The sequence below is a fragment of the Apostichopus japonicus genome, chromosome 13, assembly GCF_037975245.1.
Source record: "Apostichopus japonicus isolate 1M-3 chromosome 13, ASM3797524v1, whole genome shotgun sequence".
NCBI lineage: Eukaryota > Metazoa > Echinodermata > Holothuroidea > Aspidochirotida > Stichopodidae > Apostichopus > Apostichopus japonicus.
Genome location: NC_092573.1, coordinates 25,948,884 through 26,187,213, shown reverse-complemented (window position 1 = coordinate 26,187,213; position 238,330 = coordinate 25,948,884). Strand labels below are relative to the sequence as shown.

The window sequence follows — 238,330 nt, the reverse complement described above, 5'->3', positions numbered from 1 at the left end:
TCCACAACTAGCCTGAATAGCTTCTTAACACCATTCTAAGGCTCTTTATGTAAAGACTGTGGAAATATAATCATGTCTACAGTGTAGTTAATCATACAGCGTTCACACAAAGACCATCATACTACAGACCGAGAGATACAACTTCAAGTAAAATATGTGGCAGGCGTTGCAGACTACTGTAATTGGTAAAAAAAGGTCATTTTACGACCAAGACAGGTCTATAATCCCAATAAACTTTTCCATGATAGCCTGCTAGAGTTGGGGTCTATACAGCAGACTTTAAGTCGTTTCATAAATATATCACCCCCCCCCCCATCTCCCTTTAAGTTTAATGGTATCATCAGTGAGTAAGAGTAAGACCATAACTGTTGTACAGTACAGTATGTATGTATTTTAGATCCTCCTGCAAGCAGGAACTCGCGAAGCCATCATTGGCTTATCAAAGCCGCAAGCTGACCTAAGTCTAGTCTTAGATTCATATTTAACGTCCATGATTATGGATTGTCAATTGACAACAACTCTGTAACTGGACGACATACATTAATCTTGAAGTGACTCAAACTTATGATTGAAAGGCATTATCCACTGAGCTATCCATATTTGATAAGATCAATAACAATTATCAACCTACAGTTTACTCAGCTCTTATGACTGATAACAAGCAACTAGGCCTAGGTGCTAGGTCTTCTCTAACTTACAAAGGTAGCAGACTAGTCGCCTAATTTATAGTACAGTACTCATATAGACCGGCAGCCCAGTGCACTTTGATCAAACGAACGAGGTACCAATATCTGAGTATTGGAACATTTGTGGAAAAACCCAGTATATACAAAAGTGGATGTCTGCCGTGGTCGCTCTGCTGCATGTGGCCCCTGGGGCCGGTTAAAGGGGGCCCAAAAATGCATCTGATCAAACGAACGAGGTACCACTCGAAACCAATGTCAACTTAATGCATGAATGCCACATAGTACTGAATGGCCCATGCCAGACAAATTTTCTGCTGCAAAGGGCCCGCCAGACGCCCAAGAAGGGCCCCTAAAAAAATGCATCTGATCAAACGAACGAGGTACCACTTGAAACCAATTTCAACTTAATGCATGAATGCCACAAAGTACTGAATGGCGTATGCCAGACAAATTTTCTGCTGCTAAGGGCCCGCCAGACGCCCCCAAATATGGCCCAAATGCCCATTAGCGTAGCATTGACCCAGATTAAATATGCAAGGTATCACTCAAAACCGGTTCGGAATGTTCGGGTTGATCTTACAGACTATGGAAATCATCATGCCAGACAAATTTTCTGCTACAAAGGGCCCGCCAGACGCCCCAATAGGGCCCCTAAAAATGCATTTGATCAAACGAACGAGGTACCACTTGAAACCAATGTCAACTTAATGCATGAATGCCAAAAAGTACTGAATGGCCCATGCCAGACAAATTTTCTGCTGCTAAGGGCCCGCCAGACGGCCCCAAATGCCCGTTAGCGTAGCATTGACCCAGATTAAATATGCAAGGTACCACTCAAAATCGGTTTGGAATGTTCGGGTTGATCTTACAGACTATGGAAATCATCATGCCAGACAAATTTTCTGCTACAAACGGGCTAACAGACACACTAAAAGAGGGCCCCCAAATGGGCCATGATCAATCATAGTTGGTACCACACAAAACCAATATTAAATGCAAAGGTACTTTCCACAGAGTAAAGAACTGCCAATGCAAGACAAATTTTCTTCTGCATAGGTCCCACTTGATGGAAAGTATAGGTGGCCCAATGCGGCCCTATATGGGCCTAATGAATTGTATATCGATGCATACTATATGTGCCTTGTGACATGACATTTGTAGCATTCCACAGAGTAAAGAAATGCCAATACAATACAAATTTTCTTCTGCAAAGTGCCCACCACATGTAAAAAAAATTATACAGTTTAAATAGTTAAGATACCACAAGAAACCAATCTATAACAATCAAGAACATCCTGAATTATTCAAATTCCTTCCCGCTACATAGGCCAATGGAATAATGAGATTAGTATACTAGTAGGTGTATCAATTACTGAACATTTCATTGAGCAAAACAAAAATGACGCGAACTCAGTCTTTGAGGGAGATCCTGACAGTTATAATGCATTCTCAAATCCATTCTTTTTCCTTTTATCCATTCTTTTTTCTTTTATCCAGTCAGTACTTTGTATCGTGAGCAGTGTTTAACTTGGTAGTTACTTTGTTTCGCTGGAAACACTGGAGCAGATTAAAATCAGTTTATGTATTGTAAATAAGAAACCCAAAATCATTTTGTATCTTGAAACACTGTGTTTACGTTAGCATTGTAAATCTACAAAGTTTAAAATCTTGAGAAAGAACGCTTAAGTGTCATCTTAAGACATACATGTAGTCGAACAAAAGAGATTGTTTTGTTTCTTAAGCTCAGACAAAGAAACAATTATCAAACAATGGTGAAAATGCTTTATAACGTGTACTTAACGATAAAGGTTTGGGTTGAAACTGTCCAATATGGTTTTTGAAAGATACATAATTGAAGCATATAAATGTATATGTACCTTTATGCTAGGTACACTCTTTAAAGGACTTAAAATGCTAAGATTGAACAAACAAATACTGATATCACCACGTATGACTCCATTCCTTGATACAAAATATAAAATGAGTAATTGGCCTATATTACTCCATCTTGGTCTTTTAGAACTTCCATCATTACACTAATTCAATTCGAATAGCTTGTAACAAGTCCAACAAATAGATGTGGCATCCATTTTTCAGAAATATGAATGCTAGATGAGGGTTTTTGTTTTCATCTATGAAGGAATCTTTTACCTTTCAAGAAAGTCATCTTGCTAGTTTAAAATGTACTAAAATCATAATTGGCAAAGATAGTAACAAAAGATGTGATTACTCTGAACATGACACATGTTAGGTTCGAAGTATAAGAACTGAGAATTCATGTCTCTTGACAGTGATTAAACACTGGAGTGTGTGATGTAAAAAGACACTGCATTTGCCATTCAGACAGATCTCAAAAGAATAATTAGTAAGTTTATGAAAATTAAGTATTCCCATGAACTTGATTCTAAAAAGACATTGGAAGCTCAAATCTATGTTTCATTGTCGGAGTCATCACTCCAAGATGGTTCAGTACTTGAATCATCGGCATCAAACTCGGAAGCCACGTCTGGTCGGCTACTTTGAAAATCTTCGCTCAGTTCCCCCTCTTGGAATAGATGATCTGGGAGAGCCGGTCCCTCAAACCAGTCAGGGTGTAGCACCCATTCTTGCTCTTCCAACCGTAGTTCTGTGGATCCAAGCCAGGCAAGACTCTTCCTCGGAGTGTTAGAATTATAATGTGGGGAACTGTAATTTTTGCCCAGGCCAGCAAATCCCAAAATATTTAGAGGCTTAGGTGAAAGTGTTATCTTTATTTTGCTTAGAACAGCGAATAGCTAAATAAGATAAAACACTGGTCTTGTGTACAGTAACTCCAATTTATGCTGGAAACAATATAACCATGAGCTTGAAATGTCATGTTACAAGGCACAAATATCCAATTCTTTAGACCCATATATAGGGCCACATTGGGCCACCTATTCTTTCTTTCTGGTGGGACCTATGCAGAAGAAAATTTGTCTTGCATTGGCAGTTCTTTACTCTGTGGAAAGTACCTTTGCATTTAATATTGTTTTTGTGTGGTTCCAAACCGGTTTTGAGTGGTACCTTGCATATTTAATCTGGGTCAATGATACGATAATGGGCATTTTGGGCCATATTTGGGGGCGTCTGGCGGGCCCTTAGCAGTAGAAAATTTTCTGGCATGGGCCATTCAGTACTTTGTGGCATTCATGCATTAAGTTGACATTGGTTTCAAGTGGTACCTCGTTCGTTTCATCAAATGCATTTTATGGGCCCTTTTGGGGCGTCTGGCGGGCCCTTTGTAGCAGAAAATTTGTCTGGCATGAGGATTTCCATAGTCTGTAAGATCAACCCGAGCATTCCAAACCGGTTTTGAGTGGTACCTTGCATATTTAATCTGGGTCAATGCTACGCTAATGGGCATTTGGGCCATATTTGGGGGCGTCTGGCGGGCCCTTGGCAGCAGAAAATTTGTCTGGCATGGGCCATTCAGTACTTTGTGGCATCCATGCATTAAGTTGACATTGGTTTCAAGTGGTACCTCGTTCGTTTCATCAAATGCATTTTATGGGCCCTTTTGGGGCGTCTGGCGGGCCCTTTGTAGCAGAAAATTTGTCTGGCATGAGGATTTCCATAGTCTGTAAGATCAACCCGAGCATTCCAAACCGGTTTTGAGTGGTACCTTGCATATTTAATCTGGGTCAATGCTACGCTAATGGGCATTTGGGCCATATTTGGGGGCGTCTGGCGGGCCCTTGGCAGCAGAAAATTTGTCTGGCATGGGCCATTCAGTACTTTGTGGCATCCATGCATTAAGTTGACATTGGTTTCAAGTGGTACCTCGTTCGTTTGATCAAATGCATTTTTATGGGCCCTTTTGGGGCGTCTGGCGGGCCCTTTGTAGCAGAAAATTTGTCTGGCATGATGATTTCCATAGTCTGTAAGATCAACCCGAACATTCCGAACCGGTTTTGAGTGGTACCTTGCATATTTAATCTGGGTCAATGCTACGCTAATGGGCATTTGGGCCATATTTGGGGGCGTCTGGCGGGCCCTTAGCAGCAGAAAATTTGTCTGGCATACGCCATTCAGTACTTTGTGGCATTCATGCATTAAGTTGACATTGGTTTCAAGTGGTACCTCGTTCGTTTGATCAGATGCATTTTTTTAGGGGCCCTTCTTGGGCGTCTGGCGGGCCCTTTGCAGCAGAAAATTTGTCTGGCATGGGCCATTCAGTACTATGTGGCATTCATGCATTAAGTTGACATTGGTTTCGAGTGGTACCTCGTTCGTTTGATCAGATGCATTTTTGGGCCCCCTTTAACCGGCCCCAGGGGCCACATGCAGCAGAGCGACCACGGCAGACATCCACTTTTGTATATACTGGGTTTTCCACAAATGTTCCAATACTCAGATATTGGTACCTCGTTCGTTTGATCAAAGTGCCCTGGGCTGCCGGTCTATTTGTGTAGTCAAGTTACCTGGGGAAAGTTCATGGTCCGTTTCCATGGGAGATTTATACAGAACAGTAGACCATATCAGCTCGATACCAAGACGATGAAATGTTTTGTCGAGAAGATGTTTCAGGTCTTTGAACGAGTTGCCATGGATGGCAAAGTTATGTAACACGATAGTAATATCACTCATATTATCCACACCCACCAGATCTCGGAAAATCCTTGAAAACGTTTGATATATTCTCTCTTCTACGCATGCGCATCTCATATAGTCAGGGTCTTGATGCTGCAGCAGAGAGCAAGAGCAATTCTGCAGACGGTAAAGTAACGGTTTCAATCCATCAATCACGTGACCACATTTGGAAAACCGACTGTGGCCATTACCCGTGATTGCTTGAATTTCCTTAATAATCTTAAATAAACTTCGCGGAACTCGCTTGACCAAGTCTAAATATTCGAATTGAAAATTTGAGGGCATATGATCTCTGATCCAACGTGGGTCCTTGCAGTTTCGAGAATCTACTCGATATGTGTGAGTCGACACTGTCATCCAAACGAAACTTTCATATGGAATGTTTTCGACTTCATCTTCTAAAAGTTCCTTGGCCGATTTTAATAATTCGAAAGGCACTTCGTCCATGAAAATATGTTGAACTCCGCCACTGCTAGTTTGAGCAGGGAGTTGTTATGGAAACTCCCTGGTTTGAGGTTTTGTCAACTTACGAATAGTATCAAGCAGAAGCTCGGGGGTGACCTTGAAGTTTTGTCCCTGTTCGTTTTCATGTAAAACTCTGAATGGAGAGATCTTAATCTTTAGGTTACTTAAAAACATTTCCAGTTGCTGACTGGATCTATAAGACATTTTAGGTGCACAGAATAAGGAATCGTTGATATCTGTACAAGTAATAATATTAATCTTGCATTTTGCTTCGTCGGTGTTACTTTGTTGGCAAATTTGTCGAGCTTTCGAGGCAAGAATCAACTTTTCCCTGTCCCCGTGTCACCGGCGATGATCATTAACTTACTGTTGGAATTGCGGACACGTAACTGAACAGGGGTTAAAAAGCTTAAGCTTAGTTTCTTTCCAGATTTATGTATTGCCGAGGCTACAGTAGGCACAGAAACGGAGGATGCTAGGCCAACATATCTACCACAAATCTCCCTGAATTGCTGGTGCGAAAAAGCATCTGAATGATCTCTTCGTCCAACCGTATACAGAGCGTTCTTCAACCAAAAAGAAAATTGATTGATATTTGTCAATGCTGGAGCTGTTAATATTACAGCAGCATGATGTACACAGAGGTTACATTGTTTTAAGTCTTTCTCTTGTAGATTTGGTAATGCAGCAAAGCCATATATCGGTGACTTCACTGTGACGTAAGGAAGATCTCTATTCGATTGTAGAAACACAAATTTATCTTTCATCGCCTGTGGCATCGCAGTTTGAGCTTTGTGCTTAATTATTGTCAATCAGTTCGCAACTTTTAACCTGAAAAAATAAGACGCCATATTTTTGCGATATAGCCATGATGTCATGATCTCCTTTAATATCTGTGACAAGAACGTTCGACTTGACATTGTTCAAGTAATCTTGGTATTTATAATTTGTAAATATAAACATATTCTCTGACGAGAATTCGGCCCATTTTTGCAGAATTTTCACGACGTTCTCCACAGCTCGGTCAGCATTTCTCACCGTTAGTATGTTCTCGATTTGTTTAGGCTTTAATAGCGTCTTTAGTTCACGGAGTTCCTCGTCGGAATAAAGCGTCAAGTCATTCTTCGACTTCTGTGAATTTCTCTTTATTGCATCAGTGTGAAACCAGAAAGGAGGAACTCGATAAACGCCATCGTCTTTGAAATGTTCATCGATGTATTCCGACGTTGCTTCTCTGAAACTTGTTTGCTCGCCCCCTCCGACAGAAACCTCGGCTTGTTTTATCCAGAGTTTTTCACTGCAAGGTAAGTCTTTTTCTGGGAACCATAGAATTCTATATAATGCACAGTCCTGCAAAAGCGAAACAAGAGATGACATTTACAATATTCCACGCTGTTTTTTTTTTGTAAGAGGGGGGGGGGGGGGCGTAGGGGATGGGTTGAAAGGTTGGTGGCACCGTAATTTCTCCAAAGCCATATAGCGCAAGAATGGTTGTGTAATAATTATTTCATCTATTATACTTTTCCTTCGGGTAGTTCGGATGTTTCCTTACATTATGCAAGGCAAGTAAAAAAAGTAAATTTTATGTTCTATAAATCTTTGAATATTCTCACATGATGGACTCGACGGGTGGGGGGGGGGGGGGCTATGTCTAACTCACGGCAGTAAATACATAATGGGACAGTATAATACAGAAGGGTCTGATCATATTAATATGAACACATATATTCACAAAGGAGCAGAGAAGGCAAAGGGGTGACGTGATACATGCACCCCCCTTCCGCCCCTACACACTCTCTCTCAATTTATTATTCGCCATTTTATTACTACCTTCGACCGACGTATCAAGTTTCCCACATAGGCTGTACGTGGTTCAAATGGTGTGCGAAGAGCGGAGGGGACAGGGCAATGGCTACAACCATCTGCAGTTGCGGAGAATGGTTCAGTAGGGGCTTTCTGTTACATTCAAGCGGGAAATGATTACATCATTGCTACGAATACAACCCCCCCCCCAGGAAACCTGACGCAAACATCCAAGTGTGCGTATGATTTAGTTGAAGTATGCTATACAGATTTATTTTAATGCATGAGACGTATCAGCATTTAACTTATTCTGTTCTCTTTGGGAGGGGGAGGGGAGTGGGAGTGGGGAGGGGAGGAGGAGGGAGGTCCTCCAGACCTACTACAAGGGAGTCGGCTTCAACCAGCCCAGGGCCACACCCCATCTTTATAAACATTCTGCATTCGCCTCTGGATCTTCCATGAAATTTCATGCCCCTACTTTAATCATTCTGCCTGGGGAATTTAGAATATATATCCCCAGCCCTCATCTCCGCACCTTTGAAACTAGGTGTACGCCATTTACGTGGTTAACTTATTGTTCTGGTTTAATTTCAATAAGTTTTTTACTCTGCATAGCTTGCAAAATAAAACTAGATACCGGTATAGGTAAGCAATCATATAGTGAACAAGTAATCATTGTATTATAAACCATCGTGCAAACCTGATTCATATCTTCATAATTGTTGTATTCATCTTTAAAGCTCTGATCTTCGCTCTGTGAATTTAAGCAAAATATAAGATATCAGTATACACCTTACACGAATTAAGAATTATTTACCCAAGTTAATGAATTATTCATTAAAATTATAGGGAAAGTGCTATAGATAAACGATCAATCAGTTTTGTTAGCGTGTTGTAACTAATAACAAGTTTGTACTTGAACAATATTGAACAAGGAGACAGTCGATCTAATCACCATTTCTAACGGGGTATGAATAGCAGTACCATTCCCCTCCAATTTATAGGTTTATAGACAAATATGGCCTACATTAGCGTGTTCATGCTACTCCCCCTTTCCATGCCACTCCCTGTATGAGCCATGCAGAGATCCATTTCTGAGGGGGGGGGGGATTTTTTTTGGGGGGGTAGTGTTGGCTATGTCCGTCCTGGAGCAGGGTCTATGGAGGGGAGTCTAACTGGAGGGGAAGCCCTTCCAATTTTTTTTTATAGATGCAAAAATCATTTTGACCATTTTTTAAGAGTTTAAATATTGTCTGCGTATGCGACTTTGCGTGAGTGTGTGTTATACAATGTAAACCAATTGGAAGAATGTCTGAACAAACTTGGGAGGGAAGCCCCCCTGCTCCCCTCCCCCTCCCCTATCGTGGCTATGACCCTGCCGCTCCCTATGCCACATATATCTTATCCCTATTTAATAATAAGTCCCGATATTGATTGAACGCATCGAGCATGTAGCAATGTAATTTAGTTTTTCCTGTTATCAGAATTACACATCAATAGACTACTTTGAATGTTACGATAAAATATATATTCGACATGCGCTAGTTCAGTGTGCAGGCCTTATACATTATAACATATCCATAGCCCATGGTGACATATCAAAGAAGGCACGAATGCCATATATAATCTATTAACTTTTAACTCTTGAATACTAAATTTTGAAAACGTGCATATGCAAACAGGAAATAAAACCATGGAGATCAATTTAAACTATTAACGTTTATACCTGAACACGCTTTAGATAAATACTTGCTGATTCTTTCGCTTTCTGGATATCCTTTGCTATACAGAAAGAAAAGTAAAACTGCTTGTCAATACAATAATTTTAGACTTGCTGCATTGATGTATTTCTGCTCTATTTTTGTAACCTTATTGTCTGCGTGAGGATCTATTATGACGTAATAATAATGGACAGCAATTTAAAATCCCCCTTCTTATAAACGAGGGGTTGAACCTCTGCATGGAAGGCCCAGAGATAAAAATATAAAAAAATGTAAAGGAGAGAGTGGGGAGGGCGGGCGTGGAGTCGTGAAGCCGACTTCCATGGAGTGCGAGGGGTGGGAGAATCCTCTCTAGGGAAAAAATACACATTATACGTCATACAATTCATTCTGAAGCATAGTTTATGCTATAAATTAGATCTAAACGCAAGGTTTTGATAATAAATACTCTTGCTTTTTGCGTGCTTATACTCTTCCCCGGTTGAATTTGCAGAAAAAATCCCTCAATTCACCAATTCCTCCCTGCCAAAGATGGCAGGTGGGTGAGGTGGGGGCATGGTCTCACCCCCATCTCCCCCATTAAGATGGTCCATTAATCTTAAAAGTTTAGTCACTTCATTTTGTTCTTAAACCCTAGTACATTAAACAGTTGAAATAGGGTAACGGCATCGTCGTGTGGCAGACATTGTAAATCTATTCGGAAGCACAAAAGTATTTCGTACTGCTGCTATGTGAAAAGCCCACCTCAATAGCTTATCCCAATAACTGAAGATATGGTTTGTTGAAGTAATCCATTCTATCTGGTTAAACCTTCTTTTACTCCATGAAGTTGGAGAACACTAGATGGTCTGTGATGTCATCTGGGCAAATGCTCTTTAATATATAGCATACTTTGGACTATACTCTTCTATGCTTGAATTTATCTAAGATTGGAAACTTATACATTTGGAATGCCTGCTTATAGCTGTCAATCTCATGTAGTAAGAATTTCATAATTAAAAATGCAACTTTTCTGCAGATGCCATTACATTGGTTTCCTCTGTGTATATGAATTATTGAAACATTGAATTCTTGAAACATTATCCAGAAAGAAACAAAGACCTATTCATCTCAATTGCACTGATGACAACCCAGTCACTCTACTGTTGCCAGATGCATTTTTCAAAATATTACCAAATTTAAGACATCCATATATACGTGATAAAACAATGCTACGGGTTTGGTTTGACCAAAAGGTGCAGCAAAATGTCTGCACTTTTGTTAAACAGCTTTATAGCCACCAGGAGATCCTTTTAATATTTGATAAGTGTGCTGACATTTGAATAGAGTGACACTATATAGGCACATATGATAATGGCATTCATCCTTCATTAAGTGTGACAAGTAAACCAATTAGTGTTGATATATACCCCTGGAACATCATAGCATGCATTTCAAACTTTGCTTAAGGCTAAGGGAAAAGTCAGGGGAAAATTCCGTTGTTCTCAATACTAACCTCGGTGAGTTGTCGCAATGGGATTGGTTAAGCTTTTAAGTGAACGGACCAATCACTGATGAGGACTAATGGTACATATCAATAGAAACAACTGTCTCCAGTTACATTTGCCTCTAGCTCTGAACAAAAGCAGACCATTCCCACTAATCACCATCAGTTAACTATTTCTTCAAGTGGAGCTCTTCTTATTCAGGTAGGTATTTATTCTAAAAGTTCGTCTAAGTTTCTCGCTGTTTTCTATGTAAAACATCCGGCCTTTTTAATCGGCTGTTAAGGTACAATTGTGTGCAATTAACCTATGGCGTGCACAAATCCGTAGCCAGGCGGGGGGGGGGGGGGGAATCACTCACACGGTATGACATGTAAGCATTTAAGTCATCAAGTGATTCAAGTTTTCATTCATGAATTTATGTATAATCGGTAAAAACAATGAATTATTCTGAACCCTTGCACCGGCTTGAGACAAGTAATTGATGGCACCATTTGTGTCTAACTAGTTTTCACTGTGTGTCCCCTCCCCCAAATCAGTCTGGGAAATCTCAAGTTTGCCCCCCCCCCCATCTCCGTAATCCTACGCACACCTACGCACACCACATGGATATACAGTCGCCCTCGTAATTACACAGCTTAAGCCTGCATATATTATTTCACTGCATAATTATGAAAGGCATTGTGCAAGTTGCGTTCGTACACCAGGCGTGACAACCATACCTTCCCGCCGCTATAATCTTCCCTTAATTCTGCCAGGAGCTCAGTGCTATTTTAGCAGCTGTCTGTATCTACATGGTGGTTGGCTGTGCATGGTTAGATTACTTCAGTTTGGGGGAGGGGGTGGTTACTGTTTCTTTTTCCAATCTGACATGGACGTTCGTTATTCGATACTTGTAACTACAAAGAATGTAACAACTGGTTAACATGACTAGCTGATTAACCATGATTAACTTTAACTTGACAAATAAAGGTAGGCCGTAATAGTATACCATATATAATTACAACGCGAAATATCCAAATACAACTACAGAGCCTTGGGTTTTAGTAACATGCAGTACCGTACCGTAGATACATAATATATGATAAGGTTATAATTATTGTTAAGCATATGCGGCGGGTTCAACACTATGAGCAACCATCTTCATCTTAATGATACCCTTCTTAAAAACAGTTATATATTATAAATGCTACATGTCCATGACTTACAAAGATAATATCTTCTACACCTCCCTAGCTTTCTCCTCCCCGATTGCAAAGAAAAATGTTTTCTTTGTTTTATAAAGTTGATTATTACTATGTCAATCAACATTTTCTCTGACTTAAACGCACTATAACGTTGAACTAAAAACCCAATAACCACTATTAATATATAACTGCATACATCAGTAGCGTAGGAAGGTACTTTTGAGTGGGGGGGGGGGCTGAAGACTGATGGCCGGTCTGGGGAGTGGTCCTAGCATAGGCGTATGGGACCATTTCAGTTTGGGGGGGGCACAAATTTTTGTGCCCGAAAGTTCCCGTGACACTATCTAAGCGGAGCGCCACCATCGGTTGGCGCGTAGCGTACAAGAAAATTTTTGGCAAAAAATGCCTTTCAGATTGCAGGAAATGGCACTTCTGAGGCCTTGCAAGTTGCATCAAAACATTCTTTATTTTATAACCTCACGTTTTAGAAATTTACACTTCCCCAAAAATTTGGTAAATTAGAAGAAGAAAAATGGTAACATCACTTTGAAGGGGAAAAATAGGACAGTATATTTTTTAAGCTCCTTTTTAGTTACCGTATTTATTATTTTAACACAGTACTCAGCTACCTCCAGAAAAACATACATTGTTCAACGACACGTAGGCGGAATAATGTCGCTGTGTCAGGTGAGACTGCAATTTGTCTCACAATAAAAGTATAAAATATAACAAAGAATATGATAAACCTGTACTTCTAGGCTTGTAGGTCCCCCCTCCCCCACCCCGTATACCATCCATGAAAAAGGGAAAATGTTTCTAATATACACTCATATCGGAAATGTCCAGGTGTACAGTTTACTAGTTAGAAAAAAAATTGATCGTGCAAAAAGCGTGGTAGCCCAGATGAGCTGCGCTTACTGTTGTGTTACACGGAAATATTCGGGCATCATGATGCTACATAAAGTAAACATGAAATTGTCGGGCAAAAATTTGAAAAAGATCCGGGCAAGCTACTGCATATTTATATATATATAAAAAAAAATCTCCTCTTAGGCTGCCCGAATATTTCAGGACTTTTGCCCGAATTTCTTGTCCTCTGGAAATTAAGGGGGCAGTCTGCCCCCGCCTCGTACGTCTATGGGTCAAAGGGGATCGGGTGTCCCTCTCCCCTTTTGAATTTTTTCCATTTCCAGGTAGCCTCAGATGCAATTTGGTGCAATATAGCACACTTCAACACCCACTCCATTTTGTAAACTTAATTTTGTATTTTCACCTGGCCTTAGATGCAATTTGGTGCTCCAAATGATTTTTTTTTCTGATTTGGAAATGAAAAAGGGGTTTTCTGACTTGCAAAGCGGGGGGGCGGAATGATACTTCCGCCCCCAACATTTTTCACTGGGGGGGGGGGGCTGGCGCCCCAGCCCCCCCCGGTTCCTACGCCCTTGGCATACATTATTAAAACGCCGGGCGAGCTATAGCAACCTACTATATGACTGCTCTGCTCATGATAATGACGAGATACAGCGACCCACTACCTTTAAGACAAAAACTGCTAATTAAGGACAATCAAAACTCCGTGATAAAAAAAAAATATTCAAAAAATACTTCTTGCTACTGGGAAGCTCTAATTCATACAACAATATTTCTACGTTCCTTATATTATTCCAACAGATAAAGCCTATACCATGAAGATCTTTGCCGTTGTCGCTCTTTCAATTGGCCTTCTGTGTCATGGTGAGTTATTCGAAATATTGAAGAAAAAAACCCAATTATTTTATTCCGAAGTTATCACTGCACAAACTGCAGTACTCTTGAGCAGTCCTGACGAACCGGTGAGTTGGGCTGGGGTGGAGGTGGGGGGGGGCTACGTTGATGGTCAGACTTGGTCCATCGTTTAACATTCCATATATTGAGGCCTATGTATGTCTTCTATCGTTTAAAAAGAACCTCCAGCACTCTCTATAAGGTCTGAGATTCTGTTGTTATGATGAGTTCGTCCTTATAGTGTTTGTTGTTATCGTTGTACCGGTAGAGAAATGACCAGTACCAGGCGCGTATCCAGGATTTTCTAACCCGGGGGGCGCGAATTACTATCTAAGCGGAGCGCCACCATCGGTTGGCGCGCAGCGTACAAGAAAATTTCTGGTTTTGATACCCCCCAGATCACCGGAAATAGCACTTCTCGGGCTTGAAAATGACCCACCAGATGTACACTTTTGCCTGAGAACCAAGTATTTCCCAAAAGTTTTTTCCATCCATAACCTTTTTGAAGATTGTCACACATCATGTTCGACCTCATTGCATGTCCTATGGATCATTGCTTTTGTAGGTGATTCTACGTCACGGCCTACAATATCCGAAAGCCCCACTTTTCAAGGTTTTAAGCCCATTATTTGTTGAGAATTTGAAAATTCACTTTTCTCGTGAATAAAATCACTTCAAAACATACCCATAATGTTGCACAAAATTCAATCTATGGACAAGCAATATAGAAAATCCTCCATGAACCCCTAAAAGACAGGTCAAAGTTGCACGAGTAGAGGAAAGTATGATGAAGAATGTTGGTGAGGAAATTTTCGAAAATTCAGACACAGTTAATTTATTGGTGTAGAAATATTAAAACCTCTTAGAACGGCTATTATAAAACTTGGTTGAAGGAAATGAAAAATAGCAGATATTTCCGATATCAGGTATATCGAAACCGAACACTACACACATAGGCGTAGGTCCCGTAGGAGGCGGTGGCTGCAGCCCCCTCCCCCTCCCCCCCCCGCAACCAAATTTTTCCCCATCTTTTTCGGGCACCTACTGAAAGAAAAATAAATAGCAATGAATAGCTTAACAATTATTTCCTTGGTAATTAAAATAAAGTTCTAAGCTTGGCCGACATTACTACTGTAAAAGAGAGTTTTGACATAAATGGATCTGTATGACTTTTCTCCATCTACATAAGACATTTCGTTGTTTACATAGCATCCGGCGGTATACTGTGCAACTTTCACGGACCGTAAGGTACACGATGCCATGCACTGTAATGACCGATGCTTGCTTATATGATATTGGCATTGATATGTTGAAATTTTGGCTTTTTTCGGGCAAGTCATTACAGCCAAGGGCGGCGGAAGCACTTTCAATCTGGGGGGCACCGACATCGAAGGGCACTTTGCAGAAATTCGATTGGACTGATGCAGCCTTATATTTAGTACCCTTTATAGCTCTTATTGTATTATCTTCTTTGCGTATACACATCACTCCATCAACGCCCCACCCCCCTTCAAGGAAAATATGCATACTAGCACTGCAATATCCAATGTGCAAATTGGGAAACAAGGAACAAGTTTTCTTTTGAGACAAAATGAGGTGAAATCATGCTAGTTGCTAATGTAGGAATCTTCCGAATTAGAGTTTATTTCTTGTTAATATGCAGACATTTTTTTCCATTCGAAATAGCTTTGAGTATGACCCACAGAAATTCACTAAAAGTTAGGGGGGTAGCCAGGATTTGCAAATTTTATTCACGACTATCTGAGCGGAGCGCCACCATCGGTTGGCGCGGAGCGTACAAGAAATTTTTGGTTTTACAAACCCCTCAGATGGCCGGAAACGGCCCTTCCCGAGTGTTCATTCTGGTTCCCTGGCCTCTTGCTAACTTGAGACACCTCAATTTTTATGCAGAAAAAGGGCACATTTTTAACCTGAGGAAAAGTGGGGGGCACGTGCCCCCTGTGCCCCCCGGTTCCGCCGCCCTTGATTACAGCCCCCAAATCCAATTGGGCTCCTACGCCTTTAACTACACACATAGACAGTTTTTGAGGCTGTTCATCGTGGCACATGCATTTCAATGCTCACTGATATGATGTTATATCTGCTCTTTGCTTTACAAATTCGAACAGGCGTGTAGCGAGTAATTGCCAAGGGAGGGGCGAAGCCTGTAGGCAAACTATCTAAGCGAAGCGCCACCATGAGTTAGCGTGAAGCGTACAAGAAAAAATTTGGCCGAAAATGCCTCCCAGATCGCTGGAAATGACACTTCCCAGGCCTTGTAAGTTGCATCTAAGCATAGTCTATTTTGAAATTACTATAGCGATGTCATAAAGAAAATTTGCTCGGGGGGGGGGTTGGGGGCGGTCGCCCCCTTCCCGAAATGCGTCATGTACCCCGACGACTCGGTCGAGTTCAAGACCAGCCACAGTTGGTTCCATATAGCACAATTGTTTAAGGCGTCCATACACACACACGCGTTATGATAGAGCATATATAGTATTTATGTAGATACATTAGTGAGAGAGGAAAAATGGAAACGTCAAAAATGGAGTTGTCGGTGTAAGGGGTAGGGTGAGGCGCACACCCCCTCCGTAATCCTTGATCTGTCACTGGCTACCCTGTGTATGTTATAGGGATCAGCGCTTTAACTATGACTGTTCCTCTTTCTCTTCCCGAGGTATTGGCTATCTTCTACTCCCTCCTTTTTTCCTTTTTCTCTCTTTTTTCTTTTTCTTTTCCCTTCCTTCCTCTCCTCCTTTTCTTTTTTCCCCCTCCTTTCCCTTTTTTCTTCTCTTTTTTTTCTCTCCTCTTTTCCTAACCCGGGGGGCGCGCGCCCCCAACGCTCCCCCCTGGATACGCACCTGAGTACAAAGCCATGTAATTCAACATGGATGGATACCGGTAGGGGATACAAGTTGAAAGATTTTTTGGATTTTGAGTTAGGAAACAAAAATTAAGTCACGTTAGGTCACACTCAGTTAATGTTAATAGTGTAATGGTAGTTCTTCATGTAATTTCATCTGGACTGTCAGTTTCAAAGATGTAAATAGATTGTTAAACCGCTCAACAATTCTTCCGACACTTCATTCACCCCCCCCCCCCCCCCTGGAATCAGTGACAGAGAAGGGTGGAATGCGACAGCACTAAAACGTTGGAAGAGTGGAGAATCCAATATTAGATAATTTCATTCAGGAGAATCGACGTGTTTGTCCCGACCAAATGTTTCGTATTTCGGATAACCCATGAATACTCAATCGTCATGAACAAATGTAACCTATACATTCAAATCATTCATTTTGACTGACATAATTCCTCAAAATTTTGAATTATAATATCATTACTACAAATTAACATTTCGAGATGAAACGTCGAGATAAGCGTTCAGACTCTTGGAGACAAAATGTCGAAATTTGAAGATAAAACGTCAAAACTGGGTGGATAAAACGTCGCAATTTAACGGTAAAATTTCACATTTTCAAATTGAAAATTAGATGAAATGCCGACTTGGAAGGAACACGGTAAATCGTAAACATTTCATGATTAAACATGGAAATTTCGAGATAAAAATATCGGAATTTTATGATAAACCATTACAGTTTCAAAATGTCACAATTTAAAGGTAAAGCGTCAAACGTATGAGATTAATGTCAATATTTCGTGATGAAAGATGAAATTTGCAATTTTGAATGAAAACGACCACCGTAGCATCTGTAACATGAAGTTCTTCTGTGGAATGGCCCCACTGCCGCTTTTCAGCCCCTCGTGTTTTGGAAGCTTTGGCTACATATGCCACTGTCTATAATTATGGTTACATGTTACTAGTGTTGCGTGTTATATGTCAAAAACACAGAATATTTGAGCATGTCATTTTTGGTATCGATGAAATCGTAACCTTTGTAGTCATGCAAGCGAATGAGAGTGCGTGTGGGTGGGTGTACGTGGGCACTTGTTATGTATTCTGACCGAGGACTTCAACAAAAGAATTAAATGTGATTTCTTAAGAATCACCACGTCCATAAAAGAATTCTATTGTTATGGTGTAGGCTATTGTTAAGGTTAGGGTACGTGGATATGAACAATGGTGGATTTTAACACTTGGGTATGTCTGTGTGACGCCTTGCTTGTAAACACGATATCTCAAGAAGGAAAGCTTGGACCAAGCTCATATTTGGTGAGTAGGAAGTCACCAGGGGTCAAATTGTGGAAACTTTGTAAATAAGATATCTCAATAACTTAAGGGGAGCTTGGAGCAATTTTTGGTCTATAGAAGAACCATATTAAATAAATAAGACTATTGGTTTTTGTTTGTTTTTTGGATGGGGGTACCGGTCAAATGGTGAAAACCTTGTAAACACGATATCTCAAGAAGGAAAGCTTGGAACAATCTCATATTTAGTATGTAGTTGTTACACGTTAAATGCAAGAAACCTCTTGTTTTTTTGTGGTGGTCAAAGGTCATTTGGAGTGACCAGAGGCCAAATTTATGGAAACCTTGTTTGTATATCTCATACAGACCAGAATATAAGATCACATGTGCGTTGCTCATCTTAAGAATAGGATACTGTTGGCAATTGGAAATTAGCTTAAAGGGCATCGGTAGAATCGAATCAAAACTTCTCACGAAAAAACGTCCATAGGCTTCAGTTTGTCCCTTCACTGCATACTTTGGCTACATACATTGTGTGCAAAAGGTGTACTCTTTGTTCATCCAGCGTTGCTATTGGAACGAACGATATCACTGAATCATCGGTATTATAAATTCGCTTCTCGGCCTTTTGGCTAAGATCATGTGTAGTATCTGTTCCCTTCGGGAATGGTGATACACACCTGACGATGATCACACAGTCACAGTCCCGATGCAAGGGGACTGGGGCTGAGAGCGGATCAGTCGTTTGGTAGTTTGGTTTTCGTGCCCAGGTTCTTTCCTGGGTGACTTTTTCTTAAAAAGTATTATAAATTTGCTTCCGTTGTTGAAGTTTTCCGTCGTATTTCGCAATTGTTGAGATTCAGTGCCAAATAAAAACTTCATGTTTGGATGTGTAGTTACGTTGGGTAAATGGCTAGGCGTCGTTTACTAAAATTAACTGTTGCCTAGTTAGATTTTTATCAATGACCGATCTCATTGCGAGTTAACTGTGTAAATGGTTTGCTATCTGTACGTGCACTATGTACGGGAAGTTTCCATGTGCGGAGATTGTTCACAACCTTCATGGAGCATTTACAAACATACAGCGAAAGCATCATTTAAATCTAAAATTGCCATTTATTAGAGGGAAAGGTTTGTGCTAACGAAGTACGTCATGTGCTTTATTCATTACATATGTTGTGTTCATATATTAATTTATCAACCAGTTAACAAATATGAACCATCGATATCACGACGGCTTGGTTATGCTTAGGCAATCCCTGCACAGTAGAATATATGCAGGTAGACTACTAACAATAAGCATTGTGTAAAAGTAAGTTGGCCTGACGTTTCGATCCTAGCAGGATCTTCTGCAAAGGCTAAATGACAAGTAACAGTAACAGACGGGACAAAAACACACAGAATACAGACAGGTTAATGAGCATGGTGAACACAAAGAGATAGATGTAAGGGGATTAGTAGACAAGGGATGGAGAGAAGAAAGAAAGAAACCAACAGGGGAAGAGGAGAGGTAGGAGATAAACAGTGGAGATACAAAGAGAGGATTAAGGGAAGGGGTAGGGAATAAACTGGAGAAGGACAAAGACAGAAAGGTGTGGAGAAAAAAGAGTGGAAGAGAGCTATGAGAAGGGGAGAGATGGGGGGGGGGCGGGGAAATAAGGGGAGAAGGAGGGGCACAGAAGAAAAGTTAGTCATGTCCTTCCTGAATGTTGAGCCCATGAGGTTGAATGGTGCGAAAGCGTTGTATCCACAGCCTCTCTCTGCTGATTCGTACTAGGTCAGTACGGCTTCCTAAGGACTCAATCCCCTGTATGTCGTTAATGGTATGGTTGGGAAGGTTAAAGTGTTCGCAAACTGGGGCCTCAGTCTTCATGGTGTTGACTGTGGATCTGTGACCATAGAATCGCTTCTTGGGGGTGGTTTTGGTTTCGCCAACATACTGGATGCCGCAAACTCTACAAGAGATCAGATATATGACATTAGTGGTTGTGCAAGTGATGTGACCCTTAGTCTTGTGTGCGAGTTGCATGCTGTGGCTGGAGATGGAATTGGATTCAACAATGTGGTGGCTGCAGACGATGCATCTCGAAGTACGGTCACATTTGAAGGTACCATGCTGAATGGGTGTAGTGTTAGAAGTTAGAGGTGGAACACAGAGCAGCACGCACAATAAGGTCTCGTAGGTTGCGGGGTCGTCTGTAGGCGATGATTGGTTTTTCAGGGACGGCTCGTTGGAGTCTATCTGGAGTGAGGAGAATGTTGTGGTTGTCAGAGGTGATTTGCTGCAGAGGTGGAAGATTTGGGTGGAAAGTAACAACCAGGGGGAGCTTGATGTTGCAATCTCGTCCCTTTTTGTTCTTCACTTCCAAAGTAGATGATCTGGAAAGGGAGCGGACTCTCTAAATCGCTTCACGCACCCTTCTGGCACTATGGCCCCTGGCAGTAAGGTGTTTTTCCAAAGCATCTGTATGGCGAATGAAAGAGGAATTGTTATAGCAAATGCGACGAAGACGAAGTGCTTGACTGAAGGCAATTCCAGACTTGTAGTGACGGGGAGGGCAGCTTGAAGAATGGAGATACTGGTGTGTGTCTGTGGGTTTGGTGTATAAGTCTGTAGAGAGAGAACAGTGTTCCTTGCGAGCAGTCACATTGAGAAAATTAACATGTTGGTGAGAGTAATCAGAGGTGAATTTGATGGTGCTGTGGAAAGAATTTAACAATAAGCATCGTTAAAAATGTTTCGTGTCAGAATACCAATACACTTAAGATGGCCAAACATCTCAATTATTTCTTAAGGCATTTTCTACATGCAATCAGTCAATCATATGTTTTCATTGCGTAAAAGATCGCTTTGATTTAGGCAGTGCAATGGAGTAATCGTGATATTTTTCGCGCACCAGTCTGCAGCTAAAAGACAAGGTATATAACTGGGAGAATGTACCAAGTCGCCCTTATCGACTGAGTAGCGGTTCAAAGTAGCAGTGAGGTACTGTATATGCCTAGGACGCGAACACACCTAGCTACTGTATAGTATATGCCTAGTAATTGAGGAGCCCTAATGTAACAGAATATAAGCTATCTTCGTAGGTATTTTTGCAGATGTTTTTTCTTTAATTGTTTGAGACACTTCAATAAGCCTAGCTGCTTATTTATGGTTCTACGACATGTTTTAGTTTGTTCAACACTTACTTTTGGTGGAAAACAGTTTAAATTTCATAGTGTACAGAAACATAATTTTCCAATGTGCAATTTCGTAGCACCATGTATCTGCCCAAGTGCCTAACCTTTGTGCACAAAACAATTGTGTAGATCTGTACTATGGAGACTTGAAAAGCAATCATAGTGCCGAGTTTTCGCGAGTATATTTTTAGTCACGGCCCCGGGCCAAATAGCGAGTACGTTTAAAAATGTTAGTCTATATGCTTGCGAAGAAGCCTGTTGTCTTTGGTAGACATCAATCTGTATGCTGAATACAAGAAATGTGTCCATCTCGGTCATCAGCTGCTAATGTGAATATTGACTGTCATATCTCAATGCTTTTTACTGGACTACTTTGAAGTATGTTGTTTATCCTGGCTTTATATCTACTGCTTTCTGTTAAGAAACTTAATGTTTTTGCTTCTCCATTTTTGAGCCTGATAGTTGCTTGTATCAATTAAAAGTGTTATCTTTCTGTTTCTGCTTTCTATTCATAAATCTAGATACAGGCCTATATCTTGGAACATTGAAAGTAGATACAGGCCTATATCTTGAAATATTGAAAGTAGATATAGTCCTATATCTTGAAACATTGATAGTAGATATAAGCCCGCTGTATCTTGAAACGTCTCCATGAGATAAGTTCCTGACAACTATTTCCCCGAAACGTCACTGATTGTCACACCCCACCACTCCCCGTAGTGACGTACCTGACTTCGTTGATAGTGCTTCCCGTCGGAACGTGGTATAACCTCGCCAGAAGGTTCAGAGTTCCTTTCTGTTTATGTCTTTATTTCCTTCTTTCAGGAGCACATGCACTTGATTGCTATCAGAGTTCAGAGACTGATTGCAGTCGTGATGGGGACACTTGTGATCAATTTCGTGATACGATGACCACCGGGAATAGGAAAACAGTGACTTGTCCATCTGGAAGCCGGTGTTCTAAAAGCACGTTTGCTTTATCGAGTAAGACCATTTTGCATTCAAGAGTCTTTGGAACATGTTAAATAAATTATGAATTGGTAAGGTTGTCTTTTCTAGGGAACGCCATAAGGATCACAAAGGATGATAATGATAATGATATTACTAATAAAATTATGAAGCACATGTTGATAAGATTAAACATACAAAAATATGCGAAGATGATAGAAATATTACATGTTGATATTGTAAAAGTACATGATAGTAATATACAAGCAAGTGATTAAAATGTAAATCATTCATGATTATTCATGTTTCACACGTTAGACATTTCACAAAGATTTACCACATTTAATAATCCTATTTGTGCAATAGCAGGACGCCAACGAATCACTTCTGGCTATGATGATATAAAAGTACACGATGTAAGAAAAACAGTACAAGATGAACGATGATAATGTAAAAGTGCAGTATTAACAAAACCCAAATTTATAGTTCCAAACTGTAACTATTAGAGTTGGTGTCTTACTAGGATGAGGTGGGCGGTAACATAGGGTGGTACAGTAACATGGGGTGAACATCTTTTTAAGTTAGGGGCAAAAACTAATGTGGACTTGGTGGGTATGTGCCTGAGCTAAGAATGCAATGTCTGCGAGATTAATGACGTCATATGGTTAAAGGTCAAAGTTCAAAACCAGCAAAACCGGCGTTCTGGCCATTACACATATAACAATATTGCGGAAACGCCGAATGGGAGGGAGGCGGTGTATGGAACGCGAATAGGACAACCTTATTTCGTTGTCTAAACTAAGTTTGTTGCTGTCTAAACTAAAGTTGTTGCTGCTATTTTACCATGTTGCTGTTGTTCGTTGATGTCTAAACTTACGTTGATATCTAAAGTCACGTTGTTGACTAAACGCGCGTTAATGTCTAAACTTACGTTGATATCTAAACTCACGTTGATGTCTTAACTCACGTTGATGTCTACACTTTCGTTGCTATCTAAAGTTCCGTTGTTGTAACACTTTTGTGAACAAACATCATTCTTTCCACACAAAAAATCTAAATATTATAACAATCAACCGCAAATTGCTTCCGTGCAGAGCTAAAAACACATCTATTACAGAGATTTTCATGCTAAATACAGCCAATGATGTTTTCTCAAATTTCACGAGATTTGTTTGGTTAATAGTCCCTTACCCATTGTCTGCAAACGCATGTTCAGTGCCCAATGAACGCAAAGTATAATGGTTTAACTATGGAACGCGAAAAGGGGAAATCGTTAACGTCCTGATTTGTAGCAATTAGCCATGTAAATATCGTTAACAACCTGATTTGTCGAACAAAATCACGTTGTTTAACGATATTTACATGATAGTTGATACAACTCCGAGTTCGTAATATTTGAATAATTGTTTGATCACAGAAGGTTATTAGTTGAGACAATCTATGAATTTTGCGGGAAGCTACCACAACATCTCTGATACTGAAAGGACTTTTCATCTCACAATATGTTTTGTTCTCTCCGTATTGAGAGTTGATAATGTCAAATGTGTATTTATACCACAGTTATTTCTTCGATGCAAACTTGCGTAAATTTTCGAGGTCCCTTTGACCATGTGCTTCAAGTCATGATTCTGGTGCAACACTGATTCGTGTGTGTAAACTACTGTTTTCATGAATCGTCAAAAGTATAGTCATTGAAGTTTCGACATTGCGTAAAAATGTTATTTAAATACTATAATTTTCGTGGAGTTGGTTGTTTCCAAATACTGCAAAGCATCCAGGGTAAATGTTGGATCAGTTGCTCTATGGTTGGATGTAATCTGCGCTTCGTGAGTAACAAGAAGGGCACACTATTAAAGTACGTAGGCAATATACTCACAGAACTAGTTTACTAAACCCGTCAAGCAAGTTCATTCCTAACACCACACCAGTTCGGAGTTTCGATTTGCGAAAGGGATTGTGTTGTAAACGGAATATACACAAACGTCGCTCAGCATTGTTAAGAATTTTTAGACCAAAATGACCGCTAACATGTTATGCAAAAAACGAATCATCCAAGATACACTCGAGTTTTGACTAAAGCTATGTGTTGTAGGTAAGGTGATATGATATTTTCTCCACAATTTTTCACGATATGCACATGCACAGTTGAAAGTTCGAAGTTTGAACAGGCTTATACAAATTGCGTGGAATTTAGCGAGATATGCATATTACATGTGCGGGGATATTTGAAGAGTTGGGGTTGCTGGTGAAATCGCTGCAGGTCAAAGCATCTGTAGGCCTATACTATAAATGGAGTTGGCGAGGAGGTAAACGTGGCAGGGCAGGCGAAATGAAGGTCGGACGGCCGCCCCTGTAAAACAGCAAAGCTAGGGCACTGGATGGCATCCGCCATATATATTGTGTAGAGCATTCACAAAGTACATGCAGTGATAAGATCGCATCTTCACAACTACACTAGTAAAAGTATAGGTCATATAATAAACTCAATTGGTGTTCGATCGGGTTGAAAACTTTTGTCTCTTGTAACATTTTATCATGCCATAGTGTTCAGGTATCAAAATGATGGTTTGGGCCATTTCTATAGTAACAGCTAGTTCTGCATATACTAACAACTTTCTAGTGTACTGAAGTCATCGAAACCTTAATGCATTTTGCATTCTGGTGTACATTACGCGGTTGAACAATTTTGAACAGCGCCGACGGCAACAACGGAAGTTTAGACAACAACGTGAGTTTGAGCAACATGGTGGTAAAACAGCAGCAACAACTTTAGTTTAGACAACAACAAACTTAGTTTAGACAACGAAATAAGTTTGCCCTTTTCGCGTTCCATAGCGGTGGTCAGGGAGAGAAAACGTGAGTTTCAGGTTGCGAAAAACCTCAAATGTGCACTTTATCATAATTTAGAAATGTCACGTCTTGTTAATGAACAGCATCTAAAAAACTGTTCTAATTTTACTACAAAACCCTTTTTAAAACAATACTACAAAAGTCACATAGGCTCCATCTAATTGTGGGACGCTCTTTGGTGAGTTTGTTTTCCTCAAATCACAGTCACGTGTCACACCGTCCTTCGAACCCACCTCTGAGCTTAACTAAAGCTTTTTAATATCCCCAGCACCCCTCCCCCCCACACACAGAGACCGTCGTTCCAATTAACAGTGTAGAATATCTTTCATTCAATATCAGTTTTACATTTTCAGTCACTAAAATATCCATTTAATATTTAATTGTTTGCTATAGATATATTTGAGCAGCACTAAATCGAAACGAAAATGTAGAAAGCTAAAAAGCAAAATGTTTGTTTTGTTGCAGTTTTCAACAAGTCATGATGTTCCAGCATGTGTTTTTAAACTGAGTTCAATAAGAAATCATTATATCTTCACATCTTCCGTATAGATTCTGATTTTTCCGTTACCATTACCGATGCAGCTTGCATAACACTGATTCAACCAATCGATAATAAATGCTATGGTCGAGATATGCTGAACGAAATTTACCCCTTTTATGAAGCTTCACTGTCTCTGGGTGCCAGCCTCCTGGGACTTACTATCGATGATGCAGAAATATGCATTTGCGACGAAAACTTGTGTAATCATTCAGTCAAATTCTCTGTCAATTTGACACTGGTTGTCTTTGCTTTGTTTGTGAGTAGTGCGACATATCTCAACCACATGTAACGATGAGGTTATGAAATCTGCTCTGTATTTTCGAGTTATTTTGTTATGCTTGTGTGGGTGGTTGTTTATACTCAGAATTGACTATTTTTAGGTGTAGTTTATTTTTCTTCCTTCTTTTTCTTATATTATCTACGCTTTTGTCATAGTGATGCTAGAATTGGAATATTAATATTGCACGAGTGTACTAGAATCCAAAAAGCACTGAATACTACAACCACGAGTAAAATATATCAGGGTACTAGCACGAGAAGAGGCATTTATCCTAAAATATGGCTCAAGGCATATGAGAAAAATAGATAAGTAACAAAAGACACTCAGAAGAGTGGCTTATAGCGTTTCAGGGGATCCGTTTCATGAGTAACGATATAGTAGTTCAAGGCATGGAATAAGAAAGTGTACAATTCATGGAGTTAATGATCTCATCCCCATCTTTGGGTATATGACCTTTATGAGGTCATCTCGCTGACTCAAAACGTTTGATGTATATATGCCATGAATTTTACTTACATCTGTTCTTTGATATTTACAAACAGTTTCTTCAAACAGTCATTACTTCCTATAAATTATGACAGTAGAAACTACTATAACTGTCATGATCAGAATTTGATTGACTCCTCAGTAATGAGATGGGTTTACTGTTTGTTTCCTGCCGAATTGAGTCAAAGGTAGTTACTGTATATTTCTGCCTATTTTGATGTATTGTAAATCGGGTAACTTCGTGTTCCCACGTGTTTTGCTGACATTGAAGAACCGGGTGTTGCTTAAACAACGGTCCCTTAAGGTAATGCATACTTGTTGTCATGACGTTTACTTTAGGATACAATAATAATTAAAAACTGTATTTATTGTGCAAAGAGTTGCCTAATATTATATTAAGTGGACTCTGATGGAATTCTAGCACATACAGTAATGAATGAAACACTGTGTCAGTCCGATACGTTATAATATCAAAATATTCATGTGTAAGAGTTTATGGTGTTATGTATACACTCTAAAATGTTGAGAACATGCTAAACTTTTCGTAATTCTATTATTCCTTTTGCAGGTCTTTCGTTTTATCTTATAATAAATTAGAAACTCTACCACCGAGCCATTATTGTCTTCATTTCCTGTCCACCGCCTTACGTAACCCGTGACACTAAGTGTGTTTTGATATCATTGTAAACATGAGAATCTTTTTCAAATTCATGTTCTTGGAAGGTTTTGTCAACAACAGATTGTACACTGCTAGCGATTTCCCCAATTATATTATCCCTCGAGTTGGCTATTTGGTTTAGAGTAGGCCTACTTGAGAGATCTGATTGAGGTTGCAGACATTTTACATATTAACCCTGCTACCTGGTTCTGAAGTTCCTGAGGGGATTACAGAGGAATAGTAAGTTCATCACCACCGACACTCTTATAATAATCAGTATATGTTTAGCCAATTTACAAAGAGATTACAGTAACTATTGTAAATCTTAAAGTTTTGTACCACAATCAAAAATGGATCGAGCTGACAAATCTGATAAATCGGTAGCATATGCTATTAGGTTTAGAGTAAGAACTGAGGATATTTGTAATTCCAATAAATCCCAAACAACTGGATTTGTTGGAATTACACATATCCTCAGTTCTTACTGTCATCCTAATAGCACATGCTACCGATTTATAGCACGACCCAGTTTTTACTAGGGTACAAAACTTTTACAGTAGTAATTGTGTTCTCAGTGTGTATCGGGTGATATGCTCAACATCATCATCCAAATTGTTCCATCTGGTAATGAAAATGGAACATTCTTAACTATACGCTTCCTCAATCCACTAAATAGAAAAATGTCTGACAACAAGCCCCCTGACCACATTTCATCAATAGATTCTGACCATCGTGAAATTAAAGTTGTAACCTCATGTGCCTTAATAACTTAGGTGAACTACCAAGATTATCTTCGCATTTGAAACAACTCATTCTAGCAATTTAGATCTAAGTGTCCTCACACGTGGGGTCGTCTGATGTGTATTAGTGATAGTACCGCATTATAATCACACACTAACCGATATCAACCTTGCTGATCTAAATTGTCTTTGTGAGTAATGATACACTGCATTCGCCAGAAGAGCCGTTGGACACCCCTTGAATTGAACATTCACAGACAGACGACTTAGTCTTACTCTTGCAGCAAGGTCAACAGCTCAACTTTTACCTTAATCAAAGTACTTTTCACCACCAAACATGCGTTTTACTTGTTAAGAAGGGGGCTGCTAACTACATCCTGACATCATACACCCACTTTAGTAGCTGTATACGTACCTTTGGTTAAGATCTACAACTTCTGTATGTGTACATTGAAATGCTTTAAATTTCATAACAATATGCAATGCTTTTAAAGAGGAAAACTGAAACATGTTGCTGATACTTAACCTGAACAGAATATCCTCAACATGGGTTGACCATGTAAATGTGTTATCAATGGGGCATATATGTCTCAATAAATCCATGTTTGCAAACATGTTATTGTAGACATTCATTTCATATGACATCATAATTGCCTATGGTAAAGAAAAGAGTACCCATGTCCTTCCATCCTGTTAACAACCACTATATGTTTACCAACAATCTCCTGTATTTTTCATTCAGACACTTTTGGGCTCTGTATTCGGCAAAAACAGTGGCCAAGTATAGGGATTAAATTGATGTTGTGTCTTGAACGTAGCGTTAAGTGGATATCACGGCGGTGGCTTGTAATGTGAAGTTAGCAAGTTACGTAGTACTAGGCCTATAGTAGCCTGAGGAGACCACCATACTGTAGATCAACCAGGCACCTATATAGGTCTAGTTAAAACACCGTGCATCTCTACAATACTGTAGATCAACCAGGCAGCTATATAGGTCTAGTTAAAACACCGTGCATCTCAATCTCCTGTCCCTTATTAAAGAACCTTTATAGCTAAGTTGGAAGGTAACTTTATTGTCATATCAAACTACAACACAATCAGTGGTCTATGTTTTTTCTTCAACTAGGCTAGGTCTTTATCATTGCTGATTTTATTCAAAACGTGTTAGCTTTAGGAGCCTATTAGTAAAGAGTTCTGGCCTAGCCGACTGTACATTAGCTTGTTTTGTTCTTGAATGTACGTCAGTAAAATATGAATTGACACATGTACAAAGAAAGTACAGCTAATTGTAGTTCAGTTTTCAATTTACATTTGTCAAATTCTACGATTCATTGCCATTGTCACACATGGGGAACCTTATAGGTACAGTAAGAACAGCTCATACGGACCATTTGTTAACAGAGTACAGACACTTACAAATTGTTAACATAGCAATATGTGATACATACAGTTGAATACAGACAACCTTTCATGGCCAGTACTTTACTTTACTACGTCGGCCTACCGAATTTTTCGGGACATGCCATCTCGAGTATAGCCTTTACTTTTGCTGGATTATATGTGAGACCATCCTCAGGTAAGGTATGACTTAGGTAAGCAACTTCTGTGGTTTTGAATTTACACTTACTCTCCTTCAGTTTGACATTTTGCTGTTTTAGGATGTCTAAAACACTTTTGCGACGAGTTAAAGTTTGTGGTTATTTCAACAATAGATAAGTATGTCATTCATGGCAAGACGAACCCCATTCCCCACCTTCAAAGTGATTTGGGATAAGCCTTTGAAACCGATACCTCCCACAAGGAATATTAAAAGTGCATAATTTGGAACTAAGTTCGTCTGGCCTAAATTGCCAATAACCGGATGAGGCATCTAACACTATGAAAAACTTAAAAACCTCAATGGTATTAATTTAATAATGCTCCCTCTGTAGTATCTTATTCAAGTCACGAGGATCTTTGCATAATCGCAACTCTCCATTGTGTCTGATGGCTGTCACTAGACTATTAACCCATTCACTTGGTTCTGTTTGTTTGACAATTACATCTTCCGTTTTGTTTAGTACGTTCTTCAGGGCTGCTCTTTGTTCTATTGGATATTTTCTTGATGGGCGGACCTTCGGTGAAACATCACTTTTTTATTTTCACTTCGACCTCGCCTGCCAAACTTCCTAACTCTGCGAACAACTCCTTTTCTTTGCATTCATGAAAGAAAATCACGAAAATATTGCCATTTGGAGTATCTCCTTTTAAACAGTCAAACTAAAGCCGGATCGCGCGTATGGAAAGCCGTTTTAACATTTAATAAGGAATTTCAGATATCTCGAAATAATTTCAGATATCTCAAATTAAATTACAGATATCTCCAATTTATTTAAGCTGGCTACAAATAATTGCAGATATCTTAAACAATTTCAGATATCTCGAAATACCAGAGATTTTCAGATATCTGAAATTGAAATCGAGAAATCTGAAATTGAATTCGAGATATCTGAAATTGAATTCAAGATATCTGCAATTCTATTTCAGATATCTGAAATAGAATTTCAGATATCTTGAATTCAATATCAGATATCTGAAGTAGAATTGCAGATATCTCGAAATCTATTTTAGATATCTCGAATTCAATTCCAGATATCTGAAATAAAATTTCAGATCTCTCGAATTAAATTAAAGATATATCGAGTTTAATTTTAGATATCTGAAATAGAATTTTAGATATCTGAAATAGAATTTTAGATATCTTAAATAAGAAACAATTTAAGATATCTCAAATACCCGATTAAATGTTAAAATGGCTTTCCATACGCGCGCATCTTATCAAAACTGTACACAAATGTACATAGTTCCTCAACAAATTCAGCAGCACAAGTCTCATTTCCCTTTATTTCACGTAAACAAGCGCGTATATGATATGATAGGACTGAGACTCTGACAGTAGATGTTCGAATGTAGCCAGGGTCCATTCAGATCAAGCGTTCTATGAGACGAATAGTAGATCTGAACAACGTTATCATACGAACCTAATATTCTAAAATTCACCGTAAACATCGGTTAAAGTGATGTTCTGTTATGTCTTTGAATTGACAAAGGGTTAAATAATATGTTAGTAGCACTTTGGAGCAGGTCACATCACCCTTCATGGCTGGTACATTTTCCACTGTGAGAATTCCAGCTAATCTTAAATTCGATAGACAAAAATCATGGACGGTGCATGTGTTTATTAGAACTTTTATACTATATGTATGCCTTCATCGCACTGGCTACACATGTCCACAATCAGTATTGTTCGTTGTAGTTGGGTCCAAAATAGTATACGTTAAAAATAGAATACGGATTTTCCCTACGTGACGCAATAAGTTACAGTGTTACGAATGATATGCATTATGATGAGCGGTGATGGGTAAACATGACCAAACACACTGTCTAAGCATAGTAACTGAGGAAACAAAGAACATTTTGAACATATGCACACCTCTTCAAGTTTATTCCAGTATTGATTTCCAGACAAACAAGAGATGCACAGCTAGAATTTAGGTCTGCTTGACAGATAACAGCTTCACGGAAAATAAAAACACATTCACGTTAATGGACAAGCACTTTCTCTGACCAATGATGAATTTGGTTTGATAAATCGTACAGCAAAAGGCCTACATAACGTAGATGGAATCTTCCTACAGAAAGCATCATGTACTTTTTAGTATAAAACAGGTGGGAAGGGGAGGGGGTTCACTTAGTTGTATATAACACTCGTGATACAATATTAACCAGAATGCGAACGCATTGAGGTTTCGATGGCTTCATTTGCACTATAGACCACTTTGTTGATGTACAATTACATTTTGACATGATACAGATATATCAGTCTACTGTACGTGGCAATACACACCTTCACCAAAAACAATAGGGTTCTTGCACTCAAACAAAAGGCCCACATAACGTAGATGGAATCTTCCATACAGAAAGAATCATGTACCTTTCACAATTAAAGAATTAAGGAGGGGGTAAGGGTCAATTAGTTGTATATGTAACCCTCCTTACCTTCGGTCAAGGTAATTAGGACAATGGGACAGCAATATGTGTATCAAGTGGGCCTAAGTCTCAAGACAGGATAAAATTCTCTCCATGTCCGAATGGTTCAATGCTGATATTCAAAACAACTGCTGAGTTAGTTCTTCACAGGTTTACAATGAAAGACACAAAACACAAAGAAATGTACCATGAACTACTTATATTTTCAATCCTCTAATTGTGGGAAATGGGGCTGTAACAAGGCTATCAATGGCACAAAACAATAAAAAGGATCTACATTACAAATATGTCAACTTGACCACACTCCTAAATATTCATTCTTGCAGTTACATAACATACTAGTCTGGTTAATGTGGTACTGAACACTGTACATCAAGATTCAGCACAGGCGATATAGACAATATGAAACAATAATATAGGTTGCAGTGTCCACTGTACAATGCACTGAACATTTAGAACTTAAACTTTTAAACCTCAACTTATTGTCTATGGCCATGACAAGGTTACAATAAAATGAATACTTAAACTGATCTGATTTTAAAGGAACATGGACACTTCGCCCAACAACTATTTCGCCCAACTGCCATTTCGACCAACTTTACCATTTCGCCCAACCTTGTTGGTCATTTCGCCCAACCAGCATGGTAATGTCGCCCAACCTTGCTGGTTATTTCGACCAACATTGATCAAATATTATTCTTCAATATAACGGACTGGGATAATTCTATGGGTTTGGTCGATTTGATAAGTAAACGTTCTGGAATTGTTAACGTTACGGGATACGGACCGAATATTAAGGAAAGTCGTGGTTACAGTCGGTAGGATGGATCAGTGTTTTAGGGGTAAGGTTTTTATGGAGACCGATTCCCCTTTGTTTGTATAACATTAGATTAACACTATGTAGAACTAGATTAACGCCTAACTATTGTGAACAATATCCTTGATTTACGCGTGGCGGACTTGATAAACGCTTTATACGCATTATATCCAAAATAACTGCTCAAATTCCGATCGATGGAATTTTTCCATGCAGCGAGCAATTTGTCACAATTTAAGAAGATGAAGTGTTAAACTATTTCACAGTGATGGTTGATTGCTTAACAGGTAAATGTTGTTTGATAGCTTCCAGCAATCTAAAAGGCTGGTTTAACCACCAGCGTCGTTCGTAAATGTTGAAAATCTCACCTTGGGAGAGAAGGAAATCAGAATTTAGTTGTGAAAGTTTTCCTCATTTTTCAGCTGAACGAACCATTGTAACGAAAGAGAGACCATTGTTGACGTTTTTGTTTGGCTGCTTATATTCTGCTCATTGCATGTAGGACTGTAGGGTCTGTAGTATAATCAATGAAATGAGGATTATAGACGAGGAAGGTCTGTAGGAAGCCATCCTCTTATCCTACAGACCTTCCTCAACATCTATAATCTTCATTTCATTGATCATCCTCTTATCCCACAGACCTTTCTCAACATCTATAATCCTCATATCATTGATCATCCTCTTATCCTACAGACCTTCCTCAACATCTATAATCCTCATTCCATTGATCATCCTCTTATATATAGACCTTCCTGAACATCTATAATCCTCATTTCATTGATCATCCTCTTATATATAGACCTTCCTGAACATCTATAATCCTCATTTCATTGATCATCCTCTTATTCTACAGACCTTCCTCAACATCTATAATCCTCATTTCATTGATTATCCTCTTATCCTACAGACCTTCCTGAACATCTATAATCCTCATTTCATTGATCATCCTCTTATATATAGACCTTCCTCAACATCTATAATCCTCATTTTATTGATCATCCTCTTATCTCACAGACCTTCCAAAACGTCTATAATCTTCATTTCATTGATCATCCTCTTATCCCACAGACCTTTCTCAACATCTATAATCCTCATATCATTGATCATCCTCTTATCCTACAGACCTTCCTCAACATCTATAATCCTCATTCCATTGATCATCCTCTTATATATAGACCTTCCTGAACATCTATAATCCTCATTTCATTGATCATCCTCTTATATATAGACCTTCCTGAACATCTATAATCCTCATTTCATTGATCATCCTCTTATTCTACAGACCTTCCTCAACATCTATAATCCTCATTTAATTGATTATCCTCTTATCCTACAGACCTTCCTGAACATCTATAATCCTCATTTCATTGATCATCCTCTTATATATAGACCTTCCTCAACATCTATAATCCTCATTTTATTGATCATCCTCTTATCTCACAGACCTTCCAAAACGTCTATAATCCTCATTTCATTGATCATCCTCTTATCCTGCAGACCTTCCTGAACATCTATAATCCTCATTCCATTGATTATCCTCTTATCCTGCAGACCTTCCTCAACATCTATAATCCTCATTCCATTGATCATCCTCTTATATATAGACCTTCCTCAACATCTATAATCCTCATTTCATTGATCATCCTCTTATATACAGACCTTCCTCGACATCTTTAATCCTCATTTCATTGATCATCCTCTTATCCTACAGACCTTTCTCAACATCTATAATCCTCATTTCATTGATCATCCTCTTATCCTGCAGACCTTCCTGAACATCTATAATCCTCATTCCATTGATCATCCTCTTATATATAGACCTTCCTCAACATCTATAATCCTCATTTCATTGATCATCCTTTTATATATAGACCTTCCTGAACATCTATAATCCTCATTTCATTGATCATCCTCTTATCCTACAGACCTTCCTGAACATCTATAATCCTCATTTTATTGATCATCCTCTTATATATAGACCTTCCTGAACATCTATAATCCTCATTTCATTGATCATCCTCTTATATATAGACCTTCCTCAACATCTATAATCCTCATTTCATTGATCATCCTCTTATTCTACAGACCTTCCTGAACATCTATAATCCTCATTTCATTGATCATCCTCTTATCCTACAGACCTTCCTCAACATCTATAATCCTCATTTCATTCATCATCATCTTATATATAGACCTTCCTCAACATCTATAATCCTCATTTCATTGATCATCCTCTTATATATAGACCTTCCTCAACATCTATAATCCTCATTTCATTGATCATCCTCTTATCCTACAGACCTTCCTCAACATCTATAATCCTCATTTTATTGATCATCCTATTATCGTACGGACCTTCCTCAATATCTGTAATCCTCATTTTATTGATCATCCTCTTATCTCACAGACCTTCCAAAACGTCTATAATCCTCATTTCATTGATCATCCTCTTATATATAGACCTTCCTCAACATCTATAATCCTCATTTCATTGATCATCCTCTTATATATAGACCTTCCTGAACATCTATAATCCTCATTTCATTGATCATCCTCTTATCCTACAGACCTTCCTGAACATCTATAATCCTCATTTTATTGATCATCCTCATATCTCACAGACCTTCCTCAACATCTATAATCCTCATTTCATTGATCATCCTCTTATCCTACAGGCCTTCCTCCACATCTTCAATCCTCATTTCATTGATCATCCTCTTGTCCTACAGACCTTCCTCAACATCTATAATCCTCATTCCATTGATTATCCTCTTATCCTACAGACCTTCCTCAACATCTTTAATCCTCATTTCATTGATCATCCTCTTATCCTACAGACCTTACTCATCATCTATAATCCTCATTTCATTGATCATCCTCTTATCCTACAGACCTTCCTCAACATCTATAATCCTCATTTCATTGATCATCCTCTTATCCTACAGACCTTCCTCAACATCTATAATCCTATTATAATAATAATAGGATTATATATATTATAATATTATAATAACCTGAAGATGTTAATGGCATTATCCTTTACTGCGGTCTGTTTTGGAAGCATGTCGTATTTACAGAGTAGCGACCTGTTTAGGGTAGTATAGCGCCACCTATCCCCTTTTGGCGAGAAAATAAACCACATATACGCTAATGGCCGTAATGCAGATTAATTATCATTATAGTCTACTACATTATGGCAACACTTGAACAAACACTTAGCAAAGATAATTAATTACCCATCAGAAAATAGAGCAGTGCTATATCAGTGCTGCTAAATTTTAAACGTTTAGTTCATGTATCTGTATAATTCGGTCAAACTGAGAGCATATATCCTCATAGGAATAACCTGAAGATGTTAATGGCATTATCCTTTACTGCGGTCTGTTTTGGAAACATGTCGTATTTACAGAGTAGCGACCTCTGTTTAGCAGAGCCGTAGGCTCTGCTGTTTTGTAGAGCCATATAAGGCTCTGCTGTTTAGGGTAGTATAGCGCCACCGATTTCCCTTTTGGCGTTCCATAAGCATCGCCGGTAATTAACAGGTACCGTTCCACAATTAATTGCTCCCATTGACTTACACACTTAACTCGTCACTTTCAAAGGCCGATTGAGCATAGAAAGAAGTTTTCAATTGACATGTCCTACCCACCATATGATAGCTAATGGCTTGGGCTATCATGAACATTCAACTTTTGCCACCACGACAGTTTAGATTTTGAGCCAGAAGAGTTCAAATTCATAGAGCTCCCCTTCCCATCTGCCAGCTGTCGCTGTGGAATCTTCTTGCTTATATCATGGAACTCCATGCTTATATCGAATGATAGGAGGCATTATTCATTGCAGTAAAATGACTTTTCGGTGTGGGTAGGGGCATAAAGACGCCTGGAGATAATGAAATACTCACTGCAAATACATCGATTTGGTACATCCGGTATCCACACATAACAACACATGCAGGCAATGCCATATCGTAACACTCGCTTTTTTTTGTACTACTCGCTAAAACCAGACACTCAAACTGGTTTGCATTTATCACCAGCAATTATTTTAGCTTGAGACTCTGAAGATGAACCCATGCTGGTGCTCTGCCAAGTACAAGCCCTGCCACTGCAAAGAGTCAAATTCCTGCCAGTGCTTTTTGTCAAAGAACTTTTTTTTAAGAATAACAACACATTTATTGTTTGTTCTCTTTATTTCTCGTTCATATTACATTAAATTTCGAGACAACAAAACATAGCTTTTAAACACTATGAAAAGACTTGAGGTAAAGCAGTAGGACGGAATTTTTAAATGAAAGGCAAGTCCAGGATTGCCAGAAAGTTTGGACAAACAGTTAAAAAGGACATGAATACAATAATATATCACCTTACTTAAGATATAAGAAAAAAGGTTATACATACTCCCAACAAGTAAATGTACCATAGTCTTACAGCGGTAATCAGCTAAGGTTAAATTGGGGTAACACATGGTAAATTTGCCACAGTAACCCTATAGAATAAAATTATACATACTTATTTTACTTGACAAAATCTGTACATACTTCATACTGTAAAACTGTTTAACCTTTATATTGTTGCCATGAATGTTTTGACTGCAGCATATTGACCAAATCTGGTGCATATAAAATAGTATGCTATAATTTACATACGACATCATGACATACAGTATGAGTTGCTTTGTTGTATTCAACTAGCTTCAACTAATTTCAACTAGCCCAGTTATGATACAATCTACCAACGGGTGGAATTTAAGGTTATTTGTGGTGTACTGACTATAATTAAGACAAGTTGGGAAAACTGTTGTGCAATTGGGATACAACTCTTGTAAATTTAGGGTAAAACTGTGGTTTACTTAGGGTAAAACTTTCGTACAGCTATAGGGTAAAACTGTGGTTAATTAGGGTAAAACTATGGTAATACTATAGTACACATAGTGTAAATTGAGATAAAATCATTGTGAAGATGAAAGTGATAAACCATATTTGTGGAATGGTTCTATGGTAAACTGTGGTAAACCGCATCCATAGGACCACAATCTTATCTTATATCTTATATGGTTCCTTGTCCCTTCGAGGCTCTGGATGCCATGGTTCGCCACTTCGTTCTATCTTCCGCTGTTCGTGCCAGATCGTGCAGGCATTTTCCTGTCCAATTCCGGATGTCTGCCAATCACGTGTTCCTTGGTCTCCCTCTTTTCCTATTGCTCCCCGCCTTCCCTTCAAGGAGTTGTTTCTGAAGCCCATTCGATCGCAAGATGTGGCCCATATACTGCATCTTTCTGTTTTTCAGCTCTGATAGTAGATTCCTCTCTTCGCTCACCCTGTTAAGTACATCCTCATTGCTCATCCTGTCTTTGTAGGACACTTTCAGCATCTTTCTATACAGCCACATCTCGAAGGCTTCAATCTTATTTTCTGTGTCTTTAGAGAGTGTCCATGTCTCTAAGCATACAGCAGGGTTGAAAGGACGTCCGTAGCATCTCACCATTCTTTTCCTTGTTGCAAGCTTTATGTTCTTACTAGCCAGCACGTCTTTAGGCTTTAGGAAGGAGACTCTTGCAATTTCTATGCCTGACCTGATCTCTTTATCACAGCGACCATCATCGGTCATCGTTTGTCCAAGATATTAGGACCAAAATACCCCGTAAAATTGTGGTATAGTTCCACAGTTTACTATGGCAAGGCGGTGGTATTTTGCCGTGGTTAGTGTGAGGTATTTTTATCCTAGACTACACTTCAACTTTGGAGCTTGCATAATGTGTTGAAAGAAGATGAGCATTTTCAGCTCCTATTTTTCAGATCTATAGCAATATTATGACTATGAAGTATGAGGTGTGTACAATAACACGAGCGTTTTCCAGCAACTAAAGCAATGTACATCATTACATATACACGCAGAGCCAATACAAAGTCCTAACATTTGTATTACATAACGCTGTGTTTTGCCGTAAGTTAATACGTTGATTATTGACAAGAATATTACATTTCCGATCGCGAATTTGGTATCAATGAAAAGAACATAGTCTAATCTAGCCAATTTTACAAAAAAAATGTGCATATTTTTCCTGTCACGAAGTCAAGTTCACTGCAAATTTAACGGCATTTTTGGAGCCATAAGAAAGGTGCCAAATTAAATGGAGATTTATCAGAAAGAACGACAGAAATAACAATTTTTTACCGTTTTATTACGAAAAATAAATGTTGTGAATTCAACTTACCGCATCTGGTGGTTAGCGACGCCTTCTTTTGCATTATTCAAGCCTTTATAAGAGATGGATAGGTCTCAAGCATTTTCGCGTTATTTCAAATTTTGGGGCGGGGCTAGAAGAAAACTGCTCTCTAACTCTCATAAACTGCTCTCTAACTGCTCATTAATTAACTCGCTCATTGGGGACTGACTGTGCTCCTGACTCGTTTGGCTCCACTTCTAATTTAAGGCTAAGGGGAATTCCGGGAAAATTCGTTGTTCTAAAGACTAACCTCGGTGAGTTGTCGTAATGGGATTGGTTAAGCTTTTAAGTGAACGGACCAATCACTGATGAGGAATAATGATACATATCAATAGAGATAACTGTCTCCAGTAACATTTGCCTCTAGATCTGAACTAAAGTAGACCATTCCCGGCACTAATCACCATCATTTTATCTATGTCTTCAAGTGGAGCTCTTCTTATTCAGGTAAATATTAATTCTACAAGTTTATCTAAGATATTCGCTGTTTTCTACATAAAATATCCGGCCTTTTTAATCGGTTGTTAAGGTACAATTGTGTGCAACTAACCAGTGGCGTGCACAAATCCGTAGCCAGGCGGGGGAAATCACTCAGTCGAGTGAAAATCATTCAAGGTATCACATTTGAGTCATCAAGCGATTCAAGCTTTCATTCATGAATTTATGTGTTATCGGTAAAAAAAAACTGAATTATTCTGAACCCTTGCACCGGCTTGAGACGAGTAATTTATAGCACCATTTCGCGTCTAGCTAGTTTTCCCTACGTGTCCCCTCACCCATATCAGTCTGGTGAATCACTAGTAAAATGTATCGCGTGTACCCGGAGAGATAGGAAATGATTGTTTAGGCTTATGTTGGATCCCGATTTTACACGGAAACTCTTCAAACACGTACTGCATTGTGGTTAAATTACATACAGTACCGTACCGTAGATACATTATTTATGATAATATAATTATATAATTAATAATTATAATATATAATTATTGTTAAGCATCTGCAGTAATTTCAACACTACGAGCAACCATCTTCATCTTAATGATACCCTTCTTAACAACAATTATATATTATAAATGATACATGTCCATGCATGGTTTACAAAGATATCTTCCACACCTACCTAGCTTTCTCGTCCCCGATTGCAAAGATAACAATGTTTCCTTTGTTTTATAAAGTTGATTATTACTATGTCAATCAACATTTTCTTGACTTCAACGCACGATAACCTTGAACTAATAACCCAATAACCACTATTAATATGCAACTGCATACATTATAAAAACGCACGGCGAGCTATAGCAACCTACTATGACTGTATTGCTTATGATAATGACGTGTTACTCAGAGACCCACCACCTTTAAGACAAAAACTATTGATTAGCCTAATTAAGGACAATCAAAACTTCGTGATAAACGTCATCAAAAACAAAATAAAAAAAATAAAAAATAACTGTTTGCTACTGGGAAAGCTCTAATTCATACAACAATATTTCTACGTTCCTTATATTATTCCAACAGATAAAGCGTATACCATGAAGATCCTTGCCGTTGTTGCTATTTCCATTGGCCTTCTGTGTCATGGTGAGTTTAAAATTTTGAAGGAAAAAAAAGCAATTATAATATTCCGAAGTTAGCACTGCACAAACTGCAATACGCTTGAGCAGTCCTGACGAACCGGTGAGTTGGGCTGGTGGGGTGGGGGGGGGGCGGGGATGGGGCTACGTTGATGCTCAGACCTGGTCAATCGTTTAACATTCCCTATATTTAGGCCTATGTATATCTTCTATCGTTTAAGAAGAACCTCCAGCATTCTATTTGTCGTTATCATTGTACAGGTAAAGAAATGACCAGTACAAAGCCATGTAATTAAACAAGGATGGATACCGGTAGGGGATACTGCTTGGAAGATATGTTGGATTTTGAGTAAAGTCACGTTAAGTCACATTCAGTTAATGTAAACAAACAAACGTCCATATGCTTCAGTTTGTCCCTTCACTGCATACTTTGGTTACATACCATGTGTGCAACAAGGTGTACCCTTGTTCTTACATCGTTGTTATTGGAACGAACGATCATCGGTATTATATATTTGCTTCCGTTGTTTTTTTTTCTCGCAATTGTCGAGATTCAGTGCCAAATAAAAACTTCAGGTTTGGATGTATAGTTACATTGGGTAAATGGCTAGGCGTCGTTTACTAAAATTAACTGTTGCCTAGTTAGATTTTATCAATGACCGATCTCAATTCGAGTTAACAGTGTAAATGGTTCGCTATCTGTACGTGCATTATGTACGAGTGGTTTTCGTGTGCGGAGATTGTTCACAACCTTCATGGAGCATTTACAAACATACAGCGAAAGCATCATTTAAAATCTAAAATTACCATTTATTAGAGGGAAATGTTTGTGCTTACGTACGTCATGTGCTTTATTCATTAAATATGTTGTGTTCATATATTAATTTATCAACCAGTTAACAAATAAGAACCGTCGATATCACGACGGCTAATTGGTTATGCGCAGTCAAGCCCTGTAGAGTATATGCAGTAGAGTATATGCAGGTATACTACTAACAATAAGCATTGTTAAAAATGTTTCGTGTCAGAATACCAATACACTTAAGTTGGCCAAACATCTCAATACATGCAATCAGTCAATCATAGGTTTTCATTGCGAGAAAGATCGATTTGATTTAGGCAGTGCAATGGAGTAATCATGATATTATTCGCGCATCAATATGCAGCTAACGAACATGGTATATAACTGGGAGAATGTACGAAGTCGCACTAATCGACTGGGTTATGGTTCAACGTAGCAGTGAGGTACTGTATAGGCTTTAGACGCGCGCACACCTAGCTACTGTATAGTATATGCCTAGTAATCGAGGAGCCCTAATGTAACAGAATATAAGCTATCTTCGTAGGTATTTTTGCAGATGTTTTTTCTTTAATTTAATTGTAATTTGTTTGAGACACTTCAATAAACCTAGCTGCTTATTTATGATTCTACGACATGTTTTACTATGTTCAACACTTACTTTTGGTGGAAAAAGTTTTAATTTCATACTGCACAGAAAAATAATTTTCCAATGTGCAATGTCGTAGCACCACGTATCTGCCCAAATGCCTAACCTTAGCCTGAGTGCTTAGAAAGTATTGATGTTGTAGATCTGTACGATGGAGACTTCAACAACAACCATATATAGTGCCGAGTTTTCGCGAGTATATTTGTAGTCACGGCCCCGGGCCAAATAGAGAGTACGTTTAAAAATATTTGTCTAGGCTTGAGAAGAAGCCTGTTGTCTTGGTAGAGATCAATCTGTATGCTGAATACAAGAAAAGTGTCCATCTCGGTTTATCAGCTGCCAATGTGAATATTGTTTGTCATATCTCAATGCTTTTTACTGGACTACTCTAAAATATGTTGTCCATCCTGGCTTTACATCTAATTTAAGCTCTGCTTTCTTTTAGGAATGGTAATGCTTTTGCTTCTCCATTGTGAGCCTGATAGTTGCTTGTATCATTTAAAATTGTTATCTTTCTGTTTCTGCTTTCTCTTCATAAAAGTAGATAAAGGCCTATATCTTTAAACATTGAAAGTAGATATAGGCCTATATCTTGGAACATTGAAAGTAGATATAGGCCCGCTATATCTTGAAACATTGATAGTAGATATAGGCTCGCTATATCTTGAAACATTGAAAGTAGATATAGGCCTATATCTTGAAACATTGATAGTAGATATAGGCCTATATCTTGAAACATTGATAGTAGATAGAGGCCCGCTGTATCTTGAAACGTCTCCATGAGATAAGTTCCCGACAACTATTTCCCCGAAACGTCATGATTGTCACACCCACCACTCCCCATAGTGACGCCCCTGACTTCATTGATAGTGCTCCCCGTCGGAACGTGGTATAACCTCGCCTCGTGGTATAACGTGGTATAACCTCGCCTCGTGGTATAACGTGGTATAACCTCGCCAGAAGGTTCAGAGTTCCTTTCTGTTTATGTCTTTATATCCTTCTTTCAGGAGCACAAGCACTTGATTGCTATCTGAGTGTAGAGAGTGATTGCAGTTCTTATGGGGACACTTGTAATGAATTTCGTGATACGTTTCTCACCGTGAAAAGGACAACAGTGACTTGTCCACCTGGAAGCCGGTGTTCTAAAAGCACGTTTGCTTTATCGAGTAAGACCTTTTTTCATTCAAGAGTCTTTGGAACATGTTAAACAATTTATGAATTCGGAACGCCATAAGGATCGCAAATGATGATAATGATAATGATATTACTAATAATAATATGAAGCACATGCTGATAAGATTAAACATACAAAAATAAACGAAGATGATAGAAAAATTACATGGTGATATTGTAAAAGTACAGGATGGTAATATAAAAACAAGTGATTAAATTGTAAATCATTCATGATTATTCATGTTTCACACGTTAGACATTTCACGAAGAGTTACCACATTTAATAAGCCTATTTGTGCAATGGCACGATGCCAACGAATCACTTCTGCCTTATGATAATATAAAAGTACACGATGTCAGATAAATAGTACAAGATGAACGATGATAATGTAAAAGTGCAGTATTAACAAAACCCAAATTTAAAGTTCCAAACTGTAACTATTTGAGTTGGTGTCTTACTAGGGATGGGGTTTGCGGTAACATAGGGTTGCACAGTAACATGGGGGAACATCTTTTTAAGTTGGGGGCAAAACTAATGTGTGTGTGCGTGTGTGCTATAGGTGCACGTGTGGGTGTGTTAACAACAACAAAAGTTTGTTACGAACTCCTAAACGGTATAGCCGAATGACTATACATTTTTGTGGGTGCGTGCATGGATATGGGATGTAGCGCCTCCATGACTTATGAAGCCACAGGACAAATTACCAAAACAGTAGTTAGGCAGTTATGCGCGTACGAAAACGACAAAATTACCGAAACCCAGAAACCATGTGGGATACCGCACTTTTCAAGTTTGCAGTGCATTATTTAATTGTTAAATTGAACATGCCAAGGGGCACATGATCGTAGGAGGTCAAACGTCATACTTGGTGTAATTTGTACTAGAATACGTTTTGCAAAAAAAAGGAGGTAAAGGTCAAACTTGGCAACACTTTCCAAATAACATAGAATGTACAATTAATAACGAAGGCAGGGATCAAAGACAATTTATATTATTCAGTAACCTAAAAACTCTATAATATTCGAATTTTAAGTTAACCGCTTCCTGTTTGACTGAATACGCTCGCTTTGAAAAATGGCTCGTAAAGCCTCACCACAATATACACAGTAAGCCGCCATAGATTACATAATTCGCCTGAAAATCTATATTAATGTATCAGGTTTCAAGGATAAATCAACAAAAAGATTGTAATAGCCTGAGCTGGGGCGGCAACGCCGAAAGGGACGGAGCTGGTGGTCAGGGAGAGAAAACGTGAGTCCCAGTTTGTTGGAAACCTCAAATGTGAACTTTATCATAATTTAGAAATTTCACGTCTTGTTAATGAACAGCATCATTTTTTAAATGAAAAACTGTTCCAATTTTACTACAAAAGCCCTTGTTAAACCCTTTTTACAACAATAATACAAAAGTCACTCCATCTAATTGTGGGACGCTGTGTGGTGAGTTTGGTTGCCTCAAATCAACGTCACGTGTCAAATTGTCCTTCGAACCCACCTCTGAGCTTAACTTTAGCTTTTCAATACACACAACCCCCCCCCCCCCCCACACACACACACAGACCCTCCTACACTGTGATCCACTTCCTGAAACTATATAAGGTAAGGTTTAACCAGTGAAAATAGGTTACATACATGCAATCAACCAGTGGCGTAGGAAGTTACTTTTGAGTGGGGGGGGGGCTGAAGACTGATGGCCGGCCTGGGGGAGGGGTCTAAGGGGAGGGGGATCCCCCTCCCCTTTGGATTTTTTTTGCATTTCCAGGTGGCCTCAGATGCAATTTGGTGCAATATAGCACACTTCAACACCCACTCCATTTTGTAAACTTAATTTTGTATTTTCACCTGGCCTTAGATGCAATTTGGTGCTCCAAATGAGATTTTTTTTCTCATTTGGAAATGAAAAAGGGGTTTTTTGACTTGCGAAGTGGGGGGGGGGGCGGAATGATACTTCCGCCCCTCCACATTTTTCACTGGGGGGGCTGGCGCCCCCCCCCCCCAGCCCCCCCGGTTCCTACGCCCTTGCAATCAACCACTTCTCGAGTAAGAGATAAGATATTGCGAAGTATCAGTTTCCAATTAACAGTGTAGAATATCTTTCATTCAATATCAGTTTTACATTTTCAGTCACTAAAATATCCATTTAATATTTAATTGTTTGCTATAGATATATTTGAGCAGCACTAAATCGAAACGAAAATGTAGAAAGCTAAAAAGCAAAATGTTTGTTTTGTTGCAGTTTTCAACAAGTCATGATGTGCCAGCATGTGTTTTTAAACTAAGTTGAATAAGAAATCATTATATCTTCACATCTTTCGTGCAGATTCTGATGTATCCATTACCGGGAAAGATGCAGCTTGCGTAACACTGTTTCAACCAATCGAGAATAAATGCTATGGTCAAGATATGCTGAACGAAATTAACCCCTTTTATGAAGCTTCACTGTCTCTGATTGCTGACAGCCTGGGACTTACTGTCGATGATGCAAAAGTATGTCTTTGCGACGAAAACTTGTGTAATCATTCAGTCAAATTCTCTGTCAATTTGACACTGGTTGTCTTTGCTTTGTTTGTGAGTAGTGCGACATATCTCAACCACATGTAACGATGAGGTTATGAAATCTGCTCTGTATTTTCGGGCTGTTTTGTTATGCCTGTGTGGGTGGTTGTTTATACTCAGAATTTACTATTTTTAGATGTATTTTTTATTTTTTTTTTATGTTCTTATATTATCTACGCTTTCGTCATAGTGATGCTAGAGTTGGAATATTAATATTGCACAAGTGTACTAGAATCCAAAATGCCCTGAGTACTAGCACGAGTAAAATCCGTGAAGGTACTAGCACGAGAAGAGGCAATTATCCTAAAATAGTACTACATGAGTAGGCACTCACTCCGACAGCTGATTAACTCCGTTAAAACTATCCCAGTTTGAGTTCAAAACCTTAGTCGGTTGTGCATGGTATCATTAACTAATATATCAAAGCGTCTGACATGTGATAAGGACGTTTTAGGAGGGTAAGGAACCCTGCACGAACTACCCATTAAATAATGCTCATTTTGTAGCAAAACTCTCCCAGAGGCTGATTCTGATTAGTGGCAATATTAATGCTATATTCGGTCAAATTAAGTACACTGATATTTGGTAGATTTGGAAAGTTGTTCCGAGTATATTTCTCTTTCCCCCTGCAGTCAATCAGAATCAAGATACAGTTACATAACCAAACTTTAGGAACGTCTCAAATGAATACAAGATAATGGTAAATAAATAACTGTCATCACCGTGTAGAGTTGTAGTATACGAGTATGACCGGGTAATAGTATTATCAAATATACAAGAATGTGTAATGTAAAGCTTTTATCAACGCATCCTTGTTTCCAAATATGATGTCGGAAGATGCGGACTTTCTATATGACTTGGATCAGTGATGACATAAAATATCTCGCCTATTAGTCAATCAGGCCTACATCAAAACTATTCATAAATGTTTAGTTTCAGTGTCAATTTTGCTTGATATACCTGATATGTCTTAGATAAATACAAAATACGGATTCTGATAGGGCAGGCAACATTTACTACAATGTTCCTTTACGTTTTGATACCTTGTATATCTTTTGTAAATATATCTATGGCATAATAATCACTTATAGAAAAATCAGCAGTTGATATTGTTGTCATTCTCGCTTTCGTTAACTATCCATACAGACAATTGAATGATTCTCGCGTAAGCCCTGTTCGGCCAACAGAAAATAGCTAGGATATATGGTACTGTATTGCGCAACAGGCGGGATATACCCTACACTCCATTTATAGTCATATTTAATCGGCGTCCATCACGTTTTAGATTCTGTACATACAAGAAATACCAAATTAAATGAATTCGCTTTATCACTAAATTATAGCAATTTGAATAGGTCGAGAGAACATGACTTCTGCTAGATTTGTTTAACGAGGAACCCAATGTTTATGTCGAGGGGGACACTCTTATCCGTGAACTGCCACAGGTAGCTTGGGCTTTTGTAAGAAGTTAGGGTATTCCTGTGTCAACGCCTCACTCGCAAAACCATATTTGGGTAAGTATTCAATCCTATAGACGGGAGATTACACACCAAGTGGCTACCTTTCGAATAATTCGAAGTTTTCTAGAAACTAAGTTGTTTTCCTTTTACTTGACCCGTTGTCGACCGTGAGGCTGGTTCAAGGCATATGAGAAAAATAGATAAGTAACAAAATACACCCAGAAGAGTGGCTTATAGCGTTTTAGGGGACCCGTTTCACGAGTAACGATATATTAGTTCAAGGCATGGAACGAGAGAGTGTGCAATCCATGGAGTTAATGATCTCAATCCCAGTCTTTGGGTATATGACCTTTATGAGGTCGTCTCGCTGACTCAAAACGTTTGATGTATATAAGCCATGAATTTTACTTACATCTGTTCTTTGATATTAACATTACTTATTAGATGTTTAAACAAAGACTGGGACTGTCAAGAATCACATTACAAATTACATGTTAATTCTTTAATAGCCATTTATCTAACCAAAAGAACACCAACCCCATTCCCCACATTCAAAGTGATTTGGGATACGCCTTTATAACCGATACCTCCCACAAGGAATATTAAAAGTGCATAATTTGGAACTAAGTTCGTCTGGCCTAAATTGCCAATAACCGGATGAGGCATCTATCACTATGTAAAACTTAAAAGCTCAATGGTATTAATTTAATAATGCTCCATCTGCAGTGTCTTATTCAAGTCAGGAGGATCTTTGCATAATCGCAACTCCCCGTTGTGTCTGATGGCTGTCACTAGACTATTAACCCATTCACTTGGTTCTGTTTGTTTGACAATTACATCTTCCGTTTTGTTTAGTGCGTTCTTCAGGGCTGCTCTTTGTTCTATTGGATATTTTCTTGATGGGCGGACCTTCGGTGAAACATCACTTTTTTATTTTCACTTCGATCTCGCCCTCCAAACTTCCTAACCCTGCGAACAACTGCTTATCTTTGCATTCATGAAAGAAAATCACGAAAATATTGCCATTTGGAGTATTTTCTTTTAAACAGTCAAACTAAAGCCGGATCGCGCGCATCTTATCAAAACTGTACGCAAATGTACATAGACACGAGAATTAGACGACTGCATTCGTTGTTCCTCAACAAATTCAGCAACACAAGTCTCCTTGCCCTTTTATTTATGAGACGGATAGATGATCTGGACAACGTTATCATCCGAACATAATATTCTAAAATTTACCGTAAACATCGGTTAAAGTGATGTTCTGTTATGTCTTTGAATTGACAAAGGGTTAAATAATATGTTAGTAGCACCTTGGAGCAGTTCACGTGACCCTCCATGGCTGGTACATTTTCCACTGTGAGAATTCCAGCTCATCTTAAATTCGACAGACAAAAACCATGGACGGTGCATGCGTTTATTGGAGCTTTCATTCTTTATGTATGCCTTCATCGCACTGGCTACACTTGTCCACAATCAATATTGTTCATTGTAGTTGGTTCCAAACTAGTATACGTTAAAAATAGAATACGGATTTCTCCCTACAAGACGCAATTAGTTACAGTGTTACGAATGATATGCATTATGATGAGCGGTGATGGGTAAACATGACCAAACACACCGTCTAAGCATGGTAACCGAGGAAAAAAAGAACATTTTGAACATATGCACACCTTCAAGTTTATTCCAGTATTGATTTCCAAACAAAGAAGAGCTGCACAGCTAGTATTCAGGTCTGCCTGACAGAGAACAGCTTCACGGAAAATAAAAACGCATTCACGTTAAAGGACAAGCACTTCCTCTGACCAATAATGAATTTGGTTTGAAAAATCGTACAGCAAAAGGCCTACATAACGTAGATGGAATCTTCCTACAGAAAGCATCATGTACTTTTTAGTATAAAACAGGTGGGAAGGGGAGGGGGTTCACTTAGTTGTATATAACACTCGTGATACAATATTAACCAGAATGCGAACGCATTGCGGTTTCGATGGCTTCATTGCACTATAGACCACTATGTTGATGTACAATTACATTATGGCATTATACAGATAGGTCAGTCTACTGTACGTGGCAATACACACCTTCACCCAAAACAATAGGGTTCTTGCACTCAAACAAAAGGCCCACATAACGTAGATGGAATCTTCCCTATAGAAAGAATCATGTACCTTTCACTATAAAAGAATTTGGGAGGGGGAAGGGTCAATTAGTTGTATATGTAACCCTCCTTACCTTCGGTCAAGGTAATTAGGACAATGGGTCAGCAATATGTGTATCAAGTGGGCCTAGGTCCAGGGCCGGATTTACCAATGGGCAACGTGGGCAGCTGCCCACGGGCCTCCACAACAAGGGGCCTCCACATACTTCATGAAAAAATATATATAAGGGGAAATTTGAAGAAAAAAAATTAAATGTAGGCTGACAAATATCATCAATCAAAATCATATTGCGCGCGGCTTACGCCATGCATACGCTTGAAGTCATATTCAATTTTAATTGTATCTCTTTGTGAATGGTAGAAACAGCTAAGTGGTTGTTTTCCCGTTATTGCAAATCACACGTCGGCAGACAAACATGATTGGCCTAATATCCAAAGTCATCAATCTCAACGTCTATTTTCTTTAGAACTAGGTTAATAGTTTTGGTTGAAACATTTCAGTACACCCTGACAGTGCGCCTGTCATCACCTCCCGCTAGGTTTCAGACAGGTATTGCTAATTGATTCTTTTCATGTGCAATGATGAAACAACTGTCTTCTCACCCCCTCTACACACACATACACAGGCCCGTGCACGTCTGGGCAGTTGGCAATTGGCATTAACATGTTCGTCATGAATCATGTTAGTCCAGTCCAGCTAAAAGCAAGTTTAGGCCCGGGGTGTGAGTTTTTCCGGTTTTCCGGGATAATTAGCATATGCAGGCCGATCAAATTCTTGGAAATGGGACAACACCCCCTTTCTCCAGAACCCAATTTCTAGATAACTTTAGTCATTTTTGACGTCGGATTATGAAAGAAAATGCTCCACATCCCCTTTTAATGGACCCTGACCTGATATTCTAACCCTAACCTTGATTTTGAAAACATTTTGCAGTTTCCAGAGAGTGAGAGAGGTTGTAGCAACCTTTTTACTTGTACTGAAAATTTTGCAGGCAAACAGGCCTACATACCGTAATGAAAATTCTTCATAATTCACAAAATTTACTTCAGAAATCACAAAATACTGCACCATTTCGCATCCAAGAACCCTTAATTATTGGAAAAAATCCAATACCCCTCCCCTTACATACCTCCCCCAGGACGGCGATCACTGGAGGGGGGGGCCTCCACCACTGAAGGTTGCCCACGGGCCTCCACATATCTAAATCCGGCCCTGCCTAGGTCTCAAGACAGGATAAAATTCTCTCCATATCCGAATGGTTCAATGCTGATATTCAATTACAACTGCCGAGTTAGTTCTACACAGGTTTACAATGAAAGACACAAAACACAAAGAAATGTGCCATGAACTACTTATATTTTCAATCCTCTAATTGTGGGAAATGGGGATATAACAAGGCTATCAATGGCACAATACAATCAAAAGGATCTACATTACAAATATGTCAACTTGACCACACTCTTAAATATTCATTCTTGCAGTTACATAACATACTGGTTACTGTGGTACTGAACACTGTACATCAAGATGCAGCACAGGCGGTATAGACAATATGAAACAGTAATAAGGTCACGGTGTGCACTGTACTATACACTGAACATTTAGAACTTAGAAAAACTTAAAACTTATTGTCTATGGCCATGACAAGGTTACAATAAAAGGAATACTTAAACTTATCTGGTTTTAAACTGGTTGTGTCGTGAACTGCTCGCTTTCTTACTTAATCGCGGAAAGTTCATTTTCGCGAAGTAGGGTTCCGGTGTGTATCAGTGTGCTCCGTAACAAACAACACTCCAGCGATTTACAAAATGGTTTAAACAAGTTTAGAGTGACGTCTACAGTTCGGTGGGGTAGCATCCGGTTACTTAGGTAAATACAAAGTACAGGTAGGATCCAAGAACAACAATTAAGTGAAATACAAAACGTCCATTAATTGTTACCATCTCTACAAGATCCAGAACACTTCCCAAAAGGAAACTATTATGACAGTCTCATCATAATTTAAGAATATAGCGTTACATGATGGATATCTTCAAAAACTCCCAATATATACAACACTTCTTCATTAACAAAATATTACAAGTACAACAGATTAAGCAAGAGAAGTCTTGTTCTCTCTAAATGAAAAATCGAACTCTCCAGACCTAATCTAAACAAGGTACAACTTTACCAGAAGTAAGTGACAACAACTCTTGGTCACATGACTCCCCCCATCCTATTGGTTACTTCTAGCAACGATGCAGTTGACCAACTAATATGGTAACCAATCAGAAATTACATGATGGATTAGTCCACATAAATATTCATATCATAATTTGCCCCCCCCCCCTTCCCAGCTCTGGGATATTTTGTAACCCTTTCCCACCAAACACTGTCTCTCTAAATGCCATTATTCCAGGTATAACCACAAGCGTTTTGTCTAGCAGGCTCAGTTTATCTCAGAAGAGATAAGTAGCAAAAGATCCATACAAAAAGGCTTTGTGAAAGTAAAATAACCATCACTAATCTGCTATATACTCAGCAGAGGCAGGAAGTATCTGTTTACTCTTTTTAATTTAAACTTTCTACACTATTTACAGAAATTGCTTCTACTATCAATTAGCAACAACAAGCCCACTGTGTCATTCATGACACCAGGGTTATATATAACAGGCGTGATACACATTTAGAAACTATAACTACCGATTATATAGCTTATGATGAACATCGATGTATGGGAGGGGAGGGATGGTCACGGTGGGGGCATGACCCCTTCACAGTTTGCATTATAGTTGTATATGTTGCTACTACACAATCTGAGCCATAGTTTAGAGAGCTATACCATATCATAACATATTACGACGTTATCAATGACAGCTTTGCAATAAACTTAAATAGAGTACGTGGAAAACTAGTTGTATCAGTGAAATTTGTTGGTATCTACCACACATTAGAATTAGAATGCATTTTGTTTCGATCATACATTATTCAAGATGCCATGTACCATTTTGTGATAGGGGCTTCGGGTGCATTCTTAGCAATTACAGCGCCACCATCACAGTCTGATGTCACAAAATTTGTGGTAGCCAAGCGATCTGTTACACATTTCACAAGTACGTCCTCACTAACCATCTTCGAAAGGTACGATGGGAGAGACTTTCTGAATTTGAAAATTGATAAGAACCTGTCCCATTTTGCTCGCTTGGCAGTTTGTTGATCTCCACTTCCTTCTCGTTGTTCTTTGTTCTTTTCACATTGAATGTACTTACACAATTCTTCACTGTACTGAATCATACCCTCCTCAGTTGGAGTGACGATAAACAATCTCGCCATTGACCTGGCTATGACACTGTCAAAAGGTATGGCAAGAGATAAACCATTCGACTCCATAGGCTCGAACTGAGGGCCCCCTAATGGGGGGAAAATAATCATAACCTTCCCCTCACACCCATGAAAGTATCTATTATGTATTATTGTAGCTTTGGGTAGCGTTGCATCTTCAGCCGGTACTGTATATGAGTAGTTTTCAAGATTTGGTAGGTTCACGTTACAACTAACACCAATTGATCTCAATCCCTCTGTCCACATTTTGACTAACTTCTCGCGTAACTCTTTAAACATTATCACGTGAATGAGAATGTACACCTCGTGATTGCCCATTCGAGAGATTCTCTTCCAAATCTCTTTTAGGCAAACTACTAATCTTGACGTCATGCAAGTACACTCAAAGAAACCTTTGGCGATATTGTAACATGTACATGACGTCATTGGTAGCCACATCGGTGTGTATTCCGATATTTCGATTCCACAACGAAAGTGCTCTCGTTCAGTCTTGCCTTCATATTTCTGGGTTTGTACCATTAAATTAAACACACTCTTAGACATTCGCTTGGATTCTTCCAGGAGACCCAGATGAATATCTTGGGGAACTTTAAGGTCGTCTCGAATTTGTCCCAAGTCCTCACATGACAGCAAAGTCTGCATGTTTCCCTCAGCAGAGAGAGTGACCCAGAGCCTCATGTCGGGAAACTCCGTATGCAGAGGTTGCAGTTTCTCCCACTGAAACTCATGTACAAGATCAAAGGCAGGAAATTCATCTAGGAGTACGTGGCATCGATATCCAGCTTTGGATTGCACCAGGTATCGTATGACTTGAAGCAAAACATCCACAGTAAAGGCTTCACATGCTATATTAGAATGGGATGATTTCTGATTTGGCAAAGCCGCTTTGATAGCCTCGTCTATTTTCCATATTTCGATGTTGTTCCGTCCCTTCAATCCATCACGACTGCTTTCATCGACTTTGTTGACTTTTTGCTTTACTTTTTGTGGATGCTGTGATGATTTTTTGGGTATTCGCTTCACTAATCGCTTTTGTAAATGAATTTCAATCTGGTCAATAAGAAGATCTGGATCGTTGAAAACGAATCCATTCTCACCAACATTCGAACAAGAAATAAGAAACACAAAGTTTTTCAAATTGCCGTTAACATTGTCATGGTTTTCAAGGTCAGCGACTGTTGATCCATCGTTCTCGTCACCGTCCTCTAATCTCCGTGGAATGCACGAACTATTGGCATCTCTTCCATCAGCAAGGCTATCCTTTTCTTTGCTCTCCATTTGATTGTCAATATTTCCATCCTTTTTCTTCCAATTTTCTTTCGTTTTCTTTGATTCCTCCATGTGTCCTATCCCTGTGTGACCAAGAACAAGATTGACTGCTTCTTCCACCAGAACAAATGTCTTGCCTGTACCATAGCCTCCAGCTATAACTTGGCGTCTTCGGTTTTTGCTTAAAATTTCTTCTTGCCTCTGGGTAAAGTGAAGAAAGGAAATGAGGGTGCTCGCTCGTTTTGTTCCTGCACCTGGCGTACTTAAGCGTGATAACTTTGAATAATCTGGATTTGTATAGCGCCCCACTAACGTGTAAATATTGTCCGTACAGAAATATCGCTTCGTTACACAATTTAACAAAACCCAATTTTTGAACCACTGATTGAACCTCACTTGGGTCGATAAATCTTGTTGTGTTAAAGCGATGACTCTCATGGTCTCATTTTCTTCACTTAACGTCTTTTGGATGTACTCGTCCACTGTAGCGACATGGCTGTTTCTTATCTCCGGAACTCCAACAATAAAATGAAATGGTGCGTATTTCACAAATTCTAAATCTTTGTTCATCTCAAGAAATACACGTTTGTCCTTGATTAATTGCAAAACGGCCTTATTAACATTTTCTTGCCAAAATAACTTTTGGTTCGTAGCTTGACTAGTAGTGTCAGAGTCACCATACACATTTGATGCGGCAGAGTCATTTTCCCCTGCATTATATTTTGGGTCTTGACTAATTTGAGTTAGATTAGTGTTTTTATCTTTGACGGTAGCCGCCTTCACTTGGATAAACACGAACCCAAACTCCCCAATGGCAATTATGTCGTGGTCACCTACGGCATTCTCTGTGTTAAATTTAGTAAGGTAATTTTGAAATGGATAATTACAAATAATAAAAATACCCTCCCCGTGTGAAGTCCCCCAGTTATACAACCGTTGAGCTATCTTTTCAACAGCAGACGTTCCACGTCGTTCCTCAAGCAATTTTCTTATGGAGATAACTTTGTGTTTATCGTCGGCAAATTTGGAGTGTAGGCCAAGCCTTACATCGTCCATTGTCAAATAATCTCCACTTTGGCCGTCTCTTGGGAATAATACGTCAGGCACTCTGTAAGCTGTCTTGTCAATGTCTTTAAATGTTTTCTTCGCATAAGCGTGACATTCATGATTAAGTTTGACAAATTGATCTTTTATGTGATGTTGTTTTGCTAGGTCCTCCGTATGATCCAAGGAATCTTCTTCAGAAATCTTCCCTTCCATCTTGATTTCTACTCTTTGTAAATTCTGCAAACAAATATTAACAGATATATAAGTAACAAATAAATAAGTGGTTCTTAGTTTGCTTAAATTGAACACCTCATGGTACACCCTTCTTCCTCTGGTTTAATACATTTATACTGATTGACAAAGGCGTCGAGAGGAAAGTCGGGGCGCTGCTGTATGGCTTCCACTGAACCCCCCCCCCCCCCCACACACACACACACACACCTTCAGGCTCTCCAACTGGAATGCCACTATCTTTCCTCTCTCGAGCCTTGAATCACAACAGAGTTTTCAATATACTCTATGCTAAAAGATGTCGCCTCTCATAGTCATCCTTTATCTATGGAAATTTTAAGGTGCCGTCAAAATTTTAATATTTTACTCTGCAAGTTTACTGCAATTCAACACCTTTTCAATGAAATTATCCGTCTTGACTTAACATGACAGTAGGTGACAATACAGGCTTTAAGCATGAGAAGGGACTAGTAACGCGATTATGTCTCGCTTTAAATTGTTGTATTCAGTTATGATTTATTCCAAACACAGTAGCGCGCATGGGCGGCGATCCGTACTTCCGAGTGGGGGGATATGACCTTGTTGACTATCTAAGCGTAGCGCCACCATGAGTTGGCGCGAAGCGTACAAGAAAATTTTGGGATTTACAAACCCTCTAGTTGGCCGGAAACGGCACTTGCCGAGGTTTCCAAGCGGCATATACCCAACTTTAAAATAGGGATTTCATGTCCGAAATATCTCATAATCAGGATCCAAAATACTATTTTTTTAATTTCGGGTGTTATTTTTGGAAAATTGCCCCTGTCAATCTTGTTTCAGGCGCTACGTTAGAATGTTCGAGAGCTCTTTATATTATTCGATGAAGAAAATGGCCTCATGCAGGCTATTATAGGCCTATACACATGCAATACACAATTACACATAGTTACATTCCTAGGTACCGATTGCTAGGGCATCCAGGTGAAACGTACGTGTATTAACAGGGGCGTCGGAAGCTATTTAGGATTGGTACGGAAGATCAGAGTGTGGCCATCTACCATAATTATCGGGGGGTGGGGGACGTTTGGAAGGTCAAACTACGCTACGCGCTACCATTGGTTGGCGCGTAGCGTAATGGAGAAAATTTTGAAAAAAATTCCTCCCAGATTGCAGGAAATGGCACTTCCCGAGCTTTTCTTCTGTGCATTCTCCCTTGTCTGTTTTTGTACCCGATTAATCTTCTGAAACACATTTTGAAGTATGTTTTCATTTTGGTTCTTTATTTTTTGCCTTTTTTTCTTCTTAGTGCTACTTTTTTCTCCTTTTTTTTGCGCCGTGAATATTGGTCCGGCGAACCGCTCCGACGCCCCTAATTAAGTATTACCCTGGTAACATGAGATTCTCAGCTGTTCGAGGGAACATGTACGTGTGTAGGCCTACTGTACTATAGGGCCTATATGAATACTATGAGGGTGCATATATGTACTATATCAATACCGTGGGCGCAATAATACATTTTGTTGTTATAGGGCCAATGAAGCCTACAGTCAACTATTTTTGCTTTATAAAGACGGTTTATTTGAAAAGATCGCACTGCGTTTATGGTATAGGCGAGAAATGAAGCTAAAAAGAGCCGTACATTCACGATGATGCATAAATGAAGGCATGAAAATATTCTTATTCCTGGCATTTGGTGGGGGGATATGGTGTATTACATCCCCTCCACCCATTTTCATGGGGGGATATATCCCCCCATCCCCCCCCCCAGGATCGCCGCCCATGGTAGCGCGTGAAACCAAACGAAAACGTGCAAGCGGCCCATATACATACATGACTAATACTGTAGACCGACAACAGTGGAAATAATATGATTCATGTAGTGGTGCGTCTGGTGTCCGCTTCAAGTAATGCATATTCATCACCTAAATACCGATACCACCAAGACCTCAAGACAAGTTATAATGTGGCAAGTTGCATTGCTTCAAGGAGTACGGTATTGCACGATACTACATGTGATGCAGTATTTCTCGGGTTAGGGTTTACCCTAGGGGTTAACCTTAACCATAGGGTATTCCCGGTCCACAAAAAACGTCATTCATTGAGCTGTATCATGCATGATGACATTGCTCGACATATTAAACTGTGTGCAAAACGGTGTCACGTGAGGATTGGGTGCCGATACTCACAGACACCCAAACTAGACTTACAACCATCGTTCGCATGGTTGCATTTCAAAAGGCTTTGAAGTCACACAAATTCCAGAAGTGAATATCCAAACTGAGACTAAACCTAATAGTCTATTGATGTCAAAAGCGTGTGACATTTGTTCCCCCGTAAGTTACCAGCATGTCAAATCCGTTTCTCGTACATTTTTTTGTACCGAGTGACTATCTAAACAACCATCTAAACAATCGTTAAAAAACTTCTATATTAAATTGCGGCTAAATTTCAAGTCGTTTATCTAAGGTTCAGTGTATGTGAATATCATTTTGCGTAACAACAATTGTACTGATTACTTTAATCACGCTTTCTGCTGATCCTTTGCGTTCAGATTTTAAAGCTTCTGAAATTTATGATCGTTGCTTTACAAATACTTGTCTCTGTATGAAAGAAACTCTCCATCCTAATTAAAATCGCCTACATCTTATTTACCTAATTATTTTTTAAACATTTTTGGTATTCGCAATTGTCGTTCAGTTCTCCTTTTCTTTGTTCATTTTCTGAGTGACTTTTTGTGGAAAGTAGTAATTTATATAATTTTACTTATTTTCTGGTACATCCGTCTACTTTTATTAATATATAAATACCTAGGCCTATATATACTTGTATAAGTATACTTATAACTACCTAGGCCTGTATTTACTTTTATAAGTATACTTTTATAAATGTATAAATACCTAGGCCTATATATACTTGTATAAGTATACTTATAAATACCTAGGCCTGTATTTACTTTTATAAGTATACTTTTATAAATGTATAAATACCTAGGCCTATATATACTTTTACAAGTATAGCCTACTTTTATCAATATATAATAATCTAGGCCTATATTTACATTTATGAATATATATATACCTATGTTATACTTTTATTATGTATGATATATCAACGATTGCCCTAATTGGGGAGCCATTAACTTCCAGTTCACCCACTACACTTACCCACCACATTTACCCACCCGCACAAAAGGTGCGAACGGTGCATACATACTACTTAAATGTCAAATATATATTTTATACCAGTACCCATTACTTAGTTACCACCTTATTCATTATATGTACTGAAATTCTTGGCTCCTTAATTAATTTCAACCCATCGATTAATGGTATAACGATTTCTGAAGTTCCTTTAAAAAATCTAAGTTTTCGGATGATACAGTTCTTTCATCTCTCTCCACTGCAGCTGCCTCCACCTCTCTCTCTCTCTGAGGTGAATAATGTCCTCAATTTGTTTTACAATGCTTCGGGGCTTACAATCAATCATGGAAAGACATATTTTGTTGTGCTTGGCAGTCTGTTGAAGCGTCGCCCTTTTGACCCTAATCGCTTTAACTTACTTTACGTAATAAATTCTATGAAGTATTTCGGAATGTGTCTTTTCCGCCATAATGATGACTTTCATCGTCTGCATTACCTACATAAGCTTTCTTGCATTCAATATCTTCTTCCACTGCGGTCTTTGAGAGACCTCACTCCAATTGGAAAGATCCTTGTTAACAATACATTTCTAATTTCCCAATTTCAAGTTCTCCCCAATCCTCCTGCTCATTTGTTAAAGACCTTAATAAGCTCTTTTATAATTTTATGTGGAACAATAAAACAGATAATGTTAAGAGGTATGTTCTCTGTAATGTAAAAATTAATGGTCGTTTTAGTATTATTAATCTCCATGTTTTTGTCAACAGTTTAAAGACAAGCTGGCTAGAAATGTACATTGACGAACATTTTAGACCTTGGAAAGTAGGCTACGTTTTAAAGATGCCTTATACAAATATGGCGGTGATTTTCTTCTTTCTTGTAATGTTAATAAAACTGTGATATTATCACTTCCAATTGCTTTATCCGTCAAGTATGTAATTCTTTTGCTCTTTTGAATTTGTTAGTACCTGTAGGGGATTTTGCTAGTCAGTTTGTATTAATACCAGTTGCATTATACTTATTATACTTGATAATTGCATTGCTTTTTTATGTTTTGAAATATCATCTTTTCTACTTTTGTCCATTAGTAAAAGAGTTTTGGGATGCAATTTGCAATAACTGTTTAAGAGAGAAATGTAATATAGGTGAATTAATTGTAAACTTCGGCGATGTAGTTCAAATGAACAGTCATTATTAACTTTTTTGTTCTGTAAACAAAGTACTATATATTTACATGCAAGAACATGGCTGTGGTTCCCGATGCAATGACTTTCTATTTTAAGCTTAATTCATTTTTGAGGTGGAACTCTACATTTCTCATCAAGTGCAGGTATTTCTATAATTGCTTTTTACTTGCGGTATTGTGCACAGTATAATTATTATTTGTAATCTTGTCCCCTCCTACAGTTTCCTGCAGTGTCTGTCTACGGAGGTTTTGTTCAATATTATTTTCGGAGATTTTGTATATAAAAAAAGAGTAAGTTGAAAGACTTTTTTATTAAACAAATCATCATTTACGTTTTTATGTAAAACAAATGTTCCCTGTGTGCCACCGTACGTTTCTATAGTTGTCACTAGGCCTATATATTGCTATTATATCCTTACTTTAACATATGATAAGTTAGCTAAAGCAAACAACCTTTGGAGTTTTGAAGCCCTGTTGTTTGTGCAACTTGATATTCGAAATCAAAAAACTTCGTAAACGGAAATGAACCTGAACTATAAATTCTGGAGAGTCTTGGTGCGCCATTGCCGCTGTTTTATTTTCGAAATCACTGAGTAGTAAGCAAACAGATTAGAAGAGCTTTGGCCTTTTGCGAAACAAACAAAAGCTTTTTCGACCACGGTAGTATAGGTCAAGGTAGTAGGTAGGTAGGCAGTAGGTGCATGTTTATTCGCTAGATATAAGTGTACAGTCATAGTTTGGAGGTGCCAGAAAAAATAGTGTCATCATTTTTTTCTCTAATACTAGACTGCAACACTAGAATATCGTGGGATATGAACTCCTTCAACACGTATATAAAATAACATTTACACTTTCTTATTGTTTCATAAGATCTTTTTGACTTAAAAATAAACACACAAAAAAAGAGCAGCAAATTTTTGACAATAACGAAGTTTTTCTGACCAAGTTATGCAATGCAGAGATTTAAGGTAACGAAGCCGAATATAAGCAGCCACGGTTGACGATTCAGGCTGCCAGTTCAGGCTGTATGAAAAGCTCGGTTTATGGAAACTATCTGAGGAATGTCACATATTATTAATACCCTACAAATAGCTATTCAGAAGCATTTCAAAGAAATGCTACAAATTTTCTTTAAATTGATATAGCCACATCATAGCTAGCAGTATTGTGTGTGTGGCTACTCACTTGCAAAGGCTCCCTTCGTGTGGTTGGTACTTCAGAACTTGATATGACGTATTTGGTTGTTTTTCCCCTTAGAACGGGGAACACAACTGAATATTACAACGAAATGAAAATTGTCCGCATACAAGAGCTATTAAACATTGTTATTGTGTATGGCCATGTTTAGTCAATTCATTGTTCTCTGTATCTTTTGGTGAATCTGACCATGTTCGACATGCTATAGCCTTTCTGGGAAATGGCTTGTGGTTATTTGACCATGCCTATTTCCTAGAACAGTAGTACATGTAACTTATGCTAAAATATTGAAGATACCACATGCTAATAGATGCTAGTATATTAAGCTAACACATATGCTTACATATAGTACAGCTAACATATATGCTAACATATTAAAGATACCACAGCTAATAGATGCTAGTATATTTAGCTAACACATATGCTAACATATAGTACAGCTAACATATATGCTTACATATAGTACAGCTAACATATATGCTAACATATTAGAGACACTACAGCTAATAGATGCTAGTATATTTAGCTAACACATATGCTAACATATAGTACAGCTAACATATATGCTAACATATTAGAGACACCACAGCTAATAGATGCTAGTTTATTTAGCTAACACATATGCGAACATAAAGTACAGCTAAAATATATGCTAACATATTAGAGATACCACAGCTAATAGATGCTAGTTTATTTAGCTAACACATATGCGAACATATAGTACAGCTAACATATATGCTAACATATTAGAGACACCACAGCTAATACTAGATGCTAGTATATTTAGCTAACACATATGCTTACATATAGTACAGCTAACATATATGCTAACATATTAGAGATACCACAGCTAATAGATGCTAGTTTATTTAGCTAACACATATGCTAACATATAGTACAGCTTACATATATGCTAACATAATAGAGATACCACAGCTAATAGATGCTAGTTTATTTAGCTAACACATACCGTATGCTAACATATAGTACAGCTAACATATATGCTAACATATTAGAGACACCACAGCTAATACTAGATGCTAGTATATTTAGCTAACACATATGCTTACATATAGTACAGCTAACATATATGCTAACATATTAGAGATACCACAGCTAATAGATGCTAGTTTATTTAGCTAACACATATGCTTACATATAGTACAGCTAACATATATGCTAACATATTAGAGACACCACAGCTAATACTAGATGCTAGTATATTTAGCTAACACATATGCTTACATATAGTACAGCTAACATATATGCTAACATATTAGAGATACCACAGCTAATAGATGCTAGTTTATTTAGCTAACACATATGCTAACATATAGTACAGCTAACATATATGCTAACATATTAGAGACACCACAGCTAATACTAGATGCTAGTATATTTAGCTAACACATATGCTTACATATAGTACAGCTAACATATATGCTAACATATTAGAGATACCACAGCTAATAGATGCTAGTTTATTTAGCTAACACATATGCTAACATATAGTACAGCTAACATATATGCTAACATATTAGAGACACCACAGCTAATACTAGATGCTAGTATATTTAGCTAACACATATGCTTACGTATAGTACAGCTAACATATATGCTAACATATTAGAGATACCACAGCTAATAGATGCTAGTTTATTTAGCTAACACATATGCTAACATATAGTACAGCTAACATATATGCTAACATATTAGAGACACCACAGCTAATACTAGATGCTAGTATATTTAGCTAACACATATGCTTACATATAGTACAGCTAACATATATGCTAACATATTAGAGATACCACAGCTAATAGATGCTAGTTTATTTAGCTAACACATATGCTTACATATAGTACAGCTAACATATATGCTAACATATTAGAGACACCACAGCTAATACTAGATGCTAGTATATTTAGCTAACACATATGCTAACATATAGTACAGCTAACATATATGCTAACATATTAGAGATACCACAGCTAATAGATGCTAGTTTATTTAGCTAACACACACCGTATGCTAACATATAGTACAGCTAACATATATGCTAACATATTAGAGACACCACAGCTAATACTAGATGCTAGTATATTTAGCTAACACATATGCTAACATATAGTACAGCTAAAATATATGGAGAGTATAGCTATATATAACACTGGAGGCTTGCGCGACCTCCAGAGTTATGACTAGGAGTTTTAATCCCAGTATATGATTATGAGCTGAGAATATGAACCTACTATCACTTGTCATTTGCCTATTGTAAATATTTTGTACAGAGCATTTGAAATGCTACAGTGAAGTATATTCAGTAAATATATTAGTAAACAGCAACTGCAGAATTTCCTGTCTTAATCTTATTTCTACCATTTGAAGTCTCCAGTCTTTCGAACATATCTAACTTCCAAGAAAATCCGTTATACCGCGAGTTACAACCTGTATAGATAAATGCAAGCATATCAAACCAAATGTATTCTTCCATGCTTATTGAATACAGCTATTTGGGATTCTTCAATGACAAAACATCGCATATAATTCAGAAGACTTACCCAGACTTGCAGAACAAGGAAGTAATAGGGAAAATGGCTGAATACCGTCACACAGCACAAAAGCAAATGACTATAACGTATAAAACACATTGATAATAATACCTGTTGCACGTGACGTTAGGAAGTATGTACAGTAACCCTTATATGGTACTGGCACGCATTATGTTTACTTAAGGAAGTAGTGAATGGTAAACTTGCTCTCTATTTCTATTTCAATTTGTCTTAACTTCACATCTTTACTTTCTCTGAAATTCAAATATTTTAGGTTATCTTTTAAAAACATTTATACACTTCACTTGTTAGGCATTAAATTCACACAATATGTAATAAACGAAGGGTGAGCATTAAAAACAAATTGATGCCTATAACGCCGAGCTTGTGACACGGTTCTCTTTAAATTGAAGCGACGGATCATATTACCTTGGAATGTAATTCAACATTCTATGACTGGGTGTTGTTATGTTGTTAATGTGTGATCAAGTGACTTCATCATAACTAAACAGTGATTTTACTTAATGGAGGGGTCCTCATTGCATCAATGACAGGTAATGGAATGACATCGGACATTATTGCGCAATTTACATTTATGAATAAAATGAATAGATTTAGAATTGTTATAACACAGCAATAGAAAATGCTATCCAGATGGAAGTTGGACCAATATCTTCCCTTTTACTTTATCTGAAATATATTTAGTCACTTTTTAACTTTTTTTTACTTCACATTTTCACGTTTTTTAACTTCACACTGTTACTTTTGTTTTGTGTAGGAATCAATTTTATCTTTTATTACGATATCATAAATATTGGCCTAATATTGAAAGGGCTTATTCACGGTCTTCTATATATCAAACTTAGTCAAACTAAAGGGCGAATTAAAAATACATATACATTTAAGAAAAGAAAAAGTGTGAATTATAAGAACTTGAACAAAAGTAGACTGGCTTTCATAGTTCCTTGTAATGCATGCATGTATTTGTGTAACGTGTAAATTAGAACTAAAGCAAAGTCTTTTTATTTTACATATCTGTAAACGATTTTTAGGCAATAGCGGCACTAGAAATTCCAAAGTGGGGTCAAGTCGGAAAAGCAAACAGCTTGAGGAGGAGGGCAGCAAAATTGGAAGGTCAATGTATTTTACATTCAGCATTAAATGACCCATCTCCATTCTAGAAAATAAACATTGTATTAAATAAAGACAAGACATAAATTGAAGCACGTGTGACTCGATGATGTCATATTAAGACTTGACCAAGTCTTCAGCGTTATATGTGAAAGAACATTAAATATGTGATATCTCCCAAATGGAATAAGAAAAATTCTTAGCTGTTTGGGCAAGTTGTGCTTAGCAGTTATCTCTATCTTATAAAACAATGATGACAGCTGGGTGTATGTCTCCTTGCTAAGTCATCCCATTGTTAATTCGACATATCATGCATATGCATAGGCGTAGGAGGCGGGAGCTGGGCTGCAGCCCCCCCCCCCCACCAAATATTTTTTTTGTGAAATTTCGGGCAATATGCTGAGAATTTTTCGGGCACCTACTATTTCACTGTGTTTTTCAATGGTTCAACTTTTATAATTATTGTCATTATTATTGTAACGACTTCCCGAAAAATTATAACCAATATGGAAGGGTATCATCACGGCAAAGATTGTATGTTATTGGCATGCGATGATATAACCGATGCATGGCTAAATGATATGTACATTAACATGTTGAACGCGCGTGAAAAAAATTTGGTTATATTTTTCGGGCAAGTCGTTACAGCCCCCCTCCCCATCAAGTTGGGCTCCTACGCCTATGTGCATATGCACTAGGTTCACCTGACAATATATCCAATCAGAAGATTCCTTTGAAGTGTTTGATGGACCTTAAATGCCTCGACAAGTTTTCATTTGCTATGAGAAAATAAAAGGAATATAATGGTTTTCAAGTTTCAATAATTTCTTTTGTGGGGCGTGAAAGCACATAAGTACTTTTCGGTTCATAGTAAACCTGGTTACAGCTTTTCTTTACTCCAAAGAAAGTGACAATCGAGGAGTCTTTCTCTGATGTGTTCTCTAATGTTTTCTCTGATGTAGGAATCAATTTTATCTTTTATTACGATATCATAAATATTGGCCTAATATTGAAAGGGCTTATTCACGGTCTTCTATATATCAAACTTAGTCAAACTAAAGGGCGAATTAAAAATACATATACATTTAAGAAAAGAAAAAGTGTGAATTATAAGAACTTGAACAAAAGTAGACTGGCTTTCATAGTTCCTTGTACGCCTATGTGCATATGCACTAGGTTCACCTGACAATATATCCAATCAGAAGATTCCTTTGAAGTGTTTGATGGACCTTGAATGCCTCGACAAGTTTTCATTTGCTATGAGAAAATAAAAGGAATATAATGGTTTTCAAGTTTCAATAATTTCTTTTGTGGGGCGTGAAAGCACATAAGTACTTTTCGGTTCATAGTAAACCTGGTTACAGCTTTTCTTTACTCCAAAGAAAGTGACAATCGAGGAGTCTTTCTCTGATGTGTTCTCTAATGTTTTCTCTGATGTTTTCTCTGATATGGCGTCTCTTACATCTGTGGGGATTTTTCTGGAGTACTCTACCCTTGGCAAAGCACATATTGCAAGTCATTTTATGCTAAGAGATTTAAACTATAGGACTACAATAATGAAAGAGCGCCAGATATTCAGATCCCTCTGTATATGTGAGTGTGTTAGCGCCATCTATTCCTGCTACTTCTTTAAGCTGTTTGAATTTGTTTACATCCTGTTTCTTACAGTAACAGATTTATATTTTTGTACTTCTGCCCTTTTATTCTTGTTAAGTAGCTAAAGACTTGATTGTGTTTATTTTGTAACATTCCTTCGGTTCGTTATGTAGATCATCCATCTTTTTACAGCAACTTTCAGAATATATCGTCTGTTATTAAATACAAACTCACAATTGTTAAAATATTGTTAGGTTTCTGTTTCATTCAAGCTTCAATATTTTGTAACGGATGAATTAGTGACTTCATGATTCGACCCCGAATGTTCTACGTCAGAGACTATTCCTACTGTTATTAATCAGACTGAAACAAGAAATGGGAAAGTGTCAAACTCTTTGACTTTTTCCGCAATGAAACTCTAATTGCCAGGCCAAAGAGTACATTACTGTGAAAATTTAAAATAAAATAGTAACAGAAATCTATAATAAAGAACGGTATGAAGAACCGAGGTTTTTGTAGGTAGGCTAGTTCTTAGCCAACTACTCAATACAATGCATCTGAACTTAATGTCGGTATCAATATGAAGTCTTATTTAATGATAGATACACCTCATAAATGGACGTAATAAGTCAGTAGTCAGAGATACACAGTACATCTATACACATCACTGCTTCACGGCCTTATATGCAATATACTGTGATCCTTCGCGTAAATTTACTGCAAGATACACCGAACCTTTCTCGTAAGACTCTATATATTACTGAGCCTTGAAAAACGAGGACCTCGATAAAAGATAAATCTTATTAGTGTCAATACCGTTTGAATTAACAGGATGGGGCTATATCAAGTTGTCCCATACGAATCTTCTGTAGTTTATATATATTATTTTCATCGTAATATGAAACAGAGCGATTACGGTATTTAATAAGGGTTCTCACTTTTGTTCAGTACAGAAGCATTATCCTGCCTCTTATAGACAGGGGTTTTCTCCTAAACACCTTTACTCTATTATCCTTTTCTCCACTCACTATTATCCACCAATATGTTAACTGACAATGTCGGTTTAAAGCTACCATACAATTGTGGCTAAACAGTTTACTTTAAGTAAACTGACTGATTGTGGAAACTACAAAGCTTGACTCCTATGTACCATGTAATTTCGTGAAGGAGAATTTCCTTTTCTTTGAGTGGCTATTTACAGATAAGGTCACAACAGAATCGTCTACCGCTGTGTAGGAGGAATACATTTCCGAACTGATCGAATCGTTTGGTTGAACAGGAATACTACAAACAGGAAGCCTTAACTGCACAGATAGATGATGCATGCACACAATAAATAATTGAATGCTTCGTAACAATTTATCGAAATCAAGGCCAATATTGACATATAGATGGATTTCGATATTAAAGCTTGCTGGTATACTTCACTCCTGTCTGTGAATATCTAAAAAAAAATCTTTACTCGGGAGGACTTTGGACATCTGCTCAATTGTCGTATCGTGAGAAAGGTAAGAGCCGTAAAAATGTATATGCAACTTCACTTCAGTTTAACTTTGGTATCTGTGGTCACTTGCCACTGATTGCATTGTCCTGTATTGTGAAATACTTCAAACTGACTGCATGGGCTCCATCAGCATGGGAACTTTTGAATGTAACTTTGATAGTACCGTATGATACAAACTCAGACGATTGGGCGCTTTTACAATAATGTGCTTAATAAGGGTGTTAATGTGGCATATTGTGGGGTCCTATAGTGAATGGTCGTATTTGGTTGGTCAAAAATACGTTGGAACCTCAGTGACGTAAGTTACAGTTTCTTCAATCTAATCGCTTTCCGATTGGTCAAATGTCCACCCCATCCCCAATCCCAGTATCCCACCCACCCCACCCCTGTCTCCCTCATATTTGAATTTATTGCAACCTTTCAACGCTGGCTTGGAAGAATGAATTACCAATGGTAAACGAATTAAATTGAACGTCTACAAACCCATCCTGTCTAATAATATCATTTATGCTTTGTCAGCATTCGAGTCATCTATGACTATGGTTAAATACTGTACGCTTTCAAAACACTCAATTGACCTTTTACCCTTACAATTCCGTTGTTTTGTTTTGCACCACTTCAAGTTATACACCATACAAACAGGTGTCAACGGAATGAAGCAATAGGTTATTTCAGACACAACATCAATAGTTCTTCAGCTAGTCAAAGCAAGTAATCATTAAAAAAGTTGACATTCACATTAACGGTAATCCTTATCAGGTACTCGTGAAAACACAATCTAAATAGAAGCAGGCTAACAGTTAAGCAGGAAAGCAGGAAGTTACAGATATACGAAAGAACACAAACAAACTGCCCGTGGAACAGGTATAACAAAATAACTCATGCATGATGAAGAAGTGCGAAACCTATCTGCTTCTTTTATTTTGTACTGGGAGACATTAATGGAATTGTAGACTTTGTGCGGTGCTGCCCCTCATTGGGCGGTTAGAGCGTGTATTGTTCAACCAGTGAGCGGGGTGCATGGGAGGGGCTATACACGCGTCACAGAAGCCCCCCCCCCCCCCACACACACACACACCTCTCTCTCTCTCTCCACCACCACCACGTTTAAATTTTAGCAAGTTTTGTGACATTTATGGAATCATTTGTGGTAGTTATGCACTGAGCTGCTGTTTTATGCTTTGCCTTGGAGGAATCGTGGCTACTGTCTTTAGGCCTAATATGTATGGATAAGTTAATACCCAACGCTCACGCATGGTTTGACACAAGGACCACGTACTAGCAAGAATCAAGGTTACTTGCTTTTCAGACTTTTGAAGAAAAGGAAAAAGAAAAAATTGTAGTTGTACATCTAATTATGACATGACACTTGATAACTTCGTCACTTTTGGTATCAAACGTCTAACTTCTAATAAATATACGTCACAACTGACCAAGGGCGTAGGAACCGGGGGGGCTGGGGGCGCCAGCCCCCCCCCCCCAGTGAAAAATGTGGAGGGGCGGAAGTATCATTCCGCCCCCCCCCCCACTTCGCAAGTCAAAAAACCCCTTTTTCATTTCCAAATGAGAAAAAAATCTCATTTGGAGCACCAAATTGTATCTAAGGCCAGGTGAAAATACAAAATTAAGTTTACAAAATGGAGTGGGTGTTGAAGTGTGCTATATTGCACCAAATTGCATCTGAGGCCACCTGGAAATGCAAAAAAATCCAAAGGGGAGGGGGACACCCCCTCCCCTTAGACCCCTCCCCCAGGCCGGCCATCAGTCTTCAGCCCCCCACTCAAAAGTAACTTCCTACGCCACTGCAACTGACGGCTTATAGAAACTTACCCGGAATGTTAATGATGTTCTTTTTTGCATATATCAAAATAAATTTACATCTGAACTATCCCTCTAAATAGTGAAAACGTATTGACTCTGAAGTGAACATCGGAAGCAATTTCCAACTAGACTTGTCACTCTTTGAAAGCTTACTAAAAAGATTGATAACGTTTGCAAGTGTCAATCATACCTAGTTGCAAATGTCAATCATACCTAAAAACCTGTATAGATATTCTATATGACGTATTCTGATATCTACCGCTCGTTTCCCTCAGACATGAAGTACTAAATTTACTTTCATAACTTGTAAGGTGTGCCATCGATTGAAGGGCTTAGATAATTTTATTATAAGGAGTTACACATGCAAAGTAAAAAATAATCATTCTCTGCAAACAAGAAGGGGTTAATCCCCACCCCAGCCCACCCACCTCGCTTTCATTCCCACCCCATGAGCTTAAGGTACGTTAAACTTTACAGCATAATCCTCCCCCCCCCCCAAACTTTACTCTTGAATTAAGCATATTCAGTCAAACTCACTACAGGCCCACTGAAACTGTCCATGCATCTGGTAACCCATATGCAGCAGCATAATGGAATGCCGGTGTGTTTCTGCAAGATCTGGGTCGCGGCGTAATGACTTACTTAAAGACAACATGTCGTAGCCTCACTTCATACGAGTGGTCTATGGATCCATTGACCATATCAAATCCAGTTTAAGTCTCCAATAATAGTTCGCCCATTCGAGATAACAATTAGTCAGGGAGGAAAACTCTTTCTTGAAAAGAAATCTCAGCAGAGCAGTGAAAGAAAGAGAAAGAATAACATTCTTTGGGTACTAAAGACTCGAGAGGACCATGAGAGAACTAAGCTGGCTACTATACGTCGCTCTATTTGCTCCGCGGTTTGTTTGAAAACAAAAGACGATAGGGAACTGATTTGAGTGGAAGAATTGAAGCCACAGTCTCCAGTTTCCTGTCTAAGACCTCTCTAAGTGACAGTTTCTCTGATACCTCGGCTTAAATCCAACTTTAACATAGAGAAGACTTACGTAATGTTTTGACACATATAACCATATCAGTTAAGGCTTTGGAGCATTGACAACTGCATGTGAGATCATAGTGCCACATTTCTCCAGGCAAAGTTAGCGAACAAACCTATCAATAATAGCAAGTTTGATATCGTCTAATGTAATCATATGAAGGCAGATCTCAGTGTGTAGCGTGGTGATTTATATCTTAATTTACAAAGCATGTATCCGTGGCAGACTATCATAGCATGGTAGCTTTTGGCGAGTAATTACCAAATGAGATCAGATGAGAAGGGATGTAAACAGAGTTCACTCGGATGTAACTTTAAGGGTTTCCAAGATGGTGTCAATCAAATCATTCTTTACTCTTTCTTAATATGTCATTAAAATATTTCGGTCAATTTTCTGTTCTGACCATAACGATTACCTCTCTTGCTCAGATACAAGTCACTTGTAAAGGTCAAATCCATGTAATGTTCACATTTAATTCGTTAAAACCGTTCATTTGTAACTCTTTGTGACGTCATCCCGACCGGATATTCCTTCATCAAGTAGCCGTAGTTTGGAACTATTTAATCCGACATATACATAACCACACAGAGGCTTACATACAAAATTGTGTCCCACATATTTATGATACATTATGATACGGCTATATGATACCACCTGCAGATTTACAAACATTCAACAATTAGTGAACCTTTAAGAGATTTAGGTTAGTGACCGGTAGAGGCCTACGCATGTAAAATTTGGTCTGAAATGAATGGTGTTGTATGTCTTAGGGCATGAATTCTGACATTTTGCAAAACAAGTCAACTGCTTCTGTTTTAAGATAATATACCTATGCGGTCTATTAATTTCATTTTTCATGCTTAATTGACTGAACTAAACCACTGACACCCATAGGTAAATCAGGCGATGTATTGTGGTGTTCTCACTGCGTCATAACTACACGCAGATGTCTTCAATCTCCTCTAGAGGAAGCTTAAATAGATAACCGATGTGTCATTTTGCTATTAAGATATCACATCTTAATTTCACAATTAAACAACACCTGGTGTCAATAATTATACGCATATGTCAAACCTGGAACTCAAGTTATGCGATACTATGTAGGTTATAACTATAGCACTATCACAGGCTCATGTATAACTTTTATCATGAATAAGTATTGAAAACTAACAATATCTATATGGTCACTGACCAATATAGCCGACTCATGAAAATTGATAATTTATACATGTAAATAACATCGACAAACGGCCTGTATAATAACATATTGCTGTCACATAATTCCTGCACTTGGTTGGGGAATAAATTACAATATAAGAAGGTCCAACTTCACAATAAATGTTGAGCCCACGAATTAATATTTCATATATACTGCCCATGATATAAGAAAACATAATTTCTTTTCTGTTTGGTTGAAACCTATATCTATATGATCTATAATATGAGCGTTATCTATATTTGTATCGTTAGTTCTATCTCTATGGCAAAGGCACCTTTCAATGGCCTCTTCACGTTTACGACTACAAATTGTTTCGATGCCATGGTCAATTGGTCATCATCCCCTCGCCTTTGCTGAGGATGATCAGAGCCTGCCGGTACAGGTTCTCAGCTATTAACTATGGAAATTTACGACCACACAATTTCGATCGTAATAAAATATACCGTACTCCTCTGTGGTCAAGCAAACTTGATTGAACATGTCATAAATTACCTTGCTAAGGGTTAAGTACATTCCTTTTCGAGTCATATGAAAACTTGACCGATGTTTTAAGTGGCTTAAACTTTATAAAAACAAAAAATAAAGAAATAATCTTTGCCATAGCATCTCTTATCGAACGAAACATCTGAATCCCATCTTCTTGATCCCTATTATAATTTACGACTCTGTTTTTTGATGAAAATTGTGCCGCACAATGATGGTGTGGTTTGTGCTTCGAAAGACGTTACGTCTGCCTCTACCCAACCCCCCCCCCACCCCTCCTACCTCTCACTCAGACTTCTACATAATCTACGTCTGAAATTGCGATATAGGCTAATCCAGAGATTAATAAATTATGTTCGTATTCATTGTCTTTACTTTCATTAGGATCCGAAAGCCGAGTCAATGATTTTCTTACGGATTAGACTTGTTGACAGTCGTTCCGTTTGAGGGACAGAAGCATCTCATGGAGTTACTGAAGTGTTATCTTTCAATCTTCTTACTTGTGGGTACAGAAGGACAAGGGTTGCCTTTCCCGTTCGAGTTTTCAAATAAGGTATGCTAGTATACTACCACTAATACAACCGATGCATGTATATGCTATGTGTTCAGGTAAAGCAGAGGGGTGCGGCATCTGGGAAGGGATGGAAGGGGGTGGGGAGTAAGTGAGAGTTAGGGGAGGAGCGCACCCCATTATATATATTTTTATAAGTGGGCTGCATTGTAGGTATATACATGAAGCGGAGTTATGGGTTATTTTGCAAATTAATTGCCACTGTTACATCAAATATCTTATTATTGTGTCTTTACTATAAGCAATCCTGATTGGTTTCCTACCGAGTGTAACCAATTCTGAGATTTGACCTCACTGGAATGAAAGCAAGAACGATGGAGCTAGCAACTGTTATTTCTCAAAACAAACTACGTCATTTGGCCTACATTCTACATTCTTACTTCAGGAGCACTTTGACCTGGTAAATCTTTTAGTTTTACGTCGTAGATGTCAATGTACTTCTTTCACAGAATGATATGTCGATTCTCATCTTAGCGATGTGGTGTGACAAGGGCATATATGACAGTATCATATATATATATATATATATATATATATATATATATATATATATATATATATATATATATATATATATATATATATATGACATATATATATATATGTTAATATGGAAAATAATCTGCTCACTGTATAGTTATTATCATTCTTTTTCAATTTACAATTTAGTCCGCGATGCGCAAAACCATTAAAAGTTTTCATATTTTGAGGTAGGCTATACCTGTATACTCTACGGAGCTGCATGACTGGCCTCTGGAGCCCCGTGATGTGTCGGTTATACCGTTCTCGCCGACCTATAGGTAGTCCTTTTGACACAGTGGTGCTCAGCAGTGCATTGGCATTTTATAGGTACTTCTGCCGCAGGAGGCTGTATATAAGCATACCAAAGTGTCTCCATTGTTTAAAAAATAGAAATAAAAGAAATGTATCTATTAAAATGCTTCTCAGTGACGCCATTTTAACCTTAGACCTGGGTCAAATCTTTGTACGTATACACTTTGCTAAACTATTCGAACAAGCTGGGTACTTAATGCCGAATAAACAGAGACTTGTAGCTCTACCGATTCACAATGAAGAAGACACTCTTCTTACACAAGAGTTCGTCCAATAGTGTATTCATATATATTAGTAATATAACCACGGTAATATTCTTGACTGTGAAAGGAAAGATAAGTTACATGGAATCAAATTATATAATACATTAGTCTATACTAGAAATGCACCTGGAATTCTGAAAATAAGAAGAAATAAAAGCAAAACACATTCCTTTTGTGAAACATAAATTCTGGACACGAGACCTCGAATATCAGCATAGAGATGAGCCAGTTGCGTAAGAAACACATCTAAACGGAAAGATATATGTTATGGTGTGGATTGTACAGTGATTCGTGTTATGGTTTGGCTTACATAGTGTTACTACATTAATACGGTTGAACAACTTAATGGTATCTTTATGATATTGTTTGATGATTCGGATACCGGGCCTTTCGTCAACCCTTCATAAACGAAATCATATCTGACAGGTCCTTGACTCGGATATGAAGATGACATGGTACCTATCCTTCTTGGTCTGGTCGAATGAGGTCAAAAGGTACAAAGGTTAAAAGGGATCATGGACTTGATAAAGACTGTTAACAGTAAATATTTCTTTCTCTCTCACTCAACAGCCAATCAGACTTTGGTGATAATTTGGAGTACTGTTGGTATTTCATGATTGAATAGCTAGCTCGATTGATTATGTATACATTCGACAGCAAGCTGAGATAACCGCAGGGTGACATGATCCCGCTGCGAACATCTAAAATGTGCACGTAAAAGAAGCACCATGCTAGAAACATAAAAGTTGTCTATAACTCCCATGGGTTTAACATTGGTAGCTTAAAATGGAACAGGTATAACTATTGAAGGGCAATACACTTCCATGGTAGGTTATTATAATGTTAGCTCAGTGGTTAGCTCGGGAGTGTTAGCTCAGTGGTTAACACCGATGCCTTTCAATCATAAGGTCCCAAGTTCGAGTCATTCCAAGATTAATGTATGTCGTCCAGTTACAGAGTTGTCGACAATTGACAACTCATAATCGCGGACGTTAAATATGAATCTAAGAGACTGACTTCGGTCAGCTTGCGTTTTTGATAAGCCAATAATGGCTCCTTCGCGAGTTCCTGCTTGAAGGAGGATCTAAATTACATACATACATTATATCAGGCAAATAGTTTGATTACCAATTAACTGAACCACAACAACCGTAATGATGCCCGGTCAGGTGCAGGCAGTAATAAGTAATAAGGTTTAATGAATCAAGATAATTCGCAGTGCATAGTAAAGGCAAGTATCTATATGACCATATTTGCGCGCATCTAGCTGATACACACAGCATATGCCCACTGTAGTGTGATGTATCCCGGGACGGTGTTATTTATAATATGTGAATATGCATTCCATAAATACTGCGTTTGACGAATTAGACCTCTCACATGAGCTTCAGCTGAGAAACTTGCCAAACATCCGATCGCTCGGAACATTAGTTCTGCACTAGGATGTGCAACAAGCCATATATGTACAACGTAATGTTACACAATCAATTCAGGTGTGGTATCAACCCCCTACCCACCACCCACCACCACCACCCACCACCACCGCGACCCTCATCTATTTATATGTGTATATTTTTCGAGAACTTGGTTTCCCTGGCCCGGGACTGTATCCTTCTGACCCCGCCCCTTTTAAAACTGATTAAATATATGATAATATGCTTGTTTCTTAACAGTATAGTACTTCAACTGCGTGATTCAAATTGCCTGTTCTTACAGCTGCGTCCTGTTGGGCCTCGGAAAGGTTACTGGTCGCCTTGGAATTTATGGACTGCCTGTTCGAGAACTTGTGGAGGCGGCGTTACCTTTAGAAATCGTTATTGTCTCCATCAAAACACTCTGACAGACCTGAGCAACTGTGAAGGAGTATCGAAAGAATATAATCTATGTAACACAGAGGTAATGCTAATTACGATATATCAAATATTTATACAGGCCTATACACAATTGTAACACAGAGGTACTGCTATATCAAATATTTATATATACATAAATACAATGTAACACATAGGTTATGCTATATCAAATATTTATATAGACATAAATAGAATGTAACACAGAGGTAATGTTATATCAAATATTTATAAAGACATAAATTCAATGAAACACAGAGGTAATGCTATATCAAATATTTATATAGACAAACATACAATGTAACACAGAGGTGATGCTATCAAGTAGTTATGTAGATCTTTAAAATTGTAACACATGTAGAGGTAAGGCTATATCAAATATTTATATAGACCTATATACAATGTAAGACAAAGGTAACATATATCAAGTAGTTTATATAGACCCACACGAAGTCTGACAAAATTAATTATAACATTATTAATGTTGATGAACTCGGCTGCTGAAATCCATAACTGCATCTTCCAGATACAATTAGTCACGTGAAAGGATATATTGTAAGAAAATTACACATTGTAAGCCTATAGGCCTATACTTCAATGCCTTAAAGGGTTGGTACCATCACTTTAACAGGGTAACAAGCCACGCATATAGTATAGTCTCATGTGCAATAACTCGCTGCTGAGACTGACGTGCACGATAGGGCTTATAATTAAACTACTAACATTTTAATCTGGTCACAATTCCTTGCCATTTTTTACCAAATCTAGCGATTATCTGTCAAAGGAATGATTACAATTGATTAAAGTAAGACACCCTTCAAGATACGCCCACCCCAGCCCACCCCCTTCCCATTTCTAAATGTAGTGTTAACCGGCAGATGCTATCAGATAGGAGTGCATTCACTGATGTTTACCTACTCAACATGAACATTTTCCGTGTGATTTAACTTCGTGTAAGATATATCTATCGTCTTAAGGGGTGGTAGGGGTGGTAAGGGTGGGGGGGGGGCATTATATTATGGAGTTTAAAGGCAGCGTGCAGGTATACCTTAACCAAGAACATAGCGTAAAGCATCGATCAGTTATGTCATATTTCATGGTGACGTGTGCGTACCGTAAACTTATGACTGTAAACAAATACTTCTGACGAAGAAATCAACACATCTTGCCTCTTGATTTAAGTGAAATGGAGTATGATAAAGTCATCTGAACTGCCCTCACCGCCTCATAATTCAGTTTAGATTAGGAGTACGATCGCCCTGGGAGTTGCTATGGTTTGAGACACTGCGTGCAGTGTAGGCTACAGTATAATGTACTTCATAGTATCAATTTGTAGCTGTTTTTTCACAATCCATATTGGAATCTGGAATGTGTGGACGGTTTAATTTATAGATAATTAGTTGATTATACCTCTTGAATCAAGGCTACGTGCAAATAATTTATCCTGCCATGCTAACATAACAATATACTGGAGCACTCTGAGAATGCAGTGTATGACAAACGAATGATATTAGATGAATTTACGCAATCACGATGAGCATGCAGGGAATGAATTATGAACATGAAATAATATACTGAAATTCTTAACAGTCAAACCGGAATAAATTTATGCGCGGGAAACAAATCTTGAGGTGAGTCGAAGGCGTACTCGGTGGGTGGCCTAACAGATCATTGGGATTAGCGTTGGATAATATATATCACTGAGACTTATATACCATGACATTTTCATTAATTTGTCGTGTTCTCTTTAATAGTATATTCTGACTACTTAAAGTTAAATTTGATATCATTTAGTTCCAAAAATAAAGCTTTTTCGAGAATGTTGATGAGTAATGAGCTCATTAAACTGCTTGATAGCATCAAATCGGTTACTCAAGGAAACAGTTTCCTGGTCAAATGTAGGCCAGTCGTTCATATTATATGGCACAGGTTGTACAGGGAGTTGCACTATACTTCTATATATAATGTTTACGAAATGACCCTTTACCAACAGTTGAGGTTCATCATTTAAAGTGACTGGACTAGTAAGTCTAATACTCAGACAATTAACTCAGTTCCTCAGATGCAAACAAAGCTCAATGGGAAAACATAGGACGTCTATGATATTTTTACAACAGATTACATATTTGTCGAGGACAACTGGTGTTGAATGTCACCTAATGTTGCTCTTGTTGTTTATGTGCAATAAAAGAGAACCAATTTCCCCTTGACGTATTATAGAATCTACAAAAGCAATGTTTATCATGTACTGACGTATATTGTATCTGTTTACCTCTATACTGAGGTATTGTATCTGTTTACCTCTATACTGAGGTATTGTATCTGTTTACCTCTTTACTGACGTATTGTATCTGTTTACCTCTTTACTGAGGTATTGTATCTGTTTACCTCAATACTGAGGTATTGTATCTGTTTACCTCTATACTGAGGTATTGTATCTGTTTACCTCTATACTGAGGTATTGTATCTGTTTACCTCTGTGCTGAGGTATTGTATCTGTTTACCTCTGTGCTGAGGTATTGTATCTGTTTACCTCTGTGCTGAGGTATGGTATCTGTTTACCTCTGTGCTGAGGTATGGTATCTGTTTACCTCTGTGCTGAGGTATGGTATCAGTTTACCTCTGTGCTGAGGTATGGTATCAGTTTACCTCTGTGCTGAGGTATTTTATCAGTTTACCTCTGTGCTGAGGTATGGTATCAGTTTACCTCTGTGCTGAGGTATGGTATCAGTTTACCTCTGTGCTGAGGTATGGTATCAGTTTACCTCTGTGCTGAGGTATGGTATCAGTTTACCTCTGTGCTGAGGTATGGTATCAGTTTACCTCTGTGCTGAGGTATGGTATCAGTTTACCTCTGTGCTGAGGTATGGTATCAGTTTACCTCTGTGCTGAGGTATGGTATCAGTTTACCTCTGTGCTGAGGTATGGTATCAGTTTACCTCTGTGCTGAGGTATGGTATCAGTTTACCTCTGTGCTGAGGTATGGTATCAGTTTACCTCTGTGCTGAGGTATGGTATCAGTTTACCTCTGTGCTGAGGTATGGTATCAGTTTACCTCTGTGCTGAGGTATGGTATCAGTTTACCTCTGTGCTGAGGTATGGTATCAGTTTACCTCTGTGCTGAGGTATGGTATCAGTTTACCTCTGTGCTGAGGTATTTTATCTGTTAACCTCTGTGCTGAGGTATTTTATCTGTTAACCTCTATACCTACATATGATATACAAGGAATGTTTTTCATGTACTGAGGTATTGTATCTGTTTACCTCTGTACTGAGGTATTGTATCTGTTTACCTCTATACTAAGGTATTGTATCTGTTAACCTCTATACTGAGGTATTGTATCTGTTTACCTCTATACTAAGGCATTGTATCTGTTTACCTCTATACTGAGGTATTGTATCTGTTTACCTCTTTACTGAGGTATTGTATCTGTTTACCTCTATACTAAGGTATTGTATCTGTTAACCTCTATACTGAGGTATTGTATCTGTTAACCTTTTTACTGAGGTATTGTATGAGTTGACCTCTATACTGAGGTAATGTATCTTTTTTACTTCTATCCCTGCAGCCGTGTCCTGGAGGATCGGTCAACTTTCGTGCCATTCAGTGTTCGATGTACGATGGCTTAGATTACTATGGAGTCGTAAGACATTGGTCACCGTTGAAAGAGGGTAAGTTCAACATGAAAGCACATAGCTAGAATGGGAGCTGGTGAGGGTGTGGATGGGGATGGGGTAATACAATGACACAATTGCTATATCTGCTAGATTTTAGTGCCCGTTTCTTATGAGCTGCTCTTCCTAAGCTGGGAGCTCATAATTCTTAGTAATGAAATAAATGAAATGTGCTGTAGATTTCAATAGAGTTGATCCCTGCAGTGTACGATAGAGATTGCCATTAAGTATTGCATTCATTCTAGCTATATAATAGCATATCATTCAGCACTAGACATACAAGGGAACACTTTCCTTATATAATATGTTGTGGGATAGTCTACAGTAATACACAATCTTCACCGGATAATTTACACTAGTTTACAACACCCCGGGTATAATACTCGGGCAGAGGAGGGTTGAGACCTCTCAGCGGTTCTTATAGACGTGGACCGTGGGCTCACTGTGGTAACCATTGACTAACTGCGATAACCGTGGGCTCACTGTGGTAACATTGGATTAAGTGCGGTAACCGTGGACTAACTGCGATAACCGTGGACTCACTGCAATAACATTGGACTATGTGCGGTAATCGTGGACTTACTGCGGTAACTGTGAACTTACTGTAGTAACATTGGAATATGTGCGGTAATCGTGGACTTACTGCGGTAACTGTGGAATTACTGTAGTAACATTGGGCTATATAAGTGCGGTAACCGTGGACTCACTGCGATAACCGTGGACTCATTGATCAAATGCGGTATTATCCTGACCGGAGAAATTGGCTTAACAACACAATGACGAAAATGTTTGTTCAAAACGCGCTGACACGTGACCTTCGACTCCACCTGTAAGGTGAGGATTAAGCATTATACAGGCCCAATGACTAATCTCTTGTTTATACTTGTACTATGCCATATGGCAAATCGACTGTTTGTGGTAATACGTAATGATGAATATAACAAACTGAGACGGATGCATATCAAGTAGGAAGGATACCATGACTTAATGGTTGTTAAATTAGGTCAATGGTTAGTACTTGATCCAGGAAATGTTATTCTTCACCCGAATGCTTCCCAACATAATACACCTAATTCAAAGGTTTGTCGATTGCTCTCTTTGTTCCACTTCTGAAAAGCAATAACTTTGCGAGTCAAACTTGCAATGAAACTAACCGCATGTTGCATTAAAAGAGAAGCAAGATCAGTCAATATCGTTGGTCTAAGTGACAGATATAGCTGTCATGAATAACTCCCTCCCCTCCCCCACCCCACCTCCCCCACCCTCACTCCCTCCACACCTCCACAGACAGGAGACACAAACCCAACCATCTTCATTGATCTAAGTGACAGAGAGAATTGTCATAAAAACTTCCCAAAACAGCTAAGACCTTATTCCATTTAGGAGATATGTCGGCAGATTAATACTCCAGCCTTTACAACTTATGCTAAAGACTTTACCAAGTCTACATATAACATCATGAAGCAACCTCTGTTTCAATGTCTTTTCTTTATTTATTACAATGTTTTCTGAAATGTGAAATGGGTTTTACCTTGTGGAATCTAAAAAGTCGAAGCCCGTAACGTGTTCTAATAGCAGCGTTGTTGTCACTGTCAACACTGTTCTAACGTGAAAATATGAACAGAAAAACGCAGAGAAAGTGAAATGTCTCAGATCCTAGTGACACTATATGACATCACAGATTTACAACATTACAGCCACCAAACTCGACATTTAAACTTAACTAAACGGAAACCAGTTTTTAGCTGTTTTGGAGAGTTGTTCTTTTCAAAGGTCTCCGACATATAAAGTTAAGATGATAGCTGGATTTGTGTCTCCTTTAAAGCAACATTTTGTAGGATTGGTTCATGAAATACATATAATCATGTTTGTACAGACATATATAAATGAGAATTCACTTCAGCTGAAGGAATATCATATGAATAAAGTTTCCGGGCCACAACTTGTCAGGATGTGGTTTGTTATTGCTTACTTCTTCTTAATATTTAATTCTAAAATATTCCGTCACTTTTCAGTCAATTAGTTTTCCCTGACGAAAACAAACATGATTAAATGCTTAGAATCAAATGTAATAAAGAACCATTTCACTCCATCCATATACTTTGCTCAATATGTGTATGTTATAGACCTCCATAGGCCAAACACACACATAGCCTACTCTCAGGTCGCCGTTTGATGACCTGATGGCCGAGTTCTAGAACCCGTACAAGCGTCAGGAAGTTGTTCAATCTTGTTCCACTATTTAATTTTTGCCTTTAGCTATTTTTATATAATTTGATACATATCTGAGTAAGCTTCTAGATATTATAATAACCTTGAAAACGTGTCATCGATAAAGTTCACATCAAACAACTGACAATGATTCTTGCAAATCCATACTTCAGCTATTTCCATTTAAGAGGACCCATATGATTGGCTTTACTATATACTTGCAGCAAACGATCGCTTGTCAATGAAATTGAGACCATGTCTCTAAAGAAAGACATTCTAAACACGTTATGCTGCTTGTTCAAAGATTTCTTTTAGTAATACAAACGATAGAAGTAAATCATATTAACACGACCCTTAGGGCAATGTATATTTTTGATTGAATCGAATTTGTCATGCTCTATTTCCGCGCACAGGACGCGCCTATAGCAACGCGGTTAATGATCCACTATATAGGGCATATTGTACTTTTCATTTTTCTGTTTATTTAAAGTATGACTTGAAGCAGGATTTTAGTCTTGATATTAGTGCAGCCCTAAATATTAATATAACTGGTAAGCCATTGTTGTTATATATTCTAAGAACTCCTCCCAAACATGTTCTTGTAACTTCGTGTAACCTTGGACAACAATCAACACCATTTGTCCTTGCAACATTTGTAATGTACTGTAAACACGTCTTTTGAGATTATCAAACTCTTACGGTTTCTCATTGAATGTTGTGATGCATGATTTGCATCCAAGGAAATGACTTAATGGTCTATGTATATTAGACTTACTAGTCCAGTCACTTTAATTGATGGCCGTTACTTGTTAAAGGGATCATTTCTCAAAACTTATAGTAATCCAACCTGGACTAAGATGGTCTTTCTTAATGGTCTCAAATTTAATTTGGTTGCCACAGTCATAAACCTTTAACCGTCATTATTATCACCCTAAGTATGTTTGCTGTTAGGAGTCAAATAATTCTCAATCATATTCAAACTTTGACATATATTTATTACAGATCTCAAAACCATTGCCCTTCATGTAGACAGGTAACTGTCTGCTACTATCCTTCGCAACTCAGCTGGAAGTAATTTGGAATGTCAATGTGTCAAAGTAATATTCACGCGTACAGATATTCTATTCTTCAGGCTCACATATCTCTCTGGTTGCATATGTTCAGCTGCTTAAAGTATGTACGCTGTCAGCCGTTCAAGTATACAATTGAGAACGTTGTGTCCTACAAAATAGGACGTTATACTTTATGTTGTTCATTGGCAAACTCTGCAAGGTCCTTGCTTTATTTCATCTTTGCTGTTCAGTGCAGTTGACTTAAGTCAGGTAGATTACCTTTCCAGGTACGGCATCTTCATTGGGACAATTAGCCTGCGTGTGGCGACGTCAACCCACAATGCAATTCTCATCACCGATTCAGGCTCTTCTCCAATCATTGGGTCAAGACCCACTGAGAAGGTTCGGTGACCTGTTTTTCTGCCTCTAGTCTTAGCTGATGATGATGTGTTAAAATTTACCCCGTTGAAATCAATCGCCCAGATGTAACTTGTATTCTGACTGTTGAAAGTGATGGCAGTTTTAGTTTGTTGTGAATTACTGTAATCAAATTAATGCCAGGGGCGAATGCGAGAGGTCAAGTTTTGAAGACCATGTGGATTTCTTCTGTCTGCATGTGTTGCATCCAGAGATAATAACCATATACCGTCAGTGCTATATCGTATCTGCAGATGGATTTGTCTGTGTCCTTACACATTGGTTGCGTTCACACGGTATCAAGCACTCGTCATCAGATCACACTCTGATGACGAGCACGTTATCAGATCACAGGCAAACACCGTGGTCACGAGCTCGTGATTACGATCCCGAATCGGCAAGGGATCAGATCACGAACGCGTTACTCATGTCACGATTATATAGTCATATGAACGCTCACGTGATCTGATAACGTGTTTACGTTTTGTCTTTGACAATGGTTACCACATACAACGATACTGCATCTCATGTATAGAGAATATCACAATGTAGCATACGGCATTGTGTCAACTGCACTAGACCAACTGCAGTCAGTGTAATAGTTTTAGGAGGTACAATATGACATATTGTGGTGATGTTTGTCCCGACAGAGTCTCTAATTTCTGGACAACGCCATAAACTAACAAAACAAAACTTCTCCAAACGTCATTGATACAATACACACAACGAACAATTGAACACCATCAAGGGATCCATTTTATTTTGACAAATCGGAACCTGATCATACGTCGATATTTTCGAGTTAAAGCGCCAAATAGTTTCGATAAAATGTCGCAATTTCGACGTTAAATGCCGAAATTTCTACAAACTTCTCATATAACAGTCGAAATTTCGAGAAGAGAAATTCGAATGTTTGTAGCATGTACATAATTAAGTTTTGTGGTATATATACTAAAATTAAAACTAATTGGTCTATCGAGCATGGTCAAGACAATTTTATGTTACTCGACAAGAGTTGGCAAAGTGTTAAAACTTTCGCCTCTCTCAAAAATAGTTATCTCAGATAGGAGGAATGATAAGTTTAGGCCTACTCTTTACCGAACATATAGATCATTGGCATCGTACAATGATCCTATGGACCCGACCTGGACCCATGGACCCAGACACTGGGTCCCATACATGGACCCGGACATGGACCCAGATATGGACCCAGACATGGACCCAGACGTGAACCCAAACACTACCAATTCCATCCCGCTAAACATGTGGGAGATCACAAATCAGACTGCCTGCATGGAACATCTCCCTCATAAAACATCGCCGTCAGATATTTTATATGTTCTCGACAACCCCTGACAACCAAACTGGGGTGGGCAAGGGCTTGACACACCTGTCATCGCCGGGCCTGCATATGTTCGTAACATTAGTGTGTTTAGTACAAACCTTTTATGTTCTTTTCTCAATAGCTAATGATGGATGTAACTTACTCTGTGAGAAAAACGTGGATGCAACTAACACCATCAGTAGGAACCTTGGAGTCGTCGTAGATGGAACACAATGCAGGAAAAACAATGGAGGAGGAGTCTGTATCAAAGGTCAATGTAGGGTAAGGATGAACTTGTGAATTTATGAACCGCTTCTCAGTAAATTGCACCCCTCCCCCCCCCCCAAAAAAAACACCCTAGTTCCTCCACCATGAGGATATTGGACGGTCTCTGCCAACATCGGAGAGGTGTTTCTGGACCCACATCCATTTCGTGGGGCACCATAGTATGAGGTTTCATGTCCGATCCATTCTTGTACGTCACCATGGTTAATTCCCCCCCCCCCCACTCTAACTTAAATTAAATTTAGGAATCCATCTTTCGAAAGCGTTGATGAGTTCTATGGTAGACTTGTAGAGTGATAAAATATTCCGACAATGTGAATGAGTACAAGGTCCCCAGCATGAGTACAAATGCAAATTCACAAATACGAGTAAGCTGCGTGATTTTCAACTCTTGTGAGTACACAAACGAGTTCGGACTCGATTCATACAAGTCTGTCGTATGCTAAACTACGCAGATCAGCCACTCTATTGAGGAGTCCAAAATTTACGGTAACTAAAAGGAACAAAGACTTGTCAAAAATATCAGATTTTGAAGTGTTTTATAGCTTGAGTCAAATTCTGTGTTAGAAGTTGTCGATGTAAACAGATAGCCCCCTGCCCCACTTACTTCCATCCCACGAGTATTTAGGGGTGTTACCTTTTCTCTTTCCATGACCGGCAGAGCGTAGGCTGTGATAACCAACTGGATTCACTAATGCGATACGACAGCTGCGGGGAATGCGGTGGAACCAACCACTCTTGTGGTTTCTTTTCAGGGACATTCACAACCAAAGTAGCAGAAGAAGGTTTGTAAATGAAATGTTTGTTTGATGGTTGGTTTTTTCATAGTTAATTAGTGAAACTCTACAATCTACAGTATAAGTAACCATCAAACACCGCTCAACACTGACTGCCATCTTTAGTATATGACTGCCCAGGATTAATGACCTAATGCCAACATACTGATGCCTGCCTATACCCATTAATGCCAGTATACTGATGCCTACCCATTAATGCCAACATACTGATGCCTGCCTACCCATTAAATCAGTTTGACAAAAGGATCTTGAGAACAGACAATTAATTATTTTGATGAAACTTTAAGCAAAATATTACCCAATTTGGTTCGATTACTTTTTTCCAAAACATGAGTTTCCTTTTGATCTTCTTGCAGAGCTGTTCCACTACTACGATGTGTTGACATTTCAACCTGGAACGACGAATATCACAGTGGAAGAAGCAAGTGACGTGAACTATCTCGGTAATATATTCAGTTTTTAATTTTACTTTCTTCATAATAATATCTCGGACGCATATTTACCAGCGAGTAAATATCGGGATATCATGAACGTAGTGTATCAGTGTACAGACATGCCGAAGGGTCTCCGATTGTTTGACGATCGCAAACACCATATCTTCTTTATGGAGGCCCTATATACCTATTCCTTTCCCATCATCTTTAGTTACCCCTCACCTTCTGAATTAGAAGTGGACAGATCAAGAAGAGAGTGTAAAAAAAATTACTCGGAAAAAATCAGAGAAACTAGAGGAATATTATAACGAAAATAAACGAAATACATGATATTACGCTTCAGTCAGGGCTGTTTGTAGAGGAAAGAGGAACTAATACCTTGATTCCGTGGGAAGATGTTTGTAGGCGGTGTTTCAATCTCTAAATGGTAGTGGCACTACCCCCCCCCCCCACTGAGGGGAGGAGGTGGCTGTTGAAATTGACCAACGTATCGAGATGTTAATTATATATGACATCAGTTGACCCGGAGATTCCTTCCGTCCCCTTCCCAGCTGCTCAGGCGGCTAAACATCTTGGTTTTATAAACTGAGGTTAAGTCAGCATAATCATAATATGATTCGACTATGATGACAATCATTAATTAATTTAACGCACGAAAGGTGACATTCCCATGCGATTATTCTCTTATTTCAATAGCTGTAAGCGTGAACGACCGATTTTATCTAAATGGTAACTGGGCAGTAAATCATCCGGGTACTTTCACAGTAGCAGGGGCGCCTTTTACATACCAAAGGCGAAGAGATGGGTATGAAAAGATCACCAGTCCCGGGCCAGTCAATTCTGTAGTCCAGATATCGGTAAGCTGAGAGTCTTTTCCGTTCCGGATTCTATAGTTTCTCTCTGATTTCTGTCACTTTTTTTTCTTCTTGTGTTTGTTAAAAGATTGAACATGTTTGGTAGACACTTGAGCACAACATGTCCAGTCATGACAATGTCATCGTTTTTAGCCTTCCTCACTAAGATATATTGTTGTATTTTAAGTATTGGATTTTACTGGCTAGTTTTCTGGTTAGTTTAGTGGTTAGTTTATTGGTTAGTTTTCAGTTTTAGTGTTACCTTCTTGTTTGTATTTTATACTTTTTTTTAAATATTTGAATTATGTAAAAGCGCCTCTGATCATGCTTTATGGAATTTTTCTTGCGCTTTATAAATACATTTTTATTATTATTTATTATTATATGATATAGTTATACGGCATCAACTTGTATTTTTATAGTAACCTGCAGTACTGGAAGTTGATATTTTCATCGTCACATCGTTGAAGCATCGTCAAACAATTATCATTTCTGGGTTTGTATGTTCATATTTTGGTGATAGTATCTACAGACAGCTTTCACAATTTGTTGATATAATTACGTTGTCTGATCTGATAACAACAGCAAAACAACAAACAACAACAGTTCTATAGATCTCAAGAATGTGGCAAAGAAGAGAGGAGTGGTTCGGATTTCAATATAGGTGTCAAATACTTATCGAAAGATAGGTCATCGGGTTAAGTTTGGCGACAAAACATGAAACGGTCTGCATCGAATAGCACGGTATTTACAGTATCTACTGTATTCTCTATGTGTATCGGGTGTACGGTATATGTGAAGCAGCCCCTTGTATATATGTTGTGCTGTATGTGTCTTGAGGTTGCAAGGCTCTCTACTCATTTTCAAAGGTTTCAAACTCCGTTTTGTCCCTTTTCTTTAATTATGTTCGGCTGACAGCTGTGGACATGTAAAGCAATCGTCATGTCCCAGACTAAACAATGGTTTATTGCTCCCAGGTCCGCATGTGCCTTAGGAGTGCAACTAACGATAATATCCTATATAGATATATAGGTCTGCCTATTCACTTCAAATCTATAACTTCCACAGTGTGTTATTAATTGTCATTTAACTGTATCTTCAGGACACACGGGGAACGTCGCATGGTGATTTAAATTGTATAGACACTTGTTGAAAAATAGAATATTTACTGACATCTTTCAACAGAACCGAGCACAGACTTATATATCACCACATCCTTTGTTCCTACAACCAATCTGATATTTTGCTTCAAACTGTCTATTTACACATCCGAATTACGACCAAGAGCCTGCTGAAAAGTAGGTCGATTTTGATGAAGCTCTGATGGAACTCCGCTCCTCCACACTGCTCAGTTGTATATATTAATGGATTACTCGCTCGAATGTTCTAGAGTATTTTATAGATGCTCTAAGCTTAAAAAGGAGAAGGGATTGGGGTTGGACATCACTTCTTATTGTCATCTTCCTCTCATTATGGAATGGAAGGACAAACTTGGGAAGTTGCTATACTTCTTGGTCTCCAAGTTCATAATACAATGTTTTATCATGGAAAGATAATATGACGACACGAATAGGTTACTGTTTTGATGGTAACATGATTATGTCTGTAAACGCAATTAAGGTACAGGGGCCAATATTTGTGCAGCAACCGATTCGTCCCGTCAGGTCACTATCTTTCCTTCTTGACCTTTACCACTTGATACGTGTTTTTAAAACTATGCCCCCTCTCCGACAAAATGAATCACGAAGCGCGTAAGTACATTTCTTGTTTTCTGAAACATTTCAAGAAATAGAAGTGTAACAGTGGTCAACTTAGTAATTAAAAAGAAATAGCCTACCGTCCATTAACCCAAACAGCCATTAGGTTTTTCATAGTCATAAATATAGACTGCGTGAAATTGAACTAGATTCGGTGTAGTATTTGTAACTGTTGAATCATTGTGTATTGTTTACATACGTAGGTGTCGCGCTCCTGTGCAATCAAACACTTCTTTGTATGAATAGATAATATCCCATGCAAAAAAAAAGTGCCATAACGAGATAGCACATAATTAGGTCGAGGACAGACTGTCAAAATATAGCCGAACATGTTTCATATAACAATAAAAAAGCTAAGAAATGAACTCAAATTTTGGGAAAAGTAAAATGCCATTGAAGTCTTCATACATAATTTACTACCATATATGTTTCTTTCGCTGTCTCTCTCAGAGGAGTGTAAATCTTTAATTTCGTCCTCCCCAACGGTTGACAATCATCTTAGGATATGACCTTTTCTAGTAAAGCACACATTTTCATTCTCTAAGATTTCTATAAGGTAGGCCTATGTGCTGATGGACGTTGTGCTTTATCATATCAATTGACGATGGAATATTTACATTCACTCGTGCAGCTTTCGGCAAAATCTCTTTTTTTTTCAATTTTGTCAGCAAGTTAGCAAAACTCGCATGATATTATCTCCATTTCGAGAAATAATATGTTGAATTTCTGACAAGATGGTAGTCAAGTATATCTCATGTTCCATGCATCGTAGAGACAGTAGAGACATGAACCACTGTATTGACTCCCTTGTATGAGCCGGTGCGTTTGTACGTCTCTATCGACAAGGCTTAATAGACACACTAAATGGACTACACCCTTGGAAGATATGATGCATTTGTCAGTTGTATACTCCTTGTTCATTAAGACATCGACAGACAGTTGCAGAGGTCGGCTCGTAAAGATTGCTTGTTTGTATATATACGTCATGCTACATCGCCGCCATGTTGATGATGGGTTTACTGACAGATCGGGAATGTAGGGATGCAAACCATTTACTACGATATTCAATCCGCCTTGTCGCTGGTAGCCTCCCCTCGCCAGACAGGCATTATTTAACCGACAAGGTTGACCAGGAAATTGACTTCTTTAAATGACAATAAGTATTGCCCTGCACCCAAACCACCCCCCCCCCACCCACCCCTTCAAAGAACACACATACTCACACACACACATTTAACATCCTAACATTGCAAAAGAGTTACCAAAATGCAGGAGATTCTTACCCACCAAACTCCTATGTTCTTATCAGAAGCAAATAAACATCTCTGAGTTACTTTATATTCTTTGCAAAAATGAAAATAGGAATCCATGCGATGGTGATAGCGCGCTTGTGTGTGTATGTGTGTGTATGTGTGCATATAACACCTGCCTGTATACACATATTGGTTGAACTTCACACTTGGCATGAAGACGATGAGTGGTTTAGAAAAACTCTAGTGAAATTGTTAGAAGTCTGACAACCTTGTGAACCTTGTGAACCTGATAACTGCAAATGTAAAGGCAGGGATGAACGTAATGCTTGATATTTAGATCCAGATTAGTGAGTGTAATAACCTTTCTATTTCTATGAATGTCAAAGGTCATTTGAGGTCAACAGAAGTCAGAAACTTTTGCAAATATACAAACTCTTTAATTAAAGCATGAATGAAATGCAGATGTATGTGCACTTTGGGTAAACGACTTTGCATTGAAATCATTAATGTTCAAAGCTAGTGTGTAGTGTTATCGTTGTAAGTACTCAGTATAAAATGTTTTAAAGAATTATAATTTCCGCATTTCTTGCCATATTTATGCTATCGTTTAGGTCTATAATTTGGTCTACATTTTGTGCTAATATCTTCCTTTTTGGGCATGCTCATAAAGGGGGTCAACACACCTCACCCACACCCCACCCCTCCCCCTCTTATTCCTGATCCTCGCCTGAATACCAATCTTTCGATGTAAGAGTCTTTTATTCACCCTTGTAAAAAAAATTCTAAAGATATAAAGTGCCACAGTGTGTAGGGACAAATGTGTGCTGGTGTTCTAAGTTAATAAACTAAACTTTGTTATGTACATTAGGGGTAAACAGAGCCTATTCCATGTCACTGTATTACTCACTTTAAATACTTTCCATCCATTCTTCGTACCAGATTATTGTTCGAACAGAAAATCCGGTTGTCATATACGAGTATTACGTACCGCCAATGCAGCATGTACAGCCTGAAGTACCAACAGACTTAGGCAACACCATTGGATCAAACACCGCGATTGTTGACGAACCGGTTCATAACCCATTGGTGCCGGTTGTAGACGAAACCGTCACAGAGAAGGATAATAGCCAGGAGGATAAAACGGGTAGGTTTTGGGTATCGGCCTAGAAGCGTTAAATTGCATTAAAGCACGGGCATGCACCTGAATGTCATTAATTCATTTAATCTCGTTACTATCATTGAAATGATGAGAAGATATTCGACTTAAACAATAATGTAATACCATCTGCATTCATTATTGTTCCTATCCTACACATGTCCTTCATTTGGTGTCAGTAACGTTTATCTCCTATGTGTTTATTATATAGGGAGTCATTCAATTACACTAATAACTTGTATGTGCATGGCTTGATTTGTCTTCATGCAAATGAGAACCACGTGACCTAGTTTAACTTCATATACAAACAAATTGATTAATATTTTAACTTACTTCACGCGATCAATTTTGAGATCATTGAATGTCAATCATTTGAGCACATTTCGGTTATTACAGACTTAACCGTTAGTTTATAATGACACAGAACGGTAAACAGTTTGACTAACTCTATACTGATATATAAGTTTATGTATCATACGTTGACAGAATCCGCCAAGAAGTCTGACAAAAGTGAAAAATCAAAAACCAAAAACAAGAAAAAGAAACCGGGACGGCAACAAAAGGAGCCAAAGAAAAAGAAGAAGAAGCCTACAAAACAGGAAGTGAAAGGTAACATATATAGAACAATACAACAGGAATTGAAAGGTAACATATTACAACATATTCAACGGGTGGACAGTATACTGTTACACTACCCCCCCTTCCGTCCCCCTTCCGTCCCCCTTTCGTCCCCCTTCCGTCCCCCTTCCGTCCCCCTTCCGTCCCCCTTCTGTTGATTGACAAATTGTCGTGCCCATGAAATGCAGTGGTCATTATTTATAAACTGTGTAATCTCTGATATAGTATCGTGCGGACCTCATGCGACTATTCAGGGATTCAAGTTAGTTATAATTTGGTGAGACGGGTCCTCGAAGTACAATCTGCTTATCCTCGATGAAATGTTACATTAGATATATGGGAGTGACCTAGATTCCAGCGTTATGTAGTAACATGCAATAAGAACCCACAGAATGCACATTAACCATCGAATTCCGTTAACTTTACATACAATATTGAACGTAACGAGACAGTTCTTAAGTGGAATAGACATTTAACCAGTTTGTTCCCCCTGTATAACATGAACGAGTTCCGTGCAAAATATGATTTTAAAATCCACCACTGAATTCACGGGGTATCTCTCTCTACGGAATGTTGGTAATGACATTTAGGAACTCATTGATGTTTACGACTCGCACCTGCTTGTTGAACTATAGGATATATTTACGTTGTTTCTGCTGACACGCACATACACAGGGGAATGTCCAAATATCTCAACAACTTAGACCGTCAGGAAATCAGATTAATAGCCACATGGATGATCATGAAGGTGCTACCATCAATCCAACGACTGCTAATATTAACATATTATAAACACCGCATGAGGGAATATACACTGTAGACTAACCAAGCTCAACTCGGTTACGTGGTACAATGCTATAACGTCATACAAGTGATAAAAACTCTAATGAATTCATTACAAGTATTTCTAATATCTTTTTGTTTCTTCTTTGTGGCATGTTACGTGACAAAGCACTTCAGACATTAATACTAAATACGGTTGGCATGACAAAACCACCTTTGGTTGGTATAGATTGGTACAGACCAATAACCATAGATATATAGGTTTGGTAAATTTGTTTTGAGTAATCAAATTCTAATTATAGTATTGATGGGTCGTCTGTGAAGTGCGAGCTAACTGTTTTCAGAAGTCAAGGAATATGTGTACAAGATGGAATGTATGGAAGCTTGTAGCGAAACATTGATGTATAATTTATGTAGTATTCGTGAGAATGACAACCAGTGGGGGGGGGGGGGGATTTCTTTACTTAGCTGATGAACATCGTTTCAACAGTGTGCACAAAGCACTGGGTTGCAATGCCGTGTATATAATGCAAAGGCCCTATGTAGGATTGTCAGTTTCCATTTCTTCTGCGTTCTAAGATTGATAGATTACTCCGTAGTTTCAGTTGATCTCCTAATACATCACATGGTGGAATATGGCGTTCCAAATATTCAATAACTAGATATTCCCGGTTTTTCGGTCGAAACACTTGGATTATCGACCGATAAACCAGGATTACGCCCGATAAACGTTCGAAAATCCGACATAACGCTGATAAACTTAGATTATCAGTAGAAATCCAATGGATTATCGGTTCAAAACCTGGGTCGTATCCCCAACAAACCCGGATTTTCTCTTGAAACCTTGGCATATCGGCTATAATCTTGAAAGATGAGCGAAACCTGGATTTAAGACCTTTAATCCAGCTATATCGACCCGGAAAATCCTACATTTGGGCATTTGGCTGGCCATGGGCGTAACATCATTGCGACACATAGTTATACAGCCTTCATACAAGGGGACTGGGGACTCTTTCTTTGGTGACTTTTCTTAAAAGTATTACTTCTTAATGTAAACACATTTAACTGGTATATATAAAATGCGTGATTTCTCTAAAGTGACGTAACGTTTACATCGTAACAGGACTTTTGATCAGAAAGCAGGTTCCTATACCGGTTTACCATATCATGTTCACTTTATGTTAGTTTCATTTGCATACATGGGAACCATGGTTACACATTAACATTCAATCATTGTATGTAATGAAGAGAAGGTAAATTACACATCTGAAAATATGAATTACAAAATTTTCTACAGCAAAAAACAGTATTGTGAAACACCCTAAATCCAAACCTTCCATCGTCCAATGCATATTCCAAACATGAAGTGTCGGTGATTTTGAGATAAGGGAGGCCTGCGCTGGCTAGACTTTCTATTTGAACTTCAACGTCATACTCTGATTTAATTATGAAGGCCAGCTATGGTCTGCTTTGATGGACCTCTTAATTTAGTGGCGTATCAGTGACGTCGCGCAGAGATAAAAGCTGATCGGTAGCCTGCCTGTAAGGGTTTCTGGCAAAGCAACCGCGACTACGTGGGCCAGAATGTCATGATGAGAGTTGTCGGGGTGAGCAGGGAGGAGGGGGGGTAGGGTGTCAAACTTATCACATCACTCCGTGTGTCATAGTGTTGCCAAATCTTCCTAGTAACACACAACGATATGACAAGCACTAAGAGGTTTTTCATCCTTTTCACAATACGTGTCAATAAACCGTCTTAAATACACCAACTGTCTCAATAAACTGTCTCGTTGAAGTGTGATGATATAGTCAATTAACTGTCTCAATATCGATAAAGTATATTTAGAGTGGCACTAAAAGGCTTGCTAAACTTGGAGCATGAGTGACCATTATTCGACTTCTAGCATATTTGAGGGCAAATCCGGTAACCTCAGTGCACTGCTAAAATTGAAGAGACCGTTTCGATTGCTTTAATAGATGTGCTCCCATTCCCCCACCTATCTATTGAGTTACCACGTTGCACGCGACATCGTGGTACATTTCACTATTTCATTTACTTTTCATTTTCACAGAATTATGCGGCCCGTGTGCCAGGGTTAAAGGAAAAGTTAGAAACTTCTGCCATAGCGATTTTGGTACGTAACTCAACTCATCTACACCATACAGTAAAATCTTGATATTTCAAGTGTAAAATCTACCATATGGCTGCAAAAATAACTTCTATCTCTCTCTCTCTAGGCTGTAGCCTAAAGTGGGTCTCATGAGTTTCGACACTCATTTTGATCATTAACATGGTAACATTGCTAACAATTTTGGACATCAGATAGGCGGGAAAAGGTGTTGTGTGTAGGACTAGGAAAGACCAAGTTACTCAATGAGTTGATTTGCTGCAACTCTGTTTTGTTTGTTCTATATATTATGTTTGAAATCCCTCGTGTTTAACCTGTTCGTCAGTATTTATCATTGATACTCTTCTCCTTCCCAACTACAGTGGTGCACGCTATGATCCTGGATCGAATGGTAGGAACTAACATGACACGGTACGATGTTCAGATACTTCAGACCTTCACCAATAAAGTCATGTTATTCTCAAGAGAGTATATCTGGGTACCAAATGTGTGTCAATGTCCCAGGTTGAAAATTGGACGAGACTATTTGATAATGGGTGATCGTGTACAGAGCGCTAACACGAGGGAAAATCTTCTTATGGTGGACCGGGATAAGATGGTCGTCAGATGGAACCCCACGAAATTTGATCTCTGGGATTCTATCCAATCTACTTCCAACGCAAAATGTTATAAATTATTAAAAAAGGAGAGCAAAAAATCACGACGTGATTAGTTTGAAATTATCATAGGTGTTTCGTATCACCAAGCAAGCCCAGGATGGCATAAATTGCTACTGCGGCGCTGGGACCTTGCAACAAGTACCGCATTTGAGAGATAATCGCCCACATTGGGCTCCTAAATCTGCAGCGCCTTCGGCGCCTCGGACCCAGTTACGCACCGATTCTGAACCGATGAACCGGTAGGCCAATCCACCCGAACAATCCACAGTATTACAATACCTTGGTCCAAGTAGAGTTTAAATACATTGCATGAAGTGTAACTATCAAGTCTCAATGATGATGAGTCTAGAGTCATCGTTACAGCCAAAATCATATTGTAGACTATTTTGATTAATAGATGAGCTGGAGGAATCTTAACACTATTTAGAGGGATATTCTGGTAGCTGAAGTTGGTTGCTAGCAAAATGTTGGAAATTTTCTGCATCTTTAAGTCAAAACCACTTCTTCATAGCATTTAGATGGCAAAGATATATATATATATATTTTATATCTGTGATATTTTGTGAATCTACCTGGCAACAGCAAAGTGAGTGATGTCATCACAGCAATTCAACTGAAAATACTTTTTCTTCATAATATTTAAATCACTTATTCAGATAGGAAATTATTATTTGTAAAAAAAATGCGTTTTGATGAAATTCTAAATGAAAAGAACATTGACAGCAAAAAGATTATACTAGGAAAGGAAAACTCTTGAAGAACATTTTACCTTGATACATCACAGACCAATTGATACATTACCTGGAAGACTGGAAGGTTTAACCAGCCAAACTATAGTTACATTCATTCAACCATACCTCGAGTTAGGGACAGGATATTGAGGGGGGGGGGAGGGGCAACTATAACAGTGGGATATTTTTTAATTAAGAAAAGTGTTACATCGTCTACCTCTTGAATACCCCATTAAAGCCAATGCCACCACGTGATACAGAGGTAAACGGAAGTGGTTTCAAGTTGGAACGGGGCAGAAACTTCGAGAAGCAGGGGGACACGTGACTTTGATTCGAAGGTCCAACCACTAAATCACCTCAAAACATCACGACAAAAAGGATCCACTCTCTGCATTCTGTAGCACGAATTTGAATATTTGACAACACAACTGTACTTTAAAATTACAATTTAAGAAAAATAAATGTTAAAAGGGGCACTTTTTAGTAACATTTTGTCTTAACTTTTCCACCAAAGGGCACTTTGGATTACAAAAATGGAAAAGGGTATTTTTCGTAAAAAAAGGGGGCATTTATAATATATGAAAAGGGGCACATTTTATTGGGGGTTTTTTCACAGAGCTGGGGTGGGGTGAGGGGAAATCATTTTACCAAGAAGTCTCACATGCATCATTATTTGGTGTTTGTGGTCTATGAATGGAAATGCACCATAACAGTTTTAATGTATATCACAGAAGTGAGGGGAGGTGAGATCATTTTACCAAGATTTCATGCACACATGCATCATTATTTGGTGTTTGTGGCCTATGAATGGAAATGCACCATAACAGTTATAAAGTATATCACAGAAGTGAGGGGAGGGGAGATCATTTTACCAAGATTTCATGCACACATGCATCATTATTTGGTGTTTGTGGCCTATGAATGGAAATGCACCATAATAGTTATAAAGTATATCACAGAAGTGAGGGGAGGGGAGATCATTTTACCAAGATTTCATGCACACATGCATCATCATTTGGTGTTTGTGGCCTATGAATGGAAATGCACCATAGCAGTTTTAATGTATATCACAGAAGTAAGACTAGCAACGTTTATAAGTCTTCCATCGCGGTGTTAACTTGCCTTTGTTTAAAGTTTGTATAAGAATTAATATTACTTTATATGTAAAGATCTTGTGTGAACTTGAAGTCTATCATAGTCAGTGATATGTAAAGATTAATAGTGTACATAGTAGCTAATCTTTGAAATATTATTTTAATTTAAGATTGTAGTACGTTACAATGTAATCTTTTTCTATATCGTTTGTTGCATGAAATTATTGTAAACTAAAAATTTCGGAAATATCGCGGAATTGTTTTTATTTTCTGGGTTTCATCATACGAGTCCAAGAACGACCAGGTCACAAGACTATATGCTCAACCCCCTCCCACACACGCTATGAGTCATGTGAACATTGTCATTAGATGTCAATTCACATAGCATTTCGAATATTTTCTCCAAGATGAAAAACCCAGTATTTGGTTCTGGGTGACATATTCTAATAATTCTACAAAACTACATACTTAAACAAAGTGCTCATTACGTTTATGTATGTGTGATTGAAGTAGCACCGTTTCGATGTTCTTATGCATTGCTCTGAAATGTTAAATATGCTAAAATGACTAATATCTTCTGAATGTAGTCTCTGGAGATTTACCGCTTCTTAATTATTTCAGGAAGATGTGGGATGGAGGAGGGGTCTAAGGGGTGTCTAAGGGGTAGGGTTATCCCTTCGCTATCTGATTTTTTTGTTTTAGTAAGGGGGAATATGGTGCCGTTATTTCCAAGATATTTAACTACATTTGTGTAGTACAAGCCGTTACACTTTAGCTTGCTATTAAATGTAAGCCTACAAAATGGGCTAGGGGAGGCAAGGGGAAACTTGCCCACTTTCCCCTCCCATGACAAGAGCATCTGCTATAACCCACCAAAGAAATCACTATACATTATTGGTACCAGAATTCATGGAAATGATTATATGTGATGAACATTCACCTGAATAAACAACAGATAATTGTAAGAAACTCTTATTTTGTTCAAGGAAATAACAAGAACATGAAATAAAGTGACAAGAAAAAAATTGTGTTATTGCAGTTGTTTTTATTGATAACTTTTTAATATATTTTTTAAATGATTTCATAAATATTGTATCTCCCATGCAATTAGGCATACTTTTTATTGTATTAATTTGATATCACTACACAGTATCAGTAAAATCACACTTACATAGGCTTATTCATATAGACTATACCTCTACCTCAAGATATTGTGAATCATTTTAGCAAAATCAATTGGAATTGTCTGTCTTTCATTATAAGTGTATGAATCATGCACACATGGAGAGAGATAAATTCGTACAAAGTATTTTCAATCTTGAATTCAGAGTACAATCGTAATCAAACAAATACTGCAATATATAGAGTAGGAAGGAGAGACACCATAATGAAAGGAATCATAAAATCTTCTCAATAAACATTTTGCTACAACATAACATATCACACTTTTGAGTTGCATTTAATTGGAACGCAATTAACGAACAATTCCGCAGTCAAAAAACAAATTTCCTTCAAACAACCTAATCCACCACAATTAGAAACAAATATTGGGATGAGGTGTTTAACTACAATGATCAAGAGTTAATAAAACAGATATGACATCACCAAAGGACACACGACATCACCAAAGGACACAGAACATCACCATAGGCACACGACATCACCAAAGGACACACAACATCACCAAAGGAAACACGACATCACCAAAGGACACACAACATCACCAAAGGAAACACGACATCACCAAAGGACACACAACATCACCAAAGCCAAACGACATCAGCAAAGGACACATGACATCAGCAAAGGACACACGACATCAGCAAAGGACACACGACATCACCAAAGGACACACAACATCACCAAAGGACACACGACATTACCTAAGGACGCACGACATCACCTAAGGACACATGACATCACATCACCTAAGGACACACAACATCACCAAAGGACACAAATCACCAAAGGACACACGACATCACCAAAGGACACACAACATTACCAAAGGAAACACAACATCACCTAAGGACACACGACATCACCTAAGGACACACGACATCAGCATAGGACACACGACATCACCAAAGGACACACGACATCACCAAAGGACACACGACATCACCAAAGGACACACGACATCAGCAAAGGACACACGACATCACCAAAGGAAACACTACATCACCTAAGGACACACGACATCACCAAAGGAAACACGACATCACCTAAGGACACACAACATCACCTAAGGACACACGACATCAGCATAGGACACACGACATCACCAAAGGACACACGACATCACCTTAGGACACACGACATCACCAAAGGACACACGACATCACCAAAGGACACACGACATCACCAAAAGGACACACGACACCACTAAATGACTTCAAAGAACAATTCTGAATCCCTAGCAACCAATCCTAGACTACAACCTTGGTGTGTTGAAGAATATTAAGATATCCATTGAAAGTATGTTATATAATTACTGTGGACTACTACATCAGCAGCTGTATCATACAAAGCCTAACATATGCCAGCAGCACTACATCACTTGCATGTGTATCTGCAGTTTGGCTGTTAGAAAAGTCAAACCCGTTTTAAGGAAGTTTATGTTGGTTACAGATATCTGAGAGATTTATCTTCCATAGGATTGAGCAGGTGTAATCTTGAGGCCTTTGAAACCCTGAAATGACCTATTTAAGTTTGACTGAATCAACATATAATATGCCAGTTATAAGAAGAATGAAATAAAAGAGGTTTTGCCTGATTCGGTCATTGATTTATTTAATTTGATCTGCTGTATACAAAATTAGAACCCTTCTCTCCATTTGGACGGCATTACAAATTTGAGCACATCAAGAAACGCAGCAGTTCCCTGGGCTAATCCAGAAAGTACCTCGCACACTTTTGATACCCTGTTTTCAGGTTGCACAACCAAGACAATAGCCAATTCAAGTCTACTTTTCAGAATAAGGGATGGAATTTCAGAATCACATTTATCCAGAATGCTAACATTACTACTGGGCCTAAGGTACTGTGGTGTCCGGTCAGTTGTAGCGTGTTAGTATAACATAACATCTAGACAAATTTGTATAGTGTTGTCTGTAGAAAGGAAAGTTACATTGTTCCTACACAAAGGATTTTATCATTAAAGAAGTACTCATAAAGGCAAGGTTCAATGAATCTCTCCGAAGAAGGAAAAAAAAACCACCGTAAAGTAATCTTTCAAAGTATTGCATGATTCTATACGGTCAGTACTAACTAAACGTATGTTTTGTGAATTCACCAACTGTATGAAAGCAGGTCCTATCTCCTATAGGTCACATGACACAGCTGTTCCTATCACATCCATGCACACACTTTGTTGACAGAGAGCTGATCTTTTGGAAGGTCCACGGTCCTTGCTCTAAATACTGCTAAACTTAAAACAGTTTGTAACTTTGTACGTGTAAATAACAAACTGTATGGTAATGGCATCATCCTATTTCTCTCAAAGCAATCAACACATGAACACATCAATAAATTCTATCTTGTTCATAAGTGTGAAAGAAATTTATCACAGGAATAATTTCATTTATTCGGCAATATTGTCATACAGTCCAAAGATGTATAATAGTTTGTTTTTTATTTACACAGGAACTATATCATTTGTTTAATATGTAAACTTCAGAGCCTTTAAGCCTGATACACAAAACTTTGAACAATAACTTATTCCCTTTATTACAGTACAAATAATAAAAGCCATGGTTCAGCTGAAATTAAATCTTTTGTATGTTCCTACACTATACCTACTACATGCATATACAACCAGGGCGGAATTTTTTTGTCGTTGTCGTGAAACACTGCACCAATCTGGAACAACAGAATATACTTAAATGGCATTGGTAACTAAAGACTTGCACAATGAGTACTTGATAGATTCAGGTGGGAAATTGAAAATAAATGGTATAATATAAATAAATAATTGCAACCATCTGCATTAATAATGACATAGACATATCACTGACTTCCGAAAGAGAGGAAATTCGCATTTTCATCAAAATGGTGAAGAATGCCACCCAATTATCCATATGCCTGCTTCTCTGTGAAGGATATATGTGTAAAGAGTGTGTTCCCTATTCATGGAGATGCTCTTTCTAAAGTTTCTACAGGATATATCCCTACGTAAGCCTAGCTGTGATAGTAAGGTAAGAAAACCCCTGTTTACTTATAACCTACGCTACATCATGTGTTAGTATAAATGTTAGGTACCTCATGGAATGGCAGGTATCAGGAGATTTTCATTTAGCCCTGCAGCGTTTTGGATTGTTATTGGTAAATTTTCGTTATGTTTCTAGACGTTAATATCCCATGAAATTCTGTTTATTGCTTGAGTGGTAAAAATTATTAATCAATTTATGAATTAAGAAAACAACCGTTTTGACAAATTTTCTTATGTGTTTGTTTGCTGACACAAAGATATTTGCATGGTGAAAAAGTATTAAAGGTGAAAAGTGGAATTCCTTGCAAAAGGATGAAAACATGGTGTCATTAATGTATCTTGGGCCTAAGCCTTGAGACAAACTGTCTCTTAATATATAAAACTTAATAAATAGCAAGATAAATGAGCCAAGAACAACCCACAACAAACATGTGACACATAGAGTATTTACAGTATAAATCATGTAAACCTTGATAAGTCTATGCGTGTAAAGGCATGTTCCATCTTCTTCAAATAGTACAATAATATTTGTCAACTAACTCTAGTACAGTATCTGCCTGAAGTGCATGACACAGCCTTTCCACAGATCATACACTTTTCAAACATCCCTGCTACATTAAACTACAACAAAGTGAAAACAATTTTGGAGTTTTTCTTTTTAAATGGTACCTTTTGCCAAGAGTCAAACATTTTGTTGTGTTTCAATAAATCCTTGAAGCTTGTGGCAATGACATCATTATAACCTTACAAGAACCTTCAGTTTCCTCTTATTTGTGCAGAAAAATTCAATTATTGAGTCAATAAATTCTTTGTTTTAATTTAAATTTGAGTTTTCCCCCTTCACAATCGGCTGTGGACACTCCTATAAAAGCAGTACTGTAATGGCAAGGTCTTGTAAGCACATCATTTTCAAAAAAAACCTGAGAAAAAATGTGTCAACTTACTTGAGTTTGAATAAATATTGCAGGCTTTTGACAGAGTTCATGCATGCATGCTGGTGAAACAACTATCAGCCTTCACCAACACTACAATCAAAGTAACAAAAAAGAGAGGTATATGCATGCATATCATCGGTCAATGTTGCTGCATTTTTGGCAAGAATGAGCAGAAAATGACAATTTCTCAAGTCAACAGAAAGGTACTTTCAGTGGGTTGCATATCGAGATACTGGTGCCTGAATATCCTGATTAAATATCAGACACTTAGTCAGATAAAATCCTTACCAAAATCAAGTTTTAAATCTGTCTAGCCATTGAATATAAAGTTTATAGTGTCTCTCCTGAATCTTGGAATCTGAAGTTGATGTTTCCTCTAAGATGGCTAATGCTCTTTTCTTCTCCAAGAGAGGGTTAACCATTTCATTTATTGATGTTAACCTTACCCCTTCCCCTTCCCCTGTATGCGATTTATTCTCTTCTACAAGCGACCCGGCTCCCAGGGGTTCAATGGGGTCCTCCAATCCTGTCAGACTGGATTTAACAGAAGCATTTTCAGTCGACAGTTCTTCAGTTTGGTGACCGAGACCCTCCTGACTCTGAACAGCGAGGTGGTACAACGCTCTCCTACGGGAAGAAATTGTGAAATGGAAGACATCACGAATATCATGGAAATACTGATTAATATATATAAATATGTAGAATATTTTACTTTCAGGTTGAAGAAAGAAATGATAACAATCCCTCTCTCTCTCTGTTCTGGCAACTTAAAATGATGTACAGCAAAAAATACATTATTGTATTGTCAGGCAATGTGAATGATTTTATAAGTGTCATGTATATTCAATTAACAGCTTGCTCCTTTTGCCATGAATTCTTGATTCAGATTTACTGATCATCATTTCAATTACAAACTTAGTTGTTGACTGAAGTGGTTCAGTCACAGGTTTTACGTTCAGCCTGGGAAACATTAGACCATTACAATGGATGTAACCGGCTAACCTATGGGTGTGAAGCTACTAAAACCTACTTTGTGGTCTAAATATGCCTCAAAATTCACCCTTTGACATCTAAATCTTCATATTTTTTTCTTGGGGGGGGGGGAGGGGACCTACAGTGGGATTCACCTTCAACGACCCAGGGCCCATTTATAAAGTCCTTCATTTGCCTCTGGCCCTTCCATCAAATTGCAGCCTCTACCTAAATCAGTCGGAGGAAACTTGGAATTTTCATCAACCATGGATGTATCAACCAGATATTACAACTTACCGATGGTTCCATAAAGCCTCATGTCCGGGATAGCTGATTAGCAGGTCATCTAAAAATTGAAATTCTTTGAGCAAATGTTCCTCCAGTAGGCATTTCTGTCTATGTTCAGATAGTAGGAACTGCCTGTACTGTAGGCCACTGTGATCAGATACATGCTGTCTTACCCAAGACTTAGTGTTTTCTAACTCTGACTCCAAAACCTTAGGATAAAAAAGAAAAGTGAATAATTATCTCCCACTAAAAACTCTGAATCATCCATTCCAGGCTAATCTGATTCCCTTCTTAGAAATTATGATAAAATATTATTTCGCCTACCCCCACCCCCTCCCTCCCCCCACTCACCCTTAATCTTCCAGTATAAACTTCCCAATGGTAAGCTATCCACTAAATATTACAGTTTACAAACATATATTGATGATTTAGGCAAATCATTGATACACCAGGTTTCATTCGGCTGAACCCATGACATCTGGAGTAAGATAATACTTTAAAAGACATCGCCTGCATTAAGCTCCCACAGATGCCATTGTTTGATCGTTATATACATAAGGCTTCAAAATTTAAGACATTTACTGAGAAAATATCTCCCATGTCTAATACCTAACTTTAATGTGGTATCAAATTTGACATTACTGAAACTAAACATTGTTATATTACAGTATAAATAAACATGGTAAGCACTACTTTCATAATCTACTAAACATTATTCTTGTTATTATCAGAACAGTCATTATTATTTGCTTACCGAATACGTAAACAGACTGTTCTTACTGTGTAATGTGTGGATTGCAACATCAACTGGGACAAACTTTATGGGATATTTAATACCCATGCTGCAGTTATCTCCAACATATGGGTGCCTTTTCTTTAAACACATTGCATATATGTCAAAAAGGACATTATAATTGGATTACAGAGATACACATATTTGATGGTTTATCTACAATACATGGATAACTATTCAATAAATGGGGAACTCACACATGAATGAGAATTCAATAGAATTATGGGAATTGTTACCTATTTCATGGTTTATTTCCAATGCCTTTGAAATAACTCACATCTTACATGAGAACACGATTGGACTGGATCATCTCTGATACATGGGTAACATCTCTTTACCATTTTATTCATGTCTTACATGAGAGTACAATTGGATAATGGGAATTGTTACCTATTTAATGGTTCATTTCCGATTACTTTGAAATATAACTCACATCTTACATGAGAACACAATCGGGTTGGTTCATCTCTGATACATGGGTAACATCTCTTTACTGTGTTGTTCATGTCATACATGAGAACACAATTGGATTAAGCGGGTAATTATATATCTGATCTGATCTCATTCACGGACAACTTTTTGTTCAAACGGTACTCATCTCATACATTACATTAAGAGTTTATTGTATCAGCTTACTAATCTCACACATTACAATATCATAGGATTGTTGTGATATCTGGCATCAGTAAGTAAACCACCAATCTGGTAGTTACTCACCAATGTTGAATAACAAGACAAACCTCTCCCAAATCTGTTCCTTGTTCATTATCTTATATGTAACAGTGGACATTTATCCAATTAATGTGAGCTCTGAGATACTACATGCAATATTACCTCTGCTGAACACCTTGCCAAGGCCTTCACTGTCCATATTCTGTGACTCCATGCATTATAGTTGCTAGGATACCCACTAGCAGCCACTCTGCTGCCCTCCATCTCAGTGTCAAGTGCTGTTTGCGTTTGCTCATCAGTGTCAACAATACGGTTGTCAACATTACCTTCAGCTTGCTTGGTGAAGGCATGTCTTACTATCCACCTCCTGGAAGTATGGGAAAACACAATGAAGACACTGTAATTATGCAAATTGAATAATTTAAGCACTAACAGCCTGGGCCAGGAGGAAATCAATGACACCTGTTCAAACTCTCCAGCTAAACAGATTATGACTATAGGCATCATACAAGTGAAGGCCCTGTTGCAGAGTTACAACTTTGCATGGTGAAAGAAATATTTGTCCACTACTACTAACATGATTATTTCTTTTAATAATACAGAAGTTAGGTTACTAGAAGAGATTTATAAGATTAAAGATAGCTAAAGTATTCAAACCAACTGTTGATCTTTGAGAAAAATCCTTGAAAACATAATTTATCAGATAAGTTTGACTACTCACTTGTGGACATATGTCTCTGGGCTTTTGGGATGACATGTCAAGATAATATTGGTAAATTTCAGTTCAGTTAGCGCTGTGAAATACTTCCTCTGGAAAAGTTCCTTTCTAAATAAAAGTCAACAATAAAAACAAGTCAACAAAGGTTCTTGGCAGAAAACCAACAAACCAAAGGTAGCTTCCTTAATACATGTATCTATTAACATTAAAACAATAGATCATATCTACTATCAACAGCTAATGCAAACAGAAACTGCATTAGATAAAGAAATACTTATCACATAGTATTTATTAAATTGTGGTCACACTTACCCAAAGTTAGCATATACTGACAGAAATCGACCGACACCTGAAGTAATGCTTCACCAAGAGTACAACAGATGTGGATACAGTGTTCAACATTAATACCGGACATAGAACAATGCAATGTGATTTTGATGATGTTATTAGTTGGCTCTGATATCAGGTGGTCCCAATGCGTGCAAGATTTCAGAAGTTTGTTCATTGTTTCACTGCATCCACACACAAAATTTGCAATTCATCCAAACTTCCGTCTCTCTCCCCCCCCCTTTTTTTTTATGTATATTGAATTTACAAGGGAGATGTTAATCACAAAACTATATATGCACGCCATCATGTTTGCAAAGGCTTAAATTTAGCTGAATTTAGGATGTGTCGTAAACAATAGCTTTACAAACAAGCCAAGCAGAACTTGGCAACAGATCTAACATTAATATCAGTGATTTAGTTTTCTATCAATATCAAACTTAAGATTGAATCATTTCCAGCTTTTTTCTTGGCAAATGTGTTCTTTCTTATATAATAGCAACCCATGATTATTATTTATAAAGTAAACATGTAAAACCATGGTTAGGTATTCAGATTATACAACCAATATAACGCTAGCAATCATGAAGGACTTAATAACATGTTTATGATGATGCTAACATTATCTTGGGCCTTCTTCACATTTGAGAATGCAAGATGGATAAGGTCCTTGTTTTGGCCCTGGGAAGGTAATAAACCTGACCTGTGATGTGTCCGCACTTGAGAGCGGTGGTGGATCAACGTCCAACGAATGAGTTTTACACAAGAACATAACAAGGTCTCAATGATCACTTACTAATCAATTAGCTAGGTATTAGTACTACCATGGATAGTGCACTCACACCAGTCTCTGTTTCTGCAGAAGACTAGGCCAAGTTACCAGAGAGGACATGGGTCACAAGATACCTCGAGCATTAAACATTACAGTCTTGATTGCCCTTGTAGGGACAAGATCCTTCCGGAAAGGAAGATGACCATTTTGTGAGGTCTGATCATGAGTACACAGAAGTGTTCATGCTACAAAGTTGACCCACCCCCCCCCCCCCCTTGCAGTATCGGAGCCCCTTGTGATTTGAGAACAATGGAGTTGGATAGTAGAATTAAAATATTCCCTAATGTTCAGAGGTATGGTAGCCAATCGCTCATAAAAAGTCAGTTCATTAAAGCATGTAGCTTTGTAAGTGTCTGTACATATCAAAGTATTACCTAATATTCCAAAATGTAGAGCACTCTGGGTTCAACAGCAGAGCCACCTTAGAATATTCCTGAAGCTTGGATTTGTCTGAAATGCAAATAAGAATAGAAAACATTCAAACATATCTATAATGATAACATTCTTTTTTCTTTTCTTTTTTGCATTTTAAAGCCATTTAATATGTCTCCATGATATCACAAGTTCACAACACTATCACAGTGACAGACCTGTATCATACTAATGGTTAAGGTACTTTGTGTGAAAGAAACTCCCTAATTCTGTCCACAATATCAATTAAATTATAGGGAAAACGATCTTTATTTTAATTATAAATTTCCAAGCCAATATTCCATGATTCAGCTACAATTCCCCACATGATTTAAATCACATGATAGAAATAAACTAGAAAACAAAACTGTGTCATTCTCTTTTTTCTCCATGAATCATGAATAAAATACAAAAACATGCAAGCTGGGTGATATAATAATACAGTCGTTGTTTTATTCATAAGTCTGCACAGTCACTATTGAGTGGGCGTTTCAATTCTCTGCTATACGTTGTGGATATGACTTCCCTATGAAAGTACCATAGCCTGTTAATACATATGACTAGTTCATAAATCTAGGTCAATGCACTAATTGTGTTTGCTCAACACGGTATTGAAGCACAATGCTTGACTTTGACTTTCTCTTTCAGTTGAAATTTGTCTTTATTGACTTTAAGTGATATCATTATGTCCTAGAGTATTCCAGAGTGTCTTGTTATGGAGTTTTTTACACTCTTTTACTGCTGATGCCAGACCATTTTCATCACTTTGACTCTAATTGTATCATTTTTATCCTGTCTGGGTATCATTTTAAATAAATAAAAAAATTAAATTTAAAAAATCCTAAACAGGTTAAGAAAGCTAACATTTGTGTGCAATTCTGATGACCATTCCCTTGAAGCATACAAATTACAACTATGTTAATGAACTCAATCAAAGTCACTGACATTTCATTTCTGTACATAATATTGACAAGTTTACAAAAAATATAAAAGTTTTCAATTGCTTGGTTATTCCTGTCCCTGGATGATTGTTTGGGATTAATAAATTAAGAAGCATTTGTACTGTAGTCTACGATCTGCATACAGTAGTTCAGTTTTCAAATGTCAGACCATTTGATGTTATTGACACACAGAAAGTGCTCACAATCGATCGTACTGATGGATAAATCGTACGATGTAGCCTGCGCCATCTGTTAAGTCCAAACTGTAAGCTATGAGCAACAGGGTAAACAATTTTCTGTTTGAGTACCTGCCTCCAATTAACAAACATTGCTTAGTTAGTTGTGCATTGTTCTGCATTAGTATGTACTACAAGTACTGTATGTGTAGCCTGCAGCAGTGGGAATAATGATAGCGTTGCAATATAATGTAAGTTGCTAGTAGTTGAGTTATTAATAGATTACAGGCTACAGTAGTATTCTATTCCAAATCCATGTACTGTACATGCATGTACTTTTTCAATGCCTATCCATTGCACATCATATCTCAAGTATTCAATAATTGCTTTTGAGTATCTTAAATAATGATAGGGTTGTCATATAATGTAAGTTGCTGGTAGTAACTTGAGTTATTAATACATTACAGGCTACAGTAGTATTCTCTTCCCAATCCTTGTACTGAACATGCATGTACTCATGTACTTTCAATGCTGAACCATTGCACATCATGTCTCAAGTATTTAATAAATGCTTTTGATTATCTTTAACTCTCAATGTGAAGTGCTGTTGATTTGATAGGCTGGTGAAGCTTGTTTGATTTGGTTTCTACTTTAATATGTACCCCTGATCCATGCTGGCAATAAACAAATTTATCACGTAATTCATCAAAAATGCAAAATATACAAAAGAAGATGACGGCTAGAATATGAAAAGACAAGACAGATAGAGGAAGGTAAAATCCATACAAAAATAAAAGAATTTACCAAGATTTTAACATCAATTTGTTTAAAATAATCAAAGCACTGCTAAGAGACGATAAGAAAAGAAGTCAGTTTGCGTCCACTCTGAGTGATCAATAGATACGGGCAGGGGGGGTGCGGGGGGCAGGCTTTGTTGGTAAGAACAGAATTAAGCTTAGTATCACATGGAATCAGTCCACTGTACTACTAACTGTTCATGGTCATCTGACAGGTAAAATCCATAAATTAACTGACCAGGGGTGGGGGGAGGGGGTATGTCACAAACAGGCCAATAAAATATAGCACTCAGAGTTGTCTGGTGAAGAATTATTGTTGTACTTTTTCTCACACATGTGTTTTGTTTTAACTATTGCTGTGTATAGTTCCTGTATGTAAATAACTGACATGGCAGCTCAATGAATAGAGAAATTCCAGCTTCTATTTCTGTTAAGTCCTTTCTTTTCATTTACTCAGTGATGGTCTCTGTTTTACTGTACTCACTATTCTATACTTAATGGTTTTAGTTCTTCCAATCATAACTTTCAAGGAAACCATACTATGCTTCAGTTGTTGTTTTTTTGTATTCCCTGTTATATAAACCTCAAGACGATGTTGGTAGCATGAATCCACCATAGACTAGCTTTTGTCTCCAAATTCTCAAAACACAATTCTTAATACAAGTTTCACAGAACACCCACTTTTACCACCCCACCCCCACCCTCCCCAACCCTGGTGTGGCAGGTTATATAATGCAAGGGCAAACAACTCTCTGTACCACTTCTATCTGTCATTTTTAATGACAGTGCATTGCATTCTGGGTCTTAAAATTCTCAGCTCATTGAAGTGGCACACACATAGCAAATTTCAACTGGAAAGCCCTGAAATATTCCTATTATGTACTCAGCCATAGTACAGGACATAGGCATAATACTTCATTTAGACACAGATTCCTGACTGAGCTTATTGAATCTTCAGCCTGACAAAATTTAACCATTTTAACAACACTTTCGAGCAAACTTTAAGAAGTTTATTTAGAATTAGCAAAACATCACACATTCCTACCTGTAATATATTTATGATTATTCCTAGATGTTCTCAATGTTGGAATAATGGTGTGCTGCAAACATTCTTTTTGCTCTATGTTAGTACTGTACACTGTACTTACAGTATGTCATATCAAGGACTTGCCTTTGTGTTTGCATCATACCGTACAACATACTAAATACAGCTATTCCTCGACAACATACTGCCTCCCATATGAGCTATAAAATGCGAGAAGGATAAAACTTCAGTGTGCTTAATAATCTAGACAACCAGACTAAAGAATTAACACTGAATACCTTTTCCATGCCTCTGTGAAAGCAACTGACGATGTATGAACGGTGAAACGATCTTCAGGCACCATGTTTCAACTCCCAGCTTGTTGCCTTCAACTGTGACAGGTGATTTGTTTACAGTTTTCTCTGGGCAGTAGACAAAACCAAATTCATCTCTGAAAACAAGAAACCAAACAGAAATTTGTTGTGATCAAACAAAACGATTCACATTCGCCAAATTTGCTTTCTATTAAAAGTGGGGGGAATCCCACCATCAACTTTATCTAACCTGATAGAAAGTAACTCCAACGTAGTTACATGTTTCACAATGTCAATTCCTACAAATGTATACACTAACTCGATCAAAACTAAAATCAGCAGGCGATCGTGCCTTTTCTCGTCTATGGAACAACAAGGATATCACAATCAGACAGTCCATTTCTGTTAAGTCATGTAAGGCTGTATATGTTAAAATCCTCTATGTTTAAAGAAGTGTTTGAGTAAACTTTTATTATTATTTTCATTATTTTTATTACTACTATTACATTTTTGTAAAGCGCATTTGAGCATTTTTCATGGAAATTGCGTATATCAAATGTCAATTTTATTATTATTAATTTATTATTATTATTAAGTATGAACAACTGCATGCTATTTACACAGCAGAAATGTACATATGCAAACAGTTAAGCAACCATTTACTTATGAAAGCCAGTATAGTACATGCACAAGAAGGGTTTTAAAAATTTGCTGACACATGGATTTATAATTCCCAATAATTGAAGGACAAATGTTTAGTTTTGCTCCAAATCCTTTTCTTACAAATGCCCAACATAAAAACATAGAAATTTCATCAGACCAGTGAGAGGACATGCCAGATGGCGGCCATTGCACTGAATTGATGGGTTGTCTGTCCTAATGCCAGATGTTGAGCATCCTAATGCATTCTAACAGTCTTTTCCTATCAACTTGACCAAGGGTTAGGCTATAAGAAGTGCAAGGAACAACACTGTGAAACAAAGTTATGACACTTATTTTGTCAGCAACATAAAATTTCTGATCTTCATTTTGTCAAGGCAAAATCTGTGATTCCCTGCTTGATTCATTACAAAATTACTTAGATTTTATCATTAAAATAGTTTGCATTGCCTAATTGGTTGTCAGTTTTACACAATTGCAATATCTCTTGGGGCTAGGCTAGTTTAGCAAATGATATCGGAAGCAAACCTCATTGTACCGTCGTAGCCTATATTGCTAATACTGAAATATCGCAATAATGTTTACATAACTGCAGAGACCACACATTTGAAGAATTCATTTCAAATTCTTAAAATTTACTGTGCCACATTTTATCCCAGTGAAGTAACACTAACAGCTAAGACTAGTAAGAGTAAGACTGAGATTAGACTAAGCCCTATGCCAAATGGTTAGCCTAACGTTTGGCCTAACTTAGATTCTAGAACTTAATTAACGAAATGAGATTTTCATACATTCTTGGATTCTTTCGGAAGGCTGCACAAAAGTCTGCGACGACACGCTTTGAAAGAAAATCGTCGTTCATTTTTCATAACAAAATCAGTTAGAGCTGGTTAGCATAGCCCTCACAGAGCCACAGTAACTGATGTTTTCGTTTCTGATCAGTTCCAGCTTTTTACACTATTCAATATCTGATTGTTTAGCATGTCGTCGACCAACTGCTGTAACGTAAACAGAGTTATACTTTTTCGTGGAAATAGTACTACGTTTACTTATGGGGTTGAAAATACAATAAGCGGTGTAAAATCATATAATGTGGTCCCTGCGGAGTTTCGTTGTCACATCTTTGATGCAATTGGGTTCATTGAAAGCATATTTAGAGCAATGGAGGCAAGCACATTATTTTATTATCTAAGGGAGGATATCATGGGTATAAAATGTCAAATAGGTGTTCTTTTACAAAAAAGCACACCGATAGTAAAATGTAAAGAGCTCAAGAAAAGTGGAAGAATGTTCGTAACACAAGAGCGGGTGTAGACTATTATAAATGGAGTCCATTTAGGGTAAAATGCTTCACTTCGTCACCAACAACTTTCATTTGTCCCTCATTCTAGAAGTGGATTTGGACTAATTTTTTATAGTTACCTTTAAAAATGATCTACTTACATGCTGCTATGCGTATAAAACATTATAAATACTTCGATTTATATCCCACCGGCCCCCCTGACCCCAACCCAAAATGAAAAAGGAAAAGAATGGGGAAATATCTTTTACTTAACTTCAAGACAGAGTTTGATTAAGAAACTTAGGACTGACTCGAGAACAGAAACTGAATCATTGGGAAATTGTAAATGAATTTTGAAGAGCAAAGAAAATATAACAGCTTGAACTGAATTCGAAGCAGGGAATTCTGTATTGCAAGTCCCGTGCCAGGCTACCAACAGGGGTATACATCCTCCAATTCTATGACTCTTTGTCAGCTGGGTACGCAATTGTAATTGTTACCATCACCCGATGACTACTGATTTTTCTGAAATACCCTTAATCATTTTACCCCTACTTAGGAGACGGTTTCAATGATCCCAGGGCAACACGCCCTCCATTATAAAATCCTTCATTCGCCCATACCGGCCGGCTACAATGACCCAAGTACATCCCCCCTTTTTCCCCTTCATTAGCCTCTGGCCTTCCTACGAATGTTCTGCCCCACACTTCAATCAGTCGGTCAGTTTGAATTTGTCCCCCCCCCCGGGCCCACTTTTGTAATCCTATGCACGCCACTTTTTGCAACTGCATGCATGAGATTGGTATAAGTGACATACATACATACATATAGTGTATTATAGGTATATATTCTATGGTATGATAACTGCGTATAGTATCGTCAAGAGGCATTATACAGAGCTGTGAAATGTTTTGTGTGGAAAAGGGAGAGTGAAAGAGCGCTTAGCATCTGAAATCTGACCCAGAATGAGTAAGCTAAACCCACTCTGTGATTTCAAATTATTAAAATTGTCCTTGACACAGTAGTTCGACTTGATTAACCTATTTTCCAATCACATGCAACTCATCGAAGGTGAAAGATCTTCCTCAATCCAGAGAAGAAACTAGGCAGGTGCTAACTACCGTCGACATGGGCCCAAGGACACAGTGTTAGGGACTGCCTCAAATACAGTCAGGTACAGTTCTTAAAGTTCTCTCATAATAACCCACCAACTTGACTGTCGTGCAAGGCCTAGTGAGCAAGGGCGAATAGGGTGGCTAACAGTATTGGATAGATTTCAAAATGCTTGGCCATGTTGATGTCTTGGATGTGACATATTTCATTGTACTGTGTTTTACACAGCACCAAATACAAGATCTTTGGAAACTATGGAGTGAGAGCCATAAGTGGGTAGCAAAGAGTTTTTGGTGGGTCGCAGGATATCCAGAAGCTGGAAAATTATCTAGTGTTTTTATCATTGGCCTAAAGGTTTGGGAACCACTGATCATTACAAAATACATGTAAATGGTTACTATTCCATCAAGACGTATTTTTTCTGGGTTAGGGATATCTTCACCTAACTTTGATAAGCCACTCTCAACATAACATTTCATCTTTTAAACTTATGACATCATTAAAGAAAACTGTTTTAACACAAAGGTCATATTTAGTATATTTTATTAACATGCATGCAGTATTTTAAGTACACAAATCTTACAAAACCCACATTATTCTCTTTTAATAATGTTTCTCACTGAAAGGAAGTTGCAGTTTGTTTTTCTATAAGTGCTGACAGTTCAGTACCTCAGACAAGGCACTTATGTTAATACTATCAAAAGAAGTCCCTTTGAATCACACACATTAGAGTGAAAGACACTATTCACACACTAACACTTACTTTTTCTATAAAGATATAAGTCTGAGATTTAGAATGTGTACAGAATAAGTACAGTACACTGTTAATGTCACCTGGCCATATCTTGCCACCATAAGATAACACCAAAGATACAAAAGCATTCAATTTGAGAGGAAAACAAGTGGCTTTTGATGAAGTCCATGTTTTGACATCACAGATTATTGGATAGTCCACTCTTCCAAATAAATTGAAGAAAATGTACACACTTTGAAACTCACTAATGGAACAAAATATGTAGCTGTGACTTAAAACAATGGGTTTCACCTGACAAGCTCTATATTGTATGTATGAATATATATAATATGCATACATACAATATAGAGCTTGTCAGGTGAAACCCATTGTTTTAAGTCACAGCTACATATTTTGTTCCATTCTCAATTTTATACTTCATTATCCCTTTCATGGTTGTCAATGGATGGTTGTGTTTCAGTACCCAATTTACATGACCATATCTACACTCACACAAATAGCTAGCATGACATAACTATGGTGAACTGCCACGGAGGAACCCTTAGCTGGTATGTAATCCATTTAAATGCAAACATTAGATTTATTAGTCACTTGACAGCAAACACAGTAAAAGTGTGTAGTTCATCAATATATCACATGTGTAAACACTGACTTCACAAATGGTTCACTCAGTCAATTTTTTCCGTAAGCATAATTTAAAAATATGTTTCTCTAACCTCTTTGTTCCTCAGCTCCTGGATATTCTATACATGCCAATACATCAGACATTCAATTTATCGAGTATCCTATCGCAAATTACTATATTACATGGTCAAGTTGCTATACAAGTGTATCAAAGATGTATAGCAGTTTCTCCACAGAAAGTATTCAATGAGAAATGAGCTTCAGAGACTTCAAATAATGTACCTAAACTGTTGGTGGGGTTGTCGACATTAACCTGATATTATTTCATGGCCAACTATGCTTTTGAGTCCAAACAATCCTTAATTAAATCATGATTAATTATGTAAGCAGTGGATAAAGTCCAAACGGCAAATGTTCTCAGTGCACACCAAACACAAACGCAGACACTACCTGATATAAAGCAAGTATCAATTAATAATAAGTTGGCTCTTGTTATGCAGGCACAGTCAGTAGTTTGAACTATGAAGTGATTTAGTTCTAATAAATTAACAAAAAATGCACTTGATAGTATCTTGAAATTATGTTTTTTCCATTTAAAAAAAAAATCCTAGTCATTGTTTTGTTTAGAGCAGACTGTACTTAAAAGTTCAAAGTAGGAGGAAGTTATACAGTAAAATGCACTATAACATAGTTCATGCAAGTTACAATCAATGCTATCAAACTATAAATGTGGAACAAGGAGATTCAACTGATGATGATGATATAATTTTAAATCATTAAATACTCATTTTATATGATAATGTACTGATTTAACAAGATACAGAAGATACACAAGGATAATATGAAACTACACAACGATAATTAGAATGTACACAATTATAATAATAAAGTACATGATAATAATTAGAAGCTATATGTTTATAATTAGAAATTACATGATTATATTAGGAAAGCACATGATGATAATCTAAACTGCTTACGATAAGAATCCGTCTGCAAATGCGTTTGCACATGTATGGGATTTTGGACATTTTTGTATTATTTATACAGGGTATATAATTACCTCTTACTGCTGTTAGCACAACTGTGTACCCATTGTATTCGATTATTCGATTAATCTTTATTATTATTATTATCGTTGACTATGTTATCATCATCATGTAAAATCATAATATAATCGTGTAAACTTAGTATATTATGGTATTTTTCTGTATCTTATCATATATTTTTATATTATCATCATATAATATCACATTATCATCATCAGTTGTGGTCCTTTGGCATTCCAGTGTACTACATGTTATTAATAGAAAAGCCTGTAACGCCAGTGGTGTGGTTCATTCAAATACAGTTCACTGCAAACCAGGAGTTTACAGACCATGTTTGATATCCATTAATGAATGTGATGGCTCTCACAGCCACATCAGTGGTATGATTCCCTTCTGCTCAAACGAATGAGAATTCATCTACTACCTCTACAGAATTCAATGGGCTAACCCAGAGTCAACCACTGTCCAAATCCAACCTGTGAAAAAACTTGGCCTATAATCTTACACTTACTGGGTATGCAGACCCTTAACTTTATTACTTTGGCCTTAGAACCCTACCAGCAAGTCCTGCACATTACTCAATCTAGGTATACTACTGCGATCTTCATTCTCTCTGGCCTTTTGCTCCAACCAACTTATTTTCTGTAGCCCTTGCAGTAAATTAAATTATAACTCCTGTACTGTAACTAGTCAATGATACCATGTTCTTCCCCACTACATGCAGCTTTCAAACTAAAATGGTTTCCACACCACTGAAAAACAAAATGTCAAAGTACTATTTCCTCCACCATAATCCACTATAAAAGTATATTTTAAATTTGTACATTTCATGTTTAAGATACTAATATTAAATCATTTTATTTCTGATATAGCAAGTCAAGATTGGGAAAATCACCCAAACCTGGCATATTATGCATTTCTCCACAATTTTAAAACATTGTACGAGTGTTGTATTTCATTTTTGTTACATTAGTAAAACAAAGAGACATCGAAAAAGACATCCTTGGATCACCAATGCTATCCTAGTATATATCAAGAAGAAAAATAATCTATAGTGTGATAACATTTAACAACCATTCCCTGAGAATATGTCTTTTTACATTAAGTAGAGAAATAAAATCAACCAGATTATATGAATTTCTAAGAGAAATGATTTTTACAGTAAATTTAATGCTTGCAAATATGACTTTTAAGAGTACATGGAATACAGTTAATGGTGTACTCAAAAAAAAACAACTAGTTTTTCATATACTACTTCCTCCATACAAGGTAATACTGAAACTAGCAACATGAATGATATCGTATGATACTGTATAATAATAGGCCGAACACTTGCTCATAATATTACAGGGCACAATAAAGCTGAAGATTTGTACCTATTGCTATCTGTTATGTTTATTGTATTTCTACATGTCAGTTGGGAAAAAAATAAAAATTGAGTTGAATGGAAAAGTTGCCACATATTTTAACAAAAGTGAAACATATAAGACAGGTGCAGTTTCACACTGACAACAATAATCCATCATTTGTCACTTCACTGTGCTGACACTTGACTTAATAAGGTTTCAATTTGAATAAAAAAAAAAAACATACCAATGAATTCTTATACCTGGTTGCACATAAATTTTACTGCCTGAATTTAATCTTATTTAACAATTATGTCCATACATCCTCATACAGGTAAAATATCCTGAGAAATTTTAATGCCTTAAACTCAGATTAAGTTGCTCTGTAAGTTGAAGCTTAACGTAGCTACGACCGACCAACGTTGATTCATCCAGCCACTACCATGGCTTGCATAGTCTGTTACCAGACAATCTACCATTGACCTCGTCTTTGCACAATTGTTTGTGTTTCTTTTATATGTCTGTTATAATATTCTCTTTGGAAACAATCGGCTACTTGTCTAAGTTCACCACCACATAGCAGTGCCTGGGTGTATTGCTCACTGTAGCACCAAGCATATTCATCTGCAATGACCCTCATGGCAAGGCCTGCATCCTCTAGGTATACCCTTCTCACTGGACAAATGACACCTGGGGATTCTCTGGGATTGCCTAATCTCTGCATTACTATCGCCTGCATATTTCCACTTTGATGGACCCTGTCACCATCAGCTGGCACACGGCCCTCGGAAGAATTCGTGTGGGTGGAGCTTGTTCCTGTCATTTCAGTTTTGTACAACCTGTGTGAAAACAAAAAACAAATGATAATTGGCTGTATGAGAAATGTAGACTTGTGAACACTGTCTCGGATACACAACCCGTCATAAATGCAGACTTGCAAACAGTCTACAATACACAGCCCGTCATAAATGCAGACTTGCAAACAGTCTACAATACACAGCCTGTCATAAAAGCAGACTAGTTAACACTGTCTACAGTACACAACTTGTCATAGATGCAGACTAGTTAACACTGTCTACAATACATAAACTGTCATTAAAGACACATGAAGTAAACTCACATTAGCGTTAATGCCATAAATGTTCATATCAATTTTTCACTGAGGCTTTCCATAAGAATCAATAACACTAGAATAGTTTATGATTTGATAATTAATGCTGCAAGAAGACAGAGAGATATAGGTTAATCACAAGCCAATGAAACAATAAAGTGAATCACACAAAACTGAATTCATATCTGATTATTGAAGGCAGTGATTTCTTGGATAATATCTTTTTCCAATATTATATATTTTTTCCATAAAGTTACAAGCAGCTTTGTAGTACTCGAGGTCCGCATGAATTGCGACTTGAGTCGGTTTTGCAAGGACTTGACTGACTTGAATTAGCAGAACCAGAACTTGGACTGAATCGTGAAGGCTTCAGATTCAGACTGTTAGGTCTTGAAGACTTGGATTGAGACCAACATGTTCTAAAACCTTAAAATATAAAATGTTCAAGATCATTCTTGTCTACACAGCTTTGTTGAATTTGATCAGGTTATTGATTTCAAATGTATCCCATGCAAGTGTAGACCTTATCGTCTTTAACATCTATGCCACTGTAGTTCTTATGTGTCTTAATCAAAGGCTAGGAAACTTTGGAAGTTGGAAGGGAACAGACAGCCAGTGGGCATTCACACCCTTCCCAAGAGAACCTTTTTATAACAGATACCCATGAGGTGACTTCAAATTTTAGAAGTCTTGTGCTCTTGTAGTGTTTTTATGACAAGGCTAAATAAGATCCAATTGGATCTACTGGACTTGATTAGAACCTGATAACACGTACACACATTCTTGAAAAGATCGATGGCTAATCTCAATTGGAAGTGTAAAATGGTTCTCTATCTGCATGTGCATTAATACATGCGGGAATATTTCTTGTGCGGAAGGTTGTTCCCAAACTTCATGGAGCACTCCCTCCATTTAAAACATACAGCAAAAACTGATCAACAGACAATCAAATCAACAATACACGATCATCTTTCATTTTGGTAAAAACGTTTCGCTGACAAAGCATGGAACTGCCGAGTTGGTTAGGCTTCACTGTGCCATATGCTAGCAACAGTAAGATAGAATTAGGTTCATTGGTCATTGTTAAAAAACAGTTAACATCTTAAACTTGCTTCAAGTTCACCAAGGTACTTCTTTCATTATTCTGTGAAATGTTTGTAGCAATAGCCTTGCTAATATTGGGGTTGACCAACCAACTAGAGCATTTTCTATTCTCAAAAGCGAATATTCTACTCATCAATGGCAGTTTGCGACCGTGTTTTTAGATGCCTGATATGCCTAGTACTACAGGACCCCTAATGTTACAGAATTTTATTTCTGTCGACGCCTGAGCCTTATACTAACAGTCATGAATAGGTTATTGCAAAATATTGAAAATTTGTAAAATAGTGCTCGGAAAAATTAGTGTGATTTTCAAGTGGTTTGCCTGCTTCCAAAAGCGCTAAGATCACAGAGCTTCTGCAGACTTCACCCCCTAGATACTCACCAGGCGCTTCGCCACTGGATCCCACAAGGGGCCCTATATGGTTTTCTCAAAGTTGATGTTAAAGCAGCATTTTGCGTCCTTTTCTATGATTTTTCTCAACCTCACTGACTCCACTATGCCATAATGACATACATAACTAGCTTATCTATTTAAATCTTACTTCAAATGGTTGCATAAAAGTCGAAAAATATTTTAAAAAAATAAAAAACGGCAACCAAACGCAAAATGCTGCTTTATCGTCATCAACAATGGGCGCGATCTTGCTTTGGAGGGAACAAATAGAAACCTGAACAAATTCCTATCAATAACCTAGGCTACATAGAATGTTTAAACACAACTTTTGGATGTGACATAGACTAGGTCTACTTAAATACTGACTTTTCCAATAGGCTTCTAGCTTACAGTAGCTGGATAGGTAAAGCGAACCAAAACTTGACATCGCCAACTAAATTTCTGATGCTCATTACTGAATTATTCCTATGTGCGGCAAGAAATTCAACATTTTTACAAATTGTGATTTTCAAACTTCTGACTATCGGTAAGCAGGGTGATAAGGAACTTGCTAATATTGGATATATTATTAACTGACTGAATCACATTATATCAGTAAATTTCAGTCATATTGTTGTCAAATATAGTCTTTGATGTTTGACTTTGTTTGTTTTTGTTTACCTCTGGACATAGTTGATCAAACTTTCAGAAAAAGGTAATAGGCCTAAGTATCAGTTACATTTTGTTTGGTAGTAATGATATGAATATTTCTCACTTATTCCTGAGAGTTTGACAAAAAAAGCAATTGAAGGTTTGTGTTATTGTGGTCTTGCGTTACCTATCCTGATAGTGCTACCGTAGCCTGTTGGTTTTACGACTTACAACACCTGACATAGTGTAGGCCTAGTGTACTGTGACACAAACACTTTCCTAGGATTTGGTATGAACTGCCCCCTGAGACTAGGAATTTGCTCTTGTGTGGTTCCTAACAGTCATTTGTGTGCAATATGAAAATTTCTTAGCTTTATCACGTGTAATTTGTCAATTTTAATTCTTATATTTCTTATACTTAGCTTTATTTGTGAATATTATTTATTTTAGTTCTAAGCCTTATTGTAAGGGTGTACAGGCCTCCAGGCTACAGGAATTTGGTTTCCTTTTGTACATTCTCATCCGCTTTGTGTTTTCATACTTTGTTGGGTATCCAGTCAAAACGTCCCTTTACAAAAACGTCCCCGCTTTTTTAAGACCAAAACGTCCCCGCTTTTTACCAAAACGTCCCCGCAGTCAAATCGTCCCTGTGAGTCAAAAAATCCCCGCTTTCATAATCAGTTGGAATGCAAGTGTGGATGTTTTGTGGAAAAATTTCCCTATATAGATATACATACAGTATATATTGTATAGTAAACGCATCCAAATTCGTTTTTACAGTAATTCCTCTTGTATAATATTTTTTGTTTTCATACCAAATATAATTAAACATTGTAGTCCTTCATGATTTATTTAGCGCCTGTAATCCAACTTGCATGCCGATAACTTAGCCAAATTGTAACTTAAAATTAATATATATTCACAACTCTGAATGAATGTGATAGACGGGGACGTTTTGACCAACGGGGACGTTTTGACCAAAAGCGGGGACGTTTTGGTACGGGGACGTTTTGGTAAAGGGACGTTTTGACTGGTAAGCCTTTGTTGTTTTTATACTGTTCTTTTGATTAGATCAATATATAATGAAATGAAAAAAACAGTAGGCTAACAATATTTTAGTCATAAAGCATGATTATGCGTGCCTAATGACACGTTAAGATTTATGCTTATCCTACATAAGACAAACGTCAGCTTTATGTTATATGTTTGCCTTTAGTACCGAGATAACGTAACCTAACCTTAATTCTGATATACGTCGCGAGTATAAAGGCTAGGCCTATTAGTAGATCTAGCCTTGGCTATGTTGTAACAGAGCGTATAGTATGCACTAACTTAGTCCTAGCTTAAGTTTGTATTGGTGGCCTAACTAGTCCGTAACTTAGGCCTAACAAAAACTGGTTTAGCTTGTTAGTCGAAACGTTTCCGAAAAAAAACACTCACTATGGTAAGGATGGTAACCAATGCAGATCAAAAGTCTGTCGCCTTTCATATAAAACTTTTCTGAAACAACTTCTAGCCTACTTATGGGATTTTTTATTGGTAACCTACGTAGGATATACAAGTTAACTTATATAGGCTACAAGCTTTCGCGAAATAATGTATGATTTCTTGGACAAGCGCTCATGACGTCACGAATCGTTACTAGAGCCAGAGCTAGAGAGACGGTTGTCATCACGAAAAGAAATACTTCGTTCAGCTATTTTAATGTTTTTATTTGCGTCACCTTAATGTAATATAGTAAATATTAATTTATTGCATTATTCATCAATATATTAGTGTTTTGTCATATTTTTTAGTTAAAAAACTTAAATTGATATGTTGTTCTTCATTTATTCCTGCAGTTTATGTCATTTCCAAAGTTAATTTTTTTTCTGGGAAAATGTGACATCACTACACATGCGCATTAGGCATACTATGTGGTAGATTACATCCGTGTGCAAAACATCGATCAGCTTTGCTCGCAAATATCAGCTTTGTATAGTCAGTGTAGCGTCCTTTGACTGTTTGGCTGTAGTCGCTTGCAACACACACCCGCTAGTCCCATAGTTATTTTCTACATTCTTGTAATTTCGGCAGCACTTCGACAAGAGAAAGCAACATAACATGGCGGGAAGTGTTGAAAACATTAAGTTAGGGAAAGAAATTGGGAAGGAGTTGAGGAAAAACTACAAGACGGAACCAAAGTCATCACCGATGTCGACCCGTCGTGCTGACAGTATCAATGGTAACGATAGTACAACTGATAGTGCTACAACACCACTGCTCTCTCATTTAAACATGGCAAAAGACTCCGTGGAATTTGACATTGCTAACGAAGCACGCTCGCTTGGGAGAGATTTCGTTCATTATAAAGTTGGATTTTCTAATACGAGACCTACTTCTCTGTTTGCAGAAACTCTTCGTAGAGTAGGGGACGAAATTGAAGAAAAGTACAACATTTCTTTGAACGGAATCATAAACCAGTTAAAATATGATCCCAATAAAGACGGAAGGCGAGCATTTAACGCAAGTTTGGATGCCATGTTTGCAGAAGGACCGTGTAGTTGGGGTAGGGTGGTAATGGTTTACGTTTTCGCATCAAGACTCGCGAAATACTGTCAAAAGCAAAACAGAGACAGTTCTTGTATTGAAAATTTGGTTAATTATTCTGGAGATTATGTTGCAAACAATTTGACTATGTGGATCAAAGAACAGGGCGGATGGGTAAGCTTTATTTAAAATTCACAACTTGTTTCATTGATGCCTTTATATATTGATCAGTGAGGGCTGGTCAAACCTGATTTGATAAGGCGACTAAGGCTACACTAGTAAAAGTTATTGTAGTGTTTTCATGCTGGTCATTTGTGTACAGGAGAGCAGCTATTAACTTGTTTGAACAAATATTCTTCATTTGGGTTAGCTACAAATACAATGAAAGGATAGGTCTCCACCAATTAAATGGTGTTACTAAAGAGAAAATTGCAAAGTATTTACTGTCATGAGTACACTCAATTAGTAAAGCATCGTCATAACTGATACGGTCATTGACTTATATCCTTTGCTGACAAAAGGTACTTTGTGTCTTGAATGTTATTCAAGCATAAAACTAGTTATTTTATATAAATTTTGTGTGAATTACTAATGGAGTAGCTTCAGGTCATAAAATGATTAAGTTTTGTGACAGGTTTTTAGTGCAAATCAGTAAACAGTACTACCTAGGCCTTGTGAAGTTACTAAGTTAGCGGGTGCTAGGTCCAGTTTTAAGTGTGAAGGTATCTGCTTTTAAGATAGTGAGTTTCTTTATTTCTTTTTGCAGTTGGATTTCTGTGACAAGTTCAAAGCCAATGACTGGAGGGACAAGGCAGTCTTTAATTCACTGTTGGTAACGGGGCTGTTTCTTGGAGGAATGGCAACTTTGAGGCTATTCACCAAATAAAGTGACGACTGAAAACAGACATCAGACATGCGTTGTTAGCTACTTAATGGTGGCCTTTTCCAGATTTCTTGCCGCTACATTTCTCTGGAATGTCTCTGCTTCAAGGACAATTGGAGACCTGAGGAAGTGGTCAAGTTTTTGCCAAAGATTGACTCATGCACAAAAACCGCTGCTGTCAGACATTGAACTGAGGGCTCAGTCAACAAATTCATTTCAACAGATCTATGGAATTGTTGAAGATGGATACCAGAGTTTCTCTTTTGCAAAGGTCCATTGAAAATTATATTATCATTGCCAGCTCAATTATATAATGTGTGCCTGTGCATTGTTTCTACATATATTATGCACCACATTGTATGGAGTGATTACATTGGTTAAGGTAAAACTTTCCAGAAGTATGCAGTAGTCTTGATGTGGTTCCACATGTAGCATGAATTTGTAGCATGAGAGATAAATTGAAACTTTTTGAGTAGAGAAATCTGCCATACTCATCACCATTCTGATAATTATCTTGATATTACTTAGAACATGTACCCTAGTACTTGAATTAAAAGCTGAACCAGCGAATATGTTTTTCTTTCCCATCTTTTTTCCTGACAGCTGAGGTACCACTGACTGTGACAGACATCTTTTGACATTTATAATAGTCGGTGTAATGGTATTATACTACATTAATACGTTGGTTTCATGTTACTGTGTCCATGTAGGTTGATACACACATGAGCTATCTTTTGTCAAGTAACTGAAAGCTCAATATGATTTGATATAAGGTACAGTATATATGTGAAGTAGTTAAGTGTCTGGTGACATGCTAAAGCAGTGTCGATTTATTCTATTAGTAAATGAGTTCAAAGTGCAATTCCATTTCATTACATCAATTGTAACATTTAAGCCTTTAGTTAAGGTTCAATAGTATTAACTATTAAGAGTATAGTGGTATTTAGAACTTTCAAACTTTGAAAATGTAATTTATGATATTCTTTCTGGTAGCTCTGCCTGTTTACTAGTCTAAAAGACCAACACAGTATCAAGAGTTGTTCAATACATAATAAAATTTGTTACAGATGATTATAACTGTGTAGGTGTGTATGTACTAGAGAATTAGCATATATGTTCTAGATTTCCATATTGCCATTGTGGCTCTCTTATACCAAGTCAGTTTTCTATACAGCCAAACCTAGCATCATATGTGTCACAAGTTGTTCCTTGGTATGTGTTGTTGCAATTAACGTAATCCAGGGCTTGCTAATAGCACTGTGGTTCATTATGTGATGTTCATGTTGTACAGTTTAAACTGAACACTTTGGGAACAGACTCTGCATGTGTAGTGTACAAGCGTTCAGTACAGTAATGGTAAATGTGAATTGTGTAGTCTGTATTGTTAAGCCCTTAATTATTAAAGTATGCAAAGATCACATTTATGTTGTGGTAAAAACTTGTAATAAACGTATCACCTTGTTTCTGTGTACACAATACAATGTATGACATGTTAGGTTTCTGCACATTGTATGCTTGAGTGTATGTGCAGTCTGCTGATGAATTTAAAGTTTTTGTAACATTTTGTTATGTAATTTCATACTTTATCAAGGTTGTTTTCTTTTGCAGGACAGACAAAATTTTAACTTCATCTTGGTAAATTTTGGTCAACATTATCAGAGACTGTCCCTGCATGATGTAGCATTAACTGGTTGATCTGAAATTAACAAGTTCAGAATTCAGGAAGTAACACCTTCACTGCGATAGCGCGCAGTGTGGGCAGGATATGAAAACTGTTGGGAATTTCCCGTATTCTTCCCTTCAGTTTAAAGGGAAGTAGATGGTTGTTTTAAATATCTAGGGTCACAATGAAAGTAATATGTATCACATATACAACCTTGTGCTTAAATTTAGAATACAGTCAATGAGTAGGCAAGCAGGAAACTTACTGATCCATGACTTTAAACTGTTTACTAAGCTGGAGGGAGGTTCAAGGGAAGAATGCAAAAATTCTTCACCGGATTTTTGCCTCAAAACAGATCAATTGGAATGGATATAGCAAACATGATAAAAGAAAAGTAAATTATAATAAAAAATGGAAACGGTTGGGAATTTTCAGTATCCTTCATTTTGTACTTGATTTTTTTTTAGTTTAAAGGGAAGTAGATGGTAGTTTTAAAAACCTAGGATTGAAATGAAAGCAGTATGTATCACATATACAACCTTATGCTAGCTACATTTACATAACAGTAGCCACAAAGATAAAGGATAATAAAATTGATATAATATTCATAGATTTTCGATGACATTATTTACGTTCTAGAAAACTGTCTAAAATCAAATCTGAGGAAAGTAGTGAGGGTAGTATTTCATATTCGAAAAAAAAAAGCATTGAATGTAGTAAGATTGTATTATTTTATCAAGCAGTCATTAAGCTATCAAGAGTGTGTACTGTGATTTTTAAGAGACTTAACATTTCATATTCATTCAAATAAGGTAGCAGACTAGCAAAGCAGTTAAATAGGTTATTGAAGTTGGACAAAGGGGAGGACTTGCTTCAAAAGATACATGGCTCTTCTTTGAATTAACATATCCATACTACTATAACATCAGAGTAAAAAGAAGAAAACAGTTGTAATGATCTTCACACAGTATCGTTAAATATATTTGTACAATAACTGAGGCACTAAGTAAAATATTAACTGCATCAGTTTTCACTGATCCATTGGTAAGCAAGCAAACATAAGTGAATTGAAGTATTGAAAAATGGTGATTTTGCACGCTCAAAGCACTTGGAATAAATATTATCTTTGATGGAGGTCGAAAGCCATTCTTGCGTTTATAATTTGGTCAATTTTTGTATTCATATAACTTGAAGTTAAAACCTGGTTTATAAGAAACTTACAACTGTTACAAACCATGTAATCTGTCTTTATATGTTGATATGCTACCATAAGGAAACAGTAAATCCGAAGAAAAATATATATATATATATATTATATCTATGAGAAAAAAATAAAACAATATTTGTTGAAATCGTTTGTCATGTGTTATTGATTGTCTCCTATTAGCCCAAGTGATTGGGTACAACAATTTGAACTTGTTAAAACAGGAAAAGGACATGTGAGATAGTCAGCAAATGACCACTGCCATTCGTGTCCTAGCAAATTAGACCAGATCCCACCCATTCGCGGCACTCAGTGTACAAAACACATTCACCGTTCACTCACTATGCAGTTCCAATAAGAAGGCTGAAACTAATCAAAGTTCAACAAAATTTGAGATTTCTGTTGCTTTATCAATAACTTGAATACAAAGACTGGTGCATGTGAACGCTATTATAGCCTGCTGGAAAATCCCATGATGTGGCAATAACTGTATCCTGAAAATTGGTTAGGTACTGTGTGGCACGTAGCCACCGAAACCATTGGAATGTGTTGCCAATTTATGGCGAATTAAACCTGGAAAAGCTCTCTTAGGGTAGCTTTATTCTTTTGCTTTTTCTTTGCACCATTTGCGTATAATAATGACCAGTGATATATGTCCTTTGTACGCATTTGTAGTTACCAGAACTCCATTGAACTCTGTACCCAGTTCAAGGTATTATAATTTATGCTAAATACGTCACGCAGTCACGAGACAAATTGTCACGTAAATAAATATGTTTGTACAACGTGATAGGTTGTTTCCGGTTGTGTGCGATTGGAATGATCACAATCTTTCTAGCAAAAGAAAACCACACACAGTGAAACAGGATACTTGATCGAATTTCGTGATTTTCTTATGTCGAAAGGGGTAGAAATGGGTTTCATCCTCTAACGTTAGCATTTAAAGTTTTCAAGTCCTGCTTGTGCTTTGGTGAGCATTATTTGTTTTATACTTGCCACCTCTATACATCGGATTTGCCTTTCTCGGGCTTCCTCTGTTGACTAGGACAGAAATTATTTTGAATTCCCATTTTGGTGGGCAACAGGAGAGTTTAATTGTTTTCATTGGGTATCTGGGGCTGGAGGGGGGGGGGTGGTCGATCTTCAGATAGTTCTTGGCCTCTGCTAGAGATTTGAAGCATATATGTACATGTCAGAAAGAGTAATTATTCTTTTTTATTATGTGGGATATCATATCTCAGAGCCCCATAGTGTGTCCAGGGGCGACGCCCCGGAAGCTGCAGTGTTTCAGAGACTTCTTGGTCCCTCATAGCGAGATGTATGTATTGTATTTGTATGTATTTTAGATCCTCCTGCAAGCAGGAACTCGCCAAAAAGCCTCATTGGCTTATCAAAGCCGCATTCCTATTTAACGTCCATGATTATGAATTTTCAATTGTCAACAACTCTGTAACTGGACGACGTACATTAATCTTGGAGTGACTCGAACTATAGAGACCTTATGATTGGAAGGCACTTGGCGTTAACCACTGAGCTAACACTCTGAGCTAACACATACCAACGAAAACAGTTAAGTTTCTCCGGAATGTATTCTCAAAGCCCAAGTGTTGTCCTGGGAACTTCAACTGTGAATTTTGCACTAATCAGATGTTTGAATTAAGCACAAAGGTACACTTGAGCAAAGAATTACATTTCATTGGAATGCATTTGAAAGCCCCAGTCGGGGTGCAGGGTGCGAATTCCCCTGAAGTTATAGTAATATAGCATTTTGACATATTTCGTGATCTAGTTCTTGGGGCAAGTGGCCCTTGCTCACCCCCCACCCCACCCCCCACCACAGCGGAGTTGAATGGCAATAAAATCTTGGAAGAGTCATTGCTGTAATAGAACTTAGCAGAGGGAAACCTCTCCCAGCGGTCACTTGCCTTTAAACTTGCTAACCCTTGCCAAAGTTCATACTGCGTGTACCTAAGCCGACCTTTGACCTCAACCTAAAACAAAAGGAGGTTGTACTACATTGGAAGAAGTCAAATCAGAAAAGTTTCACGCCGTTATTGAAACATGACCTTTAGAAATTTTAGTTTACAGATATACCGAAATATGGAGCAATTTTACTTATCATTTGGGTAATCTACAATGCATATATAATTTCTTTTTTAGGTAAAGCTCTCAAGATAAATTGCTTTTCATATATTTATACTTTGACCTCTACTGACTCCAACTGACCTTTGACCTCCTCCCAAATAATATGGTTCATGTACTCATTATAAAAAAAAGTCACGTGGAAGGAGACAAATATCGGTAGGTATCGACATTAATTCCCGAAGTAACCCTGCATAAAAACTAAATAGGTAACAATGGATCGTTCTAAAGTACGTCCACTGCATAATATGTTATTTATAATCAAAACTTTACATTTTTAGCTGATGTTTAGTACACTGATAAACAGAATCAGTGGCTATGGGGGCGGGTTCCTCACTGCAGTGGATCCGGTTATGTTATTTCCCTAACATGTATCAGTACATAGGCCTTTCCCTGTATAACTATAGCAATTGTTTTATGGCAAAAGCCCAAATCTTGCCCAAAAGCTAAAAATGCCTGACTGCAACTTAGACATTGCATTCAACTGATAACAGCAACACTTCCCGAAGTCCCCAGATATATTATGTGTGGCGCTTCGCCAGGTGATGGTCCAGTCATTTCCAAATTGATGGTATCCGGTTATATCGGCTATGAGTCATCACTGTCGTCCGAGAGTATATTACTTCATATTTTGATAATGATTCTAAGTTCTACTATACCAATCATGGAATGAATCACGGAAACCGAACTGGTCATGATGTACTCATCCAACATGGACCTAACAGTAGTAAATTAGTAATAATTTGTTTGGCCTGGCCATGCACCGATTGTTAAGTATTTTTGCCAAGTTTCACAAAGCCTACTGGCAGTGGAACAATCTGACGGTTTAACTGTGCCGGCCAAACCTTATACGGTCTCAGCATTGACAATGAGTGATTACTGCACCACATCTATGGGTATGTGTGGGCCATACTACTGACTATATGTTACTTGTTTATGTATGTGGTATCACTATAGGCAAGCGGGGTAGCCAATCTATTAAAACATAGAAATAGAATGCAATAGATGTACGCAATAAATTCATAGATGGAGTACCGGTATGAAACCTGATTTCGAATAGGAATTATAGGAACATATATAGGGATAGTTATCAGTGCAGCTACCAGGCCGTGGAACATGGGGACCGATCCCCTCCCGTGCAGGTTATTGTTAAACTTCTCCCCCACCCCCACCCCCCCCCCCTCCCACATAAGATCTACTGTAATGTCCAGACCAAGTCCCGTAAAACTCACAAAGAAACAAACACTGGCTATATTATATTTTAATCTGTTAATCTCCTGACCCCTATCCTTCCTACTTCCACAAGTTTCCATAGCAGCAGAAATATGTTGTTAGGATACAGCTAAAATGTGTATCAGTATTCCTCTATTCGCGTTCCCCGGAAATTCCCACAATGAACCCGTTTTTAGACTATTATTTTGTCGTATTGGCGTTCCAAAGAACTTTCCCGAATCGTCCCCAACTTTCTACAACCTTCCACTACACTGTACAGTATATTAGTGAATAACTCCTGCAAACAAGCGAAGATGCAAGAAACATCCAGAACAAAACTGAACTGTTATTATAATTATGCTATTAGGATTTATGATACGGAGACGTTTATTCTGAGAGCGCAAATAAATATATCAGTGATAAACCGGCAAATGAACTGTAACCATATATGTATCTTGAAATGATATTGAGGAAGACTATATAGTATCCATATGTAATCCTCCTAATACAGGATTGGTGTGTTTTGTAGAATTAGTGCGTGTTACAATCCTTGCATCAATAGTTAGCTCTTCTAGTCCTTCTAGTATACGTTGAAGAGTTGAACGGCAGAGAATGTACGCAACGTAATATGTTACGGTACTACAGTCCACTACACCGAATCACATCCCAGCTGGAACGATGAAAAGATCCAATAAACGACCTCGAACTTTTTCCAATGAAACATAAGTCAAGGTCTGCATTTTGTGTGACGACGCATTTTATATTAGGGAAGGGAGTACCAAAGATTTTTTTTTTTTTACAAGTTTCGTCATTCCATGTTGTACAATAGTACCAGTCAAGGGTTGCTGTACTGCTGTATATCAGAAATGTAGCGTGCCGCAGTGGTACCTACTGCTTGCATACACGGTATAATGACACGAGTCCTTCCGTGTATAGGCCTCTAGAAACCTTTATCTTAGATTATATGGATAATACAGATAACTATGAATGAGCGATGTATGCTGATAATGTACAAAACAGTAATAAAGATTGTGGTATTAGCTTGAAAGTATACGGTAGGCTATAGAACTTCCACGGTAATAACCTGAGATAAGGTGGCATACTCCTACAAGAGCCTATATCAATCCGCCCGAATGTTGGCAAAGTGCAAAAAAGTGCAACCAGGATGTTTTTTTTGTGTGTGTGTGGCTTGCATGTTTAATAGCATGAATGGAAATACATGTGCTGCAAAAATTGGGTCAATTGAGGCAAATTTAGACCCATTTAGGCCTCCCAGAAGCGGCGTACGAAAACTGTACACTGAGTGAAGAGGTTTGTTTACAAGTAAAGAAACTTCACAGTTGGGAGTCTGACCCCGTGACCTCGAAGAATGATCAACGATCACGCATATCATTAAATTTGAATTTGCCCGCATTTTACGTAAAGTCGGTCCTACGTTTCACTCACAGAATTTACAGACATTGATAGTTTACAACTTACCGGAACCTCACAGAATGGATTAAAAGTAATTCCAATGTATGGTAGGGCAAAGATACCAGAGAAAAAATCAACGAAAACCTATGAAACAACGATTGCAATCCAACTTCGTCCTCACACATGTATTCCTAACTGACACAAAATAGGTCAAAACGAACCAACGAAAGAGAGTTACAGCAAAAAAGTTCTCCCATTTGTGGATCTTGTACTCTCCTACATGATGCTGTAAAGATTAGGTGAAATGGTTGTCTAAGACGGCCAGTCACAAAACGATTACCTCGACTCGGCGATTTTGTTGCTGTCGCCGCCATTTTGAAATTAGGTAGACTTTCGCCAAGCCGTTTGCATGCTATGGGCTACTACCGACAAGACTTCACTCAAATCGTTTTCAATGTAGTGGAACCCATTCCTTTAGTGTACGGTCTATTAGGAATGTTAGGTTTTGTGGCGTTTAAGTTGTGCTAAGGTTTGGAAGAAATTTTGTCCCAAATTCTAATATATGATTAGGTAAAATGTGAAATTACTGAGAGCTGCGTATGGGAGGGGTAAGAGAGACAAAATGGGGAGGGGGCAAGGGAGATGGTGTTTCCTTTCTAGCTAAATTAATGGTGGTAACTATTAAGGTAACACAAATTTTCCTGAGTCTGTTGTCAAAACTGAAGGGGTCATACCACATGTCGAATATACAAAGGTAACATGGCCTAGGCCAAACCTTATTTCTAGTTGTTTTCTAAGGAACTTCCAACAATTCCGAATGATTTATACCTACAACACCAAATGATTTATACTTACCCACTTACCATAATTCCACAGTAGCTCTTACTCAGTGAGATTCTGGAAAGCTGGGTACTCATCTGTTGCTTATATTCATCAATAAATATCAGTTAACAGTTTTCCAGTCAATACCAATCCTTGTTTGGTTCATGTATCACACTACACAACCACTTGTCAATATTGGAGTTAAGTACTGTGGCTTGGGTAGGGGTGTGTTGTTTAGGGGAGGGGTGTGGTGTTTTTAGGGGTTTTGGGGGAGGGAATGTGGTGCTTAGCGGATTTGGGGAAGGGTTTTGAGTTACCCAGCTTTGGGATGGGTGTGGTGTTCACCAGCTTTGGGAAGAGTTAGGGTATTTTGGAGGGATGAGTTGGTTTTGCCACATATGGGGACTTTAATTAAAAGCGGACTTTCAGTACACAGGACGTGTTTGGATACATTACGTTCTATGGATACTCTGACCAAATATTTTGAGTAGGGCTGTTTTCTTTTTCTTTTGCACATGCATAGTAGAACATTAGTCAACAGTGGAAATAGAGTTGCCTGGTCTTTTATTGATTTTATAACTGTAACAATAAGGCACTTTAAGCAACAGAAAAAAGAAAACAAAAACATTTGGTGTGACACTCTCCATGAAAGAACATGTTTTAATGTCCTGTGAAAATATGGGCATGAAATATAAATTACTTCGATCACTTCAAAGTGAAATACTTTGTTCAAATGGAAGGAATATCTTAACAAAATTTGAATACTTCTTGAAATGAAACACACTTCATACTGTGAAGACTTCATACAATAATATTGTCTGAAAAAAAATCACACACAATGTCAAGTGCATTATGACTGGAAGGGGTATTTCAAGGTGGCATATTGAAGGCATGACATAGCAACAACAGTTCAGGTGGCAGGATGGATAGTTTTGTAACTTTGAAATGGTGAGATATACCTGTGACATATAGCATAAGATATAGCATAAGATTAAAATTAAAAGACAAATATATAAAAGTAAAAGGTAAGAGTAGAAACTAGAAAGTAAATAAATAAGTCCAAACTTGACATATAACTTTAACAACCTGGTCTTCTTCAGAAATAGGAGCACCAATAGCAGCCCAACGATCCATTATTCCTTTCATATAATTCAAATTATTTCCAACTGACTTGCCCTCTGCCATTTCAGTTCTGAGGTACTTTTTCTTGAGCTGAATTTTGTTGGTTAGAGAATCCTTTTCGAACAGAGTACGCAAGGCATCCTAAGCATCACTTGGTTTGTCACTTGTTGTAATTAATTCCAGCTGACTAGATGCTATTGCAAGCACAATGGTGAAAAATGCCAGTTGTGTCTTTTTCAAGTTCTACTTCTCACATACAGTAACCCCCAACTTTCCTGAGCCATCCTCATAGCCCACAGGTCTTTTGCAAGAAACAAATGTCTCATCTGGAAATTCCATCAGCCAGTTCGAGCCATCCATTTTGTTAATTTTCCACGTCCCTTTTTCTGTTGTTCCAGCCATATTGGTCAGTTGTCACGACTAAATTAACCAATTTAAGTACCGACATTTCCCAAGAAATGGTTCCAAAATCAGCACATAAATTCCAAACAACAATCTATTCTACACAGTTAACTTCCAGTGTATGTGTCTGGGCCAATAACCTGTTCGAGTTAGCTAGAGAATAGGCATGAGACTGCTGAGTATATTACAGCCTGTTGCTGCACACAACTTGTTCTTTCTATAAGAGTATAACAGAAACTGAGGAAAAATGTAAATTACATATATATAGAAAACACAATTGCTTAAAGGTAGCACACTAATAATACAACCTGATTAAACAAACAATAGTTTGGAGCAGAGTTGTAACAACAGGCACTTAACTGATCCACAGGCTGCATTCCTTCTTACTACGGGTACATATAACAGAGCTAGGAACTTAAAGATATATATATAGTATTAAATAGAATGTGAGACTACATTTATTAACAGATTTCTATAAATAAACTCTTATATGAAGACTTCAGATATGAGGATAATAAACATGGGGATGTAATAAACTCTAGAAGCTCTCTGGGCTAATACTTAATACCAGTGGAACTGCATTTTGCAATGTTAGTCATTATACATAACAAAACAAATTTAATAGTGAATGAAACTTTTCTTCTTTTTGGGAATAACTTTTTTTTGGTCATATATACATGGGAAAGCACCTTAGAGAAATCTGTGTGTGACACACACACACACACACATAGGGAAGACTGTACGTGAATGACTAACTAAGTACTTCTACTACTGTACCTATCATAGAAAACAACTTAACAATAAAAAGATCGTAAACTCTCGTTAACAGCAAAACATGTTGTCACAAAATGATCCCTGATATTGTTTAAGTCACCTGGAATTATAAGTAGCTATGTACAACTACATGGCTCTATGAGGTGCAATTGTTCTCAAGTACCAGCAGTAGGTCTAACTGTAATAGCAATAAGTGTAAAGTGTAAGCAGTATAAAGCAAACTAGTTTTATTTCTGTGTTACGTATCTTGCTCTACCTAACTACATATTAAGCATACGGAATTGTGCCTAGACTTAAGTCATGGATCTAATAACGGTCCTGAACACTTGTAACAAAGTGACATTGAAATGGATCCCGATCCCAGGATGGAGGAAATTTTCACCCAGTCCAGCTTTAATAAAACTCATAATAAGCCATGATCTTAACTTATACATAGTACAAAGGCAGTCTACTAGTACTACTAATAATTTTTGTATAATAATAATAATACTAAATTGTATCTTATGCAGTCCAAATCTTTTCAAGAACAGGCCCCTTAGAATTATTACACAAGGACAAGAAGGCGTAGGCTGAGAACTAAAGGTTATAAGCCTTAGTCCGTTATTAAAATTGGACTAAACTATGCAGGTATTCTAGTATTACTAAAACTAGGCTAGGGCCTACCTGTAGTAAACATGCACTTGTCGTAGTATATTACTTTAGTAAATACAAAAGTACTAGGCCTATAGGCTAGCCTAGGCTTGTACTAGTAATATTACTGTCCGCTATGCCCTCGAATTTTTACATTTTAACTATTTAGTAGCCATAAGTAGTACCGTGACTTATCAACTCCCTGATTTTTCCATATTAACGCAAAAAAATGAAGGGAATCTATGCCGAATAGAAAGATTACGAAAAATACGAGACGTTGCAAATCTAGCACTAGCTACATCATAGTCGACATATAGCGCTAGGCTGCAAGTTATAGGATACGGTGCTTTCGTGTATATGTGTATTATGTACGTTAGGATACATGTATTAGGGGCAACCAAAACCACATAGGAGCACCATTTTCGTTGACCAAAAAATCACACTTTTCGGGGGAGTTACAACTTTTCTGAAAAATATGAGTAAGATTCAAGCTTATATATTACAAAAATGCTATTTTTACGGTTAAAAGTTGTCTAAGACGCGAAAGTCACATAACGATAGACGTCGACTCGATTTGACTTACCTTTATGTTTTTGCGTTGGTCGTCGATAAGAAAATGCACTGTTCTATTGGTAAAATCTTCGTTTCTTTCCGGAAATGATCGTATTTGAGTCTCTAAAGTATCCTTTATCGAGCTACGATACTCGTAAACCCGAATGACATGGGGATGTTTGCGAATTTTACCGATTACATCCATACATGGAAGTAGCGAACCGAAGTCCGTAGAACCGGATTTGCGCGAAACAATTACTTCCGGGTCAAGTAGCTGTGCTCGAAAATTTGCTAGTAACGGTCATATATTGAGGTCAGACTTCCAACTGCTTCAGGTTCTGCAAAAAATCTACAGGGTCATGCCATGATACGGAACACTGATGGTGCCATGAAAGGCCAACTCGTCAGCTACCCATTGATGGGTAGCGTTTACTGGTTTAGCTAGTGAGAACTTCTATCTAGAATTAGAGACCACATTACTTTTGTGATTTAGTGTGTAGGTCAACGGGACTTTTAATGGGCGTATGCTATATCTTTAGGATGCATACAGTGGCCCAGGTTGCTTACTATAGCCTAACGCCATTTTGACAATCCAGTATCAGAAATTGTTCTAATGATACGGAGACACTCTGAACTTGGCAAACAATGACAAGTTATGTCAATTCCAAGTAATGTCAAACGACGTGACTTTAATAACTTGTGTACAGTGGCCAGCAGGGAACAGTCTTGCGCTACATGAACATTACGTTCATGCGAGCATGTATATAAATTTAGAAAACATACTACTCGAAAAATGGTGATAGGTTACTCGGAAGGTTACACAGATTCTAAACAGCTGTTGTCGGACGCTGGTACTCGGTACTTAGCCCCCCCCCCCCCTACACACACAATAAATAAGAGCAAAAAACAGTTCTCGGAATGTGGTACTTAGTAGGCCTATACTCGGAAGCGAAACGGTAACCAGAAGTCAGTGTATATCGGCCAGTATTGGTTTACTAGCATAAACTACTTTTGAAGGAAAGCCACACAAAACAGCGCCTGGACACGAACTTAACCAAACGAATTGATCCGCTCTCAGCCCCAGTCCCCTTACATTGGTATTGTACTCGGTACTCTGATAAATACACGATGTCTTCCTTAAATTCATTCACATAGTTCACCTCGGCGCAAACTTTGCAACTTTACACACACAGGCATACTAAACTATATAGTACCCTGTAACAGGGAGCTGCTAGTTACAACATTGCACAATTTGTGGAATTGGATCTATATACCAGCCGGAAGTACCGTACGTCGCAATAAAACTGTTTACGACTGCATTCCTTCACGACTTCAACACAGTGAACTTTTGAAACCTTTCAAGGTGAACTTTGTGTTTTCAAAGTTTGTCAAAGATGTGATTTTCGGATAAGATGATACAAACATACCCTTTGCCAAATACATCTAAAATATGTAAAGAATGTTAGTAAACTGTGGAAAAGGAATTTCAATTGTCTGAAAGGACAATACTTATTTATCGTTTATATAGCAACGGGATGGGTGAAATGCAGCGCAACAAGTTGAAACGTGTTTCAAAACCACAATATGACGTGATTAGTGACACGTGACACCAATACCAACAGTCGCTTGTCATTTTACATGACGTTTGACATGATTGAACGATTAACTCAGGTACCCAGCACTAAATCAACATTCAGGGACACCCCCACCCCCCTCAACCCCTCCTTCTTTTCACGGACCCATCCCATGTACATAGTACGCTATATCTACTTATATCTATACTTTAGGGCGAGTCGGTGCATATACTTCTAAACCAGAATGCATTATAACTATAACGCACTCTGGCATTGGTTGACTGTAACATTGTTTTCTTTTGTCTGCATCAAAGAACTATGGTCTGCATAGAACCTACGCGAACAGAAAAACGAAGGAAAATGTCCACATCTGGGGACTACTCTTGACATCTCGCGGACTCAAGCAGACTTTTCCTGTTTTCAAGAAGGTATATGTGAGGGGAACGGAAGGGGGAAACTTAGACGTTGATCGTCGCTACAATTCTCTGTAGGTTAAATGTATGAGTTGGTTTGTTTCTCCTTTAGTAATTAAGATTACATATTTTCTCAAGGGCGTAAGAACCGGGGGGCTGGGGGCGCCAGCCCCCCCCCAGTGAAAAAATGGAGGGGCGGAAGTATCATTCCCCCCCCCCCCGCTTCGCAAGTCAGAAAACCCCTTTTTCAATTCCAAATGAGAAAAAATCTCATTTGGAGCACCAAATTGCATCTAAGGCCAGGTGAAAATGCAAAATTATTTACAAAATGGAGTGGGTGTTGAAGTGTGCTATATTGCACCAAATTTTGCATCTGAGGCCACCTGGAAATGCAAAAACAATCCAAAGGGGAGGGGACACCCCTTCCCTTAGACCCCTCCCCCAGGCCGGCCGTCAGTCTTCAGCCCCCCCCCCCACTCAAACGTACCTTCCTACGCCACTGTTATTTTCTACTTCTTTCTATTTTATCTTCTACATTTTTTGCTTGGGTTTTATTCTATATAGAGAGAGTTTATACACCCGGTAAGGTTATCATGGTTGCCTTTTGTGTTAATAATATTTCTAAGTTAAAACCAAATGAAGGAAATATTGATATTCTGAAACTATATTTCTTTAGCCATCTTAGTATTATAATGAGCACCAACAGCACCGTGTGACAGCAGGCAGTTGGGCAATCCCCTAATGTCAATACCACACTATTGGCCTAATGTCAGACTGGCCTAGCATTTCATGTTTCAAAGCAATCGTACTTACAGAGCAGATTCAAACCATTATCGGATAGAAAGTTTAGAAACAGGATATTAAAAGGGAGTTGTTCCATAACAACTCCCTGAAATTACTATTGCTAATGATGTCAGTCAGTACAAGTGCTTTGAAGCGGGATACTGAAGCAGATCATAGAAAAACAGGCTCACATGATGATAGTCGTACTTGTGATCTGAAAGTCGGGCAAATTAAATGTCGTCAATGTCTTTACGAGCGGTAATTACGGAAGTAATATAAAATTATATGAAGAACATCATTAAGGCTATTTCAATGTTTAATGTTATAAAAAGCGGTACTAGTTGGCTTCCACATTGGGCGAATGCTGGGGAGGTACCTTGTTCATGAATAGACACTTGGAATATAATGTTTGCATGCTGGCCATATAGTTGAGTTCCTCTTGGAAACTAAAGGACGTAAACAAACAACATATACATCTATGCGCACGTTTGGGGATTTCCCTATGTATATATATATATATATATATATATATATATATATATATATATATATATATATATATATATATATATATATATATATATATATATATATATATATGAAAATCGTAATGAGTTGGAAAATCAAGAACAGTGAAAAAAGGCTATTGACTCTGATTGTATGTCCAGAGGTTCGAAACCGGTAAGGAAGGTCGTCATTCCACTGTAGGCGTTTTTCACCTGTAGCGAACAATATACTAGTTCGGTTTGGTGACATACTTGCCTTACTCTAGAGATCAAACATGATGCTAACCAACTCGAAATCATTTGTGATTCCTAAATCCGGATCTCGAAACAGATCATACTTTGAACAAAATATATATATATATTGAGTTTCCAATACAGTGGACCGAATGACGACGATTAATTAATTCATTACCACATTCGTGGTTATATGAACGTTGTTCAAATTTCTTCCTTACATCATCATGTTGTAGGTGTTTAGTTATATCTAGGCTTAAACGCCACATTATGAATATAAAAATATAGTAGGCGAGAACCTCCACCTCATGCAGGAGAAGCTTAGTCATAATCAAAATTGTTATAACACAATTCACAAGTAGCGTACATATTTAATATTCCTTAAAACTTGAGCCATTTTATCGACTTAACCATAGGTTCATGCATAAGAAAGCCGAAGGTACGAATTGATGCATTATGTTGATTTCCCCTCCCCTTTCCTTCCACCCTCCCTACCTACCCCCTCCCGTGCAGGTGAGTGGTTGGGGTTATAGTATCTTTGTATGTCAATTGTTTTCGCTCTCATACAAAGTGAAACCTTCCTTTGTAATTTAACTCACCACCATATTTTGTTAAAGCGTTTCTTTCAAGTCTCCTTAAAACCTACAGGAGAGTTCAATATATTATCGTTACCATTAAAATATAGCTATCCTTCATTAAGCTGAGGCTTCACTAAGATAGAGATTTCTTTTTAAATATTTGAAACTTTTTGTGAACTTACAATGACCTCTTGTAATGACGCTCATAAGGAATCCTTTTAATTAAGCTTTGGTTTAAAACTCACCCTGTGAGATTAAGGTCAATGGTAATTCTTGCTTGCGGGATAATTCCACGCCTTGAGATGAACAAGAATATAACGCTGGAATTATATAAACAATAATATTATACACTCTTTGGGGTTTTATAATTACAGTCCTTACATAAACTACTTTGTTATATAGTGACAGCTTTCTTTCAACTTCATGTACTAGAAACCATGTTTTCCTTAAATTATATATAATAGATACCGTACATGTTTAATGTTTTCTCTTAAAACCTCTTCATATAGGCTTTTGAACATTTGCAATTTTGAGAGGCTTTAATCTTATCTCGCGTATAGGCGCAATCGTGCCGTACAATTTTGTGAGGAAGGTGGGCGGTAACAAGAACATTTTGTCGGAAATTGGCAAATATCTTTAGCTTTCTCCAAACTACGCGCAATTGTCCAATCATGTACACTTCAGTCCTGGAATGACCCCCTCCCCCTCCCCCACCTCCCCTCCCTCCAGAAAATAAATAGAATTGTCAAATAATTGTCTGCAACCATTTCTGAGACTGCTATATACTGAAGTCAATGGAACACAACGATTGATTATAATTTGGCCTTTCATTCCCATTCAGGATGTTCTTGTGAAAAGGTAAGAAAATATGTATAATGAACCTAATAAATGCACAGATTTCAAATAATATATTTAAATCAGCTCTTTTGTAGTTGGTTTAAAATTTTACCAAATCAACTAAATATCAATCAAAAGAAACTCTCCCCCCCCCCAACCGCCACCCTCCCCTCAAAGGACCTACAATGGCATGAAATTTTAGAAGGCCTATCAAGGATTGACTTCGGATTTTTTATTTATATTTGATCAAAATCAACGCGAAAAGTATCTTTAAGCTGACGGGTCAATTCGAGTTCAGCTTCCAGTAATGCCAAAGACGCAGACAACTCGTGTTAATTAAACTCTTGATGAACTTATATGATTGCGACTTATGAAACCTTCCAGGATTAACATCTGTAACCTGCATTGATCAATCTTTCCTGCGCTCACACAATTTTAGTTTCAAGACATGTAAATTAGAAGCCGAAATTCAGCACACGTCCGCTTCGAGTTGCTTGAAAACAATTGCTTCATAACATGAAAATGTACTGAAACTGTTGTTTATAATGTCAACTGTTTCTTTCACTTCATAAAGTATCTATGCAGCTAAATATTTTGACGTGATGGCCGTTACGGTTGCATCATTTCGCCTGTTATCCAACAGTTGAAACCAACTAGACGTAAGTTACAGAATTCTGCAGTAATGAAAAAGAAAATACATTTTAAAACTATGTATGCAAAGAAGGCTTCCATTATTCCAACACATATTTCTTTTCTTTTTTCGTTTATTCCACGCTGAGCTCTTATCCGTTCCTAATAGCAGACTGTATCATACTCGAAAATTGTCCTACGTTCTGATCGAACACAGTCACGTGATCAGACATCTGTATTTTAGTCGCAACATGCGCTTTACATTCAGTTACGTCATCGTTCCAGTGGGTGTCATTTCTGTCTTCTTCTGTTCAATGAGGTAAATAGAAGGCGAGATTTTTTTCTTGTCCTTTCGGGGAGGGGAGATGAGGGGAGGGGAGGGGGAGGGAAAGGTGTATGGGATGTTGGAAGCTATTTAACCACTCACTGTTTTGAGTCCTCCGGAGTGGTTTGATCTTCTTTCAAGACTTTCTTTCTTTCTTTTGATCTATTACTATATGCCTAATTCCTATATTGTGTTATTTGAATGTTCTTTATATATGTAACTGGTTCTTACGCTTGGTACGCTAGTCGTTTATATCCATTGGAGAAACTCAAAAATTTTGTGGGTTAACTTTCTCAAAAACAAAATATGGTATATCTAAATGTAACCTGGACTGATGTATATAGTTGTTTGTATTTAGCATATCAAAACGATTGTTTTGCCTTGAACATATCACGTTATACTATAGGATACTTATACGATATGCAAGTTGCTCAAGATTCTACGGAAATGAGGTAATACTATATTCTTAAATAATCCATTACATTGCAAAGAGAAACAAGGAGACTGTTTGTTCACATGAAAATGTTGTCGGTCATATTGTTGCTTAAGTCATCATTTGATGCATCCGCTGAGTAATGCGAGGGAATAATTTTCGTGAATTATATACGCAAGAGGTGAGTCACAGGTGGCCGGTTTCATCACTTGTAATTCAAGTTAAAAGCGAATAACAAAACAAGGATGTTATAGGCATGCTGCTATCCATGGTCATCGCAAGTTCAATGAAATTGAACGTCAGCTCTAACAGAGAATTTGAAGCTATTGAGCAAGATAAGATCCTCAAAGATTAGGCTCGGAGGGGAATAGCGCGTCGTGAGTCAGGTATAAACTATAGGATTGGTACTTATGGGATGCCATCTGGGATATATCCTGCAGGAGTTCGATATCGTCTGTTACTCTTTTCAGTTTTCAACGCATTATAAACTTATATGTTACGTATAGCTTGGATGCATTATTTGCCATATTAAAACACTTTTACTGCTCAAGAACATGTCATAGAGATTAAACATTAGTTAATGGTGAAATTTAGAATTCAATCAGTTGACAGAATCAGCGTAATGCATCATGTAGCTGTGTCAGTGTAAATAAACAATTATTTGTGGGTCGTAGGCATATGTCAAATCGAACTTGAATACTGAATCATTCTTAAAATGTTGTTGGACAGACGTTTTTGACAGAAGTTCTTGAAATAAAAACCCCGTTGCTACCTTTCAAATATCGGCTATACATTGTTCAAATAGAGCTATATACAAAGAATGACTTCGATTATTGTACTACTTGGCGAAGTCAGAAACATAGCTGGCAGAGACAGACAGAATACCACATCACCCCAGGCCATGCATGCTGAATAATTCAAAATACTAGGAGTGTTTTCTTTCCCTAATGTATGTATTCATTTGATACATTAAACTTAAGGAACATAGAACTAACCCCCCCCCCCCCCAGCAATATGGACGTCTACATACGCACCTTTCCTCCCATGATGTCACCCTAGAAATAAACTATAGATTTTAATTTTGAAATTGGCTTGCCATCTCCCATGCGCCTGAATAAACTTCTTTGATCGACAATGGTACACGAGGCTATTTGCCACTGTATGTATATTTCAACCGTACAAAAGTTTTGTTTCTGTTGATGGGACGGGGCAGGCGGGCGGGGGGGGGGGGGGAATGGGTGTTCGTGTGTGCTTTCGTCGGTTATTTATAAGAGGGATTTGGGTCTTTGGTGACATGTGAGAAACACACCATTTTGTATACCCCCTGCAGCTGCATCAAGATCATTGGACAGATTCATAACGTCATCGTATATAGTTGCTAACTCAGTCTTTAATAGATACATTAGCTAATTGTTTACTGCAAATATTGTGCCATATCATGGAATTATATCACCCACATCATACATGTCCAGGATTCTGCTGGCTTGTATACGTACAAAAGACAAGCAGTGTCAGCTGGAAATCGAGACGAATGAAGGATTTTCTGGGGCAAAAATTCTAAATTATAAACCTTTATAAACACTCCTCGCGAGGGTTGGTTTATATGAACAATGGAACATGAAACAAAAGAGAGAAAAATTAGGGGGATTTCCCTTACATACATAAAATTATAAATAGGTTTAAGTTACTAAAACCAAGTTCCTTGTTTATGAAAATAAAGGAGATATTTCAATGATTGGTGTTTAAAGTCTCTTAAATAGTAATTCGTCATAATAACATTTCCCCAAAATGTTATATAAATTCCCCGCAACTTTATCGTATTAATTGTTTATCTCAGGCGAAGACAGGCGGCGATACCACCCAATGCAAGCTGGGGGGGGGGGGGGAACTAAGGGGAAAGCATATTTTTTCCGGGGAAGTGGAGACAAAAAATATAACAATGGTATGGGGGAGGGGTGAGAAATTTTCTTCAAGTAAAGTGACTTAGACGCAACATGATGCTATCATTTGACAAGTTTTCATATTAATGCATTGTATTAGAAGCTCTTTCTAATACTAGCGATTAGCCTACTTCTATATATTTTGGATAAGTAGCAGATCTTGTGATAAATCTCGGTAAAACAACATTCGTTAATGAAATCAGTATCTTTTCATAATTCGTAATTCTCATATCCGTTGTTAATCTAATACTTAATAGCAAGTTGAAAATTTCCAGAAACTTCAGCTTTTCGTGAAATGAAACTTCGCTAGTTCAGGTAATGAACGCAACAGTGTTGTTGAATTTTAGTATGGGATTTGTATAATTATTCAAAATCAAATTAAAACACTGTTGCTTTTGCAATTCAAAGAGCTATATTAGTGCCATATAAGCACCTCCTATTGGTGGCTTACTCCATAATATACATAAAGGGAACTTTTGAACTCTTTTTAACAATGTGTCAAAATTACTGTAACAATTGTATAATTTTATATAATTTTAAGATTGGTGAGATGAACTATGGACTTTAATATGAATCACGTTAAAGAGACATTAAAAAACCTTAGCTTGACCGTTACTTGACTCCTGCTAATGACCATTTTGAGGTCATCAGCTATTGTTCTTCGAATTTAACTTCTCCTACGCACAATTAGCCTGGATTCCGATAACATCTGTCATGAAAATAGAATTAGCTTTTTTCAAGGATTAAATGGTTTATCTCATATTTCATCTCTTCATTACTCTGTATCTCATTACAGAGTGACTATTTAGCAATTCAATAAACATAAGGACTTCAAACTGCGAAACAATAACTTCAAATAAAGTCCTTCTTAGAGCGATACATTTTGAACTGGCCTTGGTGTTATATCAATAGGTGCAGTGGTGCTCGCAAATAAACGAGTAAACTGGCCTGCCATGTGGGAGTTTTAAATTTAGCTGGGGAAAAAACCGCTACTACGGGTGTGCAGCCCCCTCCCCCCTCCCTTGAATTTATTTCTGAGGGGCGGGCCCCAAGACCCCTCCCCCTATTTCGGAGTCAATTCAACCACCCCAGGACTTCACCCAAACCTTCATTGGCCACCGGCCCTTCCATAAACGTTCAGACCCTTGACTATACAACGAATCGTAACTCTAGATGGTACTCCATCCTTGAAAACAAGCAAAAACTTGGCAAATTTGGCTGATTTGCTTTTCAAGTGAAAAGAATTCTTGAATTCACACCTGATTCTACGTCATTGCCGTAACTCAGGTAACCATTATAAACGCTAGAACAATTCTGGAAAGACACCAAATGAACTCTATAATATTTGTTTAATTTCCAATGACACTATGGCCTGGTACTTTATTATAGGAATCTTGTAAATCTTGAAAATGCTGACAAGGAATATAGTCTTATAAATGTAAACGTTCAATGTCTGTTGACCGCCACATGAACTTGTCAGAGGCCTGGAGGAGGATGTAAATCTGCCGCAGTAATCCGTTCTCCTCCAAACCATCGATAATCAGTTGCTGGTCAAAGTAGATAAATTTCATATCTAAATTTGGTCGAGATAACAACATTTGAAGTTGATGCGTTTTGTTTCAAAAGAGGACTCGAAGCAACCAGGCGCATGGTTTCACATTTGCACAGTAGCAATACCGGATTTTTATTGGGGGGGGGGTAGAATTGGCACCCTATTTTCTACTTCAAAATTGGGGTGCATCACAATATTAACACATTGGTATGTGGCTCAAATCCTCTTCTCATGACCTAACTTGGAACGATACACAATCACTAAATAACAGGATGAAAAATAAAGCAAACCAAACAAGTTTGTACTGTGTTTGCAACATGGTCTGTACGCTATTTATCGATGAATTTAGGCACGGAATTATTTTGATATGACCGTTAATTTAAAAAAAACACTGCTTAATATACATGTTGTCTATATACTACTTTTAATTCTTGAGAAATGACCCTTGAAAAAGGAAGTTAATTAAAGATAGACTGGACTACTATAGTCTTACATGGAGACATTAGGTCAGTCCCTCAGATATATTGCATGCTTTACAATCCATGACAAATTTGTCAAGTCAAGAATGTGGGGTTGAGTGTTAAGCCAATATTATTCTGATGTTTATATGAAGTTGATAAAATATGTTTTAGCTCCCAAATTCTTCTCTTTTATTAAGCCAGCATCGTTACAATGCACCGTCTGCTAAATTTTGAACGTAAAGTACGTAAAGAACAACTTATACTATAGGCATAATCTATGTACGTACAGATTTATATAGAAACAAATACACATTTAGGTATATCCCACACTCATAGATAATATTATCATCATCCCCATCTCAAGTTCATCTGATTTTCTCCACTCATTGAATAATAAAGGTACAACTCTTTATCATGCGTACCGATGTGTAATTCAGGTGAACTTGAAACATATCAATGACAATGACTTTATCGTTAATATTTTAATTAGCCAATATAATTTGGATCGGTTGCACATGTATGCATATATACATCCAAATAAAGATGTTTACATATACTGCATGGCATTGTATATATATACAAATACATGCTCTGTAAGTTTAAATTGATCTATTCAAGCGTACATAATAAGGTCAGTTCAATAACAATTTACACTTGATGACTTAGTATAAGTCACAGAAGGGTGTTTCTTGGAAATGTATTGAGTCCCACTACTATACGCTAAGTGTTCTTGATAATCTCGAAGTTTATGTATGGGTGGGACTGACTATAGAGTGACCAGTGCATCTTATAACAATGACCAGTGGTGGTGATAAAGCCATGATCGTGGTGAAAACAATCTAACTTCGATCTGTACGTGCAAATAAATGATAAAGATTACACACAGTTGTGCAGATGTTAAACCAGCCTTACCCAATATGAACTTTTTACTGAATCATCCCAACTAAACCGGGAATGGGGTGAGGATAAACGGTTATATGTATGTGTCTATAGTGCGTACTGGAGAACCATAAATGAGCCTATACCATCGCTAGATGGTAACTATACCGTTTATAGTGCATTAGGTTAACTGCAGCTGTTTATATGGTGTGAGCGTATGGATTCATTTTATAATTATCAGTACAATGCACTCTTAATATGTATAGTAACATTATCGTCAGAAATAAACTGAGATTGAACACAATAAAAGATAATAAAATATTCATATATTACTTAAAAGTCTAACAGCATGGGTCAAGACTGGTACGTGGGTAAGATGGGTTACATGTTTATTAGTATGCATACTATTAATTGTATATAGTTTGTTATGACCTGTCGCTGTTCATATGAATACAGGAGAAGCTGCAAACGTTGCTATGATACTATCGGTTAGAAGCCTGTAGTCTGAACAAATTAACCAATCATCTGCATCGCCCCACCTGTATAGATTTCATAGAGGAAAGGTTGTTATTGCGTACGGTACTAGGACGGGCTAACAGATAACATCATCACAAACTGTGCATGACAATGCATAAAATTTACCAGGCACAGGCTGTAAACGTTTCTGTAAAGGCCTATTGAATTATTCGTTTAATTCCTCGCTACTTATGATTATATACATGGAGTCACTTATAATGATTAGAATGCAATTACGTGGGAATATTACATATAACCAGCAGGACATATCGAATGGTAAAAAAAGTTACAACCCAAACACAATATGTCCTTTTAAAGTACATCACACGTGATTAGCTATACAGTCTGAGTGAACCAAATTGGCCGATCCGGGACTGTGCTATACCCAATATCGAAGTGGTCTCGATTATTCAATTAAAAGATGTGTATTTAGAGTTTCGGAGATCAAATAAAACAATTAAACAATTTCAAGGATTCGTATGTATTCTAATCCTACAGAATAGAAAATAATATCAAAGATTTACGTTTAATTTTCTTTCATGCTGTCCAAGTTGATAACTAACTCATACACCGTACACAATGCGCACAGCTCTGGTTTTCGTCAATTTCAATTACATACAGATAACTTGATGTCGGTTAATTAGGGTTTAGCGGACGACAAAATTGTTTTGAGAAATGCTAGCCAACTTAGACAAAATCGCTGGAAATTCCAGCTGTGTCTGTTTATTAAACTTAATCAAGAACTTCCTGGCAATGATATCATATCGATATCAACTTATTTTACTGTAGTATACCATAAACCCCAGCTTCCGACAGAGGTTATGGTACACAATGTTTGTTTATTTCGTATCAAAGTGTGATAAAGTACGTTGTTTAGAGTGCTCCTTAATGTATACAATCTATTGCGCAATCATATACGGTAGGCATATATACCATGGGAGAATGTCATCAGGCAGTGCTAAAGTACGAACTAAGGTGTCCAATCTTTATTATCAATAGAGTTACACAGCACTCAATTTGTATTCACCGTGTAAAATCAATAGATATATAGATCCTATACACAAAGGTACCGTATTTGTCATAGTTTATTCAAATAGCCATATCTACACGGTATCGTTAGTAAGATGCTTGGTTTACTGTGGTATGATGATGTATAACACAGAATGGGCGTAACGAAATAAGCTTAGTTGTGTGATGATTGCAACCACACACCTTTAATTGCGGTAAAAAAACAGATATCTCGTGATTAAGTTGTGTTCGGCCATACAATGCAAAAATCAATATGATTATGTAGGTTTCACATTCTGGAAGGGGAGAAACGCTACTTCACACTCTGGAAGGGGAGAAACGATACTTTTTGCAGCCTGACACAGAGAAAGCCACGTTTATCTTTCCCGTTACTGTAGAAACATGGAAGACCCCCCCCCCCCCAATAACATTTGGTGAGACTACCCCTCGTTGAGCACACAACAGACAACAGCAGAGGGTTCGAGAGCCAGTGCCGAGCAGAGGGTTCGAGAGCCAGTGCCGAGCCCCAGGGACAGTTATGTCACCCGACCTCCTTATTTTATAGTGAAGCTGCAGTACCCCCCCCCCCCACACACACACACACACAGGGAGAGCCTGTAGATGAGTGGGTGGAGAGAGCCGCCTCTCGTCGGGCCTGATCAGCTCTTTAGGAGCAACATATACACCAACACACACAAACATACAAAACGGTAGACTTTTGTGGCCGTAACTGCTTTCACCCTGCTCTACATCTTACTTCGAAGTTCAAGAATAACAATTTCTTGCCAGTGTTGTCATGGCAGGCTATATAGTCTAAAACAATGTTTTGGCCGTTTTTTCGAGACTTTTATGCAGATAGTTTAAACATAACGGAACTTATACAGTTGTAAGCTGTATCGGCCAATGCATAATTTATGACAAGGAGAGCACATTGATTGTTAATTATAGTTATTACCAATCCTGTCTGTACACGCCTCCTCAATTACTTTCACACGTTATAACGTTAGTGCATATAACGGGGGCACACAATAACTATGGAGTCCATGCACGTTGTAGTGTAGTCATATAATTCTCATTGTACTGTTTACCCTGATTACACATGAACGCCTACCTGAGTTTGCTTATAGTTAACAGGGGCACACAACGTCAAACCTGCTTGGTAATGCATCATATGATACCTATACCAATAACCAATACTCTACGTATACCTATATCAATTGCGACATCAATGAACAAACGACTTCCTTATTCTGGTAACATGAGGACTGGTCGAGCATTATGAGTACATAGCCACTGTGGATCCGGGTTATAAATATGTTCATTAACACATATCACAAGTTAAGAATATTAATAGTAATAATGGTAGTAACCATCACAAAGTACAATTTAGAAATCGCGCAATTTAATACCTATTTTTTTTTTTTTTTAAAGACTATTTTATATACCGTACAGAGCTGCTCTTCTTTTTATCCAAATCGGAATTTAAGCCTTTGTTGTGATCTTTCTATTATTTAATAGTTTGATTATTTGTTGTTTTGAAAACCGAACGACTTGATTCACACCAGTCCCCTTATATCGAACGACTTGATTCACCCCAGTCCCCTCATATCGAACGACTTGATTCACCCAGTCCACTTATATCGAACGACTTGATTCACCCCAGTCCCCTTATATGGAAAGACTTGGTCATTTGGCGAAGATAAATTATTTTTTTGTAGGAATCAAGATAAGTTTCGATATCGGTGCATTTGCTATTCTCGAGCTCAAATGCTTCTTTCTATAGGTTTCGGACTACAACGGCATATGTGTCTCGGAATCGAGTCCAGCCGACTTCGTTAAATTTAGTAACTATGCATGGAGTTCATATCAAAGTGTTTAAGGCTACATGGTTACAAATTCTTCATATAGTTGTCAAAGAGTGACTCAATTTACATTGATATGCATTCTTAATATTTTATTTTAATTCAAAACACTCCCGACCAGAACTGTTTTTGTTTTTATTTGCTACCCTTTTCACATTCTTGAAGTACACGTTCATTACACATAACAGACCCGTAAACAGAGGTTCCTTAAATGCGGAAGGGGCTGTGTAAGTCCCTTAATGATAACATGTTTAACATTAAACGATGCAAAGTATAAGACATACATCTCCATTAATCTCGTCGTTAATCATATAAGCCTTCTGGAACCCCAGTTCAGCTATACAGGACAGAAGCACTCCTTTTGACAGCGAACTTTGCCAAGCCGCTTACATCAATGTGTAGGGCATTTCTTTGAATTAAACCATGATATTTGTTCTTTTTAGTTTGCTTATTCGAACAGTTATCACATTAACACGCAAATCAATACAGCGTTTTACAGAGTATAATAGTAAATACAGCAAAATTTCTCCACCATGTTTAATCATTCCACGCATGGTCATTATGGTCGAAACTTGCACGTTATTTCTCTCATTCAACGAATTACAATTTTAGTTTTAATAACGTGAGGGTAAATTAGAAATGGTTAATGTCTATCATTACATTCCATATAATCAATGTTTCGCGAATATAACTTATACGGAACGTTATTTCATTTCCTTGCCAATTATCTAGGAGCGGCGGACGCGGCGCAGCATCGAAACATGCAAACAAACAAGAAAATCTGTTTTATTTTTAAATAAATAAGACGTTCCCTCATTTTGCTAATGAAAAGTACCTACTTAAATTTTATTGTAATATAAAAAGTACTCTTTCTCGTACCTATTTTTTTGGTAAAGTGCAAGTACCTTTTTGTGGAGAAAAATTCCGAAAATAAGAATAAAATAATAAGAAGGTAGTTGTTGCGACACATGCAGGAATTTATTCACCTGCATGTGTCGCAATAACTACGGTACCTACACAAGACATAGCAAAACCACACATTTACCTATGATTTTTTTCTATAGGATTAAATTCTTTGGAAAATTTTTGTGGTTGCCCCCTAAAACCAAAGAAACGTACACCTTCTAGTTCCTCTATAAATCCCTACCCCCTCCGCAGTTTTTATTTAATCCTCTTCCCCCTCTTCCCTGGAATTGTTCACCAGGCTTTTGAACACTTTGTTCTCCGTGACTAACAGTACAGCCTGCTGAGGTACATCGTATGTTGCTATTCAAACATTATTTGCTGTCTGTCTTAAATGTTACTGAGTTGTCTCTTCAACGGTAACTGTTGGCATGGTTCTCAAAGAGAACCATATTAGCAGTACTCGGTCTCACGTTGCTGCAGGGGAGCTATCATTGTAAATGGTCTACGGTGAGTGTGCGCTCTGGAACGCGGTATGTTTGCGCCATATGAATGTAGGCCTAATCGCCATGACGATGGGGCCGGTCTGCGGGGCTTAGTGACAGGCTGACACGTCAACTTATAACGACCTCATTTGAAAAGTGGCCAAGTTATGCCAGCTTATATACTGTGTTTTATTTGGTGGAAACAGTGCAGAGAAACGTGCCGTTACAATAACACAGCAGTCATGCCAGCATGCTCAGCAAAATGAGTTATTAGAAATTATCTTTGAAAAATGCAATCATGAAAATTGCAGCGTAAATATATATATATATATATATATATATATATATATATATATATATATATATATATATGTTGTCTACAAGCATATATGCTTGAGTGTAATTGAAGATAGCTTGCTGGATATAGTTCAGTGGGAACTGTGTTTCGTGCGTGCTAAGCCCAACAATTGACTGGCATTCCTCACATATTTCTTTACAATGAAGTGTTTGTTCTTTCTAATTCTTCTATTCAATCTATTGTTCGCCTTCATGGTCTATAGAGCTACTCAAAGAATAGGACAGCCTATAGGCTTGTTCTTTAGTGCACGGTCGTCTGCCAATGAGACGACTGTTGCTATGTGACCATTTGAGTGAGAAATATAGTAGCCGTCGTGGAAATGTTCAATCATTTGTACGGTGTAGCCTACATGACCACTTAAGCGAAGGGGATTTTTTCGATATCCTAAAGTGTTTCTAACACTATAATTTCTTTATCCCATAACACAAAATGTCCGTGTCAAATTCAGACATGCCATATGGCAATATATATAAGTCTATATTTGTAAGTTTCATATAGCGTTATCTTATAATGTACCGCAAAACTATGTTATGAACAACCAATCGTTCCATCGGAACCTCCCTCCTTCATCGGAAAATGAAAACTATCGGTTTACTTCAAAACATGTCCGCTACAAATTATACAGCATGTGAAGATGATTGGCCACGCTAAGTGACAGAATAAATTGGTTCAATGGGAAGCAATTCTAAAACGTCACTTCCGTATATGTTTACAGACTAAACAGCGATGATTATTAGTGAGTGCCCCCTTCCCTTCCACCCCCTCCCTTCCCGCCGTAAAGAAATAAAAGTAAGCACGTCGCCCGGTCTCATTTGCGAGAGATTACATTAGTTCTTCGTTCTGTTAATAATCAAATGATACAAGAATATCATGAACAGGAAAGCGACTAGGAAATAATAACCTGATTTTAAAAGAGCAAATGTTATTGACGAGAACGGGGTTTACATACACAGGATTACAAAAGTCAAAATAATCTAATAGGAAGGTGGTCCCGCTCTTCATGGGCTGAATCAAGTTGTAACTTGACATGTTGCAATTTTCATTTTCTAATAATAATAATTATAACAACAACAATAATAACAATAATAATTATTTATCTAAATTTCAAACACGGGAGTACATTACTAGATCAAAACTTATATACATGAGAATGAGAGAGAGAGATGAGAAAACCTGGTTTCCATATATATACGTAAAAGTTGCCATGTTCACATCCATAACAACGCCAAACTGATGGCGCTGTACATGTTAACAATACTGCGCTGGATATCGATATATACTGAAGAAATAGTTATACAGGCCACTCGCGTCAGTTGCACTCGGAATGTACATGTTGCGTGAATTGATCTAACAAGACTGACATGCAGATAATGTTACCGAGGCGCCCCCACCCCCCCCCCTTATGTTAAAGAGGAACATAATCTTAGCATTCTGCCTATGTACCGGTTGAGATATTGACAGTTGAAATTATCTGATATTTTTCAGTCTATTGTTTTGACCTTGGATTGCATAGGGTTACTATTTTATCTATAAAGGAGATGTGAATTTTATAATACACCAATATCTATGGTACTTTCACATTATGGATGCATCCAATTGTGGAGAAAAATATTAGACGTAAATAATCAAGAAAAACAAAACATTATTTATCAGTTTACAACAACGGCGTCACACCTGTTTGTTCTAAGTTCACTTTTGGTACGAAAGGTGGCAACTTCAACTGTCAATATCTCAAAAACTGTACATAGGAATTGAATGCAAATTTCACCAGAATGCTTAGTTTATGTTCAAAAAGAAATTTTGACCTGGGCTTTTCTTTTTACCAACCTTCATTAAGTAAGAAGGGAACAGAAAGACAAAGGGGAAAACATAGATATGTCTTATAACGTGACCAACTTGTAACCTTATCTGGAGTAATACTCTAAAACCTCGTCAAACAATGTCAATAATACGTAACAGGGCCGTACATTACAGTCTGCAACTTCCATGTTGTTTTCATCGACGATGGACGGTCCGCAAACTATTGAGTGCGACACAAAAGTGTCGCGAATAAGTTTTCGGTGGGTAGCGGGATCATTCAAAGACGTCGGAAAATTTACCAGTACTATTCGCAGTTTGCCGACAGAGATCGATAATGTTTTTTTTTCTCTCTCTTTAACATCAAGTCCAGAGACCAAGCTAGCTTTCATATATTCTGACCATCGATTCTGTGGGGGGGGGGGGGGGGGTCTGGTGGGTCGTAGGTCGTGGCCCTCTTGAAAGATCCTGGGTCGTAGGCCTTAAAAGGTTGTTAATGTCTGATACGCCTTCGTTTACTGGTGACTTATTGCTACAATATTCAGGTTGTAATGTAATGAGGTCGTCATGAATTTAAGATAAATATTCGTTCTTTTCAAAGTCTGATATTGTACAGCTTAAAATTAGAGTTAAAAGACGGAGAAGACAGGAGAATGTACGTCATTTCGGCAGAAGGCTGAATTAAAACCACGATTCGAAGGTGTGTAAAAATGAGGGCGGTATAGAGGAACGACATAATGTTGAAATTTGAGAAGATAGAAATATGAGATTAGGATTTCATTTCTTCATATTATGTTTTAAGCCTTATGTTGCAATAAATGTCTTAAGCGATTGTTCATATGTCAGGTATTTAAAAACGATGATGTACACAAAGTAAGCATTGTGCCAGAAACTAATATTATGGACTCTCTTTAAAAATTGAAGGAACACCTATTTCAAAGGTGGGGTAAGGGGAGGCGAATCAAGGATTTTGTTCAGGAAGGGGGTGCTGCCCTGGGGTCATTGAATCTTCCTTGCAGAAAAGACGGTTGGCTATTGTAAGTATGACAAAATGACAAATAAGCTACAACTGGTATATACCTTTACATTTCTCTAAGGGTAACATAGACCGTATACCAGTAGACCTATAAATCACTGAATGTGGAAGGATGTCAATAATTTCATATTATCACAAAATGTATAGGAAATCCCATTCGTTAGCTAAATAATGAACATGAGTGTCGTCCACAGAGTCCCGCAAATAGTATCATACAAATAAACTTACCATTTTATTTCGTCAGACCAGATGGTTGCTAATAAAATGTACTTGGAAACATGGGATAACATTCCCTATTATGAAACCGTAGAGCAGATGAGCTGTCAATTTTGTATAGCCCCATCACTTAAATTTCAAGCGCGTCACGTCCATTGTCACCAAGGCATGTCGTAAAGTTCAGAAAATCCTTCCAGCCTGATTCACATGCTAGCATACGATACTATATTGTACTGTGGTATTAAGAAATTAGCAATATAATTGTTATCATATTATATATCATTGTACCATGAAATAATATATGCAGCAATCTTATTATGGATGTTTTATATTATATTATGATACAATATTATTGTGTGATACTTTGTGAATCGGGTGCAGCCTTCAGTGATGAACCTGTTAGATGGACCAGAGTCCTCTAGGAGTGTAGGGGCAAGACCATCCGAAGCTGCACCATTTTTTGAAATATTTAAAGAAAAATATGTGAAAAACGGAGGATTTAACGTTCTCTGAAATGTATTTTAAAGCCTTGATGGGAGCATTTTGTTAGCCTTATACCACTTTATGAAGTTTGGAAATGTAGACCGTGACGGGAATACAGTCAAAACGATGTTTGGTATCGTTTCCTTTACTTATGTTTGATTACTCTTACGTTCATGTGTGTGAGACTTTCTTTGAAAAATGTTGTGCAGCGTTACGCAGGCCGATCGGCATACGAACAAATTCAAAAACCGAAATGAGTGGTGACAACGGTTTTGCAAAACATCTGCAGGGTCTACAGGTATATTTGGTGGTATGAGCCCATACGAGGTCTACTTCGAAAACCTTCTTTGAGTGAAGCTAAACAGAGAATACATGCAAATGCGGAACAGGATAATTATCATGTACGGTGATACTGTTCGATGCTCTGTAGCCACCGCATGGTCTCCAATCCCCAGGGGTTTTCTTTGGTACCATGTGCAGTGGAGATGCCCAGGGGCTGCTGGATGGGCGAATAATCCCGAACTGACACATATGTCCAAATTCCTGTTTTGCGATTTTCAGCCTGTCGGGGCGAGGCGAGGCGACGCGGGCGGGCAACTGTAGGTGCACCCTTAGTTTCGATGTGATGTGTAATACCATGTTTCAACGACCGCTCTAGTGAAGCACGGTTTTCGAGTATCGCGCGGTACGGCGCCGACGCACCAACTGATGCTTGAAAAGGCGACACTGGTGAAACATTATCAACAGACCCGTTATTAATGCTGAAATTCGTAATTGAGTCAACGAGTTTGTATCGACGTACATCGACAAGGAGGCAGAAGACTCCTACAATAGGACCCGTGACCTATGCAATGATGAAACCCATCTGCATGTGCGCCGAACGCCTAAGTCGAGCGTAAGAGAACGCATGTTTTAATGTTTTAATCGTAGACTTGTTGATAGACTGTAACTTGAACCACTCGGGCTTGATCTACGGTCGTCACGACCAGTGGCGTCACCAGACTTTTTAGTCGGGGGGGGGGCACAGGGGGGCACCAGCCATTTGATGGGGGCACTTAGGTGGATACGGATCGCCGTCCTGGGGAGGGGTCTAAGGGGAGGGGGTGCCCCCCTCCCCTTTGGAAAATTTTCGCATACGGAGGATGGGCTAGATGCAAAATGGTGCCACATTTGATGCTAAATTCGATCTGAAGATAACTCCAGAAATTGCTATTTTTGAGGTAATGATTTTAACAACGCGCAGAATTTTGCAGAGGATATGAACCACAGATATTATGCCTAACCCTATCAATAGAACCTACATTTGTTGAATTAATGTGTGCATGACCCCCGACTCCTTTCTTGTCCTTCTCGTTTTCTCCCATTATCTATTAAGATGGCGCGGGTTACGACTTCGATACCCGACGGTCAAGGATAAACTTTTTCATATTTTCGCAGCCCATTTGAAGAAAATACGAATTACTGTGCTTCTTTGTCCTTATGAAAAACCAACTCAGATGATGGGAGTTGAATATAACAAAATATATATATATTTTTTTACCAACCCAAATCTCAGATGGGGGGGGGGGGGGCACTCGGGGGGCACTAGGTTTTCCAGGGGGCACGTGCCCCCCCCCCCCGGCCCCCCTTGGCGACGCCACTGGTCACGACTAGGTGGAATGACACTAACCTCCGCGCCGGTGTCAATGAAACATTTTTGGTTTTTTGCTGGTCATACACATAAAACAAATGGCTGTTAATGTTAGGGCCAGCAGAACTCGCCGCGTTTAGTTGCTGGGTTCGGTGTTTTCCGAGCACGGCTGACGGCATTTGTCGAGTAGAGAGATCTTTAGTCAACTAGCTGACATAGGTAATGTCCAAGGGCAAAAAGGAAATTATATTTTCCTTAACAAGTAACACAGCTCGGTACAGTTCCACTGCGCAGAGGCTATTAGTTATGGTCAAAATAATAATTATCCGTACGAAGAACAAAACGGTGATTAAAACTTGATTATTCGCGAATCGAAGAACAGTCTCGAAATCTCCGTAGAAAGAGTAAAACAATGAATAAAATAGAGGGCGTATCAGCCGATGGCGAAACCTCGCCTGTATGTACGCCCCTGTCACCAAGGTGTGTCATATTGCGTGTATTTCCCCTCGGTACTAGTTAGTCGATGTCAAAGTGCAAATAAAAAAATGTTAGCTTAACCTGTGTTTATGATAATTAATCTAATTGGTAAGCCTTTCAAATTTCTAGCCTTGGCACTCAAGACAACCCGCTTACGAGATATCGTCTGTGTGAATTCACCCTCACCTTCTTCATCCCTTTCATCCAGCCTTCACACACTCTTCCCTTCACCCCTTCCCTTCCCTTCACCCCTTCCCTTCACCCCTTCCCTTCACCCCTTCCCTTCACCCCTTCCCTTCACCCCTTCCCTTCACCCCTTCCCTTCACCCCTTCCCTTCACCTCTTCCCTTCACCCCTTCCCTTCACCCCTTCCCTTCACCCCTTCCCTTCACCCCTTCCCTTCACCCCTTCCCTTCACCCCTTCCCTTCACCCCTTCCCTTCACCCCTTCCCTTCACCCCTTCCCTTCACCCCTTCCCTTCACTCCTTCCCTTCACACCCAACCTTCAACCCTCCTCTTCATCTGTACTTGCCCTCTCCCACGCTATTGTCAAGCCTGAGCCTGTCCGCGATTTATGACTACTTTATTAATATCATGTTTACGGGAGCTGGTAAACCACACAATTCACAGTGTGCCATCAATATACCGTACTGGCAAGTTCCCTTTGTATGCGATTGCCTTATGCAAAGTAGCGGCTTACGCCATGCATAAGTTCATAACCTCGCTTCCAGGTACCGAGTTGATGATGCAAAACAAAGACGTACGGCTGCCGTACCTAGAACACTGACGTAAAAGATCGTGCAAACATTGATATTGTAATTATTTCTAGAACACAGCACTACCCTTATCCTCTATGGTTGATTCTGTAGTACCTCGTACCAACATCAAATACATTTAGCAAACAGGAAAGGAAGAAATTAATAGAAGAATACAAAACCGTTCGAAACAAAGTACATTTGTTTCATATAGTTCAGTTAAGGGTGATTATTTTCGGCACATTTTAGTGGCAGATACGTATTTCTCACCAGTGACATCGCTGCACACGATTTCAAGCACCATATTATCACTGCCAGCGAGGTCTAGCAAAATATAGTATATCTATGGTTTGATTTATTTGCGTTCAGATCAGCAACGCGTTGAGCAGAGCACCTAGTCATTCTCCGTAACCAGTTACTCATCGTAACGTAAACAGTCATCCCACCCAATGCTGTCTCGCGGCCCACGAAATGTCTGCTCCTTGTTTTGAACCCTGATCGCTTTCGAATCAAAAGGAATACCGGTCATCGTTTCTGAAGCAGTTTTCTTCGAGTGTCCTGGGTGGTGATGGAGGAGCCAACAATGACCAAAGCTGGTATTCGGGTGTATAAAATTGTCCTTCTAGGCGCCGGCGGTGTCGGGAAAAGTGGTAAGTTACATACAACAAGTAACCAAGTAGCATTATTATACAGACACATCAGTGCAAGTTATGCACACTTAATCGGTGTACGTGAACAGTGGACGTTGCAAAATGTCGCTTGAGTCGACCTGTTTGTGATAATTTTTATCACGAATTCGTAAGCCAACAATGAAAACAACATGACTAGAAGATATGTTGTGCTATTTCTATATACGGTTTTCCTGACTTAGATTATGAAATCCTGTAACAATTTTAGTAGCCTAGGCTCTAACAAGTAACAGTAACACCGACTGTTTCTAGCCTAGTAACACAGGCCTAGATTTAAAAAGGCTAGAGTAGCTGGATGTGTTCCACTACTGAGGTGAAAACTGATGATGGGAACGTTCTATCAATGTGCTCAGGTGTACAATTTGCTTACTTGGGTTGGTCAGACACCCTGGTAGTGGTACTTGATCATAACGCATTGGACTTAAAACCCAAATGCATGATACACGTATATTTCCAATAGTAAGGACTTAAATGTTGTTTTAATGGTCGTGATGAAGATCTTATGGATTTTGCTCAATAATTTAGTTATCCTTCAGCTTTCTGATTTCATAGATGGTTTGACCAGATCCTACCAGAAATAGACTTATACTAATAAAGGTCTGGAGTCAAACTGCTCAGAGCAAAGAAAAAGTTCCCTAACTTTATGCATGTGTTGACGTACTATGCCACTAAATGTTTGGAATAATCCATGAAAGTGTCTCAAATACAAAATTGATGTTTCCTTGTTTCACCGCTTTCGTTAAGGCTTTGCAGATTAAATTGCGATTGACAAAGAGGTTACAATTTGACTTATGAACATGCAACTACGATGCTTAGCAGTGCAGCTGCATATAACACTGTACTAAGTACTAGAAGTTAGGGGACACCCAAGGTTACAATCAACACCTTGCGTAGCTTCCCAACCAGGTTCACGGGAAATCTGTGATGCTCTCAGAAAAGCCAGCCTGGCTGAAGAAAAAAAAAAGAGCGAAAAGTAAAAAAAGAAAAAGGGTAAAACCAAAGTAAAATTTCACAAGAAAAGTTTCGAAATAAAGGAAGTTAATCAGAAAAGAGTGCTCTCAATTTCAATCGCAATTACAACAAGTACAGTGATGATGCGTTCCCAACCTACTCACAAGGGCAATGTCATTGGCTACTTTTGCACCCTACAAGGTATACAGTGTCACATAGACAATCACGGCCCAGCGTGGGAAGGTTTCTGTAGTATTGACTTTAATAATCTGCCTCCCTGGAAATCTTTTGAACAGTTTATTGCATTCCACAATTTATTTCTATTGTTTTTATTGTATGTTAGTAAACACAGACTGAGTAAGTGCTTCTTTCATGAGTTTGACTTAAGTCGAACAACTTTCTTTTCTACCTTCTGTTTTCAAATGTCTCCGATCCGGTCCTTCCCATGCACCACCCTCCTTATGTTAATGTTCAGAAAGCGGCCCCTCAACATATTCAAATAAACTTTGAAGACAAGTACTACTGTACCTACTTCCGTTTGTACAATTCATGAAAAGCAAAGGAAGCAACCAATTCGTAGTGGGTGTTGATCTAGTGTGCTGAGAAACTTTTCTGGAAGCATGCCATGATTTTCGTAACCCAAAACGCACAGCACCTGTACCATGGTCTTTTATGTAGGTCACAGCCCAACATAATACCACTGCAGTTACTGTACATGCGTATTGTACACGCTATTCAGTGTGTGTCTAGAAACGGGTATTGCTGAACGATGATTGTTTCATAAGATCAGATACTTTGTAAGATAATTATTTGTTTACCGCCAGTTTTCCTTCTTATGACAAGTTTGTCTAGTTCCGCTTAATTCCAAATTCATTGTTTACGTACGCCATAGTCCTAGGCTGGGTCAGTAATATAGCCCAATGATGTGCATAGTATCAAATGTGCTCGATACAAGACCTACGTCACAGCTTCATAATGTACGCTATGACACTGAAATTCGGCAAAGATATATTCCGGGAAACAGGGTACATTTCACCTCCCGCATAAACACTATGTACTAGTGTTCAAACGATTGTGCTAAAACAGAAATTAACGATTACCAGTTATTTTTTTCATAAACTGGCAGATTCAAATTCTGATTCCGATTATTTGATAAAGAGAAAATATCCCATTTGTATGAAATCGGCAATAAAGTATGTGATAGAAACAATTATTGTTGTGCTTTCCTCTGTTTCCATTTTCTTTCATTGTACTTTTATGTAAAAAAAGGCTCTTATGTATCGTTTTGTGTACATACCAAATCACCTCTGGGGTTTAGGGGATAGAAAAACAAAACACAAATTTCCAAAATACGAAAATATGGCATCCTACCGAGTAAGCACTGTGCTAAGTTTCTGGCCTAACCACCTCTGCGTGGATGTCACCTGTTAATGGCTTGAAATGCGCTAAGCATAGTTACTCACAATTAGTGTTCAAACGGTAATCAGAATCGGGCCAATTATTGCATAATTGGAACATAATCGGAATCGGTAAAAAATTATGTGGAATACCAGTTATGTCATACAGATTATTCAAAAACATATGGAAGGTGAAAATATCATTATTCAAAACACATAGAAGGTGAAAATATCAACTGATGTATTAGGTTTGTTCTTTTACTACGAAACTTTAAAGTAAAGACACCCTCTATGTCTTTCACAATGTAATTTCATCAAATTAGGCTGCCATGGTCGCCGATTTTGCTTCCCTCGTGGTTAGTGACTTCAATGTTTCTCGGCACAGTAAGCATGGTAACAATGCCAATTTTGCGAATTAACGAATGTGCTGGATACATAAGGCCTATGTTGACTAGCTGAGTATACTGTATGTTAACGTTTAGGCATCAAATGCTCCGTAGTGCAGTATTTGATGCACTAATTTGTAGTTCGATGTTTCTTTTTCTCACAATTTGCAAAGGGTCATACGTCCCTGCCCATCACCTCCCTTTTACCGTGGACCCTCTTATCTCCATTTTTTCTTAACCTTTCGATATTTGCCTCAATGCCCTAAAAAATAATTAAATTTCGGCAGAAATGCTGATATGCCTCGAATCCATAGCCGTTGCTTTAGGCCTAACACTAGGTTGTTACATGGTGAACAGGTCTCGGAATATGGTCTAGAATTTTGCTCAAATCAATTATGCACAAGTAAATGCAAATTTTTCATGTGAAGAAACAGTAGTTTCTAGTTGTTACGGAATCTGGCAACATTCTACAGTAATTATAAACAAGTTACGATGGTACCATTGCTGTTCAGTTTGATTGGCCTAAGCTTACATTTTCTAATTGAACTTGAATGGAGTTAAATAGGTAACGAATAAGGATGTTTAACTTCAAGTTCGTAATGTTCATTTGTTCATAAACGGAATAATACTGAAAATAAGTACAAAATAATGTCGGAATGTAAGAGAAATGTAATTAAAATTTACACATACTGTAGGTAAATTGAAGATTGAAGATGGATGGTTTGTCTGAGATACTTTTATCTTACTGTAATTATTTTACAATGGGATACTTGCTACATCAATGATATACATACAGTAGCAGCAATATGGTAGCAGTCTTTGTACATACGTTGGTGATTTATAAGGGTTTTTTTTAGGGGGGGGGGGATAAAAAATATGTTAAGTGCAATGCAAAATGTATTATATAGAATACTATTGTTAGATTAGAAATGATGCAGATGGTTTTCTGTTGTTGGAAAGCAGATATACTGTATAGTAATGATAAGGTATTGATATGTATGTCTTTAAACCTTTACCATGATTTCCAAACTGAATGAGATCTTCCCCAAGACTGTTGCATTGATATTTGTACCATTCGTGCCTGGAGGTTAAACGATAAACTTATCTACATGTAGTTATAATAAAATGCTAAATACATACATGTAGAGAGATAGAACCATTCTACACACATGCCAAGATAGCAGGTTAGTACACCAAAATCAAGATAGCAGGTTAGTACACCAAAATCAAGATAGCAGGTTAGTACACCAAAATCAAGATAGCAGGTTAGTACACCAAAATCAAGATAGCAGGTTAGTACACCAAAATCTTGTCGCTATACACGGTAATAGGAAACAAAATCAGGAACTTCTAAATTACTCTTCAAAAATGCTAACATAAACGTTTTTAGTGGACTGGTAGTCAGAAATTTGGAAAAATTGTTTTGATCTCCTGACACTACTACATGTATACAATGGTTACACCTTTCTTGTTAAATCTTTGTTTTGTCTTGTCTGTGTGCGTGTGTGCATTTGTGTGACTGCAGTGGTTTGGCCTAATAGCAAAGTGACAATGGTGCATTCATTGTGGTGACTTGCATTATTCTAGGTATTCAGGATGATAACAATGACTTCATTGAAGTTGTTATTATTCTGGAGACACCCCCCATTATTCACAGCTCCTCCGTGTACACTGTACGGGAAGGTACTGTAGATTCCTTCCACAATATAAGTGCATGGGAGTTTGAAGGAATATAAATTTGTCATTTTCCTCTATAGCAAGATAACATTGACTATAATTTCCAGGTCAACATGCCTCTACGTTTGTAAAATTTTATGTGGCTTGTACACAAATTAGTGAGTATGATAAAGAAGCTACCAAAGTAATGAATGCAAAAGGACTCTTTAGTAACAATTATGCCCCACCACCCACCTCCCATCCACCAACCTGAAAATTTATGGAAACTCTTTTGCATTTGACATACATATGATCCAGGTTGCACCTGTTCCATCTAACAATCTCTTTGAAAGTAGCCTATTTGCACCCTCTTGGCCGGAAGAATGATATTATATTAATTTTTTTTTGTTAAGACAGAATTATTGATCCTATAGTTCCCAGGAAGGGCCCTTGGCCAAGCTTGAAATCTTCAGTATGTAACGTACATCCAGACGGCTACATCAGCATTGTAGCAGCAACCTATATGGTTAGTTGGTCATAGCCTAACATATAAGAGCCTTATGGGAAACCGGATCCTAAGATAAACCAAAATAGAACTGATTAGTGTTTCATAGGTGACAGCCCTGGAAAACTTAGGAACTTGGCAAAAACAATTGATGGTGAATTGGTGATACTCAATTGACTGCCATCTTAAATCCGTCAAGTTGCATTTGTGGATGCATTGAAATATACTATAAGATTAACAGGTGCCCTGAGGTAAATTGCTCACATAAATACATGGAAACTTGGGAAATTAAGATGTGCTGTATTTCAGACTTACACCCATTAAACTGCACAACAGTTGGCTTTCCTGTGGGCAAACAGATTACTGAGAGTGTTGCCAAGTCTCGTAAAGAGTATAACTATGGTTAAAGGAGCAAAAGTCACAGGAAGTTGTCAATTGTGCCATTAAAACTGTCACTGACATTCCTGCCAATGAATTTTGAAGTCTTTACTCTCTCTCTATCTCTCTTTGTCTTGAATGTTCCAATTTTTGGTTATGATGCTGAAGGCTCAGTCACCAGTGCTGCGATCTTGCTGGCGTGTGTTTTTGTGTGTTTGTATGTGTATATGTGACCTAAATTGTTTGTGGCTCCCATCTCATGAATATTAGTACAGATTACATGCCATAACGTAAAATTCTCAAAATGGCAGTATCTCTTCAATCGATGTAGTTCATACTTGGTATGGTAATGTAACTACATAGTTAGTACATGTTCTTTGCAACAACAACTTTAACCTCATTGATATTCATGAGTGGGTGGGGCTTATTGGGAAATCGTGGAAAATGGCTTGTAAACACGATATCACAGCAAACACAAGTTGAATCAATGTCACACTTTGTAGATAGATGCCCCCACCCTCATGATGAGTAGATCTGCCCTGTCGTTCTTGGTTCTCATGAATATTAATGAGTGGGCGGGCTGAATATAAAATTTGGTTCATACCGGTATGGTGATGTTGGTACATAATAAGCCAATTTTCATGACGTCTCCAACTTTTATGTCTTGAATATTCTTCAAAATGTAAGAAATGGCTTTGAAACATCCTTGGCATATAAGGTTAGTCACAATTATATCCAGACAATCAACCATGTTGATTTCTGTCTGCATTTCATGAATATTAAAAAGTGAACATTAATCCTTAATCAGATATCTCTGTAATAGTACGTCTAATTAGCATTTACTTGAATTCAATGCATTGTAAGTATATGCTGTAGCTTTCTGTATTGAACCAACAGCTGTGCAGTGCTACTACTGATGGTGAATGGTTTATAGATCATTTGTATTCATAAGTATTTGATGACATATAATGAATAAACATTCTTGCTATATTGTGATTTGCTGATGTTATATATGTGTAAATTTGAATAAATATCAGTACATGTACACTTTACCTTCGTTAAATAACGAATTATGTGTAATTTTGATACCTGCCTTCAAATTAAAAGAAGCCTTTTTAGTGCAGTCTGCAATTTTCCAACTAACGAGTATAATTACTCAAAGTAAGATTACAGTTGATTAGCTTAGACGTCCCCTGTCTTGATTTTTCCAACAAAGGAGTTCATGACTCATTAGTAAGTAATTAAAGAACTTGATTCAGTCCTCAATACTTTGTGGTCCAGAAACTTTTCATAGTGGCATGGAAGACACTATTACTGTAAAAACCAAAATGGAAAGTTCAACATTTTGAAATATAGCTTACAAGTCAAGCTTCTGAGCTCTATTGGTATGAGATTTTGGTATAAACAGGACTAAATGATTGATCACAATTAAAAAAAAAAAAACTACTATAATACAAGTCCTACCTATGTATTCAATGCAGTGCTGGTCTGTGTATTTGACTTAACATCAGTGTGTTACTCAATTTAACACTAATCATTGGGCTTCACCTACAGTACACGACCTTCCAATATTTCTGATTAGAGGAGTCTTTAAAACTGACATTTCGAACCTTGTGGTGTCATTGCCCATTTGATACTGCCTTTGTCTGTGTCAGCGTCTCATGAGATCAGATGTGATTTTGTGGTGATAGAGGTGTTTTCCCTAATCTTCTTCAGTGTTGTGAAGTTTCTCAAGACTCCTTAAATGATGTACCTTTCCAAAGAACCTTATCTGTCAAAACATTTTATCAAGTCACTTGACAACATCAGTCAAAATACTCTCTGTTTTGTGGACAAGTCTCAGCTGTTCCTACAAGGAGGAAGTATTAAATGAAAAACAGTTTGGTTATAATTTAATGAAGCAAAGAATTGCACCCTTACAGTGTGGTAAAATACAGTACTGAAAATGATACTGACTAATGGAGCCTATCCTGCTGTCAAGCTTGTCAAGGTTCCCTCTGTCCAGGGACGTTAGTTTCATCTCAAGGTTTAGCAATGATCTGGAGAATCTCAGGACACAGACTTCATTCCTTGAGAAGAATCATGGACCTTGGGGCCTAGATTATAAATGTACACAACCTCAATGTGGACGTAAAACAGAGCAACAAACATATCAAGAGGTCTAGCTGCTTGATTCAAAATAATGTTGGTTACATTTTGAATACCTCTTATAATTAGTGAGTTAGAACCCAGTACTGGAAATTATATATCCCGCAACTAACCAGGTCAATGTTATTACTTGCAACTCACAGTATTAGTATTAAGTTGATTATCAAGAATAATAGATCTTCTTTTTCTGGATATTTTTGGTACTTTGCTGTAAAGAGTGGAGTATGGAACCGTAAGACTGGCATATTCATTGCAGAGGCCAACTTCTACTATATAAGTCAGCCTCCTTTCATTTCCAGTGAAAGCCTTTAAGTTATATTGCCGGGCATGATGTGACATATTACTTAAAATGTAGCTTGTTTGGTACCAAACACAGTCTACATTATTTGACTGTACTTGCTACTGACTACTTATAAAGGTGAATCTAAGTAAGAGTTCAGACAGCTGGTTTTAATCTCAGACAGCTTGTTATGCCAACTTTGTGATCTCTCCAGTACCTTACACACACAAATGTACAACACGATCTCAGAAAGGCAGCTGGGATATTGTTTGTTTTTGTGATTTTACTTTGGTGCCTGATTATTTAAGTACCTAGACACTGTTTACATTTGTCCCTCTAACTTTATACACATGATTCATGATCTAGTCCCCTTTGGATGTCAAATTTGTGTGTTCAACTGACTTTCAGGAGTCCCCTTGAACTTCAAACCCTTCAGAAACTTCCAATCAAAATGGTGGTCAATGAGGTGGCATGTGTGCTTGAAAACTCAGGCCTAGAGTTTTTGAACCAATTATGCTAAATACAGAGGCATTGTTTCATTAATGACCCTTGCATGAGATATGTTCATATGTTTCATATTTAGTTTCACTTTCAATAGAGCATTTTTATCCCCATCATAAGCGATGAAGTAATGTTGCATACATGTTCTACTTTTTAACAACTAAAGAAGATTTTGTTAAAGCCTCATTATGTTTTCAAGCTTGAATATCTTATGAATATAAATCTGTTAAGTAGAATATTAGAATATTGTTTGTTTGTTTATAATACATGTTTTTAAGGGGTACATTGTGTTATATACCCTGAACGTAGGCATAACAACAACAAAAAGTAAGGTTAAAAGTATCATCAAAACAGTTAGTCTTAAAGAATCATTTTAGGCATTATTAAAATTTGAAGGTGAATATTATGAAAAACAAAACAGATTAGTAAAGTTAAATGTGCAAGGTGATTATGTCATCCAGGTTGGACTGTGGTATAGCAACATTTGGCCTCCCAAACATGGATAGTACAGTAATCACTTATTGAAATGAAAGTAATTAAAGAAAGATATTAATTAATGACAACACATGCAACACATCCAAATACCTATTTAAAGTTGTTCATAAATGGAACCTGGGAATATTTGTCAGAGGTAGTAAAATTGAGCATGCATTCCTGATAGTTTGCCAAGGTTATTTATTTGAGTATGTATCTTAAACTATACAATCTTTTTGTGTTGGTCATTTCACTTTTATTCACTGGGTAAATGATAAACCCTCCTTTGTCTAACTATGGGCCATTTAATTATGGCATCATAAGTGTTTACATGTAATAGGTGACTAAATAATTACTGCCCAAAGAATGGTAGTTTTATAGTTGTAGGCAATTTGTGTAATGGCGTTCATGTTAGTAATTGACTTTGACTGGCAATTGTATTGGATAAACCATGAATCATTTACATTAAAAACAAGCTGATTATGTGTGGAGCATTAAACTAACTCAGCCACCCAGTGCACTGAAACAACAAGTAAACTTACATCTATCCTTGAAGTCTTTTACTAACACTGACATGACATCAAAGAGGCATTGATCTACAGATCTGGCTCCTAGAACAATATCACTGGGTCTCGCTTGCACTCCTCATTAAATTCTACAGTATAATTATGAAAAAGAGAATATAATGCTCTTTATCCCATGTCCCCTAGCCTCCATAGTTTTGTGATTACATATGAACACACATGTACTTGTTTGCATGGGCAAGCACAGTACATGCTCATTGAAGGAGACTTTTGACACAAATTATAGCTGTGGGATTCCATACATGTACATTTGACATCCATTGTTGAGGTTTGCTTTGATTCCTTTTAATTCAGAAGCGCAGGATATACATGCGTCCCACAAGTGATAATGCCTGATGGACGACATTTGACTGAATTGCCAGTCTGTCCCTCATTAGGCTGGACGTCTGGCCACTGTACAACATACATCAGTACTTTGCCTTCGGATGGAAAGCTGAATACAAATCTCTATGGTTAATCTACACATTGCCCACTGGTATAGGTTTGAGCTTCTCAGATTGCTGATATACAAGTTGTGTTTCTTCATAGAAAGCTCATTTTTGATCTCATTGTGTGCTGAAGGAAACTTGACCCAGTATATTTATTGTCAACAGAATATTGCGTGGGACGCTTGTTGCAGGCATGTGCAGAAAGATGATAACTTAGTATCTCCCGTATGGTATGACATTGAATGTCATTAATGTCCCATATAATGTTATACATAACACCATAAATTCATAAATGCCCACTTTTGGGGCTCCAGTTTGTACAAATTTATATTGCCTCCGCCTAGTGATGAAGCCACACTTGAAATTTTTCCACATGGGGCCAACGGAGCAAATTGTTTTTGTCAGACATTTTCTTAACACTAGCAACCACACCAGCATTAGTTATCAGTAGGGTTGAGGGAACAGCTGAAATCTTTACTGCCTTGAGTGACTTTTAGTGACTTTTGAGTACCTTGCGAGTTTTCTGGTCTTAGCCCTAACTGCAAGATAATGCAGTTATCACCAAAACCCCACTGCTACTCTTCACATTCAAAATCTAATATTTTGACAATACCTCTTTTGTCCATTTTCCTACCAAAGAAATATAAGTCATTGTGTATGTTGAGTGACAGCTTGTTAAGGAGTTCACAATGTGCTGCCTTGGATCTTCTCTGCAGTTACATTCTGTGTTTCACATGGAATAACTGTTACAAGTAAACTTGTCATTCCATTAATTAGTCAGTACCAGACTAATTAACAAGACACCTATGTTCTTTTTCTTTTTCTTTCATCAGCCCTCACTATGCAGTTTGTCTCTCACCATTTTCTGGACTACCATGACCCAACCATTGGTGAGTTTAGTGGATGTCTTTTGAAGTAACTGTGGAAGGAATGTCTAAAGCTCTGCATTTTTCCAAGAGTTGTAACTTTGTTAGAAATCTGACAAGCAGTGATGGTTGTAATGACTTCTATCAAAGTTAAAATTCATATGAATGTGTGAGTTGCAAGGTGCAAAATCATTTTTTGATGAACCTGTGGAATGTTTAATGTCACAGTAGCCTCAGTGTATTACATACCATTGAAATGACCATGAAATGAAAGAAACACAACTGTTATTATTGAAATTCTTTACATTCCAGTGGTTAGTCTACAGTCATGTTTCAAATGTCACATCTAAATCTGAAGTCTTTTTCAGTTAACTTGTTGGGCATTAAAAGCAGCATTTTGCTTTAAAAAAACCGGAAAGCACACACATAAAGAACAAAGAAGCAAAATGTAAAATAACAACAAGAATATAAGCAAAACCTCTAAAGGTACGGTGTTTACTCGACAAAATGCTGCATTTGATCAAACTAGGACACTTTAGCTAAGCCTTTTCTCCAAATGAAGGTTAATGCAAAATTCATATTGATTCAGTCTGGTTCTCAACAATTTCCTTGCCCAGACACATCTCATATTACTGTGAATCACATTTTAATTTCTACTGTTTTTTTTATAATTTTCTATCATTATAATTTGAAATGAAATTTGACTAGTCTAAGATAGTTAATGACATAGACATATGGCATCGTCTGATAAGCAAAAAACTATACATTAACCTCCAAAATACTGCTTAAATATAGCTAATTCAGTTGGATTAAAATGAATTGGAATGTAAAGATTACAGATTGTCACTGACTTCATGACCTTGTTTGCATTTTGGACAAAATCAGCTGGGAAACCCATTTCTCTATAGAAATATTTGCTGTATAATGTAATAAAATAAACCATATAGAAACAAGAAGTATATTCACCACAATGTTTACGATACTTTAGCTAAATGTTTTGAATTAATACCTTCTTCTGAGCCTGTTCCTTGTTGGTGTAATGAATAGTTGTTTAGTTATTGATAAGTATATTCACCACAATGATTACCATACTTTTGTTAAATGTTTTGAGTTAATACCTTTTTCTGAGTCTGTTGCTTGCAGTTGTAATGAATAGTTGTTCAGTTATTTATAAGTATATTCACCACAATGTTTACGATACTTTTGCTAAATGTTTTGAGTTAATACCTTTTTCTGAGCCTGTTCCTTGTATTTGTAATGAATAGTTGTTCAGTTATTTATAAGTTATAGATATTGTTGTCCCTTTGTTGACGATAACATCTATAGATCTGTGTAGACTCAATATATCATCAGTACTATACTAAGTACCATTGTCTACACCAGGTATGCCTGGAACTACATTGAAAAAATGGCTGAATGTATACTGTACCTACAGGGTCTTGCCTACCTCCACCCCACCCCTTCTCATCTACCCCCCCCCCCCCCCGCCCTCATGGTCCCTTCCAGATACTGTATGATAATTGCAGTCAAGGGAAGTTGAAGATTTACTTTACTACAGTACTCTAATACAGGTCTGTCTCTGTCTCTAACATATGTACTTTCTTAAATACCTAACCTACATGACTGGAACATTTAAGTACTGCACCTCTACTTGTGGGGCATGTGTTCCGTTTGGTAATTGTCTTTGAGCCAGACCCCGTCCGAACAAGTTGTTTTTCACCCTCTCGAAACACTGTATAATTAGCTTTTTTTCCTTCACATTTCATATTTTTCAACTCGTTTGTTCCAGTCATTTAGTTAGGTAGATAAGAAAGTGCATATGTAGCGATGGAGACAGGTGAGCTTCGTTGTTTGTAAATCCATAAGAAAGTATTAGTTTTGGGAATTCCCAAGAAGAAACATTTCAAGGTTTAATAGTGCACAATCATGCTTTCAAATTTCATGCTAGAGTTATAGTGTAATATAATAGTGTAATATAATAGTGTGAAGTTTGTGCTTATGACAAAGGCTTTACTGTATGTAGGTGAAAGACAGTTCCTGTTGCAGGGTTCATGTTGCAGAGTTCCTGTTGCAGAATGTTCCTTCAACATATCACCTTTCAGGATACATAGAACTTTGATGAATGTAGCAGTAGGATTGGTCCTTTGTCAAAGATAACATATTAACTGGAATGGAATTATTCTTGGTTTTATTTCCAGAGGATGCTTACCAGCAACAAGCTGTCATTGATGGAGAAGTAGGTCTCTTGGATATCCTGGATACAGCTGGTCAGGTATGTTAAACATCCCCACCCCCCCTCTCCATCCCCTTCCCCGTGAGGGGTATTTCACATTCAGAAGATAACCTAGATGCCACTTAGCTTGATGGGTTTGATGTCAATATCTCTTTAAGGTGTATTCTGCACAGTTATATATTTAGTTGTTGATAAGCCAACGTTCATACCCACAGAGAGGTAGATAGGGTAGTTAATGCAATTTGGTCACCTGTACATGTGTCCACCCAATATATGCACTCTGCTGTAACTAGCCTCATTATTAATGTTTTAGCACAACACCTGGTCAGCCCACTCTGTTGGTCACCTGTGTACTTTCTCCTCCTTTCAAACCTACCATGCAGCAGTGCGTACACCTGTTTACCAGTACGTTTTATCGTCCACTTATATCCGCTCAAACAGATTTGCAAAAATGACTAACCTGCCCCGAAAGAAACGAAAAGACACCTCCGAAGTTTAATTTGTGTGTTTGTTCTTTATCCCAGGCGGAGTTTACTGCTATGAGGGACCAATACATGCGAGGTGGAGAAGGCTTTATCATTTGTTATTCCATCACAGACAAGAGGAGTTTCCAAGAAGCAGCAGAGTTTAAGAATTTAATCGAAAGGGTCAGGACTGTTGATAACCTTCCCATTGTGCTAGTTGGCAACAAGTGTGATCTAGACTCTCAAAGAGTTGTAAGTATGACCGTCTGCGTCTTCAGTTTACTATAGATTGTCTTATGCCTGCCTGCCTTTATGCAATGGAAAACTGAATTCAGATCATATTCCACTTCTAATTACATTCACTTTGCTTATAAATCTATCAACTTTGGCTTCTCATTTAAAAAGTATAGTAAGCTGGTTCTGAAATCTTGATATAGCTAGTGCCAAAGACAAACTTCATGCCCCCATTCTAGTATGCAAAAGTAGGCTGATTTGAAAGTGTGGTAGGAATATAATCTGGCCTAGAGTTTCACAGGTTTAGCCACAGAGAATGTGAGTGCCTTAAAACATCTGCTGGCTAAAATGTCAGTACCTTGATATATCTACTGGCTAACATTGAGTTCTCACTGGCATTGCTACTGAATTACAACACACAACAGTTACTCTACATGCTTATGAGAACAGCCCAATAATAATTTGCTGGTAATAAACAGTAATGCAGGGCTTATGTTAGGTATGGAAATCATGTAGATTATTGGCTGACGATTGCTAACCGACTTACTCTGTGTTTAAATTCTCAACATCTACAAGCATAATATTGCCAGTCTTTTATCTACTGGCAAAATCAACTGACATTTAGCTGGTAAAATAGACCGAATTTCGAGTTATGAGAGAATATGCTATAGATGGATTTGCACAAATTATCACAGATGTAAATTTGCGATTGTGGTTATGATGTGATTATCCAATTGTGAGTTGAGGTATTAATCTTTAAAATGTTTTAAATTGTTCTTTGTGAAGAGTTTTCATTGCAATATTCTTTCTATGCTTCTTTCAATGACATAAATGTGCTAGTTGTATGTTTGTATGTGTGTATGTATGTGTGTTATAAGTGTGTGTATGTTTCATTCAAATATGGACTTTGTTCTAGTGAGTGCCGATTTCAGTGTTGGAGGTGATGTAGCCTCCTTTGTAGGTGCTTGCAAAACTGAGAGTCTTAGCCAAACCAAACCATGTTTGGTTTTCACCCAGAAGTAGTCCTTGTTACCACATCTGATTGATCTTTCAATTTGCAAACATTAGTCAAAATGATCGTCATTAAAAATATGCCAGATTCTCAAATAATGGTCACTCAAGTTCCCGCACCGTGATCATCTGTTTGGTTTAAGTTTAAACTATCTTCAATTTAAGTATAATGTGGAGGATCAAAATCGCTCTGAAATTACTATTTAATTTTCTAGAAATGTTTAGCGGTAGATTGCTAGGGTGACAGTTGACACACATTTAATGCAGGATTGCTGTCAATCATTGGCATGAAGACAAGTCCTGACATACAGGTGCAGGTTTCATCATAATTTCATTCCTAATGACAGGTTTTGATTCCTCCTCTCCTTCACTAGGTGTCTGTGGAAGACGGCCAGACCTTAGCGAGACAGTTTGGATGTCCATTCTTTGAGACCTCTGCTGCCCTCAGGCACTACGTGGACGATGTATTTCACACGCTGGTCCGAGAAATCAGGAGAAAGGAGAGAGCGGAACTCCTCGCATCACAGAAAAAGTCCAGAAAGAGAGATTCCTCGACCAAAATACATACCTTTGTCCGTAAAGTCTTTAGTCCAAAGAAAAGTAGTTCTTCTTGATCGGAGACGAAAGACCAAACTATTTCCATTTGCTTCGAGCGTACGTAGACTTTCAGAATGTCGTAGACTTTCAAAAAGGCTTTTTGCTGCATTTTTATTTCATGTACATAGGGAGCAGAAGATGGAGGGTAGAACGTAAGAGGACGCTGCAGATGTATTCATCAGAGAAACGGGAGGAAGGAGTCGAAATGTGAACGTGGACGAGATTCACTGGTGCGATATTTTGTTTCTGAGGACGATAAAGATGAGTGCAGGATAAGGACCAGAGAGATATATATTTTGATGCAGTGTATAGCAACACGAACCATTTGAATACCTCATCGATCTTAACATACAGACTCTATGCAATGAACCGGCTGCTGAAGGCATTATAGTAACAAAATTGTATTTGCATGATAGTTAAGAAGCATATATGTACGATGTCAAAGCGCACTGCACCATAGGTTTACACGAAAGCTGCATCACAGGCAGCCAGTAAAACTGTTATTCTATCAGATTATTGTATGCTGCATGTTTTTCCTTCATGTATCAAATTTAATGTGAAACTTCAGTTTATAAATGTTATCGAGTATACACATTTATGTACGAACATATCATATATATATATATATATATACATATATAAATATATATATATATATATATATATATATATATATATACATATATAAATATATATATATATATATATATATATATATTTATATCTATATATATATATATATATATATATATATATTTATATATATATATATATATATCTATATATATATCTATATATATATATATATATATATATATATATATATATATATATATATATATATATATATATATATATATATATATATATATATATATATATATATATATATATATATATATATAGATGAAATGTATGCATATTTAGTAATAGTTGCATTCAAGTGTTGATTCATGTTAGTTTGGTGTGCCACAAGGCAAAGTTGTTTTCATGAAGTTTCATGTCGTGAGGAAGAAATTCATCAGTTGAGGAAAGTAATTTTTGAATTTATATAAAGAGTGGTTTGATATTCCATATTTGTTTTATAATTTCATTAAGCTACTCACTAGTGACAAACTCATAGACTATGGGATTACTGAATGTGTGTGTGAACGTGTTTAAAAAGGTTTGTGCGAGTTTGTACGAATAGTATCTACCAGTTCTTAGAGATCACTGCCACGTATGTCAAAATATGTGTAATCAAATTGTATATATACTGTGTTAAAAATATTTAAAGATGTCAGCCAGAACCCAGATTTTGTGTAAGCTTTATCTGGATTAAATGTGACATTTTATATTGACACCTTCCTCCATCTGATTTTGAATATCACTCACAAAGTTCTTCTTGAAATATTTTACTTTTGCTTGTACACCGAGAATCACTGAAAGCCTTTTCCAGAAATACACCTGCATATCAACCAGAGATCTCCCAGGAATTATCCGTGTATATAGGTTGGTTCTTTTGTAAATGTTAAATGTCTAATTTGTGTAAGTGATGTGGGTGATAGATAACCCAGTTGATACTAGTAGCATGATAAGGAAATAACTGACAAGATCAGATTCATTGTTCTACCAACTACTTCATCAGAAATAATATGTGTATTACGTGACAATTTGTTATCAAACTGGTAGATGTGCATTAAGTACTAGGGCTATATTGGCTCTAAAAACTGAATGAAATTATTTCTTATCATCTTGTACAACTAGTGTAATTTTTTAATTTTTATTTTGTACGGTGACAGCACACATACTCTTAAGATTGGTAATGTGCTTATTCTTGAAGCGTGCAATTCATTTCAGTTCCAAGACTAAATGTGGAGGTAAACAAAAATGTCAGAATGGATTTCGTCTGTGTCAAATATTTACTTAACAGGACAGAATGTGAGATTTAATGATGAAGTTTGAGTGTTTCCCCTCATACCATCACCTCTCCAAGGTACAAATGTGTATTTGCTGCATCCTTTGGACATAAAAAACAAAAACAATTATTGTTAATTTGCCCATTTGATAGTGGCCTTTTGACATATGCAAGCATTCATTACTGCAAAACACAAGGTATTGGTAGGTGTTTTAACAGACATGGGTGATTTGACATATTCAACAACAAAAATCAGAAAAAAGGGGGTGATCTTCCTGCATTGAGTCTAATATTTTATCGAATTGCATTTGTCCTGGAATGGCATTTGTCCTGGAATTATAATTCTTTGTTCCTAATGAATGGTATGTATGAAAATAAGTATTATGTTTTAATTTTGATGCTAAAACTGATCTTTTATTGTGAGTTTGTGTTTTCTAGCAATCATAGAGCCAGACTGTATTAGTCCGCTCTCAATGTCACTTCTGTTGCCAAAACTTCAAGAATCATTGTAACTAGAATGCAGATCCATGACAATGTCAAATCCATATCAATGACGTAAGTCTTGCGAGTTTGTTAACAATTGAATCAAGTGCGATGGACACATTACTGTATGTTACTATACTGTCACAAATAGTGTACTCTGAAAATGAAAAAAAAAAAAAGGGTGACTTAATTTGTTAATATTTCTCACGAAAGAGATCTTAAGTCAAAGTAACATTAGTTTTATTAGAATTTATGAAAACTTCAGAAAACTTGTCATCATTTGGAAGTGAGGATAAAACCAATGTGTGGCTCTGACTTACCTGTCTCCTCACAGCCATAGTACCCTGACTCTATTCCAGTGGTGTTTAGAGTGATGATCAGGTAATCTTTTAGTTTCAGCCATAGTACCCTGACTCTATTCCAGTGGTGTTTAGAGTGATGATCAGGTAATCTTTTAGTTTCAGCCATAGTACCCTGACTCTATTCCAGTGGTGTTTAGAGTGATGATCAGGTAATCTTTTAGTTTCAGCCATAGTACCCTGACTCTATTCCAGTGGTGTCTAATGTGATGATCAGGTAATCTTTCAGTGCTGTTCTCATTGTGTAATCAACAGTTGGTTGCAATTCTTTTTGCACAGTTTCTTATTCATACTTCAAACAGACAGCCAAAGATAATTGAGGCAAGAGAGATGTTTGGCACCACCGTAACTGTGGGAGGATATTAAATTTTGGTCAAGCTGATGTTAATTAAATTGATGTTAATTAAATTCCATGTCGGGAGAGACAAAGTAACTGTTTGTTCTGATAGGGATATGTTGGGTTATAAGTGGCAGGTACATGATGACTTTATGAGAAAATGATGTGTTAATAATCGTGTGACTATGTTGTCCTGTTATAACTATCCACAGTTTGCCTTTATCTCTTAAATCTGAAGTTATAGCCTGTTAGAGACGTTGGTTATTTCAAAATGTTGACGGAATTTAAATCGATGTTAATGAAAAGGACAGTCATGGTTAGACACATATCGTTGTTTATTCTCTCGTTAAAGGAAGTGGAAATTAAAAGGTGGTAAACATATTGGTTTCAGTGAAGAGTGACAATCTCAAATTTTAAATTCTACATTTTTGGCAACAATATAATTTGTATTATTTTGCTGTACTGTTACCTCTCACTGCCAACTTTGAAGCAGCAATTTCTGGCTTCAGGTTTAACTCAAGTTAAGAGTTCTTGCAACTGCTAGAAGCTCTTCACAGTAATGTTCATATGATAAGAAAGTAGGTTGTAATGCTTCAGAGAAATACTATAATTAATAACTTTGTCGCTAAAATTATTCCAAAGTTATTTCCCCCCCCCCCCCCCCATACTTCTATAGCACATGAATGAAGAAGTTAGAGGTTGGAGAAGTTGCATGGAATTATGTAACATTTCAAACTTGAGTTTGTATCCCTGATTAGGGATAACAAAGTAACATCTTGTATTATGTAACATTTAAAACTTGGGTTTGTATCCCTGATAAGGGATGACAAAGTAACATCTTGTATTGAGGATGAATTCACCCAAATGTATTGAAACATGTTGTGGGCCTTTGTGATATGTGTGTGTGATAATCAAGTTAATTGATTGCTAAAGTTTTTAGAGTTTCATCCCACAGAGTTTGATACAGACCAGATCTGATTATCAGTGAATATCTGTGGTGCTAAATGCCATATAAAAATAAAGATTGTTCCTTATGAAATTTTCAAAGGATAAAGATGAAATTATATTTTGACTAGTCGAGAAAAAAAGAAAAGATAATATTCATAGCAAGTAAATATGTAACCAGACACAGAACATGAATCCAATTGACTTGTTATCAAAATATTCAATCTACATTCAATTGATTTAATATGGAATGTCAATTAAAAATATTACATTAAAATAACAAAGTTGAGTTTGTCAGGTGTACATCCATCCTGTACAGGGCAATTGGTTTGTAATCCATTTTTTGGGGCAAAAAGAAAAAAAAATCATCTTGCTTATTAGTTTGGGTCATTTTAGAATGTCATCAAACTTTACATTAATATTTTCAAAGGTTTGTCATTAGATTGTATCTATTATCTTTATTTGTCGATAGTTGTGATATTTGCAATTATTTAGTCATCCCCTGCCTGTAGCCTTGTAGCTATTCACATCATAATTATCTAACATTCAAACGTTAACATGTTCTTCTCACATTAGTAACTTTGCTATAGTTTAGGTAATAATAAGAATATAAATAAAAAAATGCTATCTTTTAGATTTCATGCAATTTGAACATTCCTTATGTAAAAAGACAAATGTACATACTTCATCTAATAGGAGGTGCACATGTGTTCAATTTCTCAAACACAGTGCATCCAGTCTGGTAATTTTGTTGTTAATTTGAATTTGTTTAGTTGTACAGAAGTGTTTGCCTCATTTACTGAGAGAGTGCCAATGGTTGTAACTTCACTGTCACAATGTACACATATCCTTTGCAGTTTTCGTTCCAAATGGAACGATGATGTAATTACCATGTGACAGACCACATGATTACCAACGGCTATGCTCTAAAAGAAATCGTTGACATGCTGGTAGTAGGGAGAGGAAGATTAATATTCCAAATGGCCAATTCTGTCTCTCCATTTACCTGATGAGACCCAGTTGGCTCTGTTGTTTACTTTGATGGAGATGGTGAAGGACAGTACGTGGTAACATTTCATAGACGTAAATATCACTGTTTACTGAACAAGGAACTAATCTGAGGGTAGCTGTCGCCAGCAGACAGTTCACAGCTGTTAAGGGTGAATGTCTTGTATAGTAACCACGGGTTGATATTGTGTGTGAGGTACTCGCCACAAACTTATATTATTAATATGTTGAATAGACAGCTTTATTTTTGTAAAGAGAGTTAAAACTATTACAGTGTTGTAATTGTAATAGTTTGTGGAATTGATTAACTTCCAATGACAATGAGTTAAGGTTAAGTCCTCTTTCATTCTAGTGGGTGTAAGTAAAAGGTTGTAAAATGCCTGTTTTTTGTTTGTTTGTGTTGTAGTGTTGAAACAGGATCTCTTTTCATTAGAATGTTTTGTATTGAATATATCTACCATAGAGCAGTATGTACAGGTACTCTGCATATGTAGAGTAGTAAACTGCATGCGGTGAACTTTATGAACACATTGAGAAGTGTTTGTTTAGTTGTTTACAGGGTAGTGAATATTAGGTAGCAGCAGTTTTGAAAGTAACACTCTATACTTCCTGTGGACATAATGCCTTAAGTTCACTCTGACACACACAAGTTCCAAACATATCTGGATCGGGTGTATTAGCAAAGGCATGTCAAGAGTCCACTTAAATCAAGGAAATTGTCAAATAAAACCAACATTTTAAAAGGATGACTATAAAGGCAGAACTTTAGTGTTGATATGTCATATATAGCAAACTTTTAGAGTACAAACAAGTTCAAAAGATTGATAAACATAGCAAGAAAGAGGTCATACTATGGTAGGAATGGAATCCAATTTATTATAGATTTAAAAAGAATACAAATGATTTTAGTGTACATACTTTATTTTAAACAATATTTCATTCTTGTTTTATGATTGTGTTTGTATATTGTTGTAAGTGTACAGTTTATAGTGCACAATGAAATTGGTCTGAAGTAAAAGACACATGTTTCACTCATGTTTGGTACAAAATGGAACCCTTACCACTGAGAGAAGCTGTTCCTTACACAAACCCCCCTCCCCCATGAAACAGCTGCAGTAATAAAAAGAAGAAGTGAAACTGGTGGTTAAAATGTTATTGTTGTAATCTGCTAGTTAAGTCAATCTTCTGGTTAAAAGCATAGAACTTGCTAAAGTTATAAGTGCTTCACATCTGAAGAGAATAAAACATGACTGAAGAACCTGTTACCAGTACAATTTGAAAATAGTGATGATATTTGTATCTTGTACTTCATTTCTCCTGGGAATGAGTGAAACACCAGATCCAAATACCACACAAACTTCATTTGATGATCTGTGCCAGTTACCTTATGTTTTTCCTGCTGTAATGCTGCACAGACTATTACTTTGCCAGCTTTGTGTCTGGTTAATAATAACATTTCCAAAATATGCAGAACATTTTGATATTGAACCTAGGAGTGCAAAGCCCTTGATGAAACAAAAGTGAGTGAGATCAACTGATTAGGTATTAATCTATTCCTGATATTATTATTATTTTTGGATTGTAAATGGAAATGATTTACCAGATGTAACAAGAAAGAAAGTGAAGTAGAAATCTGAGAGCATTTAACATACTTAAAGAATGTTATATAAATAGAAGGTTATACTTAAAACTTGTCAAACCTACCTGGTGTCTTGTTACAGAAAGTAGCTAGTTCTTTGGGCAAATGTATAATCTCCTTACACTTCAAAATATTTGTACAACACTTTCATTAGTTTGTGAATTGTGTTGATGATTAAGACAGTAATTAGTTTGTGTTTTATATGTCACAATGCTGAGACAAGTCTTTCAGTTAATACCAAAACAAACATCATTACTTAACGTGTAAGTCTTCACTACTTTCAATGGGTATGTACGTGCCTATGGGTTTTGTCCTAATTTGCATATAAAATTCAGGTGGAGGTTGTTATTGGCAGGCAAGGTCAACTACCGACTAATTGCAGCTTTTTTATGTGCTGGAAGAAATAGTTCATTACATATTTGTTTTATTGGACATTGCACTTTTAACCCTGTTTAGGCAAATGCACCTATTGGCATGGTTATATATAATAGCATCAGTGAGCCACACAACGGGTTTCCTTTAAGCTTAATTGCTGATTACAAGTTTCCACACTCTGGAGATGTCAGTTAGATTGTGTCATTTCAAGGAATATTTAACTGAGGAGGTATTTACAGGTCTTCAGGATCTGTGTCAATGATGAACCTGCAGATGCAGTAATTTATTCCAAATAGTTCAATATTAATTTCAGGTCAAGTTTTATTTCCACCACAACAGAGAGTTTGATGTGATCCATTTTGTGGTCGATCTAAAATTAACTTGATCAAGATTTCTACTTTTAACAAATGTCACGGAGTTCTTGTTTCTCTATGTTTTTTAAAAAATCTATTTACACTATTATGGAGATATAAATGTTCACATTTTGTCATTTTATTTTTGTAAAGCTATTCCATTTTAAAGTAAATAATATCGATACGTATCTTTCCCACCGTTCCCTGGAATGCCTTTCATAATTTGTGGGCACCTTGACTGGAATTATGTGTGAAAATGATATAAAATGTGTCACCAATGTTACTGGACCTCAAAGAAAGTGACTACCAGTAGGATCATTTACCAAATCCTAGTCTTTTCTTGGAAGCATGTTTTACATTTACCTCAATTGCAAGATCCTATGGCCCTAAATGCTTCTAGAGTGTTCTCACTGCCAGTCTGTCTTGGTTTAGGAGGAGGAGGGGAGGAAGGAAAGAAAGAAATCAGAGGTGGGGGGGGGGGTTGGTCTGTTGGGATGTTAAATCCAAGGGCTTCAAGTACCGAGAAGTAATTGCTACCTCTGGTGTGAAGCATAATGTTTCCAAATTGTTAGCAATGAATGGTTCGCCTTGCTGATCAGCTCATTGATCACAAAACATGTTGAATTCTGTTAGTTGGCTACATATATTAATACTTATGGTATAATAGTTAAGTGAAGACCAGTATGAATTTATAGCTGTTATTTGTGGCCAGGTCAAAGAGAAGAAGAAGTTGTAGCATAACAGACAATTCTTGATTCGGAATGGTCTCATGTAAGGCTTTGAAATGTTTCATCACATGTCAAATCTGCGGGTTAGTCTTCAGCTAATGTGGTGTTTCTAGATTTCAGTGTATCGAAATAAGATGAATGGTCACTACTTTATCTTAACCTGTCTGAATCTATGTCAAACTGTTCTTGGTCTATTGTTTTCATGTTAGTTCAGCCTTTCATAGGAGGTGTGGCTAGGACTCATGTAGAACTAAAGGTCTGGAAAAGTTCTTATCGTCGTTAAGAATGTAGACGACTGGCAGCTGATTACAGCTTCTTGCATTATAGAGAGGAAATACTTTGTTGTGTTTCTACTGAATTGTGCACTGAAGACACATGAGAGAAATGCAGGTGATTTGGAATTGCATTTGATTAGCAGAAGTTAATTGTTTGCTTTAATATACCAACAAAGGACTGCTTGGCCCACAATGTAGATAATTACAGATTACTTAACACTTCCTGAGTACTTTACAACATCTGTCTTTCTCAGAGCAACAAATAGTGAAATGAATGATGAGAACTGACATACCAGTTAGAAATTGGTTTCTTGTTGTCATAAGCACATTTGCTGTACCATAGTTGGGCAGTTATTATAATTTAATCTTCATTAGAGCATGTGTAGTAATATGTATTGGCCATATGAATTTGTGGGGGTTAATTTTTATGCCTGTTTATTATCACAGTATTGATACAAGGTGCTAAGAAGAGTCTTTCGAACTAAACAGATCTTAGAAGCATGCAGTCACGTATAATATGCTTGTCATGGTTTTAGGAAAAAACAACCCATAAGCAATATCTTGTATGAATATGTTATTGATGATAATTATGTTGTTGGGGGTCCTGTGTGCCAGTAAGTACAGACTGTCTTACTTCCATACCCATTGCATCAGAGAAGAGTCACATTAAAGTGTTAATGGCATACAGAGGTAGTATATGAAACTTCACAAAGAAATGTTATCCCATACACTACAAACTGTATTAATTGTAGTAGTAATAGTGTATTGCTATTCTATGTTTTATGGCTCTATACATGTAATGTTGATGATCCCTGCATTCCTATTGTATGAGTGTTGTTATTAATTATATCATCATTGCTAGTTAGTATTCAGAGTTTCCACTGTAACGTTGTTGTCCATTGTAAATTCTTGTCTATGTCATTTAGTCCAATAAAACATATTTCATTACAGCAGATATGCCTGTTTGGTCATTGTGTGGACTCTGTTCAAGCTATTTACTTCAGTGGTGATGGATAACTGTCTAGGGGCAATGGAGGGGAGATAAGGGAAATGGGTACATGGATCCCTTCACTCCTCCCTCCCTGCCCCTTTTCTCCATGTCCTTCCTGCCAGTCCCTTCCTCCCACCCCTTCCCCTCCCTCGAAGAAAACCAGAAGTTGAATGATTCAATCAATGCAGTAATTATGCTTCTAATGAACCTGTCAATGTGGCATTGATTTCATTACCGACACTGCACTGCATGCAGGCAAGTTACTGTGACTGCATGAATTCAAAACGACAATTTTAACGAAGGAAGATCCAGAGTTTGCCCTATTCGTTTACACACCGAGACTACAGTGACCTGCAGGCTTGAAATTGGATGGGGTGGGATGGGCTTCACAACCAATTTCAATTTGGGTTGCAATTGCTGGAGTATCCCTCTTGGAACATTATCTGAAGGCTATCTTGAATATATAAGCAAAGGTCAAATTGTGGTTCCAAACCGCAGCTAGAAAGACCAACAAATTTTCTTTAGCAACACATGCATTTCACTGAATATATCTATGAGACAAATTGTTTGTGTTGCATTTTTCACCTTGAAGAAATGTGTTTGAAGTTAATTATTCAGCCTCATTGCCTTCAGATCTCTCTTATCACTGGCTATTTTGCTTCTACCCTGTTAATTTGACTCCCTCTGTCATTAATGTCAGTCACAAGTATCAGGCTTATACAACTTCATTTTAGATTTAACCGTACGATCTGTTGTTCGGATTGATCTTGTTTATCTTGTAGACGTGTGTGTCAACAGTTTAACAATTCATGCCACATAAATGGCCATATTGTCAACCAATCATTTGTACAATGAACCGAAACGCCGAAGTTCTAAGCTGCTCAGTGAGATAAAATTTCCCTATAACAGCCTGCCTATGCTGGACTTGCGATATACATTTGCCAATGTTATTGATCAGTGGACTTTTAGAAGGGGGAAGGTCAAAATATATGTGTGAAAATGTACCTTAAAAACTTCTTTTAGGGCTTAATAAATCAGCATAGTGGAATTTTATTGATTTTAATAGGTTGATGTAGTAGCTAAGTAGAAATAAAGATGTACTATGAACAAAAAACATTTCGTAATGAAGTCACAGTACACATCAAATCCCTTTTTTTTATTTGGTGTGATCAAAGTTAAAGACCAACTTCTGTTTGCCCCCCGTAACGTTCAATGATAGCGTCCTTAGTAGCGGTCGTCCGTCCGTAACAAGTTAACGTTATTTTTTCAGGACATGCAATTGCAACTCCTAAAAAGACTGAACGATTCACAATTATGATCACCTTATGATATTAAGCTTCTGACGTCCTACATACCTGGTACGGTTCGTTTTTTCTTCTGATAATCTACGGCTATTTCAAGTAGTCTAGTTTTACTAGTAATATACTAATATTAGTAGTGTACCTAGGCATACATAGCCTAGGCCTAATTTACAAGTTGTACCATAGGCCTGTAGTTAGGCTAGTTGTAACTTGTACTTTGTAAGCCTAGTTGATGCTGACTAACATACATGGTAACATAACTGTTTTGGAGGCCTAACAAGTAACAGTAACAGCTCGAGAACTAAGTTAGATGTATTGACCTACTGATAAGCCAATAGGCGAGAAATACAGCGACTTAATATGCTGTTGCTATTCACATGTAGGCTAGCCTACTGTTCTACTGTCTTGTCTATTCCAATAACATGGGATTGAAACTAGGCTAGATATTGGCCCTGGTGTGGCTAACACTGATTTAGTGGCAGTGAATAATTTAGTGTTCAAATTTTGTGTATGAAGGATTTGTCTCTAATAAAATACTATGGTTCCTATCAACAAATAGTGCTGTACATCTTTGCACTTGCATAGCATTTTGTGATGTGATACCTGATAAATTATTCCCTGGGCTAATGCTATTATACTTCAGCCATGACAGGTGCTGAAGAATAGAATTCTTGCAGTTATACTTTTCAAACATCAGCATTATTTTACTAACGCTCTGTACAGTAACCATGGTGTCCTTAGAGTTATTGATATTCATATTCTGAAAGGTCTACAGATAGCTATTCATGAATAACATTGTCCTAATCACTTTTATAGGCATTAGAAATAATGTAAGTAGTTGTTACTCCCATCAAAATCCATTAAACTTGACCATTTTACAAGTCTTTTCTCAATTCTAGTTTTATTTATATGAATAAACATTAGGTAGCCCATGGATATTTACAGAGAGTGACTGCCTAATTTCTGTTATTTTATCCCTATGTTTTCAAAGACACTGATCACAGGTTTGTGGTCTAAGGCAAATTTTTGAAATAGTTTATTGTCTTCTTTGAAAAGAGGAACATCACATTATTCAAATGATATATGTGGGCTTGTAATTAGGGTTTTTTCAACTGATAATCAAGGTTTATCGGCAATACAGGTTGGTTATCTTGGGACAAACCATGTAGATATTCCAGGTTTAATCAGTCAATAATCTAAGATTTTTGGCTCAAGCCAAGCAGATATCCTATTACAGATGATATCCTACCAACTGGTAAGATGGCTCTAGCACTTAGTCATTTTAGCCATGATAAGTTAGTCTTAACTTTAAGTACTGTAGCATTAAATCTCATCAGGTCTTGGCTACTGTACAGCATGTTATGACTAGTAAAGGCTAAGCTTATTTATAAATTAGACACCTTAATGTCATGAGAATTGATAAGATGTGTTTTGACTCTACTCACCCATTCATGGTTCAGACCGTAAACACATCTGGAAGAAGGATTGTTTTTTCCCAGCACAAATTTATTACTTCAAGTAAGATGTTTGCTTATATTTTGAGTTGGCAAATTTTTCCCTAAGTGTCTTAGCAAATGCTATAATTGTAGATTTGTGTCATTTGAAAATACTTGCAAAGCAATTTATTCCTAGGGAAGACAATTTTGAAGAAAAGGTCAGTAGTTTCAGTAGATTAACAGTTGTCTGGTAAACTTGAACGTTTAACAGTTAATGAGCTGTGATTTCTCATCGATGTATTCATTAGAGGTACAGGATGTTCCTGTTTGCGCCAATAGTCATATATCATGAGGAGTTACAAAATCATAAATTTTGCTGAAATAACAATTCTTTTGAAAACTATTCCAGACTACTGGCAACATGTTACATCTTTTCCTCTGAGAAACTGACCCCATTACACTTACCCCCTTGGGCTGGCCCCTTCTCCATCTCAACAAGAAATATTGCTTCTAGGTCACATGTATGGTCCTGACAACTCGTCCATCTTAATTTGTCAATCCAGGAACAAGGACCAAATATTTGGAAGTTATGGTCTCATCTTGGACAACTTTTAAAAAGGAACTATTGGTCATGGTATCATTGATTTCCCTTGTAGATTGGATGTTATAATCATGAACTGATTCTGCAGGTGACTTCCTGTCAAACATTGATTGTGTAAACCTGACAATTTTGTAGTTTTTGTGGACTCAATCCCTCAAAGCAGGAATCCTTTTCAAGTACTTTGCAGGTCCCCACATTACTTGCATTCTACATATTCATATTACAGTTTACACATTGAAGCTGATAACCTGTAACATTGAAAGCTATATTTATTATATTATATGTAAGCTCCATCCAGAATCTACTTTAGCAGTTAATACTTGCTTTTAAGTTCTTTTGGAAAATTTGTCTTCTTGAAAGTGTTGCTATCGAACAGACAGACATCATTCAGGATTATATGAAGGCCACACGAAAAATTCTAGGAAGCAACCGTTGTTCCAGAATACTGTGCAAATATATATATATATATATATATATACATATATATATATATATATATATATATATATATATATATATATATTTGCACAGTATTCTGGAACAACGGCTGCTTCCTAGAATTTTTCGTATATATATATATATATATATATATATATATATATATATATATATATTTATATATTTATACATATATATTACCATTGATTGGGACTTTTGCCAATTTTGCCAGGCTATGAATTAAAATTTATAAACGTCATTGCTGTTGCACAATTTGTAACCACTGATTCCAGGGTTGCTGGTGGTTTTACACTACATTGTAGATCTGTGGTAAATTTGAAGTATCTATTAAATCTCCATTGTTCAACTTTTAAAGATTCCTCTTTTCCTTTCATTTTCTATTTCAGTGAGAATCATGTTTAATTGTACCTTTCATGGTCATTCGCTATGAACTTGCTACCTCTATTTATGTTAATTCAGGATGGACAAGGATGCTAAAAAACACATTGAATCTGGGAATACCAGGGTCCTTAGTTTCACATTGGAAACATGTTTTGAAAAGCTTTAATTTGTTAAAATTATTTTCACTACAGGTTTATTTTGTTGCATCTGATTTCCACTGCAAATAAATGATCTTTTGTGCTCTCTTTCACAATTTATTGTGTAAAGATAGTAATTGTTGTCAAGCACTCTCTTGCTTTGTCTGTGACCTCATATTTGTACCAGATTTAGTCTTTCTCCTGACATTTTGTTTATCATGACAATTGATATTCATTTCATGCATATGTATGTATCAAGTAAACAATCACATCAAATTGCAAGGTTTCCACCGTTAATGTGAAATCAATGGCTTGTTCCAGATAGCTAGAGGAGCCAATGTTATGGTCCAAGACTAATAGGGCCTTGCCCCAAAAAAGTTTTGCAACAAATGTTCTTGTTTCTGCAATATTTTTCTCACTTTATCACAAGAAAAATAAAATGCTGCAGAAACAAGAACAAGAAATAGTTGTAGGCACAAGAAAGACATATTTTCAAAAATGAGGAAAGAAAGTAGCAGAAATTAGAACCCTGTTTTTTGTGGGGGGGGGGGGGGGGCATTGCCCAATAGCCTTCCATACCATTTGAATATTTCCTTTTCCTTTGTTTTTCAAACATGCTTCAAGACATATCTAACAACCAATTTCATTTCCAAATGTTTCAATTTCAACATCCAGTTGTAAAATTGATGTATGATATGCATATATGCTATTGCATAGCCATGGCCTATGATAATTAAATTGATAATATAAATAACATTTACTTAAAAGCTAAATTCTACTGTGCTAAAGTGACAACAATATTCCATTTATTTTACATAAATTTTTTTCTTCATTGTAGCTCATGTAAGCACCATGTTCGTTGAATTCATTTCATGGGTTTTTGTAGTGTGTTTGGATTTAAATTACTCTGAATGTTCAACCAGTAAGAAGTGCAGTACTCTTTACTTCATGAAGGGATTAGGGAAGTTAAAATGGGAAAGTTTTGTAATTAATTCCATTCATTTCTATTTAACCCTAAGCTAATACTAATTAATTGCATTCTTTTCATGGTCTAGGACATATAAAGGAGGAGGAGAGTGACTGCTGTGCTGTAGCTTAACCTGAGAGTATAGGCATGCAGGATGCAGAGAAGTAGTTCTCCGTATGTTGGTCGTAGTCTCCATGGAGTCATCTCAGATCATAGTCCTTCCTCCTATCGCCAGTCACCTGTGCCTTCCATGTTTGACCAAGAGTCTGTGTTGGGTATTACTAACAATGCTGATACAAGCTTTGAACTTATGTCTGCTGCCCAGCTGAGGGAACAGTTAAGGGTGGGTATACCCAGTGTGTATGTACAGTAGTACAACATTTTAACTTTTCTGACCGGGTTTATTCTACAGATCTATGTATTATGTTAAAGGGATATTCTGGTGGTTGATTGTTGTTTACTTAATCAAAATGCTGGCAATTTTTTGCATGTGGAGATCAAAAGCCAAATCCTTCTGGCAATTTTTATGTTGCGAAGATATATGAAATTTGTCAAATTTGGTGGTATTTTGTGTGTGTATCTGGCTTTAAGTGAATGATATAGTTATCAATTCAAATAAAGATGATATTGTTTTACTCTATGATATGGAACACACTTACTCTCAGTCCGGGAAAATAATATATTTTTTACAAAAGAGGTACATTTTGATGAAATTGTATCTATAGAGAACCTTGACAGCTACATGTATCACATATCAAGGATAACTCAATCAGAAACCTATAAGAGAGAGCAAAGCAAAGCTTGTGAAAAGCATTAGTCATTATGACACATCCAGCTGTGATCCACCCCACTGAAGAACTGAGGGTTTCAGCCAGTCAAAATACTTACAATTCAATCAAACTATATCTTGAGTTAGGTACAAGATATTGAGATGGTGGGTGGGGGGGGGGGGGCTTTCAATTAATAGTGTTGAATATTTTTTTCTTTCTTCCATGTCGGTGTCAAATTGTCTGCCACGGGAGTATCCTTTATAACAAATCATAAACAATCATTGAATAAAGTCACCATACTTATGATTTGTAAACTGCTAACATCCCTTCAGCATTCAGAGAATCATCCACATTATTTCTGTAGTCATCATTCCTACAGTAAAAACAAGTATTGATTTTATCTAGAAGTAGTGGTCCACACTATTGATTTTACAGCAATTTTCTAGGTACAACTTGGATGCTTTTTCCACAGTACTGTTACTGTATTTGGCTATTTGCCTTATTGTGTCAACATCAAACACAACAACAATGACAGGAAAAAAACTGAGTAATGAATGGAAGATACCTTAATGTCTTTCCGTTTGTTTTTTCCACTCCATTCTGATGAATGTCAGTGGATTATTAACATACTATATTAGTGGATTATTAACATACTATATTAGTGGATGATAAACATACTATATTAGTGGATTATAAACATACTATATTGTAAAATACCACCCTAAGATATCAGTCTAAGAGTTCCATCACAGCTCATCATTTTCTGCAAGCAACTGATGACACAATACATTGGCTAACAACTTAACTAGTAGAGACTTTAATGTTTGGAACTGTTCTTGTGTAAGGAATATAAGCTTACTTTGTTTTAGATTCTGTAGCTACATGTACCTTGGTGAGTATGAAGGTTCACCGAGTTTTTACTCCATTTTAAGGTCAAGATGATTTCACTACCACTCGTTTTCCCAGACTTAGACACGAGAGGGATTTGAGTCACTGTACTATTTCTCCGTTCAGAGAACATTCATAAACAAACTTGTTTGAGGCACTTAATGAATGCCTCAAGTTCAAGAGTGAAAATTAATGACATACATTTCTTTGTTCTTGAGACCGACATGTCCTAGTTTGACGGATACTTTAATTATATAATTAAGATGTTACAATGTCATTTACTCACCCGGAAGTGTAATTAATTACAACATTCAGCTGCTAATCTTGTCATGATTTTGACCCAGTTTCAATTAGAAGTGGGTGGTTATCGTTTACTTGATGCCCTTTACTGCTTGTCAACAGTTTAATTTGCATGGAATTAAAGCATTTAAGAAACTCTTGGTCAAATAGTTTTTGAAACCTACCATATATTTCTGAATATAAGATTGCATATATATAGTGAAATAGTTAGCTGTGGAATACTGTAGTATAGGAGTGAGAACAATGTGTAGATTTATAGAAAATTGTCTACTCTGTCTGTCTCTGTCTCTGTCTGTGTCATTGGGATCAGAACTATGTTACCAACTTCGTTTGGATGCAAAATAAAAGAAAACAAAGTTTAGTTGTTTGAACTAAAAGTTTGATGCACTCTAAGGGGTGGGTTGGTGGTGAGCAGTGTAGGAAGCCTTTCATAATAAAATTTAGGTTTAAGATTAGAACTTTCAAGACATAATACTCAAAGTGTCTAGAGAATGAATTTGGTTGTTTTAAGTAAGCTCTATGTGAAACAAAGATTCAGTATAGATTAAGACCAGTCAATATTGCCAAAAACATTACAACTTTGTTGATTTCAAAATAAAATGAGCAGAATGTGAGGCCTCTCTCCCTTGAAGGAATCATAGATTGATTCCATTACTAAAAATGACCCAAACTCAGCCATAAACTAGAGTGGCTCTAAGTTACATCTTGTTCAGCATGAGACTGTTCTCAACCGATAAATGTCATGTTGCCATGGTAACTGTAGTAGTCAAATCCCCTCTCTCCCTCTCCTCAGAGAGAGCAAAGCAAACGAAAGGACACAGAAGCAGAAGTTGCTGCCTTAAAGCAGAGTACTGGTTCCTTTAGTACCCCTGTTCAAGCTCCCAATCCTTTGTTAAGTAGAGCAAGACTCAATGGGGGTACACAACAGGATTCAGACAGTGGTATTAGGTAAGTTCTCAGGTAACTTTGTAAGATTTCATGACTCTGGTGCTCTTTAATACACGAGTTGTAAGATCATCAATGCCAGCTCCTCTCAAAGAGATAAATCTACTAGTACTTTATTGAATGCAGGAAGTATTGTTTCACTTGACTTCAAGAATCATACAAAAGTTGTACGCATAAAGATGACAATATCAAACATGGCTATCTTCTGTACAATAGATAATAGAAACTTTATAACAAATATATATAAATATATAAATAAGTGAAAATCTAAAGAAAGTATCTCCAGGCATTATAGTATGTTGAAGCAATTAATGTAGCATTATGACAGTAAACCATGGTATTATTTTGGCAACAAATGGTATGCCTGTTACAGTATAATATTATTATGGACCTAATCACCTCCTTAAAGTGACATTAATTTATTTTGCAATGTTATTATTGCTTGGCTTCTACATTGTCTGGCATTCATTATATAATAGTGTTCCATTTTCCCTTTCTGCCCGATGGCGTGTTTGTTTTGTCGTACAGCTACGCACACTCCAATTCTCGGAAGTCCCCTTATCACATGCGACCTCCATCACCAATAGTCAATCCTGATGTGCCTGTTACCAGTTACAACCATGAGAGGGGTGTGCGCCAGTCCTCCCCTGTCAATGGTACTACCTCTAATGATCTTGAGTCATGGATGAATACCCCAGGGTCAGGAGCATTGAAGAACCTAAGGGATGCTATGTATGAAAGCGAACAAAGAAGGCTGGCACTGGTAGAGAAACTTAAAGAAGCACATGAAACACTACAGGTACAAAATATAAATAGGTTAATTATACATATTGACCTGATTTCTAAGTAGTATTTGTTTGTATAGAGGGTATAGCTCAGATAAATAAGTTCATGAAATAGCACAGCTTACAATTTAACTGTTATGAAGACCAGATTCTATATATATAACATCTCATCTTATGTACAGAGAGGATACAGCTCAATTACAATATATCTTGAATCACTACAGGTAAAAGAAGCTATAAGAAGGATATTCTGGTGGCCAAAGCCGATTGCTTAGCAAAATTGCTGAAATGATCGGGGGGGGGGGGGAGGGCACATTGCTAAAATGTTACCAAGTATTGTAGGCTAGGTTGATTCAAGTGCATATGTAGAATAGAAAGGGTATATCGTCATTGGTAAATACCAAAACCAATAAGAGACTCATTACACTTTTCCATGAATATTGAGTCTATGTAATATGATTATTATTACTTCTGTCACTTTATTTACAGGATTAACATAAAGTTACCATTTTCTTTTCATTCTGTGTCCATAGCAACAAACAGACCGACTGATAGTGAGCGAAACCAAACTGAATGATACTCATCACACCTTAGACAGTCTGAATAATGCCAACCAGGTAAGTTCCAAGAATGGAAAACATTCCCTTATCATGAATTGTGGGAAAAGTAAAAAAAAAACAGTGGTAATTGTTCCCCCACCTCCACTCTCACCCACACACTCCTCTTCTTAGGATTCTGACATCACCTTCAAACTTTGTTAATACAAGGTTTCTGCTATTACTATTTTAAACTCTGATAAGAAGAAATTGAGACATTTTACCCTTCGCTTACTTAGTTGAGGAGTTCTTAGTTCTTCAAGTTGGACAAAAGTGTCCAAACGTCTGGTTGAGATGCAAAACATTGGTTTGTAAAATAACCTACAAAAAGTGCTGGGTAAACAGCAAACCATGGGGATTAAATACTTGGCAGTCTGCGAGAACAAAAGAATGCGGTCTCTGTTACAGCAAGTTGCCTATGTTAATGAGGGTAATCCAACGAATAAGCTATGATGGCATCTTTGCCAGATGTTCCACCTGTCTTCTTTACTATTACTGCTTCACATTTCTGACAAAACTATGGTTGTGTTTGTCCCTAACCGCTGTTGTCGATCTTATAATGTCGCTTGCTAAACAGGTAGTCCTTTAATGTCTTTCTTTACCCAATCGGTAATCTTTCAGTCAAATTTGGAAAGACCAACTAAAACAAAACTGTCAGCAAACTGCTTATCCACTAAAGAGCCTGTGTAATAGAATGTGGTCCTTCAGGGTTGTCAACCTCAACAAACTACTAATGTATATAAGTTACTAATAATAAGATCTGAACAAAATGTTTCCAATTTTCTTTCAATTTGATCAAGTTTTTCCTTCTTTGAACAGTCTCTACAAAAGAAGATTTTTGACCTGGAAGAAGGTATGGAACAATCAATGAGTGAGAAAGTTGATTCCATCAAAAACAGAGAACGATTACAGAGCAGGTTAGCTAGCATTGCCTCAAGTTTTCTCATATCCTTTGATGAAAGCACAAATGATTTTTTGCCAAGTTAAGTTTCGTGCCATGTGAATAAGATTGCAAACAAGATAGCTTGTAGTGTTTGTGGCACAACTATTAATGAATATTTTAAGCCTGTTAAATAGTGGGTCTACCTCGATCTAGTCTAGAAGGTTGAAATACAAGAGAACTTGATAACTTCGATTTATTAGTTTTAATATTGGGATTAAATGTACTGGCTAATTGGGCTCTACAGTGTTTCTACACTGGGCGCCAACATGTTGACCCTGATCTGTACTGTTCAACGATCTCTGAATTAAATAACTTGATCATGTGATAGTGCTTGCAAGCTGTGTACACGCCTGATGAACATGCTGGGTGATGAACTTATGCATGATTTCACTTGTGCGGTTTTGCCAAACGAAATGCATGCTTCAGAAACACAAGTTAAAGTGTGTCAACAGTCACTTGACATGGAATGTTGAAAATATGTTTCATAAGTTCTCCTCTTTAATAATTAAATTTTACAAGCAAGCTATCCATATACTACTTATGATCAACTCATGGTACTGAGCTGCAGTCATCGACTGCAGCTTGCACCAGAACTTGCACCAGAACTAGATATGTCTGACATGTTAGGCATAGCTGAAAAGTCCCATTGCCACTGCATTAATAAACATGCCGTCTATGGACAGGGAAAGTTTGATCTCTGTTTCAAGTACTACCACGTTTCAAGAGCAGATGTTCAAGACCAGATCTGTGTAATGAATAACTTTGTCACGTGATACACTGGTTCTCAAAATTTATACATTGGATATCACCGGTGGTTGGAATTTTGGCAGATATACAGCCAAATCGTGATTTATTGGAGTGAAACTTGCTACTTATAGTCATTAAAATCTAAGCAAAATTTGAGGTGGTTACCTAGCATTTACATGTAAATATTCTGAAATCTTGATGTGTACTATTGTCAGTTAGTTTGATATTAACAATGTGCAACAGTCTCATTATGGGCATCGTTGTAAAGACTTTTAATTTTAAGTACTTAAGTAAATCTTATCAGTTTTAATGTTTTTTTAAATACATATTTTTTTAATCTAAAATTACTGTAAGAATCATCGTAAGTGAAGAAAGTCCCTTGATGCTATTTTTGCTGTTATTTTCTTACTTCTAATAGCTTAATTGATATCTTGCGCAGTGCACTTTACTAAGACTGGATATGTGATTCAGGTAGGAAATGTCTGGATCTGATTATATAACTATAGAGAAACAGGGAAAGTGGAAGCCTGTTAAATTTCTCTTTTAATGCTTATCGTTTGGTTCCTACAGGGTGGATGAATTGGAACGAGAGATGAAGGGCTATGCCAGTCTACAGGCCAGTTTACAAGCTGAGCAAACAAAGAGGGATTTGATCGTTGATCAGACTTCAAGGGCTCTCGCTATGGTAGAGGTTGAAAATAAAACACTCCAACAGGTAAACACCGGTAGCGTAATTCAGAAACAAGTATGCCAAAGGTTTATCAGAATTCCGTTTTCACTTTTTGACTTGAGAAAACCTAAATGTTTCTTTTCCACCCTACTAAAGTGACAATTGTAGAGTTGGGTGATGTTCTGCAAATAGTCTGGTGAAAGGATTGAATGGATACATGTCAGATATACAAAAGAAAGACATTAAGATCTAACTATAGACTCAGTCCCCTCTGAGTACATAACCATCCCTGGAGGAGTGCAGGTAACTCAACTACTAGTAACAGAATAAACATTGGTTGGAAGATTTATGGTGATAAACTATTCCAACATTTTTTTTTTTTTTTTGGCATCCCCAGACTAGAGAGACCATGGTGAAGGAGGCTTTGGCTCTGAGAGAATCTTTGAATATCCTCAGAGGCAAGAACGAAAAGCTGGAGGCAGCCAGCAAAGAGCTTGATAAAAGCCGTCAGGTAAACAACTATGGTGTTGTGTTATTAAGTCCATCTTAACTCATTTCTGCAAAAAGGATACATCATGGGTCTGCATCTTGCAAAAAATTTGAGATTAGAATTGTTGATTTTCAAATTCAAACTAATGGGAGGTGTTTAACTGTTGTTTATTGTGTTATATATGTTTTATCTCTACTCCCAATATTACTGAGTGGTAATAATTTAATTTATTGAACAGTTTGCCAAGTGCTAATATTGTCTTTACTCTTTAAACATCTTTAAAGATGTAACCTTTGTGGATGAGATATTCTGTCTTTGTTCCCCATCTAGAGAGGAGAGGAGCTCTCAATAGAAAACAGTGACTTGAGGTCACACCTGTCTTCATCAGAGAGGACAGTAGCAGACCTAACTCAACAAGTGGAACACATCAGGGAACATCTGAGGAAGTCTAACCAGGTGAGATGATACTCTGGGTGTACTGGTACTCATAGCTTTGAGTTTATATTACACATTGTGTCTAGTTAAAGGGATAGACCAATATATTGAACATCGGTGGCTGTAGCAGAGGGTAGCAGAGGAACAGGGCGGGGGGGACGGGGGGAGGGAGGGTTAAAAGAGGGATGTCAGAGTAGTATATTTTCTTGTCACAAGTTCTTTACAATTTCAGAAGGACATATAAGTAAGATCCAGAAACCACATCAAGTATGAAATGAACTTTCTTGATACACAATTGCCTTCTCAGTATGTAAATGAATTTGCTTGTCTGACTAAATGTGTATACTGTCAACATTATGGGGTTTTTGTGTTTAGCATTTCTTGACTTTGTCACAGTAAATTGGCATAACATAGTGAAAGAAACAAAGAAAGCAATAGAAATAACTATGGACAATTGGTGCATTGAGATTCCCTTAGTTACCTGCATTGTGTTGTTGTTATGTGAGACTCTGAGCCCAGGATTATCCTGTTCGTTGAATTAAGCTTTTGCTGCTGTACTTTTTCTTGTGTGTGTGTTTTTGTTTCTGGGCTTGTGTCCCTGGTATGTTGCCACTACTACCAAACACATCTTCCTTTTACTATCTGACGTTCACATATATTTCTGGCATCTGACGTGAAAACAATACTGATGTGCTCAATGTCTTTATAGGACCGAGAAGTATTTATGAAGCAAGCATCTGAGGCTGAGGAGAAGTGTGCGGATTTAAACTCTAAATGCATCAGTTCTATGGCAGCGAAGGAGAGGTATATGCAAGAGAAACTAGACATGCAACAGGTGATGAGACAAGCACTAGCAGATAAAGAACAAGAACAGAGTGTAAGTGACATTCAGAAACATTCTTAATGATATAAACCTGAAATGAATTGTTGAGACATGCTACATGTAGCCAGCACCATTAAAGTATCCACTGAACACAAAAATATGACATTACTCTCTTATACCACTTGGTAATTTTTTTTCATAATATTGAATCTTTATTTAATATCTCTGTTAATTGCTTCATCAGGCTAAACAGATTTTGGATGCGAAACTGACAGAGATGCAACTGGAAGTCACTCAGAGGAAACTTGCAGCGGAAAAGGCAGAAGAGGATTCTGAGAAACTCAGCGAGGAGCTCAATGCTGTGAAAAAGGTAATCTATTTTATCTAAATTGATCAATATTGTACAAGTACAGTGATTGTAATGCACTGTAACCAACCATACAGTTAAGACTGTCCAACCTAGTGGTTTGTCGTTTTGAATTTTTTTTTAAAACCTTTTGAAATGGTCGGATATAATCACTTCAGTCAACCTCCCATATGAACATTTCATGGGTTCTGGTGGATGAAGTATACTATCTTATTATTATTTATTTTTATTATTATTATTATCTTATTATCAATAATGTGGTAGTCTTTGCTATGCTGTATCTAATTGAAGCTAATTGGCAAATGTTATAAATTCTACCTCCTGGACTATGAGATGTATACTATTGTGTAATTCCAGCAACACACTATGTCATCTTCTTAATTGTAGGTATGTGAAGTGTTATCTTCAGAACTTGCATCAGCTAAAGATGGATTAGAGAACACACAGGAGGAGCTGAGAAATGTGACAGCAGATAAGAGATCTGCCCAGCAGCAACAGACCTATTGGGAGGGAGAAGCTAAGAGGATAGCAGGAGAAAGAGATGGACTAGCAAAGGTAAAACAAACAGACCTTTATGGAGCAAATAAATGTAAAATCACATGCTGTCTTGTGTCATGCAGTATTTTATCAAGTTTAATTTTAGTTGTATTACACCAAAATTGTGCTCCATTGTCCACCTTAAAAATAAAAAAATACAGAAATGACAATATAATTCCTCTCACTTTTCATCTTATAATCCCTGTACACTGAAATGTTTATTTCTTATAATATTTAAAAATAAACAATTTCATCTTTTTCTTATAGTCCCTGGAAATAGCAAAGGAAGATTTTTCCAAGGAGAGAGATCAGTTGGAGGAGAAATACTTGGAAATAAAGGACTTGATGAAAGATGCAAAGTTAGAGAAAAATAAATACCTGACACGCTGCCAGGAACTTGAAACGGTGAGTAATGATTATTAATGAAAGGTTATTTATAAACGTAACGGATACATCTTAGCATCTACAGGGAACTTGAACCTTGAAGGTAAACAATTTAAGCTATGATTAAGGTGTCTGCAGAATATTTCATATGTTAAATGTACTTCAGAAATGATATTACATTTTGTGAATGCCTGTTAAAGAACTTTCTGTGCTGTTATGTGGTAGTCTAAGTTAATTAATTAATAGTCTGGTTGAGGTTTAGTTGTATAGAATATCTACTATTTCGGTCAACATTCTTTGCTTCCAGTTGTATAAATTGTCTGGAAGGCTTCAAAGCAGTTCTTTTTGCATTTCATTACTACAATTACATTAGTTTATTCCATGTCTCATTAGCTTCAACTCTACAAGTACATCAGTATATTCCATGACTCATTAGCTTCAACTCTACAATTCTGCACACAAATAAGAATTAAAGGCTCTCACCCTCAAAAAGGTGTAGCAAGCTGGTAATTATCTTTACCAGTAAATGACAAGAACATATTGCAATTCTTAATATGCAAATTAGTTTAGATCTTTGAACATCTGCTATGAATTTGTTGTAGGTCTCAATAAGTCATAGTAGTAGTTGAGAAAGTAAATGAAAGCTAACTATTCTGTTGTTCCTTAACCTGCATTTTTAGCTCATACCAGCATGCTGGTGTGAGCTATTGTTACAGGGCGGCGTCTATCACTCTATCATTCTATCACTCTATCATTCTATCACTCTATCACTCTATCCGTCAACAATTGGTAAAACCGCTCCCACTCGCACAGTGTTTGATGGAATTTCATGAAACTTGGACACAAGGACCATTAGGTATAGGCCCATCAGATATGATCCAAAATTTGGAGTCAAAGGTCACCTGTGGGCCGTAATGGGCCATTTTGTGGAAATACGCAAAATGCTTCTTCTCCTACAGATTCCATGGTACAATGTTGAGGGTTTGTCACGATAGTACTATGGTAGTTTTACCTTCAGGGTGTTCATGAATTTGAGATCAAAGATCAACTAGGGGTCTTTTGTGGCCCGGGCCGCGGCCCTATATTTTCAAATTGCTCCTGTTCGTACAGTGTATGGCCAATTATAATGAAACTTGGTCACAATGTTCCTCGGGATGAGAGCTACGAGGGGTGTTTGGAAAATTGAGGTCAAAGGTCATTTAGGGGGTCATCGGGGGTCATTCTTTGTAATATTTTCAAATATCTCAATCTCCTCAAGATTTTGATGGATCATATTCAAAGTTGAATTGATGATTGTTGGATTGTGTATGAATAAGGTGATGCCTAAAAATTTTTGGTCGAAAGTTAATTAATTACAATTAATCCCCTTTGTTTAAAAAAATCTGAGCCTTGACTTTTTGCCAAAGCTCCTTTAATTTGTCTCCCAGTGTCTGCAGTGTTTGTTTACATTTGTGGTTAAGCTCTGCAGAGGCTGTTAGTGGAATTAAAGCAGGACTGGGAGTTGTTATTAACTGTTGAACTGTAAGCATGAGAGCCCTATAGCCAATCAGCACTTGCCGATTCTTAGAAGTCTTTGAGCCTGAGGTATGTAGGCAGCTTGTGAAGTTATGCCTTGTAGGGAGTGCTTGTTATGTTAAGGTAGAGGGGAGAAAGTTTAATAGGGTAGGTCAGTGGTATTGTTTGAGAGAGTGGGTAAAATAGGATTTAAAGGGGGAAATAGGAATTATAGCCAGTGGTGTGGCCAGGATTCTGCTAATGGAGGGGGGGGGGGTATCCCTCACAGGCCCAAAATTGGTTTTGTGGGCCCTACATTTTTAAGCTCGAAAAGGTATGAGCTTCTGCACCATTGGTGCTCTAGTTTCTCTTTATCTCAAAATTTGTGGTAATTTTTTTGTGAATAACTTACCTGGTATAGCATAACAATATACTACACACAATGCTATGTAAAGGTGTATAGCGGTATTTTTTACTTTGCAGTATCTTACTATTTGAGTATTTATGAGAAAAAGGTGAATATATATATCTCTCAATTGATACATAAAATGACAAGACTAATATTATTCCTTTGAATTTTTAACAAACCACTTTTGCAGATGTTACAAAGAGCCAATGATGATTTGAAGACGCATACTGAGAAACACCAAGATGAGATGGAGGAGTGGAAGACGACCTGTGACCGTCTCTCCAGTAATCTGGGTCGTAAAGACAGCCAGGTCACTGAACTTAATGACAGGTTCAACGAAGCTCACAAACAGGTATAAAACAAGGACCTGCTCAAAGATGGTAAACTGAGATTAAATTCTTCTCACAGGAGCAAGTTTCCTCAACTAATATGCTCATAAAAGTTTGCAAACAGCAAGGGCTAACAACTCTTTGTCAATTCTTTGCTAATTTAGAGAAATCTATGTTCATTCCAGAGTTTACATTTGAAACACACAGAAGAATCTTAAAAGATATTGATTTAATGTCAAACGTCTGGTTTTGTTGTGAATTTTTAGATATCGGAGCTGAAGGTTAATCTCCAGGATGCCGTCGATAAACAGGAGAAGTTGTTAGAGTACAGAGATGAAGCAGATAAACTCAAACAAGAGAATGAGAAACTGGTCCAGGAACACGGAGAAGATCAGCAAGTCATTAATCTCCTGGAAATGCAAAAAAACATTCTATCCCAGTCTCAGGTATTAAAAACTATTTACTTGTAGGTTTGAGCTGTGACTGGATAGTCAGGCATAGCCTAGTGTTACTAGTGAATTGATTCGTAATGGAGTATAGAATGTGGTATAGTATGGTATCTTGGTATGTTATAGTATGGTTCACTTCTCATAGTTTCTAGGCTTACATGAAGATTAAAGTATGTTGACTTGAAGGATCGGACAGTTATATTATATATCCACGAAGGTGAAAGCACTATTAACATTTTATGATACTTTCGAATGTCTCAACAACCAAAAATGTTGTAAGAAAAACTTATAATGCCTTTTAAAACTTTGATGTCATGTTTGGTAATGTAACTGGTATTATTAGTGGTAGTTTGGCTCATGTTAAGGGAGGAGTGCTTCCATATTGGGTACAAACCAATTGCATTGCAGTGACATTTCTTCTGTTTTTCCCTTTTATGCAGGCCGCTGGAGTTCCAAAACACAGTGCTGAACAGATGCAGGCTGACATTGATCACCTCAAAGCAGAACTTGGATTAGCTGAGTGAGTTGTAACGTCTAAAGAAAATTATTTAAAGAAAAGCGATTCTATCCCTCTAAACTCATGGTTACTTCATTCCCCAAAAACATGGCCCGTTTGTGACAGTAGGGATAAATTGCTGGTTCACTCTTAGGTTGAACTCTTTGACCTTAACGGCTTTCTACGTTCAGTGAATTATTCAAAAATCTTTTATACCAACAAAGTTCATGATTCAAGCTTGTTAAGCAGTTTACAATACACAAAACTTAGTATTGAACTTTGTACTGAAGTATCTGATATTGTCGAAACACATTTTTTTTTTCATGTAAGATTTCACAGAAAGATCCTGTGTAACGCAGAAAATGTGTAACCCATTGAAAGCATAATGGGGATGCCAAAGGAGAGATGGGGAGAGACAGGGGCGAGAAAGAGAGACTCAATCACAATGTCTTGGTAGCTTTAATTCTTAGCCATCTGCTTGATATTTACATTATTCTCATTGACCTGTAATTTTAGGATTTGTTTGTTCTGTGTGCGAGTCTAAGGTTTGTTTCACCTTTTCTCCATTGAAGAGATAAGATAGCAGAGTTGAGAGAGGAGCTTGCAGCTAGAGACAAGATGCAAACAGAGGTTGATGGAAACGGCATCGTTACTTGGTCAGCTCGAAGCACTCCAGCATTCTGTGAACGGTGCTCATCCTTCAAGGAACAGGTCAATAACTTGAAACAGATGAACGAACTCTTATCTGGAAAACTGGAAAAGGTACCGCACTGATTTTATTTCTGTATTTCTCTTATATTAAAAGGCTTCATAGTGGAGGCAGCAATGCCTTTATATTCACAGACTACATAGATGGTTGGTCAACTCCTGATGAAATGGTAAAAACAAGAGAACACACAAGCAACATTTAATAACAGCATCTTACATTAGCCAGGTTAAAGTCCTTGAACTTTTATACCCAGAGGTATTGACAAAACCATGTATTAGATGATTAGTTTGCAATAAATTTGAAAACTGCTTACTATTTTCTTCTTCTTTCCAGCTTGATAGTCTGAATACAAGCAATTCAGAATTGCAGCATGCTACTAATGTTGCAGAGGAAAGACTGAAAGAGTTGACAATGAAGAATAGATCCATGGATGACCTAAACAACCTTCTTAATCAAAAGATAAGCCAACTGGAGAAAGAAAAGGCAGAGATGTTAATCAGTAACAGCAAGGGAGAAGTAATTACCAAGGCCGAATATGATCAGTGAGGAGCAAAATTATTCTTATTTATTATCAAGTTTTACGCTTTAATAGAAAACTAGGAATTGAAAACAAATTTTTGGAAACAACAGAGAAACTTTCTTGCTAAAAAAAAATCTTGTTAATATGGGATCAAATCCCTTTTGTTTGCTCATAATATTGCTTAAAATTTCTTGTTATTTTCCTTCCATTGATTTTACTTTATTTTAGCTGTATGGGGTGATTATATATGTTGCTGTGGTGGTTTAGTGTGATTGATGATAAAGAAGATTTTACTTGTTTCATGACACATAAACATCATCTGGAAGTTTCATATGAATAATAACAGAATACTTGCATTGCTCATATTTATTTTGTTGACTTCAGCTTAGTGTATCTGTTTGATTCCTGGATGATTTCGAGGCCTGTCAAACTAATATCATTCATACCTGCTCTTATCTGTTCTTACATTTCAGACTACAGAGTGAGAAATACAAAGTGGAGTTGAACTATGAGAGTTTAAAGCAACAGTATGTAGAGCTGCAGAACAAACACAAACAATGTATGTCTGACCAGCTGTCACAGTCTCTTGGCCTTACTGGATCTCCACCGGTCAGAAGAGGTAAAGTAGTCTTTAAAAGAGTTTCAACTTACCTGTTGTACTCAGTTGATTGATTTAATTTTTATTTGATCCCTTCCCTTACTGTCCCTTGGCCTTTACAGTCTCTTGGCCTTACTGGATCTCCACCGGTCAGAAGAGGTGAAGTAGTCTATAAAGAATTTCAACTTGCCTCTTGTACATTGATTTAATTTTAATTTTTACCCTTCTCTAAGCTCTCACAGTATATTAAAGTGGATGGAATTCATGTTGTTGTTGATGAACTCCAGGACTTTTGGTCTGCACCTGTTTGTTTGATGTTTATTAGATTAGTTTAGTTTAATTTACATTTGTTTACTTTTGTTTAGTGAAGTTGAGTGTAGTTTAGTTCAGTGTAGTGTAGTGTATTGTATTGAAGTTTAGTTTAATTAAGTGTAGTTTAGTTAAATTTAGTGTAGTTTAGTGTAGTGTAGTTTAGTTTAATTAAGTGTAGTTTAGTTTAATTAAGTGTAGTTTAGTTAAATTTAGTGTAGTTTAGTGTAGTGTAGTTTAGTTTAATTAAGTGTAGTTTAGTTTAATTTAGTGTAGTGTAGTTTAAGTTAGTTTAGTTTAGTTTAATGAAGTGTAGTGTAGTTTAATTAAGTGTAGTTTAAGTTAGTTTAGGTTTACTTAACTAGTGTAGTGTAATTGAATGTAGCTTAATTTAATTTAGTATAATGTAGTTGAGTGTAGTTTAGTTAAATTTGGTGTTGTGTAGTTTAATTTAGTTTATTGTAGTGTATTATAAGTTAGATTAGTTTAATGTAGTTTAGTTTAGTTTTGTCTAGTTAAGTGTGCTTTATAGACAATGGCGATGCAGGAAATGAAACTGATTCAACAGCTCAATTCTATTTATTCATGTTTGAGTTCATACTAGTTCTGAAAATTATTCTAGAAATATAAAAACTATAAATTATCAAGGGCTCCAGGGCATATCATTACAAAAGAAACCCTAAGGATTATACACATTAACATCTGAAGAATAATGAAGAAAGCAAATCATAACTTGCCATCTTATTTCAGATCAAGTTGAGGACCTGAGGAAGTATCGACAGGAGAATGACATCCTCCAGAGACAGATTGAATTGCTCCGTAGTCAGTGCGTCCTCGCTGATAACGGCAAGAAGAGAGCCGAAGATAGGATAAGTAAGTCCGAGCATTCATTGGAATTACAAAAATGACATACCAGCATGCGGAATTGTGGTCTTATTGTGGAACCTGAAATGTCTTGTAATTTGTGGACATAGACCTGCATAGGCATCCATAAAATCTGCTAATAATTAGCTCTTTCAGTAGAAGATTGAAAGAACAAACACCAAAGCTGTGCGGTGAAGTAGTGCTCTATGGTGATTCGTTGATAGTAGACAACCTTTCATTTACGATCAGCTGTAATTTAAGAAGACAGGATGGAGATGTGTCTAATGAAATGCATAATCTTGGTGCAGAATAGTTGGAAGCTTAAATCCATATATAGTAAGGTTGATATTTATTAAGAACTTTGTGAAAAGTGGTCTGTTCACTGTTTTATTATTTTTTGCATTATTCACAGGAGACTTGGAAAGAGAACTAATTGAACTCCAGCAGCAGCTTTCTGTAGAAAGGTAATGTATCTTTACGACTTGAACCATCCTCAAAAGAATCAAGATATTTAAAGGGAAACAAAAATATGAGAAGATCTTGAACGTAAAGTAATTCAGAATGTTGCAAGATGTATGCAGTATGTAACAAGTCCACTGCCTTAACCACTTGACCACAGATGTGTCTAATGAAATGCATAATCTTGGTTCAGAATAGCACCCTGAATCATAAAATAATATATGAAAATATAATAAATAAAATATGAAAATATAATAAATAAAATATGAAAATATAAATATTCCAAACTTGGAGGGACTCCTCCCCCACCCCCTCCCCCAAATAGACCCCTTCCCAGTCACAACATCAATCACTGGAGGTTTGCCAAGAAGATCAAGGTTCAAATTAGGATCAACAGGCAAACAAGTGTGAATACCAGGGATCTAAAACGCATATAATTACAATGATTGACTTGAGAAATGACTGTGTTCACTTACCAAGGTTGAGATGTTAGACGGTTGCAGCAGAAACTCTTTTTTCAGAAACTATGCTACAGTTTCATCTGTGGTTTTTCTTATATCTGTAGAGAGAGGAACATCACAACTCCAGAAATGGAGGCTGCTCTAAAGACCCAGATTCAGGATAGAGATCAAATCATTAGACAGCTACAGACAGATGTAGCAACTAAGAATGTCGCCCTGGAGAACTGTCAGAGAGATTGCGACAACCGGCTCACCGAGAAGAGGCGGGAGATGGATAGGTTACTCAAGGAGAAGGAAGAATGGAATACACTGAGGAGGAAACTAGAACAAGACAAAGTAGTGTTGGAAATAAAGGTACAAATAGTACAACTTGTCAAGGGATGTCCGATGTGTTGTAGAAATTCTGCTCTCTGTTTGACAATGTTATGTTTGGCTGATTAGTCTAAATATCTGTCCTCTGAAATCATTTCTAGTGACCATTACATTTTCTTACCAATTTCCATTTCAGCTAGTTATGACATAATAAGCAACAGTTGCATTCTTCAGTAACTTTAAAGGTTTTATTTGTTGGAAACTACTCCAGGAGTAAAAGTTAAGAATTACTTGCTCATTCAATCTTTATGAACCAATGGCAGAACCTTCCTGTACTGTCATGTGTCATTCACCACCTCAGTGGTAACACCCGCCCATAGATTTTTTATTTATTTGTAAACTGTCATTTGTTTAAGTACAGAATTTATTGTTGCTTGATATTGGTCATGTAGCATATATGCCTCTTTTCTTGATCTGTATGATAAATAAAGCCATGCATGTTACTTTTATAAACATGTTGATTTTGACCCTTGACCTCCAGTATTCAGGCTAATAATAGGCTAGTTTGTACCAGTGTATTCCTTTTTGCATTTACAGGTTCAAGAGCTTCAACTTCTCCTGGATCAGTTGAACAATGAGAAACCTCGTCTCTTACAGAATAGAGACAGCCATTTCACCCAGCTGGAAGAAGAAGCTCACCAAGCTAATAAGAACATCAAGAAATTGCAGATCGACATCAAAAACCTGGAGGTAAAACTCAGCCTTAGAGATTTATCTCATGATAATAGCGGTCGTGTAGAGTTTGGTACCATAGATCAGAATGCAATATGAACCAAAACCCTTGGTGAATAAACCTCTGGCTTGAATCAAAACAATTGTTCAAACTGTTTCTTGGAAGTATGCATCGTTTACAACTAATGGGATAGCAAAACGGGATTAGAGAAGTGAAATTAGGAAACATTTTTACTTGAGGAGTCACAGATATTATTACATATGATCTTGCAGAAAGGGGAAGATGGGAAATTGGATCTGTCATTGTGATTTCAAAGAATTAGTTTTAGTTTCTACACTATCAGTTACAGCTGCTGAGTGAAGCCTAACACCTTCTTCAATGGAGATATGTATGAGTTGTAGCTACTAGCTTTCTCTCCTCCAACTATAACAAAGGTACTGAAAAACCTAGGTAAACTGCAGGAGGTTTGCAAAATAAGCAACTTCACTAACCCTTGGCCTAACCTTCTATGCATAGGAGAGTAGAAGGGAAGGTTTTGAAATGATAACTTAGACCCATTTTATCATCTGATTGCTATTTATGTTGAGAGTCAAATATACATGGCTTTGGTACTGAATATTGGGTTAGTTACACATGTCAGATGGGGGAGTGGAACAAGACATAATCTTACAAACACCCAAATGTATCCACATAATTACCAAAATCAGTTTCAACAAATACAAATATTTAATAAAAAATAAATGCTAGAAATATAAAATAAAATGATAAACCTCAAATATAATCTCAAAGGACTGATGGAAAATCTGGACTAGACAACTGTAAAACCTTCCCACATTTGTCTTCTTAGAAGAAACTTTTGTATAAATGGTGAGATGTTTTTAATTGGAAATATTAACACACAGCACACATATTCCTCTATACATGTTGTGTGCATATGTGTTAACCGTACGGTTGCATCTTCAAGTCATGTATCTTGTGAAAAGTTGGTGAGATGAAACCCTTTAGGCCGATGGAAACTAATTGAGATAATGGACTTGTGTTAGCAGTGGTGTTTTATCAACATCTTTCTTTTTGATTTTCTTAGGATCAATTAAAGCAGAAAGATCAAGAACTACTCACATTGAGATTGCGGCAGAATTCTGACCTGGATACCTTACAGGAAGCAAACTCACGTCAGACCAAGGAGATTCAATTGAACACCTTAAAGAAGGAAAACCAGATGTCCGAGATGAGGCAGGAGATACAGAGGAAGAACGAGGAGTTTAGAGATCTGCTTCAGGAGAAAACTCAGAAAGAGATTGAACTGGAACAGGTATTATAGAAGCAATATAATATCTCCAGGCTGCTAGGATGGTCATTAGATTAACTTTACTATGGAGAATGTGAACAAACATCCAAAAGGTTTAAAATTGAGACAACTCAGTGGGCTCTGGGTTGGAGATGCAAAGGTTAATTATTCTTTTCTACCTGAAGAATACAAATAAATCTAGCATAGTCATTATTTTTATATTTTAGGTAAGAAGCGAGGCATCTAGAACAGTGGAGCATCTGACCAGCATTGTGGAGAGGCAGGAGAATGAGATCGCAAATCTCCGGGAGGAAATGACTGATAAGGAGGACCAACTGAAGGGACTAAAGAATTCCCAGACAACAGATGTAGAGAGCCTGAAAGAGATGTTGAATGAAGCCAACAGAGAGATCTCAAAGAGACGGACGGTGAGAGACAGCAGCATCAACGAGATGGAGGAACTGATGAAGAAACAAGAAGAGGAGTACAGGAAGATAATAGCAAAGAAGGAGAAGATGATAGCTGTACTGACAGACGAGATGGAGGAAGAGAGGACTAAGAAACCTGGCTTACAGGTGAGAGGAGGACTGGGAGGAGGACTGGGAAGAGGAGGAGGACTGGGAGGAGAACTGGGAGGAGGACTGGGAGGAGGACTGGGAGGAGGACTGGGAGGACTGGGAGGAGGACTGGGAGGAGGACTGGGAGGAGGACTGGGAGGAGGACTGGGAGAATAAAACAATGGGGAGGCAATAAATGATGAGTGAATCAGAGGTAACGGCATTCAATTAGGAACATGGTCTATGCAACAAAACATGTTTAGATTAGTCAATGGTTTATATTAGGCGAGGGAGGTATAGGGAGGTTGGTAAGAGGGGGTTGTTTGAGAAAAACTTTTTATTCCAACATGTGTTGACTTTTGGTCGAGGTGTGGTCTATCCAATAAGTGTATTGGGAGTGGTGGGGGGGGTGGGGGGACAGAGGATCTTTTTCTATGGTCCTGTGGGTGTTCTGACTTAACTTGATAGTTGTTATATTTCTTTGTTTTCTTGTAGCAATCAATGGATGAAGTAGAACAGGAGCTGTTTGAGGTACGATCAGAGCTACAGCGGGTGAATGGAACCATTCGTTTGAGAGAATCACAGCTGGGTGAACAAGAGAGATCCCTGAATGAGGCAGAAGTTTTGGTAAGATTTTCTGAACTCATCATGATAGACAGAAGAAGTGCAGAGGAGACAGGTGTGGTGGGTGGTGGTGGGTGGTGGTGGTGGTGGTGGGTGGTGGTGGTGGGTGGTGTCAGATGTAGAGGGGTCAAAGATAAACCCAACAAGAATGATTTCATTGGTATTTGTAGTTCTGTGCCCATGGTTGTGACTGAATGCTTAAAAGGCGATTTCATGGACATGAATCAGTCTGAGGTAATGATTATAGTAATAATTAATAACAAATGCACAAGAGACCTATATATATATACCTTTACATAGTCTCAACTACACTTTTCTTTGGTGCACTTGTGCAGACGTAATCATGAAGTAGCTTCTTAGATTGACCGAACTATTCTTAGGGTGACCAACCAATCCTGAAGAGTTTCTTCACTTCTTTCCTTTTCTGTTTTTCATTCAGGGAGTATTCTACTTTTTAAGCCGTCAAAGAGTTTTATTTTACTTCCGTTGGCTTCTCATACCAACTGATAAATCAAATAAATGAGTGAATGAATCGACGAACCATACCCTAGATAGAATGACCAACAATTCGATTGACCGACCAATTCTTAGATCGACTGATCAAATTTAGATTGACAGACCAATTGCTAGCTGGACCATCCAATTCTTCGATTTGAGTCAATTTTTGTCATCTTTACATTGCAGAATCAAAAGCTGCAAAAGGAAGTTAAACTCTTGACAAAGGACAAAGAAGCTGAGATCCAAGAGAGGTAATGTGACCTGAGGTCAACTCTAACATCTTTGAGTAATTCATGTGATCATGCAGTACAACATTATCAATGAAGTCATTTGGAGTCCCCTTTATAATTAACATAACTAGTTTGATCTGTTTTGTGTTAATAAATCAGTAAGTCAGTTTTCTACTCATATATATTTAAACAAAAAACTGAATCTGACTTGGTACCCCCCCCCCCCCCTACTCCCCCTCTAGCTACTTTCTGGGTTTTTAATCAAATGAAAATTCTTTAATTTGATCATAACACATGTACAGTATAATGTGATGTTTGAATGTAGACCAAAATTACTCCTACACAGGCATTGTGTTATACTCCTACACAGGCAGGTTTTCCACACAATGTTATCATAAGTATAATAAGTATAATCATATTATTACACTGTTTTTCATTTAGATTTCAAACAAAGTTCATACACTTTTATTATTGTTTAACAGTCACTGGCTGCCCTGGTAAGGGTGCGATAACTTCAATACAATACACCCACCTAAAGATAAGCATCATTTCATTGTTCTCTGGTCTAGATAATAGTATTGATACTTGAACAATGGGCCTCTCTATAAATGGGCCTCTAACAATGGGCCTCTAACAATGGTATGGTATTGTTTATACTTGCCATACCAAAATGTGCAACATTGTGCTGCAGCATTCACTTTATCAGTCGTCCTTATGAGTAGTGTTTCAGTGTATTTATGCTATGTCTCTCCTTGTCAAGAAATAACACAGAAAGATATATACAGCAGGATATATATGATGTTTACACAATCATTTGCAGTATATAAGAATAATTGATATCATAAGGCAGATTGATTGCTATTGGGTACAAGCAATGAGTACTGTTATGCTGTGGGTACAAATATCAGAAATTATCAGAATTTATAATTAATGCAATGTTTGGTTGTGTCCTGTAAAGTTTGATGAGGGTTTGTAACAAGCTTTCAGTGTTCATGACTGTAAGTGTTTCAATGTTTATTTCAATATTTTTAGAAACCAGATCGTCTCAGAAATGCAACAAAAGTTAGACGAAATGATTAATGAAAACAGTGTCTTACAAGAGGTCAACAAAACTATCGAAGAAAGGGTTAGTGAAAATTCACTGTTCATTTTTAGTTTTTCATTTTGAAATTATGCTATGCAAGTTCCCTTTAGGGTAAGAACACTTATGCCTTATTTTGTAATTATATACAATATTTATATACAATATTTTGTAATTATATGCTTCATCTAACACTTCCTCTTCCAAGTACTTCATCCATTATTGTGTTATTAATATGATTTAAATTATTGAATTATTCAAATTTGTGTAAAGCATTGCTCGTTTTTGTATTTAAGAACATATCTTTTTGTCTTATTTAATTACTCAAATGTATTGTTTCTCCAAACAGAAAGGAGGTTCTGATGGCAGGATCAAGAGGTGAGATTTGTGATAACTCAATTTATTGTTTAGGATATAACACAATCCACAATTCAAGATCAGTGATTTGTCATTTGCATATAATTCTCTGGGCTGAAGTTGTTTATGTCATCAAGTGTCCAGACTATAATAACCAGTGGTTTGCAGTTTTGTGGATTAGAAGAAATAGTTCAAATCTCCCAACAGTGCAATGAGTGATTATCGGTTTGATCTTTAGAGCTTAGTAATGAAATGGTATAAAAATGGAGTGAAGATGTGCGCAAGGCATTGTTATTTTGTGTAACTATGTATAGGATTGGATCTTTGCATGTTAGGCAGTAAAACCATGATACAGGCATGAGACTCTTCCGCGGAAACGCGGATTTCCGATTTTTTTTTTTTTCATTTTCGCGTTTTTTCTCGTAATTCGCGTTTTTTATTATTTTTTTGATTTAATTTTTTTTTAATTTTTTTTTTGCCGAACATGCTGGACTGTGAAGGGAAGGAACACCGAATTTGACCAGTGGTGGAATCAAGTAGCACAAAGCAAGCAAAAAAGCCTTTTTTTGGTTCAAAAAAGCTAATGGATAAATTATACAAGCAGAAATTCCACACTTTCTTGGCGAGTTACGTGATGTCATAGATTCCATCTAGAGTCCACCATTTTGCATCTAAGCCCTCCTTACCTGACAAAAAATTTCTAAAGGGGAGGGGGACACCCCCTCCCCTTAAACCCCTCCTCCAGGGCGGCGATAGATAAATTTCAGATTTTTTTTCCCCGGCTCAGTCTCATCCCTGATGATAAATACATGTATACAATACCCAAGTGATTTGTTGATCTATTTGTGCAGACTGGAAGATAAGGTCAAAGGTCAGATTGAGGAGATGCAAGGTTTGAATAAGCAGCTCGCAAACCTGCAGACTCGAAACAGAAAGTTGGATCAGAACAACGAAGGACTACAGAAGGAGCTAGAGGAGCTGAGAGAAGGTAACAGAGCTTAGAGTAGAAACCAAAAATATACTCAACTAGAACCTCTTCCAGTTGGAGTTAGTTCTTACATAGAGAAAATCAAACCGTGTATGTACATTCAATCGAAGGCAAAAACTCACTGCAAGAGTTTGCAAAATAGTGACCGGTGTTGGTAATAGTGACCGGTGCTGGTAATACTGACCATTGTTGGTAATTCTGATTGATGGTGGTAATACTGACCGATGTTGGTAATACTGACCCGTACAGGTAATACTGACCCAAATAGATAATACTGACACACTTTGGTCTTACTATGACCCATGAATATTCTCTACTGACCAATGCCAGTTACTGGTCTGACCCATGTAGGTAATTGCAACCCATGTAGGTAATTGCATCCCATGTAGGTGATTGCAACTCATGTAGGTAATACTGACTCATGTAGGTAATTGTAACCCATGTAGGTAATTGCAACTCATATAGGTAATTGTAACCCATGTAGGTAATTGCAACTCATGTAGGTAAATCCAACTCATGTAGGTAATACTGAACTTGTCCATGTCTTACATCACACAAGGATTATGTTATTTATGATGATTTCTGGTTTATTCTCAGACAAATCCAAATGCAAGCAATGTGAACAGTCCAAAGGTCAATCTGAAAAGATGACCAAACAGAAGGAGACCTTGGAGGAAGAGAATGAAGACCTGATTCGAGAGATCGAAAGACTGGAATCCCTGCTGAATATTCATATGCAAGATGGTAAACAAGAACAGAAAACAACTCCTGTGTAAGTAGACCTACTGAACTATATAATTAAGGGTTTGGATAGTCACAACCATTTAACAAATAAATGCAGAAGAGCTACTCTAAATTCTTCTAATGTATGCAAGGTGGTGAGGTAAGGGGTGAGATGAGGTTGGGGTGAGGGTGGAGGTGAGGGCGGGGATGAGGTGCAATGAATTGTGACTGCACTAACTGGTAATTCCATTCAAGGCTCAATGATCGTTCTTGTTTCTCTATGGGAGGGGGGACATTCTCAGTTTTACAACATTTTAAATATTGCTCACGTGAATCTCAGATTTCTCCAGAAAAGCAACATCATACAACAAAAGAAACTTTTACCCTTTTGATATTTTATTCAACACCATTTGCAAAAGTCAATTGATATCTGTTAATGGCAAAATTTGTGCAATATGTACAGTTTTACTACTGATTAAAAGTACTGGTGACCATAGTACAAGTAAAGATAAATTGATTCTTCAGACATCTTTGAAGAACTTTTAGTTTGGGGTCTTTTACGCAAGATGTAATTTCTTTGGGCTTAATGCACATTTTGGGAGTCTGTCCTGCAGTTTCTACTGAGTATCTACTTAGTGATCTACTGAGTATGAATCAAATTAAGTTTGGACTTGATCAAACTAAGATGAGCTCACCGAGAAAGGTTGTATGAAACATATAAAATATATATTGAAGTCAGTGTTAACTATATCTAAATGACAAATTGGAGAATATCAATTATACAACTGCATCATTTACTGCATTATTTAACTTGACTAGTCAAAACTGATAACCTACAATGTTATGGAATGGTGTAGTATCTAAATCACCTTAAAATTTATGCAAATTAATGCGGAAATGTGAGCTGTAACCTTTAGTATGACAGTACTTCATTACCAAAAGGGTATTAAAAGAGTCACTTCATCTTTAAGATCAAGTTGAGTCAAAAGTTATTCGACTCGACTAAGTCGACCAAGACTGACTCAGATGAGTCTTTAACACCTAGAGTTACTGTATTTTCTCTAAGGAGGAGAGATTCACAAACTTGTTTGAGGCAAGTTACTTTAGAAATGTAGTGACTCTTTACAACATCTGGTATTTCCAAATAGAAGGTCAATAACAGAGAATCATTGAACACTAGTTTCATGACAGAACATTTGAATGAATGATAGTTGTTTTCTGGCTACACCAGCCACCAACCAGAGTTATATAAAGCACTCATTTTACTTGCACTTTTAACAACTTAATTGCACATTTGAGACAGTTCTTTGACAATCTTGGTACACTTGGCAACCTCTTTGCTTTGTTTTTAAAGACTACTCACAATATGGTACCATCTGTAAGCATTAGTGTAGATGAAGAAATAACAGCTAATGACTCATCTGATGCAACAAAGAACATAAGTTTCAAACACAACCAGCATCATTACCAGCAACATTTTTCAAATCATTTTTTTCCCCTCTTCACTGTCCAGTCAAATAGTGATAAATGGTTATAACTCTCTTTTGGTAGGGAACTTTTCTGTATATACCATCATAGTAAGGTTTTATAACCTTAACCTATGCACCATCAAAAGTTAAGTATATGAAAAAGTATAACCTATACAAAAGTACATGAAATAGTATAACCTATGCAAAAGTATATGAAATAGTATAACTTATGTAAAAGTACATGAAATAGTATAATCTATGCAAAAGTACATGAAATATTATAACCTATGCAAAAGTATATGAAAAAGTATAACCTATGCACCAAACTCCGTATTAACATCATATGAAATGACTTGTTTACTGTGCCATCAGAATCTAACCATTTTTATCTCTTATAGGCTCAAATCCAAAATTCCTCTTCGCGACAAAGATGGATCACGACAGAGTTCAGGAGCTCCTACACCAAAGGAATCGCAATCTCCCAAGGATGGTAAGGCTGCCAACCCACAGCAGCTTGCCCAGGCACTCCGGAGACTGTCCACCAAGCCAGGAGCAAAGGCGAATAAACTTTCACCAAATGTCTCAGACTCTGATGAAAGACGTAAGTCTCGGGACATGCCGGCGGTCAGTGGTTACGACGAGAGCCGAAGGACTTCCTTGAATGACCTGGAAGCACGGATCCAGAGACTTTCCTCATCACAGCAGAAATCAATGAAAGATCTGAGGAAGTCTTCCCTGAAACCAGAATCTGACAGCAAGTCAAGTGAGAAGACAACCCCAAGGAAGCAAGCTCACTTTGTGCTGCCCTCTAGCAAGAAATTTGACAAGTCCCCAGCCTCTACACTGTCTGCCAGCTTAGGTAGCTCTAGAAAAGAAGAAAAATGATTGAAAAATGATGGATTCCAGCAAAAAATTTTGCCACAGTTGTTGTAAATTTATGATACCATGAAAGTCCTATAACAATACAAAATTTCATTCCAAATGATGCAAATAGAATAAATTTCTGAAATTATAGAATTTGCATGTGATTATTATTAGTATGAAAACATTTCTGCACAAAGAACTTTCAAATATGGAATGGATTAATTGATTAACTTTCCTTTGGTGAAAATAAGATCAACGAATGTGTTGGGTTAGGTTAATCTCATCCAAGTACTTTTGGACGTATTGATTTGATAAAATTGACCACCAAAGCAGATGTATTTTAAATTATATTATGCCAGTGTTGTTATCACCTTGATGTGGTTTTTGCCACAAGTTTGTTTTTACCCTTTTACAGCTTTAGCAATTTGATGCATTCTCTTTATTGTTATTTAAGGCATTATAAAATTATGAATTGTGACAATAGAACATTCCAGATATTATCACCTTGATCTTTGTTTGTAACCGTCCACAGTCCATACAGAGTAACAAGCCTGTCTTTAAGAGCTGTATAGCTTAGTTAACTAAAGCAGATTATGTCTTCAGCCTAGTAATCAATCCATTCAGAGCTTTTTTATTTATCCTGTTATACCCCCACAGGTATGAATGATTGGTAGAGGCATAACTTGTTAAGACAAGCTTTGAACTAACCTGTATATACCCTTAAATCCTGCTATCATGTGCCTAAGGACCCTTTCAATATTCCAAATCATTTTATAATATTTTTATATCCTTATTTTGATTCCTGCTGATATCAATGTTATAAAATACAATCATATATCTAATGTTGCGCAGCATCGTACTTTGACATATCCCATTTACACCATTGAAGATATACTGCATATTATGGCGTATTATGATATATATCATAAATATTCCGGTTTTGAATATCATAACTATGTATAGAGAAATGGTGCTTTGTGCATGATGTTGTTGCTATGTTATAATTGCATTCCAATATGCTGTTAGATTTAATCAGCTGGAATATTCTCATTGTTTTCTTTGCAGTGTGTGCTATGCTCTTATAAATTATGAATTTCAAATGGATGTTACTACATTTCTCTGTAGACACATTTTATATCTTTTTAATATATTTACAGGAAGTGGCATGTTAAACTCATTGGCTGAAATGACAATCTTCCAGATAGTGCTTAGGGACTTTTAGTGTGCTGTGTGTATCATGAACCACAAACTTATTTATCTTTTTATAAAGGCTCTAAAAATGGATACAATTTGTAAATATATGATTGAATAAATTTCTACAAAAACAAAATAACATATGCATTGTAATTCTCATTTCTTACTTAGACAAATGACAGGAAGTAATACACAACTTCCAAAAATTCATAATTTATATATATATATATACATATATATGTAGTTAATTTTTTTATTGGCCAAAACCTGGGACAGGGTTCGACTAGTGACCATTTGATGCTGTTTTGCACTTTATGACAAAGAAGCAGCTTCTTGAGATTACATTCTTTGATAGCACCTAATCCCCTCCACTCTCCTCTCTTAGATAGCACCTAATCCCCTCCACTCTCCTCTCCTATTTAGCACCTAATGCCCTCCACTCTCCTCTCTTAGAAAGCACCTAATCCCACCACTCTCCTCTCCTATTTAGCACCTAATCCCCTTCACTCTCCTCTCTTAGCACCTAATCCCCTCCACTCTCCTCTCCTATTTAGCACCTAATCCCCTCCACTCTCCTCTCTTAGATAGCACCTAATCCCCTCCACTCTCCTATTTAGCACCTAATCCCCTCCACTCTCCTCTCTTAGATAGCACCTAATCCCCTCCACTCTCCTCTCCTATTTAGCACCTAATCCCCTCCACCCTCCTCTCCCTAGATAGCACCTAACCCCCTCCACTCGCCTCTCCGCTTTCAAGGTAATGTCAGTCTGTCCTCGTTTTGTTTACCAGTTTAACAATTAGAGTTCATCTTTATCAGACGTTGCTTCCTCTGTGGTTGTCTTCTCCAACCTCTCTCCCAGATTTGAAAAGACTGAATCTATGCTCTTCCAAGAAGTTTCTTCATGCTTTTTTGTTCCTGTTAATTGACCAATCAAGAAGTAAAATTACTCAAACAGATTATACTTAATAAGTTTACTTTCAAAGATTTATTCTGACCTGAAATTCAAGTTTCACTACGTATACACAGTTGGGTACTTAAAAATTTCATCCCAATTTGTAGGAAAATCAGAACCCTGTGAACTCATTACAGGGAAGACAAATGTCAGGTGTGACATCTGTCACCATTCCACATCTTGAGATACTGTGTTTAGAAGGTTTCCAGATTTCAAACATAGTTGACCTCAGAAATACATGTGTAAACTTTGTGCAAGATATGGTCCCTCTGATATGCTTACATGTTGAAATTTTGTAATCTGCTGACTTTAAGTGATCTTTGATACCCCCCCCCCAGTGGCCCCTCCTCCCAATAATGGGAACTTTGTACTGATCAAAGCAAAAGCTATGTATGTCCAATGTGACATCTGTCAAATTAGCCATTTTGAGATATCATGTTTACAAGCAAGGAAATCACACAGATATACATACACATAACTGGCCAGCTTACTTGTCTCTAGAGGTGAGTTACCAACAATTGCTTGAACAACCAGGACTTGTTTCATTTAATACCTCGGTAGATCAATTTTCATATTAACATAAAAGTTTTCCTATAGAATAAAAAAAAACTAGGTTGTATCATTTCTCACCTGCAGACAACCTGAGACAGTCTTTAGTGGATTTTTGTACCAATGTATCCAATGGTTCATCAGAGGTAACCCAATTAATAGCATTCTAGAAGACGAGAAGACAATAGATTGTAAAAAAATAAAATAATAATATAGTAACAATAGATGGTATTAGACTTCACCTGTTAAACCTTGGCAAACAGTCTCACATGAATGAAATCGAATCTTATATGTGTTTCCACAAACCAATTACAATTTCTTAAAGTTATTCTGAACAGTTCACGATCAGTTGTGAAAGTGTCCGTGCTATTTTCTGGATGTAATATACACTGATATTGATAATTGATAAGGAACATTCTTTCAGTACTAAAATACCACTTTTGCTAGTAGATGTTCGTGCAGATAATATTTGTGTATCGTTTAATGTGGATGACGTATATACCAACATAGACAAGTGAGAGGCTTAGGTCAAGTCGTAGCCAGGTTTCTCCTATAATACATTTAACATTTATATGGTTATTAACTTATTACCTCAGAATACCAGCGTTGTATATTCCTTGATGCATCGTGAAAGAGCATTGAATGTACGGAGTCTGTCAGAGCCAAAAACATAACCTTCTTGAAGAAACCTCTCCTATTCTTTGCCTCAGAATAAAAATAAATAAATAAAATAAAAACGGGGAGGGGATGGGAGGACAATATAAAATGATGCCATAGAAGTGATAATTATTCAACTCCAAGTTTGGCAAAGAGTTGGAAGAAGGAAGAGAGAGGCCACCAAGCTTAAGCTTTTATGCTTTACTTACTTTGATACATGTAGCATTTTTGGATAATTCCAAAACTATTAAAATAACGATACTATATATAATATTTAAATATTTTGCTGTCCTACAAATTTAGTGTAACGTTTTGAGTACTTCCTTTTATAGCAAATTACAGTATCAACAAATTGTGACATCTGCCAAATATATTGCCAACTGTTAATCTTTATAGCCAATGGTAGTATCAACCTAAATAGCCAAATGTATTGCCAACTGTCAACCTAAATAGCCAAGTATAGTGTCAACCTAAATAGCCAAGTATAGTGTCAACCTAAATAGCCAAGTATAGTGTCAACCTAAATAGCCAAGTATAGTGTCAACCTAAATAGCCAATGTAGTGTCGACTGGCATCCTTAACAGCCAAATGTATTGCCAACTGTCAACTTAAATAGCCAAATCTAGTGTAAACCGTCAACCAACCTAAATAGTCAAATGTTGTCGCCCTATATTACCAACAAAGTTACCATTGGAGGCTTGTTTAGAAACTGATGGAGTATGCAGGTTGCATTTATGTGAAATAAGATGATACCATACCAGGTTAAGTGAGCTGACACCACCAAAGCTATGAGCCACAATGACAACTGTTTTGACTGGACTGTTCTCCAAGAAGTGATCCCAGACATAGAGCACATGAGACTTTGAATTACTGCTACCCTAAAAGGGATAAAAACATCACATTGTTTAACAAAGCCCAAACTTGACAAATACTGGTTTCCTTGTTTTGTTATTAATGACAACAAAAATCCTCCCAGTGAAAAACATTTAACTTTGAAAGACTAAAACAAGTTCTTTCTTGCACAGATATTAGCCTGTGGGTTTTAATAATCTTACTGCTGAAGACTTGTATAGCCTCGAGAATCACACTTACAGTACTAGCGTACATAATTACACAATACACATCCTCTTGTAAAATGAGTCCAATTATTAACGAAAGTTCAGTGAAGACTGGACACTGTGTGACTACTGTATCCTGTTGAATATTTGTTAGGATAACAAAATGTCCAAAAATGGGTTTATTTTCAATAAAAAATTCATGTAAGAAGATTCTTGCAGTAAAATGACAAATACCACTGTTGTTTGTTTCATAAGATCATAGTAAATGAAAATGGCAATTGAACCTTTACGGAAATCAAATCCAGAGTTCTGCTTTTTACGTAATACTGTAATTAACAAAACAGTATATTAAAAACCTCAAATTAAATGTCAATTGTGATTCCTTTAAATACTGGGACCATACAACATATTTTATCACTATAGAATTCACATGAATATTAAATTCAATTTTGAAAGGAAATGAAGGTGTCTAATGGTCTTATGCATATGTCGGTTTACAGTGTGGAAAATCATACTTTCAATTGAGACTAAAATTAAGACAATTGGAAAAAAATTTGACTCAACCCGCACTGAAAACAGTAAACAACTTACTCGCACTGAAACATAAACATGACTTACTCGCACTGATGTCTCTTTTCCATCCTGGTTGGCTGCTTTGTTTAGATTTGAATTTAGCACCATTACTTCAAAGCCCATCTGAACAGAATGACAACAAATGTTATTGGCAAAGTGTTGGAAACAATGATATTAAGAGGCTCATTATTGAGAGGCTCATTATTAAGAGGCTGATTATTGAGAGGCTGATTATTAAGAGGTTGATCATTAATAGGATCATTATTATGAGGATCATTATTAAGACACAGTAATTACACCCCATCACCTCCATTGCCCTCCCCCGGAAGCTCCAATGCCCTCCCATTCACCTCCTCTGCCCTCCCACTCACCTCCACTGCCCTCCCCCTCACCTCCTCTGCCCTTGCCCCTAACCTCCATTGCCCTACCCCTCACCTCCTCTGCCCTCACCCCTAACCTCCATTGCCCTCCCCCTCACCTCCACTGCCCTTCCCAAGAAAGAATCTGATGATAAGGTTTATGTACACCATGGATGAAAGTCATGGACTTATGAGAGAATCTCAGCAAGCTCTGATGTCACCTGTTTAGCTCTTTTGATGTACGGTAGTTGAGTTCCACTGTCCAGACAGTCATTAACAATCAGCCTCCTCGACCACTGACCGGCTCGGACCACCCCATTACCGTGAATCAGTAACAAGACTTTATCAGTCTCAGTGAATTGTTCTTTACTAGTAAAGATAAAACTCTTGGCTTCTGTATCATCAGCATCAATCTAAAACAAAAGTTTTTAATTCATACAAAATTATGATTTAGCTGCTAAGATAATTAAAAAAACCCATCTTCTTTTCTTGTTTAATTAGCACATTCTGCAACCTCCCATTGTTCATAAATGATTTATTCTCTTTTCATCTTTTCTCAAGACAACGATTCACAGTTCAAGTGGAATCTTTAAAAATCTTAACATTTATGGACATGAGAGCAATTGAATGTCATAACTGATTATTGTAATATTTGAATATTCCTTCCGTTGATCAATATTTCCACCGCAAGAACCCTTCTTGCCAGACTCTGCCATTCCAAATCTAGCACATATAACCAAGCTTCTACTGAATTTGTAAGTTATATCAATTCATTAAACTTTTATACCAAAGAGAAGGCCATTTTAATAAATGATGATGCTATATCAGCTAAATCCATTAGATTATATTTCTTGCAAGCTTTAGGTCTAACAGATCCCAGTTATGTCTTTCAATATCCTACCAATGCATAATGTATGCAATCCAACTGACATTGCTTCATGCTGGATGTGATTCCCAGCTTCAGACACCAATGCCAGCATTTATTATGGGCAACAATATCAAACCTGTTAAGGACTTTACAATGGCAATTGACTGTTTGCTATTTGTTAGCAATACTATAGGTTCAAAGACTACCATGGGTGGCTGACTCCTTGCTATGTATTAGCAGTAGGTGCTAAAACTAACATAAAGTGTCTGACTGTTTGCTATGTATTATAGGTGCAAAGACTACATAATAGCTAGTCTATGATACTACGCTATAGTCTTAGTATATCATACTATACAGAGTAAACGCACACAGCACTGTAATGCAACATGTTCTCAGTTATAGATGTCTCTGCATATTATACATCATAACAGTACACGTGCCTCAAGCCTTTCTGTGCATAGATTGTACAACTTCAGCACTACTATACACCTGAGATGCTTTAGCTATGTGTCAAACCCTCTTTTAACTATCAAATAGATTCATTTTATAATAAGCAACAGCAACCTGGTAGGGAGAAGAGTGAGCTTACATTTTTATGCAAATGTTCCTTCCCTTGTTCTATTGTAGAACAAGGTCTATTGTCGAAACCAAAATTGGGTTTGCAGCAGTTACTCTGATCCATCCAAAAATGTGAAATCAAGTGAAGACTATTGATTTAGCCTTATCACTTTGTCTGGTATTATTATCTAGATGTGTCATCTCTGAAAGTGCTAAGTGTTAACTTTATATTTGTTTATAACAATAATGATATCGACCTGGCAATTATTTTACGACACTAAACATCAACACATTAATGTGGGAGCAGCCAAAAGGCTTAAATTACTTACGGTTCACGTCGGGTGGATATCAAATTTACAGGTTTTAGCTCATTTACTTGGATGTTTTTACAATCAGTTGGAAGACCATTCAAGACGGGAAAACCATGAAAAGGATTCAGACCTTAGACCAACTTACAGGAATTGGTATTCTCTTGAGTCCTGCTTCTGTTTCTAAGAGATTATAGACATGTTTGGTGATGACTTCTCCTAGAGCCTCATACCTCTGCTGGTTGTAACTGTGGTCATTCTCTCGGGCAACAAACTCAAATGGTTCCCCTGTCTCCATGTGTTTCAGTTGGCCATCTGCATTTGGGAAGATGGAAACAACAAGATGAAAGGCATTTAAGATATATAGTTCCAGGTTGTTGATGCTGTTACAAGTCACCAGATTAACACAAACATTTCAGCTTATCCTTGTAAAATTACAAGACGTAGTTTTTGAAACCTCCAAATCTCTAACAGTCATTTGAGGATTGTTAAAAATTACTAAATATCTGTCTGGATTATATTAACGACCTTTTGGGGTGGTAGTAATATCTCAGTCTGGATTATCACTACCTTTAGGGTGGTATTAGAATGGGTGTTGTAAACTTGAGCATGGGTGACCATTATCTGATTATCTAGCATATTTTGGGATAACACTGATGACCTTTCAAGCCTGATATTTCTAATCACTATAACTATGAAAAATAAATTTTTCTTTCGTTCTTGATACTACGACAACTACAAATACAAGAAAATATTGTTTGATTGAAGAGCTAGATTTAAACTACAGCATACTTTACTAACTTTTATTGAAGTGGTAATAGAATTCCTTCAGAGTTGTCGGAAACTTGTGCTTCTCTTGCTTTGGTCTCTCTTCGTTGTGATTTAACTTGAGCTTTTTGGCAGAATGAACAGTGTCTCCATCGTCTGTGAAGAAAGGAGGCAGACATTTTCTTGATCTTCGATCAGCGACACAAACCATTAAGAGAGGACAACAACTAAATGACTACATTGTTATTTCCTTTGATGTCAGTGATTACTGTATGAATTAATTATCATAACCAATTAGGCAACTGTTAAATGGTATGGCTTTGTGAGACCAATGTTCTAATTTTTATTTTTTGCAGACTTAGTAAAATCCAGAATGATATCAGAATGGTTCACACAACTAAGACACCTGTTTTGGTACTAATATCTTTCCAAACGGATTAACATCTGGTAGCTCTGCTACATGTAACAGTGGATTTAACTTTAAAAATCTACATGGAGGAACCAGTAAGCCAACAGGTTACTGTATCATATATTGATTCCTTGCCAATTTCATAGGTGTACATAGATCTTTAAAGTCCCCATTATTGGGCAAGGGATGTCACCTTTTTTAAAAGATCACTTGGTTAGCTGTACTGTATATGTCAAATACCTTTAACAATACTTCTTAGCTACAGTGTTTTACTTCATAATAGCACACCACATTAACAGATATTAAAAGAAAATTTGAATGGCCAATTAATACTTAAACTTACCATCTTCATCTTGTCTGATAGCTTTTTCATCACTTAAACTTGCCATTACAACCTACAAAGTATGAAAAATAGCAATAATTTAAATATTAATACTGAATATTTTAACAAAATTTTGATATTTATATTCCTAGGCTATAGTGCCAGATATGGATAGCAAACTTATTTAATAATTTGTTGCATACATGTATTGTGTAACACTCAAGCAACAGACATTATGATTGTACACTAACTATGCATGGCATAATCTGTACTGGCTACTAAATAAAACGAGTAGTGAAAGTAGACTATACATCAGAATCTATTAAATTTTAATTTAAGCTACATTTTAATTATTTGCAGTTTACCAATTTCAACAATATTATTGTTATGTCATGGCTATTGGCTTAGATTTTAATATTACTATTTTCCTGGATTAGAATAGATCAAGGATTTTATTTCCATAGTTACAGTGATATCTTGAGGGACCAAAGGTAGTGACTAGTGACTAAGACTTTTTTAACTTCTGTCATAAGGTATCCAGTCAAAACGTCCCTTTACCAAAACGTCCCCGCTTTTTTAAGACCAAAACGTCCCCGCTTTTTACCAAAACGTCCCCGCAGTCAAAACGTCCCCGTGAGTCAAAACGTCCCCGCTTTTATAATCAGTTGGAATGCAAGTGTGGATGTTTTTAGTTCAAATCAAAGAGTAAGGTTAAGTATAGTTTAGGATGAAAACACAGTTTTTAGGAGTGGGAAGTGCCGGGTATGAGGGCGGAAACATTTTTGAGTATAATTTTCTGAGGTAAGATACTAGAAAAGGGAATGCAAGAGGGCTGTAGGGTAATAGGATTTTTTTGAAACACGAGTTGGTTTCTGAATGAATGAATATATATGATATTGAGGGAAGGGAATATAAAAGAATTTTTGTTTTGTTTATGTACAACAAGTTACTTTTGGAATATGTGAGACGGACTGGATGAAAGTGATATATATTTTCCTACAGCACATACGTTTATTTTTTTCTGAAGACACTTTATATTTTTGATTTTCGTGATTGTTTGCCTATTTTGCTACCCTTTTCCAGAATTTATTCTGCCTTCTTATTTTTTGATGGTCTAGAAGGGGGACTACGGCTAAAGCCCCAGCCCCTTTCCCGTCTCTGCCCTAAACGATATATAGTCCTTCATGATTTATTTAGCGCCTGTAATCCTGTAATCCAACTTGCATGCCGATAACTTAGCCAAATAATAACTTAAAATTAATATATATTAACAACTGTGAATGAATGTATTAGACGGGGACGTTTTGACTTACGGGGACGTTTTGACCAACGGGGACGTTTAGACCAACGGGGACGTTTTGACCAAAAGCGGGGACGTTTTGGTACGGGGACGTTTTGGTAAAGGGACGTTTTGACTGGTAAGCTGTCATAAATTTCCATAGTTTCACATTGTAAGGTGCCAGTACACATACAGATAATAAGATTTTTTCACCACTGTTTAGACTTTCATGCTAAATTTTTACTATGAGAGCTCATAACCAGATGTAATGCTACTTCCCTTCCCTGATTGCTACACCAACAGATATTTTCCTGACAGCTAGGCAAATGTCCACAGTAAATATGACAAGCTGGTTATGTAGCCTTAAACCAAAAAATACCTAGCATAGGCCTAGGTTATACACCTAAGTTACATACACAAGATTTGACGATCTTGGCAAGTAGCTACAAGCACTAGCAGGCTTTGGACTAAGCTTAACTAAACCTAACTAAGTTAGTCAAAAGTTAGCCAGGTCTAGTTATAGCCGAATGTTACTCTAACGGAGGTCAGCCTAACTAAGTTAGGTTTCAATAGGCCCAACTTAAGTTACAGCGAAATAAAAGGGAATAGACTTTCCATACCTTCAGCAGTAGAAGTGAGATCCAGCCGAGAAATATCACAGCAGCTGCTTGGTTACAATAAATATTCATTAATTATATATACTGATGACACTTAAAATCTGTTGTTGTTTTACTCAGGACTATAGTAATACATCGATGTGACGTGCGTCCTGCTAGGCGCCAAGGCAAGTGTGAAGCAAAGTTACATTTCGCAGAACTAGCCTAAATGCATCCTGCCTAGCATAGACCCATACTGATTGAATAATATTTAAGTTACATGCAACCCACCGCTTGAGTGTGAGGGAGAAGTTGCGATGGAGAACTAGAACGTGCTAGAAACCTTGGTCTAAGCTTCGTGCTTTAGAAAATGAGGTGACTGTTGACCAAATTCAGCTTGAAAATGCCCATTCATTAGTTAGTCAAGTTAATGCATCAAACTGGTCATGCCTTAGGCCTACGTTACATAAGCTGGTAAAGAAGCCCCTTATCCTTATCCTAACGTGGGATAGACTTGTGTAGGGCCTAGGTAAGGTGACCATATTTTTTTCCAGGAATACTCTAATAATAATAATCAGCAGTTATTTTTAGGAAGCATAAGCGACCACAAATGTGGGAGAGACCCGAAAGGGCTTATGGATTACAACTTACACGCCAGGTGGCTTCCAATTCAACATTTTAACTCAAATTTAGAATCTTTCCTATTGAAAGTCATTTCAGATGGGAAAAACATAGATTGCCCATGGATGAACATGGATGTACAACAAGGAAAGCATTATCATTTTACTTTCTTTTCTATAGGCTCTGGACACCAGACACCAAACAAGGAGGACACAGCCTTACAGTTAATCATTCCAAAGGAACCAGAGTCACATGGTGATCATGAAAATCTAATAACCAGAATGAATAAAAATATATTAACAGGTACAGAATAAAATTCACAAATTGTGTGAAATATAATAATAATAAATGATAAATATTTGAGAGCATTCAGTATGAAAGCATACTTAATAGTGCCATGCAAATAAATATTATATATTGCAGAAAGTAAACATTAAAGTAAAAATTTAACATTACGAATTATCAAGTTCCACACGCCATCATGCCAAGTTCTTTAGTGTGTGTGACCTTCAATTTCTTTCAGCTGAAGTGCAACTGAAGCCCTTGGCAGAACAATACCCATCTTTGTGGTATAAGAGATGTATCTATTATTTTACTCTTGTTGACAATCCATGCTTCTTTAGGATTGCTCATTTCAGAGGATGCAAGGTGGACACCGTACTTACCGTACATTGTTGGAAATTCATGTCAATGAATTTCAATATAATACTGCATAAGCTTTCAATTCATTTCAACAAGATGCTGAAATGTAGCAAAAATTTACTGTGTGGTAGTGACTATCAACATGAACTGATGGCTAAGATGCAATTTCTATGTTTATTATTAGATGAAAATGGAGATGCAGTGATCATCAAGACAGAACCCTCAGATCAAGAGGAAGATGGGGACACTCCGATGGTGACTGAAGTAACAACTCCAGGGATGGGTAAGAAGCGGAATTCTGAAGGTTTTTGCAAAAGCCCATCTGAATTAAGTTTCTTTTAGTTGTGACCTCACATAGTTTAGTTTAGAGACCCAAGGATCAGGAAACCTAACAGTAGCTTATTTGAGACCCTATCCGTGTTAAAAATAAGTATATTGAAGATATCAAAAAGTAAAGTAAAGGTGAGATTGGGTAAAATCATGGGAAGGGGGGATAACATCTGATATTGTGGTATTTGATTCTGTGTTTGTTTCCACTCATGTATTATCCAGGTCTTTACAATGACCTTGCTTAAAGGGATAAAAAGTTCTGAGATGTACAAAAGAATATGTACAATACAAAGCTTATGAAATGTGGGATGCTGATCTAACCCCTTGCGTCATAGCTTGTTCCATGATTGAACAACAATCTTTCGCAGTTAATAGGGAACTTTATCATTTATACAGACTGTCGTATATATCCTTACAAAGCCATAGATACGGCTCTGGGTCATATTGCTTGTGATCTCTACTGTTTACAGATCTCCAAAGATTTTGTATAGCGCTGTAACATGTTCCTCTTTCTGATTGGTTGATGACCAGACGTGTGTCATTTTGCCGAAATAGAATTAGAAAGCGGTATATTGGCAGACTGGTAAATCATGAGATCTCCATAGCCTTCTGGTCACTGTTTATGGTTTGCTTGTTTGTAATCTCTCTGACTTCCTGAAAGAACTAGGGGATCTTTCAGTCATGAAGTATGCCTCCAGCATCAGCCATATTTGCAGTGTCACCATTTTGTTTTATTCTTATTGCAGGTGGAGAAATGTGTCAAATAAAATCTGAAAATGGCAGCTTTACAAGTTACTTGAGCAATTTCAATGTGAAGCAGGAGGAGTTTCCAGATGCAGGTGAGATTGCCTCCAACTGATATACACTGAATATATCTATGCCATCTCACATTTATTCTCTATTATTGTTCTTGTTGTTTTGTTTTTCTACTAAATGAATTCCTGATATGATATTTTAATGTGTAGAGTGAATGCTAATAATTCTATACATATTAAAGAAGATCATATCAAATGTTACTAGGTTTACAATCATCAATGCATAACGATGTTTGCTATGCATTACTTCTTCCTCATTGTGTTTCGTTCCTCTTATTTTACTTTTCCATAATTGGTAGCATTCTTCCAAAATTACTATCACATCAGCCCCGCCTCCCTCAAAGAAAAAAAAATTGTTTTTGTTGTCTTCAAATCTTCTACGTTTTAACTCACCAATTTGGCAATTCATCTCAATGTTTTGATTTTTAATCTAAGAATTTCATTACTGTATCACAAATTTTGTCATCAAAGAATAACATATGCAAAATGTTGATGTTTTATCTTAAAAGTTTGATCTCAACCTCAGCATTTCATCATTTTATGTCAAAATTTGGTAAGGGTTTTACCTAAATAACTTACGACATTTCGTTTTGGAACTTTGACACTTTATCTGAAAACTTTGACCTTTCATCCCAATATTTAGACAAGATTCTGATGTTATATCTTGATAGAGATTCAATTGAAAATTTTGACTTGTCATCTTTCACGTTTCATCACAAAAATTTTGTGTCAAAATTTCAGTGTTTTACCTTGATATTTTGGCAATTTGTCTCAAAACTTTGACAATGTTTCTTGAAGTTATGACATTGCATCTCAAAATGTTGACACTCTCTCCCGACATTTCCACAACTTGTCCCTGAAGTTATTGCACTGTTAAAACTGACATTTTATATAAAAGTTTTTGTAAAAATACATAAATTTATATAAGTTAATATAAAGTTTATATGAAATTTTAATTTTAAATATTGACATAAAATCCAAAATTTCAACAGTGGTGAAAATGGGTCACTTCATTTTTCATAGTACGGTGTAAGTGCCAGCATCCATGACACTTGCACTAGATGTTGTTGGGAAATTCCACACTTTTTGACAATTATGAGTTTGTTGTCTGGCAAACAATGCCAGCAACCCTTCCCACACCAGTGTAGATGCTTAGTGATGCCCTGATTGTAATTTTATCTCCTACCTTTGACATTTAATCTTAAAATGTAGCTCAAAATTTGGACAATTTTATCCCTAAAATTTGAACTTTTCATCTTAAACTTAAAGTTTATATTTTCATCTTAAACTTAAAACTTCAACATTTAATCCCAAAATTTTTAGTTTTCAATATTTGACAGGAAAAATCTGAATCTCCAACAGATTATGATAGTGAAATATTGTTACACAAATGCAAAGATGCCTGGAGGTTTTTTACTAAACATTTCTAGCACTTTAATATGATTCATAAGATTCGTTAACTCAACAATAACTTGACTCGCAAAATTCTACTCTACATTATCCAGACTGCATTAAATAATTTCTATGCTAGAGTATTTGAAACATATTACTTTCACACAGTGAGTTACTCTGTCTTCATCAATGATGCGCTGGCCTGTTTCGACGACGACGGGACTGAAGTAGCTTTGGAAAACGATCGAGTGAATGTAAAAGAAGAAGATTATGAGCACAGAGAGGGAGAGGAGAAAGATGGACTTTTGGGTAAGAAGAACGTAAAATAATTAATTGTTGGTGTTAATTTGGTTGACTGTGTTAATTAATAGTTGGTGTAAGAAAAAAGAAAAAACAAGAGAGATAGAAGAGGAAAATGAATTTCATTTTCAATTTAATCAAGTTTGGTGTTTTCTCATTAAAGAGATGTTCATTCTGAAGGCAAAAAAGGTTTTTTCTTCTTAAAAAGTAACATTAATTTCTGCAGTGGTGGGTGTAGCAGGACTTTTGATGACCAGCTCTATGATTTGTAAAATACTTGATAAAAATGTTGTGACTCTATCTTGCATCGACAGACTGAGTGAAGTTGTCATGGAAACGAGATTGGCAACTTTGTTATCAGTGAAACTGTTTTGTATACTTACGTATGTGTAGAGAGAATAGACATTATTTGTACAGAAACTTGCATTTCGGTGACACCTTTAATTCAGAGTAAATCTGCAGTAACGCAACAATCCAGTTTGTATCAAAGTAAAGGAGAAAATATAAAGGAATCAGTACAAGACATCATAGACAACACTGGTGTGATCTTTTTCGTGAAACAAACTGTTTTTTTAGAGTTGGAATTTAAGAAGATGCTGAGACTTGGCGTTCCAACCTAGCAAACCTTGTGGAATATTTTTGCCTTTTCTACCGTGGCTCAATCTCTGTAAATAAAATATTTAAATCATTTTAGTTTTAATCTGTGTTGATATTTGCAACATTCTGTGGTTTTATCATACATGACAGACTACGAGGAATAGGCCAGGTGCCCTAAAAATGCAAAATAACACTTCAGTCAAAACAATTCACAAAATAATATATTGCAAAGGAAAGAAAGCAATTAATACATTATATTGTGGGACTGGTTTCTGTATTGGATTAAAACTTTAATAAGTTTCTTTTAGAGTGGGGGTTGGGATGTGGGGGTAGGGAAGGGGGAGGGGGGTAAAAGTATGTTTAAATACAAGGTGACTTGCTTAGAAAGTTACAAACAGAAAATTTAACTTTATGTGTATTAAAATTCTCGCAAAATGTTGTGGTTGTAACTTAAAATATTTGACATACTGTTCTTATTTTGTTGCTCTTTTTATTAAGGTAACTCAAGAGAAATGATCAAAGTAGAAAATGCTGATTTACATTTATCAAGAACTGCTCCAGATTACAGTGATTGTGAAATTCCTGAAGGAAATGACTCCACTGACAGTAATTGTTCTGAAAAGCTGGATGTTGATGACACAGGTAAAGATTTTTTTTTCTTTCTTAAAAGGATTAATTTTGCACTTGATAACTGACTTGTTGGACTTTGTGACACTTTTAATGACAAACATTGTTTGGTGGTCAGTATCGGTCTCAAATATGCCAGAAATATGCTGTATGCATACTTACTTCTGTAACTGAACAGTCCATTAGCTTGACAAATAAAGTTTTGTTTCAAATAATTATGGAAAAAGGCAAACATCTGAAACATTGATGATATTTGGTGATAATAGCTAGGAGGATGTAGTAGTTTGGATTAATTGAAGTCTAATTTTGAGCAATAGTTTGTAGGGTTTGGTTAGAATCGCCAAGAATCGATTCTTTAAGTTGGAAAATGCTACTCTATAAATAGCCTACAAATTTGTCAAAATATGTTGTCTTCTGTTATTTTTTAGAGGGCTTCGAGCAGATCAAAGAGTGGATCAAACAAACCAAACAGGAAATCTCAATTGTGAACAGAAATTCAGATCTCGGTGTCCCTTCTCCAGATCGACCAAGGATTGGTGATAATTACAGAGAGACTCTTCAGAAAGAGAAAGCTTTAGTTTGTAGACATTGCGGCAAACATTGCTCCAACAAAAATACTCTGGCCAAACATCGGCGCCGGACACATGATATCACAGTGGATTACAGGCCTTTCAAATGCCAAACTTGCCATGTGTGTTTCAAGTACAAGGACTCTTTTGAAAGGCATTTAGAAACACACGCTCCAAAGGAACGTCACAAGTGTGACCTCTGCGGTAAAGATTTCAGTCACAAAAAGTCTCTAGTCAGACACCGAAAGAAACGTCACAGAAAGAGATGTGAAAGCCACGCTACAACTACAGCAGATGATGTGACAACTACATCTAAAATGAGCCATGTCTTTCTCTGCCTGAGGGAAGCTAATAGCAATCCGACCACAACTAATAATATCAATCAACTAGCAGGTAATAAAACTAATCAAACACCACATAAGAAAACCAATCAGCTAGCAGTTAATAAAACCAATCAAATAGTACATACTGAAACCAGTCAAACAGCACATAAGAAAACCAAACAAATGGCACATAAGAAAACCAATCAAATAGCACGTATTGAAACCAATCAAATATCACGTATTGAAACCAATCAAATAGCACGTATTGAAACCAATCAAATAGCACGTACTGAAACCAAGCAAATAGCATGTAATGAACCCAATCATTTTGAACGTACTAAAACCAATCAAATAGCACGTAATGAAACCAATCAAATAGCACGTACTGAAACCAATAGAATAGCACGTACTGATTCCAAGCAAATAGCAAGTACTGATTACAATAAAATAGCATGTACTGAAATCAATCAAATAGCATGTACTGATTCCAAGCAAATAGCATGTACTGATTCTAAGAAAATAGTATGTAATGAACCCAATCATATAGCGTGTACTGAAACCAATCAAATAGCAAGTAATGATTCCAGTGAAATAGCACGTACTGATTCCAAGCAAATAGCACGTAATGAACCCTGTCAAATTGCCTGTACTGAAAAAAATCAAATAGCTCGTAATGAAACCAATCAAATAGCACGTACTGAAACCAATCATATAGCAAGTACTGATTCCAATCAAATAGCACGTAATGAACCCAATCAAATAGCAGGTAATGCTATCAATCAAATAGCACGTAATGAAACCAGTCAAATAGCACATACTGAAACCAATCAAATAGCACATAATGAAACCAATCAAATAGCACGTAATGATGCCAATCAAATAGCACGTACTGAAACCAATCAAATAGCACGTACTGATGCTGATCCCATGAAGTGTATTAATACTAACCAGGAGATATGTAGTACTAGCAATAATAACACCAATGAAACAGATAATAACATTTCCAAGGTGGTGAGACGTAACCATGGCAATCAGATCATGTCTAATGATATCAGTCCAATGCCATGTGTTGACTCCAATCCATTTGTGTGCCAAATATGCAATCGAAGGTTTATAACCAAGAGTAACTTGGTAACCCATCAGTTATTACACAGCAGTGAAGCAGAGTCCTACTATTGTCACATTTGCGACGAGATATTTCATGAACAGCAAAGTTTTATCCTTCATCACCGAGTGCATGACAACGTGAATTCGTATCAGCCTTTGGTGTCTGAGGACATTTCCCCGAAAGAGAACTCGCCACAGAGCCATCGAAAGTCACAGACAGATGTAAATTACAAACCCACTGGTAGCCGACTATGTAAAAAGAATGGAAATGGTCGCTCAGATGGCCTACCACCTCAGACTAGAACTTTGACTGGCAGGGTACAGAGAAGAAGTCAAAATGGTAACTCACAGAAACTTAGACCACCTAGAATAAGCTCTCAAGACTCTTTGAGCTTCCACGGGAATTCACCTACAAATGCAAATCCCTCGGAGGAAACGACTCTCGTAGAGAAAGATGTCGAGTCCATCCCAGTTTCTGACAGTGAAGATCTCAATAGATTTGTATGTAAGACATGCGGGAAAGCGTTCAAGTCCAGGAAATGTTTGGCTCTACACGAAAGAGTACACAGTGGTTTGAAACCTTTCAAATGCACAACTTGTCTTCAGGCCTTCAGGTTAAAAATACTGTTAACTCGTCACCAAAGGATTCACACAGATGAGGCACCGCAGGTATGTCCCATCTGTGGGAAGGTATTTGCCGCCGCCAGTAGTACACGTAGACACATTCTAACAACTCATACAAGCCAAAGGCCTCATAAGTGTGAACTTTGTGGCAAAACCTTCAAAACTGCAGGTAGTAAAACACGGCACAAGAAAATACACACCGGTGAGAGGCCTTTCTCTTGTGAGATTTGTGGTCGGACTTTCATCTGCAGAAGCCACCAACTTCGTCACCAGACGGTACATACAGGCCAGAAACCCTTTGAATGTGACATTTGTCAGAAGCATTTCTCAGAGAGAAGTAGTGTGAAGATGCACAAGATGGCAGTGCATACCAAAGAGAGACCCTTCACCTGCACCACATGCAACAAAAGTTTCTCCTCTAGCTCTAAATTGTTACGTCATAACAGGGTCCACACAGCAGAGAAACCGTTTGAGTGCAACATCTGTCACAAACACTTTCAAGGTAGAGATTTGCTCAGAACCCATACTAAGAGGCACGCCGGTGAAAGACCTCACCAATGCCAGGTCTGTCAGAAACGATTCTTTGATAAGACCTCACTCATTCAGCACGGTAGGGTACATTCTAACGAAACCCCATACCAATGTAAGTTTTGCCAGAGGCCTTTCAAATATCGCGATTGCCTGAGGCTTCACGAGAGGATTCACACGGGAGAGAGACCGTACGCATGTGGGTTTTGCCAGAAAGCGTTCAGAAGCAATAGCGATCGTTTACGCCACGAGAGAATCCACACGGGTGAGAAGCCGTTCGTTTGCAAAATATGTAACCGAGGCTTCTCCTGCTGCGGGAACCTTAGCAGACATCATAAAAGTAGACATTCAGGTGAATCGAAACAGTTCTCTTGTGACATCTGCACCAATATCTTCCCTGAAAATTGCAGCTTAGTTCACCATTTTAGAATTCATGGAATCGTAAAGCCGTTTCAATGTAACGTCTGTCATCATGCCTTCTCCCATAAATTAAGTCTCGATGAACACGAGAGGCAGAAAGGATGTGGAAAGCCATCAAAACAGGAAGAATCTGATGATGAAATGGATAGTATTGTTGGTAGTGACACCCAAGTATTAACATTAAGCAGACCTGTTGATGATAGGCCATACCACTGTCATCTCTGTAATGAAGGCTTTGCCCGAGAGGCAGCTCTTCTCAGGCATGAAAAGTTACACTACAGTTGATAAACTTAACGCAGCTACATGAACTACAAACTCATTTGGGGTTCTTGTGCCCGCCATGGTGTCTAAATGTCTACCACTGTGTCACTCAGTGTACCTGTCAGGGTATCATTTTTCCTGTCAGGGTATCATTTTACCTGCCTGGGTATCATTTTACCTGTCAGGGTATCATTTTATCTGTCAGGGTATCATATTACCTGTCAGGGTATCATTTTACCCGCCTGGGTATCATTTTACCCGCCTGGGTATCATTTTACCTGCCTGGGTATCATTTTACCTGTCAGGGTATCAGTTTACCTGCCTGGGTATCAGTGTTTTTCCTTAGGTGATTTTTCTGCAACAGTTGCATTGAACTATTGTATCTACAATCAGAAACTCATGCCCAGAAAGTTGATCAAGTTGCAACCGAGTTGGACTTGAAAAGTCATAACAAAAGATGATGCAGAATTGTTTGCATCGGTTAGTTCCATTTTCACCAAGAAGATTAATTTCACTGGTCACCCAGGCAAGCAAACTAGGACAGAATGAAGTACAGGGAAAAGTTTGCCTTAGACTAAAGATACGGGGAAAAAAGTATTGAGGTATAAAAGTTTTATTTTTATGTGTCTTGGATAAATTGTATTAAGTATGCTTCGTTGCAATGACATGGCTAGCCTTCATGAGTAAACATGGTTTGTTTCAGCTGAATCTTTGTGCACAGTTTTATATATTCGACTAATATCAATCATTAAGAACAGAACAAACTAGGTTGAAGTCTTCGTCATCAGTTTAAATATATGCAAATTATTGAATATGCAAACATTCGACTAAAATCAAAGCAGCCAGTGCAAACATTCAACTAATATGATAATATCAATCTGTTTATAGCAAAAGTAGGATGATGTGTTTGTTATATGTTTGAAATATGCAAATGATTGAATATGCAAACTATTGCACACTTTACTCTTCCAAATGTGGAAGTGAACAACTGTCATTATGATTTCTCCATCTCAGCAAATGAATATATCGTTGAAGAAGTTGAGTGGTTGCCTTATCAGTGGTCTTCCATTCATTTTATTGTGTAAATCTTGAAACTTTTCATTCCATTAACAGAGAGACTGTGTAAATCTTTAGTTTGAAACTTTGATTCCACTAGAAGAGAGATGGGATCTCATATGTAGATTTAATAATATTATTGTCTTAATGTCTTCCCAAGATTTTTACACGGATTATGATAAAAGTAAAATACAATATAAAATAGAAACAGATATTTTAAAAGCAATGAAGTTATGAGTTTATCATTTCACATTCAATAATAATTTGTGCCTTCTATAATGTGCCTCTTAGTTAAGTAATTCAGGATTTGACAAATGAAATCATGTTTCCAATTGTTTTCAGTGTATTATTTTAAGTGGAGAGGACATTTATATATTTATACATTTGTGTGCATTGCTTGGTTTTAACTCAAAATACAATGATCCAGTCTAAAGTAACCAGGTCACCCACCATCTTCATTAAATTGTGCTTTAGTTTTTACAGTTTTTTTAATATTGTTTCCCTTTTCTACCAAAGAACATGGATGAATGTAACAATATGGTTTTCATTCCTTGTAGACGACAGAAGGAATCTAGCAATGAGGTCAGCCAGCAAGGGGGGGGGAGGGGGGGTTAAAACCTTTAAAGCAATGAAGCTGAATTATTTTGTTCTAAAGTTGAGACATTTCTTTTGTTTCAAGTCAATGTTTGTTTAAGGCTAGCAGAACTCAATCCCTAAAAACCTTTATTCCGAGTTAGGGAGTGGTCAGTAATAAGCTTTTGGTTTCAGCATTACATTTTGTGCAAGGACATGATGTACAGAAATGCACATAATTAGTCAGATCTTAGTTAATATTGTTGTTATGAAGTTGAGAATGATTTGTATTTTTAAGAACCTTATTAGTAATTCTTGAAAGTTTAAACCATGTCAGGGTAATATTTCATTGCTCTCACTGTCTTGATGTACATCCATGCTCTCACCATACTTAATTGGTACAGGTTTAAGATGCTGTTTTAAGATGTCATTTGTATCTAAGCTTAATCAGATATACTGCACAATAACATAAAATGCTCACAATTATCAATATTAATTTAAGATTTACTTTGACTCAAAACACTTGACCTTAACCTGTTATTTTGCCACTATTAGTGCTTGACAGATATTGTCCAAATATTTGCCCAAATATGATGCTAATGGAAGGTCATTTCAATTCCACAGAGGTCAAATTCTGGATATCTTGTGAGCTTGCAAACTCAAGTACCTCTATGATGAATGGCATGTATGTCTCACTAACTGTAATAGGAATTGACCGTTCCTCTTTGAAGTGGCTGAGAGGGTTTTCCACTCTCACTAATAACTGTTATCTGTCATCAACATTGCAAGGATCAAGTTATATGGTATGATGTTCTGGTACTTGACTTCAGAACACATTTTCCTCAGTTGCTCTATCAATCAGGTGATTCCATACACAATTGAAGCATATAAGGCAAGGAATCACTAAGCATGCTAGCTTTCTGGTTTCATATCTCATTTTTCAATAATAAATTTCACTTTTAAATTCATTAAATGCTTGTTTTCTTCATATGTTATTCTATTTTTCTTATATTATTATTTTGATAAGCAATTCAAATTTATAATACTGCACCTTAATGACATGACTGAAAAAAACTTGCTCTTGAAGTTAAAACAAACTCTTACAACTTATATGTAATAGTAGTTTTGAAATCAGCTATAAATTTGTCAATATTCACTTTCTCTTTACAGTTAATTGGGTATTTCTTTTGTTAGTTCTCATATAATTACTTTCAATGAATTATTTGCCCTTGAGGGGATCATTTTCTTCCCAATGTTGCTTAGCAACACAAGTCAAACAATGCAGTCTTTCAACAAATTTGAGTCTCATCAAGTAAGACCCTGTCATGACATTGTGGACTATCTAAGATGTGGACATTGTGGACTATCTAAGATGTGAATTACTCAGGTCTTGAACTAAATCTCTGTGTCTTCAATACAAGTAATATGCTTAGAATACATCAAATAAATACAACTCAGTGGGTATAGTCCTTGTATAGACTCTGTTAATAAGACTAGAAACCAAACATCTAAGACAAAACTGTTTTATATTTCATTCTCCTCTTTAAGTTTTCTGCTGGAGGTATCAGAGTACCCTCAGTGAGAGCTTTTGAAAATCTATGCAGAAATTTAATCTTGTCATATTGATTCCTTGCCAAAGGCAAAAGGAATCCATGCAGTTGTTTGTATGTGAGTGTGCATGCGCATGTGACTGCTGCTTGTGAACATGATATCTCAAGAAGGGTAAATTTAAGTGATCTCATACTTGGCGTGGATGCCCAATATTGAGTACAAAGCCCTATTGGGTTTGGTGGAGGCCAAAGGTCAAGATTGGTCACCAGAGGTCAAACTGTGAAAACCTTGTGAACACGATGATGTCTCAAGAAGGGGAGCAGAAATGAATCTGGTACATGGTGTGTGAATGGCCCGTATATTGAGTACACAAAACCAGTTGTTTTTGGTAGTGGTCAAAGGTTATTTGAAGTCAATCATATGAATATCTTTTGTTCCAAAATGCTCAATAGTGCACAGGCATGTATATTTATACTCTTGCTAAGATAATGGAGTAATGCATATGTGTGCGGGGGGGGGGGGAGGGGGTGGGAGTTGAAGGAGGTGGTAGGGGGAGGGGAAGAATGACTTCGAAGTTATTATGGGTTGGTTTGCTCAAAATAATTCTTTTGTACTGTATGTTATGAGATTAT

At 37.3% G+C, this 238,330-nt stretch overlaps 11 protein-coding genes, 2 long non-coding RNA genes and 1 pseudogene across 13 annotated transcripts; 8 read left to right on the top strand and 6 right to left on the bottom strand.

Annotated features, from left to right (window-relative positions):
- The first annotated feature begins 10,804 nt into the window (after positions 1-10,804).
- Positions 10,805-26,758, top strand: LOC139978410 (uncharacterized). The gene is made up of 4 exons (XM_071988622.1): positions 10,805-10,974; positions 13,629-13,691; positions 21,874-22,032; positions 25,396-26,758. Exons 2-4 carry the CDS (start codon positions 13,643-13,645, stop codon positions 25,674-25,676), a joined length of 489 nt encoding a protein of 162 aa, XP_071844723.1. The 5' UTR covers positions 10,805-10,974; positions 13,629-13,642; the 3' UTR covers positions 25,677-26,758.
- LOC139979248 (U2 spliceosomal RNA) lies at positions 18,481-18,707 on the top strand (annotated as a pseudogene).
- Positions 26,759-37,565: 10,807 nt separating the features above from the next.
- Positions 37,566-38,006, bottom strand: LOC139979044 (uncharacterized). The gene has a single exon (XM_071989682.1). It carries the CDS (start codon positions 38,004-38,006, stop codon positions 37,566-37,568), a length of 441 nt encoding a protein of 146 aa, XP_071845783.1.
- Positions 38,007-38,963: 957 nt separating this feature from the next.
- Positions 38,964-46,475, top strand: LOC139978411 (uncharacterized). The gene is made up of 4 exons (XM_071988623.1): positions 38,964-39,072; positions 40,144-40,206; positions 42,655-42,813; positions 45,141-46,475. Exons 2-4 carry the CDS (start codon positions 40,158-40,160, stop codon positions 45,419-45,421), a joined length of 489 nt encoding a protein of 162 aa, XP_071844724.1. The 5' UTR covers positions 38,964-39,072; positions 40,144-40,157; the 3' UTR covers positions 45,422-46,475.
- Positions 46,476-50,335: 3,860 nt separating this feature from the next.
- LOC139978408 (uncharacterized) lies at positions 50,336-63,056 on the bottom strand. Its single transcript, XM_071988621.1, has 2 exons — positions 62,930-63,056; positions 50,336-54,872 (listed from the first exon to the last, which is right to left on the bottom strand). The coding sequence occupies exons 1-2, from the start codon at positions 63,017-63,019 to the stop codon at positions 51,966-51,968; spliced, it is 2,997 nt and encodes a 998-aa protein (XP_071844722.1). The 5' UTR covers positions 63,020-63,056; the 3' UTR covers positions 50,336-51,965.
- Positions 63,057-66,749: 3,693 nt separating this feature from the next.
- On the top strand, positions 66,750-98,561 carry LOC139978458 (ADAMTS-like protein 5). The gene is made up of 12 exons (XM_071988712.1): positions 66,750-67,154; positions 72,096-72,266; positions 75,098-75,277; positions 78,801-78,903; positions 84,053-84,192; positions 84,857-84,980; positions 85,349-85,435; positions 86,123-86,283; positions 90,230-90,434; positions 90,933-91,055; positions 93,920-93,982; positions 94,339-98,561. The coding sequence occupies exons 2-12, from the start codon at positions 72,177-72,179 to the stop codon at positions 94,686-94,688; spliced, it is 1,626 nt and encodes a 541-aa protein (XP_071844813.1). The 5' UTR covers positions 66,750-67,154; positions 72,096-72,176; the 3' UTR covers positions 94,689-98,561.
- LOC139978459 (protein prenyltransferase alpha subunit repeat-containing protein 1-B-like) lies at positions 97,486-111,530 on the bottom strand. Its single transcript, XM_071988713.1, has 7 exons — positions 111,322-111,530; positions 109,856-110,007; positions 106,582-106,657; positions 105,052-105,156; positions 104,493-104,697; positions 102,875-103,074; positions 97,486-102,232 (listed from the first exon to the last, which is right to left on the bottom strand). Exons 1-7 carry the CDS (start codon positions 111,390-111,392, stop codon positions 101,899-101,901), a joined length of 1,143 nt encoding a protein of 380 aa, XP_071844814.1. The 5' UTR covers positions 111,393-111,530; the 3' UTR covers positions 97,486-101,898.
- Positions 111,531-113,451: 1,921 nt separating this feature from the next.
- LOC139978154 (uncharacterized) lies at positions 113,452-121,767 on the bottom strand. Its single transcript, XR_011796911.1, has 2 exons — positions 121,378-121,767; positions 113,452-117,537 (listed from the first exon to the last, which is right to left on the bottom strand). It is a non-coding gene; the product is annotated as an uncharacterized lncRNA (long non-coding RNA).
- A 139-nt stretch (positions 121,768-121,906) lies between these two features.
- LOC139978153 (apoptosis regulator BAX-like) lies at positions 121,907-126,369 on the top strand. Its single transcript, XM_071988054.1, has 2 exons — positions 121,907-122,640; positions 123,233-126,369. The coding sequence occupies exons 1-2, from the start codon at positions 122,041-122,043 to the stop codon at positions 123,350-123,352; spliced, it is 720 nt and encodes a 239-aa protein (XP_071844155.1). The 5' UTR covers positions 121,907-122,040; the 3' UTR covers positions 123,353-126,369.
- A 5,983-nt stretch (positions 126,370-132,352) lies between these two features.
- Positions 132,353-135,616, bottom strand: LOC139978851 (uncharacterized). Its single transcript, XR_011797034.1, has 2 exons — positions 135,317-135,616; positions 132,353-133,566 (listed from the first exon to the last, which is right to left on the bottom strand). It is a non-coding gene; the product is annotated as an uncharacterized lncRNA (long non-coding RNA).
- Positions 135,617-158,068: 22,452 nt separating this feature from the next.
- LOC139978740 (GTP-binding protein Rit1-like) lies at positions 158,069-174,371 on the top strand. Its single transcript, XM_071989200.1, has 5 exons — positions 158,069-158,606; positions 169,167-169,223; positions 171,398-171,471; positions 171,957-172,148; positions 173,516-174,371. Exons 1-5 carry the CDS (start codon positions 158,525-158,527, stop codon positions 173,753-173,755), a joined length of 645 nt encoding a protein of 214 aa, XP_071845301.1. The 5' UTR covers positions 158,069-158,524; the 3' UTR covers positions 173,756-174,371.
- Positions 174,372-184,329: 9,958 nt separating this feature from the next.
- LOC139979037 (uncharacterized) lies at positions 184,330-216,246 on the top strand. The gene is made up of 32 exons (XM_071989674.1): positions 184,330-184,486; positions 188,499-188,753; positions 191,162-191,316; positions 191,842-192,112; positions 192,632-192,715; positions 193,514-193,611; positions 194,955-195,099; positions 195,452-195,565; positions 195,875-196,000; positions 196,689-196,856; positions 197,047-197,172; positions 197,557-197,724; positions 197,974-198,111; positions 200,184-200,345; positions 200,589-200,768; positions 201,212-201,291; positions 201,840-202,029; positions 202,310-202,518; positions 202,970-203,115; positions 204,154-204,276; positions 204,680-204,731; positions 205,292-205,541; positions 206,097-206,249; positions 207,317-207,544; positions 207,748-208,095; positions 208,573-208,704; positions 209,386-209,450; positions 210,462-210,555; positions 210,860-210,888; positions 211,719-211,855; positions 212,453-212,627; positions 214,446-216,246. The coding sequence occupies exons 2-32, from the start codon at positions 188,565-188,567 to the stop codon at positions 214,930-214,932; spliced, it is 5,022 nt and encodes a 1,673-aa protein (XP_071845775.1). The 5' UTR covers positions 184,330-184,486; positions 188,499-188,564; the 3' UTR covers positions 214,933-216,246.
- Positions 214,772-225,607, bottom strand: LOC139979039 (cotranscriptional regulator ARB2A homolog). Its single transcript, XM_071989676.1, has 11 exons — positions 225,387-225,607; positions 223,509-223,560; positions 222,790-222,912; positions 222,137-222,303; positions 220,476-220,667; positions 219,941-220,018; positions 219,023-219,142; positions 218,199-218,312; positions 217,689-217,773; positions 216,892-217,021; positions 214,772-214,912 (listed from the first exon to the last, which is right to left on the bottom strand). The coding sequence occupies exons 1-10, from the start codon at positions 225,453-225,455 to the stop codon at positions 216,903-216,905; spliced, it is 1,119 nt and encodes a 372-aa protein (XP_071845777.1). The 5' UTR covers positions 225,456-225,607; the 3' UTR covers positions 214,772-214,912; positions 216,892-216,902.
- LOC139979038 (uncharacterized) lies at positions 225,604-234,542 on the top strand. Its single transcript, XM_071989675.1, has 7 exons — positions 225,604-225,737; positions 226,164-226,286; positions 226,810-226,908; positions 227,702-227,794; positions 229,331-229,471; positions 230,558-230,701; positions 231,115-234,542. The coding sequence occupies exons 2-7, from the start codon at positions 226,265-226,267 to the stop codon at positions 234,540-234,542; spliced, it is 3,927 nt and encodes a 1,308-aa protein (XP_071845776.1). The 5' UTR covers positions 225,604-225,737; positions 226,164-226,264.
- The last annotated feature ends 3,788 nt before the right edge of the window (positions 234,543-238,330 follow it).

What these genes read in the sequence shown, in the direction of transcription:
- LOC139978410 (XM_071988622.1), top strand. Translation starts at nt 13,643, where the DNA reads ATGAAGATCTTTGCCGTTGTCGCTCTTTCAATTGGCCTTCTGTGTCAT. An exon ending in AATTGGCCTTCTGTGTCATG is followed by an intron (nt 13,692 to 21,873) that starts GTGAGTTATTCG and finishes TCCTTCTTTCAG; the next exon opens with GAGCACATGCACTTGATTGC. An exon ending in AAGCACGTTTGCTTTATCGA is followed by an intron (nt 22,033 to 25,395) that starts GTAAGACCATTT and finishes TCTTCCGTATAG; the next exon opens with ATTCTGATTTTTCCGTTACC.
- LOC139979044 (XM_071989682.1), bottom strand. Translation starts at nt 38,006, where the DNA reads ATGACCGATGATGGTCGCTGTGATAAAGAGATCAGGTCAGGCATAGAA.
- LOC139978411 (XM_071988623.1), top strand. Translation starts at nt 40,158, where the DNA reads ATGAAGATCCTTGCCGTTGTTGCTATTTCCATTGGCCTTCTGTGTCAT. An exon ending in CATTGGCCTTCTGTGTCATG is followed by an intron (nt 40,207 to 42,654) that starts GTGAGTTTAAAA and finishes TCCTTCTTTCAG; the next exon opens with GAGCACAAGCACTTGATTGC. An exon ending in AAGCACGTTTGCTTTATCGA is followed by an intron (nt 42,814 to 45,140) that starts GTAAGACCTTTT and finishes TCTTTCGTGCAG; the next exon opens with ATTCTGATGTATCCATTACC.
- LOC139978408 (XM_071988621.1), bottom strand. Translation starts at nt 63,019, where the DNA reads ATGTGTTTTATACGTTATAGTCATTTGCTTTTGTGCTGTGTGACGGTA. An exon ending in TCCTTGTTCTGCAAGTCTGG is followed by an intron (nt 54,873 to 62,929) that starts GTAAGTCTTCTG and finishes ATTTGTTTGCAG; the next exon opens with AATTTACAAAGAGTAGAAAT.
- LOC139978458 (XM_071988712.1), top strand. Translation starts at nt 72,177, where the DNA reads ATGGAGTTACTGAAGTGTTATCTTTCAATCTTCTTACTTGTGGGTACA. An exon ending in ATTCTGTAGTCCAGATATCG is followed by an intron (nt 86,284 to 90,229) that starts GTAAGCTGAGAG and finishes TCTTCGTACCAG; the next exon opens with ATTATTGTTCGAACAGAAAA. An exon ending in TACAAAACAGGAAGTGAAAG is followed by an intron (nt 91,056 to 93,919) that starts GTAACATATATA and finishes TCATTTTCACAG; the next exon opens with AATTATGCGGCCCGTGTGCC.
- LOC139978459 (XM_071988713.1), bottom strand. Translation starts at nt 111,392, where the DNA reads ATGAACGACGATTTTCTTTCAAAGCGTGTCGTCGCAGACTTTTGTGCA. An exon ending in TTCCGAAAGAATCCAAGAAT is followed by an intron (nt 110,008 to 111,321) that starts GTATGAAAATCT and finishes TCTTGTTTTCAG; the next exon opens with AGATGAATTTGGTTTTGTCT. An exon ending in GAGGCTTTATGGAACCATCG is followed by an intron (nt 102,233 to 102,874) that starts GTAAGTTGTAAT and finishes TTCTTCCCGTAG; the next exon opens with GAGAGCGTTGTACCACCTCG.
- LOC139978153 (XM_071988054.1), top strand. Translation starts at nt 122,041, where the DNA reads ATGGCGGGAAGTGTTGAAAACATTAAGTTAGGGAAAGAAATTGGGAAG. An exon ending in TCAAAGAACAGGGCGGATGG is followed by an intron (nt 122,641 to 123,232) that starts GTAAGCTTTATT and finishes TTCTTTTTGCAG; the next exon opens with TTGGATTTCTGTGACAAGTT.
- LOC139978740 (XM_071989200.1), top strand. Translation starts at nt 158,525, where the DNA reads ATGGAGGAGCCAACAATGACCAAAGCTGGTATTCGGGTGTATAAAATT. An exon ending in CGGCGGTGTCGGGAAAAGTG is followed by an intron (nt 158,607 to 169,166) that starts GTAAGTTACATA and finishes TTCTTTCATCAG; the next exon opens with CCCTCACTATGCAGTTTGTC. An exon ending in CTACCATGACCCAACCATTG is followed by an intron (nt 169,224 to 171,397) that starts GTGAGTTTAGTG and finishes TTTTATTTCCAG; the next exon opens with AGGATGCTTACCAGCAACAA.
- LOC139979037 (XM_071989674.1), top strand. Translation starts at nt 188,565, where the DNA reads ATGCAGAGAAGTAGTTCTCCGTATGTTGGTCGTAGTCTCCATGGAGTC. An exon ending in GTCTGAATAATGCCAACCAG is followed by an intron (nt 192,716 to 193,513) that starts GTAAGTTCCAAG and finishes TTCTTTGAACAG; the next exon opens with TCTCTACAAAAGAAGATTTT. An exon ending in GCAGAACTTGGATTAGCTGA is followed by an intron (nt 201,292 to 201,839) that starts GTGAGTTGTAAC and finishes TCTCCATTGAAG; the next exon opens with AGATAAGATAGCAGAGTTGA.
- LOC139979039 (XM_071989676.1), bottom strand. Translation starts at nt 225,455, where the DNA reads ATGAATATTTATTGTAACCAAGCAGCTGCTGTGATATTTCTCGGCTGG. An exon ending in TCTCACTTCTACTGCTGAAG is followed by an intron (nt 223,561 to 225,386) that starts GTATGGAAAGTC and finishes CATACTTTGTAG; the next exon opens with GTTGTAATGGCAAGTTTAAG. An exon ending in CTGTCTCAGGTTGTCTGCAG is followed by an intron (nt 217,022 to 217,688) that starts GTGAGAAATGAT and finishes GTCAATTAACAG; the next exon opens with GAACAAAAAAGCATGAAGAA.
- LOC139979038 (XM_071989675.1), top strand. Translation starts at nt 226,265, where the DNA reads ATGAATAAAAATATATTAACAG. An exon ending in AGTAACAACTCCAGGGATGG is followed by an intron (nt 226,909 to 227,701) that starts GTAAGAAGCGGA and finishes TTCTTATTGCAG; the next exon opens with GTGGAGAAATGTGTCAAATA. An exon ending in GGAGGAGTTTCCAGATGCAG is followed by an intron (nt 227,795 to 229,330) that starts GTGAGATTGCCT and finishes ACTTTCACACAG; the next exon opens with TGAGTTACTCTGTCTTCATC.